Below are 243,903 nucleotides of genomic sequence, written 5' to 3'. Positions count from 1 at the left end.
GCCACCAGCCACTGCGGCTTCCTTTTCCTCGAAATCCGTAGACCAATTTATTTTTGGTTTCAATATTTTGGGGATCGGATCTCTGGGTTTTTCCCGACTATGTATTTATTAACTGTTGACTGCTCAGACGCTCACAGCGGGAGTAGAAAACCAAGGTATTTGATCGGCAATGAATAAGAAATGAGGAATGAGAGGTTTCCATTTAGAACAAGAAATATCAGAGCATGTACTTTATTTTCCTTTTGAAGATCCAATTAGATACCTTGGACAATAACATGGATTTCTATTAAAGTGTTCAGATACCTTACATAGCATACACCCTTGCCGATCTCCAATGACGAAAGTTGGCAGTTGCCAGCATTAAAAATTCCATTCCGATCAATTGAACGGAACGAACCAATTGCCAGCCAGAGAGCAAAAGAAACCTACACAGCCATACAGAAAAAGAGATAGAGAGAGCGAGAGCGAGAGAGACCTATGAGAGAGCGATGCGAACGTTTTGCGTAACTAAAAAAAGAATTCCGTTCAAGTGGCGTCCAGCCAGGAGGGAGCGCCAGCAGATGGATGCATTCTCGCATTCACTTGATCGAAAACAGCCAAAGCGAACGGTACTTGTAACGGAACACACAAGGATCGGTAGAGCAAAGTGAAACATAGAAAACAAGGAGATCTCGGAAGGAGTACGTAGGATCAAAAAGAAGTATTGGAACGAAATTTTTTTAAAAAGTGAAAAATGATAAAAAGTGAAGAAGTTTCTGATCTGAATGGCCGCTCGGCCATGAGTGTGGACCAACTGGGGGGTTCCTACTACCATCCGCATCCATTCACCCACCCACATCCGCATCATTCGCATCCTGCCAGCCATTCCGTGCATCTGTATCGCACGGGCAATCTGCTCCCTCCCGGCGGGGGCTATCAGACTGGAATGGGCGGGGGTGGAGAGTCGCCCACTGATATGATCGATGAGAAGCCCAATATCGAGTACATGGATCGCAAGTGCTATATGGATGCCAGTGGCATGGCCACGCCCACCTCACAGCACTACACCCTGAATGCTCTGCATAGCATGGGAACGCCGCCGGCTTCGTCGAGTCCCATTCCACCATACGGCGCTCTGATGACGGCCCAATCCCATTCGGCGGGCTCCATGTCGCCGAATTCCAGCTCGAAGACGCCCACGGATCAGGACATGCAGTACGTGAGCTCCTCGTCGGTGAAGGCACCACCGATGCAGATGCAACTGCAGCCGATGAACCACCAGTACACATCGACCATTAAGTACTGCTCGAACAATACAATCCTCAGTGCTAATGATTACCAGCTGCTGACCAGCCACGAGGTGGATCCACCACCATCCACCATCCACCAGTTGCAGCATCACCATCCGCAGCAGCATCAGCAGCACCATGAGCACCATGAGCATCATGAGCATCATGAGCATCACGAGCATCATGAGCATCATGAGCATCACGAGCAGCACTCACCCCCCACCCCATATATGCCACGAATCTCTGCCTCGCCCACGCAGGTCATCACCAATGCCCATGGAATGTCCGTTCTGAATTACTCCAGCGCCAGCTCCTCGCCTGCCAAGTCCCTCAATGGCTCTGACTCTTTGCCACCAGCACCAGCCTCCAGTCAGAGCTCCCAGGGCAAGTCGGGTGGTTTGAAAGCCCAAGATATTACCAGTCCAGATACAACTAAAAAGTCCGGAACTCGGCGCCCGGAAAAACCCGCTATGAGTTACATCAATATGATTGGACATGCCATCAAGGAGTCGCCCTCAGGAAAGCTCACACTCTCGGAGATTTATGGGTATTTGCAGAAGAGGTAAGCTATTGGGGGTCGGGATTAGGAGTAGGGGAATTCGATATTTATTCGATTCTTGCCATTCGATAGGCATTAGAACAGAGAAGCCACTAGCACTATAGTTATTTGTTCATGCTGTATCTTAAAGATCGTTCAATTAGTATCTATTGGTGTTTCGAACGGATGGAAGACAGTCTTACTTGAAGATCCAACCAGAGAGGGATAAGCGACAAAATATAACCAAGGACTCACATGATACACAATAAATATGGAGGTCTCTAGAAGTGCGGCTTTCTATGCGATAAGTTCCGAAAATGATATTTAGATTTCTTAGGAGCTATAGTAATGACCAAGCGGGAAAGTAACATAACATACTTTTATATTTCTCTTCAAATGACTTTTCCAAGTAACAAATACCACAACGGCCGGTCACTGCTTTCTCAAGCTCTCGAATAACACGCGCCGGCACACGGAGACATGTATGTAGAAAGATGGGGACTATTGGCGATATCGACACTGGGAACTCGGATCCCCGCGAGGTTTATTTATTTGCAACCGATTTTATTTAGTCAGCCGATTCCCTTCCCAAGCCCCAATTCTCCGCTTTCCCCTCATAGCTCCAATGCGCATCCTTCAGATACGAGTATCTCGTATTTCTGGCGGCGTGTTTGGATTTTGATTTCGATTGCCATTTCGGCGACGAGACGGAAATCCACTTGAGCTTTGTCCGACTGCCGGCACGGGAAGGGGGAGGAGACGACGACATGCGTGAGAGGCTTTTAAGCTGACATCGTCTGATTGTTTCTGTTGCCGGGTGTTTGCAGTGCTCCAGGGGTCCAAGGGTCCATGTGTCCAAGGGTCCACTCTCCAGGGTCCCCTAACGAAATCAGAATTTTTAATTGGGTTTTCGCCAGCACAGCCAAATAAATAAACGCCCGATTATCAACTTTTGTCTTTCGGCAGCTACGAGTTCTTCAACGGGCCATATGTCGGATGGAAGAACTCGGTGCGTCATAATCTCAGCCTGAACGAGTGCTTCAAGAAACTGCCCAAGGGCATGGGTGTTGGAAAGCCAGGCAAAGGCAACTACTGGACAATCGACGAAAACTCGGCGCACTTGTTCGAGGATGAGGGAAGCTTGAGGCGTCGTCCGCGTGGATATCGCTCTAAGATCAAGGTCAAGTCGCATGCAGGTCTTGCGAATGGCTTTTACGCTGGCAGTTATGGAGATGCGGGAATGGTGATTACTGTCAAGCACTTCGTCTATGTAGATTCTCTTCAACTAAGCTCTCGCTCTCTCTCTTTCTCTTTCTCGAATCTCCTTCAGGACAATGCCAACTTCTATGCCTCTCCTGCTTATGCCAGCTATGACTACAGTCCTGGACCGAGTGGCGTCTCTCCGGCTGGCGCTCAGGGTTTCGGGGATGCCTGGAATGTTCATGCCGCTCACAGTAGATCCCCGGGTGTCGGCATTGGCAGTCTGCCCCAGTACTCAAACATCTCTTGCTTGACAGGAGGCAATAATTTGAATGGATCTTCCACCCCGCCGATGGCCCACCCTGCCCTGGGTATGGGCTCCGGCCCAGGCTCCTCTCCAGCTGGATCTGTGGTGCCGGCGCTTCAAAGTGATTATGCGCCAGCCGCCAGTCTCGTGGCTGCGGGCTATTCCTATGCAACAAGTGTCAATCGCTTGGATAACGGTGAGTGGAGCTGTCGGGGACTAGGGTGGGGTCTGAAGTCTAGGGTCTGGGCAGCCCTCAAAGGGTAGAGTTAAACGAGTGCCTGGGTGTTCGCGTCAATCAGGGCAATATAATTGCTGACGGTTCACATCTCGGATTACCGCCTCGAAGTTGGATGGATGGAGGAAACAACATATGGTAATCTATCACTCCCTCAGTTGATGGACTTTTTGTGTTTTATAGTTGCCGCCGCCGCCGTCGCGACGTAGTGTGAATTTTAGCGCTTGTCCATAAAAAAGACTTTCCCACTTTAATCGGTTTTCCCTCCGGCAGATTTCCGCTCCTTATCGCTGCAGCAGCTTCCCGGCCTGTCCACCATCCAGCACGCTCAGGCCCAGGCCCATGCACAGGCCCATGCGCAGGCACAGGCTCAGGCACAGGCGCAGGCACAGGCACAGGCGCAGGCACAGGCGCAGGCACAGGCGCAGGCGCAGCACCACCATCAGCACCATCATGATCATGGATCCATGATCGATCGATAGATCGCAAACCGGTTTACCTGCCGCCCATAACTCCGCCCCCCACATCGGTGGCGGTCAATGGCGGGGGCTACTACGATGCTCTCAAGTATCCCAATTAGCCACAGCCACAGCCACGAGCCAATGGGGAGTTGTCATCATTATTACCTCAAAGGATAAGCAATTTAATGAGCTGTTTAAGTAGTGCCAGACAAAAGATAGTTGCATAGTGCGTACTTTTTTTATTCTTTTAATTTTTTTTTCTATTATAAAACAGAAATTATGAATAAATATTAAATGATATGATAAATGTAGCAATAAAAAGAAAACCAATTAAAAAGAAGACATATATAGTACAGAGAGTGAACACCAAATACTCCAAGAGAGTTATTTATTTTTTAAAACTTTAAATATTATCTTATGGGAATATAAATTTATGATAGCAATTTAGAGGTACTTAAACTATAAATAAAGAAACATCAAGAAAATTGTGCAAACATTAAAATGTCGATAGTACTTCGTATCGGAGTTATCTTCCATTTGTCAGAAAATGCATTGCGCACTTGAGCACCATGCGCAGTTTCAGTGCAACCCTGTATGGAACAATGCACAAAATCAAAAGAAAATCAAATTAAAATCGCTTTCAGGATTATATATGATTTTCAAACTATTCTAGCTAGCTTTAAATTTTATTTGTAGAATATATTTCGACAATCTTCCACTAAAGGACCACTCATTGCATTATTCATTTTATTGAATATATTTACAGTTACAGTTAAGTGTCGAAACACAGTCACTCTACAGGGTCAAAGTTTTCCACGTCTTTGTTCTTTGTGGATGGATTGTTCTTCTGCTCATGGATCAATATCTCAAGAAAAATAAGTAGTGCGTATATTTTGTGGCCTCTGTTTACGTAAAAATCATATACAACTTAAAAAAAAGATGGAAAAACAACTAAAGGTAACTAAAAATGGAAATTGTAAGAAGACCGCTGCTGCCTCTTCAGAGAGGAGTAAAGGAATGCCCAAGAGCTAGACTCATAAAGAGATGTCCCTCCCCGAGATTTTGACTGATGATGAGCTGTATTGTGATGCCTGTATGCCCGACGATAGGAGCAGTGGAGCGGATGAGCGGACTTCGATGTGGAGCCCAGTGTGATGGGTGTACGAAACGCACTAGATCCGCAGTATCCCTCCTTGGGTAAACTCTCTCTTCAATGCTAAGGGGCCGCAAGTCGGTCCGGAAAAGGTGCAAACGCTGTCGCGCGTCGAGGAGAAGCTCATGAAGCTCGGCCTGAAGCGCGTGGAGAACGTCTGCAGCGTTACGCTGTCTACGAGGCACTTGACAGGTCAGGACCTTTCGTGAACGATTTTGACAACAAGAAGCATCTGGAGATCGACGAGGCCCGTGCCCGCGAGCTGGACGACTAGAACATTGAGCCATCCAAGTCCTGCTGAATGCCATCATGGTCATCAGCTAAGCGCAAATGAGTTAATCTAACAAAGAATACATCGTTGTATATTATTTATTTAATTTAGACATATGTATGTATTAATTTTCAGTACATATTACCATTACAGCCTATAAATATGCCATGGAATTTTACTCGACCGCAGGTATTTAAAATTTGAAATGGAAGTTGGGCGCGAGCTGCCACTCTTCTCCGACAAGTCTGGCAAGTCTCTGATTTCCAAAAAATCAGTGCTGTTAAGAATACGGATATGGGCTTAGCGGAGGCACGAACCAGCAGCGGCAGGTGTCGCCACTGTTTGCTAATAGTAAGTTGGAATTTGAATTTAAATTTAAATTTCAAAATTGGAACTGCCTTAGGATATATTTTGTTCTGTTTCTTGTATTCCTTACAGGAACTTCTTTTAGAAGATTGGATTGTTGGGTTGTTGGACGTTTTCCCGTTTCTGGAACATCTGAGCATGTTAAGCAAACGTTCTACTTAAACTTGTTGGAGAAAAGATAGCTTGAGTCGTATAAACCATTTTGAATGATTTTCCTATAAGAGTAATTCCTTCTGCGCACAGATCACGCGATGTGGATGCAACATTACAGATAATGACACCTTAATTGAACCACAATACCAAATGGATGACAACTTGAGCACCATTCCATAGTCAGAAAACTAATCTTCTTAAAGACTGACCGTAGCAATGGTTCAAATCTCGGGCACAGGCCCAGCCTCATTGTCCGAAAGATCAACAATCCAATTATTCAGTTAATTGTCTCACCTTTATGGGCAAATTAAAATCCTGCCCAGAGTCAAATGGACCACAGACCGCCGCTCAAGTCGAGGCCCAAAAGGGAACCATTGTCCAACCAAGAGAATGGGCAGCAGCAATCGCATCAAGAAGTCGTCGCCGTTGATCATTATCGAAGGACGAGACGCTGCCCAGCCGGTGACAGGGACACAGACACAAAGCAGGGATAGGGACTGGCGATGGGATTGGGATTGAATCTCAGCTGAAAAGCCAAAGACAAACACGGCTAAAAGGGAAAAACGGCAGCCGAAGCGAGGAAAAGTGAAACGGAATGAAGTTTTGAGTGAAAAATTTTACAGTCAAAGGATAATCGGGATTAAATCTTCTTGAAAAGTTAATGTTTACACACGCACCTACCGTTGGCTATGAGCGAAAAAAAGATGCAAAAATTATGAAAATATTGTCACAAGTGCACAGCAAGCCAGCGAAAAGACTCGGGCAGGACGAGGCAGAACGAGGTAGGACCCGGCCGAGCGGCAGAACAATTGCAGGCGGCAATCAAAACATGCAATTGTCCGTTTCGTTTCGTTCCGCCTCGAATCGAACTGCAAGCGAACCGAAAACTCAGACCAGACCACAACGCAGGACCCTCTGGAGCTCTGAGGCCGAGCTGCGTAAGAGGATTTGCGCGTCAAGTAAACACACGAACAGGACGAGAGTCCGGCTCTGGGTCTGGGTCTGAGTCCTGGGTATTCGATAGGCTGTCCGGCAGCCGGACTGTCAGGCAGAGGACTCTCATTCTGTCGGACGAAACGAAAAACCAAATCGAAGATGCAGCCTGCATAAATAAATAAATAAAATGATTTGAACATTTTTATTTTCGCATTCGAAAAATGGAGAAAAGAAAACCGAACATTTTTCTTTGCGATAAAACAAACAACATTCCGTTTCTTTTTTTTTACCACAAAAATCGTTTGTTGCACTTTTATTTATTTTAAATTTATGCGAGAATTAAAAACGTTTTTCGCAAGGATTTTCAGCTGTCGAATGTTTTCATAGACGAGCCATAACGAAATTGTATTCGTTTCGGCCACAAAAGAACAAAAATATGTATACAGATCTGATGTGCATTTCCCCATAAATATATAATATAAGGAAACGATTCAAAGAGTTGCTGAATGCAAATTTTCTCCCTAACTGCCTTCCGAGGAATACCTCCACCGACAACGTCTCGAGTATGTCGCGCGTATTTCCCATACAAATAAACAGAAAAAAATCTTGTTGCAATAACATGGCATCGAATATTTATTAAATAAACATTAGACCGGCAGCAGCAGCAGCAGCAGCAGCAGCCCAAGCAACAGATACGATTACGACTACCGCAGTTTTAAATGGAGTTCCCGTCGATGGATACTGGGAAGGTGTTTCATGAATGAAATCAATCGTAAAAGGAAATATTGTTTGGTTTAGGCAGACCGCAGGTAGCCCCGGATGGCATTTCCGTGTGAGGTAGAACTGGGTGATACTTCAATCATTTAGAGCTCATTAAACTTATTGAATGAGTGGTCTTTATGGGCTACAATTTCTTAAAGATTAAGAATATTATAAATTATCAATAGCTCTTGGCTCTTAGATTTTCGTAATCGAAGATGAATTTTAAACCAAATTAAATCCAAAGTAATTTCTCTAAAATAAACTTTAAAGAACGTGTACCTCCCCATATCCTCCCCCTCTTTATCATTAGATTTTCTTACACTTCACTTTCGGAAAAACTCAAGCACTCGCTCATCACTTAAGCAAAGAGTCCACACCTTGAAAACGTTCCCATCCCATCCCAGATCTGTTCCAAAGCAGTAGCCACCGACACTGACAACACCCACACCCTCACCCACACCCAGCCGATTGCGGTTGCTGCTGTGCAACCACAAATAAGCCGCAAAAACCGCAGGACACGCGTAGAATCATCATCATCATCATCAGTACGATTAAGGGGGAAAAACCACTGACAAAAGCAGAAGCCACATGATGGAATAGGGATATAGAAGTATGGTCGTTCGGTCGGCCATCAGGTATTCGGGTTCTGTTAATCTTGACATCCCACGTATACGACAGGGGAAATACCCAAGGAAAGACTCAAATTTCATTAAGAATTCCCGCGGCGCATATTAAAGTCTAAACATGCCTAAAGAAGCCAGCCGCAAAAGTTTTCCCGCTGCCGGGGAGGGGTGGATGGGATGATGATCAATGCCTAAGCATTGGATGATTAGCATCCGGTGCCAGGACCTCGCATCTTTGGGTACGGGAACGAGTATCTTTCATATTTTTCGACCAGGTAGTCATCCGGACTTAGCGCCGCCGTGAATTTTGAATTTCCGCCGCTTATGACCGGAAGATTTGGCACCATGATTACGATTATGATTAAGCTAATGGCGGATATTTCCCCAGCCCAATCCAGAACATCGGACAACCCCTTTGCCGCAGAGACCATCCTACCAGGAATAACAGAAATGTGTGTGGTGTGGCTACAACTAATCTGCTAAATTGTCTAGGCAAAACGGGAAAAGCAAAAAAATAGTGCAGAATATATGCATAATAAGCTCTGAACCATATACAAATCATAAATTTTAATGAGTGGCGAATATATGTAGCCCCCTGCCTACCATATCCCATATCCCATATCGCACATTCCACATTCCACATCCCCTCTCGATGGCATCCCCGAAGAAGGGTGGAGACTGTGGTAAAGTGCAGTGTGAAGTGTGAAAGCGAGAGGTCGTGCAACATCGCTTCATCTCTCTCTCTTTTGGAATAGCCACGCCCCCTGCTCATTGCTGCGCAGTCGTTCTCTCTGTGTATGTGTTTGAGTCCCCTTTTCATATTGGTCCTCTGTCTCTGCCTCTGCCGCATGCATATTCATGAGAGAGCAGCAGCGGCGCCGTGCCCCAGTATTGGTGTATCTATGTGATTCACTGCCCCCCGCCACTGGTGTATCTGTTTATCTGTGTAAGAGTATGCGCATATTTCAAAGATTGAAACCACTTTATCAGCATTTTTACGGTTCCCGGAGCAACATATTTTCTTCAATTCTTCAGCCCTTCGTTCATTTTTCGGGTTTCCTCTTTTTGGAAAAAAATTGTATTTTTCTTGCCGCTTAAGTCCGTCTCCCTCTGTCCCTTCGTTCGTCTCCTTGGTCCTGGGCGGCTCAAGTGTCTGATTAGGTGCACTCCCCTGCACTTTAAAATAAATATTATTCTGGGATTACTCTCCGCTCCGCTCCGCTCCACTACCCTGCTATCCGCCGAAAAGATACTGAAACAAGAATTGCTAAAATTGAATAATAGCCAATGAGTTGCCACATGTTCCCGGTCCCGGTCCCGGTCCCTATCCTGATGGCCCTTCCCGTGGCATATGTTGCAAATGCCAGATATGGAACCAAACCTCAAAGCTCAAACGAAGCGTTGTCAACGGCAACGGCAACGGGAGCAGCAGCGACAACGGCGGTGTCAACGTGTCGTTGAATGCCTCAAATTGAGCGTGGCAAATGGGCGAGACAGCCCCCAGTCCCCGTTTCCCATCGGTTGATTGTAATTTTTATATGTACCCTGATGTCATTAGAATATGGCAAATATGTTGGCCTAATTGACATGTTTTATGCGGCAAGAGCGTGTCGGAAATGGCATTTTTTCAAGGCTCAAAGTTCAAAGAACTTGGTCGGAGTTCATAAAGCTAGAATGTCTGGAACTTTATGTACTATTATTAATGTACTAGCAATTTATACTTCTTTAGAAATGTGTGCTTATCTCTTCTGAGATATCTTTAATAGATTTCATTGAAATTAGTTTTACCTCTAGGAATGTCATCCATCTTCATCGTCATCTTCAAAATGGTATAGTAAAAAAAAGCACAACCATGTTTAACGTAAATATTCGGTTTTTAAATACAAACGTAGAGAACTTAGATAGAATTCACTTTTTTGTAGTATAAATGTATTGAAAAGTCCATACTTCATTTAAATATAAAAACTTTTAAATAATGTTTTATATTAAATTTGTAGAAAATATTTATATCAAATATATGTATATACGTAATGGCATAAATATGTATTTCAATCTAAGGCTCAGGTAAAACAATCACCTTTAAAAATTCATAATACATATGTATCTACATAATACATATGTACTTGGATGTATCTCTTCTGCAGTCCCTTTCAACTTTCACTGCATTTAGGGACGAAATGCTAAGTTGCAGTTGGAGAAACTAAAACAATATTTTCATAGGTCAAATGAGGTGGGATGTCTGCAGATATAGACACAGATACATCGGAATGGGGCAGGAACGGGACAGACAGGCAATGGCAACTCCGTAAAAATAACATGAGCTGTGCAAAAATGCACAGAAACACTCGAACTCGGAGACAGAAACTCACAAAAAAACACCCACAATCACACAGATACATACACTGACAATCACGGCGCCAATATCGAAGGCAGAAATTTGTTAAATCAGCAGGAGGGGTGGGCTAGGAAGGGGGAAGGCGGAAGGCGGAAGGGGGAAGAACAATCGAAATGGAATGCGCAAAAATGGAGCAAACAGTCTGGAGTCACCGCCTCATTCGAATTTCAAATGCAGACCACGTCAGTGGAGGAGGACTCGTTCTGACTCTGGGACTGGACACCCACACATGATTACCATTCACATTCACATTTTCCAGATCCATCTCCAGCTCAGTCAACCATTCATCCTTCTCCGTTGAAAGATCGCATGCGAAAAATTATGTTAAAACAATACAAATATTTGTCAAAATAATGCGATTGCGTTAATAGAGCCAAATATTATTCTTGTATCAATTACACAGACACAGATTGTGGAAGAAGGAGAGCCTGGAACCTGACTTCATTTCACGTTTCAGAACGCTGACATAGTGTTCTATTCGTTCTATGGCATACATGAATAAAAAAGCTTTGCAAAAAACTATAGTAGGCAGAAGTTTTTTTCTCTTTCGCAAAAAGGGAATATACCTCATATACATATACTATGTATGTATGCTTGTGTGTTTGTTTGGGTTTTTTTAATGTGTCTGTGTCTCTAATAACCAGACAAACACTCCGGACTCGCTTGCATACACGCACTGGGTGCCCCTGCCCAAATAAACATACATACATCCTCGTATACTCGTAAAATTTACTTTAAAGCTGACAAAGTCAATAAAAAAATATTGTTTCAATAAGCAGAAAAAAACCTAAATTAAGTCGGCAAAAAAAGAAAAACCGCACTTGGAAGAACAACAACCAAGGGCAAGGACTCCTCGGGGGGGCAGGCAGTGGAAGTGGAGATGAGTTCTTATATATGGAATACACTCGTATGTATCTTTTTTTTGTTTTTTTGGGGTTAGCAGGTCACTGAGGTGCCGATGATGAAAGGGCTGGCGAGAATAGATGTTTGAATGGAATGCAAGCCGAGATGCAAAAGACAGTAATTAAACGAATTTGTAGGCTGGAACTGGAGATTCTTTATTTCTATAGCAGACATATGATAGAGGAACAGCTCGTATACCATTCACAGTAAACGAAAAGGCTCAGACAGATTGCTTTACAATTGATGAAATAGTATGAAATACAATGAATACATTCATGATGCTGAATATCGTAGCTGATAACACAGTATTGATAAAGTGCACAAATACCCACCTGTTCTTCATATGAATATGAATTCCTCTGTAAGGAAAATAAATTTCTTTAATGTCTATCGATTCTTTCCTCGAAAACAGTATAATTTCTGAAATTTGAAACTCACTTTAAATATTATCAAAATCTTGAAGCTATCACCAAGGAAAAGTCTTACATATTTAAGCACCCAAAGAACAGAAAATTTCAAAATATTTAATTCCTTTTCTCCCCAACGAAAACAACCTTCAGATATGGTTTGCTCCAAGCCTTCCAGCCACTCCCCATTAACCATCTCGGTAAAGAACCCATCAAACGGCAAATTAACGGAAAACTTTCTTCCGTTCCTCTACCAGCCCCTCCCTTCGCTTTCCAATTCAGAGGGAACCAACTTTAAGCTGAAATCGAAAAAACTTTGGCCACTAATTTATGCCAGCATAAAAGTAAGGGGCACAGCAACAGCAGCCATCAATCTCTCCTGCCCCATTCCACATGCCACACTAAAGCCACCCACTTGTACTGTTAGCTTTCCCAGGTGCCTGAACCATCGCTGTCTCTCTCTTTCTCTTTCTGGGCCGCTCTGCTTGCACTATCAGCCAGTGGGTGAGAGCGAGAGAGCCGTTTGCCTAGGCCGTATTTTAAGCATTAGTTTGAACAACAAAAACACACAGAAAGAGCGGGGAGGAGAGGAGCAGACTGAAGGAGGATTGGCAACAACTATTTTCCCAGCAGAGCAGTAGCAGTAGCAGCAGCGGCAGCAGTAGCAGCAGCAGCAGCAGCAGCGGCAGAGTTTTCCCATTTCCCCTGGGTTTGTGTAAGAGAGAAGAGGCGTACCAACAAAAATCATGAATGGCGTCCGCAGTACGGGTTTTCTCTCCCCCAGATACTTTTGTATCTGTGTGAACAGTGCCAGTGCCGGTGTGCGTGTGTGTATGTCTTCACTTACTGACTGCCAGTATTGTTTGCAATCCATCCAGCCATTCGGTGGTTGGCCACAGATACATTCACACGCACACACCACTCTGCTGCAGATACATTTTTCGGTGTATCTGCTGCATCGCGCTCTCTGCTGGAAATCAACGCTGCCACTCTGCCACTGCCTCGTGCGTTGCGTCGCGTCGCTCCGACTCGAGTTGTATGTTATTTCAGTTACACAGATTCAGTATCCGACGTGTTACTATAGCGAACGGTTCGTTTGACGGCTGGCTCTGCGTCCCATCTTCGGTGTCGCACACACAGATACTTACTCTATATATGTATATGTATATATATATATATGTATGGATATATCTGATTACAGACGAGCATATAGCCGACTTGTTAAAGCAAATATTTTTTTTTAAACAAATAATAAGAAACGGCGACAGCAGCTAAGTGAAGTGACAAATCGAGTGGCAGCCCAGAAAAAGCTCCCACAAAGTGTGCCCGGAATTCGGTGTGCGGCATTTGGCCGCAATCCTCGCATAGATCTTTACCAGATCGTGGCATAAACACAGACCCCGTCCCACATCCACCATCCATCGTCCAGCAAGATGCACACTCTGTTCAGCGATCAGAACTCCTTCTCCCGGCACTACGCTCAGACGGCCGCCGGCTACAGTTCGGCGTCTGCGGTGGCGGCGGCAAGCAGTGCCTCAGCGGCGGCAGCCGCTCATTACGCCTACGACCAGTACTCCCGGTATCCGTACTCGGCCAGTGCCTACGGCTTGGGGGCGCCGCACCAGAACAAGGAGATCGTGAAGCCCCCATACTCCTACATCGCTCTCATTGCGATGGCCATCCAGAATGCGGCGGACAAGAAGGTGACGCTGAATGGCATCTATCAGTACATCATGGAGCGGTTCCCCTACTATCGGGACAACAAGCAGGGCTGGCAGAACTCCATCCGGCACAATCTCAGCCTCAACGAGTGCTTCGTCAAGGTGGCCCGCGACGACAAAAAGCCAGGCAAGGGCTCCTACTGGACCCTGGATCCGGACTCCTACAACATGTTCGACAACGGATCGTTCCTGCGGCGGAGGCGTCGGTTCAAGAAGAAGGACGTCATGCGGGAGAAGGAGGAGGCCATCAAACGGCAGGCGATGATGAACGAAAAGCTGGCCGAGATGAAGCCCTTGAAGCTGATGACCAACGGCATCCTGGAGGCCAAGCACATGGCCGCCCATGCGGCCCACTTCAAGAAGGAGCCGCTCATGGATCTGGGCTGTCTCAGCGGCAAGGATGTTTCCCATGCGGCAATGCTCAACTCCTGCCACGACAGCCTCGCCCAGATGAACCATCTCGCTGGGGGCGTAGAACATGCTGGCTTCACAGTGGACTCCCTGATGAATGTCTACAATCCGCGGATTCATCACAGCGCCTATCCGTACCACTTGAACGACGACAATCTGGCGTCGGTGGCCAGCAGTCAGATGCATCACGTGCACCATGCGGCGGCCGCCCATCATGTCCAGCAGCTGCGCCATGTGGGTCACGTTTCGCATCCCCTCACGCCCGGCGGCCATGGAGGCGGCGGTGGAGCGGGCGGGGGACACAACAGTGGTATTCAATCTTCGGGACACTCGCCCACCACGATCTCAACGCCACATGGACCGGCCCATGGGGGATGGTACACCCCGGAGACGCCGCCCTCGGAGCCCATTCCCAACGGCGGGGGCGGTCAGCAAGGCACGCCCACACACCCCGGCCATCCCAACACCAACCCCAACAGCAACAACAACAACAACTCGAGTGTCCACAACAACAACCACAGTCATAGTCACAGCCACAGCCACAACGGAGGTGGCGCCTCCTCGGTTCTGACGAGCAGTCCGAGTTCCGCCTTGGGTTTCCGCGATATGATCTTCGAGCAGAACCAATCCTGCCAGCTGGACACTGGGAGTCCCACAGGGAGCCTCCAGTCTGCGAGTCCCCCCGCCTCGGCGAGTGTGGCAGCAGCCTCTGCAGCGGCCGCAGCGGCAGTGATCAGCAGCCACCACCACCATCATCACCATCATGCGCTGAGCGGCAATCTGGGGCAGCTGGGGCAGCTGAGCAACCTGAGTCACTATCGGCCCCACATGGGGCACTATCAGGAGTACGGCATCAAGTATGGCGTCTAAGAAATGGGAGAGGGATATGTGGATGTGTGGCATACTCCAAAGTCTAGCTGTTATCTCTTGTATATTCGTGTAAATATATTTCCAAGAACGATCCACAGCTCTAGAATGTATCTCAGTATCGAATTTATTGCAGAACTTTTTTTTAATAAATATTTTTTTTTTCAATGTTACACACCTCTATAAATCGTATCGTATATATAATCGTCTAAATCGTAAGCAAAGTTTTTTTTTGGTAGTTTTATGCGTACACGTACATCCCCTAATAATAATAATAATAATAATTCTAATAATAATAATAATAATAATAATAGTAATAATAATAATAATGATATTGATTAATAATTTTCGAATTCGTAATTATTGTAATTGTAATTGTTATCACTGTAGGAGTAGGGTACTCGTACACTCTCTGCTACGGAAATTGTGGAAGTTGTCGCAAATTTGAAGCATTAAATAATACTATCACCATTGATACTAGTATATCGCTTGGTTAGATACACTGGAATGGATATCACACCTACTTATAAACTAGCCCCTAGAGCACGTAAGCAATAATAAATTATAAAACTAATTCATAGCTACCAGTATAATATAATTATTGTATCAGAAAAACAACCCATACCCATATGAGCCGAACAAAAAAGTGTATTGAAAATATGTTAAAATATCAAAAAATTGCAATTGTTTTATTTCAATCCCCCCACGCTCCACCGCTTCGAACTTTAATCGAACTTCATTAGCATATCATATCATCGATTCCATCCTCCAGGTTGGATTCCATCTGGTTCTCTGTTGGCAAACCATACTTTCATTTGAAATTCGATAGCTCACCGGCAAAATTCCGAGATAAATAATAATTATTCAACGGTTTCCATTTCAAGAACTCAACGAATTACTCATGAAATTAAAAGAAGTTTAGTGGCAAATGGCCATAGGAATATGGTGACTTTCTGGGTATTGATAGGATTCCAGAATCGCCAGTCGCCAGATATAAGCGCTATGCTTGCAATAAACCTTCCCGTTGTCTCGTTCCACAAAGATTTATGTGGCAGTAAGTAATTTACACACTTCTGAAAATCGTCTAATTTTCTTTCTTTTGAGGTACAATTTGTTGATTGTTCAAATGGAATCTTTAAAATATCTTTTTGTAGAAATATCCTATGATTCTTTGATTAAAAACTGTTTTTTTGGTAGATGAAAGGAACTTTTCATTGGCAATTTATAAAAGAAAATGTTAGCTTTCACTGCTGTCTAAAGTCTACCGGCAACAATGGTCGACAAATTATAAATCTTTACCTAAAAAAACTAAAATCTATCCTATCCTCTCCCGTGGGCTCCCCTCTCCCCTCTCTCCTAACTGGCCAACAATTGCAGAAAATTGTTAGAAAGTAAAACACAAAGGTCCAATGTGAGTTCAACCTGCGCAACAGTAATGATGAGTGCGTAAAAATACGCGAATTGACAACTTATTAGCCATCGAACCAGTTACCCAACCAACCAAGAGATTGATCGGATCCATCGATGGACAGATATACGTAGATTGATGAAGCAATTGATTAATTGCCTAAAATAGTGCTGCGGCTGTTGCTGATGCAGCTTTTGCTTTTGATGATGATGATGATGATAATAATAATGATGAGGAGCTTGTCGTGGTCTCGTCTTGAGTCGCCCATTGTCTTGGCTGACATGTACGATCGCGACGCCATTGTCACTTGAGTAAGCCCCGCTTGGCGCCACTGTGGCATTGAAATCTCCTACCACTAAACAACCCAGACAACGACGATCTCTGGTTCGCTACTCGCACTGATGTGGGCTAAACTCTGCTCAGGTGTACGGGTATCCACATATTCGTATGTACTACATACATACATGCCTAGAGCTTGTTCAAGGGCCCCATTGCGGGGCCTATTGTTTTCCCTGGCGGACGCGGCTTGAAGCTTCAGTCGAGAGCAACTACAACGTAGGCAGTGCCCAGTACCTGTCTGGGTGGCATATGAATGGGTGCTTAAGTGCGTACGAAAAGTGTGCTAAAGTCTGTAGGCCTGAAAGTAAGCTTCAAATGGGGGGAGAGGCAACACTGAGCTACAAATTGGAGCTTGGACACTGATCTAGTACAACTGGCATTTGCAGTAACATTATCTTTTTATTGATAAAATGTACTTTAGAGTCATTAGCATAACATTTTGATGGAATAAATATCTGTATTTGCGAATTAGGCTTAAAGATAGCTGGGCCATGGAAGTATTGTTTTATTCCTGATTTCCAACAGCACGGTTTGGCATTTCAACAGAAGCAACTTCAATGGATATTGCACTTAGAGATAGATGCTAATAAAAACAAATTTGAGTATTCAGAAAACGTTTTATATAAGCGAAATATTTATACTATTGGCATAAATAATTTTGTTGGCCAAACCATAATTTCTTACCAGAGAAGTGGCACTTTTTAGCCAACATGTCTTTATTTTTTGTACCAACTTCTTATATGAATCAATGTATATTTACTGCTGCATTGTGTTTTGGAGAGTCTCTTTGGACTGGTTTTGGTATGCAAATTCAGCATTTTCGGGCCCGATATTTTCGAGCCTTCTCTGCCGTTGCTGCTGCTGCGTTGCGTTGACAACAGCCAAAACATCATGAGCCCATTCGGTGTCAAAAGCAACAAAATTAAATGCGAAAAAAAAAAAAAAAAAAAAACAGCAGAGAGGGAGAGAGAGAGAGAGAGAGAGAGGGGACAGTATATGTGTTTGCTGTAGTGCACAGCCGTCGCAGATTGCGCGGGTGGTCCCCGTACGGGTCTCTGAGTCCATGGTCCTATCCGATCTGGCGGACAGGACACAAGAAAAACAAATGCGCTGGCGACAAAATGTTGCAGTGTTTGCTTAGCGATAAGGACGAGCCCACACACACACACACACACACACACAGACCATCGTACAGCGGCAGGACAACAATGCCAAATGCCCAATAATCAAATCGAGTGAAAGAGTGACAATGGGGCATCAGCAGGAGGAGAGGCAGGGGGATGGGTGGGGGGAGAGGTTGGAGTGTCCCACAAATATTGACAGCTGTCTGTGGCTCGTCGTGGAACCAGCCGCGATTTACATAAATATTATTGCAAGCCTAATTAAATGCAAGTATTAGCCATGCCATCCATCCGGCCATGCAACGCGCCTTTGGGACACCAACTGCCGAACGCGAGAACTTGCATTGTCTGGGGATGCATATCTATGGGATGCATTGTACGAGTATCTATGACTTGGCGCCCTAGGGTGGATCCTTTGTAATTAACGCTGCTTATTTTTCGCGCACTCCCACTTGCAGAGAGACCGACTCCCCGACCTCCCCGACCTCCCGGGCCACCCCTGCCCACTTGATATTTATTTACCTGTTGGCCAGTTGTGTTGATGACCTGTTATCATTGCCCCGTTATAACAATAAATTCCATGGCCATCGTGCCCCAACAAAGGCGACAGTCCAGCCGCGATGGTTGTCGTATCCCACAGTTGTAGTTGTTCTTGCCACGGTTTGCCATTGTTTTGGCAGCTGTCGTTGCAATTAACCGAGCTATAATAGACAATGCTCTAAAGTACATTTATACCCGCTCATATACATATGTACATATTTATGTATCTACGAATACTGCACTACGGGTATCAGTACATACATTCATGGATGATTGCTATTTGTAAATTGTTGTGGAAAAAAGTGCTTCCAAAAGAATCAACAAAATTGTTCACTTAAAATGTAGCACAAGATGAAATTACACATTAATAAGTTATGGAAACAATAATCCTAGTGTGGGATCCAAAGGTATAATTTGAGATGTGAAGAAACGTAGTACCTTAATTTGTATTTAAACTCAATCACTCATCGTATAATATTAATCAATGTGGGATTCTAAAAACATATTTTATTATACTCATGTACACCCAGAGAAAGAAAACACTGAGCCCCGGATAGTAACACTTAGATTGAAATATTCATGCCGTATATTTGCTCCGGGAGAGGAAACATTGACATTAATATGAGAATATTTCATTTAAATATATATCATTTAATATGAAATATATTTAGATCAAATTTAGATTATCTATATTTCCTATTTTATATTTCTTTTAAAGTACTTTAGATTTGTATTAAATATGGGCCGAATTATTAGGACTTTTTAATACATTTAAATTTATAGAATATGAATATTTTACAATTTTTGTATGAGCATAAATAAATATATTAAATCTTTATTCCTTAGATCTCTGAGACCTAATTCCCAGCCCCCTTTTCATGACCAATTTGAGATTGCTTGTTTTCCCTCACAAGATCTGGAAGTTAAAGTTCCTTTGGTTTTAGCCACCACAATGCCATTGAATAAACTTCCGCTGCCTTTTTTCTTTTCCTTTTCGTTTCTTTCCTTCAGATATACGAGTATTGAGGAGGCCATAAAGCCGAGTTTTAGTGCTCTACCGATGTCTGCCAAGACCCGCCGTACCCGAAGCGACTACATTTTTATGGGATTAAACAAACTTTGAGAGCAGAGAAGTCCATGTTTTCGAACACTTTTGAAGTTTTATTGAGTTATAAATACGCAGAAATGGCTTTGGAGTAAGGCAGCAATTTTCAAATTAAATTTATGATCGATTTGTGCAAAAAATCCAACGGGGGGAGGCCACAAAATGCTGCGCCAGGCGTCGACATTGAGTAAATTATCCACTAGAAAGAGAAGAAGCGAGTCAACACAACAAAGAGCGAGAGATAGAGGGAGAGATAGATAGAGAGAGAACGAGGCGCAAAATTTATCGAGCATCGTCTAGTGGGTTGCACCTAAGTTTTTGCAACACAACACAAACTGCAAGCAGTGGGGAAATTTTGATTGACTGTTGCGCTTGAAACGCTTTGATCTGTCGATCAGATAAGTCATGCTGCCCAGGGATGCCAACAGATGGCGCTCAATGAACGATTAAATGCTATATTCCTAACCCCTTGCCCGAATCTGACCGAATGGAGTTATCGCCTACGATTGTGGATTATCTATGGTGCTCTGATGCTTGGTTTATTTGTCTTATCATGGTTTAAGGCTTTGATGTCACTTTGGATACATCATCATCATCATCGTCATGATCTTTGGTAGCAGCATGCTCATAGTAGATGGGGACTCTGTTTATGCGTCAATCAGGCCGCCAAACGATATTTTTCGGGGCATTTGATGCTGCCGCCGAAGTTGCCAACCAGTTGAATGCGACATAAGAAAATAAATAGATTGCAAAATACCAGAGAATTGCGAATAGTAGATCTCTCTCGTAAACGTTTTCTATTTCGCGCATATTCAGCACTATCAAAGTGCCAGGGCCGACATCGTCGTTGTCTTAGGCTGAAAGTCAAATAATCAAAATCCCACCATCCCCCACCCTCATCCCCCTGTTCAGTATCCAATCTTTCGCGTACAAACTACTAAAATCCATTGTTTATTTTCGAATTTCGTTGGCGTGTAAATCACGGAAACGACTTCTTCTGCCCAAACAACTCGTTCTGGCATTCCTTGGACCCCAAAGATAGCCTTCATACCGTATCATACCATACCATACCATACCATAACACACTGTTGGAATCCCCATTCTATCTGCTGCCCGGCCAGACATTTTGTCGACAATTTCCATGGAAGTGGCTATAAATCAATTGAAAAAGCTTTCCAATGGGTTTGCCGGAATTTCTAGTAATTATGTTTTTAGAAAACATTGAGGGAAATGCTATTGAAATACTGTTATATAATAGGGGATATTGCACGAGGACGAGTACGAGATGGGATGGCTCTTCTTCTATAGACTATTTTCCATGAATTTAATGCAACCTAACCCCAATCGGTTGGGATCATTCACACTCGTCTATGGGCCCTTCTCCAAATGCATGAATGAACCGAAGCCGAAACGAATGAAACCATTCAGCGAAATTTTCAATTCCATTTCGTAACCCCCCCACGCGGCGCTCACGTTAAACAATTGAGCTGGAAGAAGAGGTGCACCGAGTATTGTTTAAACAATAAACAATAACATAAATGCATGCATAATTACATGGCGATATCGTACGTATATCGTGTGTAATTTCAAGAGCTTTCGCCGGAAGCCTGCACCCCACGACAGCCGCCAGCGCGTCGTCATGGAACGAAGCCAAGAGATCTGTATGGGATCGAATGGATAGTGGTACATTGAATTGGGCATAATATTGGGTAACAGGTGTACTCTCCTCTCACCACTTGACCGAACTGAAAGCCCTAATGATGTAGTGCTAAAGTGGTGCCCAAGAACAATGTCAAAGTCCTAGGGGATCTATGGATAAATACTTGGCTGCAGAGTTAGGACAAACTTCTGCATTTTTCCATGGCGCCAAGGTGTTTATCGTCGCCAGCAAACTAAACAAAGTGCACCACAGAACCGCCATCGGGAAGGAAGAGCAGGAGTCGGATGCGAAGTAGGGGCTGTGGCCTGGTCGAGTTCATTGCGCCACGGGTGCCACGGGTGCACTGCAGATTTATCGCCCACGGAGGTGGTAAATGCCTCGAACAACGAAGATCAGGGGCTATAAAACAGACACCCAAACTAGTCGGCATAGCGCCAGCTCATGCTGGGACCGCAGCCAGAGTCTCGACCATGTCTCTGGCTGGCCCAATCCCTCACACATGGCAGGCCCAAGCGATTGCATTGCCAATGTCCAGGAACCGAAATCTAGAAGCCTTATCCCTCCGGAAGATGCTCCACTTTCTTCGCATAGTACAATCAATCATCGTCAAGGGCAGGGCATCGATGGAACTTGTTTACGGAAATCATTCTCCATTTTTCATTGTAAATACTATCGTAATACTCGTAATAATTGCACTTGGGCCGATGCCCAGGCGAGGAACTTATTTAGAAATGAATTGGCAGATAAATCTTTCGGCTGCAGAATGCAGTTTACATAGAAACCATATGGTGGAGTCCCAAGAAGGTGCTAATTTATGGTTACGACAGCAGCTTTTTGGCGTTCCAATGTCTGGCCGTTCCAATGGATCCGATCCGTAAATAAACAAGGCTGGTAGCATGCAGAGGGAGGGGTCCTCGCAAATATGCCAAAAACCACCTACGGATCCGGTAAATGATCGAGCATTTTGCACCACTCATTTGGACTGGACTCCACATACACTCGTACAGTCGTACAGTCGTACACTTGTACACTCGCGCACTCGCACACTCGTATTTACGAATATTGCGTTGTTTGTGTAACCCAAATTATAAAAACAGAAGCCCAAGTGATCATTCATCATTCCTCTAAGCGATAGTGTAACGCTGCATCTCCGATCGGTACGGATCGGATCGGATCGGATCGTATCGTATAGGCACACTGGCAGATCCAGATCGATTGTTATTAATTTGTTTGCAAACATATTTCATGCGCTTTGCCCAATTTCATTCAGCGGGAGATCTCCATCCTCCCACTCCCACCCCTCCTCCTCCTGCAGAAGCGTATCTTCCAGATACGTACATACGCAGATGAATCTGTATCTCTGCCAGATATGTATCTGCTGTTGCACTCATGCTGCGCGTCGAAAAGTCTACGATTTCCGTTCCTCGTATAAATCAACGGAAAGCAAACGAAGAACAACAACAGAGAGATTTTTCTTCATTTTGATCTGCGTTGAGGGAAAATTTTGTTGTTTCCAGTATTTATTTGTGCATAATAAGTTTTTTGAATGCTCCCAGAGACTGCCTGGAACTGAAAACGGGGGAAATACATACATAGCTATATAGATAGCTATAAGGTACGTGCTCCACGCCCCCTTTCGGAAGAAGCCCCTGTATTGTGTGGTGGCCGGGAAATTGATGCTGGCTGTCGATATCAAAATACCGAACAAATCGTCAGCTCGTCATTTTTCAGACAGTTTTTTCTTCGATTTATTAGTGGGTATGCCTGAGTGTGCTGTGCCTGAGGAAGTAGAGTGAAGAACAGTGCCTTGGGAAAGTATAGAGATCACGCTATTGAAAACTCACATATGTACCAATAAAGATAACTCTGGAGTGAGGATGCCTTTAAATATATTTAAAAAAAAACATTGTATTGGTTTAGCTGCATTAATTGAGCATCGTTTAAGCGTCCCGTTTATAAAATTCAAATGATAAACGGTTAAGGTGATACTTAACGGTAAAATAGTATTTAAGAGGGTACTGATGGTATTGATTGTGTTTGAGTCTTTTTTTTTCTTTTGTTTTTCTTTTGTTTAACGAACTTTACATATTTATTTACATATTCACATTATTTAATTATAATGGAAGAAACAAATCCAATCCAAACTGGATCCAACAGGCATTGTCCGGTGGTGCAACACGCGGCAGTCTTGCCTTGCGAACCCCGAGCGACGAACTTTATTTTTCTATTTTCCGTTAAATCTCCGTTGAATCCGTGTTGCTATATGTATAATGTATACAAACGGTCGCCGCTGGACTTGCCACTGCACGGGTACTGCTGACGGTCTGACGTTACGATGGATTTTACCTGATCTGATCCGATCCATAATTGAAGCAGATCGTGCCCTGCTTGTAATTGGCTCGGCACACCGCTTTTAGCCATTGTGTGCACAGATCCTTGTCCATATCTAATCTTTAATGGCAAAATCCTAGTTAGTGAGTCTTGCCCCAAGGACCTTCCCGATGCCGGGCAGTTCTGTTACGTATTTCTCTTCCAAGCGGCCCCCGCTAAGTTTACGATGCTTTTTTGTTAACACTTTGATTTTCGTAGTTGCGTGAAGTGAAAAGTATTTTCTATAACTAAACTAGCTTGCACCACTTGCACCACTTGGTAAATTTTCATTGGTTCCTTGTGGCTGACAACTTCTGGCAGTAACTGTCTGCGTCTTCTGCCCAACCTGCTCACGCCCCTCCGTCTCCTATAGACATGAGGGCGCGCGTTCGTGGGCATTGGGATGGGAATCTGGATGGTATTGCTTATTTATGTATTGTACATAGATGATGGGGCGTGCGATGGGTGAGTGCTCGGTGGCTCTGTGGCTACAGCCACAGGGTTGTTTCGTTGTTTGAGAAACAATTCATTAATGAATTTTAAAATGTTGCTAATCGATCGTTTGCGCCACAATTAATGTCAGCCCGCGGCCATTGGAATGTGTTATGTGAGATTCCAGAACGGGCGACTTCATTCATTCGCTGGCAATGCGAAGATCGACCGACCGCCGGGCCTCATCGAATGGTAGACAAAGGACGGGAGGACTCCAGACAGGGATGAGGACTGCTAATACTTGACCACAACTCAAATTGGCTGAAATTAGAGTACGCCCAAGTGATCTGCCTCTGTCTGTCCGTTTTTCTTCCTATTTCGATTCCATTCTATTCATTTTTATTTTTTTTGAGTTTTTTTTGCTCATGGGATGCGCTTGGTGCCGCGCTGTCTGCACGAGCTTCTCGGGCAATTATAGGAACAATAGGCATCAGCCACAACAATTGTTGCAACAACAAACAGGGCGGGGGGCAGCCACTGCATATTTGTGCAACCACCAGATGCAAAATGAACGCAACACTCACACACAAAAAATCGGAAAAAAAAAGATATTGCTATTCATTCTCCAGAGGATTTTCGTGTACAGACCCAGACCCAGCCCCAGACCCGTGCCTGTTCGTTGTTTTTCGACGCCTTGCGTAAAAAGTGTTGAGAAAATTAATAAAACAAATGCCAATGTCAGCGGTGGCACAGTCGCAGGCCGTGGTTGTGGCTGAGACACGGGAACGGCGACAGCGACGGGGCGGGGCGGGGAATTGTTGTAATTTTTAACCAGTTTACCGAGCAAATGTTTTATCAACATATTTTCAGAGACAACAGGCAAATGTTTGTCTTGAAAATATTTAAATATTTACATTGGAAAAACAACTGCAGCGGCAGCGACGGAGACCACGCCGACGACGACAAGGATGACAAATGCGAAGATGTTGAAGGCCAAGAAGCTGCTGCAAGGAATCTGCGGAAAGTAGTAGCAAAGGGGGAAAGGTACCAGGACGTGACTTGAGGAAATATAACACTCACAATATATCCACATATTTCATAAGTATCTTGGGAGTTACAATGCTCTAAAGATATTTATAAATATCAAAAATTATCTTCACATTCAGCAGTCTCAACATAATGCTACTTCCCCTTCGACAAAACTATCTTTCGAATGCACAAAGAATCATTTGCCATCCAATTAAGTGATCAAATAAGTATCCCGTCACATGCAGGCCACTTGAGTGAGATACTTATCAACGGGCCACAAGTAGCTATCAGCGAGATTATTAAAAACCTATCTGTCAGATACTCACTCGCATTTGGCGGGCGGCAATTAATTATGCAGTTGATGGGCAATGAAAACACATTGGAAAATCAACAGCCGCAAAAGTATCTGTATCTGTATCCGAATATGTGTCTGAAGATTAAGGAAATTAGTGGAGCGTTGCAGGCGCAGCTGGGAGACGGCGGACGACGTGTCGTCAATGGCGCGCGGCTAAGCAAACATATTGAGCCAAAAAAAGAAGTCGACGCTAAAGCAGCTAAAAAGTGAAACGGAAAGATGCATCCAAGGCTGCTGGCGATGAAGATGGGGATGGATCCACAAGGCAAGCCACATGTCAACAGTTTGGATAGATTTTGCAGTCAATTTGACAAGTAACGCCCATGAAAATGATTACTGGACGCGTGTCTCCTTCTCCATCTCCATCTCCGTCTCCCAATGAGGCATATTAATGGACAAACCCACATTTTGTGGTGTGTCGGCAAACAGTTTTAACAAGGTAGTGGTTGTATATTACATGGTAACCCTCAAACTCAACCACCGCCTTGCAATGAGCAATTTCCTGCTGCCCACACTCTCTCTCTCTCTCTGACAAGCCAAGACAATTTGTCCTAAATAAACATTTCATCTCTCTTCAACAGCCAGAGGAATCGTTGAATCGGAGGAACCACCGCAGCAGAGACATTTTATGAAAGTGGCGGCCAACGAGGCTGCTGTTCATGATGATGATGATGATGATCATGATGCTGGGTCGAGTGAATTGTCTGCCTGAAATGTACCACCGTTTAAAGGCAGACATAGTCGCAGTCCCTTCATCCACTTCCGCAGAAGAAGCATCGCTTCCCCTATATTGGATGTGGGATTGCCTTTGCCTTCGCAGCGAAGCGTCGCTCATTCGCCCGTCGCTATATGCTAAATAAACATTTGGGCACGTCATGGCTTATTGAATTGTCACTTATGCCCCGAATTCGAATTTCCAGTTTCAGTTTTTGTGTGTAGCCATTGCTACCCGCTCCCTGCTCCCTGCTTCCAGCTCCTGCTCCTGCTCCTGCTCCTGCTTCTGTCCCAGACCCAGACCCAATTCCAGTCCCAGTCCCTGTCCCTGTGCAGTCCTCCAGTCCACAGCTACAGTCTGTTGCCTTTTTAATTGGCAGTCGCAATGGCGACTATCTGCCAGAGTTCCAGGCTTCTTCTGCTGCTGCTGCTCGGACGCTGGCCACCAGAGTGCTTCTATTTAATTAGTTTTACTCCCTGGAAATTCAATTTCAGCAGTTTCGAGCTGGTTCTTTATATGCTCCTTCAAAGATCGTATAATCAATAATCGCTTTATGGGTGTTTACTTTGAGAAGAAGGAAAAAGGCGGCAGAATCACATATAGAACATAAACTAATTGAATCTCCGACCAAAAAAAAGAGAGAGAGTGGGAGAGAAAGAGAGAGAGATAGAGATAGAAAAAGGGAGAGAGGCATGGCATACCGAAAAACTTGTATTATACACACTCTATCCTCATTTCTTTATTATAAACACCATCTTCAACTTGATATTAATCCCGTATTTTCCTATCAAATTAGCAGTCAATCAAAGAAGCAGCCCCAGCAAAAAAGTTAATCCATCTATCCAAACATTTTCATTTCATAAAAGTTAATTAACCCGAGCGAAACATACACACACGCAGATTATCTAGATACATTCAGATACGAGTATTTATTCAAATGATGCCATTGACTATTTAATTGAAATATTACACAAATCCATGCATCATAAAGTTTTAGAACAAATCGTTGAATAACAAACAAAAATTGGCAATCAAATGCGAGCCATCCGAATGGAAATTGCTATGGAAATGGAAATGGAAATTGAAATGAAAATGTTTCAGGCTTCATTAAAAAATATCAAAATGCATTGCATTGCGAACATGTGCTCGTATCTGAATGCGTGCACAATTCATCCGCCGGATACATTTCAAATAAATAACAACAATAGACGGACAGAAAGTACGGACGGAATGAAAACAATTTCAAATGTAATCAATGTAATCAATTTTCATGACTTCCGTTTAATAACAAATCAATCGCATAATCCATAGCAATATTTTTACAATTAAAATTTCAAATACTCGTACAATTTTTAGCCAAAAATCAAAGCAATTACAACACAAACATGCAGAAAAAAAAGCGCGGAGGAAAACTCGATTATTGACACAAACACAAAGACAATAAAAGAAGGTGGCTCATGATGATGGGGGAATATGGGATGGGGGTTTCGGGGGCAAATCGATGGCAAAAACGAGTGGGAACGCTGTGAGTCGCTGCTAAGGCTGCGACACTACATTTATGCCCGATACTCAGTAAACTTTGAAGACACAGAGAGTATGAGAGAGATGGAGGCAGAAATTACAGTTTCTGCAGTTTGGTAGACGTGGTCATTCTTTACGATTTTCGGATTTCGCATATCTTCAAAATCGTGGATGCCACAGGGGCGCGTTATCACAGGAGTCTTGAAACAAATTTTGGCTTCTATAGCTCTTATAGTATCTGAGATCTAGGCGCTTCTCGGGACGGACAGACGGACAGACAGGCATGGCTCAATCGACTCGGCTATTGATGCTGATCAAGAATATATGTATTTTATGGGGTCGGAAACGATTCCTTCTGGGCGTTACACAAATCCACTTTCCCCACAAATCTAATATACCCTTATGCTCATTTTGAGTATCGGGTATAATAAACAGTGAAAATTAGCAAAATTATGCAGAATAGATTAAAGAGAGTCGCCAGGTCATTGCGGATTGTAAAAAAATCACAGAAATCTCTGGCAAAAAGTATCAGCTACACCGGGAAAAAACGTCAATACACTTTTATTTTATAATATTTTTTAGTATAGCACCAAAGGCAAGCCAAAACCTAAAAAATATCTTTTGAATACGAATAAAATCTTGGGATATTCAAATGCAAAAATTTGTCATCAGATACTATTAATTTTGAAGTAATTTTGAACTTTCGATTACCTGTTAAAGTGCACATATCTTAGGTATAGTTTTCCCTGAGTGTAGACCCATTTCCAGGTGGCAGCCATTTGCAATTTCTTTCTTTTCTTTCCATGGCATTTCTTCTTGTTTTGTCGTTTAGCAAAACTTTTTCATAATCTGCCTGAAAAATATTTTGCACCTTTTTTCCCCCATCTACTCGTATCTTATCTCCCTCTTTGGCGCTCTTTTTCTCTCTCTCTCCGTATTTCATTCTGAGTTCACACCTTGGCAGCAAAACCCAAGCGAAAAGTATCTAAAGTTTATAAATATTTATGTATCTAACTGGGGCGTGCCGCTGTGGCAGGCAGCAGCCGCAGCAGTGGCAGTGTCAGGGGAGCGAACGGAAGGAGCTGATTCAAATTGAGCGACAAAAAGTATTTTGGCAAAATTCGTATGAGTGCTAGGCCACGCCCACAGAAGAGCGACAGCGGCAGCGTTAACTGCGCAGCAGATAAAAAAGTATCTCACAGATACACATGCAGTCAGAGAGAGGGAGCAGTCGACGCCAGCAGAGACAGAGGCAGAGGCAGAGGCAGTGGCAAAAGCCAGAGGAAGAGCATCTACAACAATTGGCAATTGAACATTTCAACTCGTTCGGGCCGCAGTGTCTGCCTCTTGACTCAATCCGACTCTCGACTCTCCTGCCACATCTATAGCTACAGCCAGTGGTTAACTACAGATCGCATGGATGGCGATGGCGATGGCCCTTCGTATCACCCCACCTTCTGATGAGCGACCAGTCGGTCAATCTGTGTGGCCATTGCCTCTCCGTTGCCGTATAACCGATGGCCGCCGACGCCGCCGCCGCAGCCCGCACATAAATTACTTCCAGCAAGACCATACCGTTCACTCAGCCCCAACCCGATCCAATGCGATCCAACGACCCGTTCCGACCTGTCTGTCCATCCGTTTGTCAGTCCGTCTTGGGTGCTTTTACCTGTCAGCACACATAGATACAAATGGTTTTCAGTGTGTGTGTTCCGAGTTTGTGCCTGGAGTGTGTGTGTGCTTGTGTGGACAGTGCATATTTTTGGTTTTGCCGTCGCTACTTCAATATTTCGCTTTGGCAGATTCTTTCAATCAAAATCTTACTGGGGATACTCACAAATGTGAAATAGTGAAATTTGGTCGATCTACAAGTCTGATCTGAGGTTTATTCCCATTAAAATTAAACCATAATCCATTCAAACTTAGGCAGAAATTTAGATTAAGAACATCAGAAAAAAATCATCATTGAACCCATCATTGAACCCATCATTGATTCCCTATTTCACAGGAAGGGACATCCAATTAAGAGTACTAACGAAATCCATCTTGTCTTGCATTAAAGATCTTTAATTATAGTCATAATATTGTAATTTGTCAATATGGTAAGAAAAGAAATGAATCCATTATTCCTACAGATCTACAGATAGCTTTAAATGGATCTATTTATAAAGATTCCCATATTCCCAATTAAAAGATGACTAAGACTGATTAAAGTAATCTACGAAACCACATTCATTTGATGGGTTGCTCAGAAGACACCAGTCTGTCGTACAAACATTCGGTTGCATTTCGAAACCGACTCTATGGAAAACTCTGGATAGGCATATGCAAATTATGGAACAACTGTGGCCCATTAAACCTCAGACCACTGCGGGCCAAATTGCAGCAGTAGCAGCAATTTCAGCAGCGGGTTTCAATTGAATTTCATTGGAAATTTTAAACCAATTAAAACAGCTGCTGTCGTTGCCTGCCCACGCGGCGTATGCGTAATGAAAAGAAAATATTAATAAATCATACGTGACCAATCAATTTTATGGCGAGCGGATGGTTAAAAAATTACAAATGGAAAATATGGCAAAATGCGAGAGAAATGCAACGAGACTGGTCGATCCATGGCACACGGCACACGGCACACGTCACACGGCCCGAATCAATATTTAATTTATAATTAACTTTACAACATGAAAAACAAGCGACAAGCGGCAGGCAAACAACAAGGAGTCGCTCCAGATCCATTCGCTTCATCTTTTTAACACACAAACGAAGCAAGTTTGAAAAGTTTTTCCACTCACTCTCACTCTCATTCTCTGGCTCTGCATCTGAGGAATCCCCCGGGTACTCGGAAGGTAAAAAGGCAGAAACACGTGGCAAGGGGCGACATTTCATTGGTTTGGGGATTTGTGGCGGCTTTAAACGCTTGCCACTATGGGCAATTAACGCGGCCATACGCAAACACAGGCCTGATCCTTTAGACAAACACAAGGCAGAGGGCAACCACTGTGCAGCGCAACAGAGACACAGAGGGGGAGAGGAAGCGGGAGAGAGAGAGAGAGAGAAAGAGAAAAGGCGAATCAAGGCGATGCAGCATCGAGCAGGGTGAAGTTTTCCCTCCACAGTAGCAGGGATGGACCAGGGGTGCACAAGGGGCTGAAAGGTAGACACAACTTTTTGGGGGTGCTAATTGAAAAACTCAATATTTGGTTAGTCTGTCGGGGTGGTTGTGCCAGAGCCACAGATAAAGGCTCAGCCATGGATGGTTGATGGTTACCTTTGGCACAATTGGGAAGCCATTTTGTGCAGCGATCGTTGAGGAAAAATTGCTGGAAAGTTGGGGAAAGACAGAGCCCTGCCCTCTCCCGCAAAGAGGAAAGAAATCAGTTAAACAAACAGGAAATGCTCAAGCTGAAGCGAGGCCCATACCATGTGTGTAATTGGGGAAAGGTAGGAGTAAAAGGCAAATGTCAAGGGCACTTTCTTTCAAGTAGAGACAAGTAAATTGCATGAAAAGATTGCGTAGGAAATGTGGTGATTGCATATAGAGGTGTAAGAATCAACAATCTCTATAAAATCTCTCTCCCAATACCTCCATCAGCTACTGCAGACAACCTCAACCATTTGGCAATTTTTCACATATATGTATCTGTGCTGTATATACATATTCACGTGTCAGTACGATTTGCCCATAAATAGCATCAGTATTCTGCACCTTCTTTAATGATTATTGCCATTATGCGCTCGTCTGATTTTTATGGACTGCTGGTGCTAGTACTGCTTCTGCCTGTTGTCTGCACACCGTAGACGTTGCGTCGACAGTTTTTTCCCAGAAAAAAAAACACAATCGGAACATATCCCTCATTTGAGGCATGTGCCCAGGCGGATTGATGATCTGCCACGGACCCCCATCAACCATACCACAGCATCACTCTCTCTCCCTCTCCCTCTCCCTCTTTCTCACTCTCACTGGCAGTACTCCTCTGCACTTATTAGAGTTTTGATATACAGCCCAGAGGCGGGGGATTCTGGACAGCCCTAGGACAACAAAACCTAGTTCCTTTCTACATTTAATGTTTGTGTTATTGTTGGAAATAAACTCTGATTTTTGTACTGTTGGGAATTAATGATATTGTTTCCCCTAAATTTGTTAATTGCCAGCAAACAAATTTGTATATACAAACCATGCTTGAGTTTTTATGCATTTTCTATTGAATTTTTGAGTGATTGCAGCGGAGGAGCGAATGCAGGGAGCAATGTTTCCGTATCCAAGGAAAGGAAGCAGAAGAGCTGGGGAAATGTGCCAAGTGGAGGGTAGAAGACGGTGGATCCATCTAAAAGATATGTATATATACTTCCAAATCTATGGCATTACTCAAGCAGAACCGAACACCTTCTTATGGGCCCCATCCCATCCCAAGCTCTGGTCACTATTAATTACTTTCCAATATCAAACCAATTAAGCATTTTCCCCCATCTGCATATGGAAAACCGCAGCGGATCGACTCCAGTGCAAACTCCAGCAGCCGTAGATCGAAGCATCAGCACTAGTTTAAAAAAAAAACAAGCCAAAAGCAAACAAACATTAGCATGCAGAACATCTGTTTAGTGGGTGGATCGGGATGAGGATCGGGGAGAGAGGAGCGCCGGGAGCCAATATATCAATTACATGTCGATTTAAGGCATAATGCAACATGGCAAAGGAATACCGAAAAACCCCTGAAAAGAATAAAACGGGAACTGCCCCTGCTCCTGCCACCTCAACTGAAACTGGAACCATCGACTGTCTGTCAGGCCCAAGTCAATCAAAATCGAATGGCATTGTGGGCCCCTCCTCATGGCTGAAAAGCTACAAATGCCTTATTGTCAAAACAAAAATCATAGAAGGAGCAGCAGCAACAAATACCATAAGAAGGAGCAACAATTAGTTTACCAAATTACATGAAAATATTTGTTAAATGCTCCACAAACATTCAACGCGCTGATTTGACACATGTCCGGGTCCGGGTGGGTCGCGCGGGTCTATCGCTGAGAATTTGGGGTCGTCTCCTGTCACTATCTATCCGAGAGATGGATGTAAAATGGGATGTGTGGAGGGGCGGCTGGCAGTCCATTTGTGGCATGTCGCTGGCATCTGTGGATGCCAAGGAGTTGGAGATGGTTTTTCATAAGCAGGGGCGTAGAACTCGTAATGGGGTCCACAAAGTGGAGAATAATGTGTGGATTTTATGGCACTTGCATTCCGCGAAAATATAATATACACATTTATATGTATCCAAACAGATGCGTAGGCAGAAGGGATTGCAGATCTTGGGACCATCCCCCCAGATGAGCTTCTGCTACACAAAACATGGATAATTCTGGTTACAGTTGAGAGATTCGATTGATCTCCTGTACCCCTTCCGCTCCACCTCTGTGCACTTTGTAGCACGCCTCCGTTCTGGTTGCAGTGTGTTTTATTTCAAATTCTCACGAATACTTGTGGAAGCCTTCGGTAGAAGCAAACCTCCGAGTCCGTTGCACGATCTCTGCACTCTAGAGATAGCTGCTCTGTTCTGGTATTTTGTATACACAAAAATCGAACGAATAGAACCGAAAAAAACCATGGGGAGTATATCTCGTAAATTAACGGCGTTCCATTCAGCTAGTACGTATATTTTCCCTAAATTTTCTCCCGTTTTCCTCTTCTTTTTTTTGGCCATTGTTGCCACAGCCATAAAATAAAGTTTCGAGAAGCGTATAAAATTTATAGCGATTTGTTTTGGAGAAAATCTGACAGCGAACACCTTACACTCCTCACTCTATTCTATCCTATCCTACCCGATCGTCTGTCCATCCGTCTATATCTGCTGTGATTGACAGGACTGCCGGGGCGTCGATCTGCTGTTGTTCACGGCGATCTTCCCAGTTGCTACTGTATCGGTCGGTCGGTCGGTCGTCCGGGAGGAAGGGGAGCTAATGCAATTCTCATTTCAATGCAATTTCACAGGCAATTGCAGGGGAAGAAAAACTGCACAATACAATAAGCAGCTCGGAAGAACGAAGAATAGACTGTATACCATACACCATCTCTTACACACGCGCGATTAGGTCCATGCGAGAACACAGTTACACTCTCCTCTCCCTTTTTTCAGATGGGAGAGACATCCATCCAACACAATATCAAATGCAGGTTTAGGGGCTTCGATATATTTAAGGTGCTTACATGGGTTGCTCTTTTTTCCATTATTCTATGGCTCTGTTCTCCGTTGTTTGAGTGCGCGCTGGGACTCGATTCTGGTGAAGATATTTGTGCAACAATTTGGTTTGGTGGTGAGCTTATCCTCCGAGGCCGCTGGCTACCAAACAATTTGTTAGCGGATTCCCACTCGAGGCTGGTGGTCCTCGAAATCGAGAGCAGCAACCCCTTTCGTAGAGCAAACTTTAGCATAACAATGGCGTTGCGACTTCTTCAGGGGGGTTTATGGAAATTAGCCCAGTACACAATGCCCGCAGCCGCAGAAGCAAAAGCAGAAGCAGAAGCAGAAGAAGGGATGCCACAATGAGAGACAGGCAGCAGAACACAGGACATCCAACATCCCATCCGATGACAGAAAATTAATTCATTTATATGCAGAAAATTCAATGTTACAATGTTATCAATTTGTGCCCAGAGGCTGTTCTGTCTGTTCTTTTCGGTCTGTCTGTGGGTGTGGGCTTAAAGGTGTTCCACGAGATAAAGGGGCAGACGATGATGAAGAGAAGCTGGGGATGGATAGGAGATGGAGAGTTAATTGATTGTGGAGGAAGGATTGGGTTTGATTGCCAGCATAAGGCAGCAGATGGGATATTGGGAAACCTCGCCCATGGCTTATGTTTATTTGCAATGCCAATGCCACGGAGGATTATGTCGGAAAGCGTTATCCAGAGGATTCTCTAATTAGGTTAGCGCTCAATTCAAATGGCTCTGCCACTTCATACCAATGTCTGCCAATGTCATCCCACTTCCCTCTTGAATTCCTCCTAGCAGAGCGTAACCAAATCGAACATCCAAAACAAATACAAGTATCTACATATAGTCAAATGAATGAATGAATGACCCATTCAAATGCAATATCCTTTACGGGCCATTTCCGACCGGAATAAGTGTTAAGTCGAATACGACAAATAATTTCATGCAATTTCAAGTACATAGTCAAGTTACACTCGATACTGAAATGTCTCGAGACGGACACATAGACGGAGACGTTCCCATTTTAATACTCATTTCCATTCGATTGGGAGCCCGTTAATGAAATGTGACACGTATTTCCCCTGACCCATTCAGAGGGATGTGTGTCTGTACGAGTGTGTGTGGATGATAAACGTGTGGATAACTCTCTGCCCGTTGTCCGTAGTCCGTGGTCCGTCGTTGGTCCTCTGTGTAATAAATATGAGACTCATTAAGAAAACCATAAATAAATGCAGCGTCAGGGCATGACCAACAATTAAGTGCTAGGAGCAGGCCCAAGATCATCCGGTCTGCTCTCTCCAGCAAGAGAACGATACTGCAGGCACAGTGGTTGTAGAGCTAACAACAAATGAAAGACTTAAGATATTTCTACTTCTTAGGGATATTATCAATCAAATGAACGCCTGAGCTTGGCATGGATGAACCTTAGGTATTTCAAGTATTTTAACAATATCCAGTAGAAATAGTAAAGTTAATTCCAATTTAAGGGAAGATTACCATTGAAAAATGCAGCCTCCTTATCGTATATATTTAATATAAAATCCAGTTTCTGTCACATCTTTAATCACTGTCCAGTAGTAGAAACAATGTAAGCGCAGGCCAGGCCAGACCAGACCCTGAATCGATCGAGGCTGCCGAAGATGTAACATGAGCAAATACTATGACGAGGGCAAGGGCTAGGGAATGACGTCCACAAAAGTGTCGCCCGGCAGTCTGGTCCGACTAGGGCCTCGTCTCGCTTTGGAGTCTCTTGGTTTTGGGCTGCTGCCACTTGAGGCAACCCTGCGACAAATTTTTCTGTGTGTGTTTGCCCAAAAATAGCATGACACTTGAATTTGAATTGGTCTCTAAGTCCGGACTGGGACTGAGAGAGAGGGACAGGTTTTATGGTTACGCATTCATTGTATAATTTACTGTATGCAGATGGTGCAGCATTAGAGGGGCGGGAGCCAGGAAGCCCGGGAATGCCCAAAAACTAAAATTCTATAGAATTTCCAAAGAATTTCCACCAACTTCGAGGCTGTGTGCCACTGCCACGACTCCGCCTTGGCTTGTGAACCCTGGCACCTGTGCAATAGATACAAAATATGTATATAAATATATACCAGTCTTTGCACCGAGATGGAGTCGAGAGTCTATTATAAATTGTGACCTCGGGCTTGTTATGGATAAAAAACAATCAGGCTCCCACGCACATGGCTCCATCCCCATTTCCCCATGGAAGTTCCACTCCTGATTTCTTCTCTGATTTAACATATGGCTCGAGCCCCAAGTTCTCCCCCTTTTTTTGTGTTGTGGTCCGTTGTGGCTCTGGCTCCCTCCAATCGATTGCACAATTTTCCGCATTGTCGCCCTCTCTGTCCAAGCAACCGGCGGCTACTTGGCCGCGCCCATTTCGTGTCCAAGCTGTGCCCACGGCCTGCATATGAAATGATGTGCGATATCCACACCAAACCACACATAGCCACCCACACTGCCCACACCACCCTAGTGCCTTCCCCTGAGATTCCTGCAAGAGCAATATTTACTGTCAAAATATTATTCGCGCATATGGACTTGAGGACGTAATCCATAATTGGTTTGACCATTGCCATTTCATCCAATAAGTTAAAATTGGTTCAGGGATTGACATAACGACCAGCAGAAAAATATTCGATTATAAAGAAAGGGTAGGAAAGGATTGAATATTGATTTGGGAAGGAGTAATTCAAGGAGTACGAGTAATGAAAAACTTTTAGTAGTCATTTTTGCTAATTTCGAAAGGTCATCTTTTAATCAAAACTCTTTTGATCCAATCGCAAATCGATGGGCACTTAAATTCATGTAGTCTTCCACAATGTTTCACCCATTCATCATGACCCGACTATGTATCACCCATGCATTTTATTGACTCAATAACTCAACTAGCCGCAAGTCAAATCCCTAAATCATCTGGTCTAATGCTCTTCAAATTAGTCGACCATTTGTCAGATCAGTGCCCCATACCCATACTCCTACCCCAACCCCTACCCCTACCCGTACCCATTTCCATAGCCATTCCTATACAGCATCCATCCCCTCCAATATGAATCATTCCGCCTAATGAATGTGTCTGTCACTTGCTGTCAACACGTTGCCGAGGAAGAGGCGGCCCCCACAGTCCACGGATACCGATCCCCGGATCTCCATAACGCAGGGCAGGGCCCGTACTCCCAAATATGAAATGGAGCGAACGGCAGCTAGGAGATGGAGCAAAAGAGCCTCGAAATCTGCGGCGCGCTATATTTAATACAGAGTGACATTAATGTCAGGCATAATTAGTCGGGGAAACGCCAGCGGAAAAGGCACCAACAGAAAAAGAAAAGAGAAGAGAAGAGAAGAAAAACAGAAAATGTAGAAAAAGAAACAATCAAAAAACGATAAACGAGGCGAGCAGAATGGGCAACCAGAAATAATTTGACAGCCCTCCTGCTCCGACAGGGAGAAGATTGAAAGACACTGGGGCTGCGATTGAGGCTGAGGATGAGGCCGATCATCCGATGATGATCATTTTGTTATTGCAGCTTTCCGATTTCCAATTTGATTCATTTTTTTGGTACGTGTGTGAACCCGATGATCTATAAAATTCGACCTGGCCATGGCCTTTTGTCTGGGCGGCTGCTGTTCTGTTGCCAATTCGTAAACAAACAATTACCCAACAAAGCATCGGCAAATGGGCCAACAAAAAACCAAAAGACAGATAGACAGACAGATAGATACTACCCAGCCAGGGATCTCCTATATCCAGCTATCCAGAGGCGGGAGCCGCTTTAGACACCTTCCGAAAGAATATATGCCTAGAATGCTTACAATGGGAACTCAAGCACGGTGGCATCTATCTATGTGTACGAGCATACCCCAGTCCCAGTGTATCCCAGCATATAACAGCTACCAAATCCTCCATTCAATTGTCTGTTCGGGCTAATCCCCGCCTGCGGCTTCGCACAGACAACTCAATACTCCGCTACAGTTGCGATTGCGATGCGCTCGGATTGATCTCCCGATCTCTTTGTAGTTGTAATACCATCCTAGGGAGTTCTGTTTCTGTTCCATTCCGTGGCCGGTTCTGCTCTGCTAAAAAACAGCCCCCAGACAGGGCTCGTGTTTGGCGAAAATTGTTCTTTTTTATTGCAGTGTTGACGCTTTTTCACAGAGTACGCGAGGCGCGTGGTATATTAAAAGCGAATCAGATAAAAAATATAGAGGAGAGTGTTTATATGGAGAGTGGAAAAGAGCAGATCTGATGGATGGCACAGTGGCTAATGCGGGAGGGATGTTTCAATCAATTCAAATCTATGATAATGTGGATAAGGAGTACCCGTAATCTATGTATATGTCCCTGCTATAACTTACGTTGTCTCATCATTTATGGTTGAGCCCCCAAATTTTTGAAATCTTTTTTAAGTATTATCCCATTAAACAATCTAATATTTAGAGGTCTGTGATTTTTAATAGCCATTAAACAGCACTAGCTTCACCCCACTGTGCAGAGCACCAAGAAGGCACTGCCACTGAGACTCCTCCGCCTGCCTCCTGCCTTCAGATCGGTAGCCACAACTCGTGGCAACCACATGAACGGCGTCTGCAGTTGGGGGCGGCTAAGATCAAAGGCAGCGGCAAGAAGGCGGCCTGGAAAACGGTTAAATCTTTTGAAATGTGCGCACTTTTTGACACCCAATTTGTTTAGAAGTGTGCGCCCCATCTGGGGGATGGAAGGGAAAATGGGGGGCACAGCCTCCTCAAGCAGTTCATAAAAACGGGCCAAGAGATTCTCGTACAGGGAGTGAACAAGAGATATAGATAGGTATACATATATATATATATATAGAGAGAGAGACAGAGAGAGATATCCCATAAGTACGAGTATTAGTGGGCAGGTTTTTCTGCGAATTTCATTAATAAAACTGTCGAAAGTGCTACCCCACGCCCCACGCCCCTGGCCCTGCCCCTCCCACCAGTAGGTAGAACAATCAAACGAAAACTTTTGATATGGCATTTTTGTTTTTAATAAAAATTCAAAAGATTTACACCTCCTCTACAACCCGTATTTCCACTTAAAATTCTGTAATAAGAAATATCATGGGGCTTAACAGTAGGAGTAGAAGGAGGTGTGTGGTGTAGATGTGGGGGCAGAGAGCATATTCCACTTAGTTTTTCATTCATGAAAATGAAAACCACAGCAAACGCTTTATTAAGAATTTTTCCTGATAAAAATGGGAAAAATGGGATAATAATAAGTTTATTGATTTGGGAAATGCCACAAAACCGGATGTTTATACGGCACACACATCATCATCACCATCATCATCACCATCATCATCATCATCATCAACAACAATCATCAGATGGCAGATTGAAGGGATCTTTGGACTAAGAAACGTGTGAAATGTGTACGGGATTAGACGGGTTCAGCAGCACCGGAAGGCTGCTGCAGATTCCGATTCCCGATAGCCGATTTCCCCACTTTTCCCAGCGCCCAAATCCTAAGCAGCAAGTTGCCAAGTTGGTAAGTCAGTCCACTGCTTAGCCAAGATGCGGAAATTCCCTCATCCATTGCCGTTTCCATATTGTCCAAAGTCAAAACATGCGGTTTTTGTGTTCGCGCATCAAGTTGGGAAAAGGCCAAAAACAGAGAAACATAGGATACAGAGGGCTCGATTTATTTGTACAAAATGACTTTGCAAATGAGATTCGGATTCGGATACACATAGGCCTGAGCAATGTGTCAATATTATCATGGGCCAGGGATTCAGACGTCGTCCAGGCGGCCGCCTATGCAAACAGCCGAACAGACCTACAAAAATTGAGCCTCGGACTACCTGCTGGGACATCGCGGCTCAGTGTCCATGTCGTAGGTGTGCATATTTCTGTTAATTTCCAACACCTTCGGCACTCGAATATGTCGGGCTCGCAACGTGACCTGTGGCCTCTGGGCTGGATTTGCTTTATGAATGGGTGTCCACAACCTGCCAATGGCCACATGTACTCATAATCGATGTGATTAGGCCGTGCCGTGCCGTGGACGTGGACCATCTCATGCCTAACCCTTGGGGAACCATAGACAAGACGAGAGCGCAATCAATAGTTCTCAATCGAGCAGCACAGGGAATTCGGTGACGTATTTGGACAGCCACTGACAGAGCAAGCAGCAGGCCCAAAAGAAACAACCAAGTTCAGTTTGGGAATTTCTTAGCTGGATTCTAGATGCTCTTCTCCAAATGACCAAGATATGTTTCACTAAAATCATAGGGTGCTCTAGTAGCTTTAGCTGGATTAAAGGAAAAGTTATATATGTACTTAGCTTGTATACTTATTATTTCAATCAATAATCTAGCTAATATACTTTTTTAGAGCAGAGTACAGCATCGTCTTGGTCCAAAAATAACTGCATGACTTGGCGATAAATTATTGTTGGGCAGCGCAAGCCCAAAGGCAAGAGTTAGAGAAGGAAATGAGCTGCACTTAAATGCATGCGAGAAAACCACTCGATAAGCCAACAAGTGGATAAGAAGCCACCACACAAATGATGCCCAAACGAACTATCAATGTCAGTGAATTGGCAAAAAATGTAAACTCAATTTGTATGCAGGCCAGAGTCCGGTCCGAATCGACGACAAGGAAACCCTTTACTTGACACACCTCAACAACCGAACGACGACGACCGACCAACCGCTCAAGTGCTCCACCACATCCACATCCATGCTGCGTCTGCCTTTGCATTAATAGTACATATCTACTTATGTATGTGTGTGAGTGCAGTGCCGTGATGAACACCCAGTCGGATTGGGGTAAGCCGCTAAAGCATGCGTAACAATGGCCCCGGCACATCGATCGTTAATGATCGTTAAGGCAAAGAAGGACCACAGCGATGATCGGGCACATTTCGAATGCCCAAAGAGTTGGGGGCTCCATTCATTGATCGTTTCATGGCCCCAAATGAAGTGCTCGACAGGATAGGGATCGTTCTCTTCGATATCGGTTTTCATGATTACTCTGTATTATTTTATTTTTTTCGTACATGTGTGTATTCCTCCATATGCCCTTCATCTTCATCTTAAGCCTAAATACAATGCAAAGCGCTCACATAATTAGAATCTGCAGCCAACATTTTTGTTAATCAATATATCAATATACAGGGTGCGTAAATATTAAAGTACAGAAATATAAAATATAAGAATAAGATACAATTTTAAAGCGAATAAAACATATGCGCACATGCAGCGCAGTATGAATACTTCTTAATACGTGCCATGCAGCTGGTCTTTTGAGTTTCCCGATCTCTAGCCAATAGTGGAATTTGATTTAAGGTTTAAATTTGTAAGCCACAAATGCGTCTAAGGTCCGAAAAAGGGGGCCGGGGTGGGGATGGTTAAGGAGGACTGCTTGCGGCAACACTTGTCTTTTCACAACAATTATCTAGTTTGATTTTGAATAATTCGCATTGGCATTCATTCGCTCTAATTCTTGAACTGAAAGACGAGTATCAAGATGATGGCCAGCAAAACGGCGCTCAGTATTCCCACCATTATCAGCTTCTTCTTGCGAACTTTGTTCTGCAAATACCGAAAAAGAAAAATTAGAGATTATGCACTTCTTAGAATAATTCATTACTCACCCTATAAGAACTCGCCTTGCGGAGATTCTCCGTTCCCTGTGAGACGAAAATGCTGGTTTGCTCCACCTGCGACTCGATGGAGTCCACCGTCAGGCCCTGTTCGTAGACCAAGGCACCCAGTTTCTTATAGATCTCGTTGACACCCACAATATTGTTCTCCAACTCCCGGATGACCTGCTCCTGCTCCTCCAGCGCCTGCAGGTCGGCTTGCTCCTGAATTTGTGTCTGCTGCTGTTGTTGATTGGATTTTCGATTGAAGAAGTTATCCTCGAAAAAGGAACCGTTATCCTGGCTGGCGCTGCTGTTTGAGCTGCCAGTGCCAGTGCGCGAGGAGCCGGGCGGACGGGCAATGTTGTAGTTGTCTCCTCTCGCCTGCCGCAAGGCACTCTTTTCAATGTCCGCCGTCTTCCGTTGAACGGCCTAAAGTTGCCAAAAATCGCAATTTTGATAACGTTTTTTTGATGACTCATACGAAAATTTTGCTTATCTTTGGGCGTAAACAAAGCCATACGAACCTGGAAGGAGGTCAGTGCCGCTGTAAACTCGTCCACCAGCCGATCGCGCTGGATTTTCAGGTGCCGCTCCTTGCACTTATCCACCTCATTGATTTGATTGTTGGTATCGTTTACCAGTTGGTTAGTGTAGGTCATAAGTTGGTGCCTGTATGGAGGAGGCATTTTAATGTCGCATTCTGACAATTTGATAGCTTCCACCTGGCATAATCTTACTTACAGCTGTTTCTTTAACTCCGGTGAATCCTGTGGTGTGTTCAGCTGACTAACCATGCGCTGCATAGTTGATACTGAAAAACAGAATACTCGTATTAGTCATCGTCTTCCAAAGGCACTTTCTGTACTACTGCACCATTTTGTTGGACTTTCAGAATGCTGGTGGCGATTATCTGCGCCAGACGTTGAAAGTCGATCTCGCTGAGGCCCCCTCCGCCGCCGCCAAGGCCACCACCGTTCTCCATATGCTGCAAGTCCATGCTTTCGTAGGCCGACACCTTGCTGACCTTCAGCTTTTACGTGGCACACAAGAAGCAAGTCCTGCAAGTCAATTGGATCACAATTAAATTAGCCGCGTCTGTCCGCCAACACTTATATCATTATATGCGTCTCAGGTGGAGACTCTGTTCTATCTTTGTGTTTGTGTGTTGTTTGCGAAAGTGTCGCCCTTTGTTTAATGCCACCCACTTTTATTTGGTTTGCTCCGATTGTACTGCTAGATGACCTTCGCTACGAATCTTTTATTTTAGCGCATCATTGACCAACAGATTTTACTGTTACAGCACACTCTATGATTTGTTTTTTAATGGCCAATAAAAAAAAAAAAACTTTGCAAATATGCAATTTTTTGCTACAATCTTTTTCACAACCAGTGTGACCGCGGACTTATCGATAAAATATACCGACCGACCGTCAGAAATACACCAAAATGTACCGTCTCATTTGAAAAATATACCATAAATATACTGACGAATTCAAGTTCTAGATACATTTGTCTCGTTTTTAAAATTCCGTGGAATATTACTAGCTATATAAAACATTTAGCCATGCCCACATAATTTTATCCGATAAGTTAATCTATTTTCTAATTGACTGGTTTATTTTAAACACTTGCTTTTCTTGCATTTTGCGTATAAAGAGGTTTTAGCGAAAATGGTCAAACAAAAAAAGGTGTTAGCCAAAAATTGAGAGATTCCGTTAAATAATTATGGCTAACTAAAACTCTTAGTTCTGCCCACATAATTTTAGGCCGTTGATGAATAAATTGACTATAAGACTAACTACTTTTAAGTACTCCCATTTATTGAATTTTGACTAAAACAAAAAACTAAAACAAACAAGTTCAACAAAAAAAACAGTCGCAATGTTGCTGGTATTTAAAGACATGATACGTGTATAGGCCTTTGTATACCTTATTTCGTAGATTTAATAAAATCCTGTTTTCCGAACTGTTTTTAAACCGTAATTAATAAAGACCTTTTCTCAAATTGATATGCTTTAGACGTATTTATGCATATGACTTTTATCTTGTATATATACATATATCTCCTGATACCTATTCTTGGTCTCTGCAAGAATACAGTAAACTGCAAAATATCGTTGCGATATTTAAAACAGTGACTACATTTTTTTTGCCTTCTTTGGAGCCTGGGATGACAAACATATTCACAATTCTATAATATCCATTTCCCCAGGCTATGCTTAAAAACATTTGCGTGAATTAGCACACATTGTGTATGTCGTCAACCGGTTATTACCATTAAATACTCGTTTTTGATCTTCCCTCGAATATTACTAGCTATGTATATATGTAGATCTTTCAACTTTGCTCACTTAATTTTATCCCGTTGACGAATACATTTTCTAACAAGATTAACTACTTTTAGGTACTTTCATGTATTATATTTTGACCAAACACGGTTTACTAATGTTGACTAATGACTAATGTTGCCCGCAGCACTGTGTATGGAATGCGCAATGGTCTCTGTAAGAAGACAATAAGCTGAAATAGCTTTAAAACAGAGACTAAATTGTTTTGGCCTGTAATGACAAACTTTTCTCAATTCTATAATATCCTATCCTTTTCCTAGGTTTTTCCATGTTGCCGCAACAACGAACGCGATTTTTGCTTTCGGCCAATGAAAATCGTCAAAAAAGCATTGCAAAACAACCGTTTTAACCGGTTCGTAGTTTGGCGGTATATTTAAATCCAACTCATGAAAAACTAAGTTTATATGGATATATTCTATGTGGTGTATATCAAGTACATATTAAAACTAACTTAATACTACCAATTGAGGATCCGTTAAAGTGACCAACATGGCAAGTAACCTGCTGAATAGCATGGTGGCAGGAAACGGCCGCGACAGAATGTCCGGATGGGTCGTGTTAATATTCCCCAATAATTGGGGCATATTCACCCTAAGTCGATATTCAAGTACAGTAATTAAGTACATAATTTAAAAGTATGGAATCAGACTCATTGTTAGCAACCGGGCCATTACCGACTCAAAAAAAAAAAACGACGAATTCCTCGATTTTGATCTTTCGTCGAATATTACTAGCTAGCGAAGACCCTCAGCTCTGAGCTCTTAGTTTTATCCGATTATTAAATCAATTTCCTACAAGACTGGTTAAATTTAAGTTCCCATGTTTATTGGATTATTTATAAAATAGGCTTTAGCAACAAAAATTTCCACCAAATTAGTTTTCATACATGGGCTTCATATTAACTAAATTTTTATGTAATTACCAAAAGCGATATCTAAAGGGGAAGCACGTCTTACAAATTTTTGCACGTCTGGTAGTATACTGGAAAATACTAAAAAATACTATGAAAAGTATAAAATAGTCAATGCTTTTGTCGGTTTTCTCAGCTGAAATCGATAAGAGGTACGAAATCAGCTGATTTTGGTCCGATAAAAAAATTAAAATTTCTTGAAATTCTTCCGTTTTGTTTTCTACTTTGTTCTTATAAGAATACTTACTCCTCACTCATACTTACATATAAGCTTGAGAATAAACGAAACCAAATAAGGCGGCATTTGCCTACGGTTGAATAAATAATGAATAAGAAAAGAAACGGTAAAACCTAATTTGTTAAAAATATTTGTGTTATTAAAAAAAAACAGTTTTTTTAAACTGTACAAAAGTCTTCGCGAGTTCTTCGTGCTCCACCCTCCCCGCTGGCTATGCAGATGTGGGAACACTTTGTGCGACTGTGCAGACAGGTGTCATTGGGCAGCACTTCCGCATCCGGTGTCCACGAATACACAAATCCACCCAAAGTGACAATGTTGATCACCTGTGGAAATCATGGAAATCATCTGACTTTCCACCTTTGATCGATTTCAGCTGAGAAATCATCTGAAAAGATTTAGATTTCCGATGGAAGTCGATTGGCAGGACTCGACAGTCGGCTGCCGTATAGCTGAAATATAGCGTGCAGAGAAACCAGTATTTTAATGATATGCCAATCTTTAGAAAGCTATATCTCAGACAGATAGGGCCAGATCGGTAAAGGACCAACACTCCCAGGATCGAGCGGCATCAAAATCTCGACAACGAAAATGAGGCCGATTTTTGGTAATTTTAATGATGGTTCATGATTTTTTGCGAAAATCGTGAAGAAGTGGATGTCCTTCTTTCCGATTGCAGTCGATTGGCACGATTGATTACGAAAATACATGCCACTCCTAGATCGGTCCATAAAAAGTCGAGATAGCCAAAGAAAATATGAAAAAATCGGCCATTTTGGTCGCAAGTTTAGGATTGTTGTTGCACAACAAAAATCGTTATAGAAAATTAGTTTTTTCTAATTTAGATGTAAAACAATTAACAACAGACTACAACAGGCCAGTTTTGCTTAATTGTTTTCTCCGCTATTTGTGGCCCGATCAGTGTGATGGCTTCCTGTGATCGAAAAAATGTACCCGATTTAATTGAGCCCTTATCAAGGACCCAGAATATTTTTCCCAATCAAACATATTAGAATTTATTTATTTATTTTTTTATTCGACAACGAAATCAAAATAATCCTTAACTAACATATCTCTATCTTAAATAATAACAAGAACAAACCATTACAAAATCATGCATAAAAAAGGAAAAATTCCATAATCAAACGTTTGATTATGGCTCCTTTCCCCTGGAAAAGGTCAAATCGCATCCCAGCTGGCAACGCATTGTGCTGGCGAAAAGAACAGATTATTGCCATAGTTGGTTCGGTGGAGATCAACCACAAAGGGTGCTTGGGTCCTTGCAGGCGTACTCAAGCCATTCCTACTAAGCAGATCAGGGCAATCGATGTTACCCACTAAGAGTTTATAGATAAAGTGATAAAGAAACGCGTAAGTGAATTAGTATACATTTTTTGACATATTTTAAAATATATGTATCTTCTTTCACAGAGGCATTATGCACCCTACACTTTATCTCAAACCGAGTCGTATCCGATGTCCCCCCCGCCAGACGGAGTCCTATTCAAGCACTAGCGTGGCGTATTCGAGACAGACCGAGATCTATCCCACCCCTTGCAAGATTCGATCCTAATAAGCCATCGTCATCCTTTGACCTGGCCATCGACAACAAGGACAATGACTATGGCAACCATGTGAAGGGCTATGAGGGCTACGCGTGCTACTAGACTCTAGAAAGATCTCGTTGTTGTTAGGTTTAGGGACGTACACGCCTATACATTTAGATAGTAAATATATATGTTTTCCACATCGTTATTTACTTGTACTAAGCTAAGTTGCGATAAATAAAACTATTGAAAAATCATCCTTACTGTATTCTGTATCGGGGAAACTATTCCGATTAAAAAAAGGCGTGGGACGCCCAGATAGGTTCACAAATAGCGATTAAAACAGAAATTTTTTTAATGGGGAAACAGTCCTTGATCCTTGAAAATTACTCCATTAAATCAGGGACATCATGTCGATCACAGGATGTCATTGCACGCCCATATCGGCCCACAAATAGCCGAGAAAACTAAATATGAATGATTCAGATTGTTGTAGTCCTTACCGAAGGATCAATGAAATTGGCACCTCCCGATCAGGCCACAAATAAGGGAGAAAACAAGATATGTATATATGTCTGGAGAAAATATCCTTGATCCTTGGTCCTTGATAAGGAATGCGTTATCTCAAGGAACCTATTCCGAACTCAGGAAAACGTCACACGTCCCGATCGTGCCTCAAATAACGGAGAAAACAACAAAAAAAACCATCAAGCTGCAGTCGATTGGCAGGACTCTCCCCATTAACGGAAAGACCAATCGCCAATCGGCTGCCGTATAGCAAAGATATAGCGTGCAGTATTGCAATGATATCCCAATCTTCAGAAGGCTATATCTCAGACAAATAGGGCCAGATCGGTAAAGGAGCAACACTCCCAGGATCGCGAGGATGCAGACGGTCGAGCGGTATCAAAATCTCGACTGCGAAAATGAGGCCGATTTTTTGCAAATTTAATGATGGTTACATCATGATTTTTTGCGAAAATCGTGAAGAAGTGGATGTCCTTCTTTCCGATTGCAGTCGATTGGCAGGACTCTCCCGATCACGAAAAGACATGCCGTTCCCCAATCGGCTGCCGTATAGCAAAGATATAGCGTGCAGAAGAAACCAGTATTTTCATGATATGCGAATCTTCGGAAGGCTATATCGCAGACAAATAGGGCCAGATCAGTGAAGGACAAACACTCCCAGGATCGCGCGGATCCAGACTGTCGAGCGGCATCAAAATCTCGACAACGAAAATGAGGCCGATTTTTTGCAAATTTAATGATGACATTCCCCGCCCGAAACAGCCCATATTTATAGGCTTAATAGCCGAGATATTGCCAAAGAAAATAAATCTGACGTCAAATGGCCAAAAATGACAAATTTTCAATCTATTAGGCGAACAGAATCAGCAATTTAACAACTTAACTGAGTTCCTAATTTTTGTTGCATACTTTTGGGGATGTGAAACGGAAATTTAAAATACAAAATTTAAAAAAACCAGCGACCTTCTACTGCTTTCTGTTTGCCTGGTATCCCAGATCTGAAAACCGAAAAACCTCGGGTTTGAAAGTAGTGATCCTGTGATCGGAATTGCATCCTTGATCAGATGACCCCGTTATTTGTGGTCCTATCAAGGCGTGCGACGGCTTCCTGTGATTGGAAGAAAATCCTTGATTTGATTAGGTCCTTGTCAACGACCAAGGATCAAGATTATTTTCTCCAGTTAAGGACCCAAACAACCCCTGCTAGTCATATTTCCCCGATTCTTTGCAAGGATAATTGTTCAATAGTTTTATTTATCAAAACTTAGCTTAGTATAAATAAATAGATACGTGGAAAAAATTTTTATCTGCTATAACCTTTTGGGGCATCGATAACATCGATGGTTTCAAAATTCGAGATAAAAAGGATTTCGAAGTGTAGAAGATTAATATTAATTGGGAAAATATTAATATTTTTTTATTTTTCTTCGTACCGTCTAACAGTTGACTCGCCATCGTGATCGTGCATTCATCCCACACTATTAGTTTGCATTGCTGCAAAACCTTTGCCTCTTGGAAATGTTGCAGGTTGGAGTTTCGTTGCGTTGCATATTCAATGGAAATTTTACATCTGAAAGGGCTGTTCGACCGCCTTCAAGCAAAGTGGCTGCAATGCCTGATTAAGCAAGAGCTAGAGAAATTTCTTTTTTTTATTGAATATTAATTTGATTCATTGCATTTCGGGTTCTTCAGCCTACATTTTTAGTAAGTCACAAACACACAACACTTTTTTAATTTTATAGAGTTTTGTGGCATAAATTTTGTGGTATAAATGCACAGTAAAGATACGTTTACATTTCAAGTTTTCAAGTGACATTTTACCATTATAGACTAAATTAATTATTTTAAGGAGGTGGCGTTTATCCGAGAAAAATGTGTAGGCCAAATAGATCTTTCAACTATATAAGCAAGGTATGAAGTAACTTAACTGTATTAAAAAAAAGTATATTTTACTATAAATTATGGATTGTACGAAACTTTTGGCTGGAGATCACAGTAAGTCATTCCAGGCCCAAGGCAAGAGGCATATCCCATCATGAAGGGTATGGTATTTTGCTCATAGACGCCTGTAAACAAATGCGCCCAAGGACCTGAAATGGCAATCAGCTAATTAAATTATACTTATAGATCCTCCAGCTTACCGTGAGCATACACAGCCACGTCACCGCCTCCATGGGTCTCCTCTGCCATGGGCACGCCGTGGGGATAACGCGCATCCTTGTCACCAATATCCGAGGTAGTGAGATCAACGCGTTCCACCACGCCATCCTTCGATTGATAGAACTTTTGAAATTCAGGGCCGTTGGCATAGGAGAGAGTGGCGTAGGGCTTGGAATCTACATCACTAAACTCCGAATTCAAGCCGGCAATGCTGTTATTCACATCTGGATAGCCGCTAATCGAGACCGTGTGTCCGTGGTCGGCGGTAACGACAATCAATGTGTCCCAAGGATTCGTCAGGAGGCGAGCCTTTTTGATGGCATTCGAGAATTGGACAGTTTCATCCAGGGCCTTCTTGGCCTTGGTTTCATGATGGGCATGATCGATGCGACCACCCTCGACAAACAGAAAATAGCCCTCAGGATCCCTGGAAAGGACATTGATAGCTGACTCTGTCATCTCCGCCAGCGTGGGAGTATCTATGCTGTCGTCTAAGTGATAGGCCAAGTGCGAGGCATTAAACAAACCGAACAAGAAGTCCGTACTGCGAGCATCGTTCGCCAAGAGATCGGTGCGATTAAAGACCACTCTGGCGTTACCTGGCTTGCTCCTTTGCCACTCATCTATGAGGTTCCTACCATCTAAACGCTGACCCTGATTGCCATACACATCCTTTTCGGTGTTGGGCAAGAACTTCGAGGTGCCGCCACCCAGGATAACCCGCAGGCGTTGCCCGACATCCCCATCTATCAGCTGCTGGGCAATGTCTGGACATTTGCTGGCATTTTCCCCAAAAGAATTAACGTCAAAGTCGCTCTCAAAGTCCCGATTCGAGGTGTGGGCATAGACGCCCGCGGGGCTGGCATGTGTTATCCGTGTGGTAGTCACCACGCCAGCCGACTTGCGACCCTTCATTGCCCAGGCGGCAATCGAGGAGAGGCGATTCTGGGGCAGCCTGGCCCCTGCACAATCATTCACCTGGACATTGGGGGTGACTCCAATGGTCAGGTAGTTCGCTTTAATCCCAGACAAATATGCGGAGGCCGTGCACGCCGAGTCGGAGACCTGTTTGTTCACACAGTACGTCTGCGATAAAAAGGAATAAATAAAGAAGCAATTAGAACTATTTCAGATCAGGTGCAGGTATGTACCTTTGAGAGTCCCACGAAATTGAACTTTTCAAACTCCAGACGATTCCGCTCTCCCACTACTCCTCGCAATTGGCCCTCAAAGATCCGACTGGCGGTGACGGTCGGCACGGACATGCCATCGCCCAGGAAGAAGATCACGTTCTTGGCCACATACTGATTCGGAGGCGTCGACAGCTTCTCGAAGAGTGTGCGCTGAGCATCGTGGAACCAGAACTCCTTGCTCTTTAGCTCCTCCACGGAGCGTAGATTCCAGACGCGCTCTGAAAGTAAAATCCAAAAGAGTTGGGTTGGCGTCATTCTGGGCGAAAGTACATTCTGCGACTCTTTGTACATTAAATTTAACTATTTGATATTCTTTTATATTCGTTTAACACTTGATTAATCCAATTTGGAATGTGTTTTGTGTTTACTTTCTTTCACACTCTCACTGTACACAGCCGAGATCTTTTATCTTTGGTATATTTTATGGCTGAGAAGTCAAACCCGTTAAGCATCACGCACCTGGCCCATATTTATACTGACAATGGCACAAAGCGAATTGGAACACAAACGCTAACAAAAAGCCACGCATCGTTGTGAGAATTTTGATGAACCGCTGACAAGCCCGAAAATCTTTTGACTGTTCCAATGGATCCGATCTGACTGATAGCGAGAGTGGAGTCCGAGACTGAGACAAACCTTTAAGAAGTCTACGGACTGACTAAACCGCATTTGCTAACTGTATGCGTATTTATAGAACTCTAAAACAACACCAGAAACAACGACAGAACAGAAAAATTACCGATATACTCGTACGGGGGGATAATAAATAAAATCATGCCTTTGCATTAAATACATTCTAAATGAGCTTATCACCCAGGAATTTGGTATTTAAATGTTATCAGCATTAATGCCCTTATTTAATAGTCCATGGTGAAGTCTTGCGAGTCAAAATCAGGTTTTTCGTTGCACCGCTGCATTCATTAACATAAGATCTTTAAAGCAAGACAAAGATGGAAGAGATTGCATTAGAATAATTAATATATTCGGATGCTGGAGTCACTGAAACTTTTTATTTAATTAGACCCAATATATCAAGTTGTTGGTTAATAAATTAATGGGTTCGTTAACCTTTAGAGCGGTGCTAATGCCGGATACTGATCTAAAATGCATTTCGGCTGTCTTTCTCTCCGATTTATTAAATATATTAATGCTTTTTATTGCATTATTAATTTGTAAATGACGGAGGTGACTTTAATTTCTTATAAACAGGTTTTCTAGTTGATTAAAACAAAACGATTACTTGCAAACTTAGAACTGAGTACATTTTCGGCATATCAAATGATTTTAATTACGTTTGAGCTGCGGTGAGATTTCATCAATTGATTAAATTTTATTTATAAACTTAAATACGCATGCTTTTTAAATTTTCGCCCTCTAAATCGTGCTTTCCTGCATCGATTATACCACTGGATTGCATTGTCCTTTCCACTTACTGACTGCAATTTAGGCGCGCAACTCTACTATCCAGTCGATAGTTTCGATAGCCGTTCGTTGGAAATGACTGCATACCCTAGGCGATCAGATATTATAGAATTGAGGAAATGTTCGTCCTTACTTTTGTTTTTTTAAAACACTCCAATTAAGAGAGTCCTTAAAATAAGCCAATCTTGAAAAAAATGTATTCATCAATCGGATAAAGCTATGTGTTCAGGGCTGAAGGTCCTAGCTAGCTAGTAATATTAAACCATATATAAAAAGCGAGGAACATGGATTTGTATCATGGACAGCGAACGATTAGCCCATTGTACCCACTGTTCGCATTAACATACACCCCACGAAAATGACGAAACTTAAAGAATTTTAGCTCAGTTCATGGTGTTTTATTTTAATTAAAGAAGAAGGATAGGATGGATCTACAAGAAGAATCAAAAGACAATATTATTCTCCTGGGTTAGCTCAAGTTCTTAACCTGTTTAAATAAAGGGGGGGCCAAGTTCGTTTGTTACATCAGTATATACGCTATATTTTGAAAATGAGTAGGTTTCGGTATATTTCTGTGGACCACACCGTATACTTCACCGATAAATGATTTTCTTTCCACCACGTCTAGCTCACACACCTTTCAAATTTCATACTTTTCATAGTATTTTCCCGTATATTTTAAGACGTGTTATGAACTCACCCTCTTGGCCAATACACCAATGTAGAGACCCCGTAGAAATGCCACTCCGAGCCATGTCCCAGGCCACATCGAATACTAATTCGTGATCAGCATCGAATTTCTGATTGTTATTGATATCCATTGATATCTATTTTTTCAAAAATGTTGGAAAAAAAAGGCATGTCAAAAAATGGATAACGGAGGTTTTTCACACTAGCGCCTTTATGGCTTACATAGTAACATGTAACTAAAGTATAGTAACAAGTGTGTAGTAAGCGTGTAATTACCATGTAATAAATTCATTTGGTGGAAATAGTTGTTGACCGGTTTTTCTTAAACCTTATTTTATAAGCAATGCAGTAAGGATGAAAACCTAAATTTAATCAGTCTTGTAAGAAATCAATTTAGTAATCGGATAAAACTATGAGTTCAGATCTGAGGCTTTTGGCTAGCTAGTAATATTCAACCGAACATGAAAAATGAGGAATATGATGCAACATATTGAATTCATATAAATCGCCAGTATATTTACAGTATATTTTGAAATTTGTGACGTATTTGGTATCAGACGGTATCGATAATATGCGGTCACACTGCGGATCTCCGCCATTTTATAGCTGAAAATTTTGGCAAAGAAAAAAGTTGTGTATACATAAGTAGAATGTAAATTTTTGTGAGAAGAACACATTTTTACGGTGAAAAGCAAGGCAATTAAGAAGTTAATTTCAACTAAGCGAGATTTCCAGCGCTAGTGCGAGTATACGGGCCGCGCGCCGGCTGCTCCGGCTTGAAAAGACGACTGTACGAAGCGCGTGTGCGAGAAAGTGGAAAAGTGCAGCAAACACTGATACGAATTAGGTCGATACTAAATTAGGCGCAGTCCGGGGAAACCATGGCTGATGTGGTCTTGGACTTGTACGCCGAAGACCTGGACAAGGACTTTGCCGGCCAGTCTCAGGTAAGTGGTGACGACAGTCGCTTCGATGGATGGCGTGCGAGTTGCGTGCATGTACACATTTTCATCGATTTGGTCACACTAACGCCTAATGAACCCCACACACTTTCGCGACACTTGTAGGACGAATTCGGAGGCGACGGTGTTGATCTCTACGATGACATTGGCGGACCCACAGAGGCGGCTGCCTCTGGGGGCGGGGGCGGCGGCACGCCCTCGGCAGATGGCGCAGCCGGGCCAGGATCGGGGGACTCTGCATCGAGCGGAGGCGGCGGTCCCAACGGAGTTTACCATCAGGGCGGTGGTAGCTTAACTCCGACCATGAACCGCCGCTACCAGCTATACGTGGGCAATCTCACCTGGTGGACAACGGACCAAGACATCTCCAATGCTTTGAGGGATATCGGAGTCAACGACTTACAGGAGGTGAAGTTCTTTGAGAATCGTGCAAACGGACAGTCCAAAGGTTTCAGTGTCATATCGCTGGGCACGGAATCAAGCTTGAGAGCCGTTTTGGATCAACTGCCAAAGAAGGAGATGCACGGTCAGGCGCCGGTGGTCACGTACCCCAGCAAGCAAGCCTTAACGCAATTTGAGAGTCTGCAAAAAACGAGACCCGTACCGCCGCCGCAGCAAAATGGTCCGCCCCGCGGTCCAGCTCCGCCCAATATGGGTGGCGGTCCCATGCCCCCACATCCAGGTGGCCCTCAAGGGGGTCCGCCTGGGCATCCGCCCCGCGGCATGAACCCCATAATGGCACCCGGCCAGTACCGACCCCAGCATATGTCGCAAGTCCCTCAGGTGGGACCCAACTCCGGACCGCCGAGAATGCAGGTGTGTTTCTATAATTTTATTAGATATTCTTCCTCCGCATGGTCTCTCTATCTCTATCCCCACTCCCACCCCTTTTAAGTTTAATTTATAGATTTTCCCTCTGATTCCTCGAAAGTGATCGGTATTATTAACGCCATACACATTTTATTATTGATCCCCCGATTCTCATTAAAATTGTTCTGAATGCAAAGTTTTGTTGATTCTGTAAAACTTTACAATAAATAAATTTAAAATGTATATATTTAGTTTATACGAAATATCCCCTCGCGGATCTTTGCACTCGACGTAGAATAAAACCATGTTTTATTGGTCATCGTTCAAAACGAATTGCATAATATTTTTGTTTATGATTTTAAGTACTTTACTTTAATAGTAACCTTTTCGGTTTAATTACAAATAATTTCAGAGAAATTTTTGTAATATTTTCTATTGTTTGTATACTCCTAATAATACTCCTCCTAGATGTATGAACATTAGCTTAGATCCCAATTCGAAATTGTGACTCGAATGGCGAATGCATATTGAACTGTCCTCTTTGTTTCCATCTTTTGTAATTGTAATCCTGTATTGAGTGATTTCATAATCAAATGTTTATGTATTACGCTTTATATTTATATTCTATTCCATGTCTATGACAACGCTTACGCACACTCCCACAACAACTACAACATGAAACGTAATTTACGTATTAATATAGCCCCCAATGCATCCGCAGGGAGGTCTCATGGGTAATCAACAGCCACCACCCAGATATCCATCAGCACAGGGCCAATGGCCAGGTCAGAGGCCTGGCGGGCCACGACCAGGTCCACCGAACGGACCACCGCAACGACCAATGGTAAAAAATCCCTAACCGAAAATGAAAATGACAAAAAATCCATATCAAATATGCCACTTACTGTCAAAAATCTAACGAAACAGAAGAACCAGAAACGAAATCAGAACTAACAATTATTTAAGCTAACTTTAGAGTACGACATTGTATGTATGCGCCGCATAAGAGATGTATTCAGAACATTCAGAAATAATTTCATGCTGCACCTATAGACCATGAAACATTCTCATTCATTCATCCATTCCTCAGTCGTTTGTCTTGGCTCCGGCAATCATTATTAATTCGTTCATTTCGCGTTGCAGTTCCAGGGACCCATGGGGATGCCTGTAAGGGGACCTCCAGGTCCCGACTGGCGCCGTCCACCCATGCATGGTGGCTTTCCGCCCCAGGGTCCGCCGCGTGGTCTTCCCCAAGCACCAGGGCCAGGCGGACCGCACGGAGCACCTGTACCACATGTGAATCCAGCTTTCTTCAACCAGCCTGGCGGTCCAAATCAGCATCCCGGCATGGGCGGACCACCGCACGGCGGTCCGGGTGGTCCACAGCCAGGGATGAATATGCCACCGCAACAGGGTATGAATATGCCGCCGCAGCACGGGCCACCGCCACAGTTTGCACAGCACGGACCACGGGGCCCATGGCCACCACCGCAGGGTAAGCCGCCAGGACCGTTCCCCGACCCACAAATGGGCCCACAGCTCACGGAGGCCGAGTTTGAGGAGGTGATGAGCAGAAACCGCACGGTCAGCAGTTCAGCAATAGCCAGGTGCGTTTTCATCTCTCAATCCCTTAATTGTTTAATTGAATTGTCAATAAATGATTTATTTCTATAGAGCTGTGTCTGATGCCGCAGCCGGCGAATACTCTAGCGCCATTGAGACACTGGTCACCGCAATTTCGCTGATAAAACAATCAAAAGTGGCCCACGATGAGCGTTGTAAGATTCTGATCAGCTCACTGCAGGACACGCTGCACGGCATCGAGGCGAAGAGCTATAACCGACGCGAACGGTCGCGCTCGAGGGAGCGATCCCACCGCAGCAGGCAGAGGCGTGAACGCTCTTCCTCGCGGTATCGCGAACGGTCTCGTGAAAGAGAGCGCGACCGTGATCGCGAGCGTGAAAGGGATGGCGGGTGAGCACGAAATGGGGAAAGCAATCTTTTACAATCAAAAATCTAATGAAATTTTCGATTATCCAACAGCTATCGCGAACGGTCGCGCAGCAGAGAACGAGAACGTCAGGCTCAAGATCACTACAGGGATGAAAGGTAATGCAAAACAGAATGTTCTAGATGCTCAATATGCATCAACTTTAATGGCAACAATATCCTTGCTTTCAGCAGCAGTCGCTCGGCTCGTCCAAGGAAGTCGCCAGAGCCCGTTGTGGCAGAAGCAGCTGAGGCGCCGTCATCGAAGCGGTATTACGAGGATCGAGAACGGTATCGCTCATCGGATCGGGAGCGGCGCGACCGAGATCGGGACCGCGATCGTGAGAGGGAGCGAGATCGCGACAGGCGGGAGGAGCATCGGTCCAGGCATTGACTGCTGAAGGATGAGCAGCCACGCAAGCGAAAGTAAAGAGGAGAAGGAATTATAAAGTAACAAATACACAACACTCTTATTAACAAACAAATAATGCCGCAAGCTTGGTGGGTGGTCAGTGGGCAGTGGACGGCCAACTGTACAAGCTATACAAATTAACAGATTTTCAATTTGTATCTAACATTACCAATACGTAGGATATGAATATGGCATATAACATAGTTTCTCCTAAACATACTAAACAATAAGCCGATATGTTGACAAGCCTCTATACCATCAACGACGCATTGACTGTCTCTGGACCCTCACTCGACACATTCTTGCAGCGTCAGGAGGAGCAGAAACACCAGAAGCAGCACTACTGTATGGAGAATGCGATTGGCAGTCATCGTGGCACATTTTCGACACAGATGGGCAATGGGATGGATGATCATCACACAACTAATCCTTCGCCGCCCTCTTCGCAGCAGAATTTCAATATTATTGTACTCTAATATTTCGGTTTATTTAATAAAACATATACTTATGAAAAAAAAAAAATAATTGTTCGACGAAACCTTACCAAAACTGTCTTGCATTGTGTGTCTTCTTGTATTTTATATATATATATATATTTAAACAAAAAAAACAAAAACCCACCAGCCCTTATTAGTTAATGAATTTATAATTGTACAACAAAATTGTATGTAAAATATGCCAAAATTATAATTGCACTGCTGTGTGCAATTTTTACTGAAATTGTTATATTAACAAAATCATTTCTGAGGCCGACTGAGGCCAAAAATCGTCAACTTAAATGTATTTTCAATGACTTCAATGATTCTTTTGTTGTAAACATTCGTCATGCATTTGTTTCAATTTTTTTTATTTATTTTATACCGTACCATACTATATTCTATATTTAAGTCGATCATTACCCTTTGCCTGTCTCTGAAAGTGTGTGAATGGAGTTGTAGCTTTTAAATCGCGACTGATCTCATCCGCCGAGTGCACTGTTTTGATAGGAAACCTAGTGAAATCATGTTTATATAAGATATGTTGGATGAGTGTGTATTCCGCCCGAAGTATAAGACTAAATTACTCTATAAACGAAAGCCCTGACCGCATCTAGCATAGCAATACTCTACTAACGCTCGAATCGACCTTTTATGTAGTTCCTAACAACAGATCTGTGTTAAAAAGTATGCAGATAAAAGTAATCTAGCATTGCATTCGTATTGTATCATCTGCGTTTTAGTTTTTGATATTTTTAGGTTTTACTTCTTATTTTACTTGACATACATTTTGTAAACGATATTCAAATAAGATCATGGCGCACTAACCCCTAGTTACAAACATTTACAACACCTCTGTAAACCAGAATGTTACGTTTACCAGTTTGATGCACCTGTAACTCTCCCAGGGAGAGGCCTAGGCTTTAGGGATCAAATGTTACGAGCTTAACTGCAGAAAAACGATGTCTTGTACAATTTTTAAACTGTGATAGCGATCTTAAATGAAATCTATGAAAATTTATACAAACGAACACTCAGTCTATTAAGTCATGTTTAAAACAGGTAATGTGCTCCAACTTCTGTTTTTATATAGTTTGTAATCTAGCTCAACGTCCCAATGGCCAAATCTAGTCTTTCGCATCTGACGATACATTTTTAAGTCAAACCGATGCCTTGCAATATTTTATAATTTACAAATATACCGTCTATTTTGTTTTTCAAAAAGATGTACCGTTGACTTTTTTGAATAAGGCGCCAAATGAACAGAAAATCAATCAATTTTTGTATTCTTGAAGCGAAGTTGTTTCGCTTCTGTGGCGCGCGCGTCGTATTTGCTATGCAACTGGAATGTTCCAAATCTAAACGTTAGCCAACACTCCTCTTTCCATCTCTAGAAATCACTGATAACAATGAAAATTTGATTTTTAAATCTATATTAACAAACGTAGCGTAGGTAAACTTCCACACGCACTTTTTTTTAATTTTCGCCCTCTCAAATCGTGCTTTCCTGCATCGAATTTTCCACTGGATTGCATTGTCCTTTTCACTTACTGACTGCAATTTAGGCGCGCAACTCTACTATCCAGTCGATAGTTTCGATAGCCGTTCGTTGGAAATGACTGCATACCCTAGCCGATCAGAAATTATAGAATTGAGGAAATGTTCGTCCTTATTTTTATTATTTTAAAACTAATCACTAAAACTAGTGAGTAAACTTGATGTTCTCAAAATCATACATCGGATTGATTCATATATTATATTATTATTATTGTAAAAAGCTAATCTTAAAAATTAAACCTGAGCTTTCAGAACAGTATTTTACATCTTATAAGACTAAACTAAAAAATATTTAATATAAAAGAAATAGCTTTCATAGCAGTCTTTTCATTTCACTGTAGGTCAAACTAATATTTAAAAAAGTACTTCTTGTCTATGCTTTGCAAAAACAAAATGCGACTTAGTCGCTCAGGTGTAATTCTATTACGTTTTTAAGTTAATATATTAGCAGCCGCTGAGAACACCCGTTCAGAGAGAACGGAAGATGCCATTAACGGCAAAAATTGCATTGCAATTTTTATACCCGATACTCAAAATGAGTATTGGGGTATATTAGATTTGTGGTAAAAGTGGATGTGTGTAACGTCCAGAAGGAATCGTTTCCGACCCCATAAAGTATATATATTCGTGATCAGGATCAATAGCCGAGTCGATTGAGCCATGTCTGTCTGTCCGTCCGTCCGTCTGTCCGTCCCCTTCAGCGCCTAGTGCTCAAAGACTATAAGAGCTAGAGCAACGATGTTTTGGATCCAGACTTCTGTGATATGTCACTGCTACAAAAATATTTCAAAACTTCGCCCCGCCCACTTCCGCCCCCACAAAGGACGAAAATCTGTGGCATCCACATTTTTAAAGATACGATAAAACCAAAAACGCAGAATCGTAGAGGATGACTATATGTTCTAGAGTGTAAAATCTCAACCAGATCGTATAATTATTATAGCCAGAATCAAGAAAACAATTTCATTCTTTCTCGCTCTGTCTCTCTCTAACACAGGTTTCATGGTCTGTTTTGCCAATTGCAAAATATGAGTTCAAGGATCTCAGAACCTATAAGAGCCATAGCAACCAAATTTGGTATCCACACTCCTGTGATATCGGACCTTGACCGTTTCGTGTCCAAATTTCGCCACACCCCCTTCCGCCCCCGCAAAGGACGAAAATCTGGGGCATCCACAAATCTCAGAGACTATTAAGGCTAGAGTAACCAAATTTGGTATCCGCACTTCTGTTAGATCTCACTATAAAACGTATACCTCAAAATTTCGCCCCACCCCCTTCCGCCCCCACAAAGGACGAAAATCTGTTGCATCCACAATATTGCACATTCGAGAAAACTAAAAACGCAGAATCATAGATAATGACCATATCTAACAGATTGCTGAATCTGGATCAGATCGGATAATTTGTATAGCCAAAAGCAACAAATCAATTCGCAGTGGCTACGCAGCGCCCGACGTCACGCTCAGACTGATTTTCTGTCTCTCTTGCACGCATTCTTTATCGTGTCGTTTAATATTAGCGGCGTCTGCCGGAGCAGAGCCATACTGACTAAGTATCGGGTATAAATGTAGAGTTGCGGTCTCCGCAGCAACTCACAACGTTCCCCCTCGTTGTAAAGTGTGTTTGCCACTCAGTAGCTCTCGCTTCAAGTTATGCTTGTAAAATGCTACCAAGAAGTCTAGTGCAAGCAATTAAGGATACATTCAATTACTTTTCTGAGAGCTCGAAGCGGCACAGAAAATTTAAGGCATTTCAAAAATTTCTAAATTCTCCGGAGCATCAAATACTCAATCATTATGAAATTCGCTGGTTGTCTCTGCATTCTTGTATTGCACGTATGATTGAGCAGTGGGATGCACTTGTTCTTTTTTTTGAGTACGAATTGGCCGTAGAAAAAAATTTATCTGCAGAATACACTCTCTCAAATTTAAAAAGCGTTTCAGTCAAATTTTATTTATACTTTCTAGATTATATTTTGCCTATAATAAATAGATTTAATATCATTTTTCAGTCTAGCAAAGCTGTAACACACATAATATATAAAAATTATGTCTGAAACTTATAAGTTAATATTAAGCTGTTATTTAAAGGACTTATATATAAGGAATAAGGACTTATATGAAGGATGCCGCACGTTCCCTGAAAGAAAAAACAAGAAAAAATTGGTGATCGTGGAGACGAAGATCCCACCAAGACATCAGCCGGAGGCATCAACATCAGCGGAAGCGGCGGACATCGGCAGCAGCAGCCCGGTACTGGCCAGGCCGGAAACCTGGTGCGAGAACCGTCAGCGGAGCACCGGCACCAAGGAATCCAGCGGAGCACCGACTGGAGACACGTTTGTGTCCCCACAGCTTTAATTTTTCTGTTAGTATTTTTTTGTATTAGTATTTGTATTCGTCGGCAGAATCTAGGTTATTAATTAATATTGTTAAAAAAATAGATAAATAAGAAAATATAACATGAATATAATATGAAAGTAAAACGTAGTCATGAGTGAGTAGAAAACGGTAGTTGGGTGGGACGAGAGTGAGAAGAAGAGCGGGACCCTGAATATGAAAAGGGAGCGCGCGAATTCAAAAAAAGGCGCTCATGGAAAGGTGGGACCCTGCTAGCTGGGAACGATAGGCCAGGGTGGCAAAGAGGCGGATCATAGCAATCTCCAGTTAAATGAAAGCACTGTTTTGTTACGTTTTTATAAAGAACAAAAAATGTTGTTCTCGGTATTTTCTACGGTATATTTTTAAAATGAGGCGGTATGTTTCGGTATATTTCTGAGGGTCGGACGGTATATTTTATCGATACGTCCGCGGTCACACTGTTTACATCACTTACTAAAACTTGTGAATTACAGAAAAAGAAAACAAGTAGGCGTCTTGTATAACTTTATTTCAGCAAGTCATAAAGCAGTTTGTCTCTGAACATATCAGATTCACTCCTCCGTTTGAAAAACTAATAAGATCTGAAAACTATTTAGCAAGCGAAATAAAACAAGAAAATGGCAGCAGCTACAGCACAGAAATTTAACGAACGTTTTCAGACGTTTATGACGGGGCTCAACGATCGCTAGTGAGTATTTATCTAATAGTGGAAAAGGGCAAGCGGCACTGGGGGACTTGCACTTGGCCCAGAGTCACTGGTGCAAAATTTAATTTGCTTGGGACGCGCTGCGTCATAAGTGATAGAACTGACGTGTTGTTTTGGTATTGAACCACATCAACAGTTGGTCGCCAACGAATCGATAGTCCTTGAAACTAGCTTACCTTGTCTTTATCCTCCCCCTTCCCCAGTGAGCCGCATGTGCGCCAGCACCTGGCCAAGGTGTACATGGTCTTGGGCAGCACTGCAGCCGCGACAACTGTGGGAGCCCTCTGCCAGATGCGCGATGTGCTAGATCTCGGTGTGCTGGCTGCCCTGGCCACGCTGGTGCTGGTATTGGGGCTGCATTTCTACAAGGACGATGGAAAAAACTATCGCACACGTTTGAGCATGCTCTATGCCTTTGGATTTTGCTCTGGGCAGACATTGGGACCGCTGTTGGGCTACATAAGCAGCATCAATCCGGCCATTATCGTCACGGCCCTCACTGGTACCTTTGTCACCTTTCTATCGCTCTCGCTGGCCGCACTCCTGGCCGAGCAGGGAAAGTATCTATACCTGGGCGGCATGTTAGTAAGCGTGGTCAACACCATGGCCCTTTTGAGCCTTTTCAACATGATATTTAAGTCGTACGTCGTTCAAGTGGTAAGTAAAAAAGTGAATCTAATCTGTGGATGCCATCTAAATCGCATATTTTCTCCATTAAACAGACTCAACTATATGTGGGAGTATTCGTCATGGCCGCTTTTATAGTTTACGATACTCAAAACATAGTACAGAAGTGCCGCAATGGTAACCGCGATGTTGTACAGCATGCCCTGGATCTTTTCTTCGACGTATTGAGCATGTTCCGTCGTTTGCTCGTAATCTTGACCCAGAAGGTATGCTCCATTCGTTAGGGCTTACATTTAAGTTGCTATAGCCTGTAAGCCCCCGTCCCACAGCTCAAGACCTTTATGGTTTAGTAGTCTATTCAAGAAAATCCAATCAAATGGTCGCCGAACACTTTGCAATAGTTTTCCCCAAGTCAAAAATCTCTTGAGATTAAAAAATTCAGACGGTATTTGCCGAGTCTTTCCGCATAGCCAAGGCAATAATTATACTTTCACAATTCCCAGCTAGGATCCCAAGTTTTCCTCCATTTTGCGGAAAGTATATTTATTTCCAATAAGATCGAAAAAACATTTGCAAAGTTTTCTGGCTGTTTGTGAAACTATATTTATACACTTTGGTCTATAAGTGCGAGGATCAATTTACCAATTAATTTAATTAATTTCAGGAGGAGCGAAAGCAAAACGAGCGCCGCAAGAGGAACTAAGGTCTGGCGGTAGCAGCAAAATACAACCAAAAAACAAACAATTTATACATCTACCATATGTACACTACAAAACTGATTACGTTAGAAAATTCTCAATTTTTTCAAACATACGGCCGTGCATATTTCGGCTCTTAAATTACAATACACTCAAATGTTCATTGTGCAAAAGCCCAGGCGAAAAATTCTATATTTAAATAAACCCGAAGTTAAAGAAAAATTCATCACAGTATTGTACCCTTAAATGGAGTTATCTTTATCTAAACACCCCATAATAGATTACTAATAATGATAATAACGATTGGAGTGGGGCTGCCCTTGTAATGTGCGGCAGCAATTTAATTAGGCTAAGTGCATGGCCTGCAGACCGTCCATAATATCCAGAGGGTCAGACGTTGGTCAGTCGACATTCAACATGCCGCCGGTCCAGTCGGAAAGTGCGCTGCCAATGGTCCAGCCATTGCTAAAGGAATTCCAGCTACTCTTCTATATATCCAAGATTGCTGGGATACTGCCGCAGGATCTGGAGAAGTTTCGCACCAAAAATGTGCTGGAAAAGTCGCGCAATGGCATGGTCTACATGCTGGCTATGCTGATCGTCTATGTACTGCTTTACAATATACTGATTTACTCCTTCGGGGAGGAGGATCGCACCCTCAAGGCCTCGCAGAGTCAGTAGACCATTACGATTGTAGGACAGCGGCGCCGTTATTTAACCTTGCTTCATTCCATCCCCCAGGCACCTTGACCTTTGTGATTGGGCTGTTTCTCACCTACATTGGCCTCATTATGATGGGCACGGACCAGTTAACAGCCTTGCGTAACCAGGGCCGCATTGGAGAGCTCTACGAGCGCATTCGTCAGGTGGACGAGCGTTTGTACAAGGAAAAGTGTGTGGTAGACAACAGCCACATTGGGGGACGCATTCGGTTTATGCTAATCATGACGTTCCTCTTTGAGCTCTCCATCCTGTTAGCCACGTACATCAAGCTCGTCGATTACACCCAATGGATGTCCGTTCTGTGGATTGTCTCGGCCATTCCCACTTTCATCAATACGCTGGACAAGATTTGGTTTGCCGTCTCGCTGTATGCGCTGAAGGAACGCTTCGAGGCCATCAACCAGACGCTGGAAGAGCTGGTGGCCACCCACGAGAAGTTCAAGCTGTGGCTGCGCGGCGATCATGACACTAGCAGTCGAACGCTGGACAGCTCCCAGCCACCGGAGTATGACAGCAATTTGGAGTACCTGTACAGGGAGTTGGGCGGCTTGGACATGGGCTCGCTAAAGGGATCTGGAAAGAACAAGGTGGCGCCTGGTGGGTGAACATTTTGGATATTTTTATCTTAAGTTCATTGTATGTCTGGTTTCAGTTTCCCACTCGATGAACTCTTTTGGCGAATCCATTGAGGCCTCTGACAAGGCCACTCATCATCCGATATCCGTAAATATGGCACACGAGAGCGAGCTAAGCAACGCGTCCAAAGTGGAGGAGAAGCTAAACAATCTATGCCAGGTGCACGACGAGATCTGTGAGATTGGCAAGGCCATGAACGAGCTGTGGAGCTACCCGATTCTCTCTTTGATGGCGTATGGATTCTTAATATTCACGGCACAGCTGTATTTCCTCTACTGCGCAACACAGTTCCAGTCGATACCGTCACTGTTCCGCTCGGCCAAGAATCCTTTCATCACTGTCATTGCATTGAGTTATACGTCCGGAAAGTGTGTGTATCTCATCTACCTGAGTTGGAAGACCTCTCTGGCCTCGAAGCGCACTGGCATCAGCCTGCACAAGTGCGGTGTGGTCGCGGATGATAACTTGCTCTTCGAGATCGTCAATCATTTGTCGTTGAAGCTGCTCAATCACTCGGTGGACTTCTCCGCCTGCGGATTCTTCACTTTGGACATGGAAACGTTATACGGCGTCAGTGGTGGCATCACCAGCTACCTCATCATATTGATTCAGTTCAATTTGGCCGCCCAGCAGGCCAAGGAGGCCATTCAGACATTCAATTCGCTGAATGATACCGCCAGCTTGGTTGGCGCTGCCACTGATATGGACAATGGTAGCTCCACTTTGTACGATCTGGTTACCACCACCATGCTAACGCCAACAGTTTGAAGATGATGCTGATGTATATTTTGTCTTGTTTGCACCTTTTCCTGCACTTATGTTCAATTTCAGCACATAATAAACCATCACACTGCAATCATCCGTTTGTACTCTGCTTTGGCCTCTTTCAACTCACTGAGAAGATCATTAAATATGGCATTGGCCCCATCGTAATCCAAAATGGCCACACAAGAGATCTGTGCACGCTTCTGAAGGGCATAGGACAGCTCGCGTCGTAAAAGCGAGAAGCAGTAGGGCACTTTTTGCTGCTGGCACAAGTCCTTCAATCCATCAATCGTTTCGTCCAGGCCACCTAGAGAATACATATATTATTATTGTTTGATCCTAGAATATCTTATACGCTCTTACGTTCTCCTGGGCAAATCTCACAATCGGTGGCCATGATTAGAAATTTTACTTTTTGTATACGTAGCCGCGCTAAAGCCTCCCGGATGCCCAAAACGAAGCGAGGATGTGCCCGTGCCTTGATCTCGTTTTTGGTATAGGCGCGTTTCTGGAAGCGACTCAGATCCTTCAAGAGCTGGGTGGTTAACTGCTTGAGCTGTGGCCTGGTGGAGTTGTCGCAATAGCTGGAGGAAACTATATTTTACATTAAATACAATAACGAAATATTTAAAAGAAACCTTCTGAAGCGTCGCGAATGTATTGGATGGACTTTGTCTTGTAGATGTTCCTCTTTGGCACGGAGTTTTTCCAGTTTCTGCTCCCTTTCTTTAGAAACCTCCGTATCCAGCAACAGGCAATCCAGCTTCTTTCTGAGTTCCTCCTCGTATTTAGGGATTGGAACGGTTAACATATTTTGCTTCTTCAGCCTGCGATAGCTGCATATCATCATTTTCAATCCAGTGACCTTTTTCTTGGGATTAAGGCGAGTTTTCCCTTTGCGCTTTGCTTCATATAGGGGTTTTGTGATGGTCAGATGTGGACGCCTTAGCTTTTTAGCCTTGTTCTGCTTTTGCGTCTGTCGCGACTTGACAACAAAATCGAGGAGCGTGCATTGCAGCTGGGGCTTCTTGTGCTTATTTTTGTACTTGGAGCTGCGCGGTAGTCTTGGGGCTGTTTCTCCTTCATCCTTTTGGATTTTGTGGAACGTGTTGTGATCTATAATATTTAATTTGTCCGAACGGCGCAGCATTTTTCCGAATTTTTCCATTGTTTTCCTTCAGTGTTGGATAACGCAAAAATTAAATGTCAAGCCGAAAGAAAAAAATTCAGATCGAGATATCGAATTAGTTTGTAATATTCAATAATATTGCATTTTCTTTCTTATAGCTATGAGTGTTTAATACTTAATTAAAAACATGGTTTGGCTTTACAGTTTACGAACTACAGTCTGGTAGGAAACAACTTATCTTAAGTAAACAATGGCCTACAGAATTTAGGAGGAAGGGCTATGCTATAATCTTATGCTGCGATCTATGGCTAAGTGCATATCGTTGAACTCTTTGAGATGCGAGAGTATCTGGTCGCGCTCGTGCTCATAGATCTCCCAGTATTTCAGGTACTGGCCCACATGCTTGAGTACCAAACTGCGGGCAAAGTCCAGGCAGCTTCGGACATGCTTCATCCGTCGTCGACAGCTGGCCAGCACCGATCGCAATTGCTGCTCTGGATCCAGTTGGGCGATAACAAAGGCAAATACATTCTTCACATCAATCCGGACATAATTCGGAAACACGACGGATTCGGTGGGACGCGCTTCCGGAAAGACAAGCAGCGAGGGGCAGAGCGGCATGGAGAACTCCCATGGAAGATCGTTGGCCTGGCTGTCAAAGCGTATGAAATTTACGCTTGGACTGGTGAGCAACGCCGACACTTGGAGAAATGCTTGAGATAGTACGGCGGACAAGGCACAGTCTGGACGATACATGAATACCACATTCGTGGCGTTTGGCCGCTGGAGAGCCTGCAGAAGCATTTGTCGGTTGAAATAGCGATGGAAAGCCGTGTCCGGAGGTGGTAACGCGTTCTTATAAACCTTCGGTAGTGTTTTGGCATAGAACTGACGGATGAAATCCTTGAGGGCCACATACGAGAAGGGACGATCCTGCGGCATTACATGCAGGGCCTCCTCGGCCATGTCCAAAATGAAGACCTGCACCGCTGAGGCATCTCGCTCGTGGGGATGGTGGTGCTGATGCTGCTGTATGCCCAACTGCTGCAAATAGTCGCCGTATTTAATGGAATCAAAGATCACGACACCCAGAGATCGATTCTTTGGGAAATCCTCCCCAGAATTTTTCCAGATAAGTTGGCTGTACTTGGTCACCATATTGGCGATGCCAATCTTCATGGCCGGCGAGCCATGGTTGGAATGAGCGAGGCACAAATTGCGCCGGTGCAAGGCCAGCAGGCTTTGCGACTCCGTGCCCCTGCCTGCCGAGAGCTCTAGGTGGTTCTGGTGGGTGTAGTGTAGCCAGACATAATTGAGGTACTTGTTGATCCTATAGTAGTTGGCCAGAGTCGCAGCATTCAGCTGCCAGGCTCTGTAGCATTGCTTGCCACGTTGTTCTCTATCCTCAGAGGTTTTTTCATAAAGTTCCGCGGGCATTTGCAACAGGGAATCTACGTTTGCATGGCTGTCGTCTTTGGCCCAATACGAATCACAGCTGTCTGTCTGTTTTTTCAGCTCGGAAGCCATTTCTTTGACCATTACCATGGGCATGGCACTCTGATGGCTCTGATGCATCCTTACGCCCATGGCCAGCACGGGAGTGTAGCGCGCCTTCAAAGCTATTGTCGTTGGAGTTCCATAACCATTCGAAAAGAACACCAGACTCTTGAGGGTATGACGTACCCATCGGACGATGCCCAAAGCTCGCCAGTCACTTGACGATGTGTTGAACGTATGCACACCATTCCTGCTGTCTATGACAACCAACTGCGGCAGTGTGACGTCTTCCCCTTTCAACATGCTCTTTGCACTCTTTCCAAAGTTAAGGGCGAACCGTATATTCCTTTCGGGATCGAACTCCAGCCAACAGATAGCGGCCGCTATATAGCGTTTGTATGCCAGACTGTCTGCAGAGTCCAGGAGCGCCAGGACAACAGCATCTGAGTGTTTCCTCAGTCCTGCCAGCTCCAGGCTGGTGTGCACCCGATCGACGGGCTCGATCAGATAGTTCATGAACCGTGCGAGATCCTCAAAGTTCCATTCTCCGGAGTATTGAAGAATATTTCGTTGGTTGTAGCGCACTATCAGAGTGGGCCACTTGTCCGGATAGCCGCCAGCGCCAACTACTCCTGGATTTGGCACGTGAGTGCTGCTGCAATTGCACTGGAAATGCCAGCAGTCGACGGCCCCGAAGAACGCATATTCGTGGTAATAGTGTGCCAGTCCATCGTAGAGCGTTTTGGCCTGCTTGGCCTCGCTCGACCAGGACACGTAGTGGAAAATCATCGCAATCTCGAAGTCAGATGCCCCGGCTCTGACTTGTGGCACGCTGCGACCAGGACACTCGGCGATAGGCGCCTGCTCCCGCCTTGACGTTTGGGCCTCTGTGAAGCAGACAGCGAGAACCAGCAGCACCAGGTTTAAAAATAAACACATTTTTGGAAGAACGTAGCCGGTGTGCTGGCTAATTTAATAATGCACAGAGCACCATATGATTGCAAATCGGTGGAAACTCTGGCCACACCACTGAGTGTTCATACCGAATACTGACAAACAGGCTTCAGATCACCTGATCATTATAACCTTATAAATGATTACAATACTTTTAGACTTTATAATGTTATGTTGATAGATACATAAGGGATCATTATTTTCAATAACTATACATAGTTCAAATTCCAACGGATAATTTCTATCAAAGCTACGGCCGCACTGAAAACATCTAACAACCCTACCTTTACTGCACAGCCGATATCGATCACAGACAAATACAACACTGACCAGCGCATATGCGTTAATTAATCACTTTTACTGTTTACTTTTTTAATATAAACTGCGTTAATTAAATTAAAAATTTGTGCAACAAGAACCAACTACGACGCGAAAACGAAGCTAAAATCTCATAGCAGCTCGCAGCAGTCGTTATAGTCGTGCACCGCCAATCCGTTCTAGCACTCGAGGAAATCTGTGAAGTGAACCTGAAGCAAGGCCTCTCCGCTCTGAATCTTTGGCAATCACAAAAAACAAGTGTTTGTTGGAATGCATATGTAAATTCATTCGAGGAGAGTATCGGAGCTAGCGCATATATAATTTACAGTTTGGCCTTCCACTTTCCAACCACAACAACAAAGCAGCTACAACCATACACACACACTCACTCACTCGCTCTCACACTCTCACACTCTCGCACTCACGAACGCACGAATAGTCACACAGAGCAGAGTGAGAGAGATAACCTGGTGTGAGGAAATCACCGTCATCACCTGTCCCACAGCCCAGTCCAGATTTTGAATTGAAACAAGCAGAAAACGCACTGCGCGTACAGAACAGACAGCGGACCACCATTGAAATATGGGGCTTTTACTCTCCCGCTTATGGCGAATGTTTGGGAACGAGGAACACAAACTGGTGATGGTGGGCCTCGACAATGCGGGAAAGACGACCATCCTGTACCAGTTCCTAATGAACGAGGTGGTCCACACGAGTCCCACCATCGGATCCAATGTGGAGGAGGTTGTGTGGAGAAACATACACTTTCTGGTGTGGGACCTGGGCGGGCAGCAGAGTTTAAGGGCCGCCTGGAGCACATACTACACAAACACAGAGCTGGTGATCATGGTCATAGACTCAACGGACCGGGAGCGGTTGGCGGTGACTCGAGATGAGCTGTATCGCATGCTCCAGCATGAGGACCTGAGCAAGGCCAGCCTGCTGGTCTATGCCAACAAGCAGGATCTGAAGGGATCGATGTCGGCGGCCGAAATCTCACGGCAACTGGACCTGACCTCCATCAAGAAGCACCAGTGGCACATCCAGGCGTGTTGTGCGCTTACTGGGGAGGGCTTGTATCAGGGTCTGGAGTGGATCGTTCAGCGCATCAAGAACAAATGACAGGCCACTGTAGCGTACCACCATAGCTAATAATTGTAGAAGGGTAATCCAATTTTTTTGTAAATGTAAAGCCACATAATACTGAGAAAAGGGTGTACCAGACTTTAAGCGTTTCGCCGATGATTTAAAAAGTTGTTGCCAAGCCAATTTTATTAAGTGTATAAAATAACGACCCCTCAATGATGCAAATTTACGAGTGTACGAGTATGATAATGATAATGTCTAAGATCTAAGCCAATTAACTACTTCCAATAAAATTACAAAAAAGAGTTTATTTCGAAACTGTTTTCGTATTAAATTGAATACAGAATTGGACGTATCTTTCCTCTCTTCAAACATTGCCTTCTAATTGACATTGTTAGCGCGATTCACTTGTTTGTTGATGTGTGAGATTGATTTGTACTCTATCGTCTAAAATAAATACATGGTTGTGTATAGTTAGTATTTAAATTAAATGGCTTACTCGCATCCGCCAGTAAGTAACCCGAAAAAAGTTTTAGGATTAGGTTTAAATATTAAAAAACTAAATATATAGCCACATGAACAGTTTGATCACAAAACGTAAAAGCAAAATAAAACAATATAAAAATGGTGATGCTTAAGTTTAAGTGAGATTACAGGAGCTGCTGCAACTCTTCAGGGGTTTCCCTTGGCCTAGGGTGATGGTGTTCTCGTCCACTGCCTCCACATTGTTGGCATCGTGTTGGCGCTGCAATGGAAATACAAGCAATAATGATTGATTCAGAATAAAAAAAGCCAGAGCACACCTTAAGTTCGGTGGCCAGGCAGCGGAAGGCATCCTCTACATTCATGTTCTCCTTAGCGGACGTTTCCATCACAAAAAGGATTTCAGGTATATATTGACACATTTGGCGAGCCTCTTCAAAGTCAACCTCGCGCTCCGTCTCCATGTCGCACTTGTTGCCAATCAATATAATCAGCACATTCGACGCCGTGTATCTACGCACCTCCTCGATCCACTTTTGCAGATTGGAGAAGGAAGACCGCTTTGTAATGTCATAAACTGCAGCGAAAACAATTACAAATTAATAAACTAATAATATGTATGTATCTCCACATGTGCGGCACTTGAGAAGATAACAAGACTGCCAGCAGAGAGAACGCTATTAAAATCAATTCCTCGCAATAAAATTAAAGCGTGGCGCGGTGCTCGTTATCAGCGAATCACGTCGTTCCTCGACAGGAGCTCCACTACTGATAGCGCCGAGGCGGCATGACAAATGAATGGGCGTATCCGAAAGATACCGACTCACCAATTAAGACTCCGTTGGCAGACCGATAATAGCTCTGCGTAATTGTGCGAAACCTCTCCTGGCCAGCCGTGTCCCAGATTTGTAGCTGCAGGGATATGATTCATTATTATCAACTTCAAATGACGCGACCGACCACCCTTTCACATACCTTAATTTGTTTTGCCTCAACTTCTATGGTTTTCATGGAAAAGTCCACTCCAATCGTATTGCCATGTCGCTCTATGTAGTTTCCCGTCTTGAACCTGTCCACTATGCAGGTTTTTCCCGTCCCACAATCTCCGATCAGGACAATTTTGAACAGGAAGTCAAAGTTCTCCTCGTTGGGCAGTGCCATCAAAGTCTGTGGGTTACGGGCCGACATTATGCCTGGCCGATGTCGTGTGTTGTGGATGGCAATGGAGGGAGTTTCTGAGAGTTTTTTTTCCAATGAAAAATGAAAACAAAGATTGAATAAATGCACTTGATAGAGATGATAGATACGCAGCTGTTCGACCTATCGCTGTCCAATCGTTATTTTGCACATCGCTAAGAAGAACGATAAGTGGGTAAATTTTGTTCGTTGATTTTTGAATTATTTGTTTGTAAATAAAAATGGAATAATAGTTGACAAAATATTGACAATATTTGCTTATCCTATCTACTCCTGCAATACTTTTCAAAATAGAAATCTATTGGGAAGATCTTATCATTACGTAAGAAAGTCATAAATGTTGGCTATTTATTTAAATGAGGCAATAGATTCAGCAATAGCAAATGGAAAGCACTTGTGCGTGTGAATTGATGTACGAGTACATCAATTTAATTGAAGCTACCATCACGTACATAGGTCAGGTTTTCTGATAACATTTGGGTTTGTCTCCAACCCAATAAATTTTCACCACGTACCCTAATGATGGCTAACAAATTAGCTTTATTGAGTGATAAATATTTATAGGTTTTGTGAAATTTTCTTCATATTTTCCCCAATGCAATTTTAATTGACTTTCCATCCAAATAGAGACCTTGACCCACATCCAAGCTTCTGCTTCTACTTCTAGATGTGGAGGAGACTCACTTTCAAACCGCAGCGGAAGCTGAGGCTCCACTCACGGCACAAAACATGTTATATGCACATCTGGATCTGTCTTTGTATCTGCATCTGTGTATGCAAAGTAGCTGACTTGCTGACCAACTGCTTCGATTGCCAAGCGACTTGGAAACCGCATCCCAGATTCGGCTGTGCTGTGTACGCACTGTCGCATCCATTTCGCATGGAAAGTTTAATTGCTGCAAGCCAAAGTCGGGGCCAAAGTCTAGGCCTGAGAACTTGTCTGCGTTCACGATCCACGATTAGGCCTGCCTGTGGTGTTGTGATTTTGACGGACGATGTCCAGAGTGAAACTAATTGCGACCCAGATCTGTTCAGGGAAAACCCTCACGATGACTCATGACTGAAATGCCAGGAAGTGTTCCTCACAGACTCCTCACAGATGGAGTCGCAATTCACTTCACCCACCACTCTCTGGCTTATCACCCATTACTCGCTGTTCGCTCTTAGCTAAAAGAAAATCAAACACCAAATTGGCAACTTCACACAGAAACCCCCACACAGGAGATCAGATATTTCTGTCTTTTATACTGGTTTGCTGTTTCGGCTGGCGAGTGGCTTCTGCTTTTGCTTCTGCCTCGGACTCCATGCCATGCCTCTTCTTCTGGCGGCTTGGCTTCCTCTTCTTGGCTCATTGTGGTTTTCGGTTTCGGCCCGTTCGTCGTTGCTTTTTATCGTTCGCCTCGGCCGCTGTCCGCTTTAGTTGAATTTCAAACCTTTGCTCGCGCGGTTGTTGCAGCGGGTCCCCATAAAAAGCAAAAGAAACCGAAATGTATTGAAGCTACTCCTTCTAGAAAAAGGACCAGTACAACTCGTGTATAATAAAAAGTGAAAAACGTGTTGAGATATCTTCATGACTCAAACATTAGAAAAGACCAACTTGATCTTCCGTTGAACTCTGCGAGAAGAGGCCAGACTATAGGAACTTTCAGCGGGAAAACGAAAATAGGACAAGCGGCAAGTCCAAGTTCAACTTGAAGATCGTTCCCAACCGATTGAGCAGAGTCTTATGTAAGCTCTCTTCCTCTAAAAGAATGTACCAAAAAAACAAACAACCAAAAAAAAAAACCACAAAAAATTACATTACCTAATTGTCATGCATCCAGCGTTAGCTTGATTCAACTTTCTATACCATCCCTCGATATCTGATACCTGATACGAGTGCCTTTTTTTGTGTGATGTTTGATTGATTTCCTCGCACATGCCGAGCACGCACTGGACGACACCACTTGCACTTTCCTTTGTCGAAATGGATGGCCTTTCGCAATCATTTGCTGGATTTCTAATTAATTATTCAGTGCCAGTGACAGTCTCAGTCCCTGTTCAGTGCGCGGGTGCAACGTGCCTGCCCAAAAAACAAAAGACATGAGCAACGAACTCGTGGTTACTTGGTTGGCTTTTTTTTGTTTTATTTATATTTTTTTTTTATTGGGGTAAATGGGATAAAATAATCAAAATTATCAGTGGAATTTTGTTGATTCCACCAATGTGTTGTACAAGTGTCTCTACTCCACTCACCTGCTGACCCAGTTTTCGGTTTCATTGCAAAAATTAAGTAAATTACTTTATGTCGCGCCACAACGAAGTATCGTATCGTATCCCACTGATTATTGTTGAAGTAAAAACACTCTTTGGATTCTGACAGCGGACAATCAGACAGACAGACATACGGACATACGGACAGACGGACGTGGATGGACACTCTTCCGTCCATACTTAGCGATTTCCAATTAAAGCTCAGCTGCACTAATTCGCCATAAGCTGCAAAGGCTTTTCTCTCAATCTCAGTCTCAATTCTCACTTCTCGACCGGCATTCCAAGCTGACATTTGTTGCGTGTTTGTTGTAAATGTCTGCCATGCTACTGTCGAAAAGGTAGAGAGACTATCATATGAAGAGTGTTGCAGATATAAATCGAGATACAGGTACAGATAGTTTATATTTGTTTCCTGAAAGGCATACAAACTTCGACTCTGTTTTTTCTGCTACTTTTCTTTTGCTGATTTCCTATAGAAATCAAAATGAATCCTTGGTCATAAGCGAGAGTCAAAGAAAAGGCGTCTCTCTCACTGTCGCTGTGTGTCAACTGCATTTGGGTTTGTGTTTAGATTTGGATTTGGAGAGAGACTGCGACTCCTCGTTCTGGGTAATGAAACGCACTTGCCCAGTCAGTGGTGTCTGCAACTGTCAGCAGTCCACTCCTCCTTTCAGCCTAGTCAGTGGCCCCATTTTCATTTTCACGTCCATCATTTACACTGCAATTAATCCCATCTGAATTTTATGTGTATTCTCATGTGTGTACAGGCACGCCCATCGGCTGTACACCTGTCTGGTCTTGTCAGCGTATTTGTTTAGGCCTAATTTGCGTGAATCCAAGTCTCCAATAAGGAGAAACTCCGGTGGCCAACCTTTGAATTATTCGGACTAGAATGTTTGGTCTAGAAAGCTGGTGCTGGTGCTGCTGTGAAACCTGCCACCCAAATGGCCATCAAATTGTAGCCTTGAGAAAGTGCAACACAGAATATGGTTAGGCTCTAATCATGGCCTACACTTCAGGCCTCCTTCTACATGGTCTTTGCCGCCTTCAAGTGGTGCTCCGAACCGGCTCCCTAGCTGGCTGGCTGGCAGCTAGAGTTCTCCACTTTGTTGCATCATTGGATACTGCTCTGCTGCAGTCCGAGTAAAAGTGCGTTGTGAAACGAGAGATCAATTTGTAGTGCTCTCTATTTGGACTGGGTTCCTTACGGGGTGAAATCTTCAACAGGTTTGGTTTAGAATGATAAATCAATTTTCTGGGATATGCTTTCACTGAATACACACGCACACAGATCTCAGATCCATTGCATTGCCAATTCCTAATCCCGAGCTCTGCTTAATGGGGATTTTTATAGCTGTTTTTGGTTTTTTCAAGAGTCGTAATCAGAATTCAAGCTTGCAGGCCTAACGGGGCATATGCAGTTGCTGGAACAATGCCAGATCTCTGCTAGTGGAGTGGAGCTTTCCCAAAAAAACAAACGAGACACGTTCGACAGGGAAACCAGTTGCCAGTGGATCTGCTGGTCCATCGAGTCATCGAGTGGAGGGGTTAAGAGCTGGATGAGAATGCAGAATGGGGTGTGCAAGAGTCGCCAGTGGATGTTATACAACTGTTGAATAATGATAGCCATTTGTTTTAGCAGTTCCATTTGGGAGCTAGCTCCCCGAGCAAGCTCGTTGTCCAAGTCTTTGGTTTGCAACTAATGCTGCATAAAGAGAGTAATCATCTAAGGATTAGTATCTCTAATCTCTAATCACTAATCCAATCACTTCCTCAATCGTATTCTCAAGCATGGAGCTGTGCAACATATCAGGCGGCCGCCTACTGCTTTTAATGATGCTGCTGCTGCCAATCCTCTGCTTATGTCAAGGCACATCAACGCTTCATCGACAGGCGGATGCACAAGATTTGGCGGCCGCACAGCTGGCGGATGTGGAGGCTGAGGCCCAGACAGACGTCGACGCGGATCCAGATGCACCGCACATACGCAAGAAGCGTCTGATTTGGATTACGGACGACGGACGGCTGGCACTGCCGCCGGGCACCTCACTGACATTCACGCCGACGATTGCCATGCCACTGGTGCGGCATCCACCTGAGGGCTTCTTCTCCAACCTGACCATCAGTTTCCCAGTCACAAGTGAGTCGTTGTCCGCTCTCCAATAATTATTCACTTATCTTTGGTTTACCCCAATATCAATCTATGCAGTTGACTTTGACAAGCTGGGGCTGACAGATAATCAGAATCCCTTGGGAGATCTGCCGCCACTGTTTTCTCGCTCCTTTGGTCACGAGGCGGGGCACATGGTAGGCGAATATGTGGCAAGGTATCTCCACGTGCAACGCCGCAAGCGGGATCTCAGCGAGCAGCGCAGCCGGAGCGAGGACTCACATTTCAGGGTGCACGACGAGGGGCCAAAGTTCCCGGATCTGCCCGCTGGAATGCAGCATATCTTCCACGGCGGAGAAAGGGTGCTCCTCTATGGAGTGGTGGAGGATTTTCTATCCACATTTGGCATGGATGGAAAGGCGTGTCTGCTGCGCACCATCTGCGAAATGCATTCCCGTAGTTTGGAGAAGTTCGGAGTCTTCGGAGAGATGACCAAATTGTTCTTAACGTGAGTACGATAATTAATTCTTTCAATATAAATGGAATGATACTAATGATCCTCATTTTAGGGTCACGGAATCGCCTTTTTCCGATCTAGTGCCCGACTACGTGCAGGCCCAAAGAGTGGGCGAAGGTAAGCAGGCACCTGGAGAATGCTTCCCCTACTTCAAGGCCTGTCCAAAGAGCATCTTCAAAGCGCTGGCCAGCAAATACGCCAAGCCATCCACATCCTCGAACCCCACCAAAGCGAAAAGGAGGACGACCACCGTTCGACCCACGGGAGAGTATCACGAACAGCAGGCACTACAGCTGCCTGCCAGTCGGGACAGCAATAATAATGTCTATATGTAGAGCAAACCAGAAAAAAAAGAAAAACTCCCATTGTTGACCTCGTTTAGGGATAGTTTTGAGCGGGCAGTCCGAACCAAAAGGTTGTGATGCCCATGAATTGCGTGAACATGCAGAGTCATTTGTCTGTAATTAACATTTACTAATTAATTTATTATTATTTTTATTTTTTTTTTTATTTATTGTTAGTCATAGGCGTTGTTAACTGCTTAGTATATAGCTCTGTTTTGTGCTGAAGTGAAGCCTGTAAATAATTGCAATTGTGGCATATTATCCCCCCGCCCAACAAATCCCCGTAACAAATGAACATAGAATAAATTCTGAGTAACAAATGTGTGGCCACAGCCGTTTATATATCGAACTTGGTTTGCTGGCCGGTGCTTTACGTATACGTAATGTGGGAAAGCGTGTACCTGATTTCTTCCCCTAAATGATGCTAAACAACTGCTTCAGATGATCCACGTGGATGCAATTGATATAGTAGAACATTGTGACATTCTGCACAACGCTGTCCAGGGCCATTGCATCGTGCATCCAGCGCTGCTGATGATGCAACCCAAAGGTGGTGGAAATTTGGTATGTCGCTTATTTATTGCACATGCGGCATTTGACTGAATCTCACTGAATGATTTCAAACTACCGCCATTTCTAACTGCTGTCCCTTTACCAATACTGTAGCTTTCGGTAGCTTTCAATCTGAGATAAGGACATTACTCGTTCTGCTAGTTCGCTAGCAAGCAAACTTCTGCTAGTTCCATATATGTACATAGCAGCCAGCTTTAAAGCTGGTAAATTGGTATGTAGATTTCATTTAAAAACAAGTGACGTCACATTAAGTGACCGATGCAATTGATATGCAATTACTTCGATGTCCACGTCCATCTCAAAAGTTCCCAAAAGGCCAGCCCATCTGTAATTGTTCCATAGCAGGACTCTTTGATAGTTTTAGAACCACTCATATAACTGATTTTTTTTAAAATAACAACTAAAATAGATTGTTGCTGTTGACATTTTACATTGCTAACTGACTAGTTGCCTCATACTATATTAGCTGTGTGTGTTGTTCTTTTGTCACAAATTTTCCTTCAGTTATTCGACGATCACGTTCTTCACCTGTTTAGATAGATGGTGGTTAAGTTCGTTTTGTCATCGGTATGCTTACGGTAGTTTTGGTATATTTCTGAGTATATCGAGGAATCCGCGGTCTCACTGATTTTCTTGCCACCATGTCTAGCGGACACACCTTGCTATTTTTATACTTTTTATACTATTTTCTGAAATTTACCAGTATATCTAAAGACGCGTCACCCTATTGTCCAATGCACCAATGTATCCGAAATGTAATCCGAGTAGAAGTGCCACTCAGACCCATGCCCAACGCCCCATCGAATACTAATTCGTGACAAGTATCGAATTTCTGATCGTTTACCATCAAAATCTAAATTTTTTTAGATGTCGGAAAAAAGACTTGGGAAGAAGAGTATAACGGAGGTTTTTCAAACTGGCATGGCAAGCCATGGGGCTCATTTGAAAAAACGGACAAACAGTTTTGAAACATACACATTTCCCCTTCAGTCGTCGCTTTATTTAATATGTAACAATTATGTAGTTAGCGTGTAGTTACCATGTACAAAAATTAATTTGTTGACCGGTTTTGCTTAAACCTTATTTTATAAGCAATTTAGCAAAGATGAAAACTTAGATTTAATTAGTCCTGTAAGAAATCAATTTTATAATCGGATGAAACTATGAGTTGAGAGCTGAGAGTGGTAATAAGCTAGTATAATTCGACCGAATATCAAAAACGATGGAATATGATGGAACTTGAATACAAATAATTCATCAGTATATTAACGGTATATTTCTGAGGGTCAGACCGTATATTTCATCGGAATATCCGCGGTCACACTGCTGACGATCTAAACATTGTTGTTTTGTATTGTTAAATTTGTATAAATGCTCAGAAGGAAATTCAAAACCTTTAAATATTATAACAATTTACATCAATTATTAATAAAAAAAGAGCCGCTACATCTCAGAGAGCTGGCAATCTTCATCAAAACTGCTGACTTAAACTTTTGACCCCTTTTTTCTTCATCATGTTATAAAGTAATTTCAGTTTATTTTCTAAAACAGTTAAGTAATTTTCCTCTTTTTTTTTATATACCGACCTGTCAAACTCGCCAAACTACATCACCAGTATCTGATCAATGTGGCTACAGTGCTACGATCAAAATTCCGATCATCCTTGAGATGATTTAAAACAAAAAAAAAAAAAAAAATTTTTATAAATTGAGAATGAATTGAATATGTGCGGTTGCACAAACCCAGAAGAGCTTGTTACGTGTTGCACAAATGTATGTGGAGAATAGAGACAATCAATAAACGAAAGGTGAGTGCAAACGAAGGCTAGCAAGGCTGAAAGGAAGGCGTCGTAAGTAAATGCCACCCGGCCCCGGCCCCAATTAGAAGTGGCAGCAGCAACAGAAGCAACAACAAAGTTGCTTGCACCCGAAGACTGAGTCAGGCGTTTGACGATGATTGAATTGGATTATCACGATGTGGCTTTTTAAATTGCCATTCGACGCTGGCTGGCGAGCCGGCGTTGTAGTTGTTTACATTGCGCGGACGTGGCGCAATATATTTTTAATCTACTCTGCTCCGGCAACCTGCTGATTAAGATATTTCTTTTTGATAGATAACTTAAACGGCCTTCAGTATCGGCATGGAAGTTGTGACGACAAACAGCGCTATGACAACGGCCACCGGAGCGGCAGGGGAATCCACATCGCCGCCATCCAGCAACGAAGCAGCGGCTGGATCCCAGAGCGATGCCTCCGAAGAGGAGGAGTACCTGGACAACAGCATTGAGCTTCGCGGCTATCTGAGCAAGTGGACCAACTACATCTACGGTTGGCAGCCACGCTATATTGTCCTCAAAGACGGCACCCTTTCCTACTACAAATCCGAGTCCGAATCGGATTTCGGCTGCCGCGGCGCCATCAGCCTGACGAAAGCAACCATTAAGGTAAGGAAGGGTTCGGCACTCGCCTGCCAGAGAGCCCCAGCAAGTGTTCTTATTTTAACTAATAAAAAAGTAATGGGCGTGAGTGTGTGTGTGCGCATGTGTTTTGGTCAAATTAACCAACAAAACCGTCTCGATGACCACGACCCCGGCTTGATTCTATGTCCATTTCTATTCCCATTCCTTACTCGCATTTCCAGCGACGCAATCAATGCAGCGCAATCAATTAACGTTGCCTGGACAGCTATATACTCGAACGTCGACGAAAATAGACCAAATTGAAGTCATCAATGTAAGTGGGGGGCCTCCACCAGTCTGACTGCCAGCACACACACGGGGCACAGGGGCCCGGACATTAATGTCTTTGACTGGGGTGTTGATAGAAGGGCGTTTCAAAATGAGTGTGCACTTGTGGCCCATACTTTATCTATTTATACTGTCGAAGCGGCCAAGACCGACCCATATGTACATATGTCAATTTATAGTGGTGACTCATGCGAGGGATCCCTCCTGTAATTCGTACTAATTCCGAGCAAACAAGAGCCACTGATTGGAATGATTGTTCCCTCTTGTTGCAGGCCCATGAGTCGGACGAGCTGCGGTTCGATGTAGTTGTGAATAACTTGAACAACTGGTGCCTGCGTGCGGAGACCAGCGAGGATCGCATGCACTGGGTGGAGGTGCTCCAGCTGTATAAGGAGGACACTGGCAGCACGGACACCACCTCGCTGCGACGGCACGGCAGCACCATGTCCCTGCAGTCCAACACCATTTCGCTAACTAGCGGCGGAAGCCTCAAGAAGACCCAGCGCAACTTACGCGAGAAGGTCGGAGAGTTGGAGACCTTCAAGGACATTCTTTTCGGGCAAATCGAAACGCTGCAGCGCTACTTCGATGCCTGCTCGGAGCTAAACAAGAGCAATCCCCAGCCACTGGATTTGGGCGATGGCCTCAAGTGCATTGATTTCAAGGTAAAGAGGAATAAATACTTGGAAATAGTATTGACGAATGTAAAAAACATACTTATATTTAAAGGGCGAATCCATCACGTTTCGGGCCACAACATCCGGCGTGCTGACTACTCTCCAACATTGCCTGGAAATCATAGCAGAGAACGATGAGTCATGGAAGCGAAAACTGGAGCGTGAAATTGATAAGCGCCGTCGTTCTGAGGAGCAGAATAAGTAGGTTAACCCTCTCCCCCAAACTATGTCGAAACTAAGCAACATTTTCGGGGGTTTCATTGCAGAAGATCCAAGGACGAAATCGAAAGGCTGAAACGCCTATCATATCCTGGCCCAGATTTCGAGGTGAGTTTCAATTTACAATTACAGTTCGGTGTACCACGTGCGTAATGGCGTTGCCTTGATTAGCAAACAATAACCGACCGAATTGCGTTCACGGTCAGAGCAATTCGGGCCAAACACGTTCCCACTGCCATGGAATGCTGAATGCAAACATGGCAGAGAGGGACTGAGGAGGAGAAGCAATTTGCGTGCCCCGCCGCTTCGTCTTAAAATAAACTCTCTTGTTGTATGGATTGGATGTTGTATCAACGGATTTCATCAGACGTGCGGAAAGTAGAACACGTCCGTATTATTTTTTAAACAATTTCCGATTGAATAATTGAGTATGTTATGTTTATTTTGCGATTGAATCTCATGCGCCGCATGCAATCCCTTTGCCGTTTAATTGCTTATCTCTCTGATTTCCGTCATAATAGAGTTATTTTGGTGTTCTATTTCATTAATATTTACCTCCCAACTATGGGTATGCATAAGAATATTATTTATTGATAGGCCCTATCAGATAGGCGACTGCCTAAGCGGCAGTCTTAGGAGATGAACGTCTAGACCGTTTAAGTGGTTCGTATTGACAGTTTAATGTTGCAGAAGATTTACCATGAGCCAACTATGCAGTTATTGAGGTTGACAAATGATCCCGTTTCAATAAATTATCGAAGTGCACTTACGAAAATTGCGTTATATCCGTTTTTGATTAAACGTAATAAATGAGGATGAGTATAAATAAATAAAAGGAGATGAATCGTTCACTCAGGCATTAAATGCTCCACTTTTGATGTAGGACTCTAAGTATATGCCCTCTCTTTCAAAATACAGATAGAGTATTCCATCTCCCCCATGTAGCTCTGAGCCAAGCTCTTCTCCCGCTTTTAGCCTGGCTCGCTCGACTGTCGCGCTTTATGTCTTATGGCATATAGTTGGTCAGTCCGCGGTCAGCGATCGAGCCGCCAGCACGTACCAATCATAAACCAATTTGCCGCGCAAACAAACTCAAACCCAAACCAAAACGAAACGAAAACCAAAACAGTTTCTTCTTCATATTTGTCGTGGTTTTAATTTCTGTATGCAGATTGTGAAACTTTTTTAGTTGCATTGAAAAAAGTTGGTTTTTCAAACGTGTCGTTTGGGTACCTCCAAAATCAAATCTAAAATCGCAGCACGAACCAAAATATACTCGCAAACAAAAGTGGAAATGCCCTCGGTGCGATTTCTTTGGCGTTCTGGCTTTCAGAATGGAAAAGTCACCAAAATTACGGTAGGTGCTAAATACATTCTGCTACGCTCCGCTTTTCGGTAACGAAAGATGAAACGCTGGCGGCGTTTGCTTTCAAAACCAAATTGCCCTCATTTGTGGGTCCAACCTGACCCTCCCATCAGGAGTGCTCTTTCCAAATCCCTCTCTAGACCACCCACACATTGATTTATTATTTAAATACGAGCAAATCCTTTTGATTAAAGCTTTTTCAGTGCTTTTCTCTCACCCCCACAGCTGGCAGTTGTCTGCTCTCCCTCTCTGACTTTGGGCTTTTGAGTTTGGCCAAAAGCAACAGTTTGTTTCGTGTCCTTGCGCTAAGCGGAGGGATTTGCTTGGACGCTCGTCCGCTCGTTTTCGCTCCATTCTCTCTCTCTCTCTCTCTCAATTGCTTGCTTGCTCTCTCCCCCAAAAAAAAGAAAACTTCGCGCGCTTTAAATACAGTTATTTTGTTCGTGTTTTTCTGTGGTCTTCCAAGTACAACGAGTATATTTAACAATATTATAGGGCTACAAAAGTAGGAGGAGGAGGAGAGGGAGTGTGGTAAGAGAAGACAATCCGACGCCATAGGGCTAACCACTCGTTTAACAATTCGATTAGATTCTTAATTTGCTTGTGGCTGCCGATGCACGATGCACGATGCACTTGCTTCCTTCCTCCTATTGGGGGTGTGCTTATTTGATCGGCTCTGTGGCGCGCACATGTCTGCATTAATTAATAAATATCAATTTATTTCCAAAGAATCCACTCACAGCATTTATTCCGCGCCTGTTGCCGTACTGGGTAAACACGCGCCTCGTCTATAGACGTCATAATGGGAGTACAGTGAGGCCTATACTATACCGAAGCGACCCCATGAAATTATTTCCCTTTCCGCATATAAGTTGTTCAATATTTAGCAAAATTTCTAGTTCCATTTCACAATCTCAGAGTGTGTCCCATTTCAGATAATTCACTGTACAATTCAGCACTCCAGACAGCCTTCTGCTTGGGTATTCATGGCACAATGATGCGCCTTTGTGGCGATTATGCTCGCTCAATTACGCATGCCAGCCGAGAATCTCCGCTTGCTGTCTGGTCAGGGACGCAAACGCAAAAACTTCTACAGAAAAAACAACATAAAAACCATACTCTACCATTTGACAACACAAGTATTGCCCATTAATTTATACGAAGCACTTTTCATTTCATTCCAATTGGACTGAAAGAGGTGGTTTCGTCATTAAAATTAATTGGGCCGAACCTTTAAAAATTTCTTGGATAAACTTGAACCGCGCCCCTTGCTAATCGAGATGTCACTTCTACTGTCTCTTGCAGGAGGGCCCACATTCCACATTACCAGAGGATGAGTTCTTCGATGCTGTTGAAACGGGGCTGGACAAAATCGAGGAGGACATGCAGCTGCGCTTCAAACTGAAACTGCAGTCTCAAATTTCACAGACACTGGTGAATGTGCCTCACGAGGCGGTGGCCGAGGGTGAGGAGGCACGCGAGGAGTTCGGCACTGGTGCAGAGGCGAAGTGCCATACCCTGTGGCCCGAGGTAAGGCAGGAAATTACCATCTAGCACCCGATGGGTTCGGATAATCGAGTCACTAATTGAATTTTCTCTCACAGATTGATCGCGTTTGCAAGGAGCAACTGCACTATGCACGCGAGGGTGTCGGCCAGGATGGCAATGGGTGGCAAATCTTTGCGGACGAGGGAGAAATTAAAATGTACAAACGCGAGGAAGAGGTCAATGGCCTGGTGATGGATCCCCTAAAGGCCTATCACTCTGTGCATGGTGTGACTGCTCGTGAAATGTGCCATTACTTCTTTATGCCCGAATTCCGCAATGATTGGGAAAGTGAGTATTGCAGTTTATATTGTGCTCCAAAACAATTCGAATTCTTTTTATGATTTCTCCATCCAAAAGCCACCTTGGAGGACTGCACAATTCTGGAGAAAATCTCAGCAGACACTCTGCTCTTTCTGCAAACCCACAAACGCATCTGGCCGGCAAGCCAGCGCGATGCACAGTTCTGGTCGCATATGCGCAAAATCACCGACAACCTCGAGCCGGGGGCCCGGGACATGTGGGTGGTGTGCAACAACTCCACGGAGTATGCCAAGCAAGAGTCTAAGAATGGCAAATGCGTGCGCATCTTCCTCACCGTCATACTGGCCTGCCAAACCCACTTGCCCGATGACTATGTCAAGGGTCAGCCTTTGAATCGCAAAGATTTAACCTGCAAAATAACCTACTGCTCTGTGGGTATGTATCTTTATCACTATCTATATCGGTTGATATCTTTCTAAATCATTGGCTTACTAAAATTTTTAGTGAATCCTGGTGGCTGGGCGCCGGCAAGTGCTCTGCGTGCTGTGTACAAGCGCGAGTATCCCAAGTTTCTAAAGCGCTTCACCGGCTATGTAATAGACCAGTGCAAGGACAAGCCCATTATGTTCTGATATTTGCCATTAGCAACAAAGCAATCAAAATCAATCAAAGTTGAATCGTATCCTGTATTTAGCTTAGAGTTATTCCTTAAGATACCAGATAAGCCCCCTCTGGAATCGTTTTTGCTACATCCGAAAAACCCAAACCCAACTCCAGCTTATATTTTATACGTGTTAACAAACTGAGTTTTACAAGTGTTCGCCTCTTTCTGTACTCCTACGTGTGTTCGAAATGTGTAAACGAAATGTTAGAGTAAACATCCTTTTGCCATTCAAAAAAACCACTACTAAGATTTAATGTATTCTGTGTCTAGCCCTAAGTTACGTGTAAGTGAAACACAATTATTGTATAGCTCTAGTTCCGAAAACTATCGATTTTTCATGTGTATATCTTTATGAAAATGCTTTAAGTGCAACTATTGCAAACAAGGATGTGGGGGATTAGGTCCGAATAGAAGTAGTGTGTAAGGAGGACGTTTTTTTTGTATTTTCTGGTGTACCATATCTAATGCAAATCCCGCAATCACATCTGTTTTACTCAACGGTCAAGTGTAAATAAATGCGATAATTTGTTATCTCCAAAACAAACAAAAAAGTAAAGGAAAGGCCAACTTCTGCTTTGGTTTTTATCATAAGTCATGTCATGTATTTTGCCTTGAAGTTTTTCATTGTTTTTCACATTTCAATGTACATAAACTGTTGTGCTCTTTTAGAAGAATCGGTTTAGTGTGTAGTTTTACAACTGGTTTATGCTTAAGAGTTTTAATTCCGCAACGTTTGAATCAATTTACAACCAAGTAAATGGCTACAGGTTAGCTTATGCTTTTCATTTCGTTTTAAGTGCAGTCTGAAGAGTTTGTTGCCTTTGCCAAATTTTTTCTGTTCTCAATGCTAATTCAACTTCAACTTTATAAGTTTTTATCCATGATCTTTGGTTTTATTCTTTTTCGTTAATGTATTTTTATATGTACGCGTATTTATGTATTTGTTGTGTCATATTGTCATGTATTGTTTGCTTGGTTGCTGGTTTTGTCGTTGTAGCTATTGGAAAATAGATGCACTATAATCGCATGTATGGTACAGGAGCAGTGTCGGTGTCTGTCTGTCTCTCTGTCTGTTTGGCAAATATTCGGCTATATCTTTTGTCGGCCTGGGTTCTGTGTTAGTTTCGTAGTATTTCCGTAGTTAGTAGATGTCTTTTGAGCGGCTGCTTATATTCGGCTTGTGGAAATGCATGCTGGTTTACGACTTTGGCTTTGTTTTGTAATGTATTTTCCACTAACATTTATGTTGTTATTCGTACAATATATAATACTCGTACGCTTTGTGTAGAATTAATTGTATGACGCTTAGCTATTTACAACAGTTTCATAAACTATCTGAATGCATTCGGTATTACATATATTGTATTGTATTGTATTTCTCCCGTAAATCAATTAAATTCATTTAAATAACTAGCTAACAGTTGTCAAGTACACTTACAAACTGACGCAAAAAGTGGGTTAAACAAACAATTCAGTTCAACGAAATGTTCATAATTTTATAATTTACTACAAATGCAAAGAATTTCTGCAGTTAGCACAAAGGCTCTTTTCTTATAGTTAAGTTTTACAATACATATAAGTTTAATCCGACTTGATCATGCTCTGCCATGGTTCTATTTCGTTCTACTTTCGTTTCGTTTCGTTTCATTTCTTGCGGCTGTCTGCAGAGCACTCTCTGATCTGCGGCCTGCCGCAGTTCCTTTTCTTCTCATACATTAAATGCCTAATTTAGGATCTATAACATTAATTTATTTTAATTTAATTATATCTGTTCTGCATAAACTTATTTTAGATGTACGTACATGTACGTTGGCTATATATAATACTCATATTCATGCAGCTTTTATTTTACGCAAGTTCAACTAAGCATAATCTGTGTGTAAATAAGTCTTATGGTTTATTTTTCGTGCTATTTCTGATCTGATCGTTCGTTGAAAATCAAAATCCACTCGAAAATTTCTAATATTCGTTTTCCTTTCTGTCTCTTGCTGCCATTTTGCTTGTATTGTTTGTTCTTATTGTTGTAAATAGTTGAAAGATATTTGTTGCATTGGATTTGTAAGTTATTTTAAGTTTAGTTTTGGAAGTGGGCGCCAAAGTCTGTTTTGTCTTGGGTGGATTTTACAACAAATTTTACAATTTTCGGTTCGTTTACGCAATTATTTGTATTCGTTTATACAGATCCTCAATAATTATATATATATGTATATAAATATATATATAGTATATATATATATATATAAGTATTATCTCTAAAACTAGATCCATTCATTCTTTAGGGCCTTAGACATTGATCTGGAAGGCTTCCCGCTGTAGTTTCTGATTGGCACGCATACGTGGCGACGTCTGTGTCTTTGATTTCTCGTTGGCATCCGAAAAACGAGCTGGTGGATTTATGTGGTCCTGATAGTTTGGTGGATAGTTGGATATGCTAAACGTACAGGGTTCTAATTATGTACTACATATAGCGGAAACAGCTAATATTCGACTCGGGACGATGGCTGGCTTACCTAAAAGTAGTTTCTTCATTGTGGCTCGAATAGCCGCTGGAACTTCGCACGTGTCGCTTGCCGCTGGTGCCGGGCTTTCCTGGCTTTCGGGCTGCAAACGGAGGCTTTGACTTCCGGGTCATGCTTGTGGGTGTGGTCTCCGATGAGGATGAGGTCTCATCTTGGGTATCTAATGGCAGTAATAAGGATCGATTTGTAAATTGGGCGATTCAAGGACGCAGACAAGCACTCACCCCGTTGGGCGCGATACTTGGCCGAGTTTAGAGCGCGTGCAGACACATCATTGTCGGACTCGGAGCCGAGTGTGTCATATTCTGTAATTGGTATGTGAAGCGTTAGGATTTTCCTAACTTCGGAATCTGTGGAACCTGGATTGTCCGATTCTAAAAGTTTAGTACGATCGATGGAGTTGTACGTTGTTTGTTGGTTTGTTTTTCGAGATGAGGTTTGGTTTGGTTTGAATGTGTGGGATGGAGAGAACGTTGAGAGCAATGAGAAAGAGATGAGTTAAATAAGGACAACAGCGGATCATGGGGGATGATCATGTGAGGTGGCGAACAATGATTAAATTTGGCTTAAAGCTAAAGCTAAACCTGGCTGGGAATGTGGGCATGGGCAGTGATACGCGAGAGAGGAAATGACAATGAATCCATACCTTGACTCTCCGAATGGGGATCTCGGAGGCGGCCCACTTTTCGGCGCACCTTTGTGTACTCCGGCTCCTTGGACTAGAGCAGATGGATAAAATTCTGCATTAAGAATACTTCTTAGCTCATTAGCCCCCACATTCACTCACATGATAGCTCTCCGGCTTGACATCGTGGTAGACAAAGGATCCGCGCACGGAATGGTACGGACCGCTGTAGACATTGCCGCTGTAGGAGCTCTCACTGTAGGTCTGTTTGTTCAGCTGGAAAGTGGCATAGGGACAGATATCTTCGATGTACTCGTTGCCCTCCGCCTTGCCAAAGCTGCCCGAATCGTTGGAGTTGGAGCCACGGGGCTGCGAAGGGCCCGGATTGCAACGCACTGCCAGATACTGCTGATCTCGGTTCTGTTTGTTCTGTAGGTTGGCCAGCGATGGGGACTCTGACATAGAAGAGCTGGCCAGGCGGGCCTGGTTGTTGAGTTCTGTCGGAGATTACAATTATCAGTCACTGTCGCTTATAGAGCTCCAACCCGGACATACTTCTCTTGCGAAGAAACAAAGCAGCTCCGATGAGGGCCAGCAGCATAAGCAGGGAGACGCAGATGGGAAGCAGCAGCTTGAAGTTCGCATAGAATGGCAGATCGCTCAGGTGGGAGACAGGAGTGGAGTGATCATTGTTGTAGAGAACTAAAAGGAGGTGAGTTTGTAATGAAGGTACCACTCAGTGATGATCACCGTTCTGAGACATACCTCCTTGAGGGGAGAGCGTGGTAAAGTTGTAAATGGCTGTCGTGGATCCCGCATTATTGTGGGCCGTCACCTTCAGCTGATATTTCGTACCGGGAATTAGATCGCTGACCGTGTAGATTCTTTCCGTGGGAGGGATATGATTGGAGACCACATTCCAAGATGATCTACCATAGACACGCGATTCGATCATGAAGTAGAGGATGCCACAGCCACCATCCCCCCAGGAGTCCAGCCAGCAGGTCACGCTCGTAGAGTTGTTGGTGATCATTTGCGAGTGTTTCGGCTGTACGGGTGGATTGCCTTTGGTGTAAGAGTTGACAATGTCGCAGGGCAGCCCGGTGCCGATCTTATTATATGCTGTAATGTAGAGCTGGTAGCGGGTGCCGCACCAGAGATTGCTGAGCAGATGGGAATTGGTCTTGGCATCCACCTGCAGCTCCTCCCAGTCGCCGTTGTCCCGCTTGTAGTTGATCACGTAGCCTAGTATGGGACTGCCCCCATGGCTGTTGTCCATCCACTCCAGGTGCAGGCTGTCCGTGTAGGCATTGATCACCGTCAAATTGGGTGCCTCGGGTGGCACCTTCACCACAATGTTGTACACTATCTCGTCCTTGCCCCAGGTGTTCTCCACGCTGCACGTGTAGTTGCCCGCATCACTCGCCTGGCACTCCTTCATGTAGAGTGTCCCGTTCTTGGCGATGGTCTTCCGAGCACTCGTCTCCATGTTGTGGCCATCCTGTCGCCAGATTGTCACCGGTGCCGGGGCCCCCACCTTGCGACATGGCAGCTCCAGGTGCTCCTTCCAGGGCGTGACAATCCTCTGGCTGAAGGACACAATGCGAGCGGGCACCTTGTTGTTTGGGGGCACTGTCACCACCTGCGTCTTCTCGCCCTCGCCCATCTTCGTGGAGGCGGTGAGCCAGAACTGGTACGTGGCCGACTCCTGGGTGCGGACCGTCTCGTGCATTTCCACATAGGGTCCTAGCAGTCTCTTGTGGGTGCCCTCCTCTCGGCCACCTTCCAGCATGGACATGTAAAAGGTGTAGCCCGTCTGCAAAAGGAAACGGATGGTGTGAGAGGTCTTAGAGCAAGCAGCTCTACCATGAATGATGAGGGGGGCCCTTCAACTGTCGCCTAATTAGGCGGGGTAGGGCCACAGGCAGGGGATTGTCTACTTACGATGTCACCATTGGGGAGGTCCGGGGGCAGCCAGGATATGATGATTTTCGTGCTGGAGGCGGGTATCGCCTTGATTGCCTGCGGGGCGGAGGGCACTGCATTCCATTCCACGATTGCAATGAAAGGCGTCAGAAATAAATATATGTGCATGAATATATAAAGCTCATGAAAATTGCAACCGAGGCAATGACATCGACATGGGGCATGGGGCATGGGGCATGGGGCTTGTTGCATGAAAGGGGGGTGGGGGTGGGGATGCCGCACCTCGTTTGCGTTCATTGAACCGAATGCCACTTACCATCCTCGTGGGTGCGGCAATAAAACGGTTTGGTTTTCATGCCATCGCCTACTTTGGTGTAAGCCAAAACCCAGACCGTGTAGTTTGTGTATTTGCGCAGATTCTCGATGGTGACGTATTGATTTGTTGACTTGACAACCTCCGGATCGGTCTCTGAGCATGTGTACGCGATACGAGAATGGGATACAGAAACGAGAACGAGAACAATTAGCGCTGATTGGAAATATGAGGACCACGAAGTGGCCTAATTAATTGAAAAGTGTCATAAATCGCAGAAGGAAGAAGGAAGCTGGCCACATAACACTCCGGAATGCCAAAGTACATTCCACAGAGCTCGTAATCGACACAATGGTCGATGATGACGATGCTGATGACGATGCTGATGCGATTCCGAGTCACGTAGTTCGAGGTAAGAGATGTTCATGTTGAAAAGGAAGCTGTTCTGTTGCCATAAGTTGGCTGAAACTTGGACAGCTTTTGTGCCTCGTGGATAAGTTAATATTCACTCTTCTTTTCTTTCAAATAAATTGATATTTGCCAGATATATAACTAATTCATTTCCTTGGCCATATGTGTATCTACTACATGTATATCTCAGGCGCTTGTTACGTGGCTTTCAGCCATCAAATGAGTAACCCTGATCGAATAGTCATAGACGTATTCGACTGGCAGTCCAACTTGAAAGCTTCTGCTATCACTGACCCTTTGGCAAGGGTATATTATATATATCTTCGAAGCTCGAACCCAAAATCATACTCAGAACTCATATATCAAGTATGCAGGAGGGTAGGAAAAAGTTTAAAAAATGAACACCTTACCGTAGAGCTCATCGATCGATATGTAAAACACTTTGTAGCCCTTGATTTTGCCATTTTGTCCGTCAATGTCCGGCGGTGACCAGGTGATGTAAATCGATGTGGAGCCGAGCACATCGCACTGCGGCGACTCTGGCGGCGATGAGGGGACTGCAAGGCGATTCAACGAAGGAGGGAGGGATAAATGAGAGGGAAAAGTTTATTAAACGTTTTTCCCCAGACTGCAGGGCGCCCACAAACCCCAAACTCCGCTCCCCGCTGGTGCTGGGGACTGGACCTGGTCTGGGGTCAGATTTTGTGCACGGGCAATTAACAAATCCAATCAATGTATGCCAGCAGGCAGACCAGACCAGACCAGACCGGACCACAGTCCTATGTCCGTGTCCGTGTCTGTGTCTGTGTCTGTGTCTGTGTCCGTGTCCATTTCCCACCCGACTCTTACCGTCCTCCATTGTTTGGACGGCAATTTCCTTGCTGGGAGGACCACTGCCCTGGCTGGTGTAGGCCTGGACAATCACATGGTACTGGGTGAACTTGTTCAGGTTGCTGAGGACCGTCTCGCCGCCGAAATGGGAGCGCACCTCCACGGTCTTGAAGCTGAAACCCTGCGTGGGATTGACCTCCTTGTCCTCGGGCGTGAGCGACATCTGGTAGCCCACATAGTAGCCGAGCAGGATGCCGTTCCAGTGATCCCGCTCAGGTGCATCCCAGCTGACAGAGATCTCGGTGGAGCTCTTGGCCTCGGCTCGCACGGCCAGCGGCGGCCCCGAAGGCACCTCCTCCAGGGTGGTCACCTGCACCACTTCGGAGAACTCGGAGGCCCCCAGCTTGTTCTCCGCCGACATGCGTATGTGGTAGGCCTTGGCGGGACGCAGCTGCTGGATGTTGACCACCGTCTGGGCACCCGTTATGGTGATGTGTTCGGCATTTTGCCAAATATCTGTCACAAAAACTTTTTGAAATAGTGAGGAATTCATATGGAGAGGACTGAAAATTTGTTCACACCTGATATTTGCTTGTAGTAAATGTGATATTCCTCAATGGGACTGTTGCCAGCGAAGGGCTGGCTCCAGGTGAGCTGCAGACTGCGCGACTGCTGCGAGTTGATGCGAAGATTCTTCGGCTGCTCGGGCACCTCCTGGACAATGAGCTGAATGGACATTTCATCCTGTTTGGATTGAATTGAAAGCGTATATACAGTAACCCACGTAAGTAACCCAGCAGCTACTGCAGCCTGCTGCAGGGTCAACAGAAATGCGAGATTGGATGCGGGATTGGACTGGCAGCCTGGCAACTTGGAGCAGACTTTCCGCTTGAATAGAGGATATGTGATTTATTACACTTCTATACGTTCGGTAGTAGAGCAACAGTTTGATTAAAGATAATTCGATACATAATAATATCACTTAGAGGGCAGTGCCAGTCAGCCTCATTCCATTCCCATTCCCATTTTCAATTCCACATCTCTGCTGATGTTGCTGGTTCTGGGTCTGGTTCTCGTTTTGGCTCTGGAGCTGTGTCCTGACTTACCTGTCCGAATGCATTGCTCGCCTGACAGATATAAATGCCCGTGTCCTGGCGATATGTGTGCGAAATGCCCAATTCGGAGACCATGCCATCGTCGAGCACTTGATCTCTTATTGTGTAGCTGTGTGTGTGTGTGATTTATATGCAAGTAAATGCATTTAAGAGATACAACGACGACACATGCAAACGATGGGCCAGAAGCAGATACCAAGATACGAGAGATACGAGGATACGAGGATACGTACGGATGTGTACGGTGGATACGTGTTTGCGCAACGTGAGCGGTGCAATGCAATTTTATAACAATGTTTTCCACGTTGCAGCAGTACCAGCCGTCCCAGTTGTTGTAGTTGTTGTAGTTGTTGCAGTTTTTTAGTTGTAGTTTTGTTGACAAAGACGAAGACGTACGAGGCCGAAACACACGCAAACACACAAGCACACACACACACAGTGTGCGTGTGCAAATGGCATATATAAATACAGCGCGCATGCATTCAGTTGTTGTTTGTCGAGCAGAAGGCGGTAGGCACACGGACACGGGCACGGGCACGGGCATGGGCACGGGTGGCATGTGGCAGGTGGCAGGTGGCAGGTGGAGTGTCGTAATGCAGAGGAGAGGGGAATGAAGAAAAGAGAAAGCCGGAAATACACATACATTAAAACACTTACGATACACAAATATGTAGTACCCACACAAGTGGGAGGAAAACCAGAGCAGACTCTCAGGCTATCCAAAAGTAAAACCAACGGCAAGCCGAAGTAATAGCCATCTTTACGACTGGCACAAAAAAAATTGATTAAATCTCGGAATATCAATATCAAAGTTCTGAATCCCATTCTCCTTCCAAGAATAGGAGACATATGAGACACACCACACACATGGCGACGTGGTGTGACGCATTTTCACTCCTGGCGAAATTTGATTTAGACCTTGGCCCCCAGTTCCATTCCTCCAATCTGAAGCTCCAATCTGAAACCCAATGCCAATCCCAGTTCCAATTGCAATCGCTACAAACCGAAACCCCCGACAGAGAACTCTTTTAATTAAAAGCAATTTGTTGTTTGCAATCGACTTGGAATTGATTTCGCCAGACACGCAGACGTCGTAGGGATGGGGGAAAGTAGTCCCCGGCTCTAGATTCGGTGGGAGGGGGGAAGGAGAGAGGGAAGTGGGAAGCGGGAAACACAGCACTCTTACCGTGAATCCAGCGACTCGTCAAGATACTGTTGCGTTGCCTGGATTTTCCATTTGAAGTCGATGGGATTGTCGCCCTGCACATTGCACTGCACATGGACCTGTTTGCCCTTGGCCACCGAGATTTGTTTCGTTTTCGTTTGAAAGTGAGCGGGCACTAGAGAAGATACACATATGCATACAGAATACAGAGACTGAGGACTGGGAGGACTTGGAGGACTGGGAGGACTGGGTTCACTCTATACGCACCATTCACTTTGAGAAAGATTACTTTGCTGACGCCAGAGCCAATGTTGTTCTTGGCCTCGCAGAGAAAGTGCCCCTGCGACTCTTTGCTGATCTTCTTGAAGTAGATGGTGCCATTCGGGAAGAGCTGAACGGTGGGCTCGTACAGGAAGTCCTTGTATTCGCCTGGCGTTGGTCCAATGGCCTTCTTCCAGGTGATGGTGGGCTTGGGATAGCCAGAGGCCTGGCAGTGCAGCAGGACATCAGCCCCCGCCTGGGCACTCGAGTCCTTTGGCTCCAATATCCATTTGGGCGGCACGTTCACGGTCAGGGGCACAGTGAAGCGCTCGGTGCCCGCCACATTGCCAGCGATACATGTGTAATTCCCGGAGTGATCCGAGGTAATGTGCTCGATGACGAGGCTGGCAGAGTACTCATCCAAACGGCGAAATACCTCGTTGCTGGAGTGATAGAAAAGTGATAGAGAGTGATAGAGCTGCAGATTCGGAGGAATACATTTTTCTAAAAGTCCGAAAGACTCACCCTGTTCCAATCAGGGGCTTGCCATTACGCTCCCAGCGAAAGCTGACGGGCAGATCTCCCTCCAGGATCTGGCAGGAGATGGCCGCTCGCATCCCCTCTCGCAGCATGTTCGTCATCGCCTGGATGGGCATAATTTTCGGTGGCACTGTGGATGGGATGAATCCATGAGGAAACCATAAACCCATAAACCCATAAACCATGCAACATTTCTCATTTACAATTGCCGGAGTAGTTGACTTAAGCACAAAACCCACTGAGAGCCTGATAATCAAGGATGCGACTGTTAGTGGCAGTGACAGCGGAGGCGGAGGCGGAGGCGTGGCACCATCAATGCAACTTGCGGCTTAGCAACAGCTGCTGCTGCCACTGCTGCTGCAGTCGAGTAAATTATTATAAAGAGTGAAACGTGGAAGCAGCAGAACCGTCGCAGACAGAACACAAAAGTCAATGACTCCATTGTGGGTCTGCGGGGCTGGCCACCCACTATCCATCCAACCACCGCCTGCATGTGCATTAACTGGGAAAATAGTTGCCGGCTGTGGCTGTGGCTGCTGTTGCGGCTGCATAGTTTCGTTTCGCCAGTCTAATTGGAATAGTTTCATTGTAGCAGTTCCAGCTCCGACAACGGCTCCACGGCTCCGACGGCAGCTGCATCTCCGTATAGAGAATAGAGCTCTCTCCCTCTCTCCGGCCACTTTCTAATTTTAAATATTGGGAAAACATTTTGCCAAAGCCACAGCAGAGCCAGAGCCACACTAGTACTAGTCGTGTAGTACTCACCCAGCACTTGGATCTCCACGTTGCGCCGCGAGGTCTGCTTCTGTTTGTTCTGTGCCATGCACGTGTACGTGCCCGCATCCTCCAGGCGCTGCAGTTGCTCGATAATTAAGGTGCCATTGTTGTAGGCACGCTGTCGGCGATTTATGGGCAACGTTTGGCCATCTTCCCGGAACGAAGGAGCGACCAGGATGCCACAGGAGCACGAGCAGGAGCAGGAGCAGCAGGCAGGAAGAGAGCGTGGCAAGGCGTTGGCAATTAATTTGGGGACTCACATAAAACAAAGTTATGCGATTTATGACTTTATGGCTATATGGCACTTTTTAATTTTTTTTCTTTTTGCGAGCTTAATTTATTTTCATACACTCACACTCACAAAAGGCCAGAACAGAACGACCCACTTTTGCGGAGAGCTTAAAAGTCCTAAATAAATTGCCATAAAACGAAATAAATATCTGGATCTGGATATTCATGTACGCACATTCGTCTAGAGTTAGATATATCTAGGTACAAATATATCTATCTATCTGTACTCATATACAAATCTCATCTATTTTTCTATCGGTTCATCGATCGCTCTTTTAATCTATAAATCAATCTTCCCAGCTACATACATACATATATATACATAGCTTTCCGATCATTCATACATCTGTCTATATACCTAAATCCAGAGAAAAAGCCTTGAAAGTGCAAATATTAAAATGGAACTGTTTTCACTTACATTTTGCATTAATTTAATTATTTTAAAGTGTTTAAAAACCGAATATGGTTGTCTAGCTTTTCTTTCATTTATACACCTGTCTATACACCTATTCTGTCTATATACAATATCTATACCTGCATATCTGTATACACATCTCCAAAGTTATCTCTCCTCCTTTGTATCTTTTCTGTTTCAGAACCCTATCACCTTAAGGCAAACATCGTCAACTCGGTATGCAGACATTTCCAAGAGCATTCCTCTGTCTCTCCCCAGCTGATCCCCGTGATGATTATTGTGCTTTTTAGCTAGAATAAACAGGAATTTATGTTGACACATACACACACACACACACACACACACACTAGCACACTGACAACTGCGTACAGAGATAATAATTAACAAATAAAAATAGAAAAAAACAATATATATTTTAAATTTATTTCGCTTAAAAAGTCAAAGGAAAACAGACTGTCAGAAAAAAGTACGAATACTCGTACGAGTAGCAGAAGCAGAAGCAAAAGCAGCGTTCATTCTGTATTTTTAATAATTTTCACTGATATGCGCAATAACAAACATACCATTTTTAATAACAAACAACTCTCTGGCCAAAAGGCAAATAACCATAAAGAGAAATCACGAAATGACCAAAAAAGAAACCAAAACACATATATCGCAAGCATCGCCATGTCATGCGGGTATATACAATATACATATTTACAATATATGTACATACATATAGTAGAGAGGCATAAAGATATAATACTGTATGTGATGCTTACCTCGCTCCCAGTGTATTTTATCGATGGGATAACCAGCCACGGGACATTTAACAATCAAATCAGAACCAGAGATCCCGGTTATTTTTGGCATTTCGCGTATGTAAGGCAATCCATAGATGTTCACTTTTGCACTATGCGAGACCCTGGAGCATCCGAGTAAGGAAGGGAGTACATAAAAAAATGTGAACAAAGGAACATTTTTAGAGCCGACCTGGAGATGGAAGCGTGTTTTATTTTTCAGCCCAAGTTCAAGTTCATAACTAATGAAATGCACTCTAAAATAATCACTAACTAGCATCAAAGTTCTCGATGTTAATTCCTGATCTGAAACTGGAGGAACTCCAAAGCCGGAGAACACATCACCCATCCCATCATCTATGAGGATTATCTACGTATACGTAATCTGAGATTATCTCTTAGTAAATGCCAGTAACAACCAAAGGAAAAACATTCTAAAGCTTTAACCAAAATCAATGTTGGGGAATTTTCGTGCATGATATGATTCTGTATACCATCCCTAACTATGATATCTGAAAACCCCCTTGCCAACAGTTGCCTTACGGCTGCTTCAGCACATTGTTTGGATTTTATGTCGCTCGTCTGCCTGCAAACAATACCAGCACACTCCCACTCCCAGTTGCAGTCCCTATTTCTTTTTTTTCCCAATGCCACAACTAAATTTATGATTTAGCATGGAAATGCTTTTTATCGGAGTGGAGGCCTATATGTTTTATTTATGGAACTGATGCTCGTACTGCTGCTGCTGCTGCTGCTGCAGAGGCTATGTCTATGGCTTCTACTCACTTGCCAATGGCATTCTGGGCCGTGCAGGTATACTCGCCGCCGTCCTCCTCCTTGACATTTGATATATTCACGTGGCTGATGACATCGTCGTGGATGGTAACATATTGACCCACTAAAAAGCGCGAGCTGTCTGGAATCTGTGGAGTGGAGTGGTTAAAGGAACACGTTATCAAAGTGGGCCAATTAGCAAAACATTTTCCACTATCCGCTCTCTACTCTCTACTCTCTCCGGTTGCTGGTGAAATCAGAGAGCAGATTGCAGATTGCAGATTGAAGCGGAGGTAAAATGAAAAATTCATGTAAATCGAATTGATTGAAATTGCATAAAATTTGCACTACGTAAAAGTGGAAAGCCTTGAGAGAAAACACACAGAAAGAGAGGGACACAGAGAGTGGGTGTAGGAGTGAAAGTGGAAGTGGGGAAAAAGGATCCCAAGAAAATGAAAATTTATGCAAATAAACGAAACAAATCCTTGGAAAAAAAGGCAACAGAAATTCTTAGAAACGAAAAATTCGAGTGCTCCAAAAAGCAAAAGCAAAGGCAAAAGCAAAAGGGGCAAACCCAAAAGCTTGGGAATCCCAAGTATGCACTAGAGCCGAGCCCTGGCTAACAAGGGGTTTTGCTCTGTGAGGGGTTTTTTGGTTCCTAAAACATTTATGCATGTTCTCGCTTGGGCCGAATGGTGGCCAGAGAGGAAGTCAGAGATGAACTGCGATAGCTGTGACTGTAACTGTAACTGTAACTGTAACTGTAACTGTGACAAATATCTCTGCTCTGCTCTGCTCTGCTCTGCCCTGCTGTGCTGTGCTTTGCTCTGCTCGATGCCGAATATTTTGGCACTATGGCAACTTCTTAGCAGCGGAAACGGAAACGCTGCCTGCCTGCATTTCCGCCTCCTGCTATGGCTATGGCTATGACTATGACTATGACTATGGCTATGCTAAATGGGGGCTCAACTTGCGGCGGAGTTTGGTGGCTTAACTTACCGGAAATCCGTCCAGAGACCATGTAAATTGCGGCAGTGGATTTCCGGTGGCAACGCACTTCAATGATACCGTCGGTCCCGGCTGCAGCGTCTGCTCCGAAAACCAATAAAGTAGTTCCGGTGAAGCATCTAAAATGAACAGAAATGAACGCAGAGGAGAAAAGAGACGAGTTTAGAACTCTGCTCAAATGAAGAGAGGAAGAGAGTTTCATTAATGATGGAAAAAGGCTTTGCTCTGTGCCATGTGTGTGCATTGATGGTTACACTTTTTCATTATGATGATGAGAAGTCCCTTTCATTCTTTAAAATCCTTAAACATAAAACATCCATCTGCAAACAGTTCGCCCACAGATTTCCCCAGATTACTTGCAGCACGGCTACACAGCAGTACTCCATCTCTCTATTGAATCATTTCTCTCAGAGCCAAAACCACATTTGCACTTGTATCCCTACCATCGCATTTCCTTAGTTTCCATTCGTTTTCCTTTGGCTTTCCCTTCGCTTTTCCTTTTCCTTTTCCAAGGCAAAACGGAAAATGCATTTGACAAGACAGCAAATGCTATCCAGCTGATGAAAATTGTATCAATTTCCGTTTTCGGCGCAATGCAATGGATTTTTCGGCTAGAATAGTCATCGCATATCATCGCCTGACATTCTCAGTTATAAGCTGCCATATTTATTTGCTCACTCACACAGATGCGGGCACACACACACACACACAGACACACACATAGAGCTGCAGCGTTGACACAATTGCTGCCATATCCGGCCGCTTAATGGCGCTTGGGTTTTCCCTCTAGCATGTGGTGTGAATCCTGGTGGTGGAGGGGAGGGCTCTCAACACCGAAAGGCGAAAAGAAAGCAGCGTTTCCTCTTCCTGGCTATCCCTGCAACCCGCAACCCGCAACCCCCTATGCCCGCAGACCGCCCCCTTTCTCTGCACCAACGAACTGAACTGTGTGCGAAGCATGCCAATAATATATCGAAATCAATTTCCGTTTGCGCCTAAAAGCAAATCACGAAATGTTGCCAAAGCGACAAAGCGCGAATGTTTCTGCTGCTGCTGCTGCTGCTGCTTTTCCTGCTGTGATGTTTATACGCGATGAGATATTGCGATGAAGTACTGCAGATAAAGGAAACAATTTGAATGTGGAAATGCTCAATCGGCGACATGGTGTTTGATGGAAGATATCCCTATTGAAAAGTGGCATATGCTTTTTTCTTGTGTAAGTATCTGAAAACTTGAATTGGGGGCATATAAATTGATTACCAAATGGCAAAAGAATATAATGGTATTTTTCATGTGGGATTTAATTTTCCAAAGTTTCTTCATTTTATACTTTTTAATGGAAATCTTCGGAAATCAGTAATCGGTACCGTTCCTCCTTTAACGATATTTTTTAATCGCTCTGTAGGCCACGCATAAACCGCTCTGTCATCTGTATTACTGTGAGAGTGATTGTCCCTACATATACATATGTATGTATGCCCCTAAGGCTGCTAAACGATACATTCTCCTCCACCCAGATCCTGCTTCCCCCATGGCACTCTCACTGGCACTGGCATAGGCACTGGCACCCACCCCCGCTGTGTTTAGTGTTTAGTGCGGCTAGATTTTTAGTGCTGGTAATAAAATTAAGTCGTCGTCGCTGCGTTTTATGGGCAGGCAGCCTCTACTCTCATTGTTGCTGTGGCTATTACTGTTGCTCCACTGTGATTTGTTATGGGTGGCATCCTCTCTCTGGCTCGTTGAAAAATGTTAGCAATTTGCTAAATTAGAAAATAATGAAATGCAATTATGACAAACATTTATTTGTGCGGTCTGCGGTCTGCGGTCTGCCGTCGTCATTCTACAGCACAGAGAGGAGCAATGGCATTCATTCTCGAGGAGGAAATTACGCTGCTGATTGAGATGTAGGAGTAGGGGGAGGTGTGCGGTGTGCGGTGTGCGGTGGGCGGTTGTGTGTGCGGTCATAAGTGGTTATTAATAGTCAACTCGATGGGAAATTTATTAGTAAATGTGTGTTAGCGATATGATTACATACCGCCCAACTGGAGTTCGGCCGTCGATTGGATTTGTTCCCATTCATTGGAGACGAAGCACTGATACATGCCAGGATCCTCTTTCTGCACCTTCTTGATGATCAAACGTGGCGGATCGGTGAGGATCTGTGCGCAGAGATGAATGATTGTTAAGGGAACTAATTGATTGTGCCTGAGAGAGGAGGAATGTGGAATGTGGAATGTGGAATGGGTCTTACCTCCACACGATTGTCCCTGAGTATGGGCTTGCCATCGTGCAACCAGTTCACATCGTGCACCGGATGGCCAGAGACAATGCATTGGAATTGCGCATCCTTATCGACATCTACCGTCTGCACCTGTGGCTGCAGATGGGCCGTCAGAGGAGCTGCAGATATGGGATGTTAATGTATGGAGAAGGTAGTCGCACTCTTTATCTATCTGCTGTACATCCTTCCCCACACTTTCCCCCCCACAGGCAGACACACTCACCTGTCACCGTTAGCGACACTTGGATGGTCTCCTCGCCAGCCGTATTGTTCACCCAGCACAAATATTTTCCACTATCCTCGAGACGTGCCTGCAATGGATGAAATCAATTGGCAATCAGCAGGGGGCTGGGGTTTCCTTCTGGCTCTTTTTCGTTCTGGGTATAGAGGAGGAGGTAGAGGAGAGCCTACGCACCTTGGTGATTTTCAGCAATCCGGCGGATACGATGGTGATGCGTTCGCTGAGCTGCAGAGGCAGCAGCTGCTCGTTCTCCTCCTTGAACCACCTGAAGGACGACGGCACAGACACGGACATACACGGAGGCACATGCCAGAGAATGAAGAAACATGCGATGAAATGCTAGCCAAACAAAGGACTCGAAACTCGGAACTCAGGACAAAGGCAAAGACAAACAGCTCGAAGGGGGAAATGGAAATGGATTGGGGGAAATGGCTGGGAAATCGTGGAATTCTCGTCCCTCATTCCTCGTTCCTCGTTTCTCGTTTCTCGTTTATTTGCCAACGATTTTGGCATTTGTTTTCTGTTGCTTTAAACAAATTGAAAATGAAGATTGAATTATCAATAATTTCGATTCATTCAATTTCTTTTCGATTATGCTGCACGTAGCCTTGATTGGGGGACTGTTGAGAGGGGTTGGGGCGGTAAGATTGAAGGCCAAAGGCGTACCAAGGAGGGGGGAAGCTAAATATTAAAAAAAGATTGTCTTTGCTTAATTTACTAGATATGTTTTTCCGAATCGATGCTTCTAAATACATATATGTACATATGTATATTATGCGTAAAAATTACGCATGGAAAGAAATCCGTTGCCCCCTTTGCGAAATCCTGGCTACGCCCGTGTTGAAGGCCATTCAGGCTGTTCAAATATATTTCTATAGTTCATAAAACTGATTGCATTTAAGTGGGGATAACGATGGGAAGTGGTCGAGCAGGCAGGAGGACGAGTGATTTTTATTCATATATGCATATGCTCTGCTCTGCCTTATTTATGGGGTATTCATGATCGGATTGAGGGACTGATGGGGCATATGGATAGGTTAATTGGACCTACTTTTGGTTGGGAAGATTCTTCGATAGTTGTGTTTCAATTATTCTCTATTATTCCTTTTTTCAATATGGGGAAATTTGAGTTTATTTTCACTTCTGTTCTCCCACCTTCCAGTATCCTCAGTGTAGGATTTTCCAGGTGTTCGGAGCAGAGCCCCGCGGACTAGCAGCTTGCCAAATAGCTGCCAAGTATTGGCCTTGCTTTCTCTCAAAGCTCGCTGGATATCTCACGATAAGCAAAATTGCAGCTTTATTTTGAATAAGTATTCGGCCCATTGCGGATCGAAAATACTATCTCCGCACCAGGATTGAACTTGTGATAGAGACGGGGCTTCATTTTATACAAAATGCTCTTGCTAAATGTTTCCTTTAGGGAATCATACCTTATAACGTGTACCTCATCACCTTACACCACTTATATCCCTAAATGAAGGATGGATTTGACTACTTTGTTCTCGATTTTGGTTTATCCCTCAATAAAGGGCATTTCCTGTGGCTACTCCACCCATTTCCCCACCCAACTTTGAATGCATTTCCCGATGCAAGAAATTGAATTCTGAAAAAATATCTCAATTGCGTAAATCAACAGAGGAAATGCAGTTTTATCGGGCGTGCGTGTCATAATCTGTTTGATGCCTGCCACGCCCACCCCTCGAGGCAGCCACAGCAACAGCAACTGCAACACAATTCTGAATGTGGGGGGATTTTTTCCATAAAAGTTATTGATTTTAATTTGGCTTTAATTGCACTTGAGTGCATTTCCCGTCTTATGGCAAAGGCATGTGCATTGCATGGGCCCCCCGGCATGGCATTTCTTAATTAAAATCATGGAAAATGCGAGCCATCCAACGAGCAGAAGCTGCAGAAGATGGGGGGCTTTCAGGAGGGTGAGGAAGAGGAGGAGAAGGAGGAGGAGCAGGAGAAGGAGGAGGATGAGAATGAGGTGACTCTCGCCACCACACATACATATGCTACAGAGAGGATACGGAACGAGGAGATGGGCTCTCAGCGATTTGCATATGAAATGCAGTTCAATACGAAATATGGTCAGTGATTATCAACAACTGAATTAATATGCCTTTGACGGCTCCTCTGTGTGTGTGTTTGCCTGTGTGTCTGTGTGCCTGTGTGTCTGAGGATTGTGGCAGAAATTCTTGCCAGAACAGGAGTTCCGGCCACAAAAGAGATGTCAGCGAAACAAATGCCTCATAAAAAATGATTTCAAATATTTCTAGAGACACAGAAAGAGAGAGATGGCAGCAGAATGGAACCCCCAAAGTTTCAACTATTTTCACATTTATGAGGAAAAGCAAAAGGAAAAGGGAAACCAACAGCATCAGCAGGAGGAAAACACAACAAAAAGACAACAACAACAGCAGCCTGGGACCGGGACCGGGACCGACCTGCAGGTCGGGAAAACAGTGCAGCGGAAAAGAAAACTCAGCGCCTCACAAAACCCTCTGCCATCCGGCAGCCGCTGCTGCTGCTGCTGCTGCTGCTGCTCCAGCATTCTTTTGGAGCGTTTTTTTTTTTTAGTGAGGCAGAGCGCGCAACGGCATGGCACAGCGGGAGACATTAAATGAAAGCCAGTCGCTGCGATGTGGCATATCCTGGGCGCATTTTTTATGCATGCACCACGAAGGACAGAAAAGCTGGAGCAGAACACAGAGACACCGTGAGAGAGAGAGAGAGAGAGCAGACACGTGCTACAATGGCATATTACATGGCATCCTTTTCGTCCGGCGAAAGCAAGGACACACACTCTCCTACTCAGATCCCAGATCCCAGATCCCCATCTTTCATGCATGTTTTAGTACTTGAAAATCTCCCATGATGAGCCCAGTGCCAAAGTGGCCGTTCAGTGTATGGGGAGCAGAGTCCAGTGATAGTCCTTCCTGGTGTGGCCTGCTCCTGGCTCCTGGCTCCTGCTACAGCTCCTTTCTTCCTCTCTTCCTTTCTTTGGAGTACTAAAAAACTTGAGCGACATTTCAGAAAGCAATTTGCCATTTTCGGCCATAAACGTTTCACAGCATTTGATTGATTTGTGTATGGCTGTGACATGGCGCGGGGAGGCGGAGGCCCATTCCATTCCATCCCATCCCATCCCATCTCAAACGAAAGCCAAGTCAAGACTAACGCCTCTCTGAGTGCCGCAATAAACAACACATATGCGGGGCAGAGTTTACCTTGCCCCTCCAGACAGCGGGGGGGGTTGGGCGGTATCAATTCCAGCGGCCCGAGTGTAGTACTTGGGCTCAGAAGAGTTTGAAGTTATGCTTCAAAGTTTGTCAAGGTAGATCGAGTTTGAGGAATTCCTTGGTAAACTTCGCTGGCAATCTCTTCGCCTTAGCTGATCCTTCATCCTGCGTCTCAGCCAAGATCTACCTCCCGGTGACCGTATCCCATGGGAATCGCATAGAGAGGCCCGAAGGATCTCCAATTGCCACTCTCTATGCGGAGGCCAATGGGGCATTTACCCTGCCGCCGTGCGCCCCACATTTTTCGACAATTTGGCTGACATTTTTATTATGATTCTTTTTTTTTGCATTTATTTTTTCGTTTCTCGTTTTAGTTGGCTTCCGCTTGTTGTGTGCGCCAATCCCTTGCAAAAGGTATTTTGATTACGACGAAATCCTTGCCCCATCTGAGACCTTTTAAAGATATATGTATTCCTGAAATGCATTAGCAGCCCTGTATCGTCAGACAAACATTGTGTGTCCTTCTATCAACTGTCTGGGTTTCTGAAAACTATACCCTCAGAACAATAAAACATGCTGTTTTTATGAAAACAGTCAGGGGAAATCCAAGTCTTTGTAAGAAAAACTAATTCGTTTTTGAATATAGTCCCCGTAAAATACTGCATACTGGGGTCTTAATACAATATTTACATCCATCACAATCATAGAATCAAAGCTCATATATTCCATCGACTCCACACGACCTCTCAATCTTTAAGGGTATCAAGCGATTCGGCGCTGCGGCCCAGATTTACTTCCTCATTTATTGTGGATTTTTTTGGGAAAAGCGTTAAATATTTCACATTGTCATAAAGTGCGCGCCAACTGCGGTTCTGGGTTCGGTTTTGAGATGGGGTCTGGATGGAGACCGAGCGTGGCCCCGTGACGGGACACCGACTCGTCCTTCAGTACCGTACCCCCATAGCCATTCCCATTCCCATTCCCACTCCATCTCCCAGGACCAGTCGCGGCCACAGCTGTGTCCTGTGACATGGCCACGTGTTTCAAGTTGTTGTCGCGATATTTTTGTTGGATTTTTTCGGTGTTGTGTGGTGTGTGTGTTTTGTGTGTTGCATGCTACTGCCACTGCTACTGCTACTCACCGATATGTTGGCACCGGATGTCCTTGAGCTATGCACGGCAACGTTGTTTGGCCATTAAGGACAACATGCCGCATCGAATGCTTCTCCACGTTGATGCGCGGCTGTACCATGCCCTTGGGCTCCGTTACAATAATGCGGCCAGGATATGTTGAAATTTGTATTTCACCTGTGTGTGCCGCGGAGTGAGGAAGCAGGAGAGAGAGAGAAAGAGAGAGAGAGACAGTGGGAGAAGGTTAAAAAATATGCGAAAACGAGGGGGAACGTTGTGAGCCGCAGCTAAGGCCGCGACTCTACATTTATAGCCCGAAACTAAGTCAGTATGGCTCCCCTCCACCAGAGGGCACATACACTGCACTACAAAGAATGTGTGTGAGAGAGAGAGAGAGAGAGAAAGCCACAACATTTGCTACCCGATCTGATCCAGATGCGGAATATGCTAGATATAGTCTCTCAGATCTAGGCGCTCATCTGGACGGACAGATGGGACGCTATTGAAGCTGATCAAGAATATATATCCCTTATGGTGTCGGAAACGCTTCCTTCCGGGCGTTGCACACATCCACTTTCCCCACAATTCCAATATACCCTGTACTAATTTTGAGTATCGGGTGTAGAAAGACTCAAGTGATGGGGCCGCCCCTGCCCCAGTGGCATTTACTTAGATTTAAGGCGAGCTCGTGCCACTGAATTTATGGTGCAAATCCTGCGGACCATCGCTTAACCTGAATGTGTTTACTTTTTGCATATATACATATGTACATATGTAGGTAGGTAGGTGTATGTACAGTATATTTTTAATTAATTGAAAGAAAATGAAAGCAATCAAGTTGATTGCTTGGACAGAGGGATGCACCTGCCATCACATCACAGGACTTTAATATTTCCTTGTATTTCTTTCCCGAACATCCTTTTTCTGTGGCCTCCAAATCACAGCAAAACTCTGGCCCCTCCCAGCCATAAGGAAGTCCTGTATATGTTATGCAGAGCGAAAACTAATTCAATTTTCAACTATTCGGATAGCTTCATTATGGCTTCCATTGTTCCACATTCGGGCTTGGGCATTGGGTTTTGCATTGTGTTTTTGGCTTCGCTTCATTGTTGGCTAAATAAATGGATTTTTGGGTTTAAATTGTAATTATGAGGGAAAGACAGAGAGACGGACAGGGAGGGGGTCAGGGAGAGGGAGAGGGAGAGGGAGAGAGCCCTCAGCGGTCTGGTCTGGGCGATAAATGAATTAGTCATGAATACTCCGCCAAACATCATCCTCGATGCCAGTCCATGGCCGTAACGAACCCACGGCTCATGTTACACTTTTAATGAGTGGCACTCGAAGCCCAGTGGCTGCTCCAGTGGTTGCCATGGAGTGGCAGGTGGCATTGTTGTTTGCTGTTGCAGCCGACTACCAACTCCCCCCCCAATTAATATGCAGCTCATATTTCCCGCTGCTTTTACGGCCAAAACTGTAGTGCAACTTGCGGTTTTTGTGGCTCAATTCAATTTGATTAATTAGGCAAACAACAGGCGAAAATAGGATGTGGATGTGGATGTGCATGTGGATGTGCATGTGGTGGCGGTGGCGGTGGCGGTGGAGATGGAGATGGTATTGGGGGAAATGGCAACCGCAAATGGCAGCCACCACCTGAAAATGTAGCAGGAAAATGTATAAATTCAACTTTCAAGATGCATACAGAGAAATGAACTGCAAATAAACGACAAGCAAACAATGCAAACATTTACAGATACAATCTCCCTCGCACATACGGAAAAGATTGAAAGGAATGGAACGGAACGGAAGAGAAAAGAAAAGAAAAGAAAAGAAAAGGAAAGGGAGCGGAAAAAGGTAACGTAAAACTCCGAACTGGGGGAAATTTCGAACTTTTATCGTATTGATTGATGATGTGAAATATGCGGCACAAAGGCTAATAGAAATTCAGCTTAAGCGCATTTTCACACACAATAAACTTCAAATAAGCCAGCAGACACACATGGAATTTCATATGTGTAGGTACATACATATATGTATGTACATATGTATCTCCAAAGATCTCTCACGTATTGACTGTAGACACAGACATCTTTTATGTGTGCGTTGCTGGAAACAGCAAAAGCATTTTCAAGCAAAAGTCCTCAGGGAAAAGCTCAATGCCCTTTTTCCGACCGGCGATTGAATGTCACGCATCATAAATTATGCACAAAACGACAAATTGACTTTCGGCCAAGGGACAGAGAGACAGACAGATAGAGGGGATCAAACTATATGTTTTTGAGGCTTAAAGAGGGGGAAAAACTGTTTCATTCTCTGGCTAAAATTGGGGGGAAAACTATACCTTCCTCTGGAGCAAAGAGCGAAGCGAAAACTATCTTTCTCTGGCCAGGCAATTAAATTCTAAGGGAATCTCAATGGGAATTATGCCAAGGATAAATGTTCCATCTGTGGCCAACATTATGACCATAAGAAGCTTTCGATTTAATAGGAAAGGGGGTGTTGCTGAAATCTCTTTAATTTACCCGGTCAGGTGGTCCACACGCACATCCCCACACGCCTCCCTGGTCAAAATGCTGTTCATTGCTTATTTATTCAACGTAATTATAGCTGGAAGCAGCAGTACAGGATCCCTGGACCATGGACCCTGGATCCTGGATCCTGGACTCTGTTTCTGGCTACAGCATCCTGACTCTACGTATTCAGCGGCGTGGCGTATTCATGCATCGCTCAGCCGGACGATTAACCTGCGAAATGCGATTATCACGTACCTGTCAGTCTATTTACAGTGCGGCATGTGTAGGTTTTGTACGCATCATTGGGCCCCGCATTATTTATGTACAGCTCGCCGTTCGATAGCACCGTGTACTTGCCGCCGATGTCCGTGTTCGGATACAGATGCATGCCCGTGTCCTGCACCCAGGCGGTGACCATTACAAATTCCGACATGTAGCTGGGTACCTGGTGGTGGCGATGGCGATGGTGGTGTAATAATAAACAGGATATATAGACAGAGCGAATCGATGGGGTAGGAGTAGGAGTAGGAGTAGGAGTGGGAGTAGCAGTTGCAGAAGGAGTCAGCAGAACTCCGCCTCAGGACGTGGGATAACCAAATTTGATGTCAGGACGAGCCCTTGTTGGGCTATCAAAATGAGATTTCTCTGCTAAGTGAATTTTGTGGCGCTATCGGAGTGGGAATTCAGATCAAAACACTTTCACTCGGAGCCTCCAGGCTCCAGGCTCCAGGCTGCAGGAGCTCTGGCACTTGCTGACGCTTACCTGACACTTTAGCACCGCCGTATTCCCCGTCATCACGTACTCGTCGTGCACCTGGACCGTGTACTTCTGGTTGACGACTGGAACGAATTAAAAAGCATATTTTTTATGTAAATTGCTCGAGCTTTTATCTTCTATCGTGGGAGGAGGGCAATAGAGGAGGGCAAATGTTTGTGAATTATTGCGCCTAAGCAGCGTTGACACAAGTCAAGGTTCAAGGGCACACACCGGAACTGAACGGAACGGGACGGAACGGGACGGAACGTCACGGAACAGAGCAAACAAATTATGTTTAGACCCCTGTGCCATTGACTTTTATTAGCCAAAAGGTTATTTTCGTATTTGGCTTTGGTCTGGAGTTTTTTTGTCTGTGTATTTTCATTTTTAATGTCCATAAAAAGGGCTACGACAGCAGCAAAAATATGTGTGGCACATTAAATTCCGGCTTTTGCCCCCAGCCGCACTCCCTCAGCTGTGTCCAACATTTTGTGACACTTAACAAAAGCGTTGCCGTTTGTCAGGCAGGCAGGCTGGCAGGCTCTCGTACGGGGGAAGGTCGGGGGACGGTCGACAAGGTCGGTAAAAAATTGGATTTGGCAATTTGAGTTAAAGATTTTTTTGTTCTGTTGGCCTTTCTCCGCTGTCCAATGCCGAGCGCTCGGCTCAAAATTAAGAATGACAAGGATCCCCTAACAATGGCAAAAGCGAGCCAAAGGCAAGACACAGTGGTTTAAGAATCAATGAAAACTGGTTTTCAGAGGGAAACTGGGAAACTTTTTACAGTAGAGTGTTTCTTGGGAATAACGTTAAACAGGTAAAGAACTATATAGCTTTGCCTCAGTTTCATAGGTCTCAGATATTTCAATGAAAAACGAGGGGGAACGTTGTGAGTAGCTGCTACGGCCGCAACTCTTCATTTATACCCGAACCTGTAGAGCGCTGCATAGCCACTGAAAATTTATTCGTTCCTTTTAGCTATAATAGGGATCCGATCTGGTCCACATTTGCATTATTGGATTTCTCGTATCTTCAAAATTGTGAATGCCACAGACTTTCGTCTTTTGTGATGGCGGAAGGGGGTGGGGCGAAATTTTGAAACACACTTGAAACAGTGAGATATCATAGGAGTGTGGGGAGTTTCTCTAGCTTTTATAGTCTCATAGAGAATGACGATATCTAGCAGGCTTCCGACTCAATTTCCGTCTCTCTCTCTAACACACTCTTCGTGGTGAAATGTGTGCGCCCTCTGGCGGAGGGGAGCCCTACTGACTGAGTATCGGCTATAAATGTAGAGTCACAGCCTTAGCTGCGGCTCACACCGTTCCCCCTCGTTTTTTTCTTCTTCCGGACCAGTGTCCACCTTGGTCCATGATTTTGCAATGCGTTCCGAGCATTCGGCGGCTCCAGAAGCTGCCGGTTGATGGTTGATGGCTGATGGCATTTGGAAAATTAATTAAGACGGACAAAGGCAATTTTCAACAGTTGTGCGTAGAGTGCGTTCCATTGTTCAAGCACTTCGTTCAAAGGGGGGCTCTAATAGTAAATAGATTAGGGCAAATCTCGCCCCCCAATCCGTCAGTCCACTCCCCATTTCCCTAGATCCTCGACTACTCCCATTGGAAATCCGAGTACTAAATTTGCATGGCTTGGCCATTTTTTCGGTTTTTGTTCCTGGTTTGTGGCATTTTGTTGGCGTAACTTTAAGATTCTCAAAAATTGGATAAAAGTTTAATTTGAAAAGTTGTTGTTATTGTCCGCATTCGACTCTGTTGCCGTTTTATTTTTTGTTGGTGAAACTTTGTGACAACATTTTATTATAATTCCTCTGGCCAATGCTCCTGCCACTGCCACTGCCACTGCCACAACTGCTGCGCTGTTCTGCTATTTCCAGTGTAGTTTAGTACAATTTTGTTGTTTTATCTTCATTATTTGTATTGAAGGGAGGGCTGAGTCCCAGCCTAGAGCTGTAGCTCTCGCCCCAAGCCCCATTCCTTCTTACGATACCTTATGCCCTTACAACCTGACAATTAGAGGGCAATAACACTGAGATCTGCTCTTCAGTTTTTAAGCAGTTTAAGCTCCTAAGATCCGAGTACTACATACATATATCACATTTAACTTTCACGAACAATTGTTAACAAAAAATGCTTCATTTTGCAGAAAAATCAACTCAAACTCATTAAGCGGCGGTTGCATGGCTCTCATTCATACCGCATTTCGTTTAATAAATGTCATCCGACTATATTCCATACACATATCTGAACAATCGACCTTCAAGGGTATCAAATGCTTCGATCCCAAATGGCACTCATGCTTTTCTTTCTTTTTTTTTTTTTGGTGCAAAAGTTTTCTATTTTTAGCAGTGGCAGTGGCAAAGTTTTTTTCGCCTTTCATGTTGCATTTTGCATGAAAATTTCCAAACTGAAGGACAGCCCATGGAGTGTGGTATGGTGAGGCAGGACCAGGACCCAAACAATGTTGCGCAGCAGCAGAAAAGGACAAAGAGACAGACTGAGAAACAGACAGACGGGACAGGAACAGGACAGCTGGGCAGGAAAGTAAGTATGAAAGCTAAGTTTATAGTCGCCGCAGCACAAACTAAGAGAATAGAGAACGAGAACGGGAACGAGAAAGAGAGAGAGATGCGCTGCACTCGGATTTTATGCGGAAATTCATTTCCGTTTTGTTTTTGTGTATGTGAAAGTTGTTCCTCCCATCTCCAAAAAACAAAAAACAAAAAAACAAATGAGAAAGGGATGTGGATTTATGCTTATGATGTGCCTGCCGGATGGATGCTTCCAGTCTTTCGCTGATTTTAAGCTATTGTGAGGATTTTCGTACTTATTTTTAGAAAGGACTCCCCGGGTACTATTAAATTATCATCTGATTTTAGTGAAACAGCGGCAGAACAGAACCTGAAATTTTCCAGCGTATGCAAAACTCCTTGAGGTGCATATCCTGTTCGGCAGTCTGTCTGCACATTGCTCGAGCAGCTCGAGGGGCATCCTCAACAATGTGCATTCAACTAATTAGAAACAAATTACGCAGGTTTCATACACAAGCAGCCAGCGGCTGGGGCTGTGGCAGCCCCATGCAAAACTAGGGAAACTATGGAAACTTTTCTAGCTCAATCACAAAACTTTCCACGCTCACACACACAAACACACACACGGGGACATAGTGAATCTTCCAAGGATTCAGTGGTATGCACCTTAGGCATAGATGTATGTGTGTGTGTGTGTGTGTGTGTGTGCTTTTGTTTGATGAAATGCAAAAGTGCAGGGAAAAGTCAGCGCTGAAAAGTCGTGTTGCTGCGGCAACTTTGTGGCTCCCAGCATCCATTCATCACTGTCAAGAAAAGTTCTCTACTCCTTCCCACTCCGAAGATGAGTACGAGGACGAGGACGAGAATGAGGACGAGAATGAGGATGAGAATGTGTTCCTTTTGGCCTGACAAAACCAAATGCCAGCAATTGCGTTTAAGCTTGAGCTGAATTATATATAGGGGGGGAATTTGTCAAGAGTTTTTGCCTCAAAGTTGCGCTAATTACGAAAGGCAACAAAAGGCAGGTCCTGCGCCACATCAACTTAAGCGCCGGCAATTAAATGTGGCAACGCGTTGGCAGGGTCCCACATTAGCAACAAAATTACTGGCCATGGCCCTGGTCCGGGCCCTCTAGTGCTAGTCCTAGTCCTAGTCCTAGTCCGTGGCCATCGCAGATCGCAGATTCCCTCCAAGAACTTTTCCCCAAATTAGGCAAAACGTTTTGCGCCAAATCTACGCGCTGTCAAATTGTTCAAGCGGAAAGCTCTCCACGAGACACCCTCCACGCAAAGGAATGTGGAGAAAGAGCGCTAGGCATTTGGGGGTTGGTGGGGGGTGGTGTGGCTGAAACAATTTCTAGCACACATAAAAACGAAGGAAAAACAAAGACTGCAAAGGAGACAGAGAGCCAAAGAGAGTGAGGGGTGAAGGGTGAAGAAGGGTGAAGGGGAGACCGCAAATAAAATAAGCCAGCGGACATGGACATGGCGTATACGTAACGTTGGAGAGTTAGCTGTTGAAAAATGGCTGCCGGACATTTTGCCGGACATTTTGCAGGAACTTTTGCATGAAAAACCCTACGCATGTGTGTGTGTCCGCTTGTGGGGCCAGTGTGTGCGTGAGTGAAACTCTCTCTATCTTAGATTTTTTTGCGGTTGCGACTTTGTGCTATTTGTTTTGCTTTGAGCTGACTTCTCGTTGGTCTCTCTCTCTCTTTGGTTCTGTCTTTATCTGTCAGGATTCCCCTTTTTTTTTGGTCCATTCCTGGCCACTGCTACTCCTTCTCCTGCTCCTTCCCATCCTCCTGTTAATTAAAGGCCATCCCCCAAAACTCAAGTGGGCCCTTTGAGGATTAGCCTTTGGTCTCTGGCGAAAACACCCATTTATATGGCATATCTTTTATGGTCATTGCTAATTGTTGTTGGTTCCATTGCTATCCCTAAAACCATTTCTCTTGCTTTCTTCGCTTGAAATGAAAGCCCAATGAGCCGCAAAATCTATGCGACATGTGATGGCAATCAAAATGATTGCGCCGCCGGGTCTCCCCACAGTTCAGAGTTCATTAATGCAGTTTAGCAAAAGAATAGGCAAAGTTTTTGTCTGAGCCAGCGGAGCTAGAATGGGGGGCAAGAGTAGAGTTGGTTTGGGATGTAAAACGGAAAGGCTATGGTGATTTGTACCCATGAAAGTACGCATAAATCTATGAAGAGTTGACCTACATATATCTTCGGTGAGTTGTGTTTAATGGATGAGGAAAGACCTTAAGACGGACTCTATGGATCCAAAAACGATCTCCACATATCTGGATTTGCGGCTATAACATACGCCACATACCCGCTCCAAAATGCAGTGTATAAGCTCCCCTCATCCAGTCGAAGTCAATTCTCACACACTAAGGCGCCAAATTAGCGTCGAGCACTCCATTTTTTTCCACATTTCCCCGAACATTTTTCGAGGAAGAAAAACTGGAGGGCAGTGCCAGGCAGGCGCCTGGTCGACAGGCATTTGCCAGCAGCAATAGTAATTAAAACTTGCGTTGACTGCTTTTAGGCGTTCCAAAGGGAAGGAGAGAGGAGGACGGAAATTGGGCGCAGGACGTGCGACGTGGGGCTGGGGCTGGAGCTGGAGCTGGAGCTGCCGCTGCCGGGAGACGGAGGCCAGCGCGAAAAACTTTCCAATTAGGCCAAAGTTTTCCCCAGCAACAACCACAACAAGCGACAGAAGCGATGAAAGCCAGAAAACTCACTTCGTCAGCACAAATCAACTTTCAGTGGCTGTAAATTCACGAATGTTCGTTCATTCGTGTTGTGTGTGTGTGTGTGTGTTTTTTCCTAAATTAATTAAAATTTATTTCGACTTACCGCCGCGTACATGAACCTCCCGACTGAGGACAGTGCCCACGAGATTGCGGAGCTTGCATCTGCAGGCAGGATTCCAGAAAGCAGAAAGCAGAAAGTGGAAATGGATAGAGGATAAAGGATAAAGGATAAAGCATTAAGGATTAAGCACATTTTGCCACAAAATGGTAATCAATATACGAGTAGTCGAGCATTACTTACCTGTAGACAGTGGCATGGACCTCGTGGCGATACTTTTCGGCGGTGAAGGGATAGAACATCATGCTGCCATTCGATAGCTGGAATACCATATCCTGCTGGGGGGGTATGGGTGTCCACTCCACCTGGAAACAAGCAGAGAAAGGAGAGGCATTTGTTTGTTGTGTTTGCTGCTCTTGTTCTTGTTTTTGTTTTTGTTGTTGTTGTCGGCCTGTCAATTAACTTGGAAATGAGCAGCAGGAGAAGGGAAATGTGGCACCACTGCCATGCATAATTAAACAGCAATATTAAGATGGGAAGATGGAAAGATGGAAAGATGGGACGATGGAGGGCCAGGTGGGGCAGACGGGGTTCTTACCTCTGGCGGTGGACTGCCATGGCCGGAGCATTCTATGAGGCCTCCCGAATTATTTGAGAACTCGACGCGATGCGGTGGCTCATGGAGAAATATCGGTCCCTGCAGATCCAGTCCATTCACAATTTGGCTCGTCTCAGCTGCACGGAGTAAGCAATGAGGAGGAATGGCGAGAAATGAGAGAGAAATTTCAGTTAATTTTAAATTTTTAATTAAATGTGGTGGTTCTTTTTGTTGGGACAGAGTAGGCGGACGGGGATGGGGATGGGGATTGGGACTGGGGACTGGGGACTGGGACGCCACCGTGCCGCTCGAGCGACCAAAGTTAATTTCAATTTTTGTTAGACCAAAAAGTTTTGCGCCCCGAAAATTAAGTACCAGTCGATGCCAGCGGCTCTCTGGCTTTCACTGGCTTTCTCTTCTGGTAGATGGCCTTCTCTCTGGCTTTTGGGCCTGGCCTAAATTTTAATGAGCTATCGTCGTGGACCACAACAAAGGCTCTGGAGACAATTGCTTTTTACCTGCCGGCAATTGTGGGGCTGCCGGCTGTCGGGCAGCTTCTGACCACAGAAACCCTCCTGTAATTGATTCGCCCGTGTGGCAAGCATTGCATAATTTTTCGGGCATGCTTTAAAATTGCTTTTGATGCGGCTTTTATATTTTATTTATTATTCACAAGGCCCCTGGGGGCGGCTGGAGATGGGAGAAGCTCTGGACTCTGGACACCTTAAGGCTTTGTCTTCTGTCCAGAATTTCTACTCGGAGCCACAGTGGAGCCTCTAACGACGGTGAAGCATGAATAAATCACGAAGCAGCAGCGCAGCAGAAGATCTTTGTTGCCATTCTCCAAAGAGAGAGGCAAGTCGCATGGTTCTCAGAGTCGTGGTGTTCTGGTGTTCTGGTGTCCTGGTGTCCTTGTGGCAGCCGAGCCGTCGCAGTGCATGCAACACAAAATTTGTAAGCAATTTTCAGTCCCTGCCCCTGCCCCTGCCACTGCCGCTGTCCCCAGCCCATGCCTGGACGCCACAGTCGTGTAATAATATGAAAAATTGTTTTGTCAAAAAGGCATTAGGCGAGAGATAACGACAGCCGTGCTGCAAGAGGGATAGTGGCAAGGGGCACGAACCCCAAAGTGTAGCAAACTTTGTGCCACTTTCGTTGCGGAGGCTTCTGCTGTCAACTGCAATGCCCAAAGGATATGCGCCGCAAAAACTAGGGGGGAAACGGAAAAGCTGGGGGAAAAAGAAAAGCAAAATGTTTGTGGCAAGTAAATAGTGTTGGCCGCAAGTTGTAGGATGTGCCACATGACGACGACGGGGGAGCGCATTAAATTTTGCAGTTTTAGTTTTTAAGTCACTTAAGATAAAGTTTTTCCACTAGCCACTCCACTCCACTCCACCTTCTTCTTCCAGTGGGAAAGTGGGAAAACTTTCCACCGCCAGACACGCTCTAATGAAAATTTAATTATCCATCGAGAGAGATGGGATGTCTTTTTATTTCTATATAAACTTAATGGCAAATGGCAAATGGCAAATGGGGGAATGTATGGAATGCGGCGGAATGTGGTTGAGTCTTGAGTTGATTCGAGATTTGCAGGTAGGATTTCAATTAAAACTTTGTCTTAGGCGCAGAGACAAGTTGCAGCTAATTAGAGGGAGTTCGAGATGAGTTTTCCGCCTCAGCCGGGGAAAACAACTGGGGAGAACTGTCGTCGAAATGTCCCACATTTCAATGGGTCCCCAATGGGTAGGGGTTTGGTTCCTGCTGCCATCTACTGATGCCATCTACTGTTCTATCCACTGCTCCTGTTCCATCCTCTTCTACTGCGGCTGCTGGCGACGATGATGATGCTCTGCCGCACAATGGCTGACTGATAAACTCAATGAGGCTGCCACATCTACCCCATCCCCTAATGCCACATCCCTCGATGCACTCTCCTTGCCATTTGTCAGTGTTGTCAATCAAAAGAAAGCACCAGATATAAGGAGAGAGTTCGGTTCGGTCTGGTCCGGTCCGAGGCTACTGCTGCTGGTGGAGCTGCTGGAAAAGCGGCAGCTTATTAATGTAAGTGCTGCGCACACTTCCCTTCAGCTAAAATCAATTACGCGCAAAAGAAATGTGTGCAAGACACAGAGGGAAATGGCTGGAGAAGGGGCAGCAGGACAAGTGGGAGAGAAAACTAAATGAAAACTAGCAATGCCAACGGCAGGCATTGCATCATTATCACGGATCATTAAAATTTCCCCGTGATGCTCTGAAAAGGAAATGAAGGAAAGCAGCCCGCAGAGGGCTGAAATATAGCGAAAAGTGGAAGAAAAGAACAGTTGACAGACAGAAATGCAAATGAGCAGTGGCAGCCCCGACAAAAGAAACGCGACTCCGCCTTCGAAAAAGGTACACGGAGAAAAATAAAAGTCAAGTGGGGATTGCATCTCATCTCATCCCATCCATTTCCCCCCCTCCCCATCCCCAAAAAGAGAAAAGAACTCCTTTGAGTGAACCCCCTTCTTCGGGCCATCATTTGATTTCCCAAGTTTTTCCCAAGTGTATTACGGCCCGCCCTCCCTGCGACCGCCCCCGCCCCCGCCGACGCGTCCTGTTTAATTAAGAAGAAAATCCGTGCTAAATGAAAAACAGAAACAGAAAAGCAGTACACTCCTGACTGCACTACTCCTGAATTTAATTCACATTACGTTGTCGTTTCGTTCCGCTTTGGCTCTCTTGGCCGGGTCTAAACGAGTAGAAAATTCTTTTTGAAAAATGTTTGTAAACAATAATGAAGTTCTGCTGCTCTGCCGCTCTGGTGCTAAATCAGGAAAAACTTTTCCCTGCAAACACAATTTAAAGGCAATTTCCAGAAAGAGAAAAGCGTTTTTAAGAACAACAACAACAACAAAAACGGCAGCATTAAAGCTGATTTGCATATGCCGTGAGAGAGAGTTTTCGCTCTGAAAAGCAAGGGCCTGACAAATAGACACGTTTCTCCCCATGGTCCTAGGACGTGGGACACGGGTACATTTGATTGAGTCAGCCGAAAAGAAGGCAACGTTTAGTATTAAAAGCGGCGCCAGTACACCCCCCACTGCCTACTTTTCGGCTGACCCAGGATTTCCGGGGTTCAGAAGAACACGAAGAAGGGGAATCTCGGGATGTCTAGGGGCTTCCAGGGCGGATCCAGCGTAGAAAGAGTCCTACCTCTCTGGTTCAGAGGGCGCCTCAAGTGCACGCATTTTTCTGCTTAAAAGCCCCGACTAATGCGCTGTCGAAGGCTGAAACGGCAACGGCAACGGCAACGGCAACGGCAACGATGGCGGATTCTTCATCTGTCTGTGTGCGCAACAAAGCGGAATACACGCCCTGAATGCGTGTATTCGGTGTGAGTGTGTGTACGAGTCAGTATCTCTGTGTGCGAGTGTAAAGTGTATTTGCTTAGGTCAGAGTCAGAGGCACATCAGATGGAGCACTGAGCTTCAGCAACTTGACTTTCGTTTGACTAAACAAGCTGGAAAAACAGGAAAATGACTCGAAATTGAGAACTTGAATGTGTTTTCAGAGACTTACACTGCACGAAAATAGGGGTATGCTTCGCTCCGATTGAATGGCAAGAAGAGAAGAATTGTATCTGGATTTTGCATCTCATTTGCAAAGTAGGAAAATAATTAAGCTGCGTTGCTGGTTGGCAACTTCGTTGTGGTGGGGCTTTTGTATTCCGTGTTGCCTATGTGACACTTGCCACTTCCTCAACAACATCTCTCTCTCTCTCTCTCTGTCTCTCTGGCCTTAGAGCTCTTTTTGTGCAGCTCAAAAAGCCAAAGTTATCAGCAAAAGATCAACGACAGCCTTCCTTGTCCATGCCCATGTCCTCGTCGAGGTTCAGGTCCTGGCAGCTGCAGGCGCTTTGTTTCTTTCCCATTGCCAGGCGGCCAGGCGGACAGGCCGACAGACGGACAGGCGGACAGGCGGACTGCCATTGCTGATGATTCTGCTGCTGATTCGACTACTGGTGCTGGTTGCTCCTCCATCTCCATCTCCTTCTGCTGACTGTGACACTAAAGGACCTTCCTTCTTTCATTCTGCCTACTGCTTGTTGATGTTGCTGTTTCAGCTGCTGTTGCTGCTGATGATGAAGCTGATTATGCTCTGCATGCTTTGGACTTAAGCTCCTGGTTGCTGGCTCCTTCTGCAGTGCCTTGGACAATGCTGCCAGGTCCTTGCACAAAGCCCAAACAGGCCCCAGACCCTCTGCTGCTGCAGCCCTGTTTTTGTTTCATAAAATAGCAGTCGGCAGAGCCAGAAGCTGCATAATCTTGGCCTCCTGCTGCTGCGATATGCAATGTGACGAACTGCCAGGACTCCTGCCTCCCTCAAACGCTTCCTTGCCCCACATCCACGTCCACGCCCATTCCTTTCATGCGCTGCCATAACGTGACATTCGAGGTCATTCACATTTCGAGGGCGTGCTGTTGAACTTGGTGTGAAGCGGGGAGGCGGCCCAGGAGCCAACACAGGAGCGGACTCTAGCCTCTAAAGGAAATCGACACGATTCTTAGAAGATCTTTGACAGGTAAAAGGCTCGCTTCCCTTTCAGAAGCGGAGTATGCCAAGGAAGAGGCTCTTAGGGGAAATCTAAAGGGTTCCGGAAAGCTATTAATGGCGCAGAATCTTAGGAAAACCCAATTGATTCAGCGTTGAACTTTGAGAGGCTTTCCATCGAGCAGTCCACTACTGTGGCACCAATCGAATACAACTCCTGAAGTTCCCCTCTCGGAAAATTACGGTAGGAATATCTAAGATCTAAGTTTTCTTCTGGGAAGAAACTCTCTTAGACCCATTCCGCTCCTGGCTTTTTGCATGGCTCGCCTGCGCTTTGCCAAGATATTTCTTTCATCCCCGGCTACTTGTGCATTTGTTTAGCTGGTTTTGCGGGCGAGTCCCGTCCCGTCCCTTCCCGTCCCGGGTCTGGCTTTCGGTTGCTAAATGCCGTGACACATTAGACAATGAGGATCTCTAATTATGGCTCGAAAACTGCAATTAACATTTGATCCTTATGCTGCTCCCAGTGCCTGGTGCTGGTGCTGGTCCTGGTTCTGGTCCTGGTCCGTGGTGCTGGTCTCTTCTCCTCCTGCACTGCCTGCACACCTCTCCTCTGGCGAGTGCGTGTGTGTCCTTTGGAGCAACCTCTTTTGTGTGTGCTCCAAAGTGTCGGTCCACGCCAGTGGCAGAAGTTTCACAAATGCTCCTGGTACGCTACTCGTCCTCCTTCTCCTTCTCCATGTCGCTGTCATCTCGGCAGGGAAAACTTTTGCTGTTGACTTCGTTTCTTTGAGACCGCAAGCGGCGGCGGGGCATTAACAGCACAAACACCATACAAAAACAAAAGTGAAACGTGTGCTTTTCAATAATTTATAGCACAAACTCCATGGGAGATCCCCAAACCCATCACCACCCCATCACCATGTCGCTCCTTTGTCTCCCTTCAGAAGTTCGCAACATTGGAGGCGCGTCCCTCATTAGCAGCGGCAAAATCAGTGTTAATTGAATGCTTTTCGCTTTTCAATACACCCCAACCCCATGCCGCCAACAAAACATGCCACATGCGTTCCCTTAGCTCACTTATGTTGCAATTTTAATTGCATATCTTCTAGGCCCCCCCCCTCCCACCAGCACCGCCGTTTGTAACTTTCGTACAAATGAAAATCCCATATAATTCAAATCATTGCAGTGCCTATTGATTATGGGATTAAAAAGGGGGTGGGAGGTTTTATTTTTGGGGAAAGGGAGGATGTATCTGCGGGCTAATACTCACCTCGTATGACATACAGGATCAGGACGGCCTTAAAAAGGCTATGTAAATCCATTTTTTATGAGCACTAATGCTTTCCATTACATTTTTTATATCTGGGATTTTAAATGCCGAATTCCGCTTTAATTTGTTTGTTATTCTTCCTTTTGTTGCTTGCTCACTCGCACGCACCTCGCACTGCCTCCCGCTGCCCCGCTCTCTCACCGCTCTTGTGGAAAAGTGTGGGTACTGCCGTGATTGAAGCTGGAAAATGTGAATGTTCTCTCGCTATTTATTTTCCGTATTACGTGCCCGCGAAAATTTGAATTTTGAATGCGATGCGAGTGGGTGTGGGTGTGGAAGAGTGCGATTTATGCAGCCGTAGGTTTTAATGTTCCTGGAAAACAAACGGAAAATCCTGGATTATTTTTAGGGGAAAGAGAAAGAGGAAAAGCTACAGAAATGAACTGTGAACTGTGAACTTTTGTCGATTTTTCGTGGGAGTTTTTAGCACTCTCTCGCACTCTTTCTAAAAGATCTATGAAAACTCTGGCACGAGACTCTAAAAGAACTGCAGAAAAGAATTCCCTGACCTATGAACCCCTCTTTAAGCCATGGCTAAGTTCAGGGAGTTTTTCTTTGTTAAAGCTTTGTTGGCACAGCTTCTTTTTCCTTTTGATTTCACTTGACGATTCCCATGTCAGCGGGGATATTAATCATGTCAAGTCAGTGCCACAAAGCGTGTACCCTACACCCTACACCCTACACCCTACCACTAGGAGGCGGAGATTTGTGGCAGCTCTGAGCGAAAGTACACAGACAAAAATCAGGGAAACGCCATTGTTCTCAAAATGTTTAAGCAAAAAAAAAAAAAAAAAAAAGGGAAATTTCCAGGAAATTTAGCAGGAAAATCTACATATAATTTGCACTCAAAAGATCTTACACTTTTTATTTTCTTAGTGTACGAATCTCTTCCTCTTTTGAAGTCCCTATAGTTCTGCCATTTTCTTCCTGGTTTCGGGCTTTTGCCGCCCCTTTGAGCGCATTTTTATGCTGCCGGAGAAAAATTATGCATCAGCGCGAAATTGGAGCGCCATAAGTTTGCCAACTGAAGTGCTGACATCCTCATATGTGAAGTGAAGTTAGGGCCTGAGCCAGAGCCAGAGCCAGAGCCAGAGCCAGAGCCAGAGCCAGAGCCTGAGCTGCAGCCTGAACCAGAGAAAATAATCAGAGTATTTGCTAGAGAGGAGTAGTGTTCGTACTCGTACTCGTATCTTATGGATGCAAAATATGACAAAAATATGCTAAAACACGTGTGCAAGTACGCAACCTCCCATTCCCATTCCCATTCCCGTTCCCCACTTTGGGCAGCCGAGCAGACGGCTAGTCCCCAAGGTAAACTTCTGGACATTGTAAAAAACGAATAAGACCAACACGAAAAAACAAAAATGCGGCATGAAACTTGAAACTATGCAAAAGGGACACAGGAACTCGATACGAAAAAATAAAGATAAAACGACAAAAAAAGAAGCGTATAAAACTGTCAATAACGATAAAGTAGAGAGTCGGAAAGGGAATGGAATGGAATGGAAGCCAGGGATTGGAAGCAGGGATGGCAGGGATAGCAGGGACTGGTAACAAAATGCCGCTTAAGCAACATGGAAATTATGCCCAGTGCGAATATCATCAGCAAACTGATGGAAACGGGCAACAGGATGGGGAGAAAAATGCTTCGTTTATTTTCTTCGTTACTTGTTGTATTTTCTTCGAGAGAAAGGCAGGCTCTCCCTCCGTCTCTGCCTCTGCCTCTCGTTCGGGCTTTCTACTCCAAGTCCCGGTTTTTTTCTCTGTGTCCCCGTAAAAAATCATGACTTGGCAATTATGCGGCAAATGTGCGCAATGGGAAACACTGGCAGCAAACAAAAGAGAGAAAGGAAACAGAGACGCACACACACACACACACACACACAAGGCCAGAGCGAGAGATGGGGAAGTGAGGGGAAGACACAGTGTGGGAGACGAGGAGGAGACAGACAGTGAGGGCGACAGGGAAAGGAAGATCAGGAGTAGAAGTAAAAGTAGTAGAAGAAACAAAAGGGAGAACATGCATAAATATTACGCATACGCCGCATTGCACTGCCAACGTTTGCTAAATTGCTGGCAATTAGTTTAAAGTGCGACAGGCAACAGGCAACAGAAAAATGTATCAAAATTGCAAGCCCAAGCAGATTTCCCTCTAAACACAGCCCCAAGCTCAGCCCCAAGCGAAATGAGTTCCCCGAGAGGAATTCCACTGAATTCCACGCCCTGTGAAAACTCCAAAGAAGAGTATTATCATATCAAATATTCTAAAATCAATCAGTAGAATTTTCGCTAAAAAAAACTTCCACGAACTTAATGTTTCAATGATGTCTAATGCTGGGCTAAACTCTCGTTGGAAATCAATCATAAAAGGTCTGATGATCAAAGCGAAAACTCTGTTTGAGCTCTGTCTTTGTAAGCGACTTCTTCACCTATTTCCCTTCAATTTCCTTCGTAGAATCGAATCTTGAGTCTTTGCCAAAGGCTTACACACTTGAAGTCAGCTTCGATTTATTTGTATTACACTTAACGCTGTGTCTGCCTGGGTCTCCCTAGGCTTCCCGGCCCCTGGCTGTGACAATTTGTGCCATGGAAAATGCATTAAAGCCTGCCCAAGAAACCGTCTCTCCCTCGCCTCATCCTCAGACACACATGTGGCCAAAAGGGAGAACAGAAACGAAGGCCGAGACAAGTGCAATTTATAGACTTCAACGCTTGGCCAGGCCAGGTCTATGGCTGTGTCCGTGTCCGTGTTCGTATTCGTGTCTGCACGTGGGTCTATCTCCTCAAGCAGCACCAGCAGCAACAGCAGCCGCCGCCGTATGGCAGCAGCCATCGTGTCTGCCAAATACGTGATTTATTTTAATAGATAATCATTATGCCATCGATTTCTATCATGTCTGGGGCATCTGTTTCGCTTGTTGCATGCTACTCGAACTCCCATCCCGTCCCATTCCGTCCCATCCCCACTGTCTCTTCTGCTGGCTTGTACGTGCGTCAATAAATCAAAATCAAATGGCTTTTAGCTTATTGTTTTCGCGTGGGTAAATAGAAAAACATGTGTGCGACAAATGGCAGAGGTTAATGCCCATAAAAGTAGGCTACAAATTGGATCTAACGTTTACGTGAACGAAGAGAGAGAGAGAGAGAGAGAGGGGAATTGGGAATGGGAATGGGTAGGGTATCCCCTTAACATCGCAGGCAGAGAGATTAAGATCCATGGCTTTAAGCGGGGAGCTGCTGCTGCTGCTGCTGCTGCTGCTGCTGCGGTCATAGTTCACGGTTCATTCACATGGCGTAGCCGTATTTAAATTGTGCCATTATGCACTCGAGAGCCGGAGAGACCCCGCACACACACACACAGAGAGAGAGGAGGCCCTTTCGCTAATGACTTTTTACAGCATCTCTGGGCACGGTGGCTGCTACTGCCTCTGCCTCTGCCTCTGCTCCTGCCACAAAAAATCAATAGAATGCAAAGGACCAGAACCACGGACTGCATGGGAATCCCGGCTGGCAAAACAAAAGGGCCGGGAACCCAGAGACAGGGGGAGGCAGAGGACAGAGGACAGAGGACAGTGGACTGTGGACTGTGAAGAGTGGTTTTGGCCAAAAGGTTGTCGTCTGATGCATTGTAACACTGGCCGACCGGCTGGCCGCAAACAAACAGCGGCATGCAGACACACAGAAAAAAACAAAAAAGAACACAAATAAAAATAGAAATGAATGTAAAAAATAGTAGAACAAAAATAGAGAAAATCAATAAACTGAAAGCATGAAGCAACAAACAAACAAACAAACAAACAAAAGAAAGGAGCACAGACGAGAGAGTCTGCAGAAAGAGTGGAGAACGAAGAAGCCAGTGGGGAAAATGCATAACAAACTGTGAAATGAAAAGCCAGAGCTACAAAATTGTGCAAGAAATTATATGCATGTATATACATATATAAGGAACAAAAAAAAAAACAGAGGGGAACAACAGTGGGAGGGAGGGGTAGCAGGGGTAGTGCCTCTGCCCCTGCACCTGCCCCTGCCTGCGCCTGTGCCTGCTTGCCTGCCCTCTTGCCTCTGAAGTGCACATAAAAATCATTTAAAAACAGCAGCCAAGCAGACACGGAGCGGAGCACAGCAGAGCAGAGCAGAGCAGGAGAAATCCAGAGGAGGAGCACTTTCCAGCTGGGGCTCCCAAGGTAAGTCCACGTCGCTCTGATTCACTGCAAAAAAATTGAGTTCAACAGAGAGAGCCCCCCTCTCTCTCCCTCTATCTGTAGGGAGGGGGTACGCGGGGATGTACACAAAATGGGTCTAAAGTCATAAACTTTTCCCCCATTGCAGCTGATGCCAACACGTTTTGGCTGCTTTTGCTGTTGCCTCTGTTGTTGGTTGCTCAGTGATTTTTCCCGGGCCTGTTACTATGCCACGCTTTACTGGTCTTTTGTTTCCTTCGTTTCGTCTATGACTAACGAGGGAAATATTGAGTTAAGTAAAATATATACCAGTAATAGTGCACGAGAGAACGTGTGTTCTTGTGCACAGGAAACAATGGAAAATTGTGTGGAAAACATACTAAAAGTTATATTCGAAAATAGCCGGAGAGCTAGCCAAAAATCAAGGGAAGAGATTGAAGGGGAGCCTACTGAAATACTTTAGAAAACAATGGCAAAGATATCCTGAGCATTGCACTGATATAATGGGGGAAGGAAGGATTTCAGGGAGTATTTACATATATGTGCAATACATAAGAATCTCGTTATATTTTATTTTAATTTGTACATATATGAAAAGCGTACATATATTTTCCACGAGTAAGAAATAATAGTTTCCCTGCCATTGCATTCCTCTACCATTTTCGAAATATTTTAAATGTATTTCCCACGCGAATTCAGGGTATCTTCCAGCTGCCAATAAATACGCAGCTACTGATTGGGGAGCCTATGCTCGCGTAACATGCTCGCGTGTCTTGCCATAAATCCAACAAGATTGTTAACCCACCAGGACCCTGCCCCAGCAGCAGCACATCAATCATAAATAGCAGTCGACGACCCGCAGCAATAATTTTAAATGTCAAGTCAGTCGAGGGATTGGGAGTGGGATTGGGATTCGGATTGGGAGCTGGGAGCTGGGAATCGAGGCGCTTCGAGGCGCGCTTAAAGTGTCACACGCCAATCGAAAGCATAAGCGAATGGCAGCCTGGCAGCCTGGCAGGAGATCGCGAGCTCGGCTCTCGTGTCATTTAAGTATAAATAAAGTATAAGCCCTCCCCCTCAGTCCGCAAACAAAATATAATTTCTTAGCTTTGACAAACATTTTTGCTTGCATATTTTCGAGACGCCTCCGTTGCTCCGCCGTTGCCAGAGTATATGTGTGATTTCTTAATTTGATACAGGAAAAACTTTAACATCCATCCCCGCCCTCCACCTCCACCTCCACCCCGATCCCCACCCTCATTCCCTTTCTTTTCTCTCTGTAGGTTAAAGTGGCAGGGAAACTTTCCTTTGGCTTTGGCTATTGCCTTTCCTTTTGCCTGCCTGTTTTGTGGGGGAAAACATTTTGTACGTGACTTTTGTGTAAAATGATGGATCAGTGGGGCTGATGGGCGGGGGTGTGGACGAGAAAAGTGAAACTTGTTCCTCCTTTCGTTCTCCCTTCCTTCTAATTAATGTCAGTGGCAGCAACAGAAGTAGCGGCAGTCTTTGGGAGGTTCATATTTGGGCTCTATTTGGGCGCTAGATTGCGCATACGCAGCGTAAAACAATTCAAAAATATTGCGTATACGCACTGCGGGCAGCTGTTGCAGCAGCAGCACAAATTGTAGTAGGCCTCCCTCAACCGAAAGATAGTTGGCGAGAACGAGAGCGAGACAGAGAGGCAGAGGGAGAGGGAGAGAGAGAGATAGAGATAGAGGGAAAACTGGTACGGCCAGAGAGTGAGAGAGAGCGTAACGATGACCGAAAATTTAAATAAAGCAAAACTCCGTTTGCCGGCACACGCCAGAAACTACTATTACTACAACTACTACGCACACACGAGGAGGGGGGGACGATAAATGTATGTACATACATATGGAGGAGTACATATGTATCTGTGTCTGCATACGTGTGCGTGTGTGCTGGTCACTTCCGCTGTAAAACGCACGAAATACAAGGGGTTTTTACTACACATCAGCAACAGACATCAGCCTCATGCGACACATGCCTCGTATTCCCGTGTCTGTGTGTGTGTTTGTGTGTGTGGGTCTGCGGCAATCAATAAATTTTGTGTGTGCAGCAGCCACAACAGCAACAAAGAGCAACAAAAATTTCTGATGTTGCCGGTACTGATGCTGCACTATAAGCCATATATATATGTACGTATAGTAGTGGCATGAGTACTCGTGTGTATCTGCATGTGTGCCACGAGTATATTGCCGGCACAGACCAGACAGATTTATAGTTTGTCACGGCGGCAGCATCGTTGGCCAAAAATAGTTGCAGCTTCTCTCTCACGAGAAATGAAGTTCCGTTCATAAAATCAATAGGCCTCTCTCTCTCTCTGCTTCTGCTGCAGCATTAGCCGGCCGGTCTTCAGAAATGTACACACATTTACGAGTACACGGACCTCTCCTCCTCTTGACTGCTAATTGCCTGCATAAAGAAGACACAAAAGAAATGTATAAATAAATGCCATTTGCCCCCTGAACAATACATGGGGAAAATGTCAAACAATTAAGCGGCAATTAGCAGCAAAGGTTGAGAGAGTGCCGCCAGGAGGCAGGATGTCGTCGTCGTCCTGCCCGTGCTACGTGAATGCGTTGCTAAATGTGTCTTTAGCCTCAGCTTCTGCTAAAAAGGGGTTGGCCATGCCCCGAATTGGGGTTGGGCATGAAAGCTAAGAGGCACTTAAGAAAACGGAGGTTGCCATGAAGCGGGATATGCATATGCCTTATTGATGAGGCATGCCTCCGAGCCGACGGGGAAGGCAAGGCCATATGGCACTTCTTTGGGCAGAGGGAAAGGGCTTAACTCAAAGAGAGTCATTCCCATTGAGAAATATCTTTAGCCGTTGCATGGAATTCTGAAGAACTTAACAGTGTTTCGAATACACATACATATGTAGGTAGTTTTCAGAATGCCATAGAAATATGGAGAACATAGACAATGTGAGGAGTTTATTCAATCAAGAACATTTAAGATTAAAAAAAAGGATAGCAAGACTTTCTATAAATTCAAAAACACCTGCATGGCTCCTGCACATAATCCCCAAACTTCTGCCATCGAAACTAGTTTCGAACCTGGAAACACTCCCAAGAATAGACAAACAAAAATGTCCTGTCTTCGCAGCAAACAAAACACTTCACTTTTTATAAGTATCTCAAGACCTCATCAACTCAAAAACAAATTTGCATGCAATTTTCTCTCCGGGAAAAAGCAAGCACTCGGGCACTTTTCCATTTTATGTGTAAAAAAAAGGCGAAAAAAAAACCTTAAAACTAAGTTGTTTCATGATTTTAGCACGTTGTTGCAATTCAATTTATTTTCAATTTGCGCGCATGCAACACGGAGCGGAGTCTCGTCCCTCCAAGGGAAGAGTACTGGTGGCACGAGGCACGAGGAAACCTTTCATTAGACACACAACATTATCAGTGCAAAAAACAGAAAACAAAAAACAAAAAAAAAACGCGGTTGCAAACTTGGCGGATTTTCACGTTCTTGACGGAGCCGGCACACTCGCACGCACACACACACACGCACGCACACACACACACGCACGCACACACGCACACAAGCAACACACATAAATATCCGTGGATATACTATTGTATATATTGTATATGTGCATATATGTATATAGCAGATATACTATACCATATATGCATATGTTTAGTACTGTTATTTACACGGCACGCACGTTCTTGCCGCTTCTTCTCTTGTTGCTGTTGCACTTTCGCCGCCTTTGCATGCTCTTTCGTACACACAGCGCGAACTGCAGCCCAAAAGACAGAAACAACAAAACTGCGACGGCGCGCTCTCTTTGCCACTGGTATTGATAACGGTTCTTTTGGTCTTTCCATCTCTGTCTCTCCCGCTTAGCACCCACTATCACTCTCTATCTCTCTCGCTCTCTCTCTCTCTCTCTCTCTCTCTCTCTCACTCGCTCTCTTTCACTCTCTGTCTTTGTCTGTCTGGCACACTTACAGTAGACTTCTCGGAAAAGGAAGAGGAGCCAACAACCGACAACGAGGAACGTCGAACAGCAACTGAATTCTGATTGCGCTGTCCCCAGCATTTGTGCATGTTCGTTCATGTTTCTCTGGCACGTCCTGGCAACATGGATACCATACACCATCCTGTATCCTGGTGGATGCTGTGAGCCACTGCGCAGAAGCGTCGTGCGCTGGCAACAGGAACGTAGTAAAATTTATAGTAAATTGGATCCCATTCGCATTTCATTCACAGCCCCTGTCACCGCCCACCACCCACAGTCCACCGTCCACCTACCACCCACTGGCGGAGTACGACAATGTGATGATCGGCAGCAATGAGACTTGCGCAAGATGTATTTATATAGGGTGAGGCATGGGCATAGTATTCTAATAAAATGTATGTATGTATGTATGTTAGTTCGAGCGTGACGCCTTTTTTGTATTGCCAAAACGTGATTAATGATTTTTGAAGCATACAAGGTCGAAATGCCCCAAAGTGCGTTTCTGGAAAAAGAGAGAGGCATGTATTTCTTCTACATTATCAGATGTATTCATATATATAGTTATATAGAGAGTTATATAGAGTTATATAGAAATATAAAAGAGCACACACAGGCCAGAGCCGATACAATGAGGAACAAGCCATGCAGATGTGCAGATAGAAGACGATCCCTCCATCGCGAACCTGTGGTCACAGCGCTTTCTGAACTTTGGCCTTTCTGGAACCATTCTGCAGCAGCAAATTAGTGAACCGGTTAGGTACTGCGGCATGCGTTACACAACACTACACAACCGGATGGATAAACGCTGCACAACACATTATTTATCAAACACAACGCCCATCGGAAAATTGTATTGTTATGTTGGAAGTAATTTGCAATCTGCCTATTCGCTTTTAAATTTAAAATAAATACCTGCTACATAAATAGTCCTGGGGCCTCTGAAACAGTAAGTATAGTGAATGAATTAACTATTAAAATACAATACTTGCTGATATTTCCAATAACATAGTAGGTATTTGAGTTGTAGATTCAAAAAACAAAATGTTTCCTGGTTTTCGGCCTTCTGTGACGGATGTGTCGACCGATGGCGACCACGCCGCTGCGGTTGAGCATGGGCATTTCTTGCTAGACGCCTATATGTTAAGCCGCGTCATCATGGCTCACTTGAAAGAAGGTTCCGTTTTCAAGAATTATCTAAGCGAGCTGCCGGATCCAGGTATGTAGCCCCCCTCACCCTAGATGTTCAGTCCCACTAATGCCCCAACTACAGCTTCCTTCTTGCACGGACTACGCATGGATTTGCCATTGCTCATTGAGATCTTATTGCCCATTCGACTGCCCATTGCGCTGGCCCCCATCTTCAATGAGAATCAGCGTACGGTGCAGCTGGTGAAGCGCAACCGCGACCTGCGCTCTCCCTTCTTCTTTGGTAACATGCTGAATTCCACGTGCATGAACATTCTGCTGGAGCAGGAGCTGCAGCAGACCATCGTCTCCATGGGCAGCATAAATTCGTTCGTGGACGGTTCTGTGGTGTACGACTTGAGCTACAGAGCGCACAACTGCCGCAGTGTGCCGGTCATGCATGAGGTACTGGCCGTGGAGCGTGGCACTAACGGGCGCCGATGCCTGCGCTGTGACTTTATCCTGGTGGTACTGTTCGAGTGGCCGGTGCTGCCCCTGCCACCCTTCTATAATTGCCCCATAAACGGCACGTGGGTCGCCTATGGCGCGATCGCTATCGATCGCCACAGCAACCCGGCCGATTGGAACGTGGTAGTGCCCAAGTGGCACTCAAGGCCGGTCCCAGCCACTGGGCAGTGCCGCAAAGTACTGCTCCTTACGCACCGCATGCTATGCGCCCAGCAGGAGCACAGCTGTGCCATTTCGGGCTCCCGGAATGGGAACTTGGCCCCAGTTATCCGGGAAATCGACGACTTGGGGTACGAACGCACGACCTCTGTAAAGTTAATTCTGATGGTAAGACCATATTGGCCTCCCTTCTGTCATTCATTTGATATTGATACAAGTTTCAAAATTAGATTATGAACAAATTGGTGGAAAAAAACATATTCCGTCCGGATTACCCAACCAATGTGAGCACTGTAATGCTCCAAGCGGGCCAGCAGCGTATGCGTCTCGAGGGGCTCATCCGAATACTGGAAAATCTCCGAGATGCGACTCCCGGTGATGTTAACAATGCATACTACAGACACATCTATATCCTGCCGGCGACCGTGCGTCACTGCCGACAATGCGTGCAACTGATGCAAGCCAATACCATGGCACCAAACCCATTCTCCCTCACAAAATATCGGCGAAATAGCATTTAGAGTTATGTAGTGCTTCAGCCTTTGAAAACTCAATTGTCCAAAAGAAAATGGAGAAGGATTTTGCGAGTGCTGCCTCCCTTTGAGGGCTTCCCTTGTTATTTTTTAGCTGCTTGTGTGAAATTTGAGTTGAAACGTTTAACTTGGCCAACATAAGTTGCCGTCATAGTCTTAGTCTCGAATCTCAGTAATTGTGCAACTTAAATGCCCACAAAAAAAGGGGCAACAACAGGCACAGAAAATGGACAAAACCTGAGACAAAAGTTAATAAAAACCAACTAAAAACTAAAGCTCTACGTGCCACTCTTTTAGTACATGTGCATGTATGTATGTATACCTACCTTTTTGAACCCCATGCCCCAACGTTCTTTTGGCCTCCACAAATCTGTGTATGTGGGAAAAAGTTAAATTGCAAATAGCTTGGGCTGGGCTTAGCCCAAAGGGCGTGGCGGTGTACAGTTGCATGGCGAAGGGGACATGAAATTTTAGAAAAATTTCTGCTGTTATTGTTCGGGCCAAAACAAAAAGAGGCAAAAGGCGGCCACGGGCAGACAGGCAGACAAGCAGAATGGATGGAATGGAATGGGTACGGTACGTGGGAGGTCGCTTTAAACAGAAAACACACAAAAAAGTTTCAAAGTTTGCAGAGCGCTTTTGACATTTCATTGTTGTCAACTTTTAACTAGTTTTTTATGCTGTCATTATTTGAAAATGCAAATCGCCTACAACTCCAAAGGAAATTGCAGCCCAAAAAATGGGACACAATTTGTAACTCAGACACATTTCTATAAAGTACATATATACATATATACCTACATATGTATATATATACCTACATATATATCTGATCTGATTTGATTTGTTTCGTTTGTATTTAATTGCATTTGAGTGGGTGACATTTTGTCATATGTCTGGGATCGATCCAATCGATGAGATGAGTTAATTCTGTTAATTTGCCAACTGCTTCTCCCGATTTGATTGGCAATCCGAGGAGTGTTTATTGCATTTTCCACATTTCGTTATTTTAATTGCATTTCTCAGCTCTGGTTCGCTCTCGGTTCGCACAGCTTAAATTTCTCCTAGAATAAATGCCAATAAATCAACTGGAGATGGACTTGTATCCGGGGGATGGAAATTAATCTGCAGCAAAATGAAATCATAAAGAAGAGGAGAGGATAGGGGTATAGGAGGATAGGAGCCATGGAGCTCATAAAATAAAATACGAGCAGCATGTGGAGGTAGTGTATTTTTATTCCATTCTAAGCTTAAATTAAAAGCAAAGATCAGATGGGGTTCGGCTCTGTTTCTGTACCAGCGGCAGCCTTGCCATCACTTAATATTCTTAATAATATTTTTAAAGTTTGCCCGAATCTAAAATGAAATTCAGAGCAGCATTTTCTTCTCTTTTTCCGCAAACAGTACACAAAGAAAAGTTGCCAGGCGTCGAGAAAGGCGAGCAGTAGATGGAATCTTTAATCAAAAAATAATTATGAGCGACAGGGGAGACGAGAGCGAAAAAGATAGTGGGAGGAAAAGAGATTGTGTGTGCGTCCTGACTACCAGGAAAATTACATTTGAATTATGACAAAAATGGGTGATGGGGGGATGGCCGATGGTCGAAACGAAAGCTTCCCCGAAATACTGATGTGCAGCAAATGAGCTAAGCGAAAAGCGGGAGTGAAACTTGAGAGGCGGGAAGGAGAGATATCAGGACAAATAAAGAGCCAAGAACTGCCGCAATTTACGCAACAAACAGAGCGCTGCAAATTGGACAGACGCGCGGCAGGGCCAACCGCAGGACCTCAAGCCGGACGACCCACAGAGAGAGCGCCAGGAGTAGCAGGAGCCGTAGTCGTAACCGTAGCCGTATCCAGAGCTGGGGACCGAAAAAGTTTATGTGAAAAACAGACAATTAATTTGTTTTGCAGCGCCAAAGGGACACCCAGACACAGGACACCAGTCGAGGTCTGGGCCCATGATGGCGGTGCCGGATCGGAGGGACAAACAATTTCGTGCTTGTTGGCAAAGAAAATTTACGTGCCAAAGACAATTGGAAGCCGACACACACAGAGCAAGGAGCAGGAGAGATGGGGGAATCCAGAGATGGAGTACAAACAGAGAGAGTCCATGAATGAAAAAATGGCTAAACATTTTACGCTCTTTGTTTAATTAAAATTGCAACAGGCTACACATGGCGCAACAGGAGAACATAGCAACACGAAGGGAGCCAGGAGTAGAGAGTTCCCAGGAAATGGACCTCTGCGAAGTCAGCGTTTTTCAATTAAGCTTGCATTTCATTTAATAAAGAAAAAAGTACAACATTAGTGCTATTCTCTGCCGGATATTTGCACTTGCTCTCTCTCTCTCTCTCTCTCTGGACTTATTCTGCGTGTGTGTTTGTTTTGTCCGGTTATCCCTTATTTGTTTTTGTCCCTTTGACATTCTCCGGCGAGGATCCCGAGTATTGTTCTACCAAAAGAAAAAGCTTTTATTGCTGCTATTAAATTGCTCTTAAGTGGGAGGAGGACGAGGAGGTGGAACTATTTGCCATATCAACGGAAGGATGTGGATCCACTTGTATAGCCACGTTATTACCTGCTACATCTGCTGTTCTGCTGTTCTGCTGTTCAGTGCCAGTGCCACGAACGTGCTGGCATATTCATTCACCTTTCACCAGGCATTCATCTGCGCCCAAGAATTCTGCTCATATTAAGCGGCAAAGCAATGAAATGGATATCCTCGCTCCGTGGATCCGTGGGTGTGGTGTATCACGTTCTAGTCATTTCGTGGATGCCACTTCATAATTCAATAAAACAATAAAAACCCCAAATCCCTACAAATTACAACAATCAAATCATGCGAGTGGAGGATGTCCCTAGCATATTTCCATAAATTGGTCACAACTTTGCCATGCCACAAGGGCCCCAGGACACACACGCGCACAAAAGCACTTGCCGCGACATGAAAGCGGGGAGGGGAATGGGCCAGAATTATGACACCAAGAATAATCGCCAGAAAGCGGGGGATACGTGCGGCGACTCCGCTTGGGCCAAGTACAACACAGTGAGCAGTACGTGTGTAGCTTTCGACAAGCTTTAAGAGCTGTATGCGATATTTTATTCAGCCAATATTCGTATTCTATGCATCATGTTCATCAGTGCGTGTGCAGAGGATTTGCTATGTAACGTGAAGTGTGCTTCAGAAACGCGTCTATGTGAATGTGACTCCGAGGCGATCGTAAATGCGCATTTCTGGCAGAAAATGAGATGCGCATTTACGACAACGCTCTCAAGAAGATTTTGGAGGGGACCTGCTAGTGTATCTTGAGGAACATGATCATGATGTGGGGCATTTACAATTTGTATATAGTGTTGACATTGGGTCCATGCTGTATCATGGCATCAGTGTGCAGCTGGTAGTGTATCTGAATATCGTTCAAGTGTAGCATGTTCTTTAGCTGTCGGCCCAGAGACAGCACAGCGCGCTTATTACGCGAGTTCTTGGTCCAGAGTGCTGTAATCAAAACATGGTTTTAATCATTCGGCATTACATTTACAGTGAGTTTTACTCACACAACTTGTTGGCCTTGTTGCGCACATTGATGACAACGCCGCAGATCTCGTCCGAATATTTGAAGCACTCGCCAATGCAGCACAGCAGCTGCAGAACAAAAGCTATGAGTGGTGGAAATTTTAAAGCCAGGGGCACCATGTCGAAACTCACCAAATCATGCCACAGATAGTCACTCATGGCCTTGGCACTTTTTTCCAAAATTATAATCCAACGGCCGCCATCCTTGTTAGCAATATCCTCCCACATGGGACTGGAAAAGTACCGACATCAAATACCACAAAAGACTAGGAAAATGCGTGCAAAACTTACCGCACTCCATGCTTGAAAACCATATAATCATTGAGGACGCGTAAATCAGAAGGTGGCTTGATGAAATAGTACACACTAACGAACACACAAATACACATGTAAAAAAAAAATATGTCAAAAATGTAAAAGAATTTTCTAGAAAAAACTAGAAAAAAACGACTCACCTAAAGAAATCCTCAACCGTATCAAAGCTCGTCACTTCACTGAGCATGTCGCCCCACGACTTTGAACGATCATTCTCCCAGTGCCACACCGTCCAGATGTGCTCCAGAGGATGCTTCTGCAAATCCTCGTCCAGGAGACTGCGCACCTCGTCAAGCGATGGATTCAAAGGCTCCTCCTCAGGCTCCTCGTTTATGAAATAGACGGGGCCCGACGGGGGCATGAGCATGCCCATAGCTTGGGCAGAGGCGTAACCATAACCTTCGTAGCCTGTATACACCATTTTGATTCGCAAAATCTATAAATTTGTTTTGTTTTTTGTTTTTTCACTTTTTGTTACGTTATTTGCTTGACGATTTTTTTATTTTTTTCAGAAATCTCTTCGCAATGTAGAAACTATGTGTTTGCAAGGCAACTGTATATTTCTGAATAAAAAATCTGAGAACAAAACTGAACAGCAACACAAATCAAGTCTAATTAAAAAAGTCGACGCCTGCTTAACCTTTTTCAGATTCTGAAAGTATCGATAGACGATAAGAAGAATGTAAGTACTTTGCGCAGGCCCCGAGTACTCACAGTGTGACCAATCTGCTCAAATCCAGTGTGACCGTCTCACTATAAAAATTTCCGATAAGCAAAATTCAAATGTGACGTGCAGAGTGCGGCAGCCACAGCCACAGCCACAGTCACAGCCACAGCCACAAGGGTCTATCAATTGAAATGTCACGCTAATAAAATAAAATGCCACCGAGCATACGATAAATGCACGAAAATAATAAAATGTGACTCAAATGAGCGACGGCGACAGCGGCCACAGACAGCAGCAGTCAAAGGGGAAGGAAAGGCGAAACCAAGCCCCAGACACAGACATGGGAGCTTTCCTTGGATGGCGCTGGCGATGGTTGTCTGCCCCAGCACTCGTGCAACAGTTTGGCCCCAGTCAATAATCGAAATCGACTCGGGCTTGCGGCAATAAAAATTTGTCTTCACCGCTTAAGTTCTGCGCCTTGTTGCACACAGCACTCGTATCCCAGCAGCACTCCTGCTCTGCTCTGCTCTGCTCTGCCCTGCACTGCTCTGCTCTTCACTTCCCGCTGTGTGCCAGTGCAGATAATAAAATATGTGAGTCTCTACGTGGCAGCTTCTCGGCGTTCTGTAAAGTAGCTATGGGGCCCCTTGTAATGTGCACCATTTGTTGCTGGGGGATAGTGGTGCCTCCGAAGCCGCTGTGGCTTTTGGTTGCTTCCAGGAGCCGTCTCTGAAGCTACTACTGGCAGCTCTTGCTGCTCGGTTCCTGCTGAGTTATGTTGGCCAAGTTTTTGGGGTACAAAAGTGTTGGCAATGTTCCTACTTCTGGTCTAATATATATCTCAATGTGCACCACAAATAAGTTGCTTGCTTCAATTTACTTTAAAATTCTATTTATTTTTCGTCTTAAGCAGCTTTCTCCAGGGAATCGTATGCATTTTTAGGCACCTCCAAGCGTAGATTACGATAATAAATTCAGGAGCTGTGGCAAATTGAAATGACTCTAGGATTGCAAGTTGCATGCCTCGGTGATTCCACACTTGTTTCTGGCAAAACTTAAATTCTACGAGAACGAGTAGATAGTTCTGGAATAGTTTTACACCTCGCCCCCCACTACCACTCTTCGGAAGCTTTGTTATGCTTTGTTGAATCTGACTTTGTGCAACGTTTCTCAGGTGGCACTTTGGCGAATACGCAATATTTTACAGCTTTTTGCACTTTGCTGGCTGAGCTGAAAATACATGGTCAGTAAATCTTTTAAAATATTGTAATGTGCCTCAACTTCTAGTGGCAGCTGGGTGGGGAAAGCAGCTCTCTCTTCCAGCTTAAGCGCTTTGAGTGCCGTAGAGCAGTAAAAACGCCCACAGACTTGAGAATGGGAGTGGGAGTAGGAAAAGCGCGTTAATAGAGCAGGAAGCCGGAACGAAGTCCGCCCCAGCGCGTCTTGGTCTTGGTCTTCGTCTTGGTCTTCGTCTTGGTCTTGGAGGCAGCAGCTCAGTGCAGACAAGCGCATGCAAGAAATGAAAATGATTTGGGGCATTATGTGTGCCTCGTCCGGACTCCGTTTCCCTCGCTTCGCTTCCGGTTCGGTCTTTGGGTTCTGTCTTTTTTCCTTTTTTGGCTACAAAATTGCTTTGCCGCTCCTTCATGTTGATTGTAAAAGATTTCAGCGTTGAAAGCACAAAGCATGCGATGATGTACGAGACGACGCACGTCGTACATTTTGCACCTTGAAGTGGCAAGCAAGGAGCCAGGATGGGAGCACTCCAGGAGCAGGGGTAGACAGCCACATAAAACAATAAAAAGCAATGGTAAATGCCAAGGATGGGTAGCCCGGGAGCCACAGAGCCACACAAAAGACAAAAACACAACGACAACACATCCTGCAGCACCTTGAGGCCAAGCCAACTGACAAAAGCTTCCTGTCTTCCTCACCTTGCCACGATTTCTGTCGTGGGCAAAAACTTCGAGAAGTACAAGGCAAAGGTATGTAAATACGTACGTGTATGTATATTGTGCTAAATGCTTTGGACCAAGATGCCTCTGGGCGATATCTACCCCGAGCCTTAACCGTAGTTGTAACCATAGCAGGGGGCCGGCGCCGGGGCCAGGTGAAAGTCATTTCACGCTGGGTGTAGCGCAAAAGATTAAAATAATAGCAGCGCGTAAATTAAACAGCCCGTTGGACCTGGAGTTGGTGCCTCCAAACGGGCAGACGGGCGTCAGAGCCATTGAAGTGGCAGCCATCGAGAAGCAGGACCTCTCCCGTTTACATCCTTTTGTTTAGCGCTGCGGTCTGCGATAAGATGCTTACCAGGTGTACGCCTCGGCTGTCGTGTGGCCGCCATGGACGTGTTCCCTTAAATAAGGGGTGAGGAGACGCCTGACAGAAGCAACCGCATTGCGTTGTCAGCACTTCATTTTGATCCTCCAGCATGCCGCGTGCTTCACTTAATGCGACGACAGCCAGCCAACAGCGGGATGAAGGAATGGAGATGGAATGGGAATGGGAATGGGAATGCCATGGCATGGCATACCAGAGAGGGAGAGAAAGGGCGAGGAGACGACAGTTGGCTTCTTCATCATGCACATAACTACAAAGGCGGCACTGCTGCATTTCTTTGGAGAGCAAAAAAAAAAGTTAACGAAGGCGACAAAGGCAACGACAACGATTTTGTAAGATTATAATTATTTTATATCCAAGGAAACACCTCTTGAGGCCATGATAAATATATGTTTTATTACACGTTTCGTTTAAACCAAACGTAATCGAAATCAGGTTTGACATTTTTGTCGCCTGACTGCAGCTGTGCATTACACGTCACGTCTGCATGCGTATTATACTCTCTGTCTCTTCCTGCTGCTGCGTAGGTTGGCTAAACTCCCTCTCTCTCGCTCTCTCTGCACTAGGCAGGTGGGTGGGAGTGAGAATACTGCACTGTTGGCTTGCATTGCGGCTTTTGGTGCGGGAGTGAGTGTAATGGCGATGCTTCGTTGGGCTGTTCTGCTGCCTTAACGCTGCTGAGTGTTTGCGGCTGCTTGTCTGTCCTCCGCCCCCGCGCCCGTCATGCTGCGCTGAGCTTCTGCTTCAGCTTGTCTTGCTCCTCCTGTTTTATGCTTTATATTTGCCAGTTTCTCAGTTCTTTGTTGCTCTTGCGTTTTGCCAGGTACTTTGCTTTTGTTCGATGAAACGTAAAAATAGCAACAAACAAACGAAAACTCATTTCTAGACAATACCGCATAATTCCAATGGTTGCCAGAGGATAAAGAATATGATGAGGAAGAAGAGAACCCAATGTCTTTTTGTTGTAATGAGGTATGTATGTATGTATCTTCTCGGCATCTTCGTCTCCGTACCTGCTGTTCACATTTCGTTGCGTATCTACAGTACAAAAGCAACCGCAAGAAGTTTCCTTACGCGCCGTCAGTTTTTGTAATGAAAGTGGATGCTGCCTATGGCTTTCTTCCTTTCTTTCTCCTCTCCCTTTCTCTCTGGGAACCCTCGTTACCCTCACGATTATTCAAGCGCAAAATTTACCGTAATCTCTGCCAGCATATGCAGAAACTTTTCCACAGGAGTGCGGAGCAGCGGACAGAGAGCGCGCTCGGGCTACACGCACTCCTTAAACTTTTAACCCTTCTATGTTTGCTCTTACACAAACACATACACAAAAACAGGCGCACACATACACTCTGGACCGAAAGGAAGCCTGTTGCTGGCTTTCGGTTGTTGTTGCTTTTCTTGCCGGTCATTTACGCCCATTTAGCCGCATTTAACAAAGTCAACAACAAAGTCAAACAGTGTTCTCGCTGCCTGCTCCCTCCTTTGCCACGCTCTCTGGGAGAGTGGAATGGGTGGGTAGCTTTTCATAGGGGAAGATGGAGAGGAATTACCGAAAACCAATTATTGGGAAAGTTTTTCACTTCAAACATTTGTTCCAGCCTGAAGGATATTCTATCCCCTCTATACCTTCTTATATATCCTTAAGTCGTTGCCTCTACCTTAAAGCATCTGTATCTCTTAATCCGAAGAAAATCAATTTCAGCAATGTATGAATATGTATGTACATATTTGCATATGTATGTATCTTAAACCTCGAAAGTCTCTAAATATCTTCACTAAAGTGTTCCACCAAAGTCTACATCTGTCATTAAATATTGATTAAGCACATCAGGAGACCGCTGCCGCCCACGCTTCCTTCTTCATTAAATGTCATCAAAATCATCATCATCGTCATCTGTTCCATGGCTATGGCTATGTTGACTCATTTTGGTTTCAGGCCTCATTAGCGCCAGAAACAGCCGCCCGAGTCGACTCACAAATTGTCTCAGCATCAGGTGTCAATTTTAATTTACTGCTTCCTAAGCCTCAAACTCAGACCCAAGGATGTCATCTCCGGTGTTTGTTGTGCCCCGGCGGCTGTTCAGCCCCTAAGGCTTTTGGGCGGAATGTTAGCCCATATTTTGGTGACTTGCGGTAATTCCGGTACACAATTGTGGCATGGTGGCAGGAGGCACAACAAATGTAACCATTCCTCCTCCGTCACTGGAACCATCCTTCAATCATCCATCGCTGAAGCAACCATCTGCGATAGCTAAACGAATCCTCATTGATATGCATTCCTCGACATCGGCATTGCCTCGGCATGTACCAATAATTGAACGCTTAGCCACGAAAAAACCGCTCGCTAATGGATCACTTTAAATATGCGCGTCCCAATGCCTTCTGCATGCTAATTCCCAGCCTCGAGCCGACTCCCAGTCCCAGATAATGCCAAATTCCATTAGTTCTTATACGTTTACTTCAAAAAAAAAAAGAACAAAAATCACTAAAATCACTTTTTAAAAAAATCACTAAGTGCAGGGATGAGAGGAAAATCAATGCCAAACCATGAGAAATACGATCATAGTGCACTATCTCGCAAGAGTGAGGAATGGATCACTCGGGCTTACTTCTTCAGCAGAAGGGGAGCAGCGTATGGACGGGCCACATAGGGTGAGCTGTAGGCCAATGGAGAGGTGTAGGCGGCGGCATAGGGGGAGGCAAACGGAGCAGTGTAGGCGGCGGCATAGGGGGAGGCAAACGGAGCGGTGTAGGCAGCAGTGTACGCAGCAGGAAAGGCGGCGCTATGGGCAACCGAGTGGGCGGTGAAACTGGAAGCATAAGGTGCCACATAGGCGGCGCTTCCCACCACAGCCGGAGCGGTGTAGGCCAGAGGAGCGGCAGCCAGGATGCCAGGCTTGGCAGCAGCCACGGCCACAAGAGCGAAGAAGCAGACAGCAACCTGGAAGAATGAAGAATGAGATCAGCCTGGAGCTGGGAATTTGGATCGGATCCTCTGAATACTTACGAGTTTGAACATTTTGATTGCGTTGGGCTTGTGGTGTTTTTCTGAGGGGGATTGTCGCTTGGTGGATGAGCTGTGGCTGTGTGATGTCCAACAGAGAGCCACTCGACTCTTTTATAGCCACTTACACTTTTCGGCCCACCACTCTATTGGGGCTTCAGTTGTTTTCCCATGCAGATCACGCCTCCCAGAGTTGAACATATGGATTCATTCGAACGTTTGCCAAGTCAACGACTGACGAATTGACGTTGCGCATGCGCAATTCTTGGCTAGATTTGTTGTAGATTTTCTGCTGATCAAGCCTTTGACCATGTGCGTGCCTTCGCGTCCGTTACTTCGACTCCGATTTGGCCCTGACCTTGGGGGCTGCGGCTACGGCTGCACTGGTGCCTCCGAAACGGTAGCCACTCGCACAATCACAGTAATATTTATCGCATTTTATGATTACTTCTTGAATGTCGTATGCTCGTACGTATACGAGTAGTGTCTGCTTCTCCAGAGTGTGCTGAAGAGGAATGTGCCAACCGATTTCGCTTGATTTAAGTTGGGTTTCGCTTCAATTAGCCATGAAACCGACCTAGATTATCCCACAGATTATCCCTGCTAATCACAGTCTAATAAACAGCTCGGAGGGCTGCTGGCAAAAATTAATTAATAAATGTCATAAATTGGTGCAGAATCGTTAAGAGAAGGGAGAATGTCAAGACGGGAATATGACAGAGCCTAAAACTCCACTAATTAGAAATATCGAGTGGATATACCAAGTGAGGGGTGTATCACACATGTACATATGTATGTCTATACATATCTGCACTCGTGTACTCATTCACAGATTCAAACACACACTCATACACTCACTTACAGACTCAAACACACACTCACTCGCAGACTCACACTTGAAAAAGTGTTGAAGCGTGAATTTTGCTTAAAAATGCCAATTACGCGAATTCTGAAATGCAATGGATCGAGGGGAAGGTGGGTGAGAGGGGTGGAATAGCATGGAAAAGGGACTGGCAAAGAGAAGTAAGGGCTGCGAAAGGAAAAGGGAGCTGGGTGAGAAGCTCTGCTGATGGGGGTGGGTCGCAAAATGTGGTAGGGATTTGGCATCGGTTGGAGGTTGGGGATTGGGGGATTCGGGGATTGGGGAAACTGTTGGAAAGGCAAAATTGTTGCCAGTTCTGTTTTTGACTGTTGCTTGAAGTATTTTTGCCACTGTTGCTGAAGCTTCCTGCACGTCCTGTACGTCCTGCACGTACTGCCACACCCAGCCCCATCTTCAGTGCTTTGTGACGACACTCAAGTGTTTGCCATGTGACTGTGCATACGAACCAGCCTATTGCCAATCCTTGGGCTCCATCTCTTGGTTCCCTTCCCTTTTTCGAGAGCGTGTCTGAGCGGTCTACTAAATGCACAATCATGCTGCAGGACTCGTCTAGCGGAGGAGGAGGAGGAGGAGCTACATCAAATTGAAATCTTGTCCCAGAAACCGCAGCCGGAGCACAACATATTTGTTTTGGCACTTGACTTGGGCCATGTGCCTCATCATCAGCAGCAGCAGCCGCAGCTGCAGCAGCCATGTTGCTTTCATTGTCAAGTTTGTGTCGAGGACTTGTGACTAAAATTATTATATTGGTTAATCCGCCTAAAAGCTTTGATGGGTTGCCTGCAACCCCCCATTCTCCCTCTCTCAATGACTCTCTCTCTCTCTGGCTCAAGTGTAGCGCGCAACTCTCGAGTGGCGCAAAGGAGGAGGAGGAGAAGCATATCAAAGGGTAACACTCCCTCCTTTAGCCCCTGGGGACCAGCAGGGCCAGATGGATTCATGAGTGGCAAGTGAGCAAGTAATTAAAAAGCAAGAAATTTCCACACAAAAAAAGTCGAGCGCACAAAATTTGCTCCGTTTGACGCGGACAAAACTTAGGACGGAGGGCGACCTCCCCACCTCCTCATAGCTGAAACCAAATAACCATAAGGAATGGTTTATATACACTGATGTACGGAAAGTTACTCATTAATTGGCACGTGACAAATTTCGCCTTTCGCCTTCACAAAAAACGAAAATCTGTGGTATCCACAATTTTGAAGACTAAAAGCGCAGAACTATAGAGAATTACTATATCTGCCAAATTGAAGAATCTGGTTCAGAGTGCATTATTATTGTAGCCAGAAGGAACAAATCAATTTGCAGTGGTTATGCAACGCCGTCCACGCGCTTGCTCATTTTCTGTCTCTCTCTCACACACTCTTAGTAGTGCAATGTGTGCGACCTCAGGCGGAGAGGAGCCATACTGACTGATTGTCGGGTGTAAGTGTAGAGTCGCGGCCGTAGCTGCCACTCAAAACGTTCCCCCACGTATTTTTCGGATACTAAAAATTCGAATAATTTCATTAACAAAATGTCCCCAATTTGGTATACGTATAGGCCCGCTAATATGCCCCTATCGAGGGTATTAACAAAGAACTTTTGAACAAGTTCCGTGAAATATTCGCGCCACTTTTGCACAGGCCCAGTCGCAGACCCGGACCCAGACCCGGACTCGACTCGGGGCCCTGCCCCAAGTAGAGCTTATTGCCATCATAAAGGCCCAACTGCCACCGGCTTGGGGCAGGGCTGAGGCCTGGGGGCAAGGTGGGCGTGGCAACAGCTGTGCGTGCGCGTTAATGCGTCGTTTAAGTGCCGTAAAAAGTGAACGGCACACATGACACCCCCATCATCAAGAAGCTCCTGCCCACCCCAACCTCACCCCCTGCAAGAAGAAGTCTATTAAAGAAATTTTGTTTTGAATTTGTCTAAAGTATTCCGGCGACATTTGGCCGGAGGGGTACATGTGTAGGATGGGGCAGGAAGGGGGTACATATGTACGGAGCCTGAGGCACAAGAGAGGGAAAAGGCAGGAGCAGCCTTGAAGTGGTTTCCACAAATTATTCATGAGAACAATAGAAGAATCTGATGATGAGGGTAGAGTTCAGGCAGGACGTTTCAAAAGTTGCCAAGGGAAGGTGAAAAGTTTCGCGATGGTTCCGAGAAACCATTTGAATGTAGTGCCGGATCAGGATTCAAGCAATGAACTAGTTCCCGGCTAGTGATGCCCGCCTAATTCCAAAGTTCCTGAATAATTGTAGCTAAAAACTAAATGGAGACAAGGGATGCCATGCCATGATCATAATTGGTTTACGGCCTTTGTTCCACCCCGTGGCACGTCGCATTTCAATTGCCGCTGACGCCGCCACCAATGTCAAACCAAATTGCGCCTCAGCACGTGCCACGAGTGCGTGGCCAACAATGGAGGGCCGCTCCGATTGCCCACCGATTGCCCACTGATTGCATTAGGCCACTAAACTGGAACAGCACAGCGTCCAACTGTTGGCCAAGTGTCGAGGCGTCTGGCAGCGATGTTCGATGCATTTGTAAGCGCGGCCTTCGCCTGCCGGCGCTGTCTTCGGCCGAGGGGGCCTGCCCCCAATGGATGTGTCATGTTTGGGTCTGGGCTGTTGCGTATAAAAACTGAAGAGCTCTACCAATCGAACATCAAACAGAGCTCACAGCTTCAAGCAGTAGCACAACTATCCGCTAAAGAAATCAACAAAAAACCCAAGCCATCAACATGAAATACGTAACTATCTTTGGGATTTAACTTGCCATTGCCAGATTAACTTATTCCAATCTTCAAATATAGTTCGCTGTCTGCTTCTTCGCTGTTGTGGCCGTGGCTGCTGCCAAGCCTGGCATCCTGGCTGCCGCTCCTCTGGCCTACACCGCTCCGGCTGTGGTGGGAAGCGCCGCCTATGTGGCACCTTATGCTTCCAGTTTCACCGCCCACTCGGTTGCCCATAGCGCCGCCTTTCCTGCTGCGTACACTGCTGCCTACACCGCTCCGTTTGCCTCCCCCTATGCCGCCGCCTACACTGCTCCGTTTGCCTCCCCCTACACCGCCGCATACACAGCACCAGTTGCCCGCTACGCCGCCTACACCTCGCCCATTGCTGCCCCAGTGGCCGCTGCATACACCACGCCCATCGCTGCCGCCGCACCCGTGCTGCTGAAGAAGTAACGCATCCCATCCCATTCCGTTCCGTTCCATCCCATTCCTTGTGACCAATCTGTGTAAATAAAGAATTGTATACTATATATCAGCGAGCAGAGCACACTTCTCCTTTCCCCATATCCTGACAACAAAATGGACTCCAACTTGGACTCCTTTCGAGTTCTTTGTGGCACCAATTTGTACTCCCCTCCGCTTTACGGCACGGTTCCCCACTCCCCTCTACGGTTTGGCTGAGTTCTTATCGAGAGCCAGGCATCTACTCCTACGCCCCAAACTTTTGCTTGGATTAAACTTTCCATTTAAAAGGATTTCTTTTCTATATGAAATATGTTTCCTTTCGGCAATTCCTGTGCTCTCTTCTTTTTTCTGCTCTCTGCACCCCTGTCAAGTTTTCTGGTTGACTTTGTGCAGCGCGCTGAAAGGCAGAGCCTGGGGCATGGGGCTCTCGTTGCCCCTCTGGCGGGAGCTCTCCTTCTGCTGCTGCTTATCAAAACTTTGGCATCATCTACTGCCGGATCCTACCTCTGTCCCTGCTGCTGTCACCAACGCCACCCTCCTGTCTGCACAGGTAGTAAATGCCAAGTAGTTGTAAAGTTTCCTACGCAAGCGGAAAAGGCTAGTAAAATCCAGGCAAAAGGCAGGGCGAGCATTGGTTGGGGAAGAGCACGCCATGCCCCATTGCCACAAGTTCTTGCCATAGATAGCGTCCAAATTTAATGACCTTTTATTCAATAAAACTGCGTCAAGCTCTGGAAAACTTTTGTTGGGCGTTGTGCCTTCTATGTGGCATTTCTCTATCGTGCTCTCTATTTTGTTGCCCCCAAAAAAAGTGTTTCTGTGAAAAGTAAAGAGTTCTAAGCAGCCAAAAATAAGATAAGCAGTATGGGACGGGAATTTTTGCTAAATGACCAAAAAGTTAAGAGACTACTATTAGAAGTCGAAAAAAGGTAAAGAAAAAACATAGGTATAGGTGCATACATATTTGTATATATTTCACAGAAAACTGAAACTCAAACAGCAAATAGCTAAAGTGCTATCAGTTCTATCAGTGATAGGTACGATTCGCCAGAATCCCATCGAAGCCAAATCCAAGGTGTAACTACATTTATGGAGAGTGGTGTGCAGTAACGATTGGCAACCAATGTTTGTCTGCCAACTGGCAGAGCAATAAAAAGCTGAGTAAATGAAATTTGTATTCACTTTATATAATTTTGACGATTTTTCAAATCAAATATACACCAACCAAGACGCACATACACATGGGCACATGGACACATACGTACGTATACTCGTATACTCGTATACCGTATGTATAGAAAGAGCTTCCCTTTTTTTGCTATACGAGTATAGCCCGCACACAATCATGTGCAAACGTGTTTTTCAAATGGATTACATGAATAAAAGATTTATACACGTAAGGTAAATCAGTAGCGGGCTACCGAGATACTCCTCACTGACAAGGATTGCCCCTGGCCACACAGTTCTCCTCTCCTCTCCTCTCCTCTCCTATCCACCCATTTCCCTGATGCCAGACGTGTGCCAGTGAAAATATGCGCAGATGTAAGCAAATTTGAGAAACGAGTGGGGAAAAGAAAAACCCACAGAACAGTTGGATGCCATGCCCTTTGCCGTTTATTGATTTGCTTATCATTTTATGTATTTATGCGGCCAAGTGTTGCCACTTTGATTTTTCTGCTCCCAAATCGAATCAGGCCGAGGAAATATCATTAAAACACAGCACACAAACGGGGGGCAAAACAAGAACTCATTTACATACAAAGAAGAGTAAATTTAATCGAATAAAGTTACAAAAAAAAAAAACAAGTAAAAAGCACACAAATTTTTAGGTTTTACAATAGCAACAGATCAACAGATCAACGGATATCCTTGGAATCATCGTCGCAGATATGAGTAGTATGGATACGTGGCGTATGCGCCATAAACCGGTGCATACGCATACGACGCGTATGCCGGATAGCTGGCATAAGCCGGAAAGTAAGCCGAGGGTGCAGCAGCAGCTAGCCAGGTACCTCCTCCTACCGTTGCATAATTCACTGGCGATGTTACCAGCAGTTGGGGCTTTGCATCACTGCCCAGAGTAGACAGCAGTGCGAGCTGTTCAGGATTACCGATGCATACATTACGAGTGTATATCCACATGAAGTCCACAATCCCGAAGGTTCTTACTCACCAGCAAGACTTTGAACAACATAGTTTATTTGATTTCCTGGCTTTCCTTTTACTTCTGTCTTGACACTTCTGTGACTGTGTTTTCTTCACTAAGTGCTCCTGTGTGTCGTTCTTCCTTCAGTTTCTGCTGCTGTGACTCGATCTTTCTTCAGTTCCAGCTCCTATTACTTGATTGTTTTTTAGCTCCCTCTCCTGTGAGTCGATCTTGTTGCAGTTCGCCCTCCGTGGACTGACTTATAGCGTGAAATTCAAAAATTTACTGACTCAATGGTCCGACAATTCAATCATATTTATAGCCTCTGCCCAGCTACAGCTACCGTCAGATACCCATAAGAATCGCCAGGTAACCAATGAGAAACACGTGGACAGAGAGAAGCAAAGAGAGGGCCCTGAGAAGTACTCTCATCGTTGATACTGCCTGGCCTCAGCGCGCTGAGTGGCATAAATTATATTCTTAATGCTATTTGAAATTGTTCAAAAAGAATAAATACTCGGTTAAAAAAACGATCAATGAGAACACACACAAAAAAATCCTGATCAAATTGAGTATACTCTCTACTACACATATGTACGTGGTTCCAAAACTAAAACAATGGTATGTGTCGTATCTATTAACGAGTATTTGATATGAATTCATGCACATACAAAAAAAAGCAGCTTGATATCAAGTCCAGTCCAAAAAGGAATGAATTTGATCATCATATCATACATTTTGTGCGTCTGTGGACATATATCCATTCTAAAAATTCCATTCAAAACGAACATTCCTTTCCCTTTCTCTCAATACAATCAAACCATATTTAGCTGCACTTCCTGGTGCGTCACAAACCTCACCAAAAAGTGAGCAAATAATACCCCGAAATGATACCCTGATACCCTTTGTTTTTCGAGAATTGACAAGTGCCTGCCTGACTTTCGCGCTACCTTCTTTGGCCAGTCATTCATTACAGACAGCTCTGAAGCTCTGAAGCTCTGGAGCTCTGGAGCTCGGAACCCCATCGAAATCCGCTTCCAGTCGCGCGGCATTTGCCTCTGTGCATAAAATATTTGCGTTTATTTAGACGTTGTAAAAATTATAATTATGTGTGCGTGCCTGCCATGCACATGAGCCTCGAACCAAAACTATATTTTGTCGATCAATTCTGTTAGATAAGAGGGCCCAAGGGATAGAAGTGGTGACGATGTCTTGCTTAAAGGCGGACTTAAAGGGGGACTAGGACAAACACGGCGACGACGCTTTAAGCCCTGGCAGACAGCAAAATTTTGCAACTGAGCAAACAATGTTGTGATACAAGGATACAAGGTGGCATCGGGCAAGGGGCGGGCGATACGGGAGTACGAGGAGCACGAGGAGGACGGGGAGGAGGAGGAGGAGTACCATGTTTCGCAAGCTATAAATAATTAATTAATGCAGACGCAGACAGGCGATTGAGTAGCGTTCTATGCAAATTTCTGAATATAGACCATAAATTTTACCCCGAACCGAAAGCTGATGAAGCCATCATTAATGGCAAAAGTTATAGCTTTTACGAGTATATGTTTATACATATTCTATATTCGTACAGATATTTATGTACATACATATATGTACATTACTATATATGTACGTGTATAAATTAGTTTGCATTGCTTTAACTTGGGCTTCAGGCTTACTGCAATTCAAAGTGAAGTTCAGTGACCACTGAACACCGCTCGACTTCCAGTCCCTCTGCCTCTCCCTCTCCCTGCTTGACCACGCCCCGTCGACTCTGGCCAGTACTGGGGACCAACGCTTTTAGCGACAGTTTTCTATTTCTCTTTTCCTATGTTTTATTTCCTTTTTAGTGCTAATTTTCAGTTTGCTTACAAAATGGCAAATGCTCCCCAGCCAGCTGGCAACCATTTTCCTTGTATTTCGCTTTGTTATTAATACCCTTTGGGAGTTTGTTCAGTAAAGGGTGTACTGGGCAACATGGTAGTGTGGAGTAGTGTGGTTGAATTTTAAAGAATATTTGTGATAGTACAACAAGCATAATTCGATTTTTAATTTTTCTACGAACTTGTTTATAATTTCTAGTACAGGGTATTTTTGCTCATAAATACATTTCACATTTTTCTGCGTTTTTGTGCAAAGCAGCAGCGGAAACATTGCATAATTATAAAAAGGTTACTTCTCTTTACGTCTATATTGTTCCTTTATTTTGTTTGTGTAATTTGTTTGTTTCCATTTGCGTCAGGTTTTTAATAAAGCGTAGTGTAGTGCTTAAATTAAATTAATTAATGAACAACCCAGCGCTGCGCTATGCTTCGAGAGCTTGTCCTGACGGCGGGCCAGCTTATTCAAGCTCTTCACGAGCTTCAGGTACTTCTCATCGAGTTTCTGCAGAACCTGCCGCAACTGCTGGTCCCGGATCTTGCCGAGACAGTACTCCACCCACAGCTCCTTCAGCTTGGCCGTGTGGGCCATCTCCTCCATTATGATCTTCTTGCGGCTCTCAATCAGTTGGTCCAGCTCTTTCGCTACCCTCGGCGTGAGTATGGGTTCACTCTCTCCCTTGGACTGTACGGACTGGCGGTAGAGGCTCCAGACGCGCTCCCTTCGGATGCGCAGCTGCTCATCCAACCACCTAGTGGCCATCAGCTCCAAGCGCCGGTCCAAGGACCGCAATCGCGAATGACCCACGCGCACTCCGCAACTCTTGAAGACAGTTAAAAAGAACTTCAGGCTATGTGGAGCTCCGTTCCAGCGCCTGAGACGCTTCATGCACCGAAAGACACCGATTTCGAAACCCTTGGACATACGTTTAAACTGAGAGCCATCCGCTGGGTGCTTCCTCAAACGGCCATCTTCATGGTAGTACACCAGGCACTGACGACGCAGTTCCTCGTTCCTTTCAGTCAGAATCCGTATTTGTCCATCTGAAGAGGAGACTATGGTTTCATCTTGCGCATAACCTTTTGGTGTCCCTTTGCTTGTTGCGTCTTTGGGACGCGGTTCTTCGTGGCGCTTACTCCGTGTCTGCTTTGGATCAACCAGTTTTAAGCTTGGGTTTTCTATAATTCTGCCTTCTCTTGGTGTCCATTCAGTTGCGGCATCTTTGGAACACGGTTTTTCAGAGAATTCCATCAGGAGCCTTGCTTTATCGTCCAGGGAAGGTTTTGTCGATTTTTTATTAAATTTTGTTGTTAGTTCTTCTTTTTTTGGTGTACACTTAGTTGTGGCATCCTTAAAACGCGGTTCTTCGTGGCCTTTACTCCGGATCTTCTTTTGATCATCCATCACACCATCTTGTGGGGTCCATTCGGTTGTGGCATCTTTGGATCGTGGTTCCTCGTGGCGTGTACTCCAGATCTCCTTTTGATCAACCATATAAGATTTTGTGCTTGGGTTTTCTATTGGCTCGCACCCTCGTGGTGTGCATCCTATTGTGGCATCCTTAGAACTCGGTGCCTTATGGCCTTTATTCAGAATCTGCTTGTGATCATCCTGTGAAGGTTTCAGGCTTGATTTTTCTGTTGGTTCTCTTAGTGTCCATTCGGTTGTGGCATCCTTGAAACGCGGTTCCATAAAGCGTTTACTACAGATCTGTTCAACGTAAGAAGGTCTTACTGTTCTTTCACCATCTCTTGGTGTCCATTCGGTAGTGGCATCTTTGGATCGTGGTTCCTCGCGACGTGTACTCCAGATCTCCTTTTGATCAACCAGATAAGATTTTGTGCTTGGGTTTTCTATTGGTTCGCACCCTCGTGGTGCGCATCCTGTTGTGGCATCCATAGCACGATATTCACAGATCTTTTGATCCTGATATCGCACATTTTTGCCAAGCAGAGATTTTGGGACTATTGGTGTCATCTGCTCAACGCCTCCTTGTGTCCGTTTGGATGTGGTACACTCGGAATTCGGTGTGTCGTGGTTCTGGGTCATGATCCTTATTCTCTCACCAAGAGAAGGTGATGGAATTATGGCATTGGTCCGCTTGTCTGTTACATCGTCATGCCGCCATTCCTGGCTGCGTTGAGTCATCTCTACTGGGTCCTGGGAAGGTTCTGGCAGGTTTTGCTTAGCTCTTCCTGGTATCTGTTCGGTTTTGGTAACAATACGTAGCCGTTTCTCATTGTACTGAGCCATGGTCCTTATATTCTCACCCAAAGAAGGAGTTGCTCCCAGGATAGCGCATTCTGGTGCTTCTCTTGCTGGTGACTGCCCCTCCGTTAGGCGGCTCTTTTGAGAGGACTCAATACCCAAGCGCTTGGCCAGTTCATCAAAGCGGAGTTGCAAGTCACCCAAAGAGGCGTATTCGTTGATAGCAGCTTTTCGAGGCTCCCCTGCAGTGAGACGTGGCAAGTTGACGGAGGTTATTCGTTTTGCCAAAATCTTTCGAAAGTTCATAATGTGCTCACTGCCTTTGGTAGAATTCAAAGCGGCTTCCATTTGAGTTCGCTGAGCGATTCTCTCGAAGGATTGTATCTTCTGCATAACGCTTTCATTTGATTGATGACATCCAAGGAAATCAGGACTGTGGTTAGACCGCCGATGGCTTAGATTTCTTATCACTGTGACGGCGCTGGAGGGCTGCTCATCGGAGGACCCAAGCTCCGAGGAGACCTCTGAAATGGATTCCAGGTATCCTTCTTCAATACGCCGAGACAAAGCGGTTTCGGTTTGTTCTGAGGGAGCTGATTGGTCAGACATATCCGATTCCGGGATTCCCTCATATGTATCCAACACGATGTTGAGATTTGTGCCGAAATTGCGCATATCCGTGAAAGGATCCTTGAGGAAGCCGAAGTCCGACAGGTGACCGTTCAGGAGAAGCATCAGTCCGTTCCTGGCAATCTTCTCGGCAGCGGGAGCCGCATAGAAGACCTCCAACCATTTGTCAATGATTACCCGATCCGACTGGCAGGCTAAATTCTTGTAGTACGTCTCATATCTGCTAAGCTGGGATCGGAAATAGTTATCCAGCTTCACTTCTTGAGTGTCCTCTTCCATTTTTCGACTAACACTTTCAATCAGATTTATAAAGTTCCCCTTGTATTTTTTATTTTACTTTTACAGAAAATTTGAATGAAATTCTCCTTTTGAAATAAATCTTCCGGCTTGCGAAGTGTATGTTGAAGTGAATGTTCACCAACCCCAGAGTTTTGGGGATCAGTGGACGCGATAGAGGTGCAGCTCAGAGTATCTTAGGTGCTGGCTCAAGTGCCATATCCCACCCACACCGCTCCTCTTGTAGCACCCACCACCATCCCAAACCACACGCCGGCAACAAAGTGTGCGGTCGCCTTGCCACGTAAATTTTCATTAGCACAGCGCGCGTATAAATTAGGAAAATGAAGCAGCACCAGAAGCAGAAGCAGCAGGCACTTGAGTGCACCGCAACCTCTACAATGCCCCCAGATAGGGTGGGCCCAACCGCAGCGATACGTTGGTGCTGCGGCTTGTGGCAAGCACTGGTGCAAAAGTTGTGCCTGCCTGCATACATTTATATTGTTAGGCATGAGCTAGAAAAAAGCACGCGCTGCCTGTCAAAAAACAAAGCAAAGAGATGCCCTGACATGAAAAAACAACAAAAAGAAGCTAGATAGAACAAAAGTCTACTAAAATCAGGAAGTGATACCCTGGAGAATACGAATAGTTCAAACTGCAGCGAAGTTCCTATTTAAAAACCTGATACGTAAATATACATTTAAATTTGAGTTTCTATCGATATACTATCGATCAATCGATGGATCGCTGCAATGTGGCAGCACTGGAATAGTTTTTCTTCGCACAGTCTGGTCGAACCAAAAGTCTTTTCACCCTTTGCGCTCGTGCCGTAGAATTTTGTGTGTGCTTTTTCTGCTTTTTAAAATGGATTTTCAGAGCCAATACTCCAAAAGGCAATTGAACGGAACCGTCTACATAGCCTCACGACGCGTGCTTGACAAGAAACTCCGATCCGAGCTGGAAAGTGGTGCCGGCGAAGTAAGCCCTGTCGCGTCCCCACACACTCCACGCATATTCAGACGCTAACCAAACTTTTTTTGTTCACCAGCTATATCTGATGTTCAAGGCCCCGTTTGCCACATATAGCATAGACGAGATCGCTCGGGTGGCTAGCGAACTGGGCGAGATCTTTGTCATGCGCTTCAAGGTTGACTTTCAAAACAACAGTCGTGGATTCGCCTTTCTGCAGTACATCGATGCGTCCCTCCAGACGGAGGCTATTCATGTGTGCGTTTGTTATCCAATAGAATATATATCCATTTGTTAATTTCTTTATCTTCTTTAGTTTGAGCCAGCGCTTCCGTGATATAAACTTGGACATTGCCATATATCCATCGCGAAACTCGAAAGAGTTGATCATGGAGTCGAGCGACGATCCGAGTCCCTACCATGTTTACGAACAGATGCGCTCCTTGTGCGCCTTCACAGGTGTCCGTGTCTACGAGGATCGCCCGCGTAGCTACGTGTACATATTTGCCTACATTAACAACGATGCGGCTATCAAGGCTTATCGGAAGATCCGTGAAAATATAATGCTGTTTGGCTCCGCTGCCAGAATCTCCTGGCTGCCTAACAACAGGACGGTGGTTGAGGACGACTTTGTCCCTGAATGCTGCCAGATACTGGACGACAATCTCGTGCCCCCCGATTTAAAGACATGCAATTGTTTCTCCTTTTCCCCTAAAAATGTATCCCTTCGCTTGGAGAATCGTTGAATGGCACCTCTAGCGTTAAGACAGGAAAGTGCCAGTGAAATTGTTCATTGTTTTTTCCTGGAATAAACGTAGCACTTAAAGTGGAAACTGGAGACAGAAGCTCTCTTCGTCTATTCGTCTGGCAAAAAGCAGCCGCAGCTTGTTGACTTCATTAAATCCACTGGAGGGCAAGCAGCAGCAGCAGCATCATCATCCAAGTTGAGCCACAGAAACAGGGGAATGCAGTTTTTTCACATGCAAATTAATGCAGTGTCGTTGTCCGTCGTCTTTGGAGTGCCAGGAGTTTCAGGGCAATGCGACAACCTGCGGCATAATGCAATTAAACGAGTGCAACGAAGAGCATGAGCAGGAGGAGAAACACGACCAGGAGCAGTTGTGAGAGCCGCAGGCTGGCTTTGTTTCAGACCCAGAGTCAGAGTCAGCGTCGGAGCAGCATGGAGTGCAATGATCGACAGACAGGAGGGGGAGAGTGGAGTGTCAGAGTGCTCATCCATCACGACGGAGATGGGACGGGAGATGGACGACAGCTTCGCGGCATTCTAATGCGATGGCCGCACTTGACGGGATGTCGTGGTGCAAACGGAAACGGATGTTGTTGCTTCTGGTTGCTGTTGCTACTGCTTTTTCTTTATTGCAATTAAATTACAACCTGAGATCGAAATGCAGTAGTCCCCGTACCCGTCCCCGTCCACGTCCCCTTCCCCTTCCCCGATTGCGTCCCCGCCAAGATGATGCAAAAATAAGACAGGGAAAAAACATGCCGCTGCTCATAAATATTCATTAAATTAAGGTTAAGCGAGGACAAGGCAGGAGGATTGAGGCATGCGGATGAGTGGAATGATTTCAAAAAGCATTTGCATTAATTTGTTAATTCAAGCGCGACAGCCACGCCCCTGTACACTCACTTAAATGCCATTAAAATTTCAAAGCCCCACGATATGGTGTGTGTGAGAGAGAATCTATGCCTTGAGAGCTGATGCCGCCAAAAGGGTTAAAGTCATATCTGTGACGCAATTACAATGGCTCAAAGTTTTGCCCATAATTTTGCCTATCCTTTAGTTGCCATAACAGCGCGATGGCATGGGTGGGAGTGGGAGCGTGGAGTGTGACCCATTTTCTATGGAGAATGGAGACCCGGGGCCCCCGATGATAGAGCAGAACTTAGCATGGGGCTTACCTGGTTATTGCGGCAAGAGCCAATATTTGTTTTTTGATGCGAGAGTAGGCAAAGAAGAGAGAGTAGAGGCAGAACGTGGAGGTGGAGGTGGTTGTGGAGGTAGAGGTAGTGGTTCTGGAGTGGAGCGGAGCGGAGCTGAGCTGAGCGGAAAAGCAGGCGGAGTGGAGTGGCTGCCAACTGACACAGTTTGCTTAAGGCTTTAAGGCGTCGGTCTCTGGGATTTGGGTCACAGATTGCCTACGACAAAGCAGAGAAGTAGGCCCGCCACCACAGTAGAGCAGGGGACCAGCACAGCCCCTCCTGTGTGTCACAGGAAAGCGAAAGTAATGCACATATTGAGTTCAAGCTTTAAGCAATCCCCACTCTCACTTCCATTCCCGTGTTTGCTTCAGCTTTTTGAATGCGGTTTTACAAGTAGATCTGTTCTTTCCATATTCATTTTTGTTTTTTTCTCTAACCGCAGCACCAGCAGCAAAGAGCATGACAGATTTGGATGTGGATGTGGATTCGGATACGGATGCGGACACGTAGCCAACGGATGCTGACGCATCTGCCTCAACCAAAAAGCTCTCCTGCACTTAATGCGAATTTTTTGATGATTTTTTAAGCAACTTTTCGTTGGCTTGGCAATGCCATTACCAATATGCACATGCCCCATGCATATTCATGGTATCTCTGGTTGTTTTTCCATCCCCATACTTCTACTCTCCTCTTGGCTAACGTTGTTTTTTGGGTCAGTTGGAATGCGAATAGTGGGATGCACGAATTCCAGATGAAATTTAGACAATCTTTAACCATAAATTGGTAACCATAAACCGTAGTATGGCTATTCTAAAAACAACTGCTACATCGATTTTTCCGCTCTTCTAGCTCTCTGTCCTCTGTACAGTTTTCATCTCCGTCTTCTGATATTTTATTAATCAATTCAATTATTTAAAAATTAAATTAAAAATGAAAATTTAACCAGATGCTCCCCAAACCGGCGAAAATCGACAGCATAAGTTGATAATAATTCTGTCCCCGCCAGAACGTTGAGTGCCAAAAGTTACAATAACATTTTTAATGTCATTTCCAGCATGGCTTTCAGTGTGGAAAGTGATTTGCCGAGGACTAATCACTAGGGTGCAGAGCCCTACACCCCAGACACGCCAATACTCTAGACGTTTTTAAATTAATGAAAAAAGTTGTGGGGCGTTGGCCAAGCCGATACAGAAATATTTTTATTTTCATAAATAGAATGGGAATGGGAATGGAGAGTTGAGGCAAGGAAATCCTTGAGGTAATATTAAAAAATATTCCTTGGGAGCAGTTGTTTGTAAATGAGTTTATGAGCGTGTCCGTGTTCGTGTCCTTGTTGCTTTTTGTTTATGCAGCATATTAAATAAATTTTGACATCAGCTACGACAATTCCTCCAGCTGTGGGGGCATGGGTCTTCCTTCATCTTTGGAGTGTATTTTTTGGGTAACTTAGCTTGTTGACAATAAAATAACATTTTGCACTCACTTAGCCCAGATGGGGCTTCTGCACAGAAGCCCCCGGAACACTCTCTCCCTCTGCCCGGTGGCACTCTAGCTCAAGAGTTTTAATGAAAAAAGTTTCAACTACCCAAAAGCCATTCCTACCCTCTTCCGATGCGAATATACATATGTACATACATACTTTTCTCCGGAAATTGGCATGCAATAGAGTTGATTTCTGTGTACAATTTTTATTTATATACATATATTTAGGTACATGTCTAGATACTAGATATTAGTATGTACATACTACAGAGTGCTTCATTAAAATGTACACTTGATCATTGAATTTCTTGGGGAAAGTTTCGAGAAGCAAAGAAGCGGATGGAAGCAGCATAACAATATTAAGCATACGCAACGTGACGCCCAATGACTGAAGGCAGAAGAAGCTGTTGCTCCATCATCAGCAGAAGCCAGAAGCTGTTGCTGGTTCTTGTGCCTGTGCCTGTGCCTGTGCCTGATGCCTGGGCTATGGGCCATGGGCATTGCAAATCAATCAATAAAACTCCAGGCGAACTCAATCCTAAGGAATTTTTCACACACTGAGAGAAGTGCATGAAGTCTGAATGAAAATCGTATGGCTTTCACGCCTCATTCTGGATACGTTTTCTCCCTGTGTCGGAACTTATATCCAATGCTATGTGCAATATTGAAGCATCTGCTCATACTTTAGCTAACATTCCAATTGAAAGTCAAATTGAGCGCCTGTTGGTCCTGACTGACAATCGATTATTTGCCCGAGTGCAAAATAAAACATCAAATGAAATAAAACAGAATAGAACGGAATAGAATGGAATGGAATGGAGAATACAAAAAGAAAATAATATATCTGGCCTGAGAATATGGTTTTGCAGAGCTCAGAGTTTGCTTTGACTGGCAATGGGGATTCCTTCAGTCGAATGGCAATTTAATTTCAATTTCTCTGTTGCCTGGACTCCGCTTCCTGGCCTGCTCCGTTCCTCCTCCTCCTCCTCCACCTCCTCATCCTCCACCTCTTTGCCATATTATTTATGGTGCAATGGAAAAGTGAAATATATATTGAAGCAGAACTTTGCATTAGCATGGCAACACAATATTTGTCGACACTCTTTTGTCCAGGCCACACTTTCGTCTACAATTTTGTTGCGAAATTTCATTATGAACGGATGCCGCTTAAGTGCATATTGAATTCAATTAGAGTCTGGCACATGTATGTACTATACGATACGATACGATATACTGTATTCAAAGCTTCCAATAGAAAATTGAATTATAAAATATTTCCACCACCCCCACAAACGCACACACGCACACACAGACAACCCACAAAACCATATTCGATGAGATGATGTCCTTTTGAGACGCAAAGTTCTGGCCAGAGAAAACCCCAGCCAAATGTTGTCTGTGTATGGTTAGATCTGTGATGGATATTCCCATGGTGTGCGTAGAAGCTCCGATGAGAATGCGCTACATTATGAAGCCAAATATTCTATTCTATTAAACATAGGTCATAGAGCACAGTATGCGAGCAACTTGGACAAAAGAGGAACTCTTAAAGGGATTTGTGGACAGTCATTAGCTTTGGATGATTAGTTTGAGAGCCCAGCAATCAGTGAATGCCAAAACCCTTGAGAGCGCCCATCTACGGAAAGCGTCCACCGGCTTCTGTCTGGCTGAAAGCTGGCCATTTCTTTCCGCCTCAAAACTGTTGGCCTGCCTTTTCGCCTCTTCTCTGATGCTGCTACTGCTGCTGGCCAAGATGCTGTGCATGTTTCCTGCATCCTGTCGTTTCCTGTGTGCCACACACACACAGGGACCACCCCTGCTGATGCTCCTGCTCTTCTGTGGTGGCCATTATTTCCTGTATTTAATTGCACTACTCTCGGCTGCGGTTTTCTGCTACATTTGTTGCAGCCAAGCCAAGCCATGCCAGCTTGCAGCCGACCAAGGACTATAATGTACTTTGGCTAACCATCTGGGGCAGTGCCGACATTACCTTTGGCTGCGGCTACAGCCACGGCTACGGCTAGTGCTGCTGTTCGACTCCCTCTCCGGATTCTGCCCCACTCCTTCCGGTCCTCATTATGTTTTCCTTACTTTCAATTCCTCTTTCTTTTCTCCCATTTTTGTACTTTTACAGAGAGTACCTAGTACTTGACAGCAAGTACTTGAAGTGTTTTCCTAATACGGAAATCATATACCAGCTGTCATAAGAACGATGAGTCGCACAAGGGTATCAACGGCAACGGCTTCGGCCTCTCTTGGTCATTTTTATATCCGATTCTGAAAAAGTATAGGGAGAGCATTAGTTTTGTTGTTCAGTTAGACGTCTCCGTATTTCCGCGTTCAGCATCAATAGCCGAGTCGATATCGAGTATAAATATTGATCAGCGGCCCTTGCCGCGTCTCACAACTTTCCCGCTGGCTATTTTTCGGTTGATGACAGTTTCTCCTCTATGACGTATTTGTTGGTCACTTTGCAGCACCAGGCGAATAGAGGAGAGAGTGGAGAGTGGATAGAGAGAGGGTGTTAGGGTGAGAGGGTGAGAAGGAGTCGTCAAATGATTTATACTTTAATAAGCGTGCAAAAGACATGCAGTGAAATTAGATGTGACCACACCATCAAATCAGGCCCCTTCCACTACCCCACCCCATCGCTCTTTTATTTTTCTTTCACGCTCCACAAGAGGAATTTGCGCAATTTATGAGTGGAAAGGAGAAAGGCGCCAACAGAGCAAAAAATACCAAAGCAGCAGTCAAGGAATTAATAAGGCTGCCAGAGTGGGATAGAAGAGCGGAAGAGTGGGAAGAACCGTATGAGGGAGCGAGGGCATGGGCATGAGATTCCTGCAAGTATTTGCGGTATTTATGCCATTAAGGTGCGAAAAATGCGTACCCCTCTGCTGCTGATGGCAAAGCCATAGCCGGGACATATTCGGAAGCGCCGACCAAGACCTACCACAACAGTTGGTGTTCGGGTGAGCCGTTCGCAACAAGCTCTTTGAGCTGACCAGCGCTCGTAAATCGAATGCTCACTCCTAGTTCGATCAGGTCCCTGTCGTACTTCCCCATCAAAGCGCCATACGCTTCTCCATTATATGCCAGTACCCGTATCCAGTCAGCCGCAGTAGCCGCAGCAAGTCATCGTCCTTCATTGCATCGCCAGGATCATTGCAGGAGCCTGCCCCTGTTGTCCAGTTAGATGAGCGGGAGTGTCAGTTCTGGGAAGTAGAACATGTCTTCGAGCCAAAATCAACGATGTCCGCTGAAGAACTTCATTGTGAAGAGCTCGAACTGTAAGCTTGTTAGCCGATTCGTGTTCGTCTACCAAGGTGAGGTTCGCATTTGATGGCTTCCTCTGGGTTCTCGTTGAAGAAGCTCATAATTTAGGCAAGGCTTTTCAGCACAATTATTCGATCTCGTACATTTCCAATTGGAATTACCGGAGATATCATATCTGCCAGATGTACCGATGTGTGCGGGTGGCAGAGCCAGATTCTCTGTAGCAGTTTATCTTGTGGCGTCACCTCCCCAATAACGACATCCAAGTTTTTAAGCTGAATACAGTCACATAATCCATTGGGGTCCAAAGTCGTGTTGCGCGATTTATATGTTAACGACATGAAATCAGGAGGTGAGTCCGTTGAAGAAGTTCAAGAAGTCATGGCAATTTTCTTCTTAGAAACTAGTGGTAAAAGCTCGAACTCTCCAGAGGTGCCCTACAGAAGCTGACAGTGGAAGTGGAAAGTGGAAAAGTACAATTGGAAAAAGACAATTGGCCTAGTTCGTATTGGCCAGAAATAGTGAGCTTCCTGAAGTTCGACTAAAACAAAAGTCCACCGATGAAAAAATCTCTCTTTTTCAGATCAATAGTAGGCCTTTGGGTGTAGGCATTTTCATGTACCCTCACATAAAATTAGTTCCGTTCAGTGTGTTCGCAACCTTCATACGTTTCAGATCAACTCTAAAATTTGATTCCGATTCAACATTTTTAATAGCACCAAAAAAAAATTCTGTGTTTTTCCAAATCTAGATTCCAGTATTCAAAAACTTACTTTCCACAAATTTCCAAATTATTCCGGTTTTCACATTTTCTAAAACTAAACTATTTTTGGCTGGCCGAGATGACGTCTACCCTAAACGAAAAAGCCCTGGACCAGCACTTTGCCTCACAGACGCGTATGCTGGCCCAATTGCTTGGGGATCAGATTACCAAGAACGAGCACGTGCTCACGCAGAAGTGGCTGCGCCACTTCAAACGGGCCTGCAAGAACGACAAGTACGCTCGCAACTGCCTGATGTTGTTGATGTACGGACAGCTGAAAGATATGGGACGTCTGAGCGAGCCATTCCTAAACATGGACAACATGCAGTTAAGCATGCAGATGGTGCTGGCCGAGTATGACGGCGATTTGGCCGAGAAGATGGAGTCGCGCGGCAATGACCAAGCGGATAGTGGCGCTGGTACACCAACAGTGGATGGTGTCGATGGTACACAAACGGACGTACAAGCCAATGCCGGCAATTCTGGTGGGGGTATTACTTGGGCTTCTCCAAGCCGAACGGTCGTGCCCGACACGGAAGCCCCGTCTATCCTACAAAGCGTGAGACAGGCAAACCAAGTGCTGCTGAATCAGATGAGGGCTGGACTGCCTTTCAGTTACCGAGCCGTCCCCATGGGGCACAGGCCGCAATACAATTTACAAATGCAGCAACCGAACCAACCGAACCAACCGAACCAACCGAACACGCACCATCCAATCCAGTCACACCAACAAAACAATGTAATCCAGCATAACCATCCGAACCAGCAGAATCAGCAATACCTGCTGGTACCGCACCAAAACCGAGCAAAAATCGAGCAGCAGCCGCACCACCCGCAGAACCATCCGAGCGAGCAGCAGCCGCACCACCCGCCGAACCAACCGAGCGAGCAGCCCCAGCACCACCCGCAAAACCACCCAATCGAGCAGCACCAGCAGCTCCAGCACCACCCGCAAAACCATCCGATCGAGCAGCACCTGCACCACCCGCAAAACCATCCCAGCGAGCAGCACCTGCACCACCCGCAAAACCGTCCACTCGAGCAGGACCTGCACCACCCGCAAAATCATCCGATCGAGCAGCACCCGCACCACCCGGAAAACCATCCGATCGAGCAGCACCTGCAACACCAGCAGGTCCAACCGCCCCATCAGGTCCAGAACAACCTGGTCGAAGATGTCTGGAACCTTTCACTGCAAGCCATTGGACGTTTGGAACAGTGGAGAGGAAGCGAGGATAAGCTAGGCTTCTTTTCACTCTGCCTACGCCCATTGACCGCGCAAGACCCGGAAATCCGAAGGAATATTCCGGAGCTAGATCGCAGATTGGGTATGGTAGTCAACCAAATGATTGACAGTGCTGGGGAATCGTTCAAGACTGAAGAAAATGCCATTTTGAAGGAGCGAGCCAACCAAACTAGAAGACGACAGGAGCTGGAACAGTTTAGCGCTGAGCTTGATCGTCGGGAGCAGGAGTTGCGTCGTCATGAGGCCGCTATGATACAGAATGAGGTCGGGCGATCCCAGAATCTGAACCACGGGCGAGCTCAGTATCCGACCGGAGACGGGCGACAAACACGTTTTGCTGAGGAGCGCGGTCACCCACGTCATCCGGGCAATTACCCTATGCATAATTCTTTACCTGGTGTCCAGTGCACACATTTCCAGACCAACGACCTGAATGGAGGCGCCACTTCGGTTCCCTTGGATGGTACAGCCATAAACTATAACTGTCCCCGATGCGATATTGGGGGATCGGCAGCGACTTTCAACAGCGTTGAGTTTCTCCAACGCGATCAAGGAGTCGAGCCTCAAGATATGCCGTCGGTATGCGACGAGTCCCAACTCAAACACCAGTGGTGACGTGACGAGCCCACGAGCGAGTCGACCAGCCTGAAGAAGTCCTGTTGGATGGCGGAGCCACTCTAGCATCTACTCTACCCACTAGTGGCATGGCGAGCACACATTAGAATAAATAAACAATTCCTTAAACGCCCCATCGTTTGCTTTCTTTCCTCTTGCTCTGTCAACTGCAGAAGTTTTAATGTAGTTTTAATTTTCTAGTAATCACGGGAGGAGGGGACTTACTTGGCAGCCACACTGGTACTGGTTCTGGCAAATCTGGAAAATCTACGCACTTAGTGCTTCCTCAGCCTTCTCATGATGCAAGAAAGAGCGCACCAACTCAGAAGACGCCAGGAGCCGGAACAGGGTAGCGTGCATCTGGAACGTCGGGAGCTGGAGTTGCGTCGGGCGATCCCAGTCTCCGACCGGAGACGTCCTGCAAACATATTATGCTGAGGAGCGCGGTCGTTCGCGTCATCCGAGCAAATAACCTGTGAATGCTTTTTTACTGCGGCCCAGTGCACACATTTCCATGGAAACGACCAGAATGCAGGCGCCACTTCGGATACCATGGAGGGAACAGCCATTAATTATAGCAACTGTACCCGATGCGATATTGAGGCAAGCCCCAGTGGTGATGTGACGAACCCACGAGCGAGTCCAGCAGCCTGAGGAAATCCTGTTGGACGGCGGATGCTTTCTTTCTTCTTGCTCTGTCAACTGCAGAAGTTTTAATGTAGTTTTAATTTCCTAGTAATCGCGGAGGGAGGGACTAGCTTGGCAGCCACACTGGTACTGGTTCTGGTAAAAATCTACGCACTTAGCTGCCGCCTCAGCCTGTCCTGCTAGCCGCAAGGAGAACAAAACGACTTGCAGCAACAGCTTTGTTCGTAATTAGTTTTTAAGTGAGAGTTTGTTGAAGAGGGACAGCCAATGTGTGTGTGTGTGTGGATGCAGTTAAGAACTTTCTTAGCAGTGGTCGTCTGCCGATAATGGTCCTCTGTCTGCAATTGATTCCCCTGCCAGATAACATAAATTTGTGTTAATCGATGACCAAAGTTATGCAGAGTGCAGAAGCACAAGTGCAACTAAAACTGTATCCTGTATATACATTTCAGAAATTTGATAGAACACACATTGGTTGCTATATTATATGCTCGCACACCCTGTGCCCCACGTTCATTTAAAATGGAGGGTAAAAAACCGGGAAAAAACTTCCAAGCAGTTGTGAAAAAGTTGCCAAAAAATTTCTCCTCCTTCCCTTGCGTCTGCTGCATGAAAATCGCTGAAATATGTAGCACCCACTGTCGATGCAATTGGCAGAGGGGGGACAGGACAGTACAGTGGCAGGGCCAGAGGCACAGAGAGAACAAAAAAGAAAGTGTGCGAAAAAAAGTTTCCCCCTTGGCTTTAATGATGCGCACAGACACCAGTCAAAGTTCCAGGCCATACTATATAGAGGAGAAAAAAAAAAGGGGAAAGATTTGAGTAAGTGACGGGGAAGCCCAGCCAAACTCTTACATTAGTGGTCACAAAATAAACGACTAATTTTATGGGCTCATGCGACTGCATTGTTTGGTCCTCCAACAATTTCCGAACCGACCATCAAGCGCAAGACTACAAATGCAAAGTCGCGGTGGTAAAGCATTTATGTGTACCGCCAGTCCAAACAATTAAGGACACACCAGACGATAAAGTAAACATCTGCGACCACAATCTTACTGCTGATTGTGGACACGGGCAAACAAAAGTTGCATTTTAGCGGCACTCTACAAACTATCCGGCCCCTACATAACAAATTATTACCCACTAGAGTCTAAAATGAAAGGCTTCTTGTCTTTATCACATTCTGCAACATCTCCAACGACGCTTAATGGTTTTCTCCTGCTGCCAATGACAACTTTGCTTGGGACGGTTTACTTCTGGAGTGAAGCACCTTGCCAGGCTCCACGTGAATCTGGCAAGGACGTCTGGAAAGGATTTCAAACTTTCAAAAAACTAGGCTGAAAACGCCCGATCTACCGTGAAAGATCGCTGATGAAGAAGAGTGGTGGTGATGGTGTTTTCCGGTACAGTTTTAATTTAATGCATTTTTAAATTTAATTTTAATGTTTCACAGATGTATGCATAATTCATGTAACGAATCGTCCGATGTTGGTCCAGAGGGGGCTTTTTACTCGCGCAAGCCAGACGGTACAGTGGAAAATATAAATGGCCTCTGGCTTGTACGCTGCGCCCCACAGATATATTGGCAATTTAAGTGTTACTTGGCGGGTGGGCGCAGGACACAAGTTACAAGTTAATAAGTTACATACGTGTCCATTACTTTTTCCCTACATAAACATTTATTTACACTGGGGGAGAGTCAACATTTTTCTTGAAAAAATGCCGCTTGGCAAAGGTTTCGGCCACAATGAGGGGGAAGACCAAACTGGCCTCGGCGTACACCTTAACAGGCGTAGCATCTTTGCGTATCTTACCCCAAGATATTGCCTCGTCTGGACGGGCGCCACTGTCGCTGCCATCGAATTCCGAAGCGGTGTTGATGAACACCGAGAAGTCGGCGCCATTTCGCATCAAATTTGCATTGCAGATGTGATGCTTGGTGACACCGCCACCCACGATGATCATGCCACTGTTGACGGCCTTGACGGACATTGTGTTGAGGCGTCGCAGATCGGAGATTATATCCACGACCAGGCCAGGCTGACGGAACGAGTGGAAGTACATCATATCACCAAGACTGCCATCTGTTAGTGCCGGACAGAAGACGGGAATTTGATTCTTGGCTGTCCAGTAGTAGATCGACCTGGGATCCGCAATCCTTTCGCCCAGTCGATTGATGATGCGAGATGGAGACCACACCTTGCCCTTGGCGCGCTGCTCTTCGAGCATTTCATCGAGCAGTGGCATTAACCAGTCCTCAAACTTGCAGTAATTGTCGTTGGGGACCAGCAGATTGCCAATGCGATTGATTCCCCGGTCGCGCAACTCCCGTCCGTTGAGGTCGAAGGAACCCATGAATGTGGGGGCAAGGCATTTTATGAAATCCTCCTCCACGCCACCAGCGGTGGTTACAATGCAGTCGATCATCCGATGCTCGGCAAGGAAACGTATCGTCTCTCTCATTCCGGACGATACCAGGTTGGAGGTGTAGCCCAAAAATATAGTGCAATTGCTCCGACGCCGAATGAAGTCGTCTGATTCATGGAGGTCCTCCTGCTCTGCATCCAGCGGTTGAGCCCTGCAATCAAGCTGTCAGTGTTTAGTGCTTGAGTTGTCGACTGTCAGGGATTCAATTGCGCTCACCATTTTATTAATCTCTTGCATAGCCAGGCAGAGATTTGTGGCTTGGAATCCGGTGTTTTTATATGATTCAAAGAGCTTGCTGTAATCAACGCCCTGGTTGAAATCATAGCCCTGAACCTGGGGAGTGCCCTCAGGAATGCGCTCGCTACGCTTCAGCACAGCATCTTCGGCTATTTCTGGTCTTTCTGACATCGCTTAGGTAAAAGATTAAATTCAAACAAATTGTATTGCAAATTCAACATGTGCCGTTGCTAGTGCCAGACCTCGTTTATTGTCGCTTACCAACACATCGAAGCTATCGAACTACATATTTTGTTGGTATATTTCCCTTTCTATATCACACACCTTGCAACTTGTTGGACTTGCGCCGATTGTATCGGTAAGCTGATCAATATATATTTGTTATTTATGAACGTGGTAGATAACATCACTTACCATACATCGAACATGACGTCCCATGATGGTGTCCCATCTGTGAAAGACCATTAGTTGTTAGCTATAGCTTCAAAAATTACGCTATTCATTGGCTTACCAATGTTTTGTTTTGTTTAATTTTAAACCTTTTATCGATTACAGTATTTAATTGCTGATTGTCTTGCCACCACGTCTAACTCACACACCTTGAAATTTGTATACTTTTCATAGTATTTTCCAGTATTTTCCAGTATTTTTTAAGACGCGCTATGAACTCACTTCGATGTGCTAATCCAATCATGTAAAAATCGTGTAGAAATTACATTTAGAAACATGGGTCAGGCCACATCGAATACTAACTCGTGAGCGGCATCGAACTTCTGATCGTTTGCCATCAAAATCATTTCAAAATGAGGATAGCGGAGGTTTTTCACACTAGCGCTTCCATGGGGCTTGTATGAAAAAAAAACGGCCAAGTTTGTCAGCAAACTTACACATTTCCCCTTCAGGTGTCTCCTTTAATAATTACATACAATTGTAGTTAATTTGTAGCAAATTAGTAGTTAGAGTGTCGTTACCATGTAAAAGAAATTATTTTTCTGGAAATTGTAGTTGATCTTTTTTGTTTAAGCCTTATTCAATAAATAATTATATAAAATTGAGAACATAAATCTAGCTAGTCTTGTGTGAAATTAATTAGTTTATCAGAAAAAAATATATTTTTAATGCTGAGAGTGCTAGCTAGCTAGTAAAAGTAGACAGAATATCAAAATCAAGGAATATCGTTTCCTCATCCAATAATTTCCTTTGATTCAGATGTCTAGCAAACGAAGTAAAGAAAGCAAGCACTCCACTTCGAAGTGATTTTTTTCACATCAAATTTAAATTTACGGTAGGCTAATAATATTACACGCCGCACATTGCAAAATTAAAAATGAACCCAATTTAGGACGGAAACGCAAGCAGACAAAGCGCTGAAATAACCCGCGAATCATCCGCAGTAGAAACGCCAGCGAAGACGAGGACGCCAATCATAGCAGCCAACAAAAATATAGAAAAATGATTAAACTCTTTACGCTGAAGCAACAAAAGAAAGACGGCGAACAAAAAGGGAGCGGTGGCCAGCAGAAGAAAGCATCGGCTGCCCAACTGCGCATACAAAAAGGTACGGGTGCTGTTTGGTTTAATTGTTTTTTTGTTCACTTCCTCATACAGATTTTCTTGCTCTTGCTTCTTTTGGACACAGATATTAGCGAAATGAACCTGCCCAAGACTTGCGTGACTGAATTTCCGGATGCCGATGACTTGCTCAACTTCAAATTGATCATTTCGCCCGACGAAGGGTTCTACAGAGATGGGCGCTTTGTGTTCAACTTCCGCGTGGGATCCAACTACCCGCACGAGCCCCCAAAAGTGAAATGTGCAACGCAGGTCTACCATCCGAACATTGATCTCGAGGGCAATGTGTGTTTGAATATATTGCGCGAAGACTGGAACCCAGTGCTGACCATTAATTCGATAGTCTATGGCTTGCAGTTTCTTTTTTTGGTTTGTAATTTGAAACAAAATCCTCAACTCAAAAAATCCTATTTGTATGCACTCGAATGCAATGCTCTTATTTCAGGAACCCAATCCTGAGGATCCACTTAACAAGGAGGCCGCCGATGTCCTTCAGAGCAATCGTCGCCAGTTCGAGTACAATGTGAAGAAGGCGATGCGCGGCGGTTGTGTGGGCGAGACCTACTTCGAGTGCTGTCTCCTCAAGTGATATAGGAAATCAAACAGTCTTTTTAATTTAAGCCTGCCTCCGCATTAGGAAGGATGATGTTCATCATGAAGACGAACAGCAGAGCAGATGAATGGCAGCGGACAACAGAATCAACCAATTATTGTAATAAAAGAAAGAAAAACCACTGCGTACACGAAGAAGAAAACAACAGTCGAGTCGAGTCATCGATATCTATTTTTTTTAATACAATTAATTATTCAATTTAACACTTTCGCCCCCCTTCAGTCTCCTTAATCCTTACTCCCTTCATAGGTGTATGCTGTGCCTGGCCATCTGCATGTTCCGCCACAAGCAGAGATCGGCAACCGCCGCCTGTCGCCCGCCTTGCACATGTAAATCGTAGAGCCTGCTTATAAGACCCACGCGTATGTCCTCGGTGGGCAGGACCTTGAGCAGTTGCTGCACTAGATTTGCTGGCAGCAGGCGGAGCACAGGCGCCACTCGCTCTCCCCCGCACTCCACCAGCAACGAAATGAACTGATAGACAAATACGGCCTTGGGCGACAGCTCATCGCCGCTTACAAATTGTAGAAATACACTGAAAATATGCTGAATACTCGACTGTAGTGGCTCCTTCAGGGTCTGGGGCGTTGCCCGCAGCTCAGTGCTGGATGATGGAGAGGCCAAACGTGGTCTTGCCAAGCCTCCAGCGTTATCTGTAAAGTCGTTGGAGTTCTCACTGCCATCGCCAATGACTTTGCGCACCTTTGCTACATTGGTGGCCTGGTCCTCCTCATCATTGGAACGTGAACGTTTCTTCAGGCCACTGAAGGATGAGGAGGCCACACCGCTGCGAGTCTCCAGACAGGAGATGACACAGTAGACGCACAGACGCGCAAGAACCAATGACTGCGGCTCATTAATGTCCTCTCTGCAAAAAATTTGGAAGGCAAATTAAGCAATGGGCTCCACTCCATATTTGTTGAGCAATTCGCTTACCCCTGGCGACGAAGCATAAGAGGAGGCACCACATACTGTAGTAGCGCCTCGGTGCCCTTCTCAATGTCCAGATGCATGACGGCAAACACAATGTCCATGGTTTTGGACATGTCCCGAATGTATTTGCAGGTGAGCAGCTGCTCGACCAGCTGCGTGGCCAACCACGCAGCACCACCGGCCAGGAGCAGTGACTCCAGGGTCTGGACCGCACGCACGGGCAGATGACCCGCCTCGGCCACGGTTTTCCACACCTCACGGAACTGTTCGATGAGCGGCGAGTGGGAGATGAGGCGGGACTTGGTGCTGGGGGCGGGATGGACATCGTGTTGCATTTTCTTTATGATCGGATAGGACAAGGCCAGTCGCTCCTTGGCATATTCCTGACTGGACAACTCCTCGCTAGTGAGGGGGGCCAGGAACTGCTGGATCATGTTGAGGGGCTTCAGCAGCTCCGTCTCCCGCACCGAATACATGTAGGCGCAGAGAAAGCTGGTTGCGCAGACGGAGAAGCTGAAGAGACGTCGCTTTATGTTGTCCAAAATGCTCTTCACGTCCGCCGACGAGAGGGTCTCTTGCTCCCAGGCAATCAGCACATGATGCAGCACTCCTGGCAGATTCAGGCAGGTCTCTTGCCAGCTCAAAGAGCACGGCTTCAGTTGTGCCGCCTCCGGCTTGCTCAGGCTGAGTAGCAGCTCATCCACCATGCTGTCATCGCAGAGCGCCAATATCTGGCGCGGATTCTTAAGCTTGTTTCGCTCCACCATGCACTCTCTCACCCACTTCTCAAAGAAGGAGTCCCCGCGGTCGGACAGTACCACCTGAAATAAAGGAAACTCAATAAATATATCCTAAATTTTCACCGAGTATTCATTACATCTGAGCCATAGGTCTGCACGATACTTGTTAGCATCAGAAAGGAGACATCAAACAGTGTGGAGCGCGTGACACAGAGCTTGCCGAGCTCCGCAGGAACCGGCTTGGAGTTCTCATTGCACTGAATCAGCCGAGAGACAAACGTCTTCAGGCGTCCGTCCACAGTGGCCACCGACAGGATCAACTCGAAGCTGTTCCCCACCGGCACCTGGCACAGAACATTCACCATGTCCTGCACTTTATTCGTGCACAGGGTCTTCAGCACACCCGAGAGGGGAACCTCTGCGCGTTTGATGAAGATTATGTTGGAAGGCGTCTGCTGGCCATTGTCGCACTTTTTAAGCAGCAGCGAGGCAGCTTCTCTGCAGACGATAATTCGTTATTAGAAAACATTCTTCGGGAGAAAAATCTTGCATCGAGAAATCTTACCGCTGGCTGGCAAACTTTTTCACATGCACATCGTTTACAAGCTGCTGTTTGGTCCAGTCATTGAGCAAGAATTCAATCATATTGCACGAGCATTTGGTGTCCATAAAGTCGAGCAGTAGATTATCCTGAATGAGCAGCTCCAAGGCCTCCACTAGCTCTGGTATATAATCAGAAGGGGGCGGCTGCTCTCCGGGCAAACGCTGCAGGGCATGCAATTGTTTGATAATATGCGGCATCTTGAAGAACATAAATGCCCCCCACATGGTGTCCGGACTTGTGTCGGACACATTGCTCAGGGTGAGGAAACCCGCTCTTATAATCTCGTAGAACAGACGTGTATTTGTGTAGCGCTTCAGGCGCTGTAGCATTTGCAACTCAGCCACGTAGTAGCTGGTCTCCTTGCAAGGTATAAGCAGCACCTCCACGGCCAGCAGAGGTTGGATACAGTAGGAGATCTTCTCTGCCGGCAGCACATTCAGCTTTTGCAAATCCAAATGTGAGACATCAATGTAGGCGAACTGTTGCAGCTGCTGCTCCACTCCGGGGGAGCTGAGAGTGAAATTGGAGTTGGTGAGGGATCCCTTGATGGCCGCATACTTGTCCCGTATCTTTCCGTGGCACTCGAACTCCTCGCGAGAGCCCACATAGAGCATGGAAAGCATGAACTGATGCTGGCTAATCCGATCAATAATTACACAGGTCTGGTCCAGCATATACGACTGCTCGGCGCTTATCTCCCCGTACAGCTCATAGTGCTGGACCGTGCGGGCAAAGATCTGGAGCAGCCAGTAGATCAGCTGGACCACAGCGCCCGGCAGCACAGCCTCCTCCGATTTGATGCTTCAAAGCACAGTTGATTCGATTAGAGGGATTATTGATAACAGATTAGAGAGAGATACTCACCGACAGGTCACACCATCCACAATGCTAACTAGAAACTCCAGCAGCGATGTGATGCAGTAGACACGCTCCAGTTTATCATATCTGGCTATGCAGCGGAGCACTGCGGCATGCGAGACGAGGTGGGCACACAACGAGTGCTTCAGGTAGTTGAGTACCAGCTGAGAGGACAAAAATCATAATGGTTTAAGTTAAGGTCAAATATCAAGGAGGTAACACTCACTGGATTGGCTGTGGAGCCAATCAGCGCCTGCTGCATGAGGCAATCGGCCAAATTGTACACATCTCCACTGACGCCTCGGGGCAAAACCTGAAAATCGGAGGCACAATATTTATTAAATTATAAAACATCTATCTATGCCTTTCCTGTCAAGGCTTCATAGGGATTCCGGCCGAATCTCCAAACCAATCAGTGCTATCCTAACTATTGTAAAACTGACATCGTAAAAAAATCAAGTCAGCTTATTTCTGGTCTATTTATTCTGAATTTTGGCAAGAATATGTCCCGCTTAAGTCCCGAGCAACCGCGCGCTTCTGCTAAGACGAACCACACATAGGCCGTTATACATAGGCTGCTGTCCCCTGAAAGCTGAGAGAGGGTACGCCGCGTACCAATTTAAACAACCCAAGACATTTTACTATCCAGATCGTAAACAAGAAGCGGTACGTAAGAGTGGCGTTACCACTGAACAAGCGCAACGTCAGCTCGAAGATGGCGGCAAGCCAAAGGACTTTTACTACAAGGTCCTAGGCGTCGGCAAGTACGCTACCAGCAAGGAAATACGCAACGCCTACTTGATGCTAGCCAAGCGCTATCATCCCGACAAAATGGGGTCGGGGAGGTCCCTGAACCACTTTCAGGAGATCTCCAATGCCTATCATATTCTGACAGATGAAAACAAACGGCTGGAGTACGATCAACTGGGGGGTGTCAAGGACGAGAAGGCGTTCCTCGAGCAAGCAACTGTGAATCCGACGATCTTGGGGCAAAAGCTGGACGAGGCTAAGAAACTTCAGGCGGAGACAGACGCAAACGATGGTGAGCTGTCGTGTCAATGTGTCCTTGCAACCCCTTGATTAAATAGTAGTCTCCCCTCCCGTATAGAAATCAATAATCTGAAGCAGCTGAATGTCAAGAGCTTTGAATTGAGTCTTAGCTTCGAAGAAGCCGCCAATGGGTGCAAGAAGCGCGTGGACATACGCTACCTGCGGAAGTGTGGCAAGTGCGGCGGCAAGTCGCAGTTGATGACGCATCGTGATGTCGGGAAGGAGCCATGCCGACGCTGCAATGGCGCAGGCAAGGTGACCAAGCGGACGGTGACCTTTACGGCCGAAAAGACATGTGAACACTGTAAAGGAAAGGGATTCATCAACCGCCGCGACTGCGAGCCGTGTGGCAACCGCGGTTTCATAGCATCCGGTGTCGAGGTGCTGGTTAAGGTACCGCCTGGATCTAAGGACGGCGATGTTATCACCATCCAAAACCCGAATACCCAAGAACGTGTTAATTATCGCCTGGTGGTCGAACGCAGCGGCTACTTTCGCCGAGATGGCCTTGATGCGGCCACAGGCTCGTGGAGGCCGCGAACATTGAAACTGCCGCCTAAAATGGCTTGCGATATAGTTATCAGCTTGTCACTATGAACATCAAGGCCATCTCGGCGGACGAGGCTAAGAAACTTCAGGCGGAGACAGACGCAAACGATGGTGAGCTAGATTAAATAGTAGTCTCCCCTCCCGTATAGAAATCAATAATCTGAAGCAGCTGAATGGCAAGAGCTTTGAATTGAGTCTTAGCTTCGAAGAAGCCGCCAGTGGGTGCAAGAAGCGCGTGGACATACGCTACCTGCGGAAGTGTGGCAAGTGCGGCGGCAAGTCGCAGTTGATGACGCATCGTGAAGGAGCCATGCCGACGCTGCAATGGCGCAGGCAAGGTGACCAAGCGGACGGTGACCTTTACGGCCGAAAAGACATGTGAACACTGTAAAGGAAAGGGATTCATCAACCGCCGCGACTGCGAGCCGTGTGGCAACCGCGGTTTCATAGCATTCGGTGTCGAGGTGCTGGTTAAGGTACCGCCTGGATCTAAGGACCGCGATGTTATCACCATCCAAAACCCGAATACCCAAGAACGTGTTAATTATCGCCTGGTGGTCGAACGCAGCGACTACTTTCGCCGATATGGCCTTGATGTCCATAGTGACAAGCTGATAACTATATCGCAAGCCATTTTAGGCGGCAGTTTCACTGTTCGCGGCCTCCACGAGCCTGTGGAAATACGCGTTGACCCAGGAACGCAGACAAATAGTGAGATAATAATCAAGAGCAAGGGCATACGCTGCGAGAATGGAGTGGGCAACCACGTAGTAACTTTGAAAGTTTTTATACCTACAAAACTTTCAATGAAGCAGCGTCTTCTGTTCCTGAGTTTAGCCCAGGCAGAAGATCCCATTTTCGAGAGCAAAACCTCAAAAACAAATAGCATAGCGCTTCAAAACTAATCTTGTTAAATTTTCTGTTAAATTACTCTGTCAATTACTCTGTTAAATAATGTTTAAATTAAGTATGCATTTCAAACGACAAACTATTTGATTGTTGCTTGCCTTCTTTATGTTGATGCCCCATTGAGAGTCCGACCAGCGTTCTCGCCACGCCACATAGATGAGCTGAAGGATTTTGTTGTTCTCCTTCATATCCCTCGCTCAAACTCCACTCTCCTTCCGTGATGCAGTCACTTCTTTATTTTAAATTTTTAAGTAACTAAATTTTGTTACTTTTCAGTTGTTTTCTTTTTTTTAGAGCACCGCACCGTAGTAGTGCTGCCAGATTTTGAGAGTCCCCATAAGCTAGATTGAAGAAAAAAATAAGCTAGAACAAGCTAAAAATTAAAAACAAATAGTTTAAAAATAAGCTAACCATAAAAACACATCAAAATCATAGATACTTTAATTTTGACGATATACTTTTTTTTATTTATATTTATTTTTTAAGTAATGACATGCATTTTTCCACTTCACAACAAATCGCAGTCTCGTGCTCCTCTGGTTTTTGAGGACTTTTTAATAAAAGGTATTTTGTTAGTTCATGCTTGCATTGGACGCAATATGTTTTTTAGCGACAGCATGCTGCCGTAATTCGCACAACTTGGACCCAATTTTTGCTTTATAAAAGCAGCTGTACGATTTTGTCTGGTCAGTTGGCACGTTGCGTAGACACTCCATAAATTCATCAAAATTTAACCAGAAATTGTGGAAATATTGATTATAAGACACTTTCGGCATTTTCTCTTATGTAAATGTGCAAACATGTGCAATACTGTGGTATGACTAAACTTTATCAACGAAAGATTACTATACATTTATACACAAAATTGGATGATATACCAATATAAGAACTATTTCTTGTTTTTTATTGAATTTTATGATTTTCCCGCTAAAAATTAACAAATATTTCAATAAAATCAAAAAACAAATTTTGCTGTACTAATTATTTTAAGCCAAAATAAGCTAAATGAACCTTTGAATAAGCTAGATTTCAAGCTATAAGCATTTCAAATATTTTTCGAGCTATTTGGTTTTAAAATAAGCCAAATCTAGCTTAAAATAAGCGAAAATGGCAACACCGCACCGTAGAGGTGTAAACAGTGTAACCGCGGAATTATCGATCAAATATACCGTCCAACCCTCAGAAATATACCAAAACATACCGCCTCATTTTCAAAATATACCGTAAATATACTGACGAATTCAAGTTCTACTTTACATATTCCTCGTTTTTGATATTCCGTCGAATATTACTAGCTATATAGAACATTTAGCCATGCCCACATAATTTATACGATTAATGAATCAATTTTCTACTTGATTGGATTAATTTAAGTACATGCTTTTATTGGATTTTTATATAACGTTGAAAATGAAAATTAATAGGTTGATGAAATTGACAAAATATACCATTATATACCGAAATACCGTAAATATACCGTCGGTTTTGACGTCAAAATATACCGCACAGTGCTGGATAATGGTTAGAGCTGAGTCGGGTTCTTTGGCGCCGTAAAGTGAATTTAAATTCAATAAGCATTAATTTAAATAATTTATTGAATACAGACCGAAGCAAAAGCTCGTCCTTGGCTGGACACATCGGTCATCGGTTAGATTGTTAAGCAAAACGGTCACCAGCTACCTGCCAACGCAGGTGACCGATGTGTTCAGCCAAGGACGAGCTTTTGCTTCGGTCTCACTGCCCGAGGCAGGAGTGCGTCGCATGTGCGCCATTACCACGATACAAAAACAGCTCAGGTGAAAGAAAAGCATGGCCTATCATGGTTTGGCATTATCAAATCAATTGTTTACGATTTTTGCAGACTCTTGATTGCCTCGCAGGATGGTTATCTGTATGTATATTCCATACCATCTATCGAGGGTGCCGAGTGCCAGTTGATCAAGCGACACGATCTACGTTTGGAAGATCATTATGCCATGGATATTAAAGGTGCTTAAAACAGTTTGCAATTTGCACACAAATCCACAAAAACCCACACATCCTAACCGACACAAACAATCGAAACAAATTCTCTAGTTGATTCACCTCAAACTCTAGGCCTGAACAGTGGCGTAAGCATCGGCGGTGCTGCTGGCGTTCCCCCCAGTGGTGCTGGTGCTGGTGCTAGTGGAAGTGCTGATGGAAAATCGACTGCCACTGACAAGCCAGGTGGCAGCAGCTCCACAAGTGGCGGTGGCGGTGCCAGCGGAAGTGGAAGCGCTGGGGCTAGCTACGCCTCGGCCGTAAAGGGTGACGAACCAGTGGGTGGAGGACCTTCATCCACCTAGATGCAAATTCAATTCGCGAACAACCAGAGAAATAGATCAGAAACCATAACAACAAACTCACTCCTCAAAGTACTACGGACGATGATGCTAAAGTGATTGCAATTTGGAGCTCATGCAGCTGGCGACGATGAAGATTGGGCGACGGTAGTAGCCTCTGTGTGGCGTCAAGCATATTTAAGTAAAGAAATAAATAGGTCATAGACTTAATTTAGCTTTTAATGTTATCAATGGCGACCGCTTCCTTGTTTTTTACCAGCAAAAAGGGACACCACTCGCGTGTCGCGTTTCTCCTTTTTTTTTTTAAACCCATTATAAATACAAGCAATGCTTAGTTGTTAAGCCCCCGTCCCGTTCGTGGCGCTGCCTTTGGAATAGGAAAATGCTTTTTGTCATACACTCTTAAGTTAGTTGTTAATTAATAATTTAAAACGATTTATAAATTTGCTTTCATAATTGAATTGATTTGCCCTGCTTTTTACAAATAAACGGCCTTTGCAAATTAGTTTTATTTTGCTGCCCTGCTTTAATTCCCTAAAAAATCCACCGAAATCCATATAAATTTAAACTTATTGCCTAGCTACTGTTTAGTCGAATCAAAAAAAATCTTACACTAAGCGCACGTCGTCACTACACACATTCAGTAATACATTTTCAATTTAAATCAAACATTTGCAAAACAAACAAAAAAAGGAGTGAACAAATTTGAGTGTGGAATGGAGGAACAATTTTAGGCATATATAAATAGTATTTTGTACAAAGTCAAATATTTTAGAAAATAATATTTAAAAACTGTTTACAAAGGAAACTCATATGCAACTTTATTGTATTCAATAAATTATTTAAATTAATGCTTATTGAATTTAAATTCACTTTACGGCGCCAAAGAACCCGACTCAGCTCTAACCATTATCCAGCACTGTGCGGTATATTTTGACGTCAAAACCGACGGTATATTTACGGTATTTCGGTATATAATGGTATATTTTGTCAATTTCATCAACCTATTAAATTTCATTTTCAACGTTATATAAAAATCCAATAAAAGCATGTACTTAAATTAAACCAATCAAGTAGAAAATTGATTCATTAATCGTATAAAATTATGTGGGCATGGCTAAATGTTCTATATAGCTAGTAATATTCGACGGAATATCAAAAACGAGGAATATGTAAAGTAGAACTTGAATTCGTCAGTATATTTACGGTATATTTTGAAAATGAGGCGGTATGTTTTGGTATATTTCTGAGGGTTGGACGGTATATTTTATCGATAAATCCGCGGTCACACTGTTTACACCTCTACGGTGCGGTGTTGCCATTTTCGCTTATTTTAAGCTAGATTTGGCTTATTTTAAAACCAAATAGCTCGAAAAATATTTGAAATGCTTATAGCTTGAAATCTAGCTTATTCAAAGGTTCATTTAGCTTATTTTGGCTTAAAATAATTAGTACAGCAAAATTTGTTTTTTGATTTTATTGAAATATTTGTTAATTTTTAGCGGGAAAATCATAAAATTCAATAAAAAACAAGAAATAGATCTTATATTGGTATATCATCCAATTTTGTGTATAAATGTATAGTAATCTTTCGTTGATAAAGTTTAGTCATACCACAGTATTGCACATGTTTGCACATTTACATAAGAGAAAATGCCGAAAGTGTCTTATAATCAATATTTCCACAATTTCTGGTTAAATTTTGATGAATTTATGGAGTGTCTACGCAACGTGCCAACTGACCAGACAAAATCGTACAGCTGCTTTTATAAAGCAAAAATTGGGTCCAAGTTGTGCGAATTACGGCAGCATGCTGTCGCTAAAAAACATATTGCGTCCAATGCAAGCATGAACTAACAAAATACCTTTTATTAAAAAGTCCTCAAAAACCAGAGGAGCACGAGACTGCGATTTGTTGTGAAGTGGAAAAATGCATGTCATTACTTAAAAAATAAATATAAATAAAAAAAAGTATATCGTCAAAATTAAAGTATCTATGATTTTGATGTGTTTTTATGGTTAGCTTATTTTTAAACTATTTGTTTTTAATTTTTAGCTTGTTCTAGCTTATTTTTTTCTTCAATCTAGCTTATGGGGACTCTCAAAATCTGGCAGCACTACTACGGTGCGGTGCTCTAAAAAAAAGAAAACAACTGAAAAGTAACAAAATTTAGTTACTTAAAAATTTAAAATAAAGAAGTGACTGCATCACGGAAGGAGAGTGGAGTTTGAGCGAGGGATATGAAGGAGAACAACAAAATCCTTCAGCTCATCTATGTGGCGTGGCGAGAACGCTGGTCGGACTCTCAATGGGGCATCAACATAAAGAAGGCAAGCAACAATCAAATAGTTTGTCGTTTGAAATGCATACTTAATTTAAACATTATTTAACAGAGTAATTGACAGAGTAATTTAACAGAAAATTTAACAAGATTAGTTTTGAAGCGCTATGCTATTTGTTTTTGAGGTTTTGCTCTCGAAAATGGGATCTTCTGCCTGGGCTAAACTCAGGAACAGAAGACGCTGCTTCATTGAAAGTTTTGTAGGTATAAAAACTTTCAAAGTTACTACGTGGTTGCCCACTCCATTCTCGCAGCGTATGCCCTTGCTCTTGATTATTATCTCACTATTTGTCTGCGTTCCTGGGTCAACGCGTATTTCCACAGGCTCGTGGAGGCCGCGAACAGTGAAACTGCCGCCTAAAATGGCTTGCGATATAGTTATCAGCTTGTCACTATGGACATCAAGGCCATATCGGCGAAAGTAGTCGCTGCGTTCGACCACCAGGCGATAATTAACACGTTCTTGGGTATTCGGGTTTTGGATGGTGATAACATCGCGGTCCTTAGATCCAGGCGGTACCTTAACCAGCACCTCGACATCGAATGCTATGAAACCGCGGTTGCCACACGGCTCGCAGTCGCGGCGGTTGATGAATCCCTTTCCTTTACAGTGTTCACATGTCTTTTCGGCCGTAAAGGTCACCGTCCGCTTGGTCACCTTGCCTGCGCCATTGCAGCGTCGGCATGGCTCCTTCACGATGCGTCATCAACTGCGACTTGCCGCCGCACTTGCCACACTTCCGCAGGTAGCGTATGTCCACGCGCTTCTTGCACCCATTAGCGGCTTCTTCGAAGCTAAGACTCAATTCAAAGCTCTTGCCATTCAGCTGCTTCAGATTATTGATTTCTATACGGGAGGGGAGACTACTATTTAATCTAGCTCACCATCGTTTGCGTCTGTCTCCGCCTGAAGTTTCTTAGCCTCGTCCGCCGAGATGGCCTTGATGTTCATAGTGACAAGCTGATAACTATATCGCAAGCCATTTTAGGCGGCAGTTTCAATGTTCGCGGCCTCCACGAGCCTGTGGCCGCATCAAGGCCATCTCGGCGAAAGTAGCCGCTGCGTTCGACCACCAGGCGATAATTAACACGTTCTTGGGTATTCGGGTTTTGGATGGTGATAACATCGCCGTCCTTAGATCCAGGCGGTACCTTAACCAGCACCTCGACACCGAATGCTATGAAACCGCGGTTGCCACACGGCTCGCAGTCGCGGCGGTTGATGAATCCCTTTCCTTTACAGTGTTCACATGTCTTTTCGGCCGTAAAGGTCACCGTCCGCTTGGTCACCTTGCCTGCGCCATTGCAGCGTCGGCATGGCTCCTTCCCGACATCACGATGCGTCATCAACTGCGACTTGCCGCCGCACTTGCCACACTTCCGCAGGTAGCGTATGTCCACGCGCTTCTTGCACCCACTGGCGGCTTCTTCGAAGCTAAGACTCAATTCAAAGCTCTTGCCATTCAGCTGCTTCAGATTATTGATTTCTATACGGGAGGGGAGACTACTATTTAATCTAGGGGTTGCAAGGACACATTGACACGACAGCTCACCATCGTTTGCGTCTGTCTCCGCCTAAAGTTTCTTAGCCTCGTCCGCCGAGATGGCCTTGATGTCCATAGTGACAAGCTGATAACTATATCGCAAGCCATTTTAGGCGGCAGTTTCACTGTTCGCGGCCTCCACGAGCCTGTGGAAATACGCGTTGACCCAGGAACGCAGACAAATAGTGAGATAATAATCAAGAGCAAGGGCATACGCTGCGAGAATGGAGTGGGCAACCACGTAGTAACTTTGAAAGTTTTTATACCTACAAAACTTTCAATGAAGCAGCGTCTTCTGTTCCTGAGTTTAGCCCAGGCAGAAGATCCCATTTTCGAGAGCAAAACCTCAAAAACAAATAGCATAGCGCTTCAAAACTAATCTTGTTAAATTTTCTGTTAAATTACTCTGTCAATTACTCTGTTAAATAATGTTTAAATTAAGTATGCATTTCAAACGACAAACTATTTGATTGTTGCTTGCCTTCTTTATGTTGATGCCCCATTGAGAGTCCGACCAGCGTTCTCGCCACGCCACATAGATGAGCTGAAGGATTTTGTTGTTCTCCTTCATATCCCTCGCTCAAACTCCACTCTCCTTCCGTGATGCAGTCACTTCTTTATTTTAAATTTTTAAGTAACTAAATTTTGTTACTTTTCAGTTGTTTTCTTTTTTTTAGAGCACCGCACCGTAGTAGTGCTGCCAGATTTTGAGAGTCCCCATAAGCTAGATTGAAGAAAAAAATAAGCTAGAACAAGCTAAAAATTAAAAACAAATAGTTTAAAAATAAGCTAACCATAAAAACACATCAAAATCATAGATACTTTAATTTTGACGATATACTTTTTTTTATTTATATTTATTTTTTAAGTAATGACATGCATTTTTCCACTTCACAACAAATCGCAGTCTCGTGCTCCTCTGGTTTTTGAGGACTTTTTAATAAAAGGTATTTTGTTAGTTCATGCTTGCATTGGACGCAATATGTTTTTTAGCGACAGCATGCTGCCGTAATTCGCACAACTTGGACCCAATTTTTGCTTTATAAAAGCAGCTGTACGATTTTGTCTGGTCAGTTGGCACGTTGCGTAGACACTCCATAAATTCATCAAAATTTAACCAGAAATTGTGGAAATATTGATTATAAGACACTTTCGGCATTTTCCGTTATGTAAATGTGCAAACATGTGCAATACTGTGGTATGACTAAACTTTATCAACGAAAGATTACTATACATTTATACACAAAATTGGATGATATACCAAAATAAGAACTATTTCTTGTTTTTTATTGAATTTTATGATTTTCCCGCTAAAAATTAACAAATATTTCAATAAAATCAAAAAACAAATTTTGCTGTACTAATTATTTTAAGCCAAAATAAGCTAAATGAACCTTTGAATAAGCTAGATTTCAAGCTATAAGCATTTCAAATATTTTTCGAGCTATTTGGTTTTAAAATAAGCCAAATCTAGCTTAAAATAAGCGAAAATGGCAACACCGCACCGTAGAGGTGTAAACAGTGTGACCTCGGATTTATCGATAAAATATACCGTCCAACCCTCAGAAATATACCAAAACATACCGCCTCATTTTCAAAATATACCGTAAATATACTGACGAATTCAAGTTCTACTTTACATATTCCTCGTTTTTGATATTCCGTCGAATATTACTAGCTATATAGAACATTTAGCCATGCCCACATAATTTATACGATTAATGAATCAATTTTCTACTTGATTGGTTTAATTTAAGTACATGCTTTTATTGGATTTTTATATAACGTTGAAAATGAAATTTAATAGGTTGATGAAATTGACAAAATATACCATTATATACCGAAATACCGTAAATATACCGTCGGTTTTGACGTCAAAATATACCGCACAGTGCTGGATAATGGTTAGAGCTGAGTCGGGTTCTTTGGCGCCGTAAAGTGAATTTAAATTCAATAAGCATTAATTTAAATAATTTATTGAATACAATAAAGTTGCATATGAGTTTCCTTTGTAAACAGTTTTTAAATATTATTTTCTAAAATATTTGACTTTGTACAAAATACTATTTATATATGCCTAAAATTGTTCCTCCATTCCACACTCAAATTTGTTCACTCCTTTTTTTGTTTGTTTTGCAAATGTTTGATTTAAATTGAAAATGTATTACTGAATGTGTGTAGTGACGACGTGCGCTTAGTGTAAGATTTTTTTTGATTCGACTAAACAGTAGCTAGGCAATAAGTTTAAATTTATATGGATTTCGGTGGATTTTTTAGGGAATTAAAGCAGGGCAGCAAAATAAAACTAATTTGCAAAGGCCGTTTATTTGTAAAAAGCAGGGCAAATCAATTCAATTATGAAAGCAAATTTATAAATCGTTTTAAATTATTAATTAACAACTAACTTAAGAGTGTATGACAAAAAGCATTTTCCTATTCCAAAGGCAGCGCCACGAACGGGACGGGGGCTTAACAACTAAGCATTGCTTGTATTTATAATGGGTTTAAAAAAAAAAAGGAGAAACGCGACACGCGAGTGGTGTCCCTTTTTGCTGGTAAAAAACAAGGAAGCGGTCGCCATTGATAACATTAAAAGCTAAATTAAGTCTATGACCTATTTATTTCTTTACTTAAATATGCTTGACGCCACACAGAGGCTACTACCGTCGCCCAATCTTCATCGTCGCCAGCTGCATGAGCTCCAAATTGCAATCACTTTAGCATCATCGTCCGTAGTACTTTGAGGAGTGAGTTTGTTGTTATGGTTTCTGATCTATTTCTCTGGTTGTTCGCGAATTGAATTTGCATCTAGGTGGATGAAGGTCCTCCACCCACTGGTTCGTCACCCTTTACGGCCGAGGCGTAACTAGCCCCAGCGCTTCCACTTCCGCTGGCACCGCCACCGCCACTTGTGGAGCTGCTGCCACCTGGCTTGTCAGTGGCAGTCGATTTTCCATCAGCACTTCCACTAGCACCAGCACCAGCACCACTGGGGGGAACGCCAGCAGCACCGCCGATGCTTACGCCACTGTTCAGGCCTAGAGTTTGAGGTGAATCAACTAGAGAATTTGTTTCGATTGTTTGTGTCGGTTAGGATGTGTGGGTTTTTGTGGATTTGTGTGCAAATTGCAAACTGTTTTAAGCACCTTTAATATCCATGGCATAATGATCTTCCAAACGTAGATCGTGTCGCTTGATCAACTGGCACTCGGCACCCTCGATAGATGGTATGGAATATACATACAGATAACCATCCTGCGAGGCAATCAAGAGTCTGCAAAAATCGTAAACAATTGATTTGATAATGCCAAACCATGATAGGCCATGCTTTTCTTTCACCTGAGCTGTTTTTGTATCGTGGTAATGGCGCACATGCGACGCACTCCTGCCTCGGGCAGTGAGACCGAAGCAAAAGCTCGTCCTTGGCTGAACACATCGGTCACCTGCGTTGGCAGGTAGCTGGTGACCGTTTTGCTTAAGAATCTAAAAAACGAGTAACTTGCATGAGAGAGTAGATTTTGGTGAGTTGAGTGGTTGGTTGGTTGGTGGTTTGGTTGTTGTTGTTGTGGTTGTGGTTGGTTTTTTTTGGTGGTTTTCGAGAAAATGAAAGAAAAGAAAAATAGATAAATGTCAAGCGCCACACGACAGAGAAGAAAAACAAAAGCACAACTAAAAGCAAGAAAAGAATATGTTTGGGGGCCCTACGCAACACACACACCCACACACACAAATAAATGAAAGATTGGATAGAAGTCGAGAGTGTAGAGTCTGGAGTGGAATGAAATGAATTAAGTGGAGGACATATGTTTATAGTAGATTGTGTATATAACACCAACCCTCCCCATGACCTATTTTGTTGCCCATAAAACGTACAAATACAAAACAGCTAGCTAGAACACAGGACCAACTGGTGAATCCAACACCGCTTACCCCATCCAGTCATCGGTCGATTGCTTCCCATGATCAGCTGTCTCGGCGGCGCTGCGATCCAAGCGAAAGATGTGCACAGTCTCCGTGTTGGAGCTGGATACCAAGTATTCCGAACAGTTGCTGAACGAGAGCGATACAATGGAGACGCAACGTTTGAGGCCACGTCGCAGCTCAAACAGTCGACTGCCATCCTGGGAGCTGAATACGCGTATGACCGTGCCGCGTTCGCTGGCTGTGGCTATTTCCGTGCCCGAGGGGCTGAACGCTATGGCCGCCAATGGAGTGTCGTGGGCGGGTATCATAGTTTTGGCGTGCAAATTGATGGCATCAAAGATCTGCACTTCGCCGGAGGTGACGCTGCCCGGATAGGCTAGATAGCAGTGCTCCGAGGATGACGATAGGGCGCAGAGACCCAACGGATTGCAGGGTGTGTCCCGGATGGTGTGCACCACTTTCATGTCCTGTATGTTGTGAATGTAGAGCGACTCCTCAAGGCAAACGATCAGGCGCTCTCGATTCAGCTTCACCGCCAGAATTGTGTTCGCATACGAGTAGTTGCAGATCTCGCTCTGCTTCTTGAAGTGGCACACCTTCAGCTTACGCGGCGCCCGCTGCGACACAATGGCCACCAAGGAGCTCTCGAACAGGCGCTCGATAAGGAACAGCTCATCGCTCTTCGTGTGATATATCTTGTCCAGTGTCGAGTCCACAGACCCCAGGCTGTACAGGCTGTAGCCCCCGCTGGTGGCGACTGCAAGTGATCTAGAGGGGCAGAAAAAGACACATAAGAATGACTAAGATCTGCGATAACAGTTCCTTTGTCAGAGGCTGCTGCCTTACGTTATGTTTTGATTGAAGTTCACAAACACTTCGCCCGCATCCACGTCGGGTCGGCCCAGCAGGCTCATCATCGTGGTGCTGTGTGCAACGGGACTAAGGAGCTGCAATAAAAGATTAAGCAACAAAACAAAAAACTTGAGTTGTGGAAGCCATTCCCCATTGCAACATAAGTTTTAGCCACTGTTTTAGTGCGGTGGCTAATATCAAAGCAGGCAGCGCAATAAATATGTTAATAAATACATCAACATGCACGTACATACATGTACATATGTCCGAATGTACACGTTGGGGATAGGGGCTGCTGATAAAAGCAGCAACAACAAACAAAACACAAAATCTACGTGACTAGGGAGCGTTTTTTTACCTCTTTGTGTAGAAAACGTTTTCTGTTCGCTTAAATTAATATTTGCAGGACCACACTTACGAGTTGCAGGTTGAATATTTTACTGAAGCTACGTAATATTTAATGATATTTGGATTTTTTTGTCGCGCAATTGTTTTTGCTCTGTTTTGCACACACACACACAAGCATCCACACATATGCAGCTTGGACAGCAACAGAGAAACCAGGGCGGGCAAATTAAAGAGAACCCATGGTTGTATTTTATAACTAGTCACCGACAGTGCTGTAAAGTGCGGTGGCGACATCATCTGCCCATCCCTAGGAGTGTTTCTTCTTCTCACTGCATAAAATTTTTTTTAATCTTTTTAATATGCATATTTTTTTCTGAAATAAAGCAAAAATGAGCAAAAGAAAAACCAGAATTTGGAAATAGTGTGACGTGTGGCTCTGCAAGAGAAGATATCGTGCCTTGTTCGAGAGTGTAATAGCCTAGCATAGAGTAAAATCGATGCTTGATGCTGTCTGCAGCGCACATCTTATGGGGAAGTGCATGTGCAATATTCATAGTTCTACATAAGCAATAACATAAAAATGTCTAGTAGTAAAGGCAGTAACACGACATTTTAAACCGCGTATGATCAACGGAAAGCTACTTAACCATTTCGAATTGCCCAAGATGCAGACAGACAGATACCAAAAGCAATAACAAAGTGCTCGAACCAAAATAAATACATATACATATACATATGCATATGTACATACAAAGCGATATGTATTGCTGTTGATTTTTTTTCGTTTATTAGCCATATTCTTGTGTACTTTAAAAACTCTACTTCTGCTGATTACACAAAAGAGATCCTCAACGAATACTTTATGTAAGTATGTAAACAGACACCTTGCGGGCTTTTAATTGTGACGTTTGCTAAGCGTGATAAGGAAATGGTTGGCTTATCTTTCATCTCCAACCTGGCTGCTGCTGGCCCCCATGTCGCCACCTCCTACCCCCCATTGTCTTTGCTTGCGCGCTTTTTTCTACTTTTTCTAATCAGCGTCAGGTCAGCGCTGTGCGTCGTGATTTGTAGTACCGTTAGCTTTAAGTTTTGGTACTCCACGCACGGTACCGTTATCACAGTCTGCTGTGTGCGAGCGTGGGCTGGGTTTGTACTTTTCCAGCGTTCGTTGGATGTTCCGTTCCGTTCCGTTCAGTCAGCCCACAGTCCGTGGAAGAGAAACAGAGACCAAGTAGGTTCGCAACCCATTGCACTCTTAATTGCATTTTGCATATGTATGTTTGGATTCGTATGTGTGTGTGCACCTTCCCCTCATTCTGATTAGGCATTGGTGCTGCACAGTGGTTGCAAGTCACGCGAAACACCAATAAAAAAGAATATAATCTCTGCATTTCGAGTATCAGTGTAACTGAACCACAGTGCGGCGCGTTTTGTTCATTTATTTTGAAGCGCGATAAATTAAACTATTACCCTCTTAATCCTCCAGCTCCAATTCTCGAATATGTCCGACGGAGTGAGCATCTTACACATCAAGCAGGAGGTAGACACATCCTCGGCCGGAGCAGCCTGCTACAGTCCCACCTCAAAGGCAACGACAGCGCAAAGCAACTCCTGCAACAGCAATAGCGGAATGAAGTCCTCCCCGTCCGTGTCACCAGAGCGTCAGCTGTGCAGCTCAACGACTTCCCTATCCTGCGATCTTCACAACGTTTCGCTGAGTAACGACGGCGACAGCATCAAGGGTGGCGGAGCGGGCAGTGGCAACGGCGGCGGAGGATCGGCTATCAATGCCAGTGCAAATGCTGGATCCGTTCGTGATGAGCTGCGTCGCCTGTGCCTGGTGTGCGGGGATGTGGCGTCTGGATTCCACTATGGCGTCGCCAGCTGCGAGGCCTGCAAGGCCTTCTTCAAGCGCACCATTCAGGGTAACATCGAGTACACGTGTCCAGCGAACAACGAGTGCGAGATAAACAAGCGGCGACGGAAGGCTTGCCAGGCCTGTCGCTTCCAGAAGTGCCTTCTCATGGGCATGCTCAAGGTAACCTTGACGATCCAATTTCTAATCATTCTTTGTTATTAATTATTCACCAATTTGTGCTATCGCAGGAGGGCGTGCGTTTGGATCGGGTGCGCGGAGGGCGGCAAAAGTATCGACGGAATCCCGTCTCGAACTCATATCAGACCATGCAGCTGCTCTACCAGTCCAACACCACGTCGCTGTGTGATGTAAAGATACTTGAAGTGCTCAATTCCTACGAGCCGGATGCCCTGAGCGTGCAAACGCCATCACAGCAGCCGCACACGACCAGTGGCTGCAATGATGAGGCCTCCTCCTCGTCGGGTAGCATTAAGCTAGAGAGCAGTGGCGGCGGCGGCGGCAGTAGCAGTGTGGGCGTCACGTCAAATGGAACATGCATTTTCCAAAACAACAACAACGATCCCAATGAGATACTCAGCGTGCTGAGCGATATCTACGACAAGGAGCTGGTCAGTGTGATTGGCTGGGCCAAGCAGATTCCTGGCTTCATAGAGCTCCCCCTCAACGATCAGATGAAGCTGCTGCAGGTTTCGTGGGCGGAGATTCTAACACTCCAACTGACGTTCCGATCGTTGCCTTTCAATGGGAAACTGTGCTTCGCTACCGACGTCTGGATGGACGAGCTGTTGGCCAAAGAGTGCGGCTATACGGAGTTCTACTATCACTGCGTTCAGATTGCCCAACGCATGGAGAGGATATCGCCCCGTCGGGAGGAGTACTATTTACTGAAGGCTCTTCTCCTGTCCAACTGTGACATCTTGCTCGACGATCAGAGTTCCCTGCGCGCCTTTCGCGACACCATACTAAATTCACTGAACGATGTTGTCTACCTGCTTCGCCACTCCTCCGCGGTGTCCCATCAACAGCAGCTGCTGCTCATCCTGCCCTCGCTGCGGCAAGCAGACGATATTTTGCGACGCTTTTGGCGCGGCGTGGCACGCGATGAGGTAATTACGATGAAGAAGCTGTTTCTGGAAATGCTCGAACCGCTAGCCAGGTGAAAGAAACAAAAATAGAAGTAGAAGTCTAGTTGATCTAGTTGATAAGTCTGGGTGCAAATATAGTCATAAGGTTGGACGTACTCCTTGTATACTAGTGTGCCTAGTGTGTGTTTAAGCCCTAGAGTAAGCATTGTAATTGTACATACAATAGTTAGTAAAGTACTTGTCCGGGTATGATTAGATTGAAAAGAAAAACGATCTTTTTTTTAATGGTTTACAACACCCTACTTAAACCTAGAATGGTGGTGTGGTTTTACACTAGAATTTCTAGAACGATGCAAATACCTTCCAAAAAGGAATGCATACAGGGCAAGAGATAGGATTTAGAAAGCCAAGGATTACGCTGCTTCCGTTCCTGTAGCTTCTTAAATCTAATTCCTTTTGTTATGTATGGATTTTGGATCCCCATTCCCCCACCAATCTGATCCAATCCATGAGCTTATGGCTTAAGAGGCTTACAATTAGTGCTATATCGATGGTCATATTTACATTTTTTTGCAGACTAGAGACGTTGCGTTACCAACTCCAATGGTATTTTGGGTTTGGCATACAGGCACACACGAATTTACACTACATATAGGTCTATATTTAGGGGCGACTTCGCTGCAAGTCGGGCGAATCGAAGTACTTGTTGGAGCTCTCTTGGAACCGGTCGCTGCGCGCCAGTTCGTTGCGAAAGTAGGAGATTGTCTGCCGCAGACCCCTTTCGAGCGGAACCTTTGGCTCCCACTTCAGATAGTGTCTGGCCCGCGTAATGTCCGGTTTGCGTCGCTGGGGATCATCCTCCACGGCTTTGGTCTGCTTAATCGGACTCGGTCCGCCCACCAATTGCTTGATGATTTGGGCAAACTCCTCGATGCTCTGCTCCACGGGATTGCCCAGGTTCACCGGCTGAGTGTAGTTGGATGCCATTAGTGCTATCATCCCATCAACCAGATCCGAAACGTACTGGAAGGAGCGCGTCTGCCGGCCATTGCCATAGACAGTGATGGTCTCGTTGCGCAGAGCCTGTAGGATGAAATTGGACACCACACGGCCATCGTTCATGTGCATCCTCGGTCCGTACGTATTGAAGATACGGGCCACGCGAACTTGGACTTTTTCCTGCGGGTAAACAGAAACAACAGCTTGGTGAGCGATGGTATAGAAATCTTATATCATGACGAACTGCCCCCATGCGGAACGTGAAACTTTGCACGCCAATTAGTGGCTGGCCGCTGGCTGATTCAGCATTCACAGCATTCCAATTGAAATCGTTTAATGCTTGAATGCAGATCAAATCAGGAAAATACTGCTTAGTTTCTGGATGCGAGCCAGAAATGCAAGTGACGTCGAATCGATTTACGAACATTCACGTACCTGTTTGGCATACGCATAGCTCAGGGTCTCGGAGACACGCTTTCCCTCGTCATAGCAGGCTCGTGGTCCAATTGGATTCACGTGGCCCCAATAAGTCTCCGGCTGCGGATGAACTGTCGGATCGCCGTACACTTCCGAGGTGCTGGCAATCAGAACCTTGGCCATCACTCGCTTCGCTAGGCCCAGTACGTTAATGGTGCCCATGGTGTTTGTCTTGATGGTTTTCACCGGATTATACATGTAGTGCGGTGGGGAGGCCGGCGAGGCCAGGTGATAGATCTCGTCAATTTCAATGAACAGCGGATTAACAATGTCATGGTGGATGAGCTCAAAGTTCTCGTGTCCCAGCCAGTGGGCCACATTGCGCTTGCGACCGGTGAAAAAATTGTCCACCACAATTACTTCGTGACCCTGGATCATCAGATCATCAACGAGATGGGAGCCCACAAAGCCTGCTCCTCCGGTGATGAGGATTCTTTTGCGATTCTTGTAGTTAAGGTATTTGACTTTGGGATATTTGCGAGGCGTGCTGGTCTGGAGCGAACGGATTTGCTCCTCTAACTGGGCCAATTGCTCTTTGGTGCGCTGCAGCTCCGCACGCTGCTCTTTGATAAGGGAATTGTGGGCATCGTAGGCATTCTGCAGGCTTCTTTGTATAGCATCTTCCGTGGGTGGCCACTGGCCCTGCTGCTCCTCCTCAATGGGTCCGGACAGCCGTCCCACCACCCCCACACCAGCAGGCATTCCCACGGTGGAGGCACTGATCGCTCTGTACAAGTAGACCACCAGCAGCAAGGAGAACGATGCTGCGGCGACTATTTTTAGGCGCTTCTTTGTTGCCGTCATCATCATGACGATGACGTTTGGCTTGCTTTGTGAGAACTGGACTGCTTCCCAATGCTTATCAACGATTGAAATCGCCACATTGCATTCTTAAACTATAAAACTATATTAACAATTTAGACAATGGTATCAGGCCCCGAAACGATATCGATAGATTTGTTACTGAAAGTATTTGCAGGGCTAGGAAATGACTTTCAGCCCCAAAACAAATACCAACTAAGTGTATAAAATACTTTTAGTATTTTTGAGTCAGCTGCTTGTAGTTTTTGCGATTCATTGCAATTTTATATTTTGTTAAAATATTTACACAATCAACAATTAAGAAGTGCTGAACATGCCTAACAACAAGCCAGCCTCATCCGATGTGGACGAAAATGCTGCACAGGACCTTACGCAGGCGGTCAAAGAAGTGACGGCAGCATCGGAGGAAATGCTAGAAAAAGTCATTGCCGGCTTAAAAATGCACGACTCTGAGAACGAGAATGAGGCTTTGGCGCAGGAGACCACAAATGGCGCTACCTCTGCGGCGGCTGCAAGTAAGCTTTACCACTCCCACTCCCACACCGAAAACAGACCATCCTTAAAATTACAAAAATGAGGTTAGGTTTGGTCAGGAATCATATTTCGCGGTGGGAGGAGCATAGCATGCCTAAGATATATTAGAATCAATACATCCGATTCCCTTTCAGGCAAGCAGCAGGCCTTACTCCAGGCTGTCTCTGATGTGGTGGCTAGCCGGCAGGCGAAAAAGTTTGCCTTTTGGTCCACACAGCCAGTGACAAAGCTGGATGAGCAAGTGACCACCAATGAGTGTATTGAGCCGAACAAGGAGGTCGCCACAATTCGAGCCGAACCGTACACTTTGCCCGGCGGTTTCAAGTGGGTCACATTGGATCTCAACGACACCAATGACCTGAAGGAACTGTATACTCTGTTGAACGAGAACTATGTTGAGGACGATGACGCCATGTTCCGATTCGACTATCAACCAGAGTTCCTCAAATGGTCGCTGCAGCCACCTGGCTGGAAAAGAGAATGGCATGTCGGTGTGCGCGTTGAGAAATCCGGCAAGCTTGTGGGTTTCATCTCAGCCATTCCGAGCAAACTCAAGGCCTACGACAAAGTCTTAAAAGTCGTCGACATTAACTTCTTGTGCGTGCACAAGAAATTGCGAAGCAAACGTGTCGCCCCGGTCTTGATACGTGAAATAACGCGACGCGTCAACATTACGGGTATTTTCCAAGCTGCCTATACTGCCGGAGTGGTCTTGCCTACTCCGGTGGCCACCTGTCGGTACTGGCACCGTTCGCTGAATCCCAAGAAACTGGTGGATGTGCGCTTCTCGCACTTGGCCCGCAACATGACCATGCAGCGCACTGTGAAGCTCTACAAACTGCCAGATCAAACTAAGACCAAGGGATATCGTCGCATCACGGCCAAGGATATGGACAAGGCCCATAAGCTGCTCGAGGACTATCTGAAGAAATTCTCACTCTCCCCAGTATTCAGCAAAGAGGAGTTCCGTCACTGGTTCACTCCCCGGGAGGGCATCATCGATTGCTTTGTGGTGGCTGATGAGAAGGGAAACATCACCGATCTGACCAGCTACTATTGTCTGCCATCCTCTGTGATGCACCATCCGGTCCACAAGGCTGTCCGGGCCGCATATTCATTCTACAACGTTTCGACCAAAACCCCTTGGCTGGACCTGATGAACGATGCATTGATATCGGCCCGTAATGTTCAAATGGATGTCTACAACGCCCTAGATCTGATGGAAAACAAAAAGTACTTTACACCATTGAAGTTCGGGGCCGGCGACGGAAACCTGCAATACTATTTGTATAACTGGCGTTGCCCGGCCATGCAGCCGGAGGAAATTGCCCTGATTCTCATGTAAGAAGACTCTACCACTCGCACTTTCTCACACCAGACCAGTCTTTTCTACATTCTCGCCCCGTTCGAATCACGTTGACCAAATTCCCCACACCCCGCCAGCTGTGCTGAAAGTCTAACTTTTCTTTAATCACGTGCGGGCGGGCGCTTCTTTACTTAGCTTTTCTCTACACAGGCGATTTTCCAAGACGAAAAGTTCTTTACAAAAATTTGTTTATGAAAAATGCATTTGGCAATTGCCAGGCTTGAATATTTTGTACGAATAAAAACAACACAAGAATAATATGCGTATTAGTAACAATTTAAATTATGGAATGCATAGCGTATGATTGTTTTGTCAAATATGCTAATAAGTTTATTAATGAGTTTAAATTGTCCCGCTTAATTCTACAGTCTGGCAGAGCTTCACTACAGACCCACTAGAGTATAATAGACCTAAATTGTCGTTCTTTATACTACAGTCTGGCAGCACTGAAACAGCTGATCGGTCTTGCAGCGCGCGCTGTATTGTATACTGTATGGTCACACTGCTGCTCTCTCGTGCGACGAAAAAATGATTCGGCTTTTCGTCTCCAATTCGGGCAGGAATGGTCTTCCGGTCAAAATTGAGCAGACGGTATAGCGGTATATATATTTGATCAATTTCATCTATGAAATTTAATTTTAAAAGGTGTATTTGAGAACAATGGTATATATATATTTTTTTTTTGCTTTCCAACAATTTCGATTGGCGCTCTTGAGGGCCTAATTGAGAGTTTTTGGCCCTCTCGCTCTCTTCAAATCGGTTAAGGAATATCTAAAACGAGGAAGATGCATAATATAATTTGAATTCGTCAGTATACTTACGGTATATTTTTAAAATGAAACGGTATATTTTCGTATATTTCTGAGGATCGGACGGTATATTTTATCGGCCCCCAAAATTCTCGCGCGCTCACCTTCGCTCCTCGCTCCACGCTCTCCTTTATTGACCACACTTCACACGTTTTCTTCGCAATTTGTAAGTGCTGGCTTTAACCGTAAACCGTAAACTGAGCGGGGCTTGCTGCTCTAGCTGGAGTGGCAGGCATCTCGCATCTCACTCGCTCTCATTGTATATATGCATTTTGTAGGTGTATTCGTTCTGGACGTGTTGCTGCCGCAGCATTTGTTGATGTTTTAATTTGTATTGTTAACCATGGACGATCCAATCTTTAAGCAAAAATATGAAAAGTACAAGCTGCGCGTCAAGTTATGGGAGAGGGACTTTAAGAAGAAGCATGGCCGTGTGCCCTCCAAGGTGAGATTGAAATTTGAGTGCAGCACGCATAGAATCTGCACTTTGTTTATTTGTTTGCGGACAGTACGACATACGCGAGGCCGGCCAGGACATCCGCGACTCCTACAAGATGTATTACAAGCTCAAGACTTCATTTCTGGAGGAGACCCTCAACGACGTGCTCAGCGAGGATGGGTTCGACGTACTGGAAATGTCGCAGGCAAGTGAGCTGGGTGTCACCCTGCTGGACAGCGATATCAGCATGCAGAACGCACCCCAACTACCGATGGATATATCATCGATTGTGAGTCAGCAAGCGCAGAGTGGAGGATTCTCCAATCTTGAGGAGTTGCAAAATCCACAGGCCCTAACCAATCTCGTAAATCGTGATGAAAATCATGTCATAAGGAAATTCGAAGCCGTGGAAGAGCTGCAGCTCAATCAAAATGCCTGGGGCACAGATGTAAGCAAGAAGCAGCAGCCAGAGCCATTGGGCTCTTCAATACCACACGGTTCTGCTCAGCCAAAACAGCAGGCGGCCAGCTTAAAGCCCAGCCTTAGCGCCAAACTATTTCAATCCACACGCGGCTTTGCCAAGCGCAATCCCCGCAAGCCACTCTCACGCTGTTCCTCCAATGTGGGCGCCTCTGTCTCATCTGGTAGTCGGCCAGGGCACGACGACCTCGCCGAAGAGCTGCCCGACTTTGAGACGATTCTCATACGCAAGGCGCAGGAATACAAAGAGAAAGAGTTGGCCATGATTGTCAATCCACATCTAGCCACGGATCAGCCCAAAGATGCCATCAAGACACAGGTGGACGAAGGCTGGCTGCAGAGGAACACTAAGGAAAACACTCTTGACGCTGATATGCACAGCCCAGAGCTAGAGCCCAATAACAATGCCGATCATTTGCCCACGAAAGTCAACTACGGCCTGGCGAACATCGATCTGAGCATGCTAAGGCAAAGCAGGAGTTTGGAAGAGCACCAGCAGCAGCCTGAAGTGAAGGCAGAGCCAAAGCAAGTGGCAGACACTGACGTGGTGGCGTTACCATCTGTTGAGCAGGAAGCGGACAGCGATTCCGACTCTGTTGTGGCCGAAAGTGACGAAGAGCCAGAACAGCAGGAGTATCGACAATTAGCCAAGCGACGAAAGGTTGTTCCTGAGGTAGAGCCAGAGGTACACGAAGCAGAAGCAGAAGCAAGCTCGGAACCGATGGAAATGTCCTTACCGGACCCCGGAGAAGAGACCATGCTCAATGACTTCTCTGCGGATGATGAAGAACAAGATGCCACCTACGAGCCGGATGGAGTAAAGAAAGGCAACGCAAAGCGTAAGCAAGCAGCTGGCAAAAGACAAACTACCCAGAAGCCCAAAGCAGAAAAGAAGCCAAAGGCAGAAAAGCAGCTAAAAGCAGAGAAGAAGCCAAAAGCAGAGAAGAAGCCGAAGGCAGAGAAAAAGCCAATGGCTGAGAAGAAGACCAAATCAAAGAAAGCTCCTCCACCTGCAGAGTCAGTGCCCGAACAAGAGGAAGAAGAACAGAGCCAGCCCCTGAATCCAGAAGATCTCAAATATATGCTTGCTCTGGAGGCGGGCGATGTAACCTCCGTGCCACGCATCAATCCCCGGGAACTGGAACTGGTAGACAAAACAGCCCAGCGCTATATAAGTACCTTTGCCACGCCTACAATGGCCGGAGGAGGAGGCAACTTCCCAGTGAATGAGAAGCGAGCTGCAGCCAGAAAGAAGCTAGAGGAGCGTGTGGCCTCGGGCAAACTGAACGAGAACTTTGTAACCATCAACATACAGAAAAAGAAATTTGTGAGAGGTAAAAAATCGGTGAATTTTACCAAATACAAGAAGCAGCAATGGAGGCACAAGAAGCACATAGCAGCATTGACTGGCCCGGACATGGACATGGGTGGCTGTGATGGTGGAGTGCTCACCTGCTTCCAGTGCGGTGGCGTCGGACACTTTGCCCAGCAGTGCAAGATGAAGGGCGACAGTCTGCTACCGCTTTCCGCTCAGTTGGAAGAGGATCCCTCGCCGTTTCCCACGCTGGCCGAGGCCCAGGAAATGGCCTCGCAGGGCGCCCTGGTGGCCCACAGTCGCAACATTGAGCGACTGCCCCACGCGGCCAATGCGGCCATTCTACAAATAGACGAGGTGGAGGATTCGGATGAGAGTGACGAGAGCCACAGCGATGGGGAGAGGCAGCCTCGACCAGAGCCAGACTGGTCTAGCGATGATCCGGATATTGATTTTGAGGCCTTAGATGCTGCTGTGGAAGCTTCGCAGGCTGAGGCTCCGATCTCACCCATTAAGACCTACGTGGGGCACAAGATACCCGAAGAGTTCCTCAAACAGGCTGGCCTGGATGGCGCCTCCACTTCGACGACTGGGGGCTCCAGTCGCAGCCAGCATGGCGGAGTGCAGCCATTGTACGATCTTTTGCCCGACGGCAGTGTTCAGGCTGCAACACCAGAGGTACTGGAAGCCCTACACATGTTTGGCCACAGCAACTTTCGTAAAGGTAAGCTATAGTGGAGCAATCAGCAGTCATTTCATGCCTATTTGATTGATCATGATTCTTAGGTCAGGATCGTGCCGTTATGCGCACACTCTCTGGACTCTCCTCTTTGGTCACCCTAAGCACTGGCAGTGGCAAGTCGTTGTGCTACCAATTGCCCGCGTATCTGTACAATCGGCAGAGGGGTGCCATCACGCTGGTCATCTCGCCGCTGGTGTCGCTGATGGAGGATCAGGTGACGGGGGTGCCGCAGTTTCTTCGCGCCCACTGCCTGCACACCAACCAGACGCCCCAGCAGCGCATCAAGGTGCAGGAGATGATTGCCAACGGAGAGATTGACATTCTCCTGGTGTCGCCCGAGGCCGTTGTGTCGGGGGAGCGTGCCACAGGGTTTGGGGCCATTCTGCGTAAGCTGCCGCCCATTGCCTTTGCGTGCATCGACGAGGCACATTGCGTGTCCCAGTGGAGCCATAATTTTCGACCCAGCTACCTGATGATCTGCAAGGTCTTGAAGAAGAATCTTGGCGTGCAGACAGTGTTGGGTCTCACAGCGACGGCCACGCTGCCCACGAGGGTGAGCATCATCAATCACTTGGGCATCACGGATGGGGAGCGGGGCATCATTAGTGACACTCCCTTGCCAGATAATCTGGTCCTGTCCGTGTCCAAGGATGAAAATCGCGATGCAGCACTGCTGCAACTGCTCAACAGTGAGAGGTATTCAATCGATTATCCATTCTCTAAACATTACGAGCCAACCCTTATACATCCTTTCAGATTCGAGTCCTGCCAGTCGATCATCATCTACTGCACGCGTCGTGATGAGTGTGAGCGGATTGCCGGTTTCATACGCACCTGTGTGCAGGATCGCAGGAAACCAGGTGGAGCCCAGGAACAGGGGAAGAAGCGCAAGCGTGTGAACTGGCAGGCCGAGCCGTACCATGCGGGAATGCCCGCCTCGCGGCGCCGCACCATCCAGAAGGCCTTTATGGGGAATGAGCTGCGCATTGTGGTGGCCACCATTGCCTTTGGCATGGGCATCAATAAGCCGGACATTCGGGCTGTTATCCACTACAATATGCCGCGCAATTTCGAGAGCTATGTGCAGGAGATCGGACGCGCTGGTCGCGATGGCTTGCATGCCCACTGCCATCTCTTTCTGGACGCGAGGGGCGGCGACCAGGGCGAGCTGCGGCGTCATGTATACGCCAATTCCATTGATCGCCATGTGATAAGGAAGCTGCTGCAAAAGATCTTTGTACCCTGCAGCTGTGAGAAGCAACTGCCGAAAGGAACAGAACCGCAAGCCACAGCTATAGAAGCAGACGGAACCCGGTACCACATCTGTCCTGGGCATGAGATTGGCTTCTCTGTGGAGAAGACCGTTGAAGCTCTGGACATTCCCGCCGAGAATATATCAACGCTGCTCTGCTACATGGAACTCGAGCCGCGTTGGTGCATAAATGTCCTCAGCTCAGCGTATATCATGGCCAAGGTGATCTCCTACGGCGGCCCAAAGTATCTAAAGTAAGTGTGTGACAATCTTGAAGTGAAAGAAATCCTCTATATTCTCCCCTTTGGCAGGCATGCTGCCAAAGAGTGTCCGCCACTGGCCATGGCCATTGCCCTGCAGATTAAGGGCAAGACCTTCAAGGATGACTCGAATATCATCGAGTTTTCGGTGACGGATATTGCCGCCGGCATTGGGTGGAACAGCGGTGTGGTCAAGTACCAGCTGAAGGACCTGGAATGGATAAAAGGTAAGAATAACAGTGAGGATTAAATATGAAAGCTTTCTATCATTCTCTCCCATCCCTTTTGGCAGTTGGTGGATATCCAAAGCGTTCGCCCATCACTGTCAGTTTCTATGATTTGGGCTTCCGAATTAAGGTGCCCGGTGACTTCACCGAAACGGAGATTGATAATGCCCTGGATACGCTCTACACGCGCTCCGTCAAGCAGGAAAAGACACAGCTGATTCAGCTGCAGTACGTAGCCCATGGCCTGGCTGCCGTGGCCTACAGTTCGTGTCACCACTGCTGTAGTGCGGACTTTCCCCAGGACCGATGCACACAACTGAAGGCCATTGTGAGGAATTACTTCCTCAACGACTATCCGCAGGATCTTGAACTGGAAATCGAGGTAAGGAAAATGCATATCTTCCTAGGGCAAACTCCTGAAATATAACATACAATATTCATTACAGCCCAGCAATGTGCCGGATGAAAGCATCGTTGATGATGTTCATTCCCTGATCAACATGTACCCCGACAACACATTCACTGGACGAAACATTGCCCGCATATTCCATGGCATCACGAGTCCAAATTACCCGGCCGTCATGTGGGGACGTTGCAAGTTCTGGCGCGCCCACATGAAAGTCGACTTCAATCGTATTCTCCAGTTGGCCAATCAAGAGATTATCAAACGGCGGACTTGAGTCAAAATTTGCATTGTCGGCGCCGAAGCAGACCTTTGTTCCTTTTAAGAATAGTTTGATATGGTTGATCCTCTTTCTGTGTAGCTAAGCGGAATTTTTAAGTCTGTTCAAATAAACTAAAATATGTAGAAATACTTTTTGCTTTTTGCCAATCATTATTTACATACCCTTAAACATATATATTGATGCAAGCTGAGACTAGAAAACAGAAACGAGCGGGAACATTGTGAGCCGCGGTTTTACATTTATACCCTGTACTCAGTTAAGAGAGAGAGAGAGAGAGAGAGAGAGAGAGTAAGCGCGTTGAAGACGGCTGGCTATATTGATCCGATCTACACCAAATTCTTCAACTTAGTAGATATGGTAATATGCTGGGATTCTGTTTGCTCTACCTCTTATAAACTAGGCGTCAAACAAAACGTACGGACTGGCAGACATGGGTCAATCGACTCGGCTATTGATGCTGACCAAGAATATATATACTTTATGGGGTCGGAAACGCGTTCTTCTGGATGTTACACACATCCATTTACACCACAAATCTAATATATCTAATATACTCTTTTTTAGTATCGGGTATAAAAACAATTTGGTTGGCAATAAGTTGTACAATACAAAATTTCGAGACAATATGGATATCTATTAGGACTACCATTACGTTGGATCATTAACCATTACCCTTGGAGGATCCGAACATAACAAGCCATCGTCATCCTTCGACCTGGCCATCGACAACAAGGACTTTGACTATGGAAACCATGGGAGGGGCTACGCGGGCTATGCAACTCTATATAGATCTCGTTGTTGTTAGGTTTAAGAAACAAATCTATTCCACGGCTTCTTGTGACCCCGGAATCAAATCCTTGATTTGATAGTCCTTCTCAAGGATCAAGGATAATTCAAGTTCATTGTTTTCTTTACGTTATATCTCGGCGAAACAGAGAGTCCAGAGTCCGATGTTTGATATTGTTAAGATAATGATTTTTATTTTATTAATTTACAAAAAAAATACACAATAAAAAAATACACATATTTTATGCCACTGCATACACGACTCGCACATGTACGTATATACAAGGGGAAATCAAAAAAATATGATTACAACGAATAGAATTCACAACTGCAGAACACAGAAAGTGGCTTGCATGGATCTTTCACGACTACATATTGTATTTTTAATGCTCAGGCAGTAAAAGAAACCATGTTTAGTGCACAGTAATAAATTGCATTGAAATATCAACAAAGTGTAGAACAGAACCAAAGTTGTAAATATTACGGGCTATATTAAGGGTTAGATGTGGTTTCGTTTTGAATTTTGAACATGTTTTGCCTGAACTCATTTGAACTGAACTGATTTCGTTTGCATTATCGTATATATTGGCAATTAATTGGCAGATAAACACGTAGACAACAGATGCACGAAGGTATACATAGAAAGTCAAATAGTCGGATAGCGATATTAAAGTGTTAATATTAGGCCGATTATATATGGTATGGGTAGATAGTGCATAGATGTAGTTTCGCTAGTGGCTAAATACAATTAAAATTACATTATTCCTATTAGTATGTGTATGTGGGTGTAAATGTTAAAAGCACTTTTGGCAAACAATGACATGGCGCCAGGCGAGAAAACATTTACTTAAGCAACTACTAGAACACGGCACGGAACACGGGCCCTGCCAACTCATTCCAATCGAAAACTGTGCTTCTCCGTCTTCGTCTCAGAGCGGGATTCCGTTGTTGTTGTGAACGATTTGCGCTCCATCACGCGCTGTGTCATCGAGGTGAGTCGCTCCGAGCCTTGGTCGACAATGCTGATCTTGCCGCCATCTGTGTTGAGCGTCATCTGGGAGAAGCTCGATTCTAGGGGCTTCACCAGCGCCTGCTGTTGTTGTTGTTCGCTGCTGCTGCTGGTGGTGTTGTTGCTGTTGGCCGACTTATCAAAGTTGCGCGTCTCGTATCTAGCAGTAATGTAAACCAGGATTAGTATCGGTATTGAGGATGTTATCCCGCTTAGGACCTACCTTGACGTGTAACCCTCGTAGCTCTGACCGGGATAGCCATTTCCGCCTGTTAGCTGTACCACGCCGCCCTGGCCAAAGGTCTTGTCATGCAGGTCCTGCACGCATGCCTCCAGATTGCGATTCACTTGCGGTTTCTGTGGCACAGCCGGAGGAGCCGGAGCCGCAGCCGGAGCAGGAGCAGCAGCGGAGGAGGATGAGTTTTGCGTTTTAGTGCTGGACGATTCAAAGCTATGCTGGTAGTTGGCATTAGTGGGTGTGAGGCCGACGCCAGTGGGTGCGGATGATAGGCCGTTGCTGCCGCCAGGACTGCCTGGGTAGGGGCGCGGCACTGCATTGGCTGTTAGCTTGGGATTAGGGCGGAAGCTGTGACCCGAAGTGGCGGTTTGCATGTTAGAAATGGTCGTCGACAGCGGCGGCGGTGGTGGTGGAAAGTCTCCAATGGTATCGTGATCGTCCATTCCCGGGTAGTTGGCGGGCGGCGGAGACACGGCTCCCGGATGGTGGAAGTGCTGCGGCTGCGGACTGGCATAGTTGTAATGATGCTTCTGCTGACTGCTGCTACCGCCGCCGCCAGAGAAGTAGCTCGGCGAACTGGGAATCTCCCCAGACGCATAGTAGCCGCTGCGACCCAGAGTCTGTTAGGGTTACGGGTTAGAGGAGAGAGAGAAAGAGAGAAATACGGTTGGTTAGATAGGTTACGTGTTAGATTTTCGACCAATTAGAGCCCCACACCACCGACTACTAATTAGAAATAAACATAAATGGTGCCTCAATTTCGTCATCAATCTCAATGCCAATCTTAATCACTGGTGCAGTCATCAATCAACTAAAAACAAAGTCTAACATGGTTGTAGATAATAGAGCATTTGTCATACATTGTTCTGGCTCTTGTTGAGCGTCCCGTAGGCGTACTCCGTGTCACTCTCGTCGGTGGTGAAGCCTTGGGGATTCTTGGCGTATCGTTGCGCCTGTCGGACATGCTTCAGCCGCTGGCGCGCCTCCTCCAGCTCCTTCTCCTTGCGCAGAACGGCGGAGCGGGCGTTGATCTCCTGCGCCATGCCATCCACCATCGATGTGTTGATCTTCAGCGAGTGCTCCTCCTCCGCCTCCAGGCCCTGTTGGGCGGCATGCACCAGGTTGTCGGTGGACTTGATGACCGCATTGCCAGCCGCCTGCAGACGGCGTCCGGCCTCCGAATTGGGATTGGACTTCACCTTGCAGGCAATCAGCAGTTGGGCCGTGGAGGCAGCCACCTGCTTTGCCGTGGATATGAGCATCTCCTCGGTGCCCACACCACGCACCAGATTTTGGGCGGCCTCTACCAAACTGTGTGTGGCAGCAGCCACCAGACGAGCGGCCGAGATGAGACCCTCCGACCACTGGCCATCGTCGGAGCTGGTGAGTGGACGGCGCGCCACTTTGCCCTGGTCAATCAGCTCACGCTGGGCAGCATTCGCTGCCCGCACCAAGGCCGCGGAGGCAGCCATGATGCCCTTGGCAGCCTCCAGGATCATCTCATCGAACTTCATGTTCTCATCCAGTTCGATCTGTCGGGGTAGAAGAGAAGCCAACAATGGGAAGATTAATGTTTGTGCTCTCATGACGAAGGGTAACAAAGGGTAAGGTCATATTATCAAACACCGTTTTTTTAGTTGGGGGTTTAGTTCAGGCCTCGGAGGCTTGGGGGTTTGGGGGTTTAGTAGATTTCCGGGTATCACAGTAATAATATGTTTGATTCCTGGGTGAACTCTTGAATGTAACAACCAAGAATATCAAACATATCTCACTGGAATCCCCAATTAGTTCGTTGGGTTGGTTTGTGGGCAGATGAGAGTTAGGGCTAGTTAAGAGTTACGTTTCGGGATAAATCAAGCACCGCTTAAGCACTAGAATGAGTTTCGATCGTTAGTTTTTCACATTCACCGTACATTAACATTAACATGAGCATTAATATTAATACAAATAATACTATTATATTTCGAATTGGTATTCCATTAAGGGAGAACCACCCACCTTCACATCGGCCTGTCGACGTGGTCGCAGCGAGGCCAACTTCTTGGCCGCAGCATCGATGGAGGCGGCGGCACCCAACAGCTCGTTCTCGGCTATGACTGTGGGGTCTTCGGGATCGATCCAGTCGGAGCCCTTCAACAGCCTGGCCATGGCCACCAGATCTGTGACGCACTTAGCCACGCGTCGCGATAAGTGCATGCGATCGTCGGCACTGCAATTGTGGAGGATGCCGTTCAGCAGATCTCTGTACGACTCGCCCACAGATGTGCCCGCCTCGAGCGTGCGGACACGCAACTCCTCCGTCTCGGCACAGTTCCAGGCCACGGAGCGACATACAATCAGCATGTCGGAGATGGCCCGTCTGCCCAGATTGGCTGCGGACACAATGTCCGCCTGCAGATTGGAAGCTCCAGCAGCCACAGCCTTGGCAGTGGCGGCCGTCACGTTCATGGTCACACGAATTAGATCCTCGGGTCCCACCTGGGTGCTGCCCACTGGCGGGGGTGCTTGCATGGCCTGCAAACAGGACAGGAGACAGAAAAGTGAGAAGCTGTTTCATGGGCAAGTGGGAAATTCGCCGCTAAACTTACGCGTATCTCCTGGGAAATGGCCTCGACGGTGGCCTCCATGGCACGTGTGCCGCGCGTGTGCTCATCCTCCACAGCCTTGACGGTCTTCAGCAGCGAGGAAACGTTCAGCACCATCACCTGATTGGATTTCGAGTGTAAGTTCGAGTAAAATGTTTGTGATTAATGTTTTTGGTTAATTAACAGATGGGGGAAGTGGTCAAGAGAGATAGAGATAGTTGTTCTACTTATAAATATGGCAGGACTACGAGCTACTCTCTAACAATGATCTACTGCAGTACAATACTACAATAAACTACTACGATGGCTTTGGCACTATTACAAATCAAATAATCAATTAATCAATCAGTCAATCAATAGAAATACAAATTAAAATATACGAGTAATACGCGTAATACGAGTAATAGTATGTTTAAATGATGTTCCAATAGTTGTTTTATTTGAATTCGAATAAGAAGTAAGAATTATTTGACATTTGATTGGGGTAAATGGGAACTTTTAGGCGCTAGATAGGGCCAGGCCAGGGGCAGAACTTTTGCACTCTATTCTACTCCCCTATGTCTTGGAGGCAACTGTACCTCGTTCATCTAGAGCACTGTACCCTTTTGCAGTGTTGTACAACGTTAGAGTACAATACTCCTGCCTAGCACTTAAAAGTTCTCTTACAAATTGAGGTGTGTGGCTCGTGTGTGAAAATAATGTTTCATTTGTGCAATGGATTAAGAATTAATGTTATATTTCCCGCCTTTTCAGACCAAGCGACCCCCGTCCCGTGCGTCTCTAAATGACCTCCATTGCCGCCTGCTGATGTGGGGACTGCTGCCGCTGCGCCTGCTGCTGATGATGGGGGGGTCGCATGTCGCGTGTGGATGGGTTAGTGTCTGAATGACTCGTGGGGGCAGCGGCTGACTGGCAAACATCTTGAAGCGTCTGCTCGGAGTGCGTGATTTTACATATACAGATGCATATAACGAGTATATGGATATGGATGGACGATTTTTGTTGTGTTTGGTTTGGTTTGGTTTTATATCGGATTTGATGGCATTGATTTGATTTGTTTTTTTTTTTATTTCCACAGCGAGCGCAGCGCATGAAGAGAAGGAGGAGCGTGTGGAGCGGTTTTGAATTCGATTTTTGCATTTGCATTTTTGTACAGATCATGAGATTTGTTTTTTTTTGTTTATTGTTTTTTTGTTTTTTGTGGGGAAAAAAGAAGAGCAGAGACGTCGAAGGCACAACGAATTAGCAAAATGAAACAAAATACAACAATTTATGGATGTTCGTTTTGTACAGAATGTGGGAAGTGTGTGAGAGGTGGGAGGTGTCCAGGAAAGAGTGGGTGGCATTGAATTGGATCGGATTGTGGGGGGTGGTTGGGTTTGGCTTGCGGGTTGTGGGGTTGGTGGTTGGTGGTTGGGAGAGCGCAGCGTATCCATGCAGAAGAGCCGGTGGCAAAGAGCACAGATTAGAGTAGAGTAGAGCAGAGCAGAGCAGACCAGGGTTGCAAGTGTTAGGGCCGACAGGAGTGAGGCACAAGGGTGAGACACAAGGATTCTGTGACGCCCGCTGCTTTTGTTGCATCTGCCTCATGCTGTAGCTAGACAAGAGAGGCAATGCGTTTGTGTGCGTCTGTTAAACATTGATACAACATTAATAACATTCAAGAAACAGCGACAGAGAGCAGCAAAGGCTTTAGTCCTGGATTTAAGCTATGGTAAGGACTAGAGCTGAGACCATCTAGCATCTGGCATCTAGCAGGGTTAGACGGGTTAGACGGGTAGGCACGGTAGCAGCAGCAGAACAGTAACAAAAGTAACAGTAAAAGTGGAAGTAGAAGGCAGGCAGGAAATCAGGAACAGGAATCAACTGCAGGCGACTGATCCACCCGTTTGTGTGCCGCTCTTTTCTGGTCAGTCACAGCAGCGGCAGGCAACAGCAACAGCGAGAGGAACAGTTTTTACGTTTATACGATGTGTACACACTTATTTATGCTCAGGCGTGGGGGGAGGATTATACACGGGATTGATGGTGAGGCAGCAGGAAGCAGCAGAGCGGGATTTACTCAATTAAGTACAAGTACAAGTATATTGGTTTTTTCCATGGTATACAGAAAGATATATGAGTGCCAAAGCCATTTTGATGTTGGAGTTTCAATTTGCCACAAAACAACATTTATGTATGCGTGTGGTAAGAGCTTTTGTTTAAATAAATTAAATTAAATGTTTTGCATAGAAAAAATACATAGGAATATTTGTATAACAGTAAAAGATGGTCTATATTTTGTGTGAGGAATTCGGGGACTGCCTTTTGATAGCGCAATCTTCTCCTAGCAGTGTGACCCCTATATTAAGAAAAGAAGTAGAAGCACCTTTAGCAGTGTGACCAGTGTGCGTGTGTGGCCACAGTAATAATTCTCATGAGCTGAAGTGTTTCCACCTCCTAACAGTATTGAGTCTCTTTTTAAATAAATTATAAACACTCCTTACAGTGTGCGCCGAGGGCGTATCCGGGATTTCGCGAAGGATACCCCCTTGGGTACGACCTTGGTGTGGACCTCCATTTAAATATAAATAATAGTATAACTAGTCCTAACAGTATTTACAGTGTTACGAAAACAGGTACGTACACTCCCAACAGTGTTCACAACCCTGTAAAGGCCCAATTAAAACTGCCTGAACACTAACGGTCTGACCCCTCCACCCAAAAGTAACAGAAACACAAACCATAACCTCATTTCGGGTCAGTTACAACTTGCTTGTCGGGTGGTGAGTGGGGGAGAGTATGAAACGAGTATCAAAAAACAATACATACTAAAATGTACTAAAAGCCACAACAACGAAAGCTTTTTAGCAAGAGATTAAAGTAAAGACTACGGTAATAAGAGTCAGAGAGAGTAAAAGAGTAAAAGAGAGAGAGAGAGAGAGAGAGAGACAGGGATAGGATAGTACAAGCTGGATGGACTTACCCTAGCGCTCTCCTTGAGATCCTGCATGGAGGGATCACTGATGGACTTGCCCGATGCCAGTTTGGTGCAGTTGATCAAGTCCCCGAGGGCAGAGGCCACATCTTTGACGGCATTGATTACCATTACCTGGGAATCGGGCTGGGAAGAGCCCAAAGAGCAGGCGCCACGCTTCACGGCTTCCGCCAGTTGGGCTGCACAGGACAGAGAGAGATAGAGATAGAGACAGAGACAGAGACACAGGCACAGAATGAAAGAGAGAGAGAAAGGAAGAGTTAGTGGAAATCGTATACGGTGGATGCTCCGTCAAAGGTCACACTCACTTATGGTGGACACAGCATTCTGGGCGGCACTGGCCAGCTGATCCTGACTGCCAGCGGCGCCGGTTACTAGAACCTTGGTGTCCTCGACAAGAGCCTTGGCCGTCTGAAGAATGTGCTCCCGATGATCGGCGAAGCTGCCATCGCCCTCGGAGTGCAGGGTGCCCGCTGTGGCGAACATAATCGTCGTGTCCAGATCCCCGATGATGCCCGAAACGGTGTGGGCCGCATTGATGCAGGCCTGAGTGCCGCGGGAGCCAGCCTGCAGGGCTGCCAGGACCTGGGCCACCTTCTCGGAGACCTCGCGGGCATTGCGCGCAATGTCCTTCTGGGCGCCCACATCGTTGGGACGTGCTCCGCCCGCTGATGACTGGATCATGGAGGTGACAGAGCGCCCCAGATCGATGACAGTGGTGCGGATGCGCATGCCCACGTCCTGGGAGCTGGTGGTGGTGCTCGCTCCCACCGAGTCCTGGGTGAGCTGCTGATAGTGCTGGGTCATGTCGATGGCCAGCTGGGGCAGGGCCGCCGGCTCCACGCTGCTCTTGGCATTCATCTCGTTGGCCAGGCTGGCGATCTCCTTGGCCCGGGCCACCATGCGTGTCTGGTAGTCGACAAAGGTGTCCGAGTAGGAGGCATTCAGCAGCGACTGCCGCTTGTCGGTGAGCCGCGTGATCGATCGGTTGATCTGCTCCATGAGGCCCGTGACGATGCCTGTCTCCGCGTTGATCTTCTCCACGGTCTGCTGCAGTTCCTGAATGGCCTCCCGCGTCCCATCGATGGCCTCGTCCAGCCGCGGATGGGCATGGGTGGCTCGGGGATTGCCGGCCGAGTCCTTGGCCGACTGCACGAGCGTGATGGCACTCTCCACGACTGAGCGCGTCTGGTTGATCAGCGACATCTGCTGCTGGCTGTGCACGATGTGGGTGCAGGCACCGATGGCCCCGTTCACCATGGGCACCACATACCGCGATATCTCGCCGACGGCATGGCCCAGCTGCTCGGCATTGTTCTTGCCCGCCACTCGAATGGGCTCCAGTTTGTCCACCAGCTCGGCGGCAGAGTTCAGGGTCTGGCCGCTGAAGCCGTGCAGATTGTTGTCCCGTCGCTGGCTCAGGCCCTGGGCATTGACGGCCAGCGCACAGCTGTCCAGCTCTCGGGTACAGGTCCCCAGGGTGTGGAGCACCTGCTCGCACTGGGCCTGGCCGGGCGCCTTGTCCCTGATGTTGTCCACCAGCCGCTTCACCGACTCGGACACGGGCGTCGAGTGCATAGAGAGCTGCTGCCAAACAGGTGGATTATCCGGGGAGAGGGCCAGCGATTTGGCTGCCTTGACCATCTCCACAACGCCATCGATCACCCCACGTCCCGCCTGGATGACGGGCTCTTGGGCCTTCCTGCCCTCTGCCGATATCTTGGCTGGAATCGATATAAACTCCGGACTGGAGGCGTACTGTCGGACGGCCTTCACGGCCTCCAGAAGGGGCTCCACCAAACGCTCGCGGCTTCCTCCCTGCGGCTGCTCCTCAATGGCCTTGATGGCCTGCACCAGATCTGAGGTGGCGGTGGCCACCTGTTTGGCCAACACAATGAACTCGTTCTTGGCCACCGGATTGGAGGTGTTCATCGACGCCTGGCGGCAGATGGAGCACAGGTAGCTGGTGTGCTTGGCAATGACCGTCAGAGCGGAGATCATCTGGGGCTTCGCCGACTGCTGGCTGCTCACGATGTCGCAGTGCTGGCGGATGCCCTGGTAAGCCCACGTCAGCTGCGCCTGGTCGATGATGCCCGGCCGTCCGGCCACGCTCGACGGATGCGACACTCCAATCAAATACGCGGCCTGGGAGGAGCTCTCGATGAGGCCCTGGATCGAGTCGTTGACGTTGTTCACCGACTGACTGAACTCCACGTGCTGCGACTGCTTGGCGTTGTTGATCATCTCGGAGATGGCGTAGCCGAGGTTCCGCGACTTGCCCGTTGCCTGCTCCACGCAGTCAAAGTACCCCTGCTCGTTGATCGGCTCGTGGGGGTAGTCCAGCATCCTCCGCAGGGCCTCTATATTCCGCATGGCATTGTCGCACTCCTTTTGACCCGGGGCGGACTGTATGCTGGCATCCACCAGCTGATTGATGCTCTCGGTGACGCCGCGGGCAGCGGCATGCAGCAGATTCTTGGCATTCGGCTGGCCGGGGTCGGCGGCAATCGACTTGGCCGTCGACAGCAGCGAGCACGACTGAGTGGACACATGCCGCAGGCACTCGATGATTTGCGAGCGCACCGAATCCTCCTGCGTCTGGCCGGCCATTTCCATGCTGACCGACAGCAGATCCCGATAGTTGGCCGCAAAGTTCTGGCTGGTCTCGGCCAGCAGTGCTGGCGAGGCGTACGAGACCACAATCTGGCCTCCAGAGCTGCTCAGATGCTCGGCCACCTGCTTTAGCTCCGACTGGAGGGTGGCATAGGGCCTGCCCGAGGGCGGGAACTCGCTCATCGACAGGATCTCGCTGAGATCGCTAACATTCCTCAGGGCCACATCGACCTCCCGCTGTCCGGGGATACAGTCCACGGTGGCCGAAAGGGCTCCCGTCACATCTCGTCCCGCCTGAGTGAGGGCCTGCGGATCGGATATGCCCTGGAGCGTGCGCTGTGCCTGCTCAATGAGTCGCGTCGAGCTGGTGACCACATCGTCGGCGCAGTCAATGATGGCCGGGTTCTGGGTGGTGGCCGCCACTCCGTGCACACTCTTGGTAAAGTCTCCCAGTGCCAGGGCCGTGTCCCTGCCTGCTGCTCCCGCATAGCTGCGCTGGTTCTGCAGCACCGAGGACAACAGTTGGCTCAGGGCGATGCCCACATTCTTGGCGGACTTCCGCAGCTCGTCGGCGGTATTCTCCACCGTCTCTCCGGGCAGGGGACGCAGCTGGCCGGCGAGGGCCGCCTGACGCGTATCGTCCAGCACGTCGTGCAGCTTTCGAACTGCCTCCAGGGCCGACTCCAGCTCCTGTCCGCCGCACGCATCCCGTGCACGCTGTGCCACCGAGTGCAGCTCGGACACGCTCTGGCCCAGATGGAGGGCACTCTTCGAGAGCTGCGTGGCCGAGGGTATATCCGTGACGGTGGGCTGCAGGGCCCGCGAGGACTTGGACACCTGGAGGGCCGGCTCGATGAACTGCTCCGCTGCCTCGATGAGATTCAACTGGGCGTGCGGTTCGTCTGGCTGTGCTCGCGTTGTCTTCAGGGAAGTCACCAACCTGGGGATGGTGTCCGCCACCCGCTTGCAGTCTTGCAGCAGCGACTCCTTCGTCTGATGGTCCTGGCTGTGCTGTACCGCGTTCTGGGCCGCCGAGATGCATTGAGTGGCCGCTGTGGCCGCCTGCTTCGAGCAGTACTCCAGTCGCTGGATCAGGCTCCGCTTCATGGCTGGCGTATTGGCCGCCGTCGTGGTGATTTCTCGCAGCTCCTCGGCGGCACGACGCAAGGCGTTCTGGTTGTCCGTATCATGGGGATTGGAGGAGCACAGACGGGCCGCCTCCACCAGCTTGGCGGTGGCATCGGCCAACTGCTTGGCAGCGGACAGCAGGCGTCGCTGCATGTCCATGTCCTGCTGCTGTTCCGCCTCGCCCTTGATGCTCTGAATCAGCTGGGCCGTGGTCTTGCCCAGGGTGCGGGCATGACGCACCATCTCCTGGGGATCGTGGGTGGACACCAAGATGTCGGTGCCGATGATCACGTTCTCGACGGGACTCAGCTCGGTGCTGGTGCGGCTGGCGTTCTCCCGGGAGCTCAGCTTCACGTGCTCCAGCATGTCCGTTAGACTCTTGGAGACGTCTCTGGCTGCGGCCAGGAGGTCGGCCTTCAGCTTGGGGTCGTTGCTGGCCTCGTTGCACACCTCGCACAAGGAGTTCACAGCCCGAGCCACGTTCCTGGCCGCCGCCTCGAGTTGCTCGCGACAGGCGGCGTTGTGCAGGGTGGGGGCCACAACCTTGGCACAGGCCACCAGTTGGCTGGTGGCCAGGGCGCACTGGCTGGCCGCTCCGATGACGCGGTTGCGCGCCTGCTCATCCTCGCAGCTGGCGGCTATGTTCTTGGCCCGCAGGACGAGGGCGGCCGTGGTGTTGGCCACCGCCTTGGCCAGGGCCAGGAGCATGTCGTGCAGGTCCCGATTCTCGGGCACCTCTTCCTCGGCAATGGAGCTGAGGACATGCGTGGTGGCCTCGCCCACACGGCTGGCCGCATTGATCAGATTCTGTGGCGGCTCCTTGCTCTCCGGCTCGGCAGCCTTCAGCAGATCGCTGAAGGCGTTGCACAGATTGCGCGCTGCCTCCAGCAGCTGGTCCCCGTTCGTGTCGTTCTCCATGAGGGCGGCAATCAGACGCACCTCCCGCGTGACCTCCGGTATGGTTTGGGCTATCTGCGACACTGAAGCGGAGATGGCTTCTGTGTCCACCTCGTCCGGCTGGGAGGCGGTGATGATCTGAGCGGTGGCTGCACTCATTGTGGCCACATGGCTGCTGACGGCCTGCTTGGAGGTGTCCAACGTGTTCTCGCGCCACTCAATGGAGCGCAGATCGCTGCCCAGCTCCTGGATGGGTGCCTGCACGAGAAGGAATGGTAAGAAAGGGAACTCCTCTTGGCATCGATTGTTCGCTCACCTTTGTGCGCAGCTCTTCGTCGGCGCGTATCAAGACATCCTGGCCAGCGGATATGTAGCCCAGCAGCGCCCTCTGCGGTTCCGTTAGATTCACAGAACTAATCCGAACTTCCTTAGTCTAGAGGAGGAGATCGAAACCAGACAGGGATCGGAGAGCAAAGGATCGATTAGTACTCGGAGCTGAAAGAACTCTTTCACGAGATTCCATACTTTGAGAAACTTTGGATCGCCGCTTTCTTTGAGATTCAGATTTAGATTTAGAGATTTTGCAGCATGTCGGAGAAATGTTTAATTTTTAATGTTAGTTTTTATTATGCTCTATGCACTATCCATGGGTGGGTCTTGGTTATTGAGACTTGGATTATATGGACTGTATGTCGTATGTCGTATGTGCAGTGGCAACTCAAGTGGAAAGCGCAGTGAAAACAGAAAGCAGTAACTGAGAGTGAATGGAAACGGGCGACGGGGGACGGGGGATGGGGGGGGACAGGGAACATCCTACTTACCGTCGGGGGCTGGTGGGCATGGTTCACCTGGCCAACGAAGGCGCCATACTGTACGGTCTGCACCTCGTTCTGCGTAAACGAACGCTCGCCTACAAATCGAATCGTGCGGGGGATTCCGGGGGTAGTACAAAAAAATCACAAATTAAAATTTAGCATACATAAAGAAAACGCAAATAAAAGCAGGAATATTGATAATTACTATACCATACTATTGATTAATTATCGATCAGCTATCAAATCAAATCAAATCAAATCAATCACTGTTCTATGATCGATCACTAAATCTACAGATCGCCGAGTTCTACAATCCTTGTTTCCTCATCAACTTGTGCGGAAAAGTCGTCGTTTTTACGATTATATTGATTTCAAAAATTTGCATCTATTTAACATTCAGATCTGGCTGAATATTCGGACGTTCAACAACAGAAATAGTATATTTTATACTGTACTGTACTGTTTCATTTATAGATCTTTAAGATCTGACGAATCTATACGAATATTGTGATGCAAAACCCTATAAAATTCTACGCTCTATATTCTATATTTTGGAAGTTTATTCTCAATACGTTTACCATCTAATTGTTCTATTCTATTTGACCATCTGCTATGAAACCCTTAAAAAATCAAGCAAAAATTGTGGTCTGAATAGTCAGAGTATCAGATCGAATACAGATGCTACAGACATCAACAATATTTAAACGATAAAAAGCACAAGCTTGAGTGCAAAGTCAAGTAAAGGTCGAGAGCACTTACCGTCGTAGGGACGCATAATTCCCGGATGGGCCAAGCTCTCGACGTTGAGCTGCTCCACGCGGTTCGTTTCGTGTTGCAAGAAGGTGGCCCTGGAGAAAAGGTAGAGACGCGCTTAGAGGGATGGAACTTTTAATCTTCCGATCAGGACACATACTTTGATGGGGCTACGGACTCCTCGACCATGGTGGAGCCCTCGTCACCCTCGATGCCAAAGTGATCCTTGGTCTGCTTCTTCTTCAGGATAATGTCGATGTAGCCAGCAATCAGTTGGACAATCTGCTCGGCCTCCGTGGTCTGCACGGAGTAGTACTGGTTGGCGTAGTCGCCAAAGTCCAGCGTGAAGGTGTTCGGCGAGGCGCCCCAGCGACGGACTGTGGTGAGGGGCCACGAGATGAGAATCTCCTTGGTGCGCTCGTCCAGCCGCAGCACTGAGTCCTTGGTGACGCCCAGCAGGCGGGGCACCAGCTTGTTCTTGCCGTTCATCTTCTCCTTGACCAGAAAGAAGGTCGTGCCGTACGTGGGCAACTCTCGGGCGGTCTTCGTGTACAGAACTTTGGCATCGATTTCCGAGAGGTCCGAATGCTTTTTGTGCTCCACAAACACTTTCTTTTCGATGCCCTTGACGCGCACATACGACTGAGGCAGGAAGTCCTTCAAGCTGTGGATCACAATACAGGTTAAATGGATGGTCCATAAGGGCCGAACGATTGTCGGGACTCACTCTAGGAATCCGGGCTTGTGCTTGGCCTCGTTATGCGGTCCGAATTGTATGTGCACTTGGATGCCAGCGAACTCGCAAGCTGAGGAGAGGGGATTGGGAGTTAGCAAGGGTTCTTTGGGTAGCCAGGGAGCTATAAACATACCCTTCTCCTGGGTGACTGGATGCGTGCCATCTAGAATGGCATCTCTGGCCTGCACATACAGAAGATTCAGCTGCACGGGATCCCGCGAATCGATGTTCTGATCTGAGAAGAAGAACCGACGACGCAGCAGAACTGTTTCGGCCTCATCAATGCCCTGCTCCCTCAAGGTACGGCTCACGTCCACCCAGTTCACTGAAAGAGAGAATCAATCGCATGAGTATCTCCTGTGGCAGATGCAGGGACTGTTTTTTGGGGGCGTGGGGGGGTGAGGACTCACTCTCATCGTCCGTCTTGAGCTTCTTGCGGAGACTTTCCATTTTGGCATCGCGATCCTTCTCCATGATCTTGCGCTTGAGGGTCAGCGTTCCGAACTTGTTGTCCGGCAGATTCTCGTTCTGCGCCTCATTGTCCTCGCGCACCAGGCCGTACTCCTCGTGATTGGTGATGCCAATCTTCGTGCAGATCACGACCATCAGCTGCGACACCGGCTGGGAGTCGTCCACGAGAATGGTCTTTACGGCCCCATCCAGCATCCGGACGCGCAGGGTGCGCAGCTTGCGGCGGTACTCCAGAGTGTCCTGGTTGTGCAGGATGTAGTAGCCGAGGGTGCGACCCGCTTCCAGCCACACGCCCTGCTGGTTCTGCTCGTCCGATATGAACAGGCCATATTCGCTGGCTGCAACGAGAGAGGATGGGATTAGGCGGAGATTCGAATTCGCAGAGGGGGCTAGCGCTTACGTTGGCCTTGCACTGCCTCGGCAAACTTATCACGGATGATCTTGCAGGCATCGAAGACTGTGGTATTTGGTTGGAATTGGATCGTCTTGGTCACACGACCCCCTTCCAGCTGTATGCGCAGCGATAGTGTGGACATTCTTCTGGCGACTTCTTCCTCGTCGTCGTCGTCGTCGTCGTTTTTCCTCCTCTGTTCGTTCTCCTTCTCCTCGTCGTCGTCGTCGTCTCTTTCTTAGGCTTAGTTTTTTGTGGGATGTGGAAAATGCAAAAGGCACTGCGGAAAGAGGAGAGAAGGGAAAAAGAGCATTAGAATTATGATAAGTGGCACAGCAACAAATAGGAGGAAAATCAGTGAAAGCCGAAAGTGGAAATCAGCTACCAGAGGAACCAGAAGGAAAGCCCAAAAACTAGAAACCGAAACCGAAACCACCCCCAAAGGCAACAAAGAGACACCCAGGCAGGGCGGGGGGGCAGGGGCAGGGGCAATTCCTGATGAGGCTCTGGCAGTGGCAGGGGCTGTGTTTTTGCCGGATGAGGGCACTGGCAGCCACCACCCGAAAACGGGTGGACGACCGATAAAATTGCTGATGAAAATCTTCTGCCCAAACACACACACACGCACGCACGCACACACACAAGCTCGCTCTTACAAAAAAAAAAGAGGAAGAGCGAGAGAGAGCTGGCCAGGGGCAGGGGCAGAGGCAGTGGCATCAAAAGGGAGGACACACAGGACACACAGGACACTTCTGTTTGCCAAATCAAAGCCCCGGGTCGCAGGCCTATTGTGAAATGTAGTTCTGCGGCTCTGGCGGCGGTGAGGCTAGGCCTTGTCAACCCCACCCCACCGCACCCCAATCCGGCCCTGACTACGCCACTGCTTCCTCTCCTTCGCTCTCTTCTCTTTTGCTGCCTTCTTGTTCCCTTCGTTATGCCGAAACGCCAACGCCGCTGCCGACGTTTGTCGCTTTTGGATTTTTTTTGAGCTAAGTTTGTCTCATCCTCCATTCTCCTCCTTCTGCATCCCTCCTACGCCTATTGCCGTAATTGATTTTCTGCCGCCCGCTTTTCGATCCTGCTGCTTCTGCCGCTGCTGCTGCTGCTGCTGCCGCTGCTGCTCTCAAACTGTGTCACTCTTTGGGATGGTGTTTTTTTTTTGCTCTGCTTCTCTTTTTTCTTATGCGAATAATCAATAATTTACACAATATTTTGCTGCTTGTTTTCTTGGCTTTGTTTTTTCGCCAACGGAGAAGGAAACCCGTTTTCCGGAAGCACTTGAAATATCCGGCAGACGACAGGAACACACAGAGGGACACACGGAGAGGCACTGATAGACACACACACTTGGAAGTTTACTTTTTATAACGGCAAAGGACGACGCCTGTTCCATATGGCGGCTGCTGCTTGGCTTTCCGGTAGAGAAGTGGCTGTAACTGTGGCTGTAGCTGTAGAGCTCCTCGGGAGCGATGCACGTCTGCTGGCCACAAAATGTGGCTCGTAACTGAATCATCATCCAGCCTTTTCCACGCTATGGACCAGCCGTGCCCGTGCCGTGCCGCCTGGGGGATGGGATGGGATGGGATGCTGTGTGTAATGGCAACGTCAGCATCCCGTTAAGCGTTAACCGTATTTCTTGTCTGTCTGGTGGAGGGTGGCATGTCAGACGGAGAGAGCCAGCAAGGTAGAGAGAGGGAGAGAGGGAGAGCGGGAGAGAGCACGACGCCTGCGCAGTGCTTTCCAGAGCGAAAGAGAGCAAGAGCGTAAGAGAGAGCTGCAGAGAAAAAAGCTGAGCCAGCTCAAAGGGTGCAGCCGTCACGGCAAAAGTCACCCTCTCTTCCGCCCCGAGTGGAGAGCCATCTCTTACGCTCTCTCCTCTCGTCTCGTCTCTCTCTCGCCGCGTGTCCGCCTGGCAAAGCGCCTGAGTGGCGCCACCCGGCAAAGTGTCCAGCGTTTTGCGCAGCCTAAGCGGATCCGGTGGAAGGAGGCACACGGGGAGGGGAGGCCACTGCGTAATCTGATCCGCCGGCGGCTCTGGAGCTGGACTGCGATGCGCGACAGGACGACAGGTTCCAAGGCAAGGTTTGTGCGCAGGACTTGCGAATATTCGTTAGGGAAATGCCAAGGATGCCACGGAAAACTCATTTAATGAAGGAAAATGTTAGCACGGAATCCATTTCCGATTGATTTTGTATAATTTTAGTATTTTCTGGTATTTTTCAGTATTATTGATTGGTATTTTCTAGTATTCAGGTAACTCCGAAGAATACAAATTAATCTACCACAAGAAGAGAAATCAATTGGAAATTTCATCTAAATGTATTTTTATCGAGGAAAACTTGTCAAAACAAAACGGAGGATAGCGTAATCGGATACTTCGAGTCCATGAATTCAATTAACGGCATGTCCTGGCATGCACTAACAAAACATCATCCTCCCCAAGGAAAAAAAGCTTCAGATAAAGTCGAGTGGAGGAGGCGGAGGCAGAAGAGGAGATGGAGGAGGAGGAGGAAAACTGTCAGTGTGCCATTCAGGAAAATGGATGCACGGGAATTGTGTGGACTTTGCATGGATGGATTTCACCAGAGCTCAAAGACAAACAATCGGTTGAAACACAATGGAAACCATCATTTAATAGCACAAAAGATCTCTTCAAGAAATACAGAGGGTATCGCGTCCTCCTGATGCCACCCCAAGGCCCAAGCCGAAGCCGAAATTATAGATGGCTAATAAAACATTATAAACAAGAAAGTATTCGTTAATTTTAGTGCAAACTCTGGCAAAGTGTGGATAGTGTGGGGAGGGGGGACCAAGCGTATTTTCCCCGCGGCATACACGAATTTTCACAGTGGGCGCCACAGTGTGCCACAGACTCCGCCTTTATCTGATACTGCACTCCTCCTCCTAAGCCACAGCGAGCCCCCCAGCCGACACCATCCGACACCCAAATGCAAATGGTACCCCCATGGCCGGAGTCAGAGGTGGAGTCGGAGGTGGAGTCGAAGCGGAGCCACTAATTGGCAGCCACTTTCCACCCAGAAGTCACACTGTGCTGCTAATGGATGTAATTTACTGCCAGCTACGTTCTTCCTCCGATATCCCCACTAATTAATTGGATCCGGGATGTGGGAGAGGGCAGGGGGCAGTAGCGGGGATCCAAAACGAAATTGTTGCCTTGCCTTCGGGTCTATCGAATTCGGGCAATATTACAGATTTCTTTTGAGGCTTTTGATCTGCTGTTCCACGATGACATGTTCGGCGAAGCTTTCAATTGATTCGCTGCACAAAGTTTCCCATAAACGAACAGACACATTCGTTACGAATGATCATCGGAACCGTGTGAGTACCCACCGCTTCACCCCTACTTATACCCCAAATGGAAGAGGAAGAAGGTACCTCTATATCTATCGGAGCTTAGACATGGATTCAATTGAGGAAACGTAAGAGATTAAAAAGTGAAACCAAGAATCTGAATGTCCCCAAATCATAACCAAATCATAATCATCTCCGATCTCTTATATTCTACATCTTCTGTGTGTGTTTTACTTACGTTTCGTACACCTTGTAAGCCTCATCGTGTTAACAAAGACGTTCTCTTCCGTTAAGGCACAGCAGGTCTTAAAGTTACGGTTACGGGCTTACGGGTTAGGGGCTTAGTTCTTATAAAGGCACGCACGGGCGTTAGGTGTATGTTTGTTTGTGTTGTATGTTCTTTATGTGTGTGTTTTAAGGTGTTTTTTTTGTGTTAAAAGATCTTCTTTGATCTATTTTGATGTTCTCATCGAAAGGCGTAATGGTGTGTGGTGTTTTTTTTTTTGTTTTTTAAAGGGGATCGGGGAGATTTTAAAAATCGTTGACTGCGACGGCAGTTCTGACGGCCGACGACAAGAGTCCTGCGACTCCTATGGGGGCACGAGCTGCTCGACGAGCTGAGGCACGTTTGTGGTGTTGGAAACGGAGCGGCGGCACGGAGGAGCGCGTCCTCTCCCGTTTTTGTACAAGAAATTGTACGGAACCGAAAACTGAATCATTTTAAAAATACTCAACAAAAAAATATGGCAAAAACTGCTAACAATTTTGGGGCGGGGCGGGGGATCTCTTAATCATTTCTTCTTCAACAAATAACGTTTAAAATTCACCTTTCTAAAGGTGTTCTTCCTTCGTGTATATCGTCTGTGTATATAACAATAGATTTGTGTCTGTTTGTGTCTGTTTTTGTGTGTGTGTTTTGTGTATATATCGTTAAAAACGTGTAAGATTTATAACAAATTTCGTTTCATTCTTTGTATGTGTTTTGTGGTGTTTTATCTGTTCTCTAAGGCAAACTAGTGGCAGATTTCTCGTGTTGCTTTGTTGGGCCTATGGCCCACTTAGGGTATACTATGTACAAAAATGCACTTAGGGTCTATTCAAAAAAATTATGTATCTCGTGGTTAAAAAGGCACTCGACGACAAACAACGACAACGTATAAGTATTACTATTATATTTAAGGCACAACATCTTCTACGATGACAAAAAAAGTACTGCAACAGTAAACAGTAAAAAAAAGGCACTTGTCCGCTGGAGGGAACAAACTTAACGAATTTAACAACTCAGATCAGATCCAGGCACTAAACGGTTTAAAAAACGCGGAACTTTAACTTTTTTTTTGTTACAAAGTCACTGCAGTGACTGCGACAGTGACTGTGACTGTGTCGTGGCAGTGTGTATGGCAGCCCGATCAGGCGGCTAGGCCTAGAATGATGTGCTATGCCGACGACACATCGTGAGCTTCTGATTCTGATATCATTCATTCCACAAGTCGTAAGCATTGTGTGAATCCTCCGCCAGAGTGGCGTCGCAGCGTCGCAGCGACGGATGAGAGAAGCGCATGCTCCAGGAGTCCAAAAGGACCAGAAGCCTCTGCTGCTGCTGCCTCCGCTGCTGCCTCTGCCTCTGCCTCTGCCCCTGCCTCTGCTGCTGTTGGATGATGCTGTGTGAAATGGCATGTGTCCGCTGTGGGCGCTGGAAAAGGATGCCTCTGTATCCATGCCATGTGTGTGAGTGAGAGTGCGCACATCGATGAGATCGTAAAAGTGTACTGAAAGGGAGGCAGGCAGCAGGAGGCAGGCGGGCAGATGGTTGGGTGGTGGCTCAGCGTTTTGGCTTTTTATTTTCACTTTAGTTTTTGGGTTTTTTGGACCAACCACCACCACCACCAACAGAGTAGAGCAGAGCAGAGCAACGTCCCTGTCCGCTCTGTCCGCCCTCCAATCCCATATCTGCCGTTCGCCCAATGGGTGGCCCGGTGGACCACCAATGGCTGAACTTGGCTTTCTTCGCCTTATGTACATAATATACATACATTGCCCAAAAAAAAAAAAAAAACACAAAAAAAACATTGCCTTACTGTTGTTTTCCATTTACTAACGTGTTTTTTGTGCCACCTCCCCCCCTCCCCCCCGGATCGATCCGGATGGGGAAATGAATAATGGTTAGGGGATATCGCCGGGGAGATATGTATCTGGATCAAACTGGGGGAAATCTGACAGCAGCAGCAGCAGCGGGAGATCCCTCGTTTTATTTCTGCATTTTCTATTGGTTTTTCTTTTAATTAGTTGATTTCTCTCCGTGATTAATTGTGTTGTCGTGGGCCACAGGCCCTGGAAAGTATGCAACAAATCGGCGGGTAAACATACAAATGCCGGAGACTGTACAGAGACGACTCCCACTCTGGGCCCCCTCTTGGGAGCCCTCTTGGCACCCCTCTTGTGGCCCATTCACTTATCTGTGCAATCGCATACACTGCTGTATAAAATGAAGGAGAAACAACACCAAAAGTAAGCTCCACTGGCGCGACATTCTGGCGCCAAAGCCTCCATTTTGTCTGGGGGCCATATAACGGTGTTTGTGGCATGTCTGTGAGGCGCGTGTGGCTTGTGGCGCGTGTGAGGTCCTGCGTAGGAGTCCCGTTGCGCCAGCACCACCACCACCACCCAAGGAATCTGCACAGTTTTCACTTGTCTCGGGGCCTCGGTGCCTCCGGACACGTTTACTCCTTCGCAGTGGTTGCCACTGCCACACATTCGATGCGAGTCGAGACGAGACGAGACGAAACGACACGAGAGCCATGTTCTTCCCTCCCCTGATTGCTTTTCCTCCCGCCCCGCTCTGCCCCTCTCTGGCAAGAATAACAGAATGCCAGGGTTCTGGCTCTGGTTCTGGCCGCCAATGTGGAGCCGCCTTTTTATGTAATTTGCACAGTTTTTATTTCTATTTGTTAAGTGGGGGAAAATATTGAGGGAATTGCCCAGATACAAGGGACTCGCATCTCGTGGCAGCTCAGGGAATTTTGGGACCAGCAGAAAATTTAATTAAATCAATTAAAACACACAAAAAATAACGAAAGGTGTTTAGAAAGCTGAAACCCCATTTGAAAATATTAGCCACTAAATCGCAAATCGATCGTTTGGCGAATGGTTTTGGTTTCTTGTAGGTGCTATTCGCTTATGGGAACATTTTCACAGCAAAGTCTCTGATGGAATTAGTACTGGAAGTACAATAGTATGAATATACTCGTGATAAATACTTAAGAGAATGATAACACTTCGATATCAGTGGGGGACAGCCAGCACTCACGATTGGTTCTTAAATAAGTACAAATAATCTCAGCAAAGACAAAGGGATCCATTGCTAGAGATAAAGTTGATAGTTTCACGGAGCTCAATTCACTTTATCGCGATTGGGAAAACGGGGAATCAAACCAAGAAATATTATTCTTCTACTATAAGACTATAGTACTTTTCATTCTGTATATCATGTGTTGTATCCCTTTCAATTACATCGACTACGTGTAGTGGGAATATTGTTCTGAGAACACCGAATGCTCTGCGGCAATCTAGTCAATCAATTTCTGTTCGATGATGAATTAAACTCTCCCACTGCAAGCTCTCAACGGAATTTACTTCCTCATGGAATTCATGACCGCAGTGCAGAGAATGAAAGAAGAGCCCTACTGGACTCCCAAACAGACTGCACTCTACAGTATTTCTTAGATGGAACCGACTTAACCCCTAGATAGATGATCATAGAATATGTTCTGTTCTCATGGGAGGAGCGACGCTTGCAAGGCGGTGAAAACCCTCTCGCATCTGAAAACCAGTTGGAGCTCCGCAGCCCAGTGGAATGCAGGAAATATTTATGGGCGAGTATATGAAACACTTTTAACACGTTTTAGCACTCACCTTTCTTTCGTTATCGATCTCGTTCCAGGCCGCTGCTGGGGATCCAAGGATCTGCTATGGTCTGCGATTCGATTGATCCGATTCCACTGAAGGGTTTATGTTGGAGGAGGAAGTAATATCTATATAGTGCAGTGCAGTACAGTGCAGTACAGTATGTGTGTCTGTATTGTGCGGAACGTGGTAGTATGTGCGTTTGTTAAGTGTTGCTCTTTTCGTTGTTTGTTTGTTTGTTACTTCGTTGCAGTTGTTGCGGCTGTTGCGGTTGTCGTTTGTTGGATTTGTGTGTAGAAAAATCTGTAAGTAAAAGATCAGAGAGGGAAAACGGTTAAAGCATCTCTGCTCAACAAATGCAGCAGCAAGAAGAGGCAGAAACATAGATTGTTGGAGAGATGGATGGAGGATACGATTACAATCCACACAGAAAACTGAAAACGCACTAAGCATTTTTCCTGTTTTCATTTTCCATATTAGCCACGACTCGACCTCAAAGGAGGTGGCAAGAGGCAAGCGGCAACAGGCAAGCGGCAAGCAGCAAGAGTGGAGACTGCTGAACATGGGGCATGCATTGCACATATATGGCTCTTGGATGCTGCATGTTGCTGGCATTGCGGTTAATGCCACCAAGGCAGCACTCGCAGCAGGCACACGGGGCATCAACCCATAGAATACCATACTGCGATCCAATCGCAAAGAATGCTGCCTGCCACCAGACTTTTCCATTAGCAGACTTTTGTTTGAAGGAACAACAAAAAGATCAATCAACACCCAAAGTGCGGGCTGCCGACTGCCCCCAAAGAGTGCCCCCAGTGCGGCAGTGCAGCAGACCATCAATGGGGAGAGATTTCTGCCGGAGAGCGAAAGAGAAGCTGCAGTGGAGAGTAAAGTGCAATGAATGGAATGCGGCTCTCCAGTTCTCTCATTCTCCCACTCTCTCATGCAGGTGCCTTTGCCCTCAGTGGAGAAAAGCGTGGGTGTTCGATCCTCTGTTCTCTCCCTCTCCCTCTCCCTCTCTCTGTCTCTCTGTCTCTCTCGGTCTCCCAATGAAAGCGATAGTTGTAGGCGTGTTCCGTGGGGGACGTGGGGGCGTCGTCGTTGAACAAGTTTCTGCCTTAGTAGGTCGACGGCTGATTGGATCGTCGTGTAAATACCCCCATGCTCCATTGTGTGCGTTTGTTCTTTCGCGTAGCAATCAAAATTACAAAACGATAACGTCACGTAGTTACAGAGAACACAATCGGAGACCTTGGCACGATTCTGACATGTGGCCAGATGTCGCGGCTCTGACACACGGAGCCACTCGCCCAGAGGTGCTCGCCGGGTCCCCAGCCTCGCTCGCCCAGAGGCACGTTCCACTCGTTTCAGTCGCCCATAAATGGGAGCAGCCTGGACTGGATGGAGAAGGGTTACCGGAGCTCCCGCAGTTCCCGGAGGTGTGGTTTATGGCCAAAACAGACGACAGAGAGGAGAGTTCAATGAACTGAAGAGCGAGAGATCACATCTCACGAGCGATTGTGTGGAAAGTTGTATTTATTTGAAGGGTACATCCCGGTACTTTCCCGGCCAGAAATGCACACCCAACAGACAGAGGAGCGCTGCCGCATGACGCGCCGCACGTTTGGGTACAAAAATTGCCTCATCAAATGACATAATTCCTTAGAATTTAATAAAAAATATCATCAACAGAGATCCATTGATCAGCCGCAAAATGAATTCCCATTACAAAAACTGCCCCCGAAAACGCATACAAAATGTTGGTGCTTTGCTTTCGAATTCATACAACACCTCACGGGCCGTATATTCCACACAGAGATGTATTTAGAATAATACATCATAAATATATTCGGATGACGATCACTATCCTACACATGCAAGTGCTTAAATCAGCTTTCACATGCCATAAATCACATCACAACCAAAAAAAAAACAACAAAAATTTAAATAAACTGTTGAAAAAAATACAGCACAGCGTGAAAAAAGTCCCACAAAGCGTAAAATTAGTTCCCTCTACGATAAAAGCAAAGGCAGTTTTTAGATCTTAGGATTTTCACATTTTAATTAAACCAAAACAACATTTGAGACCTCCAAAAACACCTTCCCTCATACGCGTTTCATTCTCGTGTGGATCTGTGCCCCAGTCCCATCCCATCCCATACATACATATACGTATGGCAGTATCTTTATGAGATCTGTCCATTCTATATATACAGGGCGCTATAAATACACAACATCGGCGCGAGAATTATGTGCACACATATGCATGATTTTTTCAAGGTAAACAAAGCATTAGCATTACTCGCATTTGAAGAGCATCCGAGATCTTTTGGATTTTCCTTTTTTTCCCCCCAACCAAAAAATCAATGAATAGAAAGCAAGAGTGTGTGCCACCCTCCTCCTTTCCCTTCCTTTCCTTTCGATCTCTGACACGGTTTTCACGCTACACTGGAAATAGAACTTGGCAGAGCAGCAGATCGGATCAGAACGGAGGAGAAGCACATTTGAGGTCCCCCGAAAAAGTCTGCCGAAAATCTTTTACAGCAGATTCTCCGCCAGAGGGACGGTGTGCTTCATCATTACTAGATGGCACGTCCTTGCTCTCAGCCGACGTTTCTTACTCGACAAGCGAGAAGCGCAGAAAAGAATGCGCCAACAACATACATGTCATGTGCGCAACGAGGCACTCTAGGACCGCTACTCCCACAGCAAAGGATCTTTCACTGTAGTTGTACTTGGAGGCGATCTTCAGCAAGATTCTGTTCTTTAATGATCATTTCTTGCACAACAGAATCTTCCCTAGGCAGACACCCACTAAACTTCTTTGCTATTCATTAACTGGTCCCTTCGCCTGGCTTTCACTGTATCTGGGATGATGACGACGATTCTCGCTCGTGGCTTCTCATTTATTCGATTATTTTGGTGATGCCTATTTCTCTGTGAGTCATCGCTGAATTTATAGAAATTTCAATTTGTTCGAGTATTCTATGTACTGCCTTTAGAGGTCCAACAGATGGCCAGACCAGAGACCAGCGACCAGACCCCAGCTAATGATTAGTCGTCCGTCCCGCCTGAGCGAATCATTTTACATCTGATGTCAGCGGAAAATGACGATCGGAATGGTCAACGGAAAGAGCAGAGAAAAGGCTGTTTGTCGTTGGGCAAATGTGTCACGATCCAGTGCGAATATGTTCTCGAAAAATGGTTTAATCATTGCCATTATGTTTAATGATTTCCATCTAAAGAGAGCTTTCGGTTTTTTGGCACGGTTTTCCCATGAACTCAGTTGCTGAAACAGGTTTTGGGGGAAACAATTATGAGATTTTTAGCTTGAATCGTGCGACATATGAGGTGAAATCTCTTGAAAGATTTCGATCTTGGACAATCAAAGACCATAACATTACCTAGATGCTGGAGGACCCGCACAAATCAACATCTTTTGATTAATTAATGACAGTCCTTGGCCCCATATAATTCTATCAAGCATATTTCTTGTCTGTCCGTCCCGAAGAGCGCCTAGATCAGAGGCTATAAGAGCTAGAGAAACGAAATTTGGTATCCACACTGTTGTAATATCTCACTGTTTCAAGTGTATTTCAAAATTTTTCCCCATCTGCCCCCACTAAAAAAGAAAATCTCTGGCATCCACAATTTCAGAGATACGAGAAATCCAAAAACGCAGAAGCATAGAAAATGAATATATCTAAGAGATTGCCGAATCTGGATTAGATCGGATTATTATTATAGCCAGAAGGTGGCTACGAAACGCCGTCCACGTGTCTGTCTCTCTCTCTCACACACGCTCTTTGTCGTTCAATGTGTGCGCCCTCTGGCGGAGGGGAGCCATACTGACTGAGTATCGGGTGTAAATGTAGGCCGTAGCTGCGAGTCAGAACGTTCCCCCCGCCCCCTTTTTCTTTGCTTTCAACTGCAATTTCTTATTGCAGAAGTCTCGCACTCTTTTTTCAAAAGTCATAAACATATACATATGTATACATATATCGTATGTACATATATGTACAACGAACAAGAGGGACAACGAATAAACAAATAATGTTTATTTGGCGATTTTGCTTGTTTTCTTGTACATTAGCACCTCATATAGACAACAGTCACGTTCCTTGGGCTGTCTCTGCCGCCCCTCGCTTTGGAGGGCATTCAACTGCCGCTTTGAAACGATCGATCAGTTTCCATAAACAACAATTCTTCTACGGAAAAACAAAGGACTTTGCAGACCGTTGGAGTAGATCCAAGGCACGCTCTCTTTCCTTCTCTGCTTTTGCAGGGGTCAAGTGGTCACAGATTTGACTTGTGGGAAGTCCCTTTCTCTGACTCTGTGCGAATATCCCACCTCAGAGATAATTCCCTGTCCATTGTCTGTGGCGGCACGGCTGTAATTTGAGTAAACAAGACATCCCGTTCGTCGCCAGGGAAACCTCTTCCATCTCGTCCCGTGTGGTCGGTGGCCAACAATGGGACACAAATTTGAGTATCGCTATCATCATCATCATCATCATCAGCATATCATCCTGCATCAGCAGCAGCATCAGCTTCATCGAATCCACAAGAGCAACAATGGATGAAAGGCAGCCCAGCCAATGATGTTCATGATGATGGCAAAATCCCAGATAAAAGATGCATTAAAAGTAACAAAATACACAATAAATAAACAAACGAACAAACGAAGAAGAAGGATGGGGTTCCATGGGTGCCATGGGTGCCATGGTTTGGAAAAAGGCAAACAAACAAATCAAATCGAATGAACATCGACATCGACAGCGACACAAGTGACGTCAAAGGAAAGGGGGAGGAAGGCAGGCGGCATCAAGTGCGCGCGTGGGAGAAACCCCTGAGAGAAGGGTTCTCTGTTCCCTGAATGGATGGATGGATGGATGGATGGATAGATGGATGGATGGGATGGTCTGTAATTTTAGCCTCAAGGCCCTCAAGGCCCGCAAGGTGGTGGCACATTTCATAATGTGGCCAAATTATGTCAACCAACTGATACGTATCAATGTTCTAATTAAAGTCCTTTATCAAGGAGCGTGTGTGTGTGTGTGTGTGTGTCCTTGAATCGCGGGCTAATTAGCTAACGCTGCACCATCAGATGGAACAATACCTTGGCGACAGCAGAGAAAAGCGGACTAATGGCGGAGATAACGATGTAGGGAGTAGGGATATTCATGTCGTCCTTCACTCAGAAAGCCCCTCGTACTACACGTAATTCCTGACATCCTCTGAGAGGATGCCTTCGATTCTCTGTGGATATGCACATATATCCGTACATCTAGATATGGATGTGGATGTGGATATGAATATGAGCCTATTTGCCTCATTTCTTTGCTTTATTCTTTTAAACATTTCCCTGTCAGCATATATTTATTGCAGACAGTGTATGTTCACCCTCTGGAAGTTTCACATCATTTCCTGCAAGCACAACACATCCATAGACTTTGCTTCCTTCCTTCCGTCCGTTCTTCCTTTCTTTGTTCGTCGTTTCGTTCCATCTACATACGAAAGACATTGCCAAGCAATTTTATGATTGGATGCCAAGACTCTTATTCCCATTCCCATTCCATTCCACTCCCCGTTTCCACAGCCCACTTAAGGACCCCCTCCACGCACAGTCCTCCTCCCTCCGCTGCTGCTGGTGCTGCTCCTCCTCGGACGGCGTCAATCGTAGACGGCAAAAAATTAGGCTCCCGCCAGTCGGGCTCCAATGGATTTTCGCACAAGTGAGTGCCAAAAGCAGCGACAGTGCCACAACAACAAATACGCACATGAATGTATGTACATAAATATATATGTATATAGTTTATACACATACATATATCGTATAGTCAGGGGCAACCCCGAGAGGCGGGATACTTGCAGCTGAGTTGACTTTGAGGTAGGGAGAGGGGAAAGCCTACTGCCACTGCTACTTGAATGCCAATGCATCCATAAACTAAATAAGAACAGAACTCAGACACAGATACAGATACAGATACAGATACAAAGCAGTTCCATTGATTAAGAGAGGTCTCCCATCTATTCTTCCCTTCCCTATGGCAAATATAGATGGAAATAAATTGCAGGGCAAGGCAGGGCAAGGCCAAACGCCCAGAGATAACTGCCAATGGACACGCCAATCTCCCTCCTCTGCTCCAGGGGAAAGGCATGCCAAGAAAACAACAACAACAAACAAACAGAGAAAGGGGAAAAGTCCACACACAGATAATCAAATTTTCAATGGAAATGCGAATGCGAATGGATTAAATGTGGGGGTCAGCAGAGTATCGCAATGATATAAATAGTTTCGTAACAGATCTCCAGGTTTTTTCTCTAAATAATAATCTACCCCAGAAACATCTGGGGCACTACATATCCACATATATATGGCAGTAATCCTGCCAACTTTTAACCAAATTCAATGATAGATTTCCTGTGATTTGTACCCATTAACCCCTTTTGCACTTTTCAGGGGTTCCACTTCCACCCACTGTGCGGGGGAGGCAAACCGCAAGCCCAAAAGCATTGGAAATCGGTTAACAAATGTCGACTGACCGCACCGAATCGACTGGCTGACTCCCGGACTGAATCCCGGACTGACTGACTGACTGACACACAGATTGATGAAGTGCCTATCTGCGTGTTCGCGCCGCCCTAAGCCCCCTCCCACAAACAATACAAAAAGAATACACAAATAAAACCAAGAAAACCAATGAATTACTGACGTAATCAAGCAGGGATTTACGACACCCACGGAGAGAGGGGGAGAGACGTGACAACCCGATCGGGGGGACCCAATCCAAACCCAAACCCAACCCCAAAACCCCACCCAACTCCACTGGAGATAAACTAAATAAACAGCAAGGAGAGGGGTTCGAAACATGGCACACCCTGGCAGATCGATCGTTTCTATGGAAGAACTAGCACATCTTCGAAAAACTGAAACCTCTTCCTCATAATTGCAAAATGGAGAAAATAGATGACTTTTTGATGCCTTGACATCAATATGACACCATTATCAGGGCATTTTAGCTTGTGCTTTCTTTATAGCGACATTTTTTTGAACCGAACCTCGAGCATGGCTTGGAAATAGTTGGTCCAATGCAACAACACTTTGCCCAATTGGGTTATCCCCAATGCCTTTGTGCCTTTAGCACGAGGACACGAGGAAATGTGACAAACATTTTGCGACCAAAAACGAAAACGGACCGTTTTGAAAACCAAAGCCTGCCCGATTATTGCATAAAATGAATAAAAATAAAAGAATTAATACATATTGTGTTTAGGAACTGAGTACCGGCTATCTTTGTGTCGCGGTACGTGCGGCTCGTTGGCAGATATTCCAACTCTATTTTATTCGATTTTGCTGAGCTATTTATAGGCTACAATTTCGATGTTGATCATGATTTTCGTAGTAGACACAGATATTAAACTTCAGCTATGCTATCCTTAGCAGTGTGTGATCTCTGCAGCCATAAGGAGGAATGCAATCAAGTGTCCCCATATTCATATTCATCAAAAGTGTGTTTATATCTTAAAGGGTTGCCAAAGTTATAAATATCCTTTCCGAAGAGTACAAGAAAACACACATCCTCTGTCTCATCCATTCCCTCCCTCCCTCTCTCTCTCTCTCTCTCTGTCTGTCTGTCCCACTCGCACTGCTTTCGGTAGTCGATACTGGAAATTAATTTTTGTATAAATCTTGTGTGCACATTCGCATTCAAATATGGAGATATGGTGACGATGACGATGACAATACTCGCCTCGTACTGCCGGAGGCTATTTTTAGAACTGAATGTGCAGGCAGCAGGCAGCAGAAAGCAGGCATGCATATTCTTTATCAGCATTAATAGTAAACAAGAAGGGTCCTCGCACTATCCTCCCCACCCCTCCCACTCACTCTTAATGGGTGTTGGTTGTGTGCGTGTGTGTGTGTGTGTGTGTGGATGAGTCAACGCGATGAGTGTGCGTGCGAAAACGGGTAATGGGAATGCGAATCGAAAAGGAAATGCTCAAACATTCCGATCGTCCAACCGCCACCGCACAGATGTGTGTCGGGTTCTTCCACTGCCACTGCTTCTGCTTCAGATATTACTTCCAGTCAGCTTCCAGGCTCCAGCCTCCAGCCTCCACCTCCAGCAAGCACTACCTCCTCTGCCGCCACTTGAGTTCCGCGTAATTAAGAAACATTCCAAAACAATAAACTATTCCATAATATAGGATAGAACGGATCGAAGCGGACCCCCAAACGGAATCCAATCGAACTCAATATGGAATAGTGCTCTGCTGCCGAACCGATCTCCTCCCTCCCACTATCGCGCTTCGGCTCCGCTCATGTGCTGTCTCGCTTTGTTTATTTAGCATTTCTGTTGTTTCTTCGCCACTTCTTCGCTACGAGAGACGAGAGATGAGAGATGATGAAACATGTGTGCGGCAGCAGCAGTTTGAAAGCGGCATTAAAAACCTACATACCTCGGCATACGAGGCATACGTTTTGGTGTACAGATGCGCATAGGTACAGTGGTCACCCAACAGTTAGAACTTTCCAAAAATAAATACGTAAATAGGAAAAGGGGGTAACGGAGATGGAGATGGAAAGCACAAGCAGAGCAGTCTAGAGTGTCTGCTCCAAGCTGGCCAAAACGATTCTACCGAGAGACTACTGTACACATCTATGTATCTGTGCATGGAGCCCCGGTTCGGTTCAAAATGCAATACAAAACCATTGAAAAATGCTGAGGCGTTGGAAAAATGGAGCGGCACCAGTTGTTATTTTTACTTTTTTAATTGTTATTACACTGTTCGCGTCTACTCGACATTATATTGTTATTATTATTCCGAGTATTGTTATTCTTTTTTAGTTGCCGCGCGCACACAAAATTTGTGGCTGTACTTGTTGTTGGGGCTATCGTTCTGCATGCAATTCGAATAATATTGTTGTTTAATTTGCTTTAATTGAGCTGGAAATACGAACATAGGGGGGGGGGGGGGGGAATTGAAAAATTTATGATGGAGAATCAAAGATAAATTTGTGTGTTTAATGGGATTCAGTTACAGAACATCAGAGGCAAGTACTTTTCTGATTACCTCGAGAGCTATATTTTGATCTTTGCAATGCCAAATGAAATGAAATTACCTGAATTCCAAAACACACCTACTGTAGGCCAGCATAAAAACGAATTAACTGACATTTCTCATTAAAACCAGATCAAAATCAATCAAAAAACAAAGAAGAAAAAATGAAGTTTCGAAATTATGGAATAATCTTGAATCCACGAAAACATATCCCTGGGACATCCATCCCGTGCTCTTTCGAAAGTTGTCTGGCCAGCACTCATTGAGAGACCTTTCCCCCACTACCTCCTCCAACCAGAGAGCACAAAACCAATTAACGAATACAGCTCAATTAATAAAAAAGCAACCACAAATATGCAAAAAACCAAAAAGATACAAACAAACAAAAAAAAAAGCGGAGACTACAAAATACTCGTACAAGTGGAAAATGCAGTCACTTGTCTGGCGGCTGGATTGCCCACAAATGGGCAATGGATCGGGGGACTACTGGGGACTGGGCACTGGGGACTGGGGACTGCCCACAAACGTTTCCAAGTGACCGAGTTACGGATAGATTGGCGCTTGCTCAATGGGGGATTGTTGCTTATACATACATATATCGACAACCGAATGTACATATGTACGTACGTACGTACACGCAGAGATCAGAGCCAGAGCCAGAGCCAGTGCCAGTGCCGGATCAGGGGCAGCAGGCACCACTTTGGGGCATGGCGGATGCAAAACCATCCACACGTCCACCAATCCCCATCCACATCCACATCCACATTCAATATTACATATATTCGTGGGACACTGATGCACTGCCCACACAGACAGCAGAGACAGAGACAGCATGGAGTGAAAATGAGCTTGGATTTCGATTTCTTTATGTTTCCGAAGCGTGTTTATGTGGCGGACATTCCAAAAACGAAACCGCTAATAAGGTCAAAAGCTTTGCCGGAGACCAAAACCAACGAACGAATGAAAGAAAGATAGAAATACAGATACAGATAGAGAGGGGGATATGGACGGACAGCAATAACAATTTTGTAAACGAGCATTGACATTTTTAGATAATGGATAAACAATAAAGAATACGCCCCCAAAATATGGAGCGACGGGCGAAATTTGCCAAACAAACGGTATAGAAAAACGGTGAGGAAAACCACACAAAAGCAAAGGCAAAGGCAATGGCAAAGGCAAAGGCAAAATCAAAAGCAAGAGCACAATCAATGAGGGAGTTAAGAAGAGAAACCTCACGATCGCGCTGGCAATGACTTATGACAACAAAACAACAGCAGCAAAACACCGAAGGCAAACGCGAGAAATTGAAAAGGTAATCAAACATACGAAGAAGAGAGAACACAGCAGAGGAGGGAGAAATAAGTAAGAATGCCCCGTATGAGGGGTACCGACTCCGGGATACCTGATAATTCGATTTTCAAATGGAATAATGACATGGAATAAACCACACTTCTTCAATTGAATGCCAAGACATATCCCTTGTAGGCTCTCTTTTCTTTTTATGCACTATATATCGATATCTCTTTCCATATTCTCCTTCAGCTGTCACATCTCTCTCGCCACAAACACACAACATACCCTTACCATCCTCCTACATTTCCAGGGTATGAAAACAATAAATCTACTTACAAATGCAAAACAAATCTGAGAGTATGTATCTTGAAGATAGTATTTATTTAAGCATACTGGACCCATAGTGGAGGGGTATCGCGGGGGAGGAGGCTGCCAGCTGCTGCTGCTAGGCAAACAAGAAATATAGAATCAAATATACATATGCATATGTACATATGTGTACGTATACGTATACGACTATAAGCATAAAGTCAGGGGCAGACAGCGTCAGACGTCGTCGTCGCGTCGTCGTCGTCGACGTCGACGTTTTGGGCAGAGCGATGAGGTAATTTTCTGGTTGTTTTTAAAACTTTTGGAAGCACACACACACATGCGAGTATTCAGAGATATGTATTATGTCCAGATGATGCTTTCAATGAGAAGAAGGGTTCTTCTAAGCGCTGCGCAGGCGTAGGACAGGTGTACCCAGATGGATTGGAAAGGTCGTTGGCTAATTTCACAATTTGTTTGCTTATTTATGGCATATATGTATATACAAGGGTATATACAAATATATATTTATATTCCTGTGGCTAGCGTAAAAATAACACCATATGTCACACCGCCGCACTAGCACACAAACACAGACACACACACGCTCATATACACTTATCGAACATTTTGGCGATTCTTTTTATACCTTTTTTATTTGCTTTTATTATTCTATTTTTCGCTATTTCCGCTATTTTTCACAATTAAGCTTTAAACTTTGTATAAAAAAAAGAAACGTAAATGGGAGATACGCAATGCGATATATGCATATATGTATGTATTTTTGATTGGATATATATGTATTTGTACATTTAGCGATATCGGCCACGGCACTTGTCGACAACGATCCGGCAGCGACGACGGGTAAAACTCAACTCAACTGAGGCCCCCACCGTGCGCCGAACGCAGGCGGCTCAAGAGAGAAGCAACAGATGGAGGGACCAAAAACCACAAAGAAGTGGGAGCAACAGTTGGAGAGCGCCACAGAAAAGCGAAAGAGAGCCTACGGTGCCTACACAGCAACGGCCTGAGAGCGCCCAAGCAGTGGGGGAGGCAGAGAGAGCGTAACTACAGAGGGCCGTGGCAACGTGCTTCTAATCAGAGAGAGCCCACTAGCACAAGCTGAGAGCGCACCTGGAGAGGCTCTCTCACTCTCACTCCGCCTGTTGCTCTTGGGTGATCGTCGCTAGAAGAGAGCGGGAGAGAGACACAGGGCAGACAAATGTAAACAAAACAAACCAAGAAAAGGAAGGTGGAAGAAGTCGATGACTGGGGCGGCGAGAAAGAGAGGAACAAGGTGATGGACCCGTGCCAGTGGGTTGCCTGCCTCCTCCCTGCCACTCGATGACTAATCTTCTTTCAATGGCTGTTTCTTTCCTCTTCCGTCTCTCTCTCTCACTTTTGTTTTACACAACCTCCGGCCAAGAGCCAGCGGAAGCGGGAAAGTGGAAGTGGAAGCTTACTCATTGGAAGTTTCCCAGAAAAAGTATTAGTTAAGCAATTTGGCGCCAATGATGGCAGCCATGAAAACAGAATGAATGACTCGAGTGAAAAGTGCGTAAACAAATGAAGCGGAACAAACGGGGTATTCGCTTCTCCATCTCCCTCTCTCTCAATTAAGCCCAATTATAGGACAGAATTGATCTCCCAGCCAGCCGGCGGTTGAAACAATTGTGTTAAAAAGTGAAATCTTTTTGAACAGCAGGAGGCCCGCACGAGCCGGGGGTTGGACCGAAAGACATCAGACAGAGAGTGTACCATAGAGTGAGGGTTAAATTTCATAATTAACTTGAAAACAATTTGCAAACACTGTCTGGTGGGTAGGGTAGGGCCTGCAGCTGTGTCAATCAGTGAATTCTTCGAGTCAAGAAGTTCCCTGTCGCATTGTCGCACTAATCTTATCGTCTGGAATGCTCTCCCTCTCATGCTATCTCTCTCTGGCCAACTGGCTTTTCAATCAAAGGCGATAAAGAAGTTGGATTGATAAGTGCGCCCCTCCAGGCGCGTCCACTGGGAATAGTGTTTCAAGGGGAGAACTTTAGCTTTAATTGAATTATACTTCTTTTTTGCTTCTTCCAGGACTGGAAGTTGCATTTAATTAGCATAAACGTTTACGCACACACACACACAGGCCCACATTCCAGCTGCGGGCGTAGGCGTCCCAAGCGTTGGAAGGGTGACCAAATCTTTGTTGTATTTCAAAGTTCGCGTGACCATCATAAACAGGCGGCATTTGGGAGCAGCCTCTGGGGGTGGCTCCACCCAAGAGGAGCACCCCCACCCTACCAGCCAGGCAGCAACAGAAACAGCAACAACAACAAGCGCCACAAAGATACGATTCTGGTAGGGTCCGACGCCGCAGCTGAATTTACACACGCTTTTTTGACCGTCCCCCGCACTAGCACTGGGCCGTCCACAATTGCATATCACAGTAGCACCACTTAATTGTTGATAACTTACAGAAAAACAGGAAAAAGCAAGTTGAAAGAGTGCTAAAATTGTAAATAAAACCAACACTTGGAAAAAAAATTCGTCGCGGATTTATCGATAATATGACATTGGTCAGCGAAAAAAAACGAAAATAAAGAACAACAGCTGTGCTGTGGATGAAAAGGAGGGTATGGTCAACAGGCAAAACGGCCCAGAAAATCAAACGATTTCAAGGCAAAATCAACCCCCTTTCCCTAATATACCTTGAAGAGCGTCAGACCCTCATAAATATACCGAAATATACTGTCTCATTTTGAAAATATACCGCGAATATACCGATGTCAGGAATGAACATGGTCCACTTAGCCCCCCCCTCTATTTAAACAGGTGAACAACTTGATTTATACTTCTCCCTTTTGACATTCGACTTAATATTACCAGCTAGCATGAACCCTCAGCGCTGAACACATAATTTTATCCGATTGGTGAATCAATTTCCTACATAACTGGCTAATTTTAAGTACTCTCCTTTATTTCATTGTGTTTAAAATAAGGTTTAAACAAACGAGGTCAACACAAATGTCCGTTTTCTATATAGCAACTACACGGTAACTCTGGGGATCCAGTCGATTGGATTATCGCTAGAGCTGCGCGCCAAAGTGGAATTGTTTTTAAAGTGAGTGAACGACATAGACATGAATGAAATTCAGTGGAATGAATGATGCAGGACAGCACGATTTGAGAGAACATGGAATTTTCTGTGCCCTATGTTCTTTAATATACCTTTAAAAATGTAATTCAATAGATTGATAAATTATCCCATTATACAGAAAAGTATATGGTATACCGTAAATGGTCACCCTGCCATGTCATGTTATCGATGAGACGACATCCCACTGTTAAGCGCAACAGGGCGCTGTTATGTTAAGTGCGCACTCATGCTCTGGCAACCCTAGTCGTGGGCGGAGAGAGAGCGAGCGCCATATTCAAAAATCTACTGCAAGCCACCGAACAATTTGAAACAACTTAAAGAGGCAGCGATTTGTATTTTTAAGCGGCAAATCAAAAGACTAAGCGTGATTAATGATGGCCCGGGCTTAAGGGCGCCCCGCCCTCATGCGAACATTTTGATAAATTTGTCTGCCTTTCCGTACGATCATCATTTCCGGCATGATTCTGGGCGATTGAAGAGACCGGACGACCATAAGTTACAACCCCCCGGCGGCAAAAGATGCCAAAAACAAAAACTACCGACTGCAAAAACAACTTGGTAATGGTAATACATAAAATCATAAAAATAACCAAGAAAAATTCATGACTTTGGAGAAACCAACGGACCGCATATATCGCTCGTATGTGGGGGCCGTCTTGGCCTTTCGTTTGGGGTTGTTTTTGGGCGAAATAAAAATAAATTTAATGTTTCTGTTAGAAACATCCTTCCCTTCTCTTCCCTTTTCCCCAGCATTCCTTTCTTGTCAAGCATATCATAGATATCCAGATACAAATCCAGATATGTGTATGCGCGTAATTTATGCTGGAAAACATCTCGAGCATAAACAGGAAACAAGCGTCCACGCTACGCTCCTCCTTCCTTCCTTCGTTAAAGTCAAGACGAGTGAGTCCTGGGCTTGGGCTGGGCTTGGGCTTGGGCTGGGCGCAAATTCAATTAATTTCAATCGAACGCCTGTCGTTTTGCCCATCCGGCATTCGATACCCCGCGATCTATAGGACAACAAATAGAGACTACAACAGAGAGCGATACCACCCCTTGGCTCGATAAATCTCGGAATGGGATGGCGATGGGTATGGAGATGGCTATGGGTATGGGGATGGGGATGGGACACACACGACACACGCCGCCGATGTTATGACTGGCTGTTGGCCAGAAAAGCCATCGACATGTGTGTGTCGCTGTGTCGCAGCTCCTGCTGCGTCATTGCTTTAGTTCCGGTGCCAAGCCAAGATTTATGTCGTCACAATGGACACACAAAACCCGCGAGAGAGAGTCCTTTTCGAATCCTTTCGAGTGACCCACTTGGGACTGACCAGCAGAAGGAGATGCGGCAGAAGTAGCATTGGCCCGGGGGACACTAATTGAACGATCTTCCGGTTGGCTAATGGGTTAACTCTGTGAGTGCCTGCCTTTTGGGTCGTCATGTCATATATCTTCCGCCCCGGGGCTGTGATAATTTCGGAATTTTACCAACCAAAATGTAGATGCTCGACTCTTTTCTACGATTTATTGCCCTCTAATTTGGTTGATAATTTTCCTATTTCTCTGGGAATTCTTTCTCTCGTTTTCTGGTTTATGATTGCGGATGCAAAGCTCTGCTGCATACCCATAAAAATCATGGATTTATAATTAATAATTTACACATTATACATTTATGTGCAGTGGAAAACGGGTAAAACTAGAACTTCAGAAATTTGATAAGGAAAAGGGGGATATTTATGGGATGCGTGGAGATCGTATTCAAGTGGTTTTTGTTGGGTTTTTTAATGACGAAAATTGAACTAAAACTTGAATTAAAATGTGTGAAATGCAAGACCAAAATTGGGGAAGATTCTGTCTTTCTACCTACGGAAAATATAGATATTCGTATACCTATCTATCTTCTAGCGATAAAAAGCATGGCTTTGGGGTCCAATATGGTGTAAAAATAAATCATTTTCAGCAAATACTTCCCGTCAACCACAGAAGAATATTTGATTTCGAGATAGGTTTTCCATCTGCAGGAAATATTTTAGATTTAATAAATCTAGCTCCTGGCTCTATTCAAGCTTAAAATATACACAAACTTCACTTTAAAGTCAACAAAAAAAAGAGATAGTTCTTCAGCGGAAAAAAAACTACTTGGAATGCCTCCCCCAAAAAAAGAAAACCCGAAAAATTCGAAGGCACTACAAAAAGGCATTTGCATGCCACACACACACACACACGCACGCACACAAAAAAAGGGAGAATAAAACTTATATTGAGAACAATAAAAATTTATGAAAACCCATTAAGAGGCGGCTGGAAAAACAAGCAAACGACTACAAATTGCCGGCAGCCGCCAGAGTCGCAGAATCCCAGTCCCATTCCCTGGCACGCTCTTACCCCTTGAACAGAGGGGAGGGGAGGGGAGGGGAGGGGGCTGAGCATTTTTGGCCACAAATTATTTTTATAGCTGCGACCGATCCCAGGCACGAGCCACGACCAAGTCATAACCGATCCACGGTTGCAGAGCTCTAAGCCCAAAGAAGTGTCCGGATGGACGTTTCGCTCGTAAAAAAGGAGCAGAATTTTCAGGGGGCCAGACGACTGGGTGTGTGTGTGTGTCATTGTCATTGTCGTCTGGGGCATGGTCATGGAAGAGAGCAAATTTTAATTGATGACAATTTCATTAAAATTTTGAGCAGGCAGCAGCGGCAATCCTGAAAATCTACATCCTGCAGTCTCAGCAGGGGGAGGTGTCCTTGCTCCAGATGGAGATGATAATCATGATGAGACTGCGAGTGCGAGTGGGAGTGGGAGTGGGAGTTGTAGTGGGAGTGGCTCTGAGGCAGGAGTTAGCGAAGCATGAAGGATGCAAAAAGTTAATCGCTCAGGCGGATGGGTCCATCCACGAGGCACTTTGTATCTGGACAGATGTGTTAATGCTTCTCTCTCTAGTTTCTCTGCCCCGTGCGGGGGTATTTTTTATTGCCCCCCCCCGGTCGACAGGGGTATCCTGCATCCTGTGTGTTTGCTCGCTAAGTAAATTGCGTAAATTTATGGCTGTGTAAATTGTTTAATGACTCAACAGTCCATGGAGTATTTATCCCGGCCAGGGCATGCACCGACATGGACTGGGCATGGGCATGGGCATGGGCACGGACATGGCCGTGTGTCCTAATGGCCATGTTTGAGGTTGAGGTTGATTCACTTTAGAGTCCTGGAGGCCGTCAAGTGGTGTCAAGGCGGTGCCCAGGGTTGATGGTGGGGTTTCCGACTGCCAGTTGTGGCCATAAACAAGTTAAAACTTCTCATTTACGTTGCCCATTTATTGATAGATTTTATTGCTATAGATTCTATATCGAACTGCAGCATTAACTTATTTATGTCGTTAATGGCATAGAATTTGTCTAATTGTTGGACTGTATTTATCCCTCTGAGCATTCCCCAGCAGGATACATTATGCTGGCTCGCGGCCCTGTCAAGGAGCAGCTCACTTGGATACACTACTAATGGCATTTGAACTTGCCCCCAGAGATGGTGGCCTCGACCCTGAAGAGCCTCGCGCGCGCTACTGGTGATGCCTTAAGGACGGGCGAGGATCGCTCGGCTTACAAACGTGCCAAGGTCCCGCCCAGCGGGACAAGTAGGAAGACGTGGGATCCGGCTCTGGAGACGGTGCGTTCCGTGGCGGATTCTCTCTCTATTTCCTTAAGAAAATATAACATTCTTCATAATTCATTATAATTATAATGGTGGAAAGCTTTACCAATCATTGCTGGAAATCTAATCGAAGAGTTATTATAATGTTTATAATAATATTTATTAATTCTTTGAGTTTATTATAGAAGAGCTGGCAGGTCTGGCCTGACCTGGGATCCACCTCGTGTTGTAGCCGCATGGTTTGCAGAACAGTGGCTGAGGAGTGAATGAGGGACACCTGACAGCTCGACAGTGAAACAGAAAAGAGCAACACACGGAGAATTACACGGATTTATGAAAATGCCCACAAAGCGTTCCACACGCAAAGCCAGGAAAGCTTGGAAATGATATGCACTTCCAAGGAAAACACACACCACATCGCATCCCAGCCTTAATGAAACAGGGAACAGGAAAAGGAGGACAGACACTCTAAGAGATAGTACAAGGACTGCTGGGGAAACTGCATATTTCGAATTTTCTTACAAGAACAACTTATTTCTCATGCAATACTCACTCACGAGTTACAAAATTATAGAATATTCTGTTCAGCTCAAATCGAAGCAAAACAGTGACATTTGTTAATCTAATCAACACATATACATATATATATTATATATCACTTATTAGTTTTTATATTTATGCCTTGTAATATTACGAGTTGACCGAAAACGCTGCGGTTTTCTTGGACTTGGCTTTGCCGGTCCGGGCCAGATTGCCAAAGGATAACAGACTAAACAGACTAAAATTTTACAAACATTTTTGATCTTAGATTGAAGTCAAGTTTCGTAGCAGCTACTATGTCGGAAAATACGTTTTCCTTTCTATAATCCTATCTATCATGGCCTACTATACACCGGAGAGCTCCACGGCCACGACCTCATCAATGACAAACAGGCCACATCAGGAGTAAGGGCCTGGAGTGCCGCTCTATCCCGCTGTATATATTAGTTCTCGAAAGTGTATATTTCGGTGGTTTTTAGAATTTTTTTTTTAGTTAACTAGATTTGCAAAGACAGTCCCAGATGAGACATACATTGTACGAGAAATCAATCCATGAAGTTCCGATCAATAAAACTCGAAATAAATATAGTTTCATATGTCTCTTCATAAACCATCGGATAATATCTCTAAGTCAGAGGACTATACATATGATGGGTTTCTATACGAATCATGATGCAAGGGTATTTAATGCATCGAAATCCGAAGCGAGTCCTATATTCTTCATTTATTTATTCAGTTCAAATAAGTCTCGACTTCTGCCACTGCAGTGCACTGCCCAGATATATCATAATGTTATCCTTAAATGTCCCGCTCTTTAAAATAAAGACCTCCCTCTCTATCGCACCCTTGCAAAATGTGTAAATTTGTTTGCAAATTTTCAACAATTTTCAGAGTCAATAAATAAAGAGTTTCGTTTTTTCAAAGCAGTGTTGGATTGCTGAACTGCTGAACACGTGGGAATTCGTCCATTTAGGGAACCTATGTTATATTGTGGTTGATATTCCCTCGGTGGCTGGAAAGTGCATTAGCTAGAAAATTCGAACTACATATGTACATATGTACACATAAAGTGTTTCAAAATTCCCCTGAGAAAACAGTCAAAGAAAATCATCAATCACTTCTCGTTTTAGTTATTTTTTTTCTATATAAAATATATTCAATTAACAGAAACGGTAAATAAACTATAAACAAAAGACTTGGAGAAGACTTGGGCCTTATCCCAGACTCCTACTCCTACTTCTACTCCTACTTCTACTTCTCCTTCTTTTTTTTCATTCTTCAGACGATTTTAAAAATTAGAACCTTATATTATTGAGATTTAATGCCACTAAAGAACTGACCTCTAAAAAAGGAGCAAATCATTGAAAACAATTTGAAAAAAGAATTACAAATGTTAGAAAACTTGAATTTTGGGTCGCTATATCTTCAGGCATATCCACTTTATCGACATGAATCAAAAATCCAAAGAAAGGTCGCTCAATTCTCTTTTTAATGCATTCGTTTTAGTGGATATCCGCGGATATTCACTTACGTCAGTGCACAATGTCACAAAATCGAGGTGTATATTATCAAATTTAGGTACAAGGCGGCAACATACAAATTTGTTTAGTGTTCTTGTATTCCCTAGAGATCGCTACAATCTCCAAATGTACAATATATTGAAGGAAAATCCTGAAATTCAATCCATTTCTATATATGCAAAAATATATGGGGAAAAAAGAAAAATCTTTTGATCTATAGAAGTTCCATGATATTTCTGAGATCTTAAGCGCGGATCCCTTTTAAATTTGTAGGAAATTGTAAACGTTCTATAAACATCTCTATCGATGTATGTATCCCTCTACTAATATATGCTAGATATGCTATAACAAATGGTTTTACTCAACCTCAAATTGACTTCTCTGAGACTTCTCTGCTCCCCCCAGCATTTTCCGCCGTCTAAAACAATGTTGCATGAATGTTTTTTTGGAAGCACTCACATGCCAAGATTTAGGAGACGATTTTCCCTTATCCGAGCTCTGTCATCTGCCCCGGCCCACTCTTTCAGAGGGCCAGGGCCAGGGCCAGGGCCACGGCCAGCAATTAAGCAAACATTAAACATGTAAACAGCTCGCAACGCCCCAGAGATGAGGCCTGGAGATGGGTCCACCACAGAGGACTGAAGGAGAGTGTAGAGTCTAGAGCTGAAGGACGGAGGATGGTGGAAAAAAAAGTCCATTCCTCGTCCGTTTTCCAATTCGCTGACTTGTCGCACCCAGTCAGAGAGTGCTCGACGATAAACGGCACTGATAGCGCGCAGCATTTATCAAGAGGGACGGGATGGGGAGGGGAGGGGAAGGAAAGGGAAGAGCAGCCCTGAGACAGAGACAGAGAGAGAGCCAGAGCCAGAGCCAGAGCCAGAGACAGAGCTCGAGCTCAATTGAGTTTCAAATTGATGTCACCATTATCGGGAGCTGTCATCTCAGCAGCGTGATGGGGTGACGCCACAATGAGGGATGGGATATGGGATGGGACAACAGAGCCAGAGTCAGAGCCAAAGCCAGAGCCAGAGTGAGAGTGAGAGCATCCCGTTCGTCCCAGAGATGTTTCCCAGTATTTATATATAATTTTTAGTCATCATTTATCAGCGGGAAACATTTTCACATGCCCGCAATTGCATATTTATGTAGATGCAATGTGCAATTTTAGTTTGCGCTTCGATTTAAGTGCTCATAAATAAAAATCCAAGCAAAAATCCACCCCTTAAAGGGATCGAACATGGTGAGGGAGGGGGAGGGGAAAATGGATGGAATGGGATGGGATGGGAGTGGATGGGGTGGCATGTCCACCCCAAAAAGCCGAAACTGTCAAAAAGGCAACGGGCAAAGTTTGTAAACAAAACTAATGCCGACATGGGTGTTGATAAAGTTCTCCAAGTTCTCCCCCTATCAATACCATTCCCATTCCCATTCCAGTTCCCATTCCCATCCATCCTCTTCTCCTTATTGAATTGCCCTACACGCTTGATTGCCCGCTAAACGGATGTGCGCGGGGAGGGGGGAGGGGGGCAGAGGGAGGTTACATGGCCATTCGATTCGTGTATGACATGTGGATTCGTCATACCAAAAAGCGCAAACTATTATCCCAGTCGCGACTTTTGTTCTGGTTTTCTCGCGCACAAAAACATCCACATCCAAAGGGGTGCACTGGAGGATGCAGTATGCACACAGGACTACTACTGCCAGCAGCTCATGGTTCAATGGAATTGTGACTTGTGTCTAATGGACTATCCATTGTCATCCTCTCGCCGGCGACCTAATGGGCATCGCCGCAGAAACTAAAGCAGTTGCACAAACACGCACACATTCGAATGGAGATGGAGATGGAAATGGAAATGGAGATGGATGCCGCCTCGAGCTGGCAGTCTGGGGGGAGACTTTACTATGGAAATGTTCGGGAATCTGTTTGGCAGCTGTAACGATTCCGGTTTTGATTACCTCTAAAAGGGGGTAACATTCGGGAATTCAGTTTTAATTATGTCCCCAAGTCGTAGTCTGCTTAGCTAGAGAAATCGAAGCCTAATGGCAGGAAAGGCCCCATCTAGAATGCGGGTAAACCATCTTTAAAGTTAATATAGCTATTGTAATCCATTCGGTCAAAGCTCTAAGAATCAGTCCCACTTATCAGCCAGCTAACATGAATTCTTAAGCATTACTTTGGTATTTATCTAGCTTGATTTATTCAATTTGCGAATTACTACAACCCATAGGCTTATGATCGGGAACATCCTTGCTGGGGGCCGATATACCCAAATGGTTCCTAGATATATACATACATAAGTATATATAATCATTAAACACTACACTTAAATATTCTTAAAGAGTTTTGAAAGTCTTTGGAAAAATTAAAGTGATCGAAAAATGTAGCATAACTAGGTGCTACAAAATCATATAATCTCTTTTTAATCTCTTTGATACTCTACACTCAAAGAGTATAGGGGTATGTTAGATTTGTGGTGTAACACCCAGAAGGAAGCGTCTCCGACCCCATAAAGTATAGACATTCTTGACCAGCATCAGTAGCCCAGTCGATATAGGCATGTCTGTCAGTCCGTCCGTCCCGATAAGCGCCTAGATCTCTGAGACTATCAGAATTAGAGCAATTAAATTTTGCGTACAGACTCCTGTAAAAGCACACTGAATCAAGTTCTTTTCAAATTTAGCCACGCCTCCTTTCGCCCCCACAAAGGACGAACAGAGGAAAAGAGATCGGGTATAAATGTGTAAGTGTCGCACCGCTCCCCATCCTTTTTCTTTTTAAATTAATACTCGTACATATATTATGTACGAGATATATAGATATTTATATATGTACATATATATAATAGAGTTTTTTAAAGCCACAGTTCGTGGTAGCACACGATTGCCCCAGAACTTAGGCTTGGAGGCGGCAGCCAGGCAGACTAGACTATTACCAAGGAAACGACAAGGAACTCTGGGGCAGGAAGCATCCTGGTGCTCTTGCGGCAGTTATGCTTATTCGACTCCTTTCATTTCAATGAATTGAATCATCTCTAAGAGGCCATGCCCCGCCGTTGATTAAAAAACTCTACCCTACCTCGAAATAACTCCTTAATCTGTACTGATTATAAAACTCCACCACGAAGGAACT

General features: G+C 45.4%; 33 protein-coding genes and 1 long non-coding RNA gene across 55 annotated transcripts; 18 read left to right on the top strand and 16 right to left on the bottom strand.

The window, feature by feature from the left end:
* Positions 1-565: 565 nt before the first annotated feature.
* LOC108153541 (forkhead box protein biniou) lies at positions 566-4,705 on the top strand. Its single transcript, XM_017283608.2, has 4 exons — positions 566-1,830; positions 2,773-3,049; positions 3,137-3,509; positions 3,822-4,705. Exons 1-4 carry the CDS (start codon positions 734-736, stop codon positions 4,028-4,030), a joined length of 1,956 nt encoding a protein of 651 aa, XP_017139097.1. The 5' UTR covers positions 566-733; the 3' UTR covers positions 4,031-4,705.
* An 8,139-nt stretch (positions 4,706-12,844) lies between these two features.
* On the top strand, positions 12,845-15,273 carry LOC108153513 (fork head domain-containing protein crocodile). Its single transcript, XM_017283569.2, has one exon. It carries the CDS (start codon positions 13,412-13,414, stop codon positions 14,978-14,980), a length of 1,569 nt encoding a protein of 522 aa, XP_017139058.1. The 5' UTR covers positions 12,845-13,411; the 3' UTR covers positions 14,981-15,273.
* A 24,081-nt stretch (positions 15,274-39,354) lies between these two features.
* LOC117186428 lies at positions 39,355-40,934 on the top strand. Its single transcript, XR_004471507.1, has 2 exons — positions 39,355-40,085; positions 40,144-40,934. It is a non-coding gene; the product is annotated as an uncharacterized LOC117186428 (long non-coding RNA).
* LOC108153269 (syntaxin-7) lies at positions 40,768-42,803 on the bottom strand. Its single transcript, XM_017283137.2, has 6 exons — positions 42,604-42,803; positions 42,272-42,456; positions 42,140-42,209; positions 41,923-42,067; positions 41,408-41,827; positions 40,768-41,345 (listed from the first exon to the last, which is right to left on the bottom strand). The coding sequence occupies exons 2-6, from the start codon at positions 42,393-42,395 to the stop codon at positions 41,250-41,252; spliced, it is 855 nt and encodes a 284-aa protein (XP_017138626.1). The 5' UTR covers positions 42,396-42,456; positions 42,604-42,803; the 3' UTR covers positions 40,768-41,249.
* Positions 42,804-48,695: 5,892 nt separating this feature from the next.
* LOC108153593 (alkaline phosphatase) lies at positions 48,696-50,989 on the bottom strand. Its single transcript, XM_017283675.2, has 4 exons — positions 50,782-50,989; positions 50,281-50,540; positions 49,111-50,215; positions 48,696-49,059 (listed from the first exon to the last, which is right to left on the bottom strand). Exons 1-4 carry the CDS (start codon positions 50,849-50,851, stop codon positions 48,929-48,931), a joined length of 1,566 nt encoding a protein of 521 aa, XP_017139164.1. The 5' UTR covers positions 50,852-50,989; the 3' UTR covers positions 48,696-48,928.
* A 2,027-nt stretch (positions 50,990-53,016) lies between these two features.
* On the top strand, positions 53,017-57,095 carry LOC108152739 (cleavage and polyadenylation specificity factor subunit CG7185). Of its 4 annotated transcripts, none has more exons than XM_017282286.2 (7): positions 53,017-53,381; positions 53,502-54,212; positions 54,928-55,050; positions 55,350-55,813; positions 55,881-56,180; positions 56,250-56,315; positions 56,388-57,095. In XM_017282286.2, exons 1-7 carry the CDS (start codon positions 53,316-53,318, stop codon positions 56,587-56,589), a joined length of 1,932 nt encoding a protein of 643 aa, XP_017137775.1. In that variant the 5' UTR covers positions 53,017-53,315; the 3' UTR covers positions 56,590-57,095. The 4 variants fall into 4 exon arrangements, with proteins under 4 accessions (XP_017137775.1, XP_017137773.1, XP_017137776.1 ...); XM_017282284.2 differs by having other exon boundaries at positions 54,910-55,050; XM_017282285.2 differs by having other exon boundaries at positions 53,018-53,381; positions 54,910-55,050; positions 56,391-57,095.
* A 4,358-nt stretch (positions 57,096-61,453) lies between these two features.
* Positions 61,454-63,277, top strand: LOC108151500 (bax inhibitor 1). Of its 2 annotated transcripts, XR_004471299.1 has the most exons (5): positions 61,454-61,712; positions 61,934-62,387; positions 62,453-62,623; positions 62,687-62,802; positions 63,022-63,277. XR_004471299.1 is itself a non-coding variant. In XM_017280140.2 (4 exons), exons 1-4 carry the CDS (start codon positions 61,642-61,644, stop codon positions 63,058-63,060), a joined length of 735 nt encoding a protein of 244 aa, XP_017135629.1. In that variant the 5' UTR covers positions 61,455-61,641; the 3' UTR covers positions 63,061-63,277. The 2 variants fall into 2 exon arrangements, 1 of the variants encoding a protein (XP_017135629.1); XM_017280140.2 differs by lacking the exon at positions 62,687-62,802 and having other exon boundaries at positions 61,455-61,712.
* Positions 63,173-69,126, bottom strand: LOC108151499 (selenocysteine insertion sequence-binding protein 2). Its single transcript, XM_017280138.2, has 4 exons — positions 69,044-69,126; positions 65,818-66,354; positions 65,543-65,763; positions 63,173-65,486 (listed from the first exon to the last, which is right to left on the bottom strand). Exons 2-4 carry the CDS (start codon positions 66,345-66,347, stop codon positions 65,260-65,262), a joined length of 978 nt encoding a protein of 325 aa, XP_017135627.1. The 5' UTR covers positions 66,348-66,354; positions 69,044-69,126; the 3' UTR covers positions 63,173-65,259.
* On the top strand, positions 63,473-65,199 carry LOC108165458 (gustatory receptor for bitter taste 66a). Its single transcript, XM_017301496.2, has 3 exons — positions 63,473-63,728; positions 63,797-64,375; positions 64,431-65,199. The coding sequence occupies exons 1-3, from the start codon at positions 63,473-63,475 to the stop codon at positions 65,180-65,182; spliced, it is 1,587 nt and encodes a 528-aa protein (XP_017156985.1). The 3' UTR covers positions 65,183-65,199.
* Positions 66,411-68,991, bottom strand: LOC108151495. The gene has a single exon (XM_017280135.2). It carries the CDS (start codon positions 68,742-68,744, stop codon positions 66,591-66,593), a length of 2,154 nt encoding a protein of 717 aa, XP_017135624.1. The 5' UTR covers positions 68,745-68,991; the 3' UTR covers positions 66,411-66,590.
* LOC108151502 (ADP-ribosylation factor-like protein 5A) lies at positions 69,077-70,473 on the top strand. The gene has a single exon (XM_017280144.2). The coding sequence runs from the start codon at positions 69,660-69,662 to the stop codon at positions 70,197-70,199; it is 540 nt and encodes a 179-aa protein (XP_017135633.1). The 5' UTR covers positions 69,077-69,659; the 3' UTR covers positions 70,200-70,473.
* Positions 70,452-72,043, bottom strand: LOC108151501 (ras-related protein Rab-43). Of its 2 annotated transcripts, none has more exons than XM_017280143.2 (4): positions 71,622-72,043; positions 71,474-71,558; positions 71,006-71,223; positions 70,452-70,908 (listed from the first exon to the last, which is right to left on the bottom strand). In XM_017280143.2, exons 1-4 carry the CDS (start codon positions 71,832-71,834, stop codon positions 70,804-70,806), a joined length of 621 nt encoding a protein of 206 aa, XP_017135632.1. In that variant the 5' UTR covers positions 71,835-72,043; the 3' UTR covers positions 70,452-70,803. The 2 variants fall into 2 exon arrangements, with proteins under 2 accessions (XP_017135632.1, XP_017135631.1); XM_017280142.1 differs by having other exon boundaries at positions 70,967-71,223; positions 71,622-71,834.
* Positions 72,044-73,289: 1,246 nt separating this feature from the next.
* On the top strand, positions 73,290-77,382 carry LOC108151498. The gene is made up of 4 exons (XM_017280137.2): positions 73,290-73,571; positions 75,887-76,236; positions 76,306-76,714; positions 76,776-77,382. Exons 2-4 carry the CDS (start codon positions 75,888-75,890, stop codon positions 77,056-77,058), a joined length of 1,041 nt encoding a protein of 346 aa, XP_017135626.1. The 5' UTR covers positions 73,290-73,571; position 75,887; the 3' UTR covers positions 77,059-77,382.
* A 1,915-nt stretch (positions 77,383-79,297) lies between these two features.
* LOC108151497 (ceramide transfer protein) lies at positions 79,298-85,592 on the top strand. 2 transcript variants are annotated; one of them, XM_033386852.1, is made up of 9 exons: positions 79,298-79,447; positions 79,754-80,083; positions 80,659-81,051; positions 81,116-81,264; positions 81,330-81,390; positions 83,954-84,178; positions 84,253-84,484; positions 84,554-84,892; positions 84,962-85,592. In XM_033386852.1, exons 2-9 carry the CDS (start codon positions 79,781-79,783, stop codon positions 85,087-85,089), a joined length of 1,830 nt encoding a protein of 609 aa, XP_033242743.1. In that variant the 5' UTR covers positions 79,298-79,447; positions 79,754-79,780; the 3' UTR covers positions 85,090-85,592. The 2 variants fall into 2 exon arrangements, with proteins under 2 accessions (XP_033242743.1, XP_033242744.1); XM_033386853.1 differs by lacking the exons at positions 79,298-79,447; positions 79,754-80,083; positions 80,659-81,051; positions 81,116-81,264; positions 81,330-81,390 and adding an exon at positions 82,562-82,639.
* Positions 85,593-85,695: 103 nt separating this feature from the next.
* On the bottom strand, positions 85,696-129,112 carry LOC108153556 (Down syndrome cell adhesion molecule-like protein Dscam2). Of its 5 annotated transcripts, none has more exons than XM_033386848.1 (32): positions 129,033-129,112; positions 120,805-121,177; positions 115,002-115,138; positions 114,647-114,768; positions 114,449-114,507; positions 109,046-109,122; positions 108,538-108,727; positions 105,784-105,949; positions 101,571-101,661; positions 101,379-101,466; positions 101,126-101,274; positions 100,910-101,033; positions 98,866-98,993; positions 97,879-98,015; positions 97,075-97,217; positions 95,593-95,754; positions 94,813-94,957; positions 94,294-94,730; positions 94,048-94,201; positions 92,853-92,970; positions 92,328-92,490; positions 91,765-92,274; positions 91,326-91,472; positions 90,508-90,660; positions 90,210-90,304; positions 89,031-90,081; positions 88,821-88,967; positions 88,428-88,762; positions 88,287-88,359; positions 87,865-88,014; positions 87,632-87,800; positions 85,696-87,552 (listed from the first exon to the last, which is right to left on the bottom strand). In XM_033386848.1, the coding sequence occupies exons 2-32, from the start codon at positions 120,854-120,856 to the stop codon at positions 87,405-87,407; spliced, it is 5,820 nt and encodes a 1,939-aa protein (XP_033242739.1). In that variant the 5' UTR covers positions 120,857-121,177; positions 129,033-129,112; the 3' UTR covers positions 85,696-87,404. The 5 variants fall into 5 exon arrangements, with proteins under 5 accessions (XP_033242739.1, XP_033242740.1, XP_033242741.1 ...); XM_033386849.1 differs by having other exon boundaries at positions 87,865-87,999; XM_033386850.1 differs by having other exon boundaries at positions 87,865-87,945.
* A 581-nt stretch (positions 129,113-129,693) lies between these two features.
* LOC108165606 lies at positions 129,694-131,654 on the top strand. 2 transcript variants are annotated; one of them, XM_017301682.2, is made up of 4 exons: positions 129,694-129,988; positions 130,055-130,258; positions 130,313-131,022; positions 131,085-131,654. In XM_017301682.2, the coding sequence occupies exons 2-4, from the start codon at positions 130,084-130,086 to the stop codon at positions 131,373-131,375; spliced, it is 1,176 nt and encodes a 391-aa protein (XP_017157171.1). In that variant the 5' UTR covers positions 129,694-129,988; positions 130,055-130,083; the 3' UTR covers positions 131,376-131,654. The 2 variants fall into 2 exon arrangements, with proteins under 2 accessions (XP_017157171.1, XP_033244007.1); XM_033388116.1 differs by having other exon boundaries at positions 130,052-130,258.
* A 2,789-nt stretch (positions 131,655-134,443) lies between these two features.
* LOC108153692 (eukaryotic translation initiation factor 4E1) lies at positions 134,444-135,864 on the bottom strand. The gene is made up of 5 exons (XM_017283818.2): positions 135,419-135,864; positions 135,255-135,329; positions 135,096-135,195; positions 134,945-135,032; positions 134,444-134,885 (listed from the first exon to the last, which is right to left on the bottom strand). The coding sequence occupies exons 1-5, from the start codon at positions 135,697-135,699 to the stop codon at positions 134,725-134,727; spliced, it is 705 nt and encodes a 234-aa protein (XP_017139307.1). The 5' UTR covers positions 135,700-135,864; the 3' UTR covers positions 134,444-134,724.
* A 4,866-nt stretch (positions 135,865-140,730) lies between these two features.
* LOC108153695 (vitelline membrane protein Vm26Ab) lies at positions 140,731-141,405 on the bottom strand. Its single transcript, XM_017283820.2, has 2 exons — positions 141,296-141,405; positions 140,731-141,229 (listed from the first exon to the last, which is right to left on the bottom strand). The coding sequence occupies exons 1-2, from the start codon at positions 141,305-141,307 to the stop codon at positions 140,894-140,896; spliced, it is 348 nt and encodes a 115-aa protein (XP_017139309.1). The 5' UTR covers positions 141,308-141,405; the 3' UTR covers positions 140,731-140,893.
* Positions 141,406-144,817: 3,412 nt separating this feature from the next.
* LOC108153693 (pupal cuticle protein C1B) lies at positions 144,818-145,419 on the top strand. Its single transcript, XM_017283819.2, has 2 exons — positions 144,818-144,906; positions 144,970-145,419. The coding sequence occupies exons 1-2, from the start codon at positions 144,898-144,900 to the stop codon at positions 145,342-145,344; spliced, it is 384 nt and encodes a 127-aa protein (XP_017139308.1). The 5' UTR covers positions 144,818-144,897; the 3' UTR covers positions 145,345-145,419.
* A 1,693-nt stretch (positions 145,420-147,112) lies between these two features.
* Positions 147,113-147,796, bottom strand: LOC108150784. The gene is made up of 2 exons (XM_017279084.2): positions 147,530-147,796; positions 147,113-147,453 (listed from the first exon to the last, which is right to left on the bottom strand). The coding sequence occupies exons 1-2, from the start codon at positions 147,548-147,550 to the stop codon at positions 147,232-147,234; spliced, it is 243 nt and encodes an 80-aa protein (XP_017134573.1). The 5' UTR covers positions 147,551-147,796; the 3' UTR covers positions 147,113-147,231.
* Positions 147,797-149,573: 1,777 nt separating this feature from the next.
* On the bottom strand, positions 149,574-152,971 carry LOC108153698. The gene is made up of 2 exons (XM_017283824.2): positions 151,909-152,971; positions 149,574-151,833 (listed from the first exon to the last, which is right to left on the bottom strand). The coding sequence occupies exons 1-2, from the start codon at positions 152,498-152,500 to the stop codon at positions 149,771-149,773; spliced, it is 2,655 nt and encodes an 884-aa protein (XP_017139313.1). The 5' UTR covers positions 152,501-152,971; the 3' UTR covers positions 149,574-149,770.
* Positions 152,972-153,295: 324 nt separating this feature from the next.
* Positions 153,296-154,311, top strand: LOC108165517. Its single transcript, XM_017301574.2, has 3 exons — positions 153,296-153,475; positions 153,546-153,724; positions 153,783-154,311. Exons 1-3 carry the CDS (start codon positions 153,362-153,364, stop codon positions 154,210-154,212), a joined length of 723 nt encoding a protein of 240 aa, XP_017157063.1. The 5' UTR covers positions 153,296-153,361; the 3' UTR covers positions 154,213-154,311.
* A 6,495-nt stretch (positions 154,312-160,806) lies between these two features.
* LOC108153627 (putative mediator of RNA polymerase II transcription subunit 26) lies at positions 160,807-162,925 on the top strand. The gene has a single exon (XM_017283732.2). It carries the CDS (start codon positions 161,011-161,013, stop codon positions 162,790-162,792), a length of 1,782 nt encoding a protein of 593 aa, XP_017139221.1. The 5' UTR covers positions 160,807-161,010; the 3' UTR covers positions 162,793-162,925.
* A 1,903-nt stretch (positions 162,926-164,828) lies between these two features.
* On the bottom strand, positions 164,829-166,359 carry LOC108153296 (probable deoxyhypusine synthase). Of its 2 annotated transcripts, none has more exons than XM_017283184.2 (2): positions 166,084-166,359; positions 164,829-166,029 (listed from the first exon to the last, which is right to left on the bottom strand). In XM_017283184.2, exons 1-2 carry the CDS (start codon positions 166,273-166,275, stop codon positions 165,124-165,126), a joined length of 1,098 nt encoding a protein of 365 aa, XP_017138673.1. In that variant the 5' UTR covers positions 166,276-166,359; the 3' UTR covers positions 164,829-165,123. The 2 variants fall into 2 exon arrangements, with proteins under 2 accessions (XP_017138673.1, XP_017138674.1); XM_017283185.2 differs by having other exon boundaries at positions 164,829-166,018; positions 166,084-166,279.
* Positions 166,360-167,175: 816 nt separating this feature from the next.
* LOC108152462 (nedd8-conjugating enzyme UbcE2M) lies at positions 167,176-168,436 on the top strand. Its single transcript, XM_017281827.2, has 4 exons — positions 167,176-167,389; positions 167,447-167,662; positions 167,744-168,045; positions 168,122-168,436. Exons 2-4 carry the CDS (start codon positions 167,557-167,559, stop codon positions 168,263-168,265), a joined length of 552 nt encoding a protein of 183 aa, XP_017137316.1. The 5' UTR covers positions 167,176-167,389; positions 167,447-167,556; the 3' UTR covers positions 168,266-168,436.
* On the bottom strand, positions 168,121-174,275 carry LOC108152461 (mediator of RNA polymerase II transcription subunit 24). 2 transcript variants are annotated; one of them, XM_033386350.1, is made up of 7 exons: positions 174,031-174,273; positions 171,651-171,737; positions 171,431-171,588; positions 170,528-171,367; positions 170,100-170,460; positions 169,226-170,043; positions 168,121-169,157 (listed from the first exon to the last, which is right to left on the bottom strand). In XM_033386350.1, the coding sequence occupies exons 1-7, from the start codon at positions 174,118-174,120 to the stop codon at positions 168,533-168,535; spliced, it is 2,979 nt and encodes a 992-aa protein (XP_033242241.1). In that variant the 5' UTR covers positions 174,121-174,273; the 3' UTR covers positions 168,121-168,532. The 2 variants fall into 2 exon arrangements, with proteins under 2 accessions (XP_033242241.1, XP_033242242.1); XM_033386351.1 differs by lacking the exon at positions 171,651-171,737 and having other exon boundaries at positions 174,031-174,275.
* A 1,175-nt stretch (positions 174,276-175,450) lies between these two features.
* LOC117186482 (WD repeat domain phosphoinositide-interacting protein 1-like) lies at positions 175,451-176,761 on the top strand. The gene is made up of 4 exons (XM_033387361.1): positions 175,451-175,482; positions 175,537-175,728; positions 175,794-175,921; positions 176,030-176,761. The coding sequence occupies exons 1-4, from the start codon at positions 175,451-175,453 to the stop codon at positions 176,257-176,259; spliced, it is 582 nt and encodes a 193-aa protein (XP_033243252.1). The 3' UTR covers positions 176,260-176,761.
* Positions 176,762-178,241: 1,480 nt separating this feature from the next.
* On the bottom strand, positions 178,242-180,713 carry LOC117186481 (protein tumorous imaginal discs, mitochondrial). Its single transcript, XM_033387356.1, has 3 exons — positions 180,606-180,713; positions 179,690-180,173; positions 178,242-179,060 (listed from the first exon to the last, which is right to left on the bottom strand). Exons 1-3 carry the CDS (start codon positions 180,711-180,713, stop codon positions 178,690-178,692), a joined length of 963 nt encoding a protein of 320 aa, XP_033243247.1. The 3' UTR covers positions 178,242-178,689.
* A 1,735-nt stretch (positions 180,714-182,448) lies between these two features.
* On the bottom strand, positions 182,449-185,452 carry LOC108165493 (WD repeat domain phosphoinositide-interacting protein 2). Of its 5 annotated transcripts, none has more exons than XM_017301547.2 (6): positions 185,277-185,452; positions 184,913-185,013; positions 184,073-184,834; positions 183,482-183,640; positions 183,289-183,416; positions 182,449-183,201 (listed from the first exon to the last, which is right to left on the bottom strand). In XM_017301547.2, the coding sequence occupies exons 2-6, from the start codon at positions 184,981-184,983 to the stop codon at positions 182,951-182,953; spliced, it is 1,371 nt and encodes a 456-aa protein (XP_017157036.2). In that variant the 5' UTR covers positions 184,984-185,013; positions 185,277-185,452; the 3' UTR covers positions 182,449-182,950. The 5 variants fall into 5 exon arrangements, with proteins under 5 accessions (XP_017157036.2, XP_017157039.2, XP_017157038.2 ...); XM_017301550.2 differs by having other exon boundaries at positions 182,449-183,180; XM_017301549.2 differs by having other exon boundaries at positions 183,482-183,625.
* A 105-nt stretch (positions 185,453-185,557) lies between these two features.
* On the top strand, positions 185,558-188,494 carry LOC108165490 (steroid hormone receptor ERR2). Of its 2 annotated transcripts, none has more exons than XM_017301544.2 (3): positions 185,558-186,130; positions 186,753-187,304; positions 187,373-188,494. In XM_017301544.2, the coding sequence occupies exons 2-3, from the start codon at positions 186,768-186,770 to the stop codon at positions 188,303-188,305; spliced, it is 1,470 nt and encodes a 489-aa protein (XP_017157033.1). In that variant the 5' UTR covers positions 185,558-186,130; positions 186,753-186,767; the 3' UTR covers positions 188,306-188,494. The 2 variants fall into 2 exon arrangements, with proteins under 2 accessions (XP_017157033.1, XP_033242300.1); XM_033386409.1 differs by lacking the exon at positions 185,558-186,130 and adding an exon at positions 186,349-186,497.
* An 11-nt stretch (positions 188,495-188,505) lies between these two features.
* LOC108165492 (UDP-glucuronic acid decarboxylase 1) lies at positions 188,506-190,659 on the bottom strand. The gene is made up of 2 exons (XM_017301546.2): positions 189,665-190,659; positions 188,506-189,409 (listed from the first exon to the last, which is right to left on the bottom strand). Exons 1-2 carry the CDS (start codon positions 190,514-190,516, stop codon positions 188,894-188,896), a joined length of 1,368 nt encoding a protein of 455 aa, XP_017157035.1. The 5' UTR covers positions 190,517-190,659; the 3' UTR covers positions 188,506-188,893.
* An 83-nt stretch (positions 190,660-190,742) lies between these two features.
* Positions 190,743-192,688, top strand: LOC108165491 (glycylpeptide N-tetradecanoyltransferase). The gene is made up of 2 exons (XM_017301545.2): positions 190,743-191,043; positions 191,197-192,688. The coding sequence occupies exons 1-2, from the start codon at positions 190,842-190,844 to the stop codon at positions 192,405-192,407; spliced, it is 1,413 nt and encodes a 470-aa protein (XP_017157034.1). The 5' UTR covers positions 190,743-190,841; the 3' UTR covers positions 192,408-192,688.
* Positions 192,689-193,298: 610 nt separating this feature from the next.
* On the top strand, positions 193,299-198,766 carry LOC108165482 (ATP-dependent DNA helicase Q4). Its single transcript, XM_017301535.2, has 8 exons — positions 193,299-193,403; positions 193,516-193,682; positions 193,747-196,195; positions 196,258-196,909; positions 196,970-197,719; positions 197,777-197,952; positions 198,018-198,334; positions 198,399-198,766. Exons 2-8 carry the CDS (start codon positions 193,581-193,583, stop codon positions 198,630-198,632), a joined length of 4,680 nt encoding a protein of 1,559 aa, XP_017157024.1. The 5' UTR covers positions 193,299-193,403; positions 193,516-193,580; the 3' UTR covers positions 198,633-198,766.
* A 1,070-nt stretch (positions 198,767-199,836) lies between these two features.
* Positions 199,837-234,483, bottom strand: LOC108165481 (talin-2). Of its 4 annotated transcripts, none has more exons than XM_017301533.2 (17): positions 234,384-234,480; positions 221,262-221,555; positions 214,047-214,317; positions 213,586-213,984; positions 213,309-213,500; positions 213,167-213,245; positions 212,600-213,103; positions 212,446-212,534; positions 211,693-211,781; positions 211,188-211,304; positions 206,542-211,129; positions 206,222-206,412; positions 203,260-203,376; positions 202,670-203,185; positions 201,532-202,203; positions 200,657-201,291; positions 199,837-200,593 (listed from the first exon to the last, which is right to left on the bottom strand). In XM_017301533.2, exons 3-17 carry the CDS (start codon positions 214,180-214,182, stop codon positions 200,317-200,319), a joined length of 8,601 nt encoding a protein of 2,866 aa, XP_017157022.1. In that variant the 5' UTR covers positions 214,183-214,317; positions 221,262-221,555; positions 234,384-234,480; the 3' UTR covers positions 199,837-200,316. The 4 variants fall into 4 exon arrangements, with proteins under 4 accessions (XP_017157022.1, XP_033242219.1, XP_033242220.1 ...); XM_033386328.1 differs by lacking the exon at positions 234,384-234,480 and adding an exon at positions 232,573-232,785; XM_033386329.1 differs by lacking the exons at positions 199,837-200,593; positions 200,657-201,291; positions 201,532-202,203; positions 202,670-203,185; positions 203,260-203,376 and adding an exon at positions 203,668-204,186 and having other exon boundaries at positions 234,384-234,483.
* Between the last annotated feature and the right edge of the window lie 9,420 nt (positions 234,484-243,903).

This window comes from Drosophila miranda, chromosome XR (genome assembly GCF_003369915.1).
Source record: "Drosophila miranda strain MSH22 chromosome XR, D.miranda_PacBio2.1, whole genome shotgun sequence".
NCBI classification, from domain to species: domain Eukaryota; kingdom Metazoa; phylum Arthropoda; class Insecta; order Diptera; family Drosophilidae; genus Drosophila; species Drosophila miranda.
Note: the sequence above shows the minus strand (reverse complement) of the source record. Positions and strands in the feature narration are given on the sequence as shown.

Excerpts from the sequence above, each read along its gene's own strand:
- LOC108153541 (XM_017283608.2), top strand. The coding sequence starts at position 734 with ATGATAAAAAGTGAAGAAGTTTCTGATCTGAATGGCCGCTCGGCCATG. Across the intron at positions 3,050-3,136 it reads GTTATGGAGATGCGGGAATG|GACAATGCCAACTTCTATGC; the intron begins GTGATTACTGTC and ends AATCTCCTTCAG. Across the intron at positions 3,510-3,821 it reads TGTCAATCGCTTGGATAACG|ATTTCCGCTCCTTATCGCTG; the intron begins GTGAGTGGAGCT and ends TCCCTCCGGCAG.
- LOC108153513 (XM_017283569.2), top strand. The coding sequence starts at position 13,412 with ATGCACACTCTGTTCAGCGATCAGAACTCCTTCTCCCGGCACTACGCT.
- LOC108153269 (XM_017283137.2), bottom strand. The coding sequence starts at position 42,395 with ATGGACTTGCAGCATATGGAGAACGGTGGTGGCCTTGGCGGCGGCGGA. Across the intron at positions 42,210-42,271 it reads TCTGAAAGTCCAACAAAATG|TATCAACTATGCAGCGCATG; the intron begins GTGCAGTAGTAC and ends TCTGTTTTTCAG. Across the intron at positions 41,346-41,407 it reads GCAAGGCGAGTTCTTATAGG|AACAAAGTTCGCAAGAAGAA; the intron begins GTGAGTAATGAA and ends CGGTATTTGCAG.
- LOC108153593 (XM_017283675.2), bottom strand. The coding sequence starts at position 50,851 with ATGCGTGGCTTTTTGTTAGCGTTTGTGTTCCAATTCGCTTTGTGCCAT. Across the intron at positions 50,541-50,781 it reads TCAGTATAAATATGGGCCAG|AGCGCGTCTGGAATCTACGC; the intron begins GTGCGTGATGCT and ends TTTTACTTTCAG. Across the intron at positions 49,060-49,110 it reads CGTGGCTGTGTATGCTCACG|GTCCTTGGGCGCATTTGTTT; the intron begins GTAAGCTGGAGG and ends TTGCCATTTCAG.
- LOC108152739 (XM_017282284.2), top strand. The coding sequence starts at position 53,316 with ATGGCTGATGTGGTCTTGGACTTGTACGCCGAAGACCTGGACAAGGAC. Across the intron at positions 53,382-53,501 it reads ACTTTGCCGGCCAGTCTCAG|GACGAATTCGGAGGCGACGG; the intron begins GTAAGTGGTGAC and ends CGACACTTGTAG. Across the intron at positions 54,213-54,909 it reads CCGGACCGCCGAGAATGCAG|CCCCCAATGCATCCGCAGGG; the intron begins GTGTGTTTCTAT and ends GTATTAATATAG.
- LOC108151500 (XM_017280140.2), top strand. The coding sequence starts at position 61,642 with ATGGCAGCAGCTACAGCACAGAAATTTAACGAACGTTTTCAGACGTTT. Across the intron at positions 61,713-61,933 it reads ACGGGGCTCAACGATCGCTA|TGAGCCGCATGTGCGCCAGC; the intron begins GTGAGTATTTAT and ends CCCCTTCCCCAG. Across the intron at positions 62,624-63,021 it reads TCGTAATCTTGACCCAGAAG|GAGGAGCGAAAGCAAAACGA; the intron begins GTATGCTCCATT and ends AATTAATTTCAG.
- LOC108165458 (XM_017301496.2), top strand. The coding sequence starts at position 63,473 with ATGCCGCCGGTCCAGTCGGAAAGTGCGCTGCCAATGGTCCAGCCATTG. Across the intron at positions 63,729-63,796 it reads CACCCTCAAGGCCTCGCAGA|GCACCTTGACCTTTGTGATT; the intron begins GTCAGTAGACCA and ends TCCATCCCCCAG. Across the intron at positions 64,376-64,430 it reads AAAGAACAAGGTGGCGCCTG|TTTCCCACTCGATGAACTCT; the intron begins GTGGGTGAACAT and ends GTCTGGTTTCAG.
- LOC108151499 (XM_017280138.2), bottom strand. The coding sequence starts at position 66,347 with ATGGAAAAATTCGGAAAAATGCTGCGCCGTTCGGACAAATTAAATATT. Across the intron at positions 65,764-65,817 it reads CATTCGCGACGCTTCAGAAG|CTATTGCGACAACTCCACCA; the intron begins GTTTCTTTTAAA and ends AGTTTCCTCCAG. Across the intron at positions 65,487-65,542 it reads TGAGATTTGCCCAGGAGAAC|GTGGCCTGGACGAAACGATT; the intron begins GTAAGAGCGTAT and ends TGTATTCTCTAG.
- LOC108151495 (XM_017280135.2), bottom strand. The coding sequence starts at position 68,744 with ATGTGTTTATTTTTAAACCTGGTGCTGCTGGTTCTCGCTGTCTGCTTC.
- LOC108151502 (XM_017280144.2), top strand. The coding sequence starts at position 69,660 with ATGGGGCTTTTACTCTCCCGCTTATGGCGAATGTTTGGGAACGAGGAA.
- LOC108151501 (XM_017280142.1), bottom strand. The coding sequence starts at position 71,834 with ATGTCGGCCCGTAACCCACAGACTTTGATGGCACTGCCCAACGAGGAG. Across the intron at positions 71,559-71,621 it reads TTGAGGCAAAACAAATTAAG|CTACAAATCTGGGACACGGC; the intron begins GTATGTGAAAGG and ends ATATCCCTGCAG. Across the intron at positions 71,224-71,473 it reads TGCCAACGGAGTCTTAATTG|TTTATGACATTACAAAGCGG; the intron begins GTGAGTCGGTAT and ends TTTTCGCTGCAG.
- LOC108151498 (XM_017280137.2), top strand. The coding sequence starts at position 75,888 with ATGGAGCTGTGCAACATATCAGGCGGCCGCCTACTGCTTTTAATGATG. Across the intron at positions 76,237-76,305 it reads CATCAGTTTCCCAGTCACAA|TTGACTTTGACAAGCTGGGG; the intron begins GTGAGTCGTTGT and ends CAATCTATGCAG. Across the intron at positions 76,715-76,775 it reads ATGACCAAATTGTTCTTAAC|GGTCACGGAATCGCCTTTTT; the intron begins GTGAGTACGATA and ends TCCTCATTTTAG.
- LOC108151497 (XM_033386852.1), top strand. The coding sequence starts at position 79,781 with ATGGAAGTTGTGACGACAAACAGCGCTATGACAACGGCCACCGGAGCG. Across the intron at positions 80,084-80,658 it reads TGACGAAAGCAACCATTAAG|GCCCATGAGTCGGACGAGCT; the intron begins GTAAGGAAGGGT and ends CTCTTGTTGCAG. Across the intron at positions 81,265-81,329 it reads CGTTCTGAGGAGCAGAATAA|AAGATCCAAGGACGAAATCG; the intron begins GTAGGTTAACCC and ends GTTTCATTGCAG.
- LOC108153556 (XM_033386848.1), bottom strand. The coding sequence starts at position 120,856 with ATGGATTTACATAGCCTTTTTAAGGCCGTCCTGATCCTGTATGTCATA. Across the intron at positions 90,661-91,325 it reads ATCGATCGATGAGCTCTACG|AGACCGATCCGGAGGTTGTC; the intron begins GTAAGGTGTTCA and ends ACACATGCTCAG. Across the intron at positions 88,360-88,427 it reads TCAAGCCGGAGAGCTATCAT|TCCAAGGAGCCGGAGTACAC; the intron begins GTGAGTGAATGT and ends CATCTGCTCTAG.
- LOC108165606 (XM_017301682.2), top strand. The coding sequence starts at position 130,084 with ATGTTTCCTGGTTTTCGGCCTTCTGTGACGGATGTGTCGACCGATGGC. Across the intron at positions 130,259-130,312 it reads AAGCGAGCTGCCGGATCCAG|CTTCCTTCTTGCACGGACTA; the intron begins GTATGTAGCCCC and ends CCCCAACTACAG. Across the intron at positions 131,023-131,084 it reads CTGTAAAGTTAATTCTGATG|ATTATGAACAAATTGGTGGA; the intron begins GTAAGACCATAT and ends TTTCAAAATTAG.
- LOC108153692 (XM_017283818.2), bottom strand. The coding sequence starts at position 135,699 with ATGGTGTATACAGGCTACGAAGGTTATGGTTACGCCTCTGCCCAAGCT. Across the intron at positions 135,330-135,418 it reads ACGGTTGAGGATTTCTTTAG|TGTGTACTATTTCATCAAGC; the intron begins GTGAGTCGTTTT and ends TGTGTTCGTTAG. Across the intron at positions 135,033-135,095 it reads ACTATCTGTGGCATGATTTG|CTGCTGTGCTGCATTGGCGA; the intron begins GTGAGTTTCGAC and ends TTTGTTCTGCAG.
- LOC108150784 (XM_017279084.2), bottom strand. The coding sequence starts at position 147,550 with ATGTTGTTCAAAGTCTTGCTG. Across the intron at positions 147,454-147,529 it reads TGTTGTTCAAAGTCTTGCTG|CTCGCACTGCTGTCTACTCT; the intron begins GTGAGTAAGAAC and ends AATCCTGAACAG.
- LOC108153698 (XM_017283824.2), bottom strand. The coding sequence starts at position 152,500 with ATGGAAGAGGACACTCAAGAAGTGAAGCTGGATAACTATTTCCGATCC. Across the intron at positions 151,834-151,908 it reads TTTGAATTCTACCAAAGGCA|GGGAGCCTCGAAAAGCTGCT; the intron begins GTGAGCACATTA and ends GTCTCACTGCAG.
- LOC108165517 (XM_017301574.2), top strand. The coding sequence starts at position 153,362 with ATGGATTTTCAGAGCCAATACTCCAAAAGGCAATTGAACGGAACCGTC. Across the intron at positions 153,476-153,545 it reads TGGAAAGTGGTGCCGGCGAA|CTATATCTGATGTTCAAGGC; the intron begins GTAAGCCCTGTC and ends TTTGTTCACCAG. Across the intron at positions 153,725-153,782 it reads CAGACGGAGGCTATTCATGT|TTTGAGCCAGCGCTTCCGTG; the intron begins GTGCGTTTGTTA and ends TATCTTCTTTAG.
- LOC108153627 (XM_017283732.2), top strand. The coding sequence starts at position 161,011 with ATGACGTCTACCCTAAACGAAAAAGCCCTGGACCAGCACTTTGCCTCA.
- LOC108153296 (XM_017283184.2), bottom strand. The coding sequence starts at position 166,275 with ATGTCAGAAAGACCAGAAATAGCCGAAGATGCTGTGCTGAAGCGTAGC. Across the intron at positions 166,030-166,083 it reads TGCAAGAGATTAATAAAATG|CTTGATTGCAGGGCTCAACC; the intron begins GTGAGCGCAATT and ends AAACACTGACAG.
- LOC108152462 (XM_017281827.2), top strand. The coding sequence starts at position 167,557 with ATGATTAAACTCTTTACGCTGAAGCAACAAAAGAAAGACGGCGAACAA. Across the intron at positions 167,663-167,743 it reads CCAACTGCGCATACAAAAAG|ATATTAGCGAAATGAACCTG; the intron begins GTACGGGTGCTG and ends TTTTGGACACAG. Across the intron at positions 168,046-168,121 it reads GCTTGCAGTTTCTTTTTTTG|GAACCCAATCCTGAGGATCC; the intron begins GTTTGTAATTTG and ends CTCTTATTTCAG.
- LOC108152461 (XM_033386350.1), bottom strand. The coding sequence starts at position 174,120 with ATGAAGGAGAACAACAAAATCCTTCAGCTCATCTATGTGGCGTGGCGA. Across the intron at positions 170,461-170,527 it reads AAAAAGTTTGCCAGCCAGCG|AGAAGCTGCCTCGCTGCTGC; the intron begins GTAAGATTTCTC and ends TATCGTCTGCAG. Across the intron at positions 170,044-170,099 it reads TGCAGACCTATGGCTCAGAT|GTGGTACTGTCCGACCGCGG; the intron begins GTAATGAATACT and ends CCTTTATTTCAG.
- LOC117186482 (XM_033387361.1), top strand. The coding sequence starts at position 175,451 with ATGGTTAGAGCTGAGTCGGGTTCTTTGGCGCC. Across the intron at positions 175,729-175,793 it reads ACGATACAAAAACAGCTCAG|ACTCTTGATTGCCTCGCAGG; the intron begins GTGAAAGAAAAG and ends CGATTTTTGCAG. Across the intron at positions 175,922-176,029 it reads TTATGCCATGGATATTAAAG|GCCTGAACAGTGGCGTAAGC; the intron begins GTGCTTAAAACA and ends CTCAAACTCTAG.
- LOC117186481 (XM_033387356.1), bottom strand. The coding sequence starts at position 180,713 with ATGAAGGAGAACAACAAAATCCTTCAGCTCATCTATGTGGCGTGGCGA. Across the intron at positions 180,174-180,605 it reads AGGCAAGCAACAATCAAATA|GCGGAGACAGACGCAAACGA; the intron begins GTTTGTCGTTTG and ends AAGAAACTTTAG. Across the intron at positions 179,061-179,689 it reads AAACCCGAATACCCAAGAAC|AACGTGTTAATTATCGCCTG; the intron begins GTGTTAATTATC and ends CGAATACCCAAG.
- LOC108165493 (XM_017301547.2), bottom strand. The coding sequence starts at position 184,983 with ATGATGAGCCTGCTGGGCCGACCCGACGTGGATGCGGGCGAAGTGTTT. Across the intron at positions 184,835-184,912 it reads AACTTCAATCAAAACATAAC|ATCACTTGCAGTCGCCACCA; the intron begins GTAAGGCAGCAG and ends CTGCCCCTCTAG. Across the intron at positions 183,417-183,481 it reads ACGATACAAAAACAGCTCAG|ACTCTTGATTGCCTCGCAGG; the intron begins GTGAAAGAAAAG and ends CGATTTTTGCAG.
- LOC108165490 (XM_017301544.2), top strand. The coding sequence starts at position 186,768 with ATGTCCGACGGAGTGAGCATCTTACACATCAAGCAGGAGGTAGACACA. Across the intron at positions 187,305-187,372 it reads TTCTCATGGGCATGCTCAAG|GAGGGCGTGCGTTTGGATCG; the intron begins GTAACCTTGACG and ends GTGCTATCGCAG.
- LOC108165492 (XM_017301546.2), bottom strand. The coding sequence starts at position 190,516 with ATGATGATGACGGCAACAAAGAAGCGCCTAAAAATAGTCGCCGCAGCA. Across the intron at positions 189,410-189,664 it reads GCTATGCGTATGCCAAACAG|GAAAAAGTCCAAGTTCGCGT; the intron begins GTACGTGAATGT and ends GTTTACCCGCAG.
- LOC108165491 (XM_017301545.2), top strand. The coding sequence starts at position 190,842 with ATGCCTAACAACAAGCCAGCCTCATCCGATGTGGACGAAAATGCTGCA. Across the intron at positions 191,044-191,196 it reads TACCTCTGCGGCGGCTGCAA|GCAAGCAGCAGGCCTTACTC; the intron begins GTAAGCTTTACC and ends ATTCCCTTTCAG.
- LOC108165482 (XM_017301535.2), top strand. The coding sequence starts at position 193,581 with ATGGACGATCCAATCTTTAAGCAAAAATATGAAAAGTACAAGCTGCGC. Across the intron at positions 196,910-196,969 it reads CAACTGCTCAACAGTGAGAG|ATTCGAGTCCTGCCAGTCGA; the intron begins GTATTCAATCGA and ends ACATCCTTTCAG. Across the intron at positions 197,953-198,017 it reads GGACCTGGAATGGATAAAAG|TTGGTGGATATCCAAAGCGT; the intron begins GTAAGAATAACA and ends CCCTTTTGGCAG.
- LOC108165481 (XM_017301533.2), bottom strand. The coding sequence starts at position 214,182 with ATGTCCACACTATCGCTGCGCATACAGCTGGAAGGGGGTCGTGTGACC. Across the intron at positions 213,501-213,585 it reads GCTCAAGACGGACGATGAGA|TGAACTGGGTGGACGTGAGC; the intron begins GTGAGTCCTCAC and ends TCTCTCTTTCAG. Across the intron at positions 202,204-202,669 it reads GTCGACAGGCCGATGTGAAG|ATCGAACTGGATGAGAACAT; the intron begins GTGGGTGGTTCT and ends CTACCCCGACAG.